This window comes from Culex pipiens, chromosome 1, assembly GCF_016801865.2.
Source record: "Culex pipiens pallens isolate TS chromosome 1, TS_CPP_V2, whole genome shotgun sequence".
NCBI classification, from domain to species: Eukaryota; Metazoa; Arthropoda; class Insecta; order Diptera; family Culicidae; genus Culex; species Culex pipiens.
The window spans coordinates 46,008,516-46,271,655 of record NC_068937.1 but is presented as its reverse complement, the minus strand read 5'-3'; the positions used below and the strand labels follow the sequence as shown (position 1 = coordinate 46,271,655).

The 263,140-nt window shown below is 36.5% G+C and overlaps 6 protein-coding genes and 1 long non-coding RNA gene across 11 annotated transcripts; 4 read left to right on the top strand and 3 right to left on the bottom strand.

Moving 5' to 3' along the window:
- Positions 1-18,942: 18,942 nt before the first annotated feature.
- On the top strand, positions 18,943-36,332 carry LOC120417028 (proton channel OtopLc). 4 transcript variants are annotated; one of them, XM_052709656.1, is made up of 6 exons: positions 18,943-18,961; positions 23,490-23,705; positions 33,804-34,280; positions 34,353-34,570; positions 34,631-35,020; positions 35,077-36,332. In XM_052709656.1, the coding sequence occupies exons 2-6, from the start codon at positions 23,623-23,625 to the stop codon at positions 36,222-36,224; spliced, it is 2,316 nt and encodes a 771-aa protein (XP_052565616.1). In that variant the 5' UTR covers positions 18,943-18,961; positions 23,490-23,622; the 3' UTR covers positions 36,225-36,332. The 4 variants fall into 4 exon arrangements, with proteins under 4 accessions (XP_052565616.1, XP_039434905.1, XP_039434904.1 ...); XM_039578971.2 differs by lacking the exon at positions 18,943-18,961 and having other exon boundaries at positions 22,866-23,705; XM_039578970.2 differs by lacking the exons at positions 18,943-18,961; positions 23,490-23,705 and adding an exon at positions 25,211-25,549.
- An 8,733-nt stretch (positions 36,333-45,065) lies between these two features.
- LOC120417029 (RING-box protein 1A) lies at positions 45,066-46,132 on the bottom strand. Its single transcript, XM_039578973.2, has 4 exons — positions 45,974-46,132; positions 45,780-45,884; positions 45,687-45,714; positions 45,066-45,577 (listed from the first exon to the last, which is right to left on the bottom strand). The coding sequence occupies exons 2-4, from the start codon at positions 45,858-45,860 to the stop codon at positions 45,357-45,359; spliced, it is 330 nt and encodes a 109-aa protein (XP_039434907.1). The 5' UTR covers positions 45,861-45,884; positions 45,974-46,132; the 3' UTR covers positions 45,066-45,356.
- A 4,875-nt stretch (positions 46,133-51,007) lies between these two features.
- Positions 51,008-222,396, bottom strand: LOC120417017 (chaoptin). 2 transcript variants are annotated; one of them, XM_039578953.2, is made up of 9 exons: positions 221,956-222,396; positions 65,480-66,603; positions 64,617-65,418; positions 54,726-54,800; positions 54,000-54,662; positions 52,587-52,945; positions 52,411-52,528; positions 51,816-52,360; positions 51,008-51,723 (listed from the first exon to the last, which is right to left on the bottom strand). In XM_039578953.2, exons 1-9 carry the CDS (start codon positions 221,962-221,964, stop codon positions 51,417-51,419), a joined length of 4,002 nt encoding a protein of 1,333 aa, XP_039434887.1. In that variant the 5' UTR covers positions 221,965-222,396; the 3' UTR covers positions 51,008-51,416. The 2 variants fall into 2 exon arrangements, with proteins under 2 accessions (XP_039434887.1, XP_039434889.1); XM_039578955.2 differs by having other exon boundaries at positions 52,414-52,528; positions 221,956-222,395.
- Positions 56,597-57,785, top strand: LOC120417018 (probable rRNA-processing protein EBP2 homolog). Its single transcript, XM_039578956.2, has 2 exons — positions 56,597-56,785; positions 56,847-57,785. Exons 1-2 carry the CDS (start codon positions 56,717-56,719, stop codon positions 57,741-57,743), a joined length of 966 nt encoding a protein of 321 aa, XP_039434890.1. The 5' UTR covers positions 56,597-56,716; the 3' UTR covers positions 57,744-57,785.
- LOC120417019 (uncharacterized) lies at positions 156,040-195,638 on the top strand. The gene is made up of 3 exons (XR_008211726.1): positions 156,040-156,288; positions 173,968-174,195; positions 194,378-195,638. It is a non-coding gene; the product is annotated as an uncharacterized LOC120417019 (long non-coding RNA).
- Positions 222,397-229,584: 7,188 nt separating the features above from the next.
- Positions 229,585-245,626, bottom strand: LOC120417033 (TBC domain-containing protein kinase-like protein). Its single transcript, XM_039578977.2, has 3 exons — positions 244,495-245,626; positions 243,627-244,432; positions 229,585-230,401 (listed from the first exon to the last, which is right to left on the bottom strand). The coding sequence occupies exons 1-3, from the start codon at positions 245,517-245,519 to the stop codon at positions 229,668-229,670; spliced, it is 2,565 nt and encodes an 854-aa protein (XP_039434911.1). The 5' UTR covers positions 245,520-245,626; the 3' UTR covers positions 229,585-229,667.
- Positions 245,627-249,173: 3,547 nt separating this feature from the next.
- On the top strand, positions 249,174-251,499 carry LOC120417041 (protein zwilch). The gene is made up of 3 exons (XM_039578990.2): positions 249,174-250,435; positions 250,496-250,569; positions 250,626-251,499. The coding sequence occupies exons 1-3, from the start codon at positions 249,358-249,360 to the stop codon at positions 251,397-251,399; spliced, it is 1,926 nt and encodes a 641-aa protein (XP_039434924.1). The 5' UTR covers positions 249,174-249,357; the 3' UTR covers positions 251,400-251,499.
- The last annotated feature ends 11,641 nt before the right edge of the window (positions 251,500-263,140 follow it).

Genomic DNA, 263,140 nt, shown 5'->3' with positions numbered 1-263,140 from the left:
ATTGTCCACGCACCATACAAAAAAAATGGTTTTGTTTGGAAATTGTCCACGAGGGGGGGGGCTAATAACATTTCTAAACTCACAGGTTCTCACATGGTTCTGGAAACCCTCATACGACCTAAATAGGCTTTTATGGCCTACTTAAATCCCAAAATGTTACTAGGGGGGTCTGATATTTACCATTATGTTAGTCAAGTTCATGTTTCGAAAGACGATTTGGAACATCCTTTACCAATTAAAATTAAGTCTCGATTTTGTCTAAAATACATAAAGTAATTTTTTAACGTAAGGCAATGCTCATATTTAAAATAATGAAAAAAAACTCACAAACTCTTGCAAAAAATAATAACTGTTTTCTTTTTCTTTAAAATTCCTAAAATTCCTAGGTGGGCAAAACTGCTCTTTTTCAGGAGCCACTCATTTTCGCTCGCTCTTTAAAATGAGCTTCTCTTTTTAACGGCTCTTCAGTTTTTTTTTCAAAAATTTTGTTGGAAAGACTATTTTAAAGAAAGGTGTGTTTTTTGATGTTTTTATTAGACTTTTATACAAAAAGCTAAAAACGAGAAGATTCGCTTGATAGGTCTAAACGTTCGAATGGATGGATGGGAAAAACACTAATTGCGTTTATTTGAAAAAATGTTCTGCGAATTCTTTTCTACATTCTTATTTAATCAAAAAGTCTTTACAAATGCTACAAATTAAATTCAATTACTAAGGGATTTGGTTTTTGAGAGCCATGGTCCGTTCGCTCTTTTTTGCGAACCTGCTCTTTGAGCGGCTCGCTCTTTTTTTGCCCACCTCTAATAAAAATAAAATCTCATTAGCTGTTGCTAAACAAAAAGTACTTTTGTCCACTTACAATCTTTTGTCTTTTCAAGCTATTGTCCATTCGACCTATGTAAACAACAACAAAAATCATGTTCGAACTTATATCTTTTAACCGTTTTTTTTTTCGACCTTTCGTCAATTTGACCATATATCCTGCGAATTTTTGTCACTCATTCATTTAATTTCATTTATTTTGTTATTTAAGCATAACTTTTGTAGAGTTACTATCCTAAGCTGAGATGTGACTACCTTTCAACAGCTGACTAATTCAATGCTGGGAACAGAGTTTGCGGGTGCTTATTGAATCAAGTAAGTCCACTGACCGAGCCACGTAGCTCAGTGGTAACGCTTCCGCCTCGTAAGCGGTAGATCGGGGTTCAAATCCCGGCTCGGACCAACACAACTGGTGATCTTTTCCCTTCTGGAATCGATTGCTTAGTAAAGGGAAGGTAGTGTAACGTCACAAACTGGACCTCATCACGACACCTTAGGGAGGCGACCTATGGAATGTTAACATTAACCTTAACATGTTAACATTAAGTTGAGAATGAAACTGCCACTGAATCCGCTTTGTAAATGCCGGCCCCGATACTCTTCAAGGGTGTTCCCCTCCAGAACTGGGAAAGATTTACTTTTAACTTAAGTCCACTGAACGAAAAAAGTTACAAAAAACCTTCGAAATAGTAGTCAATCAATCGAATCGTCAAATTACGCAGACCAACAAAATTGACAAAAATGACGGCACATTAGGGTGACAAGAAAAATTGAAAATGTTTCCAAACTCAAGAGATAATCTCACACTTGGTCAATTTTGGGCGAGACCCGCGCCACCTGGCAAAAAAAATACTGAAACGATTTTATATGAAACGGTTCGGTTTAAAACGCGAGGTTCGTGTGCGAGTACAGTCTGTACACGCAATATGTACATTAGGGTGGCTCGTTATGCAGAACAGCAACTTTTTGGTCACAATCCTCCTTAAAGCTGGGTCTGCACCAATCGCTCCCTAAATTTCAATGGGTTGATTTGTGGATTTATTACGATCAGAAAATAGGTATTCTTAAGGCTACCAACTCTTGCTGAGCAAAAATCCGTACACTTTGCCGATATGACACCATGGTATAACAAAAACTGTCAATGAATTATTTATATAAATTAAATTTAATAAATTTGAGAATTAAAAACATAAAACTGTGTCGTTTTTACAGCTAACAAATTTCACACGTTGCACGTTTAAAAGTATTCATAAAATAAACCGTGATTTGAATCAAATCATTATGTTCTTCAATGTTTTTTCTTAAACGTTTTAAAGTTTACAAAATGTCAAGTTTGCTTTTACGAATAATATCGTTCTTAGTGTTTTCACGAACACTTTTCCAGAGTTTTTTTTTTATTGAAAAGGCCCTATAACATGTGAAACACAACAATTTATAGGACCTTTAAAAAAAACTCTAGATTTGTTAATTCAAATGTTCAAATGTTTTCACAAGTTTTAGAAAGCCTTTGGAAATGGATAAATATATATAGTAAGGAATTTCTAAAAGAACAATTCTAGAGTTTTTTTAAAGGTCCTATCAACATATGAAAGACAATAGTTCAAAAACTCTAGAATTATTGATAATCAAGTTTGAATTGAGGAAACCCAGGAAAACTCTCCCTTTTTAAATCAAACTCACAGAAAAATAAAAATTTCTACACACAAAAAAATATTTCCGAATGTTACATCATTTATGATGTAACACTTTTGCACGTCATTAAACATTTAAATTTTAAAGCAATTTGATGTAAATTTGCAACAAATTATACGTAAAAACATGATTTTACGTGTGATTCAACCGTTTACGTCGAATCTTACGTTAACATCAACTGAGTTTACATGTAATTCATTTTTTCCGTGTCAAGTAAATTCACATATTTTTTCTGTGTAGTTAACAAAAGCTTCGACCAAATCAAAAAAGCAATTCAATGATTTAAAAGTTGTTGAAATTCCGTACAAATCCGTATTATGCGTAAAATTCCCTACAAAAATTCCGGCCTGTTAAAAATCCGCGAAGAGGTCCGAAAATCCGTATGGTAAGGAAAAAATCCGTACAGTTGGTAGCCTTAGGTATTCTGATCAAGGTTGAAAGAAAATCATTTCTAGCGAATATGATTGCCTGAAGAAAGGCCCTCTGAGTATGCTTCGATCTCGTTTTTCCTGACTGCCACTTGATCGTTGAGTGTGGCAGGGTTTAGTCGCCAACTTGCTGCGATCAAAATCCAATCTTCCCCCTTTACCACCAGCAGTCATGGGTTGTTACAATCATTGATTGAACCCTTGACGAATGACAGCTAGTCGTGGCAATTTGAGAATAAAGACTATCTCAGCAGTCTTATTCGTTAGGTGTTACAGGCAGCGATTAATCGCAAAATTAATCATAGTCATCGGATTTTCAACACTGATTATGATTAAATTGGACAATTCTTGAAGATTTTCTATACAAATGTTAAGCCACCCTACTGCACATGGAGCGGAATGCTCCAATTCTTCATTCAAACCAGAGATAAACCATTAAATGGTTGCTATAAAGTTGCATTTTTCAGCACTTCGAATATCGAATAGTTGAACTAAAATTTCATTGAAAAAAAAACTCGTTGGATAAATGCACGACACGACTAAAGCTCAAGCCTATTTTGAGAAAATATTATCATTTTTTTAATAGTGTCCTAGGTGGTCCCGTTTTGAAATTGACTTTTTCTGAAAGCTGAGAAAATTTCCTAAAAATTCGTCCAAGAATTATTGAAGATTGTTTTTTTTTTTTCTTTCCAGACTAAATCAATCAGCCTCTCAAATATAAGAAACAATTAAATTGAAGTTTTTCAAGAGTCACCCAAACAACACTCAATACTTAAATGCCAAAATTTAGAAACTAGGGAAAATTCTCATATGTTTGACACTCGCTCGAAACTCCATCCAACTAGCTGATTATTAGAACATTTTTAAACATCTTATTTTGCAAAACTTTTGATAGAAACATGCATGCTCAATTCTTATTGAGCTATTTATAACTCGATTTCAGTTGAAAACGCTTTTAATGAACTGTAATTGAATGTCAAATTGCTGATATGGCAACATTAGAGACACGCTGGAAGAAGATGATGTTCACCTACCTACAACATTTTTGAATAAGTTCATAATTTTCGAGTTAGAACCGATTTTGAGAAAATAAAATCAGTTTCATAAATAGTGGCCAAGGTGCCCTTTTTGAAAAGCTGAGCAAATTTCCTATAATGCGAATAAGAATTATTGAAGATTGGTATTTGCATTCCAGATCGAATCAATCTGCCTTTCGGATATAAGCAACATTTTTTTTTTTTGTTTTTTGAGTGTTACAAAACTCAAACAAGAACTCAATTCTCAAATGCCAATATCTCAGAAACTTATGGTCCAATTTTCAATGTCAATTCATTCTTGAAATTTTCTATTCTTTTGGAATAAAATATTTTTTGAATCATGACTAACTTTTCTAAAGGGCCCTTAAATGCACAGAAAAAAATAATGTAAATTTGGAAGCTTTAATTTTGGAAGGTTGAATATTACCTCTTTTATGATGTAATATTACCTCAATTTAGACTGAAAAAGTGACATTACACCAGAAAAGTGGTAAAATTACACATTTCCAGAGGTAAAATTACACCTTTTTTCTGACATAAAAGATGTACCCCTTCCCAGATGTAATATTACCATGATTTTTTTTTCTGTGTGAGTTAACGCACTTTTGAAATGGTGACACTTGGAAGACTTCAATCTAATTATTTCTGAGGGGCAGTTTGTCAAAATCATTCATTCTTATATGCAGCAATTCCATTTAGAAAGAGCCTAAACCAAAAAAAAATTATCCAATCGAGCTCAAAAATTTTCTGGGGGTTCCTTAGCCGAAATAATTAGACCCGTATTTTTTTTTTTCGCCGTTAGGCTACCGACAAAAATATTTTCAGACATAGGCTCTTTGGCTCAGACACGGTCAAAACGCCATTTTAAGTTGTCATACGACTTTTTGAAATAATTGGCTGGTTTTTTTGGATCTCAAATAATTTTTCCATGAAAAGCAAACTAACTTTTTGAAATATTTGGCTGGTTTTTTTGGATCTCAAATTATTTTTCCATGAAAGGCAAACCAACCTTTCATATGCGTCCAAGACAGCCAAAATTGGTTGAAACGGCACGGAGTTATGATTTTTTTGAAAAATGGGGTTTTTGCGAAAATTTATGAAAATGGCCGTTTTTGGGACCACGGTGTAGGTCACTTTAACGGCAAAAAAACAGGTCTAATTATTTCGACTAAGGGAACCCCAGAAAAAAAATGAACCCGATCGGAGAACTTTTTTGTTGGTTTAGGCTCTATTCAAACGGAAATGCTTAAAAAAAAAAGCAATCCACTTTAACGACCCCCGGGACTTTTGTGGTCTCTGTTGCAAGTTTCTGCTCATTTCTAGGCGTCCGAAAGTTATGTGTGGTGAGTCACCCAAAACCTCTTTTACTCAAATGGACCGAAGTTTTACTTCCCCATCCGATAGAAGGCCAGGAGGATAAGGCGGGAATTGAACCCGCGCCCCATAGTAACTTAGGGATCGGCAGCCGAAGCCGCTAACCATCGCGCCACGAGGCCCTCAGCAATCGAATTGCTGTATGCATGTATGTTTATAATAAAAACATGATAAAATCACTTTTTCGTAAAACTCAAAGAAATAGTTTTGTGTTTTATGATGACAAATGCCACAATATTCACAATAAGCTAAATAAATTTGACAAGTGATAGGATCACACTGCATTTGCAGTGAATGATGATAGCATTATACGCGTGTACAATTTACAACAGTTTGTTGAAATTATGAGTTGTGAGCTAGGGTTTTCAATGATTTATTGGTCCATTTTATTAAAAAAAAAATAAAAGATGCAAATTGTAATTCTTTAAGTTTAATTAAGGTAACATAGATGGATCTGAGTTTGTTTTTCTTCTTTTAAAATACAATAATTTTAATATTAATTAAGCTTACTACACCTTCACTAGCCCTAGATTAAGCTACTGCGAGGGTGCAATGCAACTCAGTCCCACAATAAACACTGTCGCCACACTCAACCGGTACTGCTGCCACAAACTAAGTGTGTTATTATGACTGCACCAGATTTAACCGGTCATTACGGTGGGAAAAAAACATATCTGCCACTTAACGCCAGCCGTTGACATTTTACCCGGCGGCATTTTTTCGCTGATTACAGAGACCAACCCGATCGATGACGATATTTCGCGATCACATGCAGCGTACTTGCACCTTAACGAAGTCACGTGACGTCCAACCAAAAGGCTGGGGTTTAGCGCAACAACAACAAAAAACAGAGGCTGCATTTCTCATAAATGTCAAGATTATTATTAATGAACTGATAGTTGGTTGGGCGTGCGGTTGAAAGAAATGTGACATTAAAAGGTTGATTTTTAACACAAACACACAAATGGTAATTAATTAGTGTGCATCTCGAACAGGTTTTTTCTCTTTCTTGAATGAGGGTGGTTCTTAAAAAATAAATAGTTATTCAAATTTAAGTTAAATAAATCGAATTTACAATTTCACGCCATTCTCATTATTCCTGATCAAAACACGATGACTCACCGTAGTGTAAACCCACCTCCTTCTTTCATCGAGGCAACGAGAAGAAATCGGCTCAAGTGCATATGATTGCAAAATGTTATTTATGGGCTCGTATGAATTCGAAAGAGCAAAAGCGCACAGGATTATGCTTTTCCATACGATTCGCGACGCCATGTTGAAGATTCTTTAAAATAAGCCTAAATTTTGTCAATAGTAAATGCTTTTATTCCGAAAATTTTTGCTCAGACTGCCATTTGCTTTTTTACTCAAAATGACAAAAAAATAAGACCATTTCAAATCATTCGCTAGCATCCGATACCTACTCTCTTTATACGCGAGCACAAAAAATGACATGTTTATTTACTTTTATTTACCCTTTTGTGACTCTTTTTTTTCCATCTCCTGATGCTGCGCCACCGGCAAAACTGGGCGTGAGAGTGGAATGATTTTTAATGAAAATATGCTTGCCGCTTTTTATTGCGTAATTGATGGTAATCGAGCAGCCGATCCCAGTAGAGTCGGAGTTAAAGAATGGGACCGTTGCAAATGCGAAGTTAAACCCCTTAGATAAATTAACTTATGACTAATTGGTTGAGCTGTCTTTCAATTAATTTGAAAAAAAAAACAGGCTTAAAATAATTTTGATGTTTTGAAAATTGCAGCATAAATCAAAATTCAAATATTCATAAAACTAAAAGTCATTAAAATTTACGAAATATAACACTAATCTTCCAGAACCTGCTCAAAAGTGTAAACAAACAAGTTATCGCACCTGAAAAATCAACAAATTATAAAAAGATACAATTAAAAAATGCAATGCACCTTTATTACACTGTAAAAGGTTAGCGATTATGTATGACGCTTAACTTTACGTCAGAGTTATGATAACAAACTCGTGCAGTCAATAAAACGAAAGATTGTCTAATTACCAAAAAACGAGCATCCAGTTTAAATAGGTTTACAATGGCAGTAAAATTTGTCTGGCATCAATATTGATGGAAGACAGTTTTTTTATGGATTGTTTGGGTTTGGAAAGAAATTTGGTTAGACTGACGCAAGTTTATTCGATTGCGCAGAATAAGGACATTTTCTATTTATACACAGATAAGGGACAGTAATCTTATAATCTAATCTCTGGTCAGAAAAAGGAATTTCCTAAATGATGTCTAGAGTTTTTTTTTTTTTTTTTTGAAAAGGTTCTATAAACTATTGTCTTTTATATGTTTATAGGACCTAATCAAAAAAAAACTCCAGATGTGTCCTTTTTAACTATCAAATTTATATCAGTAATTCAAAAATTAAAATTTCATAATTTTGAGGCCAAATTGTTTCCACATATACAAAGACAAGAGAACAAGAGTACAAGAGAGTACAAGAAAAGACAAGAGAGGACAATAGAAGACAATAGTGGACAAGAGAAGACAAGAGAAGACAAGAGAAGACAAGAGATGACAAGAAAGGACAAGGAGGACAAGAGAGGTCAAGAAGGGACAAGAGAGGACAAGAAGACAAGAGGACAAGGGCCAACGTTTTCTATTCTGGGAGCGTGCTTTTATTACGTAACGCGAAAAAAAATGTTTTTAGACAGGACAATAGAGGACAAGAGAGGACAAGATAGGATAATAGAAGACAAGAGAGGACAAGATATGACAAGATAAGACAAGAGAGGACGAGAGAAGACAAGAGAGGATAAGAGAGGACAAGAGAGGACAATAGAGTGCAAGAAAGGACAAGACGACAAGAGGACAAGAAGACAAGAGGACCGGAGTAAAAATTACCGAGAGTACTTTACTCATGGGTTCATCTTCAAAAAAAGTTCATCTATCAAAAAAAAAGTACCGGTACCGAGACTCGAACCCAAGACCTCCGGCATATTGAACCGTGCCTTTGCCGTATGGGCCACCATGGTTCGGTGACTAATTGGCGGTCATTTGTCCATATAAGCCACTCAATAGGATGAACTGTTCCAATGAACGAATGATCACGCGAGAGGACTTTACTCTCGCAAAATAGCACTTTCCTCACGTTTCTTTTCGTGAGGACTATCCCCTCGTTCTTTAACTTTGGGTGAACCTTTTAAAAAAAAAACTCTAGATATATTTTTTGAAGACATCACAAAATTTCACACATTATTTTTTGACTTTGAAAATTGGACCATTGGTTTTTGAGTTTGATTTGTTAGGCCGTTGCAAATATTTTTTGAACTTTATGTCCCTCGGCTCTGACCAAAGTCGAGGGGGGGGGGCAACATAATATAAAAATTTAAATTAAAAGCCAGGCTTTCAAGATTTGGATGAAAAAAATGTTTTAAAATGCATTTTACACGCGTCTAGTTGCTTTCCAATCATTAGTTTTCAAAATATCGATTGAAGGAAATTTTTTTTTTCTCGAAAAAAAAAACTTATCGTGTACTGTACATTGGTATTTCATGACAATTTCAAATGTTTTCAAAGGAGTTCAAACATGCTTAACATGGTTATAAACGCAGGAAAATGCAATTTAACTGGTTTTCAGTTGATTCAACTTTAATTTTCTTTAAAAGTTTTGAAGTTTTTCAAAAAAAATTTTTTTTGCCCCCTGATTATTCAGGCCAACTTTGAAGGGGGGGGGGGGGGGACATAAGCTTTGAAAAATATTTGCAACGGCCTTAATTTTTGAGAATTGAGTGCTGTGATTATTTATATTTGAGGTGCTATATCTCATAAACGAGAAAACCAATCTTGCCAAGGATTGATAAAACTATCGTCGATAATATTATCGTCTAACGATAACGATAATGGTTATCGTTATCGTCGGGACGATAACGATAATCTATCGTTATCCAATATGGGTATCAAACGAATTGAAATTTTGCATGCTTGTTCAATCAATTAGAGTTTTTTTGGAAAATACTAAAATTTTCACAAAAAGCATACAAAATTTTGCTTCGTTCGTTAGTTTCGCAAATTATGAAAATCTGGGTTCTTTCGAAAAAAAACGGTATTCTGTGAAAATTTAAGTTTTTTTTTTTTAATCTATAATTGTGAAAAAGAAAACATAATATCGCTTCGTTTAGTACCCATATTGCATACTTTGAAAATTTGAGTATTTTCGAATAAATACGGTAATTTGTGAAAATTTTAGTATTTAAAAAAAAAACAAAAGGTGAAAAAGCATACAAAAGTTTGCTCTGCTTGACTCCCAAATTATTGCAAATTATGAAAATTTTAGTACTTTCGAAAAAAATTAATAAATTTTGAGTACATATTTCACTTTGAAACTTACTAGATTTTCAAAAATATATTCTTAGTGAGTGAAAGCAATGAAAATTTAACATTTTATGGTTGAAATAAGTCGATTTTAGAAAGATTTTAAAAATGAGTTATCGTCCATTATCGGCGATAAGATTATCGCCGATAAGATTATCGCCGATAAGATTATAGCCGATAAAATTTTCGAAATAACAATAACGATGACGATAGACGTTATCGTTATCAAGCCTTGATAATTTTAGCATTAACAACTGGGTGCTGAATAGTGGTTCGCAAAACGGCCTCAATTTTGAACTGTCAAAGTGGAACCAATTAACTGTTCGCCAAAAGTAGAGAGTATTGTTATCGATCATTTTTGCCAAGAATGAAAAATATGTGGCTTTTGAGGACATAGAGTTGAAGTCAAGAAATCTTAAGAAAGTTGAAGGCGAGATCGTCATTTTTTATAATGAATTGAAGTGGTTTATGGAGTCGATGCGGTTGTATCCATCCAGAAGCTGTTTTTATTGTTTGATTCCGTTTGAAAACCTGGTTTAGTGAAAATCTTCTCTGTTAGATCAGCTTTGCTAGAATAAGCGATGTTTTTTCGCTAGTACAAGAAGAGCTGCAGGGTTCCAAAATCAGCCAGGAAATTAATCTGCGACTTCGCAGAATGACACTCTCGCCGCAGTTCTTCGTCACCCGTAAAAAAGAAAAATCTCTTCTAACCGATCGAAACGCGACAATTTCCCAGCAAAAAATGCCTAAAACTATACAAAATAAAACACATTGTACTACTTATTATCTAACAGCTCATTTACCAGTAAGAAAAAAGTCATGCTTGTGCTTCAACAGACTCCTACTTTGTAAATGTAAACAAAGTGGGATCATTCGAAAATCACGTTACGCATTCTGTCTATTCAGCACCCAGGTTATTAACCTTGCAATCTTCTATGTTTAGACAATTTTATTAGAATTTTTTTCAGCTTTCCGCTTCGCTAGGCGACGGCCCGGGCAGACGGTAATAACAAAATTCATGCCATTTCAATACCAAATACTGTTAAAATAACAGGAAGTGTTATGGAATCTTCTTGAAAAATCAATTTTTGCATAAGAGTTTAATAACAGTTAATGTTTTCATAACAAAATTTGTTATTGGTCTGATATAAGTTGAAAGGCAGAACAACATGGGAATAACATTTTTTGTTATGGAAGAATACCTCCAACTGTTATTGGGATGATCGGATTAGTTGTTAAAATAACAAAAAATAATAACAAAGATTTGCTCGAAGAATAACAATAAATGTTATTAGTCTGTTATTACAATAACAATCAAATAACAAAAAAATCATAACGGCTAATAACAAAACTTGTTATAAATAACATAAAATGTTATTGGGCTAGTATTTTCTAATATCAGAAAATGTTATTCCCAGGTTATTTCCGTCTGCTCGGGGGTGATTTTAGCGAATTGCAAACTGGGTTTCGTCATTTGATATGATGATTTTCTAAGCCCAAGTTGCCTAGGAATTGATAATTGGGAATAAAACCAACTCCACCTGACTTAGATTTTACCACCACGATAGCCGTCCATTGCCGAAGAGGATTTGGAAGACGGCAAGAGTTGATACTCCACTTTTTTAAGGGGACTAGGGAAAATCTCCCCGGTATCCCCAAGTAAGTTTCGCTCAGAGTTGGATGATTTTTGGGTAGGTGTAAGGTCTAGGATAGCAAAAGCTGCAATTTTATTTAAATTTTTTTCAGCTTTTTGAAAAAAATCCCGAAATATACAAATAATATAAATTAGAAATTTCAAACCCAACTCCCAGAGATTTTTTAGTCGTCATATTTAAAAATGATTTAATCAAGCTGTTCCCACTTATGCAGCACACTCCCCTAATCGATCACTCGCGAGATCGATCTAGTTCAGGTCGCGTGACTTCAACCCAGCACCAAAACCTTGACTGCAGTTTCGCTAAGTTGCGTTGTGCCCCAGGGGGTGTCACCACCCCGGGACTTATTGGCAGACAGACAACGGGGCGGTCCCGTGGCGACAAATAATGGCCCTTTTAGTGTCTGGTGCGGCCTATAGCAGCGGCTTCTAATCTTGCGTGGAGTTATTTAAAACCTGTAATTAATGGTTGGCTAGAGGCGTTCGAGATTTCCGCGCCTGTTGATGATATTTGGTTGTTGATTTATGTAAATATTGTAGGAGTTAAATTCAAGTAACAAAAGTGAAACATTGAGGTGTCACTAACTCTGGATCCCTTTAGCACCAATTAGCACAAATATGTGCAACAAATTATAACAAACTTGGCTTTCACGGTTTGCACTACTAATGTGCACCCAGTCAGTACTAATTTCAGCAACTCCTCTAATCGCAGCTATTTGACTCAGCGTGTGACAACGTTCAATCAAACCTAACGACAGGAATAGAGTCGTCTACCCAGCAGGGTGCCGACATAGTTGTCACACGGAATGGTGTTTTTTAGCTCTCACGATTTTGACTTGAGTCATTTTGTCTAATTTATCAAAAAGTTAGAGGATATTTTGAAATTTTGTAGTTTAAGAATCGACAAAAAACAGATTTTTTCCGTGCCCTCTTCCAAATCCAACTCTATGCGTACAACCCAAAAGTGGTGGTGGTCAACCCAGCCGCTAACTGCTACTACTACTGCGGTCACCAAGACCAGGTGCAACCTCTCCGGTTATCACGCCGGACGACCAAATGGGTTGGCCTAGGCTCTGGCTCAACGCCGCCGCCGCCCGGCCAAATTTATATCATTATACCAGTCACCGAGGGCGACAGGTTTGCGTCCGTTCTGGTCACTAAAATGTTGAGGCCCGTTTGATTTATGCTCTCTGGTTGAACGCACTGAACTTTCCGAAGGAGTTCGCGCGAAGGAGGTGTTCTGTCGTTTAGTGCTTCTAATGCTTATTGAACTCGCGAGGGGGGCTGCAAAACGAATCGTAAAGTGGTGCGATTTGGATGCAAAAAAATAGTCGGATTTCATTAATTATAGACAGACTGCTTGGTGGCAGGTCCAGGGCAAACAAATTGAATTGTGTAAGATTAATTGGAATTTTAACTGTGGAAAAGTATTTCTTAATGGTGTGCCTTTCAACGCCCAACTGTTAGTGGGTTGAATTTTAATTGATGTTTTGATAGTTTGGTTATCTATGAGACACTGGTTCTTAACGATTTGGTAAAATATTTAAAATAAAGAATTTTAGCAACTTTGTTAATTGACTGTCATAAACAAACAATTAAAGATTAGAAGATCAGCGAAATTCAGTCAAGTCACAAGAAGTTTTTATTAAACAAAAAATGCTCAAAACAATTTTTTATTCAATTCCAATGGGATCGATTCCATGATATATTGCATATCACAAGAAAAATATTAACTCTTATAATTGTTTATTAGTTTCCTATAATGCACTATTGGTTCTGATAAGTTGTTTTAAAGCAATGCAACAAATCATTTTCTCGTTGAGATCTAGATGGCAGATTTTTATGACGGATATTAAAAAGTTATGCAAATAGTGTCCGGAAAATTAACCTATAAGATTCGGCTATCAAAAGATCTTTCCAATGAGCCATACAGAACAAAGATCTTGTAGTCCGATCTCAAGAATTATGTAAATTAGTAAATTTTGTAGACCTTGTCCCGTGTAAAATTGAGTATTTTTTGAGTTATTCGGATCATAACACTAGTTTATTATGAAGTTACGAGAAAACCAAACAGAATCTACTTTTTGTTCATTGGATTAATAATAAAAAATAAAAGACTAAATTTTAAGTTTAACCCTCTAACGTTCATGGTAACTCCAGAGCACCACTCACTTTTAAAGTTAAAATGTAATATCTCGACGACCATGCAATTTTTCAACTTGATTTATTTTTCTCTTTTCTTCACTGCTTTATGTGAAATGTTATCTGTCAGCCGTTAGAATTTGGCCAATACAGTAATAATGTAAAACGTAAAAATCACGATTTAGCTCTGCCCGGGCAAGGGTTAAATTTCAAAATTTTAGAGCAAAAATTATCACAAATGTTTGTGAATTGTTATGGTTATTTTCTAATTTGTCGTTTTTTTCTAATTTGTCGATTTCTCTGGAACGACGCAACATTTTTGCAATCTTTCAAAAGCAATTTGTAGGTTTTTGTTCAGATCTACAATACGCTTTATGAAGCTTGGAAAAATATTGTATGGTTTAAGAGAAATCTCAGAACAAAAAGCGTAACGCCACCGCGTAAAAAGAAGTTTCTCTGTATTATAAGAATATTCATTACATATCATTACATTTTTTTTTATTTCTTACACTTGGTAATCTCTTAGTTATAAGCAATGATCGTTCCAAAATGGATTGAGATTTAACACACAGCTGAAAGGAACTCCAAAACTCTGTTATGAACTGCAAAAGAACTTATTGTAACATGATTATTCACTAATAAAACCGAATTGAATTGAAAAAAAATTGAATTATTAATTTTCATAATTTAGCTCGAGCGGTCAAATATACCACAATAAGTTCAAAATAAAAATAAGTTATGTTTGGTATGTTACGTAACAAAAAAAATACCATCTTATATACTGAGGAATTAACCATGAAATCTTTTATTATTTCCAATTTCCCAAGAAACGGGAAATTTTTAACCATTTTTTCCGGGAATTTCCGGGAAATTTTAAATTTATTGAAAATGGCTCTGATCTTGGCTCTGTTTAATATTTTGCTACAAAATTGTATAAGACAGCGACTTTTATGATAAAAATAAGTGTGAAGATCATTCAATAGCTTGACTGCATGTAAAAAAAACATACAACTACAAGTAAACGTATAATTTTTCTCCTTTTATAAGCTCAAATCGTACAATAAATAAAAAAAAAATCTTTGGTATTTTTTGTTGAGAAGAGATTTTTTGCTTTTCTTATTTATTAAATTGTTTTCACAGTGAGTAAAAGGAATCCATACTCACAATCATCAAATTTCTTTGGAACTGACCAGTTTGAGAGAGTGTGGTTTGACACATAAGGTTGAATAGAAAAAAAATCATAACAAAATAGTAAAGCTTTAGAGCTTTTCCCTACAAATCTTACTTCTCGTGTTTGTTTTACTTCAAACAACTCAATGTTTTCAATTATTTGGAGCAAGTTTTTAAAATATATTCGCAGGTTTTGGGCACCTCTAAGACGATACAAAGTAGTTTAATTATGCCACATGGTTTTCAGGTTTATCATTCATCTTCAGTTGAAAGTTTTTACAAAGCACGAAAACATGATTTAAATTATACGTTAAATTAACATCATTCCACAATCAATATTCTTTTTTTCATATTTAACCCTCTAAATTGTAATAGTTTATTTTCATGATACTAGATCTATGCCCAGTTGCTTTAAAAATTAATATTATGAGAAATAAATCTTGAAAAAAATATATATGAACTTAGCAATAAATTGAATTGAACTAAACTATGTTGAGTTTCTTCATTTATATTTTTTTCTGAGAATTTTCAAAAATAATGGTTTTAAAAAAGTTAATAAAATGTAAACTTTCGCTTGAGTTTCTGGAATTCCCGAGAAAAATTAAATTTTCCTGGAAAATGGGAAATATGTTTTAACAGGAAATCCCGGGACGGGAAATTGAACGCTCTAATTATGCATGACAATTTTCTCAACCATTCGAAACAATATTTTTAGAGCAAATATAAAAATAAAAACCTATATTTTTCAGTTAAAATCAAACTTTATATGGCTATATCTTTAAAAAGGAGAAATTTAAACAGTCTTTTTTTTTCGATTTCAAATTTACTTTTACATTTAAAACTAATGTGGAAAAATTGAATAAAATTACTATTTTTCAAAATAAAACACATTTTTACCAAAAAATTAAAACATTCAAAGATAAAGAAAAGATTGTAGTTTTTTTTGCGAAATCACCGTAAATCCAGTCTCCTAACTCCAAATAGGCATCCTTGACTGATTAAAAAAATAATTTGGATTGAATATAAACTTTACTAACTACTTAGTATAAAAGTTTATATAACTCTGGAATTTCTATATAAAACTTATCTAAACATAATTTTGCAAACTTTTAATTCAACTAAATGTCAATATATTACCATAGAATTGCTAAATAAACATTTTGGAGTGGGTATAACACCGTTTTGGGGGTATTCGTATCGATAGAATAGATTTTTCGTTGGAATTACGTACCAACCCGGAATTACATCGTCGGAAAATCCGCCGGCATCCGAACTGGTCCACGATTCACAAGTCAACCTATGTGGCATCAGAAAGGGCATAAAATTTCCGATCTTTTGATACCCATACATCCAGGTTTTCTATAAAACCCACGTTTTTAAATACCTAAGCAAAAACATTGTTCTGGATTCGTTTGAGCAACCTGCCAAAAATGTATGGAATTTCGTAATTTTTAATCTCGTAGATCAAACTTACTTTTTGCCCAGGTATTTAAAAACGTAGGTTTTTAAAGAAAACCTAGATGTTTGGGTATCAAAAGATCGGAAATTTTATGCCCTTTCCGATTCCACATAGGTTGACTTGTAAATCGTGTACCGGTTCGGATGCCGGCGGATTTTCCTACGACGTAATTCCGGGTTGGTACGAAATTCCAACGAAAAATCTATTCTATCGATACTAATACCCCCAAAACGGTGTTATACCCACTCCAAAATGTTTATTTAGCAATTCTATGGTAATATATTGACATTTAGTTGAATTAAAAGTTTGCAAAATTAAGTTTAGATAAGTTTTATATAGAATTTCCAGAGTTATATAAACTTTTATACTAAGTAGTTAGTAAACTTTATATTCAATCCAAATTATTTTTTTAATCAGTCAAGGATGCCTATTTGGAGTTGGGAGACTGGATTTATGGTGATTTGTCAACAAATAACATTATTTATGTTAATTTTTCGAAAGGTGTACAAACTTTTTTTGCACCTTTTTTATTTTCGTAATAGTATTTGTTATATAACTTTTTATAGAAATCATCTTTTCATGAGCTTTTTGTAGCAAATTGTTTGTCATGAGTTTTTGAACAAAACGTAGTACTAGGTTCCTGTCAAACTTTAAATTTTTTACATGTTTTATCACAAAATGTGCATAGTGCCCAAGGGGTGTAAATACTTTTTTTTACATACTGTATCTACAACTTTGCCCAAGACACCAAATCGATCAGAAAATTCTTTTAAAAGATACAGATTTTCGATTATTTACGTACCATTTTTTTATGAACAGCTGCCAAAAATGAATGGAGCTTTGAACCAGTGACACATAAGAGCTTCTTTGGTCATAAGGAAGGCCCCTAACAAAATTATCTTTTTTGCCCAAAAATTGCCTTGTAGACCACTTTTGAGCACGCTGTATCTTTTGACAGAAGCAAGATAGCACCAATTTTTTTTTCGGGAAAGTTTCAGAGAATTTTCTCAATTTTATCGCTATTGTCGCTATTTAAAGTTTAAAGAAAAATAAAAATCATAAAGATCGAAATGTAAAAAAGACGGGAAATGCAATGCGCAAAGTGTGAACGCTGCTTATTTTTTTGTTTTGCCTTTTTATTTTTTGATAAGATTTGAAAGGGGAGGGGGGCTCAAAAATACTTTGAAACATATTTGCAACGTGGCCTAACAATATTAGAAAAGAGTTTAATATTTTTATATTATTTGAATATTTACGTCCCAAAATCCTAACATTTTAAATGCAATTAAAATGTATATCACTTTTCTTTTTTCACATTTTTGAGGAATGTATTTACACTATAGACCGATTCTTAGCGAAGCTACACCAAAATGTAACTTTTTTCAATTTTCAATGTGATTTTTTATATGAAAAATTTCATTTTAATTATGATCTAATAATTGCAATGTGCTTTAAATGCGTTTTCTTATCTGAAATGCCAAAAATATTGACCAAATAAGGTCTGCAAGTCATTGAATGGGAGAGGAGTTTTTTCATAAATCTGCTCCTTTCGTTGTCCCGTCACGAAAAGAAATGGCTGGCAAAAACTCAAATCTCAACCAAATCTTTCAGTTCAAGGAGCAAAAGATTCGTTTTTCAATTTGTGATAATGTGTAGAAGAGCAAAAGTTTTAAAAAATCAATCTGGCAAAACTGTGTCGATTTTTTTGGTGTGCCTTATAAAATTCCAGTTTTACGATGTTGTCCCGTCACGCTTCATTTTCATTTCAGGAGAAGCACAGGTATAATTGTTCATTATGCATGTCATTTCTATGTTGGAAAATCAATTATCTTTTCAAATATGTAATAACATTGGGGGGTTTCTCCTTTAATTGTGCCACTACAGCCAAAACGCTGAAAAAAACTTGGGAATTTTTTGAAAAGGAGCCGAAGAATCGGTCTATAGTCAAATTTAAACAATTGACTAACTTTCACAAACCTCTCCTAATGTTGCCCCGTTTTTTTTTTCAGCTCAATAATTAATGTGCGTAAACCACTTAATTTGCATACGACGCAAACGTGCTCAATCTCATTCATCAAATCAAGTCGTCCATGCACAACAATATGACTTTCTGTGACCCCTGCTGCGAGGTTCTGGTTTAGACTGGCCTACTACAAAAGAACACAGCCGAAACAGAACACGAACCCTTCTAAAAGTCAAAAGTCGAACATTGAAGTACTCTGCATGATCCCTTCTAAAATCACACGCACTCAATTGCTCATTGAACAGTATCGATTTTTAATTCACTGTAAATCCAGCCGTCACCACACACTTGAAACGATACGCAACGACGACAACGCGCGCCGGTTATCTCTGAATTTATCTATGCAAACATTGGGCTTTACTGGTAGACCGCCTTCAACGGGTTTGTACCTTTCTGTCTCGTTTTAGTTGCAGCTTGTAGAGGCACTGTACAAATAAGTTTATTTTGTAAAGATCAAATGGACTTTCAGAATTTGTTATTCTTTTTTATATATTTTTTTTACTTGGTCTAATCAGGACATCATGAAACTTCAGATATTATCACATTTTTTTTAAACGATTTTAACACAACTTCGTCAAACATTTTCCACAGTGCCCCTCGATAGTTCGAGCTTAGTTGTTTGACTTTTCAACAACTCTGTATTTTTTATAGCCTCCTCTGCTGCTCCGGGTGGAGGTCTGCAGCCTGCGGCGCTAGCAAGTCTCCTCGCGAGAGTCGTCAGCTGCCGTCACCTGCGGGGCTTCCACACCAGCCATCAGTACATTAGTAGTGTCGGTTGTCTCCGGTCGTGAAGCTTTCAGTCGCACCACGCGTAAGTCGCTCGGTCGCGCAGCTGATTTGCAGGCGCGAACGCGCACGTGTCTGCGAAAATTATCGCGGCTTTATAAATTTTGGCACACCGAGCCAAAATTCTGTGAAAAAAATTGGTCCATGACTCGCCGAAGTTCTCTTTATTGTGTGTAAACTGAAGTGCTTTGAACGGGCGGGAAGTGATAACCAAAAGTCGTCATGAGTATCGTCAAGCGTTGTTGGTACTACCAATTAGAGGGTGCTTTTGAACAACCCGAATTGTGGGCTATGATAATGTGTGATGTTGTGTGCTTTGTGACGGATAAGATTAGCGAGTTTTCGGGGGGCTTAGTCCAAGATGATTCGTAAAATTGGTATTTATTGAAATTTTTAAAACCAATTAATTCAAAAAATTTTTCCTTTCCTTAGCAGCGACTCATAAATGTAAAAGTCATAAATTACCAAATTCTAAGAATTTAGAAGGACAAAAGATGGCTGATAATCTCAGTCCCAGCTCTTGTAAAGTTTATTTAGTGAAATATATTGTTTATACTGTAAAAATACTAATTTGTTATTACAGAACTGAAAAAAATACTTGTTCATTATTATTGAACTGAACAAAAGATCGGTTTTTTCGTTATTATAGAACTGAAAAAAATACTTGTTCATTATTATTGAACTGAATAAAAGATCGGTTTTTTCGATATTCACAAAGATTTAAAAAAATAATTTTGAAGCTCTTTCAAACCTATATACAAAGCAAAAATTTTTGTAAATTTGGAAGGTGTATGTTAGAAGGTTGAATATTACCTCCCTCTCCCTCTCAATTTAGACCGAAAAAGCGACATTACACCAGAACAGTGGTAAATTACACAATTTCAGAGGTAAAATTACCCATTTTTTCTGACATAAATGATGTACCCCATTTTAGATGAAATTTTACCATGATTTTTTTTTCTGTGTAGTAAATAATTAAAAAAAGTACCAAATTCCTAAATTCAAGGAATGTTGGCTACTTTCCTTATTTAGTAATTGGGGTTTTTTGATTACTTAATAAGAAAAGGAGGCAAAATTCTTAGAATTTAGGAATTCTTTTTTTTTATGTCAATGTTGAATTGCGCACAATAATCATTTTTAAAAAATCCCATTTTTAGATATGTTTCAAATGACAAAAAAAATTAAATCTTTTGAGCTATGACCCAAGTTGAACAAAGCTCATTTGGCAGTGTTGCCAATTTTTCTTAGACAACATGATTTGTGAAAATTGTGGTTAAATGTAAAACAGCTTTTTTGATTTTATTTAAAGATGTTTAAAATTAAAATTTTCAATCAAAAAGTATTTCACATAAAATTTGATATCATGCACCGTTTTCAAGTGATCCACCTAAAATTCATTTTTGTTAAGGCTATGGAAGGTATCATTCCCAGTCGGCCATTTGGCGGCCATGTTTGTTTTAAAAAAAACATTCAAATCTTGATTCAAAATTGATCAATCAAAAAATGTGTTTCTTTGTATTGTTTGTAGAAGCATTGTACATATCTTTATTGATTTTTCATTTCAATTTACTATTTCTGGACCCTGAATTCAGGACCATCATGGACAGTCATTGCCCCAAGAGTGAATGACCTTTAGTAAGTGACTTTTTATCTGTAGAAGTCATCATGACCAATCTTGACCAATTTTACAAAATAAAAATCGAAAGAGATCAGAAAATTTCCTACAAATGTGCATAAAAGTCATTGAAGATTGGATGAATATTTGCTGAGATACAGTATCATAAAGAAGAAACAAAAGGAAAAAAAAAGTTTTTATACTTCACCCAAATGGTGTCAAAGTGACAATAACTCAGCAAATATCAGTCCGATTTTCAATGTAAAAAATTAAAACCGCCATAAAAAATGTCCAATCTTTAAAAAAGATACTTTTAAAATTTTAAAATTAAACCTTTCATATGAAAACTCCCTAAAACACTTACTAATTTTTGTTGTGAGGGACAATTTCAAAGTTTACTTGATAGTTTGACACATTCATGTTGATATAGAAATTAAACTAAATAAAATATTTGAATAATCATTTTTGGGCGAATTTTCCCAGGAGCACGGCTGCCGTTTACAAAATTTGTATATATTTATTATTGATATCAACATAAATAAGTCAAACTATCAAGTGCAAATAGCCATTCTTATGTAAAATTGTCTGATCTTTTCAATAAAAATATTTTCAGATTTTTAAAATCTTACCAAACATTTGAAATCGTCCAAAAATGTTTTTATAACGAAATTGGGGTTAAATGCGCCGTAGATGGGTTTTCCGTGGCAAGTGATTATTTTTACTGGATTCCTGGGATATTTTTTCACATAAGTTAAAAGCATTTTGGATGCATCGATGGCTACATAAAAAAAATCAAAAAAAAAATCAAACCATCCACATTAACGACCCCCGGGTCTTTTGTGGTCTCTATTGCAAGTTTCTGCTCGAACCTAGGAGTCCGAAGGCTTGAATGGGGAGAGCACCCAAACCTCTTTCTACTCTAAGGAACCTTCCACCCCAGTGTTTGAACTGACGATCTTTGGATTGCGAGTCCAAACACCGCCAGCGATTCCACCGGAGTAGGCTTGGTTTGGTGTGTTGTTTGTACTTATGGCATGGAGACGACTCCTACACCTGGAATGACTGAACGGCCTTACAACCAAGGCCGGGACCGACATTTTACTTCCTCATCCGATGGAAGGTTGGAGCAGATGGGAATCGAACCCAGAATCATCCGCTTATAAAGTGGACAGCAAAACCATTCGGCCACGCACTGCCACTGGCTACATAAAGCCTCCTCTATTAATACAGAGCGATTTTCAAGAAAAATTGTAGAAAAATTGGGAATTGGGGCAATGTGCCGTTTTGTGTGTTGGATGGAGCCCCAGGCTCGATCTACAGTGTACGAGGGAAGGCGGGCAAGTTATTCAAAATTATCTCCTTTAACACTACGACTTCTTGGCGCTGTGCTACCCAAAAGGTTACATAAACACACAGTATAAATATTTGTAAATTTGGAAGGTTGAACCTCTTTTTTTGATGTAAAAATCTTAAAAAATGATATTACACCAGAAAAGTGGTTACACGTGTTCAGAGGTAAAATTACAATTTTTTTACATAAAAGGCTCCTTTCCAGATGTAATATTACCTTATTTTTTTTACTGTGCAGTCATCTCTGATAATTTCTAATTAATTTGGTATCTCAAGTAAAGTTAAATATATTGATGAGAAGAATTTATAGAAATTATAGTAGCAATGCATAAAATAGTTCGTCTAACATTTACATTGAAAAAAAACATTATCAATAAATACATTATATTTATTTTTAAAAGAGACAAACTAATATTTTCCAAAAAAATATTTGACAGGGCTGTATATAAGAAGTTTATCCCGGTGGAACTGTCGTTTTTGACACGGCGCTCATGCTTACTATCAAAACCATTTTTTGATACTATAAAAAGCACTTTGTTCTGATACTTTAAGCCAATTTTGTATAGGTATACTTCTTAAGAATCAATCACAAAAACAACACTCAAAGGTTAATCCCAAGTACATTAGGGTGATTTATTGTCACTTTAGCATGCAAATTTAGTCAAGAGGTTTAGTACAAAATTCATTATTCAAAACACTTTAATTGCTGTCAGGGTAAACTTGTATGTAATGACACATTCTTAACGCTTGTACACCACGAATTTATGGACTGTTTTACTTATATTTTTGTACTAAATGATTGGATACGGTATGATTAAAAACATATTTTCATTCAATCATGACAAAATCATAACGAAACATTCAGGTTTGATAGAAAGTCCAATTAACAGTCGATTGCGACGATCTAAAAAAATGGTTAGATTTTGGCCATAAAAATAAGAGGATCTCCCTCAAAATCTCCCGTCCTAAACCCCGATTTTAATGCTAATTCCCTGAACAATGAAGGCCACACAAAGAGCTCTGACGGGGGAGGTTGGGTGTAGATAATTCCGCCCCAATCTGCCGATTGGCGATCGAAGTGCTCACAGTATTGATGTCTACGTCGTCACACCAAATAGGGGAAATATGCCCATTTTAATCACTCTAAGCCGTTCGACCAATTCTCATCACTTATGCAGTTTTCCGCTATTAAATCAACATTTGCAGATGTATCAACAATGGAGAGTTGCTTACTCACTTTTATTTGAGCTATTTATTACTTTGGAAAAGCCAAAAACACTTTATAAAAGCTGTAATTCATGTTCAAAGTGCTGATAGGCCGATAATAGAAATAGGCTGAGAAAGGGTATAGTTCCCCTACTTATCTCAATCCTCGAAAGCTCTCACGAACGTGTTTGCGGCGGCGCGCGCCAACTGCTCCTCGACGCGTCGCGACGCCAATTAGTAAAAAAAAAATTAAGACCAGCAGTAGTGGGGTAGTCGATGTGCTTAACACAAAGTTGTGTAGAAAATTCCTGTGACCATAAGCAAGAGTGCGTGTCCAAGTGTGATACTAATGCTAAAAGTCGTTGATGTTTGAGTTTTTAAGTGAATTGCAGTTGCAGTCGTCGTCAGTGTGTATGCTGAAAAAGGAAAAATCAAGAATCGTCGCTGGTGTGAACGACAATTACGAGTACCCACACTAAAACGTACGTGCCATCGGCAGTTGCCGCGAGGTGAACATGAGTATTAGTAACGGAAGTGGGGGAGGAGGCAGCGGAAGTGGATCCTGCAAGAACTACAAAAAGAATTCGGTTACGTTCAGGTAATTATTTTTGTAATGTCATCTTCTTTTAATCAATTCAATCATAAAAAATATAAGATTTGAAGATTTGAAGATTTGAAGATTTGAAGATTTGAAGATTTGAAGATTTGAAGATTTAAAGATTTAAAGATTTAAAGATTTAAAGATTTAAAGATTTGAAGATTTAAAGATTTGAAGGTTTGAAGATTTGAAGATTTGAAGATTTGAAGATTTGAAGATTTTAAGATTTGGAGATTTGAAGATTTGAAGATTTGAAGATTTGAAGATTTGAAGATTTGAAGATTTGAAGATTTGAAGATTTGAAGATTTGAAGATTTGAAGATTTGAAGATTTGAAGATTTGAAGATTTGAAGATTTGAAGATTTGAAGATTTGAAGATTTGAAGATTTGAAGATTTGAAGATTTGAAGATTTGAAGATTTGAAGATTTGAAGATTTGAAGATTTGAAGATTTGAAGATTTGAAGATTTGAAGATTTGAAGATTTGAAGATTTGAAGATTTGAAGATTTGAAGATTTGAAGATTTGAAGATTTGAAGATTTGAAGATTTGAAGATTTGAAGATTTGAAGATTTGAAGATTTGAAGATTTGAAGATTTGAAGATTTGAAGATTTGAAGATTTGAAGGTTTGAAGATTTGAAGATTTGAAGATTTGAAGATTTGAAGATTTGAAGATTTGAAGATTTGAAGATTTGAAGATTTGGAGATTTGAAGATTGGAAGATTTAAAGATTTGAAGATTTGAAGATTTGAATATTTGAAGATTTGGAGATTTGAAGATTTGGAGATTTGAAGATTTGAAGATTTGAAGATTTGAAGATTTGATGATTTGAAGATTTGATTCACCTCAATCTCAAGATATGGTTATAAACTTAACGTACAATTCAAAACACTTGTATTAGTAACACAAGAATGTTACAAAAAAACGAACAAAATCATTCAAGTACACGCATCAATGTCATTGCAAGTCAATAAAATTAAAAAAAAACACTGCAAACTGATGCAATTTTCCATCTCAGATAAACGGTACCTACTAAGTACTTATCGATCGATTGATTCCACTTGATGAACAGGAGACAGATAGACCGAGAGTGTGTGACGGAGAGAGTAAATGAGTAACAACATTTATTTTTTTCGCAAGCTTCGCGTATCGTGTCAATCGCGTGTGATAAGAGTCCACCAACAAGGGTCTTGTTATCGGAGGAAAAGTGTGGAATAACGTTTGAAAAGGGCGGATACTGAAAGTATCTTTAAAAATCGTTAAAAAGCACATGATTTTAAAGAAAATGAGCTCAACCGGCTACGTTCCATTGTGATTCGCCCTTGTCACAAGATGTTCTAGAATTTTCACTATTGCACATCCTTCTCGAAGGTGTGGTACGGTGGGGTTGTGCTAATCTCTCACACTGGGTGACTGTTTGGCAAAGTGCGAAACACTGGCCCGTGTGTGTGTGCGAGTGTGTGTATTTTATAAAAGCCACTCATTTCCACCGGCTTCCTTTTAGTACAGCACAAACCTCGGGTCCGGAATGACCGCGTCAGAAGTTTTCGGTGAAACATCGGTGGCCAAATCGTCGACATCCGGTTCCGATCGGTTGCTCATAGTTTCCAGTGATCCTCTCGGGCCAACCCCACCCCCCTCCCCACTACCAGAGGAGACGATCGTAGCGGCGACGAAGAAAACGAAGAAGGCTTTGTCTGGCGAAGATCGGTCGGCGGCCGCTATCACATGGTCGCCGGAGATCATCCAAGCAACCGATGCGGGAGAGGATGGTGATGATGACGACGGAGAGAAGATCGGCGGAGAATGTCGACTGCATTCGGACGGCGGTGGCGATGGTGAATGGTAATTGACCGCAAATTTGAGCCCTGCATGACGTTAGTGCTAGACGATAAATAAACGATTAGCACGTTCCTACGTTATTGCAGGAAAAAAGTTACTTGAAAAACAAAACAATAATGTTTACAAGTCTGGGAGTGCGCATTTTAACTGAAATTTTTCAAATTATTTCCATAGCACATGGACGGCTTAGTTTTGCAACATAATTTTAACAGCTCATTTTAATTTAAGAGCGAGTTTATCACCAATGTATCACAGGTACACTGCAAAAAATCCGATGGTAATATCGCATGCAAAAGCATGCACATCACCTTCGTCAAAATAAACACTTAATATTACACACTGCATGTACATTTTTTGCAAACACAAAAAAAAAAGCTGCAACCGACGGGATTCAAACCCAGCACCAACAGTAAGGACTGGCGCCTTAGCCCAATCGGCCATCAAACAGCTGAAACGCATATATGAGCTTGACATTTCGGTCAAGTAGGTTTCCCATACTGATGGGCTACAAATTTCAGGGTGTAAAATCACATAAAATTGCACCCAGGTCTTTTACACGCAGCTGGATTACTACTTTTTTAGCTGTGTATGGTTGTAAAAATATCGAACTTTCAGCTCTCAGCGACTACAATTATCAAACCTGAATACTCACACCCCAAATAAAGCAACTTTTCATTCCGTACTGATATTCTCAGCGCCGAACATAGCCGAACACGTTTTGCCTTTCTTACTAAAGAAAGGTATAGGTTTTACTTTATGGCTGGACGTAATTTCCATCTTCTTAAATATTACGATTCAGCATGAATTTTCATCCGAAAAATCGTCAAAAAATCACACTGCATCGATTTTCGACGCTCTATCGATTCACCTTGACAGAACTCGTCTATCTCCAACCCTCGAATTTTGGGAAAATAAATTCCGCGGAGGTCGAGTAATATTCGTGTGTGGTAAAATTTTGCAAAATTTTGTGTCGCGTCGTTCTCAGCTCCCATATATCCGATTTCGATTCTTCTGAATGCAGATGAAAGCTAGTGTGCTGAACCTGGGCGAGCTGCCGCGCAAATTTCGAAATATCCATCTGTTTTCGGATGTGGCCAGACTTTTCAACAAAATACACAGTTTTCAAATGAAAATATGGTCAAATTTTTTCATTTTTATATCTATTACCATAAGCAAAAAAAATCCCTAAAAAAAGGTAAAAGCCACCCTGGTGACCTTCGCCAACATTTTTCGTTTCTAATTTTATCCGAAATTTCTTTCTACATTCATAGTACAGACCATGAGTGAGCATCTGAAACAAATTTGACATCTATTGGCAATCCCGATCAATTTTTAGGACGATTTACTTTTTGCCTTTCTTACTAAAGAAAGGTTTAGGTTTTACTTTACATATATTTCCATCTTCGTAAATATTACGATTCAGCATGAATTTTAATCGGAAAAATCGTCAAAAATCACACTGCATCGATTTCCCACGCTTCGTCGCCAAGTCGACGAGTTGTCAAGTTGTGCTTCGAATACTGGCGCGAGAATGCTGGCGCATATATTTTGTGGCTCGACTTATACTCGTTTTGTAGTAGCTAGTCTACCGATGTTTCCTACAACATGTAAGATATCGTAGCTTTTCGGTTTCTTTTGCCCTGTCCGTTTTTGCATAACTGTCTAATGTTTAAAACGGAGCAACTTGATACGACCTCTAGAACTGAGCAAAATCTACACAATCTGCATCTTAAGATTGCTAATGAAACAAGCGATAATGAGAAGATTTTTCCATACTTCCATACTTGAGTGGCCGCATCCTCTGTCAAGTTTGTAAATAGACGACGCTCTCACATGCGATACCAAGATTTGAACCAGAGCACATAGGACAGACCTGCCCAACCGACGGCCCGTGAAGCCATTTCATCAGGCCCGCGACGCCTTTGCAATAAAAAAAACATCTATTTTAAATCGCTAAATACTTTTCAGGATAAACTCGGAACGGTTCACTCTAATCGACAACATTGTAGAGCAGCAAATTTTGCAGCAAAACCTCTCTCTTGACAAAATTTCTACACAATTTACACCACCTTCAGGGAGAAAATCAAAAAAATTGCCTTTCTCGATACATTTTTTTCTGAAATTTCCATCTGAACTTCAACTCTCAACAGTGACCGATTTGGCTCAAAATTGACACAGATTCTTTATTTTGTTTGGTGGTGTCAGATTGTCAGATGGTGTCATCAAGGATTTTTCAAAATTTCCAATTTTTCTTTTCAAACTATTGTACAATCGATTGCAGACTATTTAGATTGCAGTATAACATTTATTTTTGTGTTTGTAAACAAACAATGCACTTTTAGGCTTTTTTGCAAATTTAGGGACCACATATCGGAAAAAAAAACCACAATCTTCAAAATTATAACTCAAATAAAATTAATATTTATGGAATAAGAAAGGCACCAACCACATAGGTGGATTAAATAAGTTTTTATGAATTTATTTTGGCTTATATATGTTTAAGATTTCATCATTTCACTAATGGTATTTTAGTAGTTTTAAATAGTTTTTGAGATATTAGAATTTGCAACATAATTCAAGATATTTGAAATGAGAATAAATAAAAATGCAATCAAGGATATTCAAATTTTAAGTTTACTTTGAAAACAAAATAGTTCAAACAATATTCGCAATTTAAAGTCCTCTACTGTTCTTCTACGAAAAACAAAAATGTTGGGTCTTCCATGGTGAATCTCATCTTTAATGCAGATTTTCTTGGTGATATCCGATATATATCGAACCTGAAAAAAAAAAACAAGACACAAATAATTAATCATTATATCATGAAATTTACGTCGTTCATCCGAAGTACATATGTACGACTACGACGATGCATCGTTTTGAAACACAAATCAGTTTGGCACGAGGCTTATTATAATAGATCACTTTGATTCATCACTCAAAGTGCCAGATCACAACAAACAATTCAAAAAATGCTTTATTTTCACACATCTAGATGTAAGACAAATTATCTACAATTAATTTTCATTTTCATGTTATTGTCGAGCACCCTTATGCTACTGTGAAGACAAAATTACAAGTGTAAACTGCTTCAAAAGATCCGAGTTTGATAAATTAGCACAAATTAGTTCTTTATAACCATAGCAGCAAATTGGCACATGTCACCTACCTTATTAGAACCGAACCTTTAATTCTACCCAAATCCTCGTGATCACCATATAATCCTGTGGCTTCCATTTAACACACAGTCCAATATAAATAATGATCAATGCAACGCCGTCATTCTTGTTTGTCCACCATTTATCACTGCACGCGGTGGTAAAGATTTACAACCTAGACTCCCAAGAAAGCAGCACATGACAGCAGTGGTGGGCTATTAATTTTATGGATTACAATTGCATTCGGAGAAGTCGAACAGATCAATTCGATTAGAATTAGTTCAGTTAACAATTCAGAAGTGACAGCGATACCGGGAATCAACGGACAAATTTGAAGAGATAATCTATGAAGCTTGAAATAGAAGAGACTTGAAAAAGTTTGTTTGTCAGTTGGACCTTGCTTAGTTTGTGTCTCGGCAATGTTAAACTAACGTGTTGGTGGGTGTCTTGGCTAAATTTACACTTTAATTACTAAATTTAAATTTTAGTAAATAATTTAAGAAAGAATTTGATTTAAAAACTTCAAAAAGCTTGCTCATAAAAGCCTCACCCATTTTCAACGCCTTAACATCACCTAAAAATCTAGATTGGACCAATTCAACCTCTTGGTTATCTTACGGCTACTTACTTACGAGTGCGTCATTGACTGACTACCGTACGAAAAAAAAGGAGATTAAACATGACAGCAGTGTGACCGGTATCACACACCAAACGACTGACTGCTGGGCAGCCCCTTTCCACGCCGCACCTTGATTGATTCTCATTCAGCAGTTGAGAGCACACCTCACACACCTGGAGACTCCCGAAACGTGCAGTCGTCTGGTCAGTGTCCGTTTAGGTCTCACGCGTGAAGGATTTACTTTTTGAGAAAGGTGCTCGAGTTGCAAAAAAAGAGGCTAGAAAAAAGTGCAATTTTAATTGTTTTACAAGTGATTTAAAGTGCGGAAGTTCTTTCAAGTGAATTATTTTTAAAATAAAACAAACGAAGCTATCTGTCAAGGTTGGTTCTGCAATAAGATAAAGAAGTAACGAAATGTTACAAAAAAAACATGTTTTTCAAAAGTGGCGCAAAAAACAAACTGGTCAAGTCTGGTTTGTCGTGTTGATTGAGTATATAGTGCTTGCAGCTACGAGTGTGGAGTGGAGCTAAGTGGAGTGTTTCGTTTTCAATTAGCTGGGTGATAAATTTGAAAAACGGTGTCAACTTGAGATTTTAAGAACAAAAGCAGCACTTTGAGAGGCTGCGATTGGGATGCAAATGAGGTGGATTTTATTTTTATCAGTACAAATACAAATCAATCAATTTGAGTGATTTTATCAAACAGGAAGCTGTGAAGTGAGGGAAAATTTCTTTGATAATGCACAACAATGAAATTCAAATAGGTTTTAACTTTTTTTTAGAGACAACACAGTTAAAAAATGTGTAAATCTAGAAGGTGTAATATTTGTAAATTTGTAAAATTTGTAGGTGTAATATTATCTCTTTTATGATTTGAGATATGACGGTCACAAAAGAACAGATAGTTTAAAAGCCAAGTTTATGTCCTCAAAAAGTTTAAATAAGTTTATATAAAATAAAAGTATGAACATGCATTTTCAGGGGAAAATTTCAGAGAAAAATAAATACTGTTTTTCCCTCCCATTGCTTCTCAAAGTTTATATTTTCTAAAAGCTATTATTTCTCAGTGTCATCAAAGTAGCTCTCCTTCTTCAACTAGCGTTAAAAAATGAATCTTAACTTGAGTGAAATTTTCTACACTTTTCAATTAAAAATAATGTAACCTGTTGTTTCGAATATGTGGGATGACTGTAATTCTTTATTTCTTTGACTCATTGTACATAAATGGTAGTTATTAAAAGACAAAATTTGTCAAGTTGAAAAATTCATTTTCCGAGTGATTGTATAGTCTTTCCTTAATGAGGAAAGCAAAAATACAGAAATAAACGTTACACAATGATCTTTAAATACTTACAATCAATTAAATTTTTTTTTCAAACTAAATTTAAAATTTATGCAATATTTTTTGTCTCCTTATTTTTTGGAATTATTAAGGGTGGTGCAAAGTATGGTAACAAAGATATACTTTTTTGAAAAAGTCCGAAAGGTTGCCAATCAAAATTTCAAAAATCGATTTAAGATACGAAATCAGATTTACAACCGAATATAACTTTAAATCTTTTATAAAGGACCCTTCATTAAGGGGTTACATACATGTAAATCGGCAAAAATTTCAGAGGTTGGTTTGAGCACACGCTTAAACTTTTTTTAAATCTGTTTTCTGGGCATTTAAATATACATTTTCATCCATCAATAAAATAAATTTGAACACATTTGGTTGTATATTTGCCGAGATATAGCTATTTGAAGTTAGCAGTTTCAAAAAACGGATGCCACGATATCTCAACACTGCTTTGACCAAATTGGCTCAAAATTTTGGTGAAGACTCCTTAAACCGGTCCCGTGTGCATGACGAAAGCCGATTTAAAAAAAGTTTATTTAAAAAAAAAAGATAAAAATATTTTTGTGTTTTTCATATAAAAATTCGCCAGTTTTTGATTTTTGTATTTAAAAAAAACAAAATTTCAAAATCGGGCTTCGTCATGCACACAGAATATGTCTTGAGAGTCTTCACCCCAAATTTCAGCCAATTTGGTCAATCCCCAAATCGATCAGAATATTCCTTCTCAAGATACAGTTTATCGGACATTCTCATGCTAATTTTGTATGACCCTCAGAGAACAAAGTATTTTTTCTTGTATATATTGAACATCAAAAGAATCTTAAATTTGTGTGTAAAACTTCTAAGCGCCCACTTAGGGCTTAAGGACATATGAGTAATTATCTACGAATTCGGTCTTTTTGTTTTAATTTTAATATTTGTATTTTTAAATCCGGCTGAAACTTTTTTTTATTTAAATCGAAACTAACATTTCAATAGGGCCAAACATTCAATATTACGCCCTTTTGAAATGTTAGTCTTGATTATTTTTTTTTGAAAATATTGTTTTCGAATATATCGGAAAATTTCACGAATGTTTCATAATTTAACATTGTGAATCGGACCATTAGTTGCTGAGATGTCGACATTAGAAAATGGTGGGTTGTTTGGGTGGGACTTAGAAAACAACAATTTTCCTGTTTTTAAATCTTTGCATGGCAATATCTCAGCAACTAAGGGTCGTATCAACAAAGTTCAAAAAGCAAAATATAGAGAATTTTCTAAGAATTTCTAAAATATTTTTTTCAAAAGTGGGCAAACATCGGCACTAATTTTTTAAAAAATGAATAACTGCGACTATTTTTATAAAAGTTACCTAAAATGGCTATAACTTGAAAACGGTGCACATTATCAAAATTGCACTAGAGTACTTTTTAATTGCAAATTCGATTTTACATCGAAAAATGAAGTTGAAAAATATTTGCGACCGAAATTTCATTTTTTTTTTTTAATTGTGTTGATTCAAAAATGTATAACTCGGTCTAAGATTTGTTTGCCCATTCTGAAAATTTCTGAAAAGTTTGCATTTGATGTCCCCTAAAACACATCAAACATTTTAAAAAAATAAAAATTGTGTTTTTCTGCAAATCAAGTTTTAGTAACAAAAAATTAAATGAAAAATTACCAAAAAAAAAATTACCGTGTATCATTTTTTTCAGTGAAGTTCTTATCCATAACTACAACTTTGCCAATGACACCAAATCGATCAAAAATTCCTTCAAAAGATACAGATTTTTGAATTTTCATATATCATTTTTGTATGGACAGCTGCCAAATTTCTATGGAAAATTATATGGACAAACTAATGATGCAAAATGGCTTCTTTGAGCATACTGAAGGCACCAAAAAAGTTTCAGCCGGATTAAAAAATACAAAAATTAAAAGAAAAAGACTGGTTTTTTTAATTTATATTTATTTTGATTTTCTTTTCCATGTACATTCATTCAGTTAAAATATTATTGAGTGTCAAAAAAAACGATGACTTTGCACCTCAATTTTAAATACTAGCAACATTCATGTATTCATGAAATATTGTAGCTTTCGCTATTCAGTGAAGAAAAAGACCGATTGCGTAGAGATTTGCTCAGCTTAGGATAATTACTGCACTGATGTTTTTTTTGCCAAAATAACCACTAGCGTGCACAAGGTGGGGCAACATGGGGCAACTGCCCCACCATCCACAGAAATTTGTGCTAAATTTGGTCAGGGGGTGTCCACAAATGACGTATTTTTTGAACGTCCATATTATTGCCTTACCTTCCTCAAAGAGCTGGGCACGCTAGTGAAAATAACCCAACGAATGAAATGGAATGAAACAAAATATTTTATTTTGTTTAACCTCTTGTATTGCAAAGGAGACATAAATTAGAGTGTCAATCAACTATGTGGGGCGATTAGGGACATATAGGCGAAAGAACCGTGACAATTCTGCGTAGAACCACAAAAACGGTCGAAAAAAATTCAATCGCTTTTTTTCAGTTGCATCTCTTCAAATTTCATAGGGGACATTTTAAACTCTTTGGACCACTTTTTGGATATTCTGGGACCTCCAAAATGACCGGGAAAATAGATAGTCTGCCGTGTGTATCTCAAAAACCTTGGAGGATCCAGAACATCCCAGTAGAGGTCAACAGGCTAAGGAAATTTTTCTCCTTTACGCAAAAGATGCTGACTATTGCACCATCTCCAACCGTTCGGTATCGGCCGTACGTGCCCATCAAGCCGGCAATCAATCACACTCGTGATCGGGTCTAGTATGGCTCAAAGTACAACAACACCGCATTCGTCACCGCATTACTCGTGTAAATAAAGTACGCCAAGATATCACGGTAGCAGCCATATCAGTACTTTTTCCTGCCACGTAACGCCCATGCTCCAAAAATATCTCTCTGGAACAATCAATTCCTTGCGATTATACGACGGTTATCATATTTGCCAAGTATTGTCTCACCTTAAGCCTTGAGTCCGTTATCACGAGACTTGTGCCAGCACGAGACGGTGCACTTGTTGTTTACCGGTTTCTGAACCACTATCAGATTGCCCTAACTCTTCAAGATAAGTCAGATTGTTACAAGCTTATGTTTTTCTACTTCTTTCTAGTGAAACGCTGGACACCGATTTCAACCTGTCGTCGAATCCCAGCGGCGGCCGAACCGATGATGAATCTGGTCTTCTTCTGACTGCCAAAAGCTCCCCATCGCCGATTCCAATGCCGATCAAGTACAACCACCACGGCTCGGCCACCATCCTGGACCAGATTCCAGAAAATGAGCAACCTACCGCGGGTAAGCCGCCCCATTCCAACGGCAACCACTCGAACGGACGGCGCCGATCTTCGGTGGCCATGCAGGAAATGCTATCGACCCATCGACCCTCCACGATCATGTCCGCCCTGCGGCGAGGTTCGCTAGCCTGGCTACCCGGACGGGGCAAGAGCGGATCCTCGTCCCATCAGGGAGGCCACGACGATTCCAACATGGGCAGCAAGGGCTCGCTCAGCCAGGTGCCCCACGGATCCGGTGGTGCCCACTGCGAGCTGGCCCTCGAGTCCCGCCGCAAGAATCGACGAATCGGAGAGTAGGTACACTGTGCTGTGAGGGAGTCACGCATGGGCTTTGCTCAACCATTGTTCTTTCTCTTTCCCTGCAGTGACGCGCTGAGTACGGCCCTGTCGGCGCTGTACGCCAAGGTCATCGTGATCCTCGGCATTGCGCTGCCCGTGACGGAGATCCTGTCGTCGCAGATCCCAGCCAACGTGTACCAGGGCTTCTACCTCTACCTGTACAGTGTGAGCATCACGTTCGTGATCTTTGTGTACGCGTCGAATATGCGACGCAGGGCGGTGATGACGCTGATCAAGAGTTATCGTATGTTTGGTGTTTGGTGAACGGCTTGATCGATTCTTCAATGTAATCTTGTTTCCACAGAGGAGAAAACCAACACCTTCCCGGTCAAGAAGCGCGTCCCCCACTTCGGCTCGTTCTATCTGCGCGTCGGAGCGATCGCGTTCGGCATCGGCACGATGGTCTACTCGGGCTTGGAGCTGGGTCAGTACTTTGAGCTGCACGCTTCACCCGGCTGTCACAGCATCTTCGTGGCGCTGACTCCGGCCGCCCGAATGATCCTCTCGATCGTGCAGATGCAGTTCATCTTCCTGAACACTTCCGAGCTGGATATGGCCCGCCACAAGGTGTTTGCGCGGTTCGGGTTGATGCACATGATCGCGACCAACCTGTGCGAGTGGCTTTACATCCTGGTGGAGGAAACCAAGCACGAGATTCACCATCTGGCCCACATGGCCGAACATCCGAGGGTTGGTAAGTGCGGGGTGGTCACTTCCCATGAAGATCACCAATTAAAACAGATTCTCCAGTTTCAGCAATGGTCAACATCACCCACCAGATCTTGTCAACCACGACTACAACGACTACCACAGCTCTTCCCACTCATTCCAGTGAGGAAAGTAGCGAAGAAGACTTCGGTGGAGCCTTCCTGCTAGCCAACGGAACAGCCCGCCACTCCAAGCGATCCCCCGTTGATTCCACCGACCTTTCGGAGTACATCGACTGCCAGCGGACCAACATCATGGGCTCGCTGGTACAGAACGCCTCGCCCTTCCTCTTCCCCTGCACGATCGAGTACTCGCTCATCTGCGCCGTCATTCTGTACGAGATGTGGAAGAAGGTCAAAACGATCGCGGAGATTGATCGTACCCGGCGAACCTCCCACCGGCTGCACAGTGTGGTCACCAACGGACATCAGGGCAGTCATCATCATCCCACCGGCAAGAGTGCGCACCACTTCTCGGTAGACTGTTCTCGTGCGCATCGCGGAATGTTCGGCGGCATAATCATCACCGTGCTCACGATCATCTGCTTGATCATGTACTTTGTGCTGCACGACGAACCCGGCTACGAGTACTTTGCGCTGCAGGAGGTCACCATCGCCGAAACGCTGCTCTACACCGTGACCGCGGCAGCTGTCGTAGCCGCCATGATCAAGATGCGCGACCTCAAGTACTGCAAGAAGCATAACGATGCCCACGCCAGCTCCGTCAGTCTGGACTGCACGCTGCTGGTGCTGGCCCAAACCGGAGTGTACGTGTACGGAATGTTCAGCATCGTCGGCAGCTACTTCTCGATCCAGAACAACGTCCCGGGTGCCCAAGAGGGCATGATCGCGGAACTGTTCAGCCTCGTGCAAACCTCCATCCAAACGCTCTTTATCCTGAACGCCGTGTGGCGCAAGTGCCGAGGCGCGCAACAGCACCGGACCAAACCAGGTCGTGAAATCGTCACCTTCCTGCTCGTGGCCAACATGGCCATGTGGTTCATCAACACGCTGATCAAGGGCCGGGCGAGCTTCCGGCCGTCGCATCTGGACTTTTTCGGCACCTGGGCGTGGACCGTCATCACGCACGTCTCGATGCCGCTGGCCATTTTCTACCGGTTCCACTCGACGATCTGTCTGTTTGAAGTGTGGAAGGCGACGTACAAGGTCAAGGGAGGGGACCATCACTAGGGTTCCGGCTAACTCTTAGAATTAACTTATTTGGAGTAAACCAGTGTGGTTGTGCGTTTGTAAATAGTAGCGTAAGCATTGTGGAATAAGATTTGAGCCTTTTTAGCAGCAACAATGTTTTGGCACCGAAATAGCTAAAAAGAAACTTCTAAATAAATAACTAAGAATTTATGAAAATCATCATCTGCTACGAGTGTTGAGGGAAGAAACTGTATCCATCGAAGACATGGGAACTTTGCTTTGTATCATGAATTCGCGACCAATCACACAATTATCAGACGACCTGAACGACTTGGAACCTCTTACACCTGGACACTTCCACCGAGCTCCTTCGCTGCAGTCTTTACCGCATCCAAGCTACCTTACACAGCTAAAAAAGAAGTAATCCAGCTGCGTGTAAAAGGCCTGGGTGTAAAATAAATATTGCATTATTTTATGCAATTTCATGTGATTTTACACCCTGAAATATGTAGCCCATCAGTATGGGAAACCTACTTGACCGAAATGTCAAGCTGATATATGCGTTTATCCTTTCACATTTACATCGGTCTGATGGCCGAGTGGGCTAAGGCGCCAGTCCTTACTGTTGGTGCTGGGTTTGAATCCCGTCGGTTGCAACTTTTTTTTGTGTTTGCAAAAATTGTACATGCAGTGTGTAATATTAAGTGTTTATTTTGACGAAGGTGATGTGCATGCTTTTGCATGCAATTTTACCATCGAATTTTTTGCTGTGATAACCTTCAGCTATTCCTGGTCACCAGAAGAAAAAAGGTGGTCAAATTGAAATTGAAAAGCTGAAAGCTATACGAGGTAGAAATCCAAAAAGAAACGACTGAAGATGAAACACCTTTTCTCAAATCAGGACGTAATGAAGGTAATCCTTGTAGTATTAACACTGAAGGGACTCACAAAAGCAGGGCTAATCATTGGGAAATCTAATGGTCCAGCTCTAGTTTGCAGAACGTCCGCATGTCTAGGCTGAGAATGTATTAATTAAGCGAATATCAGACATCCGTTCTAACCAGATGTTTGAGTATTCGGAAACTATAATCAAATCGACTTATGGATAGAGCACAATCAGTTGTTGAATTGTTTCGTCATTTTTTATCAAATTCCTCGGACCCTCCATCGTGTACCCCATCGGGGGGCCGAAAAACAGAGTTAAGATTGAACACAAAAAAGTAAGCAAAAGCACCAATCCGTCTTTTCGATTCGAGCTGGCCAGGTTCCTGGCGGAAGAGCAGTTGTTTTGATCGTCGTGCTCCGGAAGCCAGATCAGCTGAATTCCTAAATGTGAATGTGACTATCACTCACAGAATGGACAATCAACTCCGATTTTCCTTTCGTGCTTCTGCTCGATTATCTTGTACATTAAATCATCGGTTTGCGTAGCACGATGCCTTCAATGCTCACCCATTGTGACAATCGTTGGGACGAGGTCATCCGCTGGGAAGTTCTGCTCTGGATTGGCAACAGGAGGTGACCTTGTGGCGAGCTGCTTCGGCACCTGTTGAGTTAGATTATTATGATTGGATTGTTGATAATTTTGGTAATATTGTCAGATTTCCAACGGAATCTTTAATGCTGCCATTTGTGACGAAATTTTTAGCGAACACTAACGAAAAGTGGCATTTATAGAAAAAAGTTTTCTAGCATCATTGGCTCACTCTTACACGCGCTGCTGGTGGTGTTGGTGGCCGGCCTTTGTTTATTCATTTGCCTTCGCTTCTCGCTCGGGTTTCGCCAGCCTTCGAGGAGAATAGGTTAAACGTCAAGTGACTCAGAGCGTTTGTTTTTTTTTTTTGACAGCGTTTGCTACTTAATAACATGTTTCGGGATTATTTTTAACGTGAGTGGCTTAACCTGAGAAAAAAAACAGGCTACCTACAGACTTGTCAAGATTATACATATACCGCCTTCGAAGAAAATTGCATTCCTTTGCACGGCGATCAGACCCGACCATTTGAGGTTATGTAAATTCAAACCATTTTTTAAACTGCTTATAATTTTAGATAGGTAATTCAGATCTTGCAAATTCTTAATCCACAAGAAATGTCATTTCAGAACCTTTCTAAAAATATATAATATGACAGGTTTTCATGCAAAAACCACCCTTTTTTGCAAATTGTGAAATGAATATGCAGCAATTCTTTTAGCATAACTTTTGATTTGCTTTACTAAATCTTATAAATTTCAATGGGGACTTATGGGACCCCAAGACGAATCGAATGAGGCCAATACGGTCAAAATCGGTTCAGCTACACCCAAATGAAATATATATATCAAAATCTGCAACAGTGGATTTGCTGCAGAAAATGTTACATTTTATAACAGTTTTTGCAGCAAGCTCATAGCTCATTTTTGCCCGTGTGCAAACATGTCAGCGATCTGCAGTTCTCACCAACACATATAATGCTGGCGCGTCCCTGAGCAAAACTCCAGAGAGAAGAATATGTTGGTGCTCTGTCCCCCACAATTCATCAAGCGTCCAAGGCACGGTGGAAGCGTGTCGGAACAATAACTAATATGTTAATGGTTCATTCCTCGTTCTGTTAACATTTTTTTCTTTTTTTTTTTTTGCAATACAATCAATCAGCCGTCGGTAATGTCGATAATTGTTGGTAACGGGCAAAATGGCACGCCCCTATATCGCAAAAAATGCAAGAGGACAGATTTCATGCAGATTCTGATACACTTTCATGCCGCCATGCATTACAATTATGCGACCGCCGGTTGGGTGTAGGTCTAGGAGGTCTAATTAAAAAGTTCATTTTTCGAGTGATTTTATAGCCTTTCCTCAGTAAGGTGAGGAAGGCAAAAAGTAAACTTACGTTATTATTCATTTCATCGACGTCAGTTTTGGCTGACTCGTAGGCTTCTTGAGCCTTAGAAAGTTGTTCTTTTGCCGCTTTTACTTTGGCCTCTCAGCCGTCTGAAATTCGGCTTCCTCTGGACCGATGTCTTTGATTGCACGCTCAGCTTCATTCAATAGTTTTCTGGATTCCTCGATGGTCCCATAGGCAGAAGCCTTGCGGACAATTGCTCTCTCGTATTGGTTCTGAAAGTTAGTTATTACTTTGTATATCAATAATTAATAGCAAAAAATCATTAAAACTTACCTTTTTTAAGGAACACGAGAGGTGGATCATAATAAAGTCACGAAATGGCCGCCTTTGACTAAATCAAGATTCTTTTGTAAAGGTATGAACGGTATCGAGAATTGCATAGTAACGCAGTCAGGTGTAAAATAATAAAAAAATACAGAATAAACTTCATTTTAGAGATTTTCGATCCTAAAACCAAAATGTATACACAATTTTAAAAATAAATGTATTTAAATATTGCAACGATTTAGTTATTGCGGATTTCAGAGATTTTTAGACAATCGTGCAATTTGTGGAAAGCTCTACAACAAAGTGCACACCTCAAACTACAGCAGAAAAAAAACTATCCAAGACACACACCCTAGTTTGAAACTGTTCTAAAGTGGTTGAAAGCAACAACGCTCAGTCGAGACACGCACCACTCTAGGCGAGAGGGGGGGAGAAGGGGTAGGATTACAAGTGTGCAAATATTTGGTGTGCAGATATGAGTTGCACAGGGGGAGAATTTGGTGCAAAGTGTGCAATATTTATTGAATAATGATTTCATATGATGAAAAAGCTGCACGCAGAAAAATAATGCATGTTTGAGTCAAAATTATCATTCGAAAATTATCATTCAACGCTAAACGTCAAAGCAACTTTTTCAAAACAACGTTACTTAATCCACCTTTAGGTGGTTGGTGCCTTCCTCACATTCATAAAGTGAATACACTACACAGCGTATAAATAACACTTATTTTTATCAAAATATAAGAGATCAGGCCTCAAAAAAGTGTATTGAAAACACTAAAGTACTTATAACTTTTGATAGGGTTGTCAGATCTTCAATCTTTTGGGCTCGTTGGAAAGGTCTTTTGATTAGCTACCCAACGATGGGTCGCATACTAGATCCGGACAACTTTTTCATTAAAAAAGTATATAAATAACACTTAAGTGCTCATATCTTTTGATGGGGTTGTCAGATCTTTAATCTTTTGGACGCGTTGAAAAGGTCTTTTAAATACCTTTCTAACAATATATAGCATGACGGAGTTTCTTACAAAAACCACCCTTTTTAAAATCTTCCGAAGTTTAGCAAAAACCGTTTTTTTAGCATAACTTTTGAAGTTCTTTTCTAAACTTCATAATATTAACTAGGGTCTTGTGGGACCCCAAGACGGATCGAATGAGACCAAAACAGTCTAAATCGGTTCAGCCAGTCCAGAGATAATCGAGTGCATATTTTTGGGTGCACGGACTCACATCCAGACACACGCACAGACATTTGTTCAGAATTTGATTCTGAGTCGATATGTATACGTGAAGGTGGGTCTAGGAGTCAAATAAAGAAGTTCATTTTTCGAGTGATTTTATAGCCTTTCCTCAGTGAGGAAGGCAAAAAATGAAAGACTTTTGTTGAATTTAGAAAATCAAGGTTTGTTTCAACGTAAAATTTTTGTTGATAATATTCAACAAAATGTTGATTGAAACAAACCTCGTAAAGGCTACAAAACATTTATCTATGTGTGTTAAAGGTTCAAAAAATTATTGTTTTTCCCCTACATCCTTACCAAAAATCATGATTTTGTAATTTCCAAATTGAGTTAAGAACGCCATTTTGTGCAGCTCACAATTCTCATCTTTTGACCTTCACAGATCCCCAAAATTCGATTTCAATCCTGAGATATTCAACATAACCCGAAAAAACTCCGTGCATTTTTGTCACTTTACATATTGCACACTTTGCACCAAATTCTCCCCCTGTGCAACTAATATCTGCACACCAAATATTTGCACACTTGTAATCCTACCCCTTCTCCCCCCCTCTCGCCTAGAGTGGTGCGTGTCTCGACTGAGCGTTGTTGCTTTCAACCACTTTAGAACAGTTTCAAACTAGGGTGTGTGTCTAGGATAGTTTTTTTTCTGCTGTAGTTTGAGGTGTGCACTTTGTTGTAGAGCTTTCCACAAATTGCACGATTGTCTAAAAATCTCTGAAATCCGCCAATATGAAAGAAGTTCCAATCTTGTCGTGCTATCTAGCGTGTTCTCGTTGTTTATTCAAGGTCAAACATTAAAACGCGTTTTTTCTCGGAACGTCAAAAAGCGACATACAACATGATAGCACGACGGCGTCGAGTTGCTGGTAAGTTTATAGCCTAAACAGTTATTTTGTAGCTCTCGTGCAATACAATCTCCATATGCCGAAGATAGGTGACTGACGAGAATAGGTATATTTTCAATCAATAAAAATATGTTCTAAACTCCCTGGATTTTGCCTTCCTCACAGAGGGTAAAGCTATAATCCTGCTCTAAGAATGATTTGTTTACACAAAACTCATACACCCACCTTCACGTATACCTATCGACTCAGAATCGAAAACTGAACAAATGTCTGTCTGTCTGTGTGTTACAAAAATTGTCACTCAGTTTTCTCAGCACTGGCTAAACCAATTTGGGCCAAACCGGTCGCATTTGACTCGGTTTAGGGTCCCATAGATCGAGTTCCAACCTTTCAAACGAGTCCAAAAGATCGAAGATCTGGCAACCCTGTCTCAGGTTATGACCACTGATGTGATATTTATGTACTTTGCTGAAGCCGGATCTCACTTATCTTTACGAAAACTATGTCCAGATGCATCATCCGACCTATCGTTGGTTAGGTAATCGAATCCTTGCAAACGAGTTCAAAAGATTGTAGATATATCAACTCTGTCAATATTTGATTGACCTTAGTTCAGCGGTTCTCAACCTTTTCCGACCGATTCCCCCCTTGGATTATTTTCAAGACCTTCACTCTCCCCTTCAATTTACAAAAATCATAATTTTGGCTTTAATTTTGCATTACAAAATATGTTTTTACTCTTGCAATAAAAGAACAAATTCTCAGCGATTTGTTTTAATACATTTTTAAATAACCTGCTCATTGTGGTTTGGTTGACCCTGCTGAACCTGCTCATGGTCAATGGAATGCAAATGTCTAAAGAAAAATTTAAACAGAAAAAACAGAACTCGAGGAAATTATTAACAAATGCACTGCTCATGTTTGAAATCATGGCAATGAATTCTGTATCGCAGACATTTACTACAGCTAATTTTTGAAAACTAGAACAGAATTCAATTTTCAATTCGGTTTTATTTGTGAATAATCAAGATACAATGAGTTCATTTAGGTACGCAACAGAGTTTTGGTGTTCCTTTCAGCTGTGTTTTACATCGTAATTCAATCGAAAAATTATTACTTATAACTATGGAATAGACAAGAGTAAGAAAAAGTTTTCAAAAAACTTACAGAAAGTGCAATGGGAAAAGGATAGATAGAGAGAAAGCTTAAAACTAGATCACAGACAAAAATAATCAATTATAGATGTGCTTGATCATCAGCTCCCCGAGGGCCAGAAATTGCTCCGCCTTGTTACGGCAGCTCCGAAACCGCGTCATCATCTCCCCCGCGAGAGCAAAGAACTCCGGCAGGGTAAAGAGATCTTCCCCGGTGACTCCTTGCTGGGCCGCATCGCCGCTACCGGCAGCGACCACGCTGGCAAACGAACGCCCCCATCCAGGAGGGATCGCTGGGTTGTCCGCTGGAACCGTACGCTGCCCAACTGCAGGAACGGCTGCGCTCGTACTTCGCTGAGGAGAGTGGGACGCTGCTGCTTTCTTCTTCCTCTTTTCCTGCTCCTCGAGGTAGGCCTTGCGCGCGACGCATCCGCGGTAATTACCGGTATGGTTGCCGTCACAGTTCGCGCACTTTACGCGCGGCTTAGTTTGTTCCGCGTTTTCCCCCAAGTCCGCCTTTCGTGGCAGTGCGCACGCCTCCGAGAGGTGTGACTCACCGCACTTCACGCAGCGGGGCCGGAGGTTGCAGTTCCGCGAGCCGTGGCCGAATTTCTGGCAACGGTGGCATTGCGCTACGTCCGTCGGGTTCTTGGTGTAAAACCGCCAGTTTACCCAAAAACCGTCCAACGTCTTAGTCCGCCGCAGGTCTTGGATCTTGACGGTGCCGCGGTCGAAGTACAACAGGTACAGGGTGTGTGTACCTGTGACTGTTGTCTTTCGCGAGAGCACTTTTATCTCCCGTGGCTTTATTCCGGCGTTCGAGAGGTGTCGCTTCAGGTCGGCGATCGGACGGTCTTGGTAACCCTGCAAGACGACCTTAACAGGGGGCTTCTCTGGGTCGTATGTGTAGAAGTTGAAGTTGCTACGCTTCAGTTCTTCAAGCACCAGGTCGAAATCTTTTCTGTTCAGTGTGATCACTTGCACTGCCGACTTACCGATTTTCAGACAATATCCGAGGCCTTCCAGCAACTCGTCAACATCGTCCGCCAACGTGTCCAAAACAAAAATTGGAGGTGGTCTTCGTTCCGTTGGAGAATTGTTCTTTTTTGACGTCGGCACTTTTTTCCGTGCACGACCATCATCGTCGTCGTCGTCGGTAGTGCTGCTACCGTCGGTGTTGTTGTTGTTGTTTTCTTCGTCGTCACTCAGCATCTGGAACTCGTTCCTGATGGGAATGTTGGCGGATGTCGATGTGCCACTGGTCGTGGCACCGGAAGTACCTGAACGGGTTCGCACTGGTGATCTTGGAACATATCCGGGATGTAGTAACTTTTTGTCGATTCCTTCTGCGCTCACTCTCCCCTGCGCGATGGCGGTCGACACGGCGTTGGTTTGTTTACCTTTTTGCACACGGCCGGTAGACGAACTTCGCGGGTTTTTCGAGGCCGCACTCGAACTGCCACGGCCACGGCCGGCCCTTGGCATGCTGGTGGAGCAAACTCGCGGCTAATCACGGTAAACTACGGCGAAAAAAAATCGAAAAAACGATGGAGCACTGAGCACTTGACTGCTGCTTGCTCTCGTGCGTACACGGAGGTCAACTAGAACAGAAAATATTCAAGAACACTTCAGTTTTTTTACCGTTATATTTCACATTTTCAAAAATAAAACCGAAAAAAATGGCAAGGAAATTCTCATATGTCACAAAAAAATAAAAAAATAATTATAAGCATTAAACTTTTATAAAAGTGCCCTAGATTTTTTTTAGTTTTTAACAAAAACGTTCAAAACAAAGAATTTCTATAGCATCCTCATTCCCCCCCAAGAATGACCAAATTCCCCCCCAGGGGGAATTCCTCACCGGTTGAGAAACACTGCCTTAGTTGATTCCATAACTAAAATCTTGCTTTCTGTGCACAAACAAACAAAAAAACATAAAATCTATATGAAAATTATTTCCGGATCTTTCGTGTGGCCCATATTTGGTAAGCAGTCAGGAAGGCACTAACCACGTTGATGGATTAAGTTAGTTTTTCTTTCAGATTTCCTATTTTACACTTATTTACCAGGAAAAGATACTTAACAAAACGCCTGAAAATATGCAATTTGCCGCCATTGCAAGCTTTTTCAGTAGAGACACCCACCACCACCAGCAGGCTAAACGCACTTTGCAAACAGAGAAAGCTTTTTCAAGACATTTGCGCTTTACAGGAAAAGCTTTCTTAGCAGATTGAGAAGCGACGCGGAAATAGTATAACTTCAGGCGATTCTTGACAATAGCTACATTCTTGCAAGAAAGTTTAAGTTAAGACACGAACCTTTACTTGAGATTTTTAAGGCAAAGACAAACACCGACCTTTCAGAATTTTTACTTTTAATTCAGAAATAATTTATCAAAATGTCCTATGTGCTCAAGAAAAACGACGTATTTGAGGTTTTGAAAATTTTCTTTCGTCACGACATTGAATATATTGTAACGCTGTTTACTTTTATAGCTGTTTAAGGCTAGCTATTTTATTTTGAATCTCCCTTTCGTTCATATCGTTTTCATTTGAAAATTTGTTTCTTTTACAAAGCCAAGCTTGAGCAATGCTAGAGAAAATTGCATCCAAAAAAAGCCACTTTAGCAATTCTTCGAAAGAAGACGTATCAACCCGGTTCAAATAGTTATTTCAGCTAAATTTTTGAATGTAATTTTCCCCAGCTCTGCCAATTTAAGATGTTTTCCGATAAGATCCATAACTTAGTACACAGATTCCGGGGGCGCCTCAGCTTAATGTCCGTACTTCTGGAACTCCCACTCCCTGTTGTCCAGCGGGCACACCTGCCGGGTCTTGAGCCACCGCGAGATGCAGTGGAAGTGGAATGCGTGGTTGCAGACGCCCCAGGCCACGGTGCACTCCTCCGAGGTGGCCGATGCCTGGTTCGCCTGGCACTCGATGCACAGGTCCATGATGTGGTTCCGGCAGATGGCGCAGTTGTCCACCACAATGTCTGCAACAAAACAATCGAGAATATTAGTTAATGGTTGGCCATTTTGAATCGTCCCCGGATCCCGAACCCGGAAGCGCAAATTTCGAGGTTAGACCTCTTCGAAACTTACCCCAGGCCCAAAGTGCGACGGCGTTCCACTGCAAAGGCAAGACAAACATTAGCGAAAACATCCGGAACCGGTCGAAAACACCAAACATTTTACCTTTTTCACCTCGAACCGCTTCCGCTCGCCGCGGCTGCTGCTGGAAGTGGGCTGCTCGAACTCTTCCTCGTCCACGTCCATTTTGGGCTGCCGAAGTAGGAGATCCTGCCGGGAGTACATCGTTACGGTTTGAGTGCAATGAAAACAATGCGTTTTGCGCCGATTTAAAGCTGGGAAAATTGCCAAAAACTTACGTATTTATCCGACGATGACGAATGGATTCTTTTCCGGGAGTCGAACTTCTTTTGTTTTGCGAAGCTGCTGCGGGTGCGAACGACGAACTTTGACGCAGCAGAAGCAAAGAAGATGGGGAGAAACGCGCGGAATGTCAAAAAGTGACGAGTTCAGCCGCAGGGAGGGAACCTTACAACGGCTGGGGGAAAAGAATAGCGCACAGCTCTGTAATTGACGGGGGGTGTGCAATATGACTAAAATATTGGATTTCATACACGCTTATTGTAAATAACTAGTTTCTGAGATAATTAGTTTCAAATACGCAGCAAAACTATTTAATGCATGATTCCTTCAAAATTGGGGAATCTGACCGTACATTCTCTGGATAGCGCTGATGGTGGCAATCTTTTCTATTTTCCGGTTTTTCCACCGATTTAGATGTTGATTCCAATTTCAGAGAGAAAATAAAGTTCAATATATAGGTCATCATGATTTATGAAGTGGCGCTATCTAGGCGGATGCTGCACACCCTAGCTCTTTTCAACGTATCTTGGTTTGAATTTTCACACACGTTTTTCGATGCTTTTTGTTCAGTGGTGTACATCTGTTCTCTGTGCCAAAACCTCTTAAGGATAAGGCTGTTGCTCCAGAAATGTTGTCAAATGAACGGGGTCAGTTCGACACCATCTTTATTCAGAGCTCACCTTTACTCAGGAGTGTAGCCAGAATTTTGGTTCGGGGGGGGGGGAGGGGGGGGGGTGCTTGAAGAAGAAATTTACTTCTTCTTTTCTTCTTCTTCCCTCTCTCCCATATATCTTCTACGGGCTACGGGCCTGCCTTTACTACACACAAAAAATATTACTGTAATGACAAAAGTAACTTACTTTTGAATTAAAAAGTGGTTAAAATTCGCTACATTAAACGTTTTTTTTTCTTGTTTTAAAAATGAAAACTGTTAATGCTTAAGTTTTTGAAAATCTCACTACCAACTGATTTAAAAGTTTTAAATGGTGAGGGAGTTGTCCACGACGCGAATCAAATCCAAACGTGGCCACAGCCAGGAGTCGGACGTGGAAACTTTTGTGAGCAAAAACAGGTTGGTGGTGCCGGTGCAGGACGAGGACGGGGGGTAAGGGGAAAGTTAGTTTTCGAAAACGACATGGCCGACTTCCTGCAGGACCTGCAGCTATTTCACGACTGGAGTTGGTAAGAAAATAAGACAGCGATGTTGCTGCCCAACGAAACGTCCATCCGGTTCTTCGGACGTGACCGGTGGCGTACCGTTAGAATCGGTACAGTTTGGACGCGGGAGTTGACCAACCATAAGCAGAAGCGTTAAATACAAAAAAAATCAAAAACTTTTCACAATTATCACATTTTTGAAAATCGTCACTGTTATGTTATATGTTTTTTATTATTGCCATAAAAAGTTTCTTCTTATATTAAAAGTAAAAAACTTTTACTGCATACAAAATAGTTCGAGTTTTTTTTTTTTTGAAAAGGTCCACCAAATTGTCAGTTTTTGCTTTTTGGGTGATTTTTAATACTCAAAAAGCAAAAACTGGAAATTTGGTTTATTGGACCTTTTAAAAAAAATCCAGATGTTTTAAACTTTGGAGCCACAGATCCGAAGAAAATCAAGAAACTGGAAATTTAAATGGCAATGCTACTGCCAAAATTTTCATAAAAGTCTATGAAAAAATCAAATCAAATTATTCGCTCTACAGCATTGCCTTGGCGTTCTCGATTGCGAGATTCCTACTCGAAACTAGGTGTTCGAAGGCTTGATTGTTGAGGCAATTGCAAACCTCTTTTTACACCTTAGCTTCCATCCACCCCGGGATTCGAACTGACGACCTTTGGATTGTTAGTCCAACTGCCTACCAGCGACTCCACCGAGACAGGACCCAGCTTTTTTGATACTTTTGACTTCAAAAATGTGAAAAATAAACTTGAAAATCCCAATTTTGAGTGTGTATAACTTTTTAGAAATTTCCCGGGTTCTCGGGAAATCCCTTTATTTTCAAAATCATTTTCCCGTTTCCGGGGTAAAGGCTAGTATGGAGATCGGAAGGAAAGGGGTCAAGAAACAGCTTTACGAACAGCAGAACAAAGGAGAGGCAGCGTTTTCTTGGGGCTTTTCTTCACCCTCTCTGGCTTGCTTTCGCTGCCGCTGCTGCCATTGAAATTTTTCGAACGGTTCCTTCCGATGTGCGTATATCGCTTAAATGAAAACCCGGCAAAATTAGACGCCTAGACGTAATTCAGAAATTTGTTTCTTTTGACAGCCTTCAGTGCAATGGCTCCAAAACCACGGACTCGAAAATCTTTCCAAAACATCATATTTCACTATTTCGAATCCTGATATTTGAATTTCCTTTAATGCAAATCTTGCTAATTGGTTATATATTATTCTCAAGGCAAACAATCGGATGCTGCGGATGAGACATTTCCCGTTTATCGGTTGTTAAATTTTAAATGAAATGGTCTAGTCTTAGACAGCCGGCTGTGGAAAGATAGAACCAAAATCATTTGTAATTAAAGAATGAAGGATTAAACAATGAAACTTTTAACTTGAGATGATTTTACGAGTTTTAAATGATTGATGTTTAGTGAGGTACTGATTAACGGTGCGAACGACGAGTTTCGATGTGTATCGAGCTGAAATGGTATGATAGGGTGTTGATAGGGTCAAATCAAACTGGCTAGCTGTCATCGGGACAGCCAAAGCCAGCCGCACCTTCACACGCACACACGCACGCGAGAAAAACGAAAAACACACCGATGGCGGACGCGAAAATTCTACGACCCTACGGAAAGGAATCGCAAATCTGACTGGCTCAACTGTCATCGGGACAGCCAAAGCCAGCCGCACCTTCACACGCACACACGCACGCCAAAAAAACGAAAAACACACCGACGGGGGACGCGAAAATTCTACGACCCTACGGAAAGGAATCGCAAATCTGACTGGCTCAACTGTCATCGGGACAGCCAAAGCCAGCTGCACCTTCACACGCACACACGCACGCCAAAAAAACGAAAAACACACCGACGGCGGACGCGAAAATTCTACGACCCTACGGAAAGGAATCGCAAATCTGACTGGCTCAACTGTCATCGAGACAGCCAAAGCCAGCCGCACCTTCACACGCACACACGCACGCCAAAAAAAACGAAAAACACACCGACGGCGGACGCGAAAATTCTACGACCCTACGGAAAGGAATCGCAAATCTGACTGGCTCAACTGTCATCGGGACAGCCAAAGCCAGCCGCACCTTCACACGCACACACGCACGCCAAAAAAACGAAAAACACACCGACGGGGGACGCGAAAATTCTACGACCCTACGGAAAGGAATCGCAAATCTGACTGGCTCAACTGTCATCGGGACAGCCAAAGCCAGCCGCACCTTCACACGCACACACGCACGCCAAAAAAACGAAAAACACACCGACGGCGGACGCGAAAATTCTACGACCCTACGGAAAGGAATCGCAAATCTGACTGGCTCAACTGTCATCGAGACAGCCAAAGCCAGCCGCACCTTCACACGCACACACGCACGCCAAAAAAACGAAAAACACACCGACGGCGGACGCGAAAATTCTACGACCCTACGGAAAGGAATCGCAAATCTGACTCATTCTTAAATTCTTAAATTCTTAAATTCTTAAATTCTTAAATTCTTAAATTCTTAAATTCTTAAATTCTTAAATTCATAAATTCTTAAATTCTTAAATTCTTAAATTCTTAAATTCTTAAATTCTTAAATTCTTAAATTCTTAAATTCTTAAATTCTTAAATTCTTAAATTCTTAAATTCTTAAATTCTTAAATTCTTAAATTCTTAAATTCTTAAATTCTTAAATTCTTAAATTCTTAAATTCTTAAATTCTTAAATTCTTAAATTCTTGAATTCTTAAATTCCTAAATTCTTAAATTCTTAAATTCCTAAAATCTTAAATTCTTAAATTCTTAAATGCTTAAATGCTTAAATTCTTAAATTCTTAAATTCTTAAATTCGACGGAAACATTTCAAAAGGTATCATGTAAATTTTGGCACTTTCTGGGTTATTGCATATTCTGAAAGTACTCCTAATAAGCTACCTCTCTACCAAAAATGAGCAAAAGTTACTTCAGTAAGGTCTATTTAATAATGATTTTAAATAAAGTAACATAAACAATTCTCTGCCATCAGCAGTCCCTGTTTATATAGCCCTGTCAACCTGTCAAACAAAAGACTACATGAACCTCGTGATGAAAAAAAAAAGCATCATGAATAAAGCGCCATGTACATTCGGCGAAGAAAAACGAATCATAACAAAGCGTCGCCCTCAATGACAGCAGGGTGATTAGACGTTGGTGATTTCAAAAGAAGTTATGTTTGTTTTTCTGAAATAAAATTACGGAAATAATGTTTTATTGAATTTGGATGATCAAGTATCAATAAAAGCAACGTTTTTCATCGTTTGTTATCATTAGAACATCTTATTTTGATTTTATATAAAATGGGAATTGAAAAATGATACTCACCATTCAAATGCGTTTTTCTCAAAACGCATGGTTTGTACATGATGCTTTTTGATATGGTGGCGTCGAATTCTTAAATTCTTAAAATCTTAAATTCTAAAATTCTTAAATTCTTCATTCTTAAATTCTTGATTTTTTAAATTATTTTTTAATTTTTTTTTATTTTAGATTTTTTTATCCGGAAATTATTGAATTCCCAAATTCATAATTTTTGAAAAAAAGTGTTTTAGAATATTAAAATTTCGAGGTTTTCGTAAATTTGAATTTTTGAATTACTATATTTCTGATTTAACTTCGACTTGTAATTTCTAAAAATTTTTAGGCTTCGAATTTTAATTTTTAGTGTAAAATTGTTCCTCATTCGAATTAAAAAAGCAAGCTATAGCGTCGTCGCTATAGCTGTTAGTCTTTCGTAGTAACAAAATAGGATTAGCAAATTCGAATGCAGTTTCATTCGAATAAGTGAATCCGCTCTGTTAAAAATATATAGGAAGTCATCAACACACAACACAACACAATGCTTTTTTTCGGTAATTTATTTCTAAAAACAGTTTGGCACATTGAATTCACAAAAAATGTTGAAACAGCTCGTTCGAAAATATCCTTACCAAAGTCATAACCCTAATCAAACTGAACAATTAATGTAGTCTTAAGTTAAAGCTCAACAATAAATGCAAAATGAGAGACAAACACGCAGATAAAACAAACACAGGCTTCAAAACAAAAGACTCACAAGCAAACAAACAAAAATCATCCACCATCTCACAGCTCATCCAGCTCGATCTCGTCAAACTCGCTGCCGAAATCACACGTGTCGTCCACATAAGTGGTAGCCGCCGCCACCCCGTTCGCCACGCCCCGATCGCTGTACAGCTGCTCGAGGTAGTCGTAGAACTCGCTGTACATTCGGAACAGGTACCGGATAAGTCAGATCAGAAGCACCACGAAGACGGACACGAACGCGATCGCCGGCACGACACCGAGCCGGGGAGCGGCACTGCCCCAACCGCACTCGAGGTCCCGCTTCAGCACGTCCAGCAGGTTCTCGTCGCGCTTGTTCGCGCAGCTCGTCTCACGCAGGTTGTCCGCCGAGTCCTCGCAGTCTTCGGTGTTGGCGTGGGACAGCAGCGCGGACGCGTGCTGCTTGAAGTAGCTGTTGAAGCTGCCGTTCTCGACCCACGGCTCAGCGGGGCACATGTACTGGCGTCGCTTTCGCTGCCAGAACTCGACCCAGCTGGAATGGAAAGGGAAAATACAAGTTTTGGACGCCATTTTGTTCATCGCGTTCATGGCAATTTGAACACTGTTTCGAATCGTAAAACTTACCCAATTTCACAATCGCAAGCCAGCGAGTTGCCGGAAATCTTCAGATCCGTCAAAAACACGTGCTCCGGCAGGTGCAGATAGTGGGCCGAGTTCGGATTGGGTACCGACTTGAGCAGCTGGTTGTTGTACTCCAGGTCCAGCGAGATGTTCCGCACGGTTTTGCCGATGTTTTTGAAAAAGTTGCTGGGGAAGTTGGCGAGCGAGGTGTTGTGGAACGAAACCTGCACGCTGGACGACTGCAGTCCCTTGAGGACGTTATCGGCCAGCTTGTTGAAACCGGAACCCCCAAAGGTAAGGCTTTTAAGCTTGCGGGGCAGCATACCTTCCATTTCACGACGCAAATCGCTGGACGGAACGGAAACGGGTTTCGGAGTCTTTGACCCATTGTCGGATCGTTCCTGCGATGGTGGCTTCGGCGCTTCGATCCAAAGTTCTCGCAGGTTGTCGGCATTTTCCAGGATCTTTGGGATGTTGAAGTGTTGAACGTTCGGATACGTCGAGATACGCAGCGTTCGCAGGAAATGCAGTTTGTTCAGGATGCCATTCTGAATAGGAAGAGATTGTTAACGACCGGAAGTGCGCTAAGCGGCACTACTACCTCAATTCCGTTCAGGTTGATATTTGCAATATCCAGGTGCTCCAGGGTATCGGCAGCGCCAAGCAGACTCGTATTGGTCATCGTCGAGATCGGGTTTCCGGACAGTGAAAGAGACCTGGATGTAAAAAAATGTGATAATATTAACATAACCTCAAAACCAAAAATAGTCATACTTCAAGTTCGGCAACGAGTGCGTAATAAGCGGCACGTGAGTCAAATCGTTCTCGGATAAGTCCAGCTCGCGCAGCGAGGACATGTTGGCGGCCAGTTCCGGTGGGATCGACGGAAGATCGTTGTGTGAAATCTTGAGCACGCGAAGCGATGGGTTCGAGAGTTCCGGGACGGTGCTGAGCGAAACGTTGGCCAGGCGAAGTTCAATTAGGCTGTTTTCCAGTCCGATGAAGGCTTTACCCATGACTTCCAGCTCGTCGTTGTGGGACAGATCCAGCAACGAGAGGCGCGGAAGAGTGGCGAATGCGGCGTCTTCGAGACGTACCAGGCGATTGTGAGATAGGTCGAGCACTGAGAGGGACTGAAAGAAGAAGTTTTGTTAATTTTCTCAAACAAAACCAGTTTCAACGAATTATGTCTGCGGTAAACCCTACGGGGTAGGCCTGGCCAAAATTGATACTTTTGTTGCAAATTTCTGTGACCTGTAGGGTCTTCGTCGTTCAAAATAATGTAAACAATGTAAATATATTGACCGGGTAATAATAACCCAAAACAGACTATTCCTTACTGAAGCGTGTACTTGGTTTTGACAGCGAATAAAAAGAGGCGCGTGTTTATGTTTACGCTGTGGACAGTTCGACGCCAACATTTCAAAAAGCATCATGTACAAACCATGCGTTTTGAGAAAAACGCATTTGAATGTTGAGCATCCATTTTCAATTCCCATTTTAATATAAAAGCAAAATAAGATGTTCTTATGACAACAAACGATGAAAAACGTTGCTTTTATTGATATTTGATCATCCAAATTCAATAAAACATTATTTCCGTAATTTTATTTGAGAAAAACAAACATAACTTCTTTTGAAATCACCAACGTCTATATCACCCTGCTGTCATTGAGGGGGACGCTTTGTTATGATTCGTTTTTCTTCGCCGAATGTACATGGCGCTTTGTTCATGTTGCTTTTTTTTCGTCACGAGGTTTATGTAGTCTTTTGTTTGACAGGTTGACAGGGCTATATAAACAGGGACTGCTGATGGCAGAGATTTTGTTTATGTTACTTTATTTAAAATCATGATTAAACAGACTTTACTGAAGTAACTTTTGCTCATTTTTGGTGGAGAGGTAGCTTATTAGGAGTACTTTAAGAATATGCAATAACCCAGAAAGTGTCAAAATGTACATGATGCCTTTTGAAATGTTACCGTCAACTGTTGAGAGTGAACGTTTGACGCGGAAGTGTGAATGTGATTGAATTGTGCTGGAACCGGTTGGCGGAATCCGGAACAGGACACGATGGAAGTGGACATGAGGTCAGCGGGTGGTTGGGAGGTTAATAATCTGCAGCAATGGTGCTGCGTCCGGAACGTCGTGTCTCAAGGAGTCATCTAGAACTCAATCTACAACTTACCCTAAACTTGTTCGACAAATCGATGCTGTGGATCGCTCCGATGTGATTGTGGCTCAAATCCAGCTCGCACAGCGCCAACGCGGCCAAATTGGACAGCGAGGTAACCGGAATCTTGGTAAACTGATTGTGGGACAGATCCAACCGCTCCAACCCTTCCTCCACGATCAAACTGTCCGGAAGGTACTTCAAATTGTTGTGCGCCATTTCCAGCACGCGTAGTCCCTTCACATTCCGGAACAACTCCGTCGGAATATCCGAAATGAGGTTATTCGACAGCTTCAGTACCTGCAGCTTTCGCGTCAACTTAAAACTGTCAAAATCAACCTCGCTAATCGCATTTTTCTCCAAGTCCAACCACTGCAAGTGGGGCATATTTCCAAACACCTCCCGGCTAATATTCGCCAACCGATTTCCCGCCAGCGACAGTTTCATCAGCGAAAGTTCCACCGGCCTGAAGTACCCGCCAACGATCTTGGTTATGTTGTTCGCCGACAGGTCCAACGATTTAATGTTGGTGTGTGAAAACACGTGGTCACGCCCATTTCCGCTGGCATGGAGCGACATCGGGGACGACTCGTTGGCGTCCGGCCGGACGGGAGGTTCGCCCAGCGATTTAATCTGGTTATGGCTGACGTCGACTTCCAGCGAGGTTAGCGAACCGACCTGGAATGTGGCGATTGTAGTTATTACGCAATTGGATTTGTGGCGCACGTGGTGCTTGCTTACCTGGTCAAAATAATCAAAGTCGAAAGTGGGCAGTTGGTTGTACGCCAAATCCAGTTTCTCCAACTCGGGAAGGTTCTGTTGATATAAAAAGCAAAAGAAAAATAAAAAAAAACGATATTTGTGGCTTAATTTTTATAAGAAAAACTTTCAAACTTTCCCAAAATAAAATTTTAGACAAAATTAAAACAAACAAAAAATTCAAAAGTTTGTTAACTATTATTATGAAAACATTGCTAAATAGGATCATTCAAAAGTGTTATTTTTTCTCATTGTAAATGAGTTCGAATCGGAGACCGACTGCAATATCGGATTTTTTTTACATTTTTGATAATAAGCAATTGACAATTAGCTGTTCACAATTGTTTCTAGGTTACAAGTTTTAAGTGTTATTCAAACATAATTTAAAATATCTTAAAATTTATAGACATTTTCAGAAGAACAAGTTTCTTAGGATATTTTGGAAATTAATGTTCATTATATTTTTTGTGGCAACATGAATTGTTATTTTTATGAAAAAAATAATCATTTTCTTACAAGTTTTCTCAAGCATTTTGATCTAACTTGAATTTTTTTATTTACTTAACCTAAAATTTATATAAATGTTATTAAAAGGTATTAAAAACATAGATAAACTAACATTTAATTGTGATTTTTTTAAGTGAAGCATTAGAAGCTGCTATGGAAGAATCATCATCAAATGGAAATCTTTTGACGCTCATCAAAGGAAAAAAATCGGAAGGGAACATGGCTCTCCTCTATCTTGCGCACGAAAGATCGGTAAAAGGATTCTAAAAAAATCATCATCTTGATCATTCGGCCGAACATCTTTTTCACTACTTCACTTGAAGATGTATAACGGCACACGTCAAAACAAGACCTGTCATTTTTTGTAGACGGGCAATATGTGTAAACAAAATTCAAGGTTATTCACAAAAAAATCTTCAACTAATCGATTTTCATCGAGAAGTTCGGGAGCGATTTTCTTCCGCGTCTTTCGCTACCTCTCTTGCAGGTAGTAAGTTTGACTTCTTTTATGTGACTTTGCCAATGTTTTTAAAAATGTCATTTTTTAACATTGGCTGTGTTTTTACTAACATTTCCTATTCCTATATATCAAGTAAAAAAAAGTATGCAGTATTTTTGTAGTGTCCCAGACAATGCCTCTATAAGCTATTTATTTTTTCAATTTCTTTGGCAGAAAATGTGAAAAACAAGCAAACAAATTTGTGACAGTAAAACATGAAACAATTAAAAAAGGCAAAATGTATACACTCAAACCCCGATGGTTTGACACCAACTGTTGTCAAACGAACGGGTCACTTTTTAGTTTGACGCTCCTGTACACGGAGTTCACACACACTACCAAACGTTTGTTTTGATAGTGTGCGTGAGCGCCGTGTAAAAAGTGACAGTTCGTCACTTTTTAGTTAGACTTTGACCAACCAACGGGGTACAAACTAAAAAAGTGTCAAATGAAAAAGTGACCAACCACCGCGGGGGTTGACTGTACATAATGATAGGAGGTGGTAGAAAACGCCAAATACTACCTAACACAAACATATACTTAACAAGATGAATGGAAATTAAAATACTAAAAATAAAACGAGAAACACATTAAAGAAGTAAAGTTTTTCGTAGAACAAAAGTTGCTCAAAATGACTCCCAAAAAACTCGGGAAAAATCTCGGGAAAAATAAAAAATTTCAAAAAAATTGTGGGCAGCATTTATTCCACTTTCTTCCCCATTTGTCCCACCGTACTACGAAACCCTACAACAGTTCCATTGCCACAAAAAATCGATAGCGCTGTGCGTCATGCGCACTTTTGTTATGACAGTTCTCTCTCTCTCTCCGCCAGGCAGCCAAACCGAGAAACCGCATTTTGAAAACAAAACGTGCCGAGCAACCATCGCGAGCTGAACGACCACATGCTTTTTTCCTCGGGTAGTGTTTTTGATTTTTAAGAAGTTTTTGTTCCATTTTGGTGTTGAAAATGACCGATTTCGACGCCCGGAGTGAGGACTCCGACTCGAGCTACGTTTCGTACGACGAGGACGATGAGGTAGGTGGATTTTTGGGAGGAGTAATTTTTAGGTAAACAATCTGGATTTTTTTTGTTGTAGCTCCGAGAGGCCTTGGCAAAAGGGCTGCTGAAGCCGGGTTTGAATGTGATCGCCAAGGACCGGCAGGAGCCGGTCAACAATACGGCCAAGTTGAAGGCCGCGCTGGAATCGATGATTTTGAAGGCGCCGTGGGTTGAGCGGATGGATCTGGTTAACGATTTGGCCCCGTTGACGCCGGAGCTGGCCATTCAGATCGAGAAGCACGAGCAAAAGCGCGAGAACCAGTTCAAGGGCAACAAGAAGATTCCGTACGTGGCGCCGGAGGCGGATCCGGTGCTGAACGACTTCAAGCGGGAGATTCTGTTCCACCGGCAAGCGCAGGCCGCCTGCGTCGAGGGCATCCGACGGTTCCACGATTTGGGCATCGTGACGAAGCGACCGGACGATTACTTCGCCGAGATGGCCAAGACGGACGAGCACATGCAGCGCATTCGGAAGGTTCTGGTCGCCAAGCAGGAGGGAATGGCCAAATCGGAACGAGCCCGGCATTTGCGAGAACAGCGCCGCATTGGCAAGCTGATCCAACGGCAAACGCAGGAAAAACGTGACGAGGAGCGCCGCAAGACGTTGAACGACATTAAGAAGTTCCGCAAGGGCAAGCTGTCTAACCTGGACTTTTTGGACGATGAGAACGAGGAGGGCAAACCGGGTGGCAAGAGGAAGGCTGGAGCGAAGGGCGGTGGCAAGAAGCAGCTCAGCGGCAAGAGGAAGGCCCGCGATGCCAAGTTTGGATTTGGCGGAAGGAAGAAGGGATCGAAGCGGAATACCAAGGAGTCGTTTATGAGCGATGGAAACAAGAAGCGAAAGGGACCCGGAGGTAAAGGCGGAGCGGGTGGTGGTGCCAACAAGCGGCTCGGGAAGAGCAGACGGGCGCAGGGTAAGAACAGGGGAAAGTGAGTGACGGGGAGAGGGGGGGACGATAAAATGTAATTTTAAAGGGTTAAATATATTGCAATGAAAAAAAATAATGATTTGTATTTTTGTTACGAGAAATTGTCCTTGGTTGCAGAAACTATTTGAAATGTCGTACCTAATTCATACATTGTTGCAGTTCTACGTTTGTTATGTATTAGCCTTTATAACCCTTGAGGTTGTAAATGGTTTTAAAAAAATAGTTATTGTTTAACATTGTTTGAACTAGTAATTGATTTTAAGTAACATTTCATTCGTGAAGTTCATCAACTGATAGAACTCAAAGGAGGTAAATGCTGCTATGAGGAAAAGTCTTGGCAAGATCAGGAAAAAGCTGCTTATTACAGATTCAAACAAATTCTGGGCGATTCAGCTAACAAAAATTAAAAACAAAGGAATTCGATAGGTATATCGATTTCGACAATTGTATATCACTATATCAAGCAACACCCTCTTGGTTTAATCATGCTGAAGAGTAATAGTTTGAGACTAAATTTAAACAACTACGCAAAAAACTGTATTGAAGAAACACAACATGCGAAAATAATTGGATTTGGCTTCGCGAGGGGAGTTTTACCGAAGATCACTGGCAATGGTGGCAACATGGAACGAAGAATCGATGGATACTGAAATAGTACGAAAGCGTCCGATATTTCTAGGATTCTTACATTGCGCAAGGAAGGAGTTTCTGGTTTTGGTAAAAGTACAATAATCACGTCGATTTAAGTTTTGACACCAACAACATTTCGGACCGCGATTAGATTACAGGATTAAACTTCTTTGGTGTCAACAGAAAAAGATAGGGTAGCAATAACTAAATAACAGGAACGGCTTAACCGATTAAAATCTCTGTTCTGCGTTTATGTTCTAGGTATTTGATTTTGAAGTCCGTGTTTGGGTAACGCTAGATGGGTTGAAGAATGTTTTGCATTATGAGCTTTGGTCCTGAATTGCTTACGATTTCATACAAACTACAATGAGTCAGTATTTTGTTTCAGTAAACCGATTTCCTGATTTCCAAGGAAATTTAACATGTATTTTAATGCATCAGACACATTCTGCCGTGACGTTATTTACAACGGTTTGAAGTTTCTTTTTTCAGTATTTTTTTTGCTGGAACTCGGAAGTTTAAAAGAGTTTACCTCAATATTTTCACAGATTCTGAATGTAACTTAAATTTGCCATAAGAATCAACATTGGGCTAAGGATTTAACGTTTCGGTTGCTGTTTTACGAGCGAATATGAGCAATTCTCTGAGATTTCGGTCATTCGATATTTTTTGTATTTTTTAATCCGGCTGAAACTTTTTTGGTACCTTCGGTATGCCCAAAGAAGCCATTTTGCATCATTAGTTTGTCCATATAATTTTCCATACAAATTTGGCAGCTGTCCATACAAAAATGATATGTGAAAAATCAAAAATCTGTATCTTTTGAAGGCATTTTTTGATCGATTCGGTGTCTTCGGCAAAGTGGTAGTTATGGATATGGACTACACTGAAATAAAATGATACATGGTAAAAACATTTTTGGTGATTTTGAATTTAACTTTTTGTCACTAAAACTTGATTTGCAAAAAAACACTATTTTTATTTTTTTAAATTTTTTATATGTTTTAGAGGACATCAAATGCCAACTTTTCATAAATTTCCAGAATGGGCAAAAAATCTTTGACCGTGTTATTAATTTTTGAATCAATACTGATTTTTGAAAAAAATCGAAGTTTTGGTCGCAAAAATTTGTCAATTTCGTTTTTCGATGTAAAATCGAATTTGCAATCAAAAAGTACTTTAGTGAATTTTTGATAAAGTGCACCGTTTTCAAGTTAAATCCATTTTTAGGTGATTTTTTTGAAAATAGTCGCAGTTATTCATTTTTTTAAATTAGTGCCCATGTTTGTCCACTTTTGAAAAAAATATTTTTTAAGTGCTGAGAAAATTCTCTATATTTTGCTTTTTTGAACTTTGTTGATACGACCCTTAGTTGCTGAGATATTGCCATGCAAAGGTTTAAAAACAGGAAAATTTAAGGTTTCTAATTCTCACCCGAACAACCCACAATTTTCTAATGTCGATATCTCAGCAACTAATAGTCCGATTTACAATGTTAAAATATGAAACATTCGTGAAATTATCCGATCTTTTCGAAAACAATATTTTCAAAAATGTTAAATCAAAACTAACATTTCAAAAGGGCTTAATATTGGATGTTTGACCCTTTTGAATCGTTAGTCTTAATTTTTTTTAAAATGAAAGTATTTTTTTCGAATAGATCGGAAAATTTCACGAATGTTCATATTTTAACATTGAGAATCGGACCATTAGTTGCTGAGATATCGACATTAGAAAATGGTGGGTTGTTTGGGTGAGACTTATGGTACGTTCGTTTGATGGCTAGTTCCGCACTGAGTGCCGCACTCAGAGCTGTCAAAGTGTTTCTTTGAAGAAACTCGCGCTAGTTCCGCACGAGTTTCGCCGCCATCTTGGAACTGAAACTCTAGTGCCGCACTCGATATTTTTTCAGTTTCATGCGAGTTCCACGCACACTGACAAATGACGTTCGATTGAACCAAAACTGGCACCGACGAGTGCGGCACTCAGTGCCGCACCGGCTGTTCAAACGAACGTACCATTAGAAAACATCAATTTTCCTGTTTTTAAACCTTTGCATGGCAATATCTCAGCAACTAATGGTACGTTCGTTTGAAGAGCCGGTGCGGCACTGAGTGCCGCACTCGTTGGTGCCAGTTTTGATTCAATCGAACGTCATTTGTCAGTGCGCGTGGAACTCGCATGAAACTGAAAAAATATCGAGTGCGGCACTAGAGTTTCAGTTCCAAGATGGCGGCGAAACTCGTGCGGAACTAGCGCGAGTTTCTTCAAAGAAACACTTTGACAGCTCTGAGTGCGGCACTCAGTGTGGAACTAGCCATCAAACGAACGTACCATAAGCGTCGTATTAACAAAGTTCAAAAAAGCAAAATATAGACAATTTTCTCAGTTTTTCAATAACATTTTTTTCAAAAGTGGGCAAACATGGGCACTAATTTAAAAAAAATGAATAACTGCGACTATTTAGAAAAAAGTTACCTAAAAATGGCTATAACTTGAAAACGGTGCACTTTATCCAAATTTCAATAAAGTACTTTTTAATTGCAAATTTGATTTTGCATCGAAAAATTAAATTGAAAAAAATTTACGACCAATATTTCGATTTTTTGAAAAAAAAAATGAATTGATTAAAAAAATCACAACTCGGTCAAAGATTTTTTGCCCATCGTGGAAATTTCTGAAAAGTTGGCATTTGATGTCCTCTAAAACATATCAGAAAATAAAAAAAAATAAAATAGTATTTTCACTATTTATTTTGTTGTCTGTGGTGTTTTTTTGCAAATCAAGTTTTAGTGACAAAAAGTTAAATTAAAAATCACCAAAAAAATTTACCGTGTATCATTTTTTTTCAGTGTAGTCCATATCCGTACCTACAACTTTGCCGAAGACACCAAATCGATCAAAAAATGCCTTCAAAAGATACAGATTTTTGATTTTTCACATATCATTTTTGTATGGACAGCTGCCAAATTTGTATGGAAAATTATATGGACAAACTAATGATGCAAAATGGCTTCTTTGGGCATACCGAAGGCACCAAAAAAGTTTCAGCCGGATTAAAAAATACAAAAAATATCGAATGACCGAAATCTCAGAGAATTGCTCTAATGCAGCGATGCTCAACCTTCTTATATGCTGGTACCCCCTACCATGTTAATCAAGTAGGCCCGGTACCCCCGTTGAGAATCGCTGCTCTAATGCATTATGCACTTTGATCCTAATCATACAAACTACAATAAGTCAGTTTTATTTTAGTAAACCGGGAAAATTTGATTTCCACAAAAACTTAACCCTCTAACACCCATTGTAGCATCAAAGAACCAAGACCAAGACTATGAGGTCGAATTTCTCGGAGATGTGACTATATTTTCAACTGCTTCTTTTGGCACATGTTCAGGAAACATGCACTCAACCCCGATGGTTTGACATCAACTGTTGTCAAACGAACGGGGTCACTTTTTATTTTTACATAACTTTTACACGGATTTCACACACACTACCAAACATTTGTTTTGATAGTGTGTGTGAGCGCCGTGTAAAAAGTGACAGTTCGTCACTTTTTAGTTTGACTTTGACCAAACAACGGGGTACAAACTAAAAAAGTGTCAAACGAAAAAGTGACCAACCAGCGGGAGTTGAGTGTTTTTTTTTCTCATTGAAAAGTGCCGGCGACAAAATTGGGCGAAAAATTCACTGCCCGGAGATCGCGAGTTGGCGCGAGCGAATGAACACCGCGAAAACAGATTCGGGGGTGCATTGGGGTCAAATGATTATTTCGTCATTCGGTTTAATTAGTAAATAATTATTTTTCGTAAATATCGCTACTTTGAAGCGATGTAATTCATTTTTACAGTAAATTAGGCATTGTTACATCAAATTTGACCTTTCAAACGCTCCAGAATGGCAAAATTTTAATACAACAATGTTTGCCAATTTGACCGTTTTACCACTGACGAACTGACGTGCCACCCCGAATTCAAACTTGACCGCACTTTCCTATCTTCCTTCTCACTCACCCTCAGCGATCAGCGATTGTCAAACAGACGATTTGACAGATGCGCAGCTGCACTTGCTGAGAAACTTTCAGGAACAACAAATGAAAATGGGGGAAAACATATTGAAGCCAAAAAACTTTTTCAAATTCGGAACTGAACGATGAATATTTTGCAAATCTTGCATTATTTAATGTGAAATGAGGTAAAAAATTGCGTAAAACTTCTAAATCAGGCCTTTTTTTTACTTTTCATTACATTTCCATTCCAACTATTATCGCCATTTTCACATGTTGTTCCAGAATTCTTCACAGCAAGGGAACAGCTGATGTGACAAAACGTCAAACTCAAATTCTGACAATCGCCGAAGAAGAGAATAGTAGAAAGAAAAAGAAACAGTGTGCGGTCAAAAATGATCGACAAATTTGTTCCTGGTGGCACGTCAGTTCGTCAGTGGTTTTACCCCCAATTCCCCTTATAGACCCACGTTGAATCTAGGCCATGACTTCCGGGAGTTCTTGGATACCCAGATTTGAGGATGGCCCATAAATCAGTGTTTTGTGGATAACCCCTTAAATAAATTTTTCGTTTACTTGTAAATAAAGTACATTAAAAAAAAAATCCCGTTTTACGCCAAAACCCCGCAATAACGCTCCCCCGATTTGCGCTAAAACCCCGAAATAACGCTCCCCAGAATTGCGCTCTTCCTCGGTTTGCGCCCCCCAAAAAGAGCGCACTTTAGGGATTTATTGTACTCAGTTACATTTAAAAAACGGGTTTGAAAGATTGGTGTATGTTTGTTTTTTATGCTTAAAGTGGTGTATGCACTTCGGAAGGAATCGGTCAAGAAAAATTTCAAATGGGCAGCAGCGGCAGCGAAAGCAAGCCAGAGAGGGTGAAGAAAAGCCCCAAGAAAACGCTCCCTCTCCTTTGTTCTGCTGTTCGTAAAGCTGTTTCTTGACCCCTTTCCTTCCGATCTCCATACTAGCCATAACAATGCAAATATGAAATTTATCGGAAGTTCCGGATTACCGAAACTGTTGCCCCCGAAAAAGCCCCTGGTGGATTGAAAAACCTTCTCCTCAAATCAAATGCAACTGGAAGCAACCCGCCGATACTTCGATTGCCGCAGTGCACAGAACCCTCGTCAGAGCTAGTTTTACAGATTGGAATCAAAAATTAGCCACCCTTACCTTTCATTTACCGCCAAAACATTTGAAATCGGCTAATTTTTCATTTTTTGAGCGATTTCCTTCAACGTTCGACATTTCCAAATGTTGATCCAGCAAACAAAACAGCGCGCTGCTGACAGACCGCGGATGAACTTTTCTTTTGTTCTACTAGGGGAATTTGGGGTAAAACGGTCAAATTGGCAAACATTGTTGTATTAAAATTGTGCCATTCTGATGCGTTTGAAAGGTCAAATTTGATGTAACAATGCCTAATTTACTGTAAAAATGAATTACATCGCTTCAAAGTAGCGATATTTACGAAAAATAATTATTTACAAATTAAACCGAATGACGAAATAATCATTTAACCCCAATGCACCCCCGAATCTGTTTTCGCCGGGGGGATGGCAACCCTATTCCGACCTAAGCAAACTGACAACAGTCGACAGCACTAACTGTCAAATGGTAGCCCTTAACAAATCATTGTTAGGGTTTTCAATTCAAACGATAAATGTCTGAAAAAACACGTGAATTGTGTTGCTGATGGTAAATTCTATCATATCCTTGGAGATTCCTTCCCAATATTGGCTGAAAATTCATATCGAAAAAAGTGATTTTTCTGTTTACCTTTTTTTGCTTTTTTTCATTGGGTCGGTCAAACAGTGCACCCGTACACTAAGAATCGGCATTACACATTTTTCAGTTTGGTTTTACACATTTGCATGGTACTTTTGAGTTTAACCAGGATAACACACTTCGTGTTACCAAAGTAATATGTATAATACTGATTCTTAGTGTTTGTTATCTGAACTTCCAAGATGGTGGCTTCTTCGCTACCCCCTGGTTTTCGCGGTGTTCATTCGCTCGCGTCAACTCGCGATCTCCGGGCAGTGAAATTTTCGCCCTATTTTGTCGCCGGCACTTTTCAATGAGAAAAATAATATTGTAAAAGCAGACAAAAATCGAAATACGCTGTTGCGCTTTGACCACTATACAAATTTCGTAAAACTCCACCCATTATGTACGTTCAATATTTTGAATTCAAAGAGAATTCATAGAATAAAGAAAAACAAGCGCAACTCACCTGGAACGCCTCGACCGCGATCCTACCCAGCCGGTTCCCCCTCAGATTCAGCATCTTCAGGTTGTCCAGATTCATGAAGGCCCGCTTCTCGATCGACTCCAGCTTGTTATCGTCCAGGTAGATCGCGTTCAGCTCCTCCAGATCCACGAACGAGTGCGACTGGACCAGCTTGAGCGCGTTGTACCGAAGCGAGATGACCGCCAGGTTGGTGTGAATGTCCGACTGGAAGGTGCCCTTGGCCAGCGAGTCGATCTGGTTGTCGTGCAGTTCCACACTGACCAGGTTCTTCATAAAGTGAAAGCTGCTGTCGGTGAGCGTTTTGAGCTTATTGTTGGACAGATCCAGCGCTTCCAGCGCCGTCAGGTGCCGGAACGATTCGTGCGGGATGGACAGGATTTGGGCGCCCAGCCCGTGGGACATCCGCAGCGACACCAGCGAGTGGCCAATTTCTGTAAAAGCGTTCGCTTCGATGCTATCGATGCGGTTCTCGCTCAAATCTAGTCGCTTCAAGCCGCGGATGTTTGTGAAGGCACGATTCTTGAGCGATTTCAGCCCGGCCCGGGTCATCTTCAGCTCCTCCAGCTCCGGACTGAAGCCGGCAAAGTCTTCCGGGCCGAGGGCCAGCGAGGGCAGGTGGGACGTGGTCAGCGAGCGAAGGTTCTTCATGGTGGACAGTTCGCGCAGGGTAAACGGTTGATTTTGATGGCCGGTGGTGTCCAGCTTGAACAGGTTCAGGCCGGCGAAGGGGGACGCCTGGCGCTGGTCGAGCTGTTTGATGATGTTGTCCTTCAGGTTGAGGAATCTGTTGGGTAATTTTTTTTTGAGAATGCTGATTTGAGAAAGGCGATTAAAAAAACACTCACCGCAGATAGTCAAATCCTTTGAACAGATTGTCCGCCAGGTGCGTCAAGTTGTTCCCCGAGAGGTCCAGAATCTGCAGCGAGCTTTCCAGCCCGCCGAACGCTTCCGGCGAGATAAAGTCGAGCCCGCAGTGCCGGATGTACAGCTCGCGGATCTTGGCCTGCCGGAAGGCGTTGTCCTCGATGTGGTTGATTGGGTTCCCATCGAGGAAGGTCGAGTTGATGGTGTCAAAGTATCCGAACGAGACCGACGGGATGGTTTCGATCGCGTTGTACTGGAGCTGGAGCACGTCCAGCGTGAGCTTGTAGCTGACCTTGCCGTTTTCGTCGTCGTCGGGGGTAAAGTTCCGGATGAGGTTGTGGGAGAGATCGAGGACGCGAAGGAGGCGTAGTGGTTGGAGCGCAGAGTAGGGGATGTTTTTCAGGAGGTTGTTGGCGAGGAAGACCTTGGAGAGTTTGCCGAGGCCGTCTTTGAAGGCGGACGGGTCCACTTCGACGAGATTGTTCCCGCTGAGGTCGATGCTGTCAAGATTGGGGAGGCCGGTCACGGATCCGGGCAGAAGTTGGGTGATTGAGTTGTCCGCGAGGATCAGCGATTGGAGGGACTTGTCAAGACCTCGAAACGCTCCAACTTCAATGCAGGTTATGTCGTTACCTCGAAGATCGAGCATCCGCAGTTTCTTGAGGTTCTGGATCGCTCGCGAGGGAATCTCGATCAGCTGGTTGTTCTCCAGGACCAGTTCCCAAAGCGATCGTTCCAGTCCGTAGAAGGCCTCATCCGGAATCTCCGTGACGGGATTGTTGGAAATGTCCAGTTTGTACAGTCCGGTCGCCTGAAAGAAGTACGGATCGACCTCCCTCAGCCCGGTGTCGTCCATTCGGAGCATGAATAGCTTTGAGCTATTGATGACCTTGGGAATGGCCGGAAAGTGAACCCGCCTGCACTCGACCACGCCCAGATCGGGGGCACTTTTGGAGCATGTGCAGAGGGCGTTGAAGGCACACGGAGGGTGCTGGGAGACGTCGATTTCTCGGGCACCGGACAGCGAGGCCCAGATCATGATCATGACCGTAACGATGACTAGCGTGTAGCCTAGCTTCATGATGTACTCGAGACCGGCATTGCCCTGTAATTTTGAAAGGAAAAAGGGAAAGATGTTAGTTTTTAGTTATAGATTTTCTAAAGACGACGAATAATCCTAATAATTATAGAATCAAAAAAGAAAGTTTCTTCCAACGACTCAAGAATCGCCGAACCAATGATTAGCTAAATGAAAGTCGAAGAATTGGTCGCCCATTTCTTATCACCATGATTTACTAGCTGCAGGAGGTGGACCATCCCCTCCTACCCCTCGCAAGGTTTACCAAGTGTATTAATTAAATTAGAGAAAAGTCGTTCGAAGGAAGACAAACTATACGGCAGGATAGAGGACTCCGTCGTCGTCATAGTCGTTCGCCCAGCCCAGCAGGATAAGGTGTAGCCAATTATGGCGGCCCCCGGAAAAGTTGCCTTCCGATGGCCGATGGATTGGCCCCGGGAGGAGGTCTGTTTTATGTCATCGCAGCCACGGCCGGCGATCAAATTAGTTTTGTGTGTGAGCGCGCGCGGTTCTACATTCAGTTGTGTTGTAAAATGTTATAAAGATGTAAAATGCATCTTTATTATGGTTGAAAAAACATAAAATTGCTATAAACTTTGAAATTTATTTGCAATGGTCTAATGTAGATTTAAAAGGAGATTTTTTTTACATTTTTAATTTCAGAATATTTATCACAGAAAACTTGAAATTCGATAAAACTGTAGGTAAAATTTGTTTAAATGTTCTGTTAATTTGAACCGGGGTGACTCTGATAAAATTTAATTTATTTTTTCAAATATTGTTGAACCGGTTAGGCTTTTTTCTAAAGTTGTTCAAAACATGTACTGGATGTCACTGTGTTTCATACAACATTTTAGATTAAAATAGTGCTTAATTAATTTATTAGCGTCAAGTGGAACATTAGTAAAAATGTGTTTAATATTTTATTTGAAAATCTACAATTGGGTACTAAAGCCCTATGTCAATTTTTATGTACAACGGTAAAAACACGATTAAAAACCATTTCTGATTACAGATTGTCAAGGCAAACAGATTGGCCAATGTTTGACAGATCCAAACGCGTTGGACACCAACCGCCCTTTACGCCCAGCAAAACTGGCAGTGTTGCAAGCGCAAAACATACGTTGCCAGAGCCGATTTATTTTGCATCGACCAATCTGTCTCCCTTGACAATCTGTATTTCTGATCACTTTTTTTTTATTATAACACAAAAAAAAAGTTTACAAGACAACATTTTTTCGATGGATCAACTATGGTCCCCTTGGAACGAGCTGTCAAGTAGGAGCTTTTCTGTCAAGAAGGAACGCGAGGTTAATTTTTCAAAATTGATTTAAAAATCCATTTTAAACTCTTTGTGGTCGTACAAAGGGTCATTGTACTCAGAAAAATAAGCTTTATCGCTGTAAACAATAATATCAGCAATCTAAGCTTCATTTTAGGACCCAATTCTTGTTTCCACCAATTTTACAAGACGAAACATTGATAATAACATTGATTTAATAAGAAATTTGATCTTCTGAAAAGTAAAGTAAGTAAGTAGGTAAAGTGCAAACTTATTACCAATAGTTTGATATAAGACTTTTTTGCATTGCTATGAATTTTTGAAAACAAGATTGTTTGATATGCATTTTAAAATCTTTTCTGATTTAATATTAAAAATTGTCATGATGTTATATTTTGATAAAGTGCACCGTTTTCAAGTTACATATGACAGCTGTTTCCATTGTTTTTTCAATTAACCCTTCGGAAGTCACGCGTTTTTCATTTCTTATAAAGTGTGTACAAAGTACATGTAAAATTGAACAGTTGAGACATTTTTCAACTTTTTTGAATATTTTTGATCCATTCTTTCATTGCTAAGGTACTGTACAGGCCACAACACGAGCATGTTTTGATAATTTTTAGTAAAAGTTTTGAATTTACAATTCTGAATATATATTATGCAAAAATATTAGATAATTTTACAAAATTATTGTTCACGAAATATTTAAATAGAATGTACAATTTTCAAGATATCAACAATAAAAAACAGAGCTAATTGAGTAATTTCTAGAAAAAAAATGTTTTTCCAGATTATTTTTTTTGAAAAAATATATTTAAGCAGCGAAAGGTCGAAGAAACAATGTATAAAATAGGAAACTTTAGAAATATTTATCAACCTTTTGATTTTTATCAAAGAAAGTTGTCACTATTTACAAATTTTAAACAAAAAATAATAGAAGAAATTTTAAAAACTAAAAACTTGAAAACAGATTTTTTACTAAAAAATCATTGAAAAATAGGATAATAATAATAAAAAATAATAAAAAAAAAAATTAAAAAAAGTGTGAGGGAATTAAAAAAGATATGTTTTTTAAATAAAAAAAAAACAATTTATTTTTCTAATCAACCCTGATTATAACAAACAATTTTGTCAAAAATTGGTGATAAGAATACAGTCCAGACTCGATTATCCGAAGGCCTAGGACAAATTTCACTTCGGATAATCGAAACTTCGGATAATCGAACCACGAAAAATATTTTTTTATCGTTGTCTAATTTTTGATTGTTGAGCTTAAGTATGACCCCTAAACTACGCTAAAGTGATTTAAAAGTTTGTAATCCAAGATGGCGGCCAATATGGCTTTGACGAAATATTGAAAAAAATGCATTTTATTATTTAATAGGCAATCTACAATCCAAATTTAATTAAAATGGGGAACTCGATTTGATATTTAAAACAAGTAAAAGAAAAAAAAGGAAAAAACTTTTTTTGTTCGTGATTCGATTATCCGAAGTCCCATACAAACCTTCGGATAATAGAAACTTCGGATAATTGAGGCTTTGGATAATCGAAACTTCGGATAATCGAGTCTCGACTGTATTCGAAAATTCTATTTGTTTTTCTTTTCTCAAATATTAAAAATGTTCGCCATTATAGGATTTGCCGTCCGGAACCCCCTGAGACTACTCGTGGTTGAGGTTGAGGTTGAGAACCGCTGCCTTAGTGCAGTTTAGAGGTCATACTAAAGCTCAACAATCCGAAATAAGACAACGAAACCATTTTTTTCGTGATTCGATTATCCGAAGTGAAACGTTGCCAAGGCCTTCGGATTATCGTGTCTGGACTGTAAATCTATGTTTTAAATCGTCAGAAAAAAAAATCAATCATATAAATAACCAAAAAGAGCAGATAAATTAAAAAATTAAATGTTGTTTTGGTATCACGTTTAAAATTAGTATTGAAAGTTTAAAGTTGATTGATCCATATTGCGGATTTATGTCTTAGATTTTGCATGCAACAATCGTTAAAGTTGTAAAAAGCTCTTCAAAAAAGTTCACACGTCAAATTACAGGGAGGGGGGGGGGGGGAATGGGAGGGGGGTGGTAGAAAGGGTATGATTTTCACTGTGCAAATATTTTGTTTGCAGTTATTATCTGGGTGCAGAATAGTTGTCCGCAAAGCGGCCTCAATTTAGAACTGTCAAAGCGGAACCAATTTACTGTTCGCATAATTATACCAAGAAGTGGCAAGTATTGTGATCGATCTATAATTTATTTAGTCAGGAATAAAAAAAAATCGATGGCTATTGAGGTATTCGAAGTCAAAACATCTTAATAAGAGGGTTGAAATTGAGATTGGCATAATTCGTCGCTAAAATTTTATAATCGCTATGTCTCACGCAAAACCTATTTTATGACGCTCTTTTAAATGTTAGCGACGAATTATCAATAACTATGAATAGTACTTTCCAAATAATATTGGATAATCTTACTCCGATATTATCACTACACATCAAAGATAAATAATCTCGGAACTTCCATTCGGTTGCTCTTCTGATTCACGAAATTCCACCCACTTTTGACACAATTTTTCATCACGTGGAAAACAAAAATAGGCCTCTTTTGGCCGCCCATCGTTTAGTCTACGAAGAAAAAAGTGCGAAGCACTTAATTTTTCATCGAAAACATCAACATCAACAGATCCAAAATGTTTTATAATAATTCACTTCAGCAGCAAAAAATATGTCACGCTTGAGCTTGAACATAGCCTTCTACTTTGTTTATGTTTACAGCTGTAGTGCAGTTGTATTAGTGGGGAGCAGTGGGGAGCTTTCGAAAATCACGTTACGCATTCTGTCTTTTCAGCACCCAGGTTATTATATGCACAGGCGGAGAATTTGGTGCAAAGTTTGCAATCAATTATTCTAGATTCTATGAAATGTGATTCGTTCACAGAATTCTCTCTGCGGTAAACTCAACGCAGTAGGGCTGGCCGCTTTAATTTTTGTATTACATTTTCGGGTGTTCTCGAATGTCCTACAATTATTAATATTGACAAGACTTTCCAGCAGGCTTTCATCGGCCTGGCTGAGTTTATGTTGGATTAGGTTAGATTAGATTATGGCATTTTTAACACAAGATTTGTTATGTTATTAAAATAAGACATGAGTGAAGTTCCACGTAGTAAAATAAAAGTTGCTCAAAATGACCTCAGGAACAAGGGAGGAATAGTGAAAATTCTCGTATGTTTGGCAGATTCGGTTCTGTATTCATCAAAATTGCAGATTTTCACTATTTGACCAAATTATGTTGAAAAACTTTTGATCGGAACTTGCTGGCTTACTTCCTTTTGAAATGTGTCTTGCTTTTTCCTTAAATTTTTGTGCAACTGAGTGTGCGAGATGATGGCTTATCGATTAAGGGCACGCCTTAGTTTCGGGTGGACTGTGGACACTACGGATGGACGACTACCTCTATGATAGCGCCAATTTAGCTCAGTTTGTATTTGGTCGTCTTTTTATGGGCCCTCCCCCCTGGAGGGTGGTCAAGGGGAAGGGGACGCTAGTCCGGATATGGGAGGGGTTTGATTGATGTTGGTTGGAAAAAATATTGGCCTATTATTTTGCAGTTTTATGTTACTTAAAGTTGGTAATAGCATTATTTGAATGATACCAAATCCAATGACGGTTGGAATTCATCGTAGTCATGATGCCATCTGGTTGTTGATGCCAATACAAAAATTAAACTTTTTAGATTCGCTCGTTTTTTTACCAGAAAGTAGGCAACACTTGTAGTTTCAAAACGAATTTCAAAGAATCAACTTCACTATGAAATCAGAATAATTTTAAGGACTAGAAAAAGAAAGTATTTGACACCTTTGCAAACAAGCCAACCTACAAACCTTTTATGGCGTGAAATAATATCAACCGCAGGACAGGTATCAATTTGCAGCGATAAATTACGCCACTATTATTTGCAATCGCCGGGGCGCGCGATGTCCGATCTTTATGGTCCGAGCAAACTAATTAAATAAATTGCTCTATATAGGCCTGTCCGGAACGAGCTTTGCCTTCCATTTCCTTGCGGAAAAAAAAGAAACTTAGGAATTATTTCACCGTGAAATGGTAGACATTTTCCAAACACCTTTCCTTTTTTTCGCCAGCAACGTAGAATTTATATTGGAGGAGCCCATATTGACAAAGTGTCGGGTATCATAAATAGTTTGGCTGGCAACACTGCCCCGATGTGGGGCCTTAACAACAAAGTCACGGTGGGGAATCGCGTGTTCTAATCATTTTAGTCAAGGTTTTTCCACCTCCGTCGTTTGAGGAGGGCCACACCAATCCACTTTTGTGGTGTGGAAGTGGATTATGTGGTGGAAATGTAAAAACCGCCCGTGCCACTCCTTTGCACGGAAAGTGTTGCAACGTGGAAACAGCATACTTTGAGGCGTTTTAGAAATGTTTTCTTACGAGTGTGCATACCTTCAGGGGTTATTTCTCGCAATATAATGCCATCTTTTGGCAAAATCGATTTTTCATTTAAATTTTGTCAAGTTTCAAGCATTCTTGCTCCTCTTTTTACATAATCGGTTAATAGTGATAAATATAATGAAAATACCACCTCCCCACTTCCCATCTTGATTTGAAATGACGTTTTTTTCCCGAGCAACTTCCATACAATTCCACCTCCCCTCCCAGCAAGATTTTTCCATTCTTACGTCCACCGCCGCTGAGCTATCGTCTGCCGATGGGCCACCACTGATAGACTGACACGGCAACTTGATACCGCGCGTGCTGGCGGAAGGCACTATACATTTATTCAATTGTCGGCCCAACCCAGCCGGTCGGAGCCATTAGCAAATTCTAAGGTGCGGTTAGTTATGTGAACTCGTCCACTCCGTCGTTGGGCCCGGTAGAAGAGCGCGCGTTGGATGGAGTTACAAAATGTGTAACACTGGAAACTACAAACAAAACAAGAGGTTGTTGGGACCATCTTAACGTATTTATGGTCTTTTTATCTAAAATATTATCCAAATAGGATGTTATTATATATTTTTATGTCAAAAAATTATGTTCAAAAATGTTCAAACAGTGTTTTAGAGTGCATTTTACACTAGTTCAGTAATTTTGCAATTATTAGTTTACAAAAAAATTGAAATTTGACGAAGACAAAAATGTTAGCGAAAAAAAACTGTTTGCGGTACTGTCCATCGACAATTTTCTAAAATTAAAAAAAAAAACCAAGTTGACTTTATAGCTGACGGCCACTATTGCTAGTACCAACCACTAGTGTCTTCCTTTTTAACTACAAGTACTTCGCCGCCCTGGGCTCCTAAGTGTTTGAGAACGGAACGGAGCGACGGCGCCGGATATCCATATTTACACAAAAAAAATTTAGAGCGCCCGCCGCGGGATTCGAATCAGCAACCTCTGGATTGTGAGGGGCGACTTCAGAAGACTTTTGAATAAACTAAAACTTGCTAAAAATTATTCTAAATGCTGGGGAATAACACTTCAATTTTCATTGAAATTTTTAAGCTAAAAAGAATTACCCCCTGATTTTTCGGCCCGATTTTGAAGGGAGGGGGTTTTGGCCACATTCTCAAATGTTATTTTAACAGGATTTTTAAATGTGTAAAATAAACTTAATGAGAGAAATAATTAATGAAAAAAAAAATGAAATGGAATAACTTTGACTCTTTAAAAGTAAAAAAGTAAATCTTCCCAGTTCCTGAGGGGAACACCCTACACGGAGAAAAATGAGTTCTCAAAATAGTGAAATCGGAACCACGAACAAAGTGTTCAAATTTCATGGTACGTTTTTCAAAATCGTACCATGGAATTTGAACACTTTGTTCGTGGTTCCGAATTTCATGAACGCTTGTTCACGATTTTGTGAACCCTTTTTTCTCCGTGTAGAAGAGTATCGGGGCCGGCATTTACAAAGCGGATTCAGTGGCAATTTCATTTTCAACTTAATGTTAACATTCCATAGGTCGCCTCCCTAAGGTGTCGTGATAAGGTCCAGTTTTTGACGTTACACTACCTTCCCTTTACTAAGCAGTCGATTCCAGAAGGGAAAAGATCACCAGTTGTGTTGGTCCGAGCCGGGATTTGAACCCCGATCTACCGCTTACGAGGCGGAAGCGTTACCACTGGGCTACGTGGCTCGGTCTACTTTGACTCTTTGCTTTCTGTTAAATGTTAACAGTTTAAAAAAGAATTTATTTATTTAAGAGATAATCAATCATTACAGTGTAGATAGGCCAATGTTGATTTGTAAACAAACAGTCTATCCTACTTAGTGTCAGTGAAAGTTGCTTGAAATGACAAAACATTTTGCTATTTTTTTGGATGAGGCTTAGAAAACTTTAATTATCCTGTTTCTTTTCGATATATCTCAGCAACCAGAGGTTTAATTTTCAAAGTCTCTTAGAGAATTCTATAGCAAATTTTCTGAACGTTATTTAAAAAACATATTTTTAGAAATGGTCACTCATAGTCACTTTAGAGGGTGACAAGCAGGAATTCCCGGGAAATCGACCATTTTTGGACCTCTCGATTCCCGGGAAACTTGGTCGAGACTCCCGGGAAATTTTATACTTGGAAATATCTAAGCAAAATTATATTAACTAATCAGAAAAAAACATTTGAAAAATTCGAAATTGTTTAGAACATATGTTGTTTTAGTTTGAATAAACCAATGAAATGGGAACTGAAGTTTTTTTTAAATATTATTTTATTTATTTAAGCAGAAAGACTTTTCAAAATGACTTCAATTTCCATATCCTCTCTCGAGCATAGCAATCCTCATTATCTGGTTTTTTTTTTCAAGTTCTAGGTAAGTTCATTTCACTGTGTCAAAGTAATTCCTTTTTTGATGTCAATAAGTCATTTTGTGTTTCGTGTCAACCTCAATATTTAATTATATTTTGGAAAAAAAAACTGGCAATCTTTGTAAAGTTAAGGTTCGCCAATTGTGAACAATCGGGTTTTCCTGAAACTTATATTTCTTCAATGAATATGTTGTTGTTGATTTTATTAGGGGAACTTTGACCCTATGAGTAATTCGCTTCCAAACAATGAATATGTACAGTTGACCTTAAGAAGGAAAAAAAAAACAGCTTTAAATTGTTGTTTTAAGTCGTTATTTATCATATTGCAAATATCCCGATACAGGAAAATTATATATTAGTTATTTTTTTGCTTCACAAAAATCGAATATTCATGTAACATGTTTCTGCTACTTTTCAAAAATCAATCAGGTGGAATGAAATTGCGAAAGCATAAAAAAACCGTTTTAGAGTCCCAAAAAAATCAAGAAACGATCTTGTATTTGTAGATCCAGAAAAAAAGTAAAAGGTAGAAATAGTTCCTTAAGGGGTTACATACATGTAGAAAATCTCAACATTTCATATTTTTAATTATTATATTTATTAAATCATTTAAAAAGATGAAATCCAATCACTCCTGAAAGTTTCATGAAGATATGTCATGATATAAGCGAGTAGAAGACGATTCAAGTTTAAAGTTTTGCCATGCGCAAAGCGGACTGTCAAACTTTGTGAGCGTTTTTCTCGGAACACCGGGTTGATTTACAGGTGCAACGATATGTCGAGATTGGATGGACCAAATTGGCTCAAATTTGGTGTGAAGACTCTCAAGAGATATCCCGTGTGCATGACGAAGGCCGATTTAGAAATTTTGCTTTTTTAAAAAATGCAAAAATCAAAAATTTACGATTTTTTATATGAAAAACACAAAAAATATTTTTATCTCTTTTTAAATAAACTTTTTTTAAATCGGCTTTCGTCATGCACACGGAACCGGTTTAATGAATCTTCACTAACATTTTGAGCCGATTTGGTCGAAGCAGTGTTGAGATATCGTGGCACCCGTTTTTTGAAACTGCTAACTTCAAATAGCTATATCTCGGCAATGATGAAATCAAATGTTTTCCAATTTATGTTGATTATAGTTAAAAATGTTTATGTTGATGTCCTGAAAACAAATTAAATAAAAAGTTTTAGTGTGTGACAATACCAACCCTTGACATTTTTGCCGATTTACATGTATGTAACCCCTTAAAATAATGAGGCTACCTCAATTAACGTCTGGAATAAGTATGAATTAATTGTAAATGATTTCATAAAAAAACAAATTTACTACTTTCCTTTTAAAATTATTGGCGCTATTGGCATAGTTTAGAAAACTTCCGGTCCCGGGAATTCCCGGGAAATGGCCAAATTCAACTCTCGATTCCCGGGAAATTGAAAATCTCGAGAATCGTCACCCTCTAGTCACTATTTTTAAAAATCGGAAAACTGCAAATATTTTGCTGAAATCAAACTTTCGGTGGCTATATCTTGAAAACGAGACACTTTATCAAAAAAACTGTAAAGTACTTTTCGATTGCAAATTCAAATATACATATAAAATGAAGTTAAAAAAATTGGATGCATGACATTTTTTTCCGTTGGCAACATTTTTGACCATACTTGTCCCCTGAAATATATTTAAAAAAATCGCGAAAGTAACAAAAATTCAACAAAATTTTTTGAAGAAAAAGTTTATTAAAAATTGGCAATTTTTTTTTCATTTGTCTATTTTTTTCTGAATAGTCAATACCTACAACTTTTCCGAAGACTCCAAATTGATCAGAAAGTTCCTTCAAAAATTACAGATTTTCGAATATTTATGTACCATTTTTGTATGAACAGCTGCAAAAATTGTATGGAGACTTGTATGGGTGAACTAATGACACAAAATAGCTTCTTTGGTCATAGGGAAAGCCCCTACAATGCTTTAGCCAAATCAAAAAATACAAAAAACAAAAATGGACGTAATCGGCCGAATTCGTAGAGTTGCTCAATGGTATTTTTGAAAATTTTGTGACATAGACCATTTTGGTAGAAAATAAGTTAATGATGACGTTTTGCTATACTTAGCAAACACTAAAAGATGCTTTAACCCGATTCTGTGAACTCGCTTCCGTTTCCCGGATATCGCAATACACACTTGTGACATAGACCAATTAATCATCAAAATGATCGTGCACGCTTGTGACACGTCATACATGTTGTTGGAAAATGTGGAAATTTTTTTCTTGTTTTTCACAAATTTTTGTTGATACACATTTTCTAAAGGCAATGCAATCATTTGTTTTTGAAAATATACAGATTAAGTCGGTTAAACTATTGATTTAAGCTTATTTTGGTTTTTATGGGAATTCTGTGCACACTTGTAACACGTAGTACAATTTTACTTTCGAAACACACTTGTGACACGTGCTTTTCAGATTTTTGTTTACATAATTTACTGCATCTTTCAACTTGTGTAACCAAATTAGTTGAAACTTGGAGCGTTTGTAAAACGATAGTATACGAACCGGTTGTTTCAAAAAGTTTGGCTCTATCATTCATAGTTTTAAAAATATTTATCATCAAACTTTAAAAATCGATTTTCTTGAATAGTACTAAATGGTCGTTGTCACAAGATAGCACACAACAGACGATTTGTTATTTATATAGTTTAAAAAAATAATTAAAACAGCGGGTACTTTTAGCTCAAATTTGGCATGGCCAAAATAATAAAACCCTATTTTTTTGGTGATTAGGGTGCTCCTATCCGAAATAGGGTGGTCCAAAATTATGTGTTTTTCGTCGATTTTCGCAAAAAACACTTTTTTCAAAAATATATATATATATATATCTAGAACGGCTTAAACAATTCTTGAGCGCCACATTTTAAACAAAAGGTTATTAGATGGGTTTTTAAGGAAAAATATGTTGAGCATCAGAAAAAAACTAGCTGAATATTTGAAAAGGTGCCATGAAAATATCATCTGGTACTTTGAAGGTCCCGGGACCAAAGAGCTCATATCTGAAAATATTTTTCCCTGATTCCATAACACAAATATATCTAAAAATTGCTGGGTGTTTCAACTACGATAACTGCGCATTTCAATTACGAAAATTTTGACACCTATAACAGTATAGGTAATCGCCTAAATTTTCAAGTTATCGCAGTTTTGGTAAAAAAGTAGATTTTTTCTAGTTTTCTTAATTTTCCCGTTTTTGCGCGCGTCAAAAACCCATATTCTCTGAAATATGTAAAAATTAAAAAAAAAAATACTTTAAAAAAAGTCGGTCTTCATTGATCATGGCCGTTCATGGTCACTCGCGACAGACACGGACGACGAAACAAAGAGAAACGCAAAAAGTAACTTTTTCAAAAAAAAATTTTTTTCGTAATATCGCGATAACTTGTGATGGTTAATGAATGATCCTTCTGGGTTAATGTAGATTCGAAAAGCACATTAAATTTCCCTCAAAATGACATGTTCCAAAAAAAATTACAAATGAGTTACGGAAAATTGTAGAGTTTTTAAAAGTTTTTTAGTGTTTTTTTTATGAAAATACGTTTTTTCGGAATTTTGAGTACGCCATCAAATCGGGCGTCCAATTTTACATCAGGGACAAAAGTTACCCCTTAGGACAAAGTTTCACGCAAATCGAAGAGGGGTCGGGGCAACTGCTGTGTGAGTTGGCGGAGAATTGCCCATAACTAAACAGAAAAGAATATCATGGTAATATTACAACTGGAAAGGTGTACATCTTTTATGTCAGAAAAAATGTGTAATTTTACCTCTGAAAATGTGTAATTTTACCACTATTCTGGTGTAATGTCACTTTTTCAGTCTAAATTGAGGTAAAATAACATCATAAAAGAGGTGATATTCAACCATCTAAAATAACTCCTTCCAAATAACACAATTTTTGACCGTAAATTTAGCATTTTCTTAGTTTGAGAAATGTTGTTTCGATCCAAATGAGCAAATTCAATCTCATTAATGAGCTGTACAAAAATTTATAATCACTGAGTAATACTTGCATAAGGACAAGAAAATATTTTATAAAGTGCATACCTTAAGGAGCTTCCACCGTTTAGGTGGCTCTATAATTCGTCACGCCGTGGTTCACCTCTTGTTAAAACAATCAAATGTACCGTGAAGCTTCGGCCGTTTAGCCAAAGGCGACGAAAGGTAGGGGCCATAACATTTGCGCGCTCTGCACGGTGGGGTGACATTTGGGTCGTTCGTTGGCACACGCGCGCGCCAGAAATGTCAAATTGCCAATAAAATATAATAGAAAGGATTCGCTTTAATGAGCGGCGCCAAACGGTCCACACACTGGTTCGGTAATCGGATACTTTGTGTTGTATGATGATTTGGTAAGGTCGTACCGTAGAAAAAAAACACCGTCAACAAGGATAACAAAACGCCTTCCGGCTTAAATTACCGAAAAATGAGCCGATTGACGTAAGTGACGAAAGGAGTGAGATGTTTGTTTTTGCGTTTTTTTAACCCACGATATCCCGTTCATCAGGACACGTGGATTTTTTTGCCAGGAAATTGTGTCATCAGGATACGATGCCATTTATCATCCCTTTCCTCTGTGGCAATAAACATAAATTAGATCAAACATCGACAAACGGTTAAGTTTTCTCTCCGGTTTCCCAACGCGACCCCATTTTTCAGTGTCGTCAATAGTTGGTTAAGGAACAAAAACTGAACTGCAAACAAGCACATGATTGATGTTTATTATGAGGGTAGCAACGGTATCAATTTCTAACATCATCTTGTTTAAAAGACATTGTATTTTTGTATTTTTAAAAAGTTGTTATATCACAATTTAAAGATTAATACAAATCTAGCTTTTATCACCGCCGTCAAGCCATGAATAACAAGTCTACTTCGCCGAACTGCTCATCATTGTGTCAAATAGGTTAGAACCCAACCATTCTCGCTGGTCATTATTTGTCCGCTAATCGGAAATTAGTAATTTGTCGCAAATTCTCGTTCCTGTCCCACCTGAGCTTTGCTGGGCTGGTGTTATTGCTCCGGACGACACCGACTAGCTAATTTATCACCGGGTTATTTAGTGCATTTCCACGGACTGGCAGCGAGTCAATCATTTTGCACCGGCAATACGTGGCCACCACGGGAGGAGGTCGTAAAAATGTGCCTTTTAATGTCCGAATTCAACGAACTTATAAAGTGGAAAAATGTGGCAGTGGGGTTCCGCGAACCAGTATTGGAATTGCCTTTGAGGTTAATTCTTGGAATTTAAGCTAAATACTTGATTTAACAATGAAAATAAACTAAGTGAGTATTTCTGCAAAAATTGTCTATTTGTCAAAAAAAATTTGGGGTGACCTCTTAAATAACTATACAATTTTGTACAGAGCAGATTCGGTCATTCGCAATTCGTTAATTGAAACAACTGAAATCGTCGAACAATGGGGTTGAAATGTCAATATTAGTTTGACAGCATATTTTGAGATTTGAGTACTGCGGATTTCAAATTACCGAATCCGCTCTGTATATCAAATAAACAAAATTTAGCTCATTATTTTGAAAGTCATCACTGTACTATGGAGCATTTAAAAAATTCAAAATCATATCAAACAAACCACTTCAACTTTAAGTTTTAATATAAATATATTTGCTTTGTGAAAAAATACTGTACATTGTGGAAATCTTTGGAGTTCCAAATTTGAGGGCCCGTCAAATAGATTGAGTTTTAGGTTGACAAGAAAAATTGAAAATTGTGTATAATCGAAAGAGATATAGGTTAAATTAAGTAACTGTGCCAATTTTGAGCCAAATCGGTTAAGGTTAAGGTTATTGATCGTTGAAGTTTATAATTAACAATTCTTCACAGTTGGCTCACAAGACTATGTGAGCCTCAAATATGGCCCGCAAGGTTGTTTATCGATAAAATTATCGTCGATAATATTTTCGTCTAATGATAACGATAATGGTTATCGTTATCGTCATTTAGTTAATTCTATCGGCCATTATGTTGTCGCCAATGATGGACGATTACTCATTTTTAAAATCTTTCTTAAATCGTCTTAATTCAACTATATCATGTTGTATTTCCAATCCTTTCACTAGGAATATATATATATTTTTAAATGTAGTAGGTTTCAAAGTAAATTGTTCACAAAATACCGTATTATTTCGGAAGTACTCAAATTATCATAATTTGCAATATTGGTATCAAACGAAGTAAAATTATATATGCTTTTCCACTTTTATATAGTTTTATTGAGAAATACTTAAAATTTTACCGTATTTTTTCGAAAGTATTGTAAACTGGGGTGACATTGATAGAAATTTGATTTGGCAACTGGGTAATTCTCTACCAACTCACACGAAATCGGGAAAAGTTGCCCGACCCCTCTTCGATTTGCGTGAAACTTTGTCCTAAGGGGTAACTTTTGTCCCTGATCACGAATCCGAGGTCCGTTTTTTGATATCTCGTGACGGAGGGGCGGTACGACCCCTTCCATTTTTGAACATGCGAAAAAATAAGTGTTTTTCAATAATTTGCAGCCTGCAACGGAGATGAGATGGAAATTTGGTGTCAAGGGGACTTTTATGTAAAATTAGACGCCCGATTTAATGGCGTACTCAGAATTCCGAAAAAAAAAACGTATTTTTCATCGAAAAAAACACTAAAAAAGATTTGAAAAAGTTACTTTTTGCGTTTCTCTTTGTTTCGTCGTCCGTGTCTGTCGCGGGTGACGATGAACGGCCATGATCACCGACGATCAACTTTTTCGTAAAATCGCGATAACTCGTGATGTTTAGAAGCAAACCCCTTATGTTTACATATCAAAATTTAATTGTTATTGTCTGCTCTACATCTTTGTAGAACATTATTACACTTTAAAAAATAACCCTGCAAAGTTACAAAAAACACGAAATTTTAAAATGAAAATTTTTGTTCTAAATGAAAAAATTAAAAAAAATAGATTCGAAAAGTACATTAAATTTCCCTTAAAATGACATGTCCCAAAAATTTTTACAGTCAAGTAACGGAAAATGGCAGAGTTTTTAAAACTTTTTTAGTGTTTTTTTCGATGAAAAATACGTTTTTCAGAATTCTGAGTACGCCATCAAATCGGGCGTACAATTTTACATAAAAGTCTCTTTGAGACCAAATTTCTATCTTATCACCGTTTCAGGCTGCGAATTATTGAAAAACACCTCTTTTTTCGCATGTTCAAAAATGGAAGGGGCCGTACCGCCCCTCCGTCACGAGATATCAAAAAACGGACCTCGGATTCGTGATCAGAGACAAAAGTTAACCCTTAGGACAAAGTTTCACGAAAATCGAGGAGGGGTCGAGGCAACTGCTGTGTGAGTTGGCGGAGAATTACCCATAGCTATATCTTGGCAATTGTACATTAAAATGTCTTCATATATATTTTGTTAATATGTAGATTAAAATGAATATTTTAATGCTTTGAAACCATATTTAAAAAAAAGTTTAAGTGTGTGCTCATACCAACCTCTTTAATTTTTGACGATTTACATGTATGTAGCCCCTTAAAGATGAAATTTTTGTATGAAAAGATTTTTTTCGCTAACTTTAACCGGTTTTGCTAAAAACTGGCACAGATTCTTATTTTTGCCTAAGGAATCGAGTCAGGGGTTATCCCTGATGTCGATTTTTTTATTATCACGCTATCTAGGGTGGCCCCTAAAGTCGGGAGGTCGGGAAAAAGTCTGGAATCCGACAAAATCTACACAAAATCGGAAAAAGACGGAAATTTTTGTATTTTTGTCAAAAAGTTGGGAAAAGTCTGGAATCCCAAACAAACACGATTTAAAATTAATTTCTATCTTTTCAATTCAACTACACTCAATTAGTTTAAAGAACTAACAGCAAATGTAAGGTCCCTTTAAATAATTTAATCTTTTATTTCTGGTTTTGTTGACTTGAATTTTGATTCAATCAATTGGAAGCTATTTAAACAAAACTGTTCTGAATATTTATTTTTATATTAATGAGCAATTCTCTGGGAAAACTATTGATTTTTAATTTAACTTTTCGTCACATAAACTTGATTTGCAAAAAAACTCTATTTTTAATTTTTTTATATGTTTTAGGGGACATCAAATGCCAACTTTTTCAGAAATTTTCAGGCTTTGCAAAAAATCTTTGACCGAGTTATGAATTTTTGAATCAATACCGATTTTTTGCTTCCTTATTACGATAAAAATTAGGATTTTGAAATATCTACCGAAGTACTGGCAGTGTTAACAAGAAATATTATTTTTAGCACTTTTTTAAAATTCCTCTTTGTATCTCTTTTTTAAAATTACTCTGTATCTTTTTTCAGAAGCAAGATAGGACCATACTTTCTTCGGGAAAGGTTTTAGAGGACATTCAGGACTATACTTATAAGTAGGCTTAGTGATTTTTCACGCTCGAAAATTGCAAATTTCACGGGGACCTTAATTTAAAAACACCAAATTTCACGCAAATTTCGCGGAACTTAAAAAATGTTAAAATAATTTCGAAAATCCTATGTTTAAATCACAGAAACTTTTTTTGCTTTATTATGTATTATTCTTCAATAAACTAAAAAAAAATCACTAAATTTGAATACGACACAAAAAAATTCTCCCAATTAAAAAAAAAAATCCTCTTTGTTTATGGATGGGCACGCGTATTCTCATTTGCAGAACTACTCTTTTAATATTTGACTAATAATGCTAAAATGTTTTCGCAAATTTGCTTCTGTTATATCTTTTTACATTTTAATGAATTTCATATCAAACAAGATTGAACAATCTTGTTCAGTCAAAATGAGTAAAATACATTGAATTTTCTGCGACATTCAGCACATTAAACATATTTTTTAAAGAGTTTTAGCTCACTTTTCAAAAACTTAACTCAAATTAATTTGCAAAAATAATATAGTTTTTAACAAAATCTCAATATTATTCTAAGTGAGAAAAGAAAACAAAAAAGGTAGTATTTTTTAACTTTCTCGGGAATTATCCACCCAAATAAACAAATATCGTTAAAATTAAACAGACCCAAAAAAATAATTGGTGTGTTTTGAAAATGTGATTCCAAAGATAAAAATACTCTTCATTTTATTTTGAATAAAACAAAGCTTGATTCTTTTAATTTCTTTCAAAACTATACCTTTTAAATAAAATAGCAGTAAAATTTTTAATACAGCGAATGAAAATATTACTAAATTTAGTTAGTTTCTAAAAAAACTTAAAAATCTGAGCATTTCTTCAAATGGTTCATATCAACTATTCAAGCTTTTTAATTAAAAACTAATAAAATTTACTTAAATAGTCTTTTTGGATGAAATATTTATTAAGTTGTTATTTAAAATAAATGATTTGAGAAAATTGATAAATTTCACGAATTTCACGCCGTCCACGAAATCGTCAAAAATCACTAACCCTATATTAGTAATTAAACCAGGGTATTCACTCGCTCAATTCTACAGTAGTTCATAAGATTATTTTTATTTCTTTCGAGTTTGATGAATTATTTTGAGAAAAATCGTTACATTTTCACAAAAACATAAAATTTCACGGGATTTCGCGGAAAAAGCTAAATTTCGCGGATTTCACGCTGTCCGCGAAATCGTGAAATTTCACTAACCCTACTTATAACTTATACTTATAAGTGTGTTAGTTTTTAAATTGAGTGAAAAATTAAAATTATAAAAACCAAAATGTAAAAAAGGAGGTTTTCCCATACAAATTTCCATACAAATTTGAATCGCTTTGCGGAAAGCCGGGTCAAACCCAATCGCTTCCAAATTTCAGGGGGTTGTTTGGCGACCCAAAAGGAACCGGAAAATGCCTGTTCTGAAAAATCGATCATGTCGAGCCACCCTACTAATGATGCAAAATGGCTTCTTTGGACATACCGAAAGCACCATAAAAGATTCAGCCGGTTTAAAAAATACAAAAATTAAAATTCAAAAAAAAATATCGATTTTGTAGAGAATTGCTCAGAAGTATTGAAACCATGGCTTATTTTCTAATTTCAATTTGTTTTTTATTTTAAATAGTTAAAAAAATACAGCTACCTAGCTTCAAATATCGTCGCTCGTGTACTATCTTGTGACACGTCTGCTGTAAGAAGATAGGACGTGCCACAAGATAGCTTACAAGCGACGATATATCAAGTGATTTATTATTCATGGATATTTTTTTGCCCAGTAAAACTCACGACGTCCCCTCTTATTCTATCAACGTATCAACAAAAAAAATCTTTCCAGATTTCCCAAAATGATATCACCGTTTAGCACGCATCACAAGGAAAGTTTCGCAAAAGAGTAGGTCCCCATTGCTCTATCCTTCCGTTTTTTATGTGACAATTTTATCGACTGAAAAGAAAACAAACCAACAAACTATCGCCCGCGAGCCGTACTGCGACCATGTAATATTAGAACAGAACCAACACGTCGTCAACCGACACACACAGGAGAGCCAAGCCCCTGGTTCATTATTTCAATTAAATTCTTACGTCCGACTTGGTTTGACTGAGCTGTTATGGCCCCTTGGTGGAATGGTTTTTGTCCCTCCAATTCCTACAACCGGCCATGCCCTTTTCGCCACGTGTGACAACAATGAGGAAAACTGGAACGCACCATTTAGTCACTGTGGGACTGCGGGATTGAGTCGTTTTGAGTACCTTTTGATTGGACCCTTAAGGGATTTGTATAAGGTATTGTATGAGGTTTAGATTTGGATTATTTTTAATTTTGTTCAAAAAATATCATGATTTTTTATAGGATTATTAGCATCACAAAAAAATATATTTCAACTTTTACAAGTATCAATCTCGAAACATCTACTAGAAAGAAGACGTTAGAAAAGTTGTTCCTTAGGGGGGTGCCACCCAAAAGGTTCACCCCCTTTCCCAAAAGGGGTGCAACAAAACACCGTCTCGACCACCCCCTTTAGCAAACGCGCCAAATCATCCCCCATTAACATTTGACGGCAATCAATTTGTTGTGCAAACGAAGTAAAATCGTCCTCCAAGCCAAAGGGGCTACACCCATTATCGTAATAAATATAAAAAGGAGCGAGAACCACCATCACCACCACACCATTTCTTCGCACGCCTCTTCCCTGGGTAAACACCTGGAACCTGCAGAGCTCGCACACACACACGTGGCGTGGGGTGTGGGAGTGAGGGCACGCTGTTGGCACATGGAGCGAAGGAAGGAAAGCTATAAAAACCACCAGATCATCACTTTATGGCGCAATTTACGGCTCTGATGGGTTGCTGTCGATCATTTCAGGCGAGAAATGTTACATGTCCTTGTTAAGTGACATTATTTGCTGAAAAATGACTTAATTTGTGTTCATATTTTTTTTTTGTTTGTACTAATTTTGTTTTTTATTTTGTAAACAACAATTTAGATGTGTGAACATATGGGTGGTTGCATGTTTTTTCACGAGCTAGCAGAATTTTTCGAGTTTTTTTTTACAGAATATATTTTTTACCACTTTTGGTCAGTTTTTCGAAGTTTTAATTTCTTAGAAACAATCGTGTGCATTTAAAAGTATTTTTTTTAAGAGCTCAAACTTTGAATTTAGCCTTGTGACGGGTCAATCTTTGATTCCAGGGGGTAGCCCCGAGAAAGCCCGGATTTGGACCACCCTACTGCATATCTGTCAAACTTTTGACATATTTTTTGGATGCTGCCGAGAAAAAATTCTCTTTCAAATCCTTATTCAAATCTGCTGTGTTTTTTTTAAATTTTGTGTTGTGATCTTAAGTAACAAAGGTAAGAAAAAGGTGAAACACAAATGCCTCGATGCAAAACATCTGTTTTTTTTAGGTTTGGATGATTGATAAAATAAATGTCTAAATAACAGTACTGGAAACATTTTTAATGGCAAGCAAAATGAAATTTTGATTACCGTTAGTGGGGGTGACTATGGGTCAAAAAACGATACACCTCTCGTAATTTCTTAATAACAAAAACAATTTAAATAACATCGAAAATCTTTCAACGTAGATTTCTCGGGTTAGTTTTCAAAAGGTCGTAAGCGCCAGCTGTCCAAAATTGAGTTTTTGGCACGGTTGCACTCTTCTAACGTACTACTAATGATTTACTCGAGCAGAATTTCAAAAAAAAATAAATTTAAACCAAAATATCGCCCGCATATAAAAGGTCGAATGTGCTTTTCATACGGAGAAGTCCTTGGTGATGCAAGGTCGTAAGTACTGATAATTTCAAAAATGTACTTACGCTCATAGAAAAAGTACGTAAGTTCAGTTTTAATTGCTTTATGATTATGCGTACATGAGTTTTTACGAAAAAAGATGAATATTTGTTATCCCGTTAAAAACCTTGCGCTGATTATATGACGTAAAGGATGCGCGAAGAATATTTTCCAATTGCCAGCCGGCAAAACCCAGTTTCAGTCATTTATTCCGGAAGAGACGGCTAGCTTCCCCCAAAATCATCATTTTGTGTGGCAGCCTAAACCAACGCAAAATCAAGTTGCATAATCTGTTCAGGAACAAGCGATAATGACCGCATCCATCTTATCACGCATAAACGCCCTCTCAAAACTCCAGGAACCCAAGTTCTTCAAGGTCCTATAGACCACTGAAGAAAAGATAAACAAATCAGTGGTAATTCGTCATTTTGTTCGTGCTCTCAGCTAGCGTATGAGCCAACGCGAGAGATGGAGTATAAAATCTGTCAGTTGGACCTTTCTCCCCTGCGATGTTTTCTCCCAAAAACACAAAACATCGACTGCCCTCTTTGCGGGGGGTGTTGAAACGATGTTCAAAATAATAATGTTTGATTTAAATGTGGTTTAGTCATAAAATAAATAAATTTTGCCAATGGTCGTATTGTCATTCTTACTCAAAAAAGTCCCAAGTACAGGGACGTATAAAACAATTTGCTCATGTAAAAGGTCGTATTAACCTGGTGTGGTAAAACAAGGTTAAAACACACATTAATTGGTAAAAATTTTAATTCAATTGATATGTTAACCATAGCTTATAGTCAAAGCAATAATTTGACTAAAAATATGCCCTTGAAACCCACTTACATATAAATAAGAATTAAAATAATGGTCGAAAACTTGTTCATCGGTTTTCCCCACTTGAGGGGTTTGGCTCTTACGACGTTTTGAAAACTAACCCGAGATTTGTTCTTAGATAGTTTACTGACATTTTCCCAAAATATGGTGGATTTTGATGAACACTACCTTGAATGCCAATAGTTTGAAAATTGACCCAATCTCACCCCTTAGAGGGGGTGACATTGGGTCAAATGAAACTAAAATGTTGCTCAAATACAACGATATGGTAAAAATAATTCATCCAACAGTGTTTCTTGTTCGAGGGAATCGAATTGACATGCTACAATGTTTGAAGTGGAGATTTTCAAACATTTGGGTAGTGAACGGCCCGAGCGGTTTAGGCTTTCAGGATTTTTGTGATATTTGCTTGTAGAGTCAAAACAGATCAGTAAACATCACTTATTTGTCTATTACACTTTTTAAAGATTACATTTTTGCGATAACACTCTTAACTTTTACGCGCACGATCACATCACTTTGCATTAAGATCTTCGTCGAGCCAGTTCTCTATGTTGAAGCCAGACTTGCCCTCCAGACCTCTGCGCCGAGCCATGCCAGACCCGAACTCTGCTACGCCCTGGTTGACTCCACGGCGGCTAAGTCCCGGCGGACTCTTCCCAGCGGCTAAGTCCCGGCGGACTCTTCACGGTGGCTAAGTCCCGGCGGACTCTTCACGGCGGCTAAGTCCCGGCGGACTGCGGCCTCCACCGCTAAGTCCGGCTGGACTGGGGCCTCTGCTACTGGTGGCTGCTGGCGGGTCCGGCTGGTCTGGGGCGTCTTCTGGAACTGGAACTGGACTGGAGTTGAGCTGGCTGGAACTGACTGGAACAAGAACTGGAACTAATTCGAACTAACTGCCCTCCTCAAGAATTTTGGGGTTTTTATAGTCAGTCCCCGAAAACTCTACTAAATTTTGTTCTACTAAAAGTGGTCCGTTTCGATGAGAAGCATCGATGAACCTCATGAATTAAATTATGCAGACCTCTGCAATTCTTCATGACTTTCCGTATGGTGTAGTGAGTACACCTCAAAATCGGAAGTCATGGGTTCGAACCATTGTCGTGAAACTTTAAATTATGTTATTGGAATATCAAAATTATGTTCCTAAAACATTCTCCAAAATGTTGGTCAATAATGAGAAGGTCGAATTCTCCATTGAACAAACATGCCAATGAATTTGGTTAAGCCACACCCTCAATTTCCCCTGTGTAATAACATCGCACATTCATAATTGAAAGCTTAACCATTTTTTTGATTGCCTAACAATTGGCGAAATTTAATAAAGGGCTTTTCAGGTGAGGATGACTCATGATCCACACCTGTACATAAGCTTAATTATTTGTCGCGCAACGCGAGTCGACGGGTAAAATTATTTATGCTTGCGTAAGCGCGCATGGTCAGAACTGTGGTGAGGATCGAAAAATGGACAAATTTAATGATTTAAATTTGAGGTCGCTGCATTCCCCCACACTTACCAGCTAGATGTTTGTATTCTTGAAAAGCATTAAGAACATCTATCGAAAGTTATTTGTAGGTTGGAAGAATATTCCCAAAATTAATAATTTGATTTGTGAAAAAAATACTTTGCATAAATCATAAAAATATAAATGGCTGGCTATAAAAAACTGATTTAAAAAAATTGGTTCGGTTAATCTCCCCCACACTTATCAGCTAGATGATCGTCTAAAAGAAATGATCATCTATGGGAAGAATATTGTCGGGTGTAGTGATCGTGCGGTTTACAATTTGTTCTTCTTGTGCTTTCTTGTAAATTGCTTTATAATATAATTGTTCTTTTGATTTTTCTCCTGTAAAAATTATTTGCATTACTTTTTTGATCTTCTGTCCTGTTAAATTACTTGAAATACTATTTTGAACTTCTCTTGTAAAAATATTTTCGTTGAAACTGATTTAAATAAACTTGCATTTGAAATTAATTTTCATTATATCTCCTAAAAAAAATCATTGAATTTTTACACTGTAAGCAAAATTTGTTGTTGTTGTAAAACTGTGTTGATCGGCTGGTTATTATCGTCGTCGTCTTCCATCAAAATCGTCTCTATCGTGAGGCTATTCATTCCACAGTGACTTGGTCAATTGATCAGTTTTCGAGGCTAAGGTGTTGAATTTCGTCGATTAGTGCAATTGTCGTTTCCATCATGAATTATGCTTCATAACTCAACTGTGAGTTGACTGTGGTCAATTTTGAGAGTGCATTGACTTTTCACTTGCTGAGTATTGTGAATTGTTCGTAAATCCAGTATTTTTGTCCAAAATTGACTTTTCCAGTTGCTTTGTATCTTTGACAATCTCAAATTATTGACATCGGTTGATGTAATTCTTTTATCAAATGTTTAGGAAATGTTGTTTGTCCAAAATTGACATTTCGTGTAATTTGCAACTTTGGCTTTTGTAAATTAATGACATCGGATGATGTTATCATTTGTTTATCATGATCTTCTCCTTTTCAATAGTTTCAGACGTGCAGTATGATCTCAACTTGCATTTTTGTTCCATAATGATGTTTCGCATTTCTATCATCTTTACTTCGCATAATTCCACATTTCGATTGGTAATTTGTTTTACGTGAATGTCTCGTTACTAGAATTGCGTCTTAATCCGACTTGATCCTCATTGATATGACTTTTTGCAACAACATCAACACCGTTACCTGTTCAACCTCCCGCATGACTTTGCCACTCACCATCTTGCCATCACAAACTTCTGCATACGAACGCGTAGAACTTCTCAGCATACGAACGCGTCGATCATCCTTGTGTCTCTGCCATACTTCAGTTTTTTAGTTTTGTTTCTCCCACACAAATTTCTTACTTGTTTTCTTCGCATGAATACTATTTTATAATTTTCAGGAATCTATCATTTAATTTATGTGCAAAATTGAAATTAAAATTTACTTACAATTTTATAAATCTTGTTGATATTTTTATATGAAATCAGTTCTATTATTTTTAATACAAAAAGAAATCAGTTCTAATTGACTATTATTTTTATACTTGAATAAAAAAAAATTACTCTATAAAGTTTTTCATTGATCTATACATCCTATCATCTTGTCATTGCAATACTGCGTATGTTAAAATATCCATTCTGTTCTTCCAACTTTTTATGAAATCTGTACATCACTTTGTGTTTTCAAATTTGTCAAACCCATTAAATTAATTTGTTCATTTTAGCAATTTGCAATAAATGCTGAATTTGCAAGATAATTAGTTGGTTCAATTATCATTCTAATGATAACGATCTGATTTTTTTCCTCTGAATTTTATCAGTTTAAAGGTGTTTTTCCCTTGAAGCATTATTTTATCCCTTGATTTTCCCTTGAAGCGTTATTTATCCATTCCCTTTAATTTTCATTTGACTATCCCCGTAAAGTGCAAATGTTTTGAAATGTTTTTAACATATTGAATCCCCCCATGGATTACAACTGTTTGAAGCTTTATTCGACATAAAACTCTCCCCATAGAGTGCAATTGTCTACTTTTTAATCCCTTTGGCGTTGCTTTATCAGTTTATGTATCCCTAGATCGGAACTTTTACCGTCCTTTTCGATCTTTTTAGATTCCCCACGATATACTCACAAATTTTACCTTTCCTTGAGCTGAATTCCATATTCGTCCTTGTTGAAATTTGTTGTCTTCTTGATTGTCTTCCATTGGTTTCCTGTAAATCCTTTGTATAAGCATATAACATTCTGAAAATAAATTCTTAATACTTTGTTAAGTAAATTATAAAACACATATTTACACTCAACATTCATTCTGGGGTGCACCTCCCTTGTCCAATTATTCTCACACACACTCTTACTTGCATACATGTTGTTTTTGAAACATTTAATAATCATACTTTTTTCATTAAGTTGTCGTTGCAATTTCATTATTGTTTAGTCATGATATATTTTTTTTCTCAGATAAAAATGCGTCATTGTTCTTTTTATACCCTGTTAACCCATTTCAGCTCAATTTTGATATGTTCCTAAAAAAATGCAACCCAACAGCTTCTTAATTGTTTTAACGTGTTTCATCACTGCTTCATTACTATGTTTATATTTGATCATAATCGCTTCATCTGAAAAAAATTAAACTCAGTACTCGTACTTTTCAGAATCTATTCCTTGATTAAACCCCATCAATTCACTCATTTATAAAAATATCTTTCATCCCCAATTCAAAACATTTATCTTGTTTGCGCATTTCTTTGATAATAATCTCTTCTTATTTATTTATTTCAACTAGTTCATCAACCTATAAATCATATATTTTTTTATGTTTATTTTTCTATATATCTTTAAAAAATCCGGTTTCTGTAACACATATTTTGATTCATTAAATTCTCTTGATAATCATCGTTCTTTTTACTTATTCATCAATCATATAAATTCAATATATTTTTTTTCATATAATTTTTTTTTCAATATACATAAATAATCCCGTGTTTATAACATATATTTTGATTCATACAGTCTTTTGTTAATAATTGTTTATATGATACTATGTAATTCATTTCATTCATCGTCATTTTATCTATATTCCATTTAATTTTAATGTAATTGTAATTTTAAAATATTTTATCTTGTATTGGAGCATTTAATTTTAATGTATTTTTAGTATGTATTGTTTAAAAAAAATGTCAAATATATTTTCATACGGGTATATTCTGAACTATAATTTAGTGTTATGTTAATCATTATATTTTCTAAGTCTATTATTATGTACATCTTCAAATTTGTTTCCATTTTTAATAGTGGTCGTTTGATCGCTGTTGAATTTAACGATATCATAAGGGCCTCGCCACTTATTTTGTAACTTTTGACCAATTGCTGTCTGTACCATTTGTACCAAAACTCTATCTCCCCACATTGGTACCCAATCATTTGTCATTTTGTCATAAATTTCCTTTCTCTTTTCTTTTGACAATATTAAGTTGTTTCTAGCAGTTTCATGAGCATCCTTGAATATATCTTTCATTGAACAAATATAGTCGTCATAATTTAAATCTGAATCATTGATTTTATAAATTGTGCTTGGTATAGTAGCTTTTCTTCCATACAAAAGTTCATAGGGAGAATATCCAGTTGATGAATTTTCTGTAGTATTGTATTCAAACATAAAATATGGTATCAATTCATCCCAACATTGTGGATCTTTGCCAATAAAATTTCGTAAATAAATTTTTAACTCTCTATTTGATCTCTCAACTAAATTAGCTTGAGGATGATATGCACTTGTAACGATCTTTTTAATGTGTAATATTTTGCATGTATGTTGCAATAATTTGCTTACAAAGTTTGTACCTCGATCGGTTACAACTTCTTTAGGAGCACCAAATTTACAAACAAAGTTTTCGACAAAAGTTCTAGCAACAGTAGTACTTTCTTGGTTTTCCATGGGAGCTACAATCAAAAATCTTGTCAAATCATCTTGTATCACAAGACCACAATTGTTTCCATTATTAGAAATTGGTAACATAACCACATCCATATAAATTTTTTCAAAGGGTTCATACGATGTTGTCGTAATTTTCATTGGCATCTTATTTGCTGGCCATATTTTATTCTTTTGACAAGAATCACATTGCTTTACATAATTCAAAACATCTCTACGCATATTTTCCCATGTAAAAAGAGGACTCATTCTTTTAATCATTCGTTTACCTCCGACATGACCACCCAACGGTGCGTCGTGAAAATCTTTAAGCACTTGATCTCTGTCTTCTGGCTTTACATAAATTCGTTCATTTTCTGTTGCATATAGTGTAAATGACTTTGAAAGTTTCATTGCAAAAAATCGTAATAAGTTTAGTTCCAACTCTGTTTTAAATATTCTATGAGAAATAATTTGTATAACTGATGCATCTTTAGCAAAATCAGGATAATCTTTAAAGCTTTTAAATAAACCATCGAAAAATTCTTCATTTTTAACTGCTGAACGATATGTTCCATTCAAAATTAAACCCCAAATTTTCTTTTGCGGGAATACAAATATATTTTCATTGGTGTAATCCTTAATACCATGTGGAAGGTCAATGTATTTACTCAATTCTTTGTGTACCGTAACACTGTTTAATATCATAAATGTAGCTTCGGCTTGTTCAAATGGTATAATATTTTTAGAAAATTTTAAAACGGTAAAATCGATATCTGTATCTTGGAAATCCTTGTAGGTAAATGTTTTATCGTTGCTATCATCGTCATTATCTAAATTTATGTCAATTTGTTGAAGTCCATTCATATTATTATTCCAATTAGTATTGTTTCTAGATGAATTCTGTCTGTTTGGAGTATTTGTAGAGTTTTGATTATCTGAAATATTTTGTCTATTTTGTTTTGCTTGTTGACGAGTTGTAATTGCTACTAATTTTGATGCTTGTTTATCATCTGCATGATCTTCATCATTATTTAAACGTGAGAGAAAATCTGCAACCACATTTTCCTTTCCTTGCTTGTAACGAATTTCACATCCAATGCCTTGGATTTTCAAACGAAGCTTTGTCAACGTTGGTGAAGTTTCCTTCAAATGCCATAGAGCTACCAACGGCCTATGATCTGTGTAAACGATAAAATCTTGGTTATAAATAAAATGTTTGAAGTGGTCTACTGCCCAAACAATAGCAAGTAGTTCCTTCTCAATAGTAAAATAGTTTCTTTCAGCCCCGATAAGCGCACGACTTGCGTAAGCGATGGGGTGATCATTTGACTTCTCATTAGTAAGAACTGCTCCGATAGCATAATCGCTAGCATCAGTTGTCAAAACAAATTTGTCATTGTAGTTCGGTCTAACTAAAACTGGTTCTGAAATTAAATAGTTCTTTAATTCTTCAAAAGCATTTTCACATTCTTCTGTCCAAATAAATTTCACATTTTTCTTTAATAATGCATTAAGTGGCTTACGTTTATCTGCAATGTTTGGAATAAATTTTCCATAAAAATTAACAGTTCCCAAAAATGATCTCACATTTTTAATCGTCTGCGGCCTTTTCATGTTTTTGATTGCATCAATATTTTCACTAGTTGGTCGAATCCCTTCTTCACTAATAATATGACCTAAATATCTGACTTCTTTGTGTAAAATTTTACATTTTGATGGTTCAACTTTTAAATTATGTTCATGTAATGCATTCAAAACTTTATATAAATTTTCATTGTGTTCTTCGATAGTTCTACCGAATACAATAATATCATCCAAATATACAAACGCATTAACTGGTTGTATTTCATAAATAAGTGTGAATGTAAATTTTTGAAATGTTGATGGACTATTTTTCAGTCCCATTGGCATTCTTAAAAATTCATAATGTCCTAGAAATGTTGAAAAAGCGGTTTTCGCAGCATCCTTTGGGTTGATTGGGATTTGATAAAATCCTGATTTCAAGTCAATAGTTGAGAAATATCGAGCTTCTCCAATACTGTCCAAAATTTCGCTAATAAGCGGTATAGGATACACAAATGGTTTAGTAATTGTATTTAGGTCTCGAAAATCCACTACAATTCTGTAGCGTTTGTTGCCTTCGGCGTCTAAGTCTTTCTTTGGGATGCATAATACCGGTGCATTCCACGGACTTTTACTTGGGCGTATTATCCCTAATTTTAGCATTTCTTCCACTTGTTCTTCTACGTGTTTCTTGGTGGCTTCAGGAAATCTATATTGTCTTTTGTTAATTGGAATTTCAGTTGTTGTCTCTATATCGTGCATGGTTAAATTGGTATAAGTCAACTCGTCACCTTCTAAATAAAATATTTCATTAAAATCATGCAAAATATTATTAATTTCTTGATTGATATCACCTTTCAAGTGGTCTGTTTTAACCAATTCATAAATTTTTCTCATTCTGTCGTTGCCTGTAAGTTTTTCATGCTTCATGTTTTCAATCACATCATAATCCCGATCATTTTCTAAATTCATCTCTTTTTGGTAATCTTGGTTATCATCATCAATTTCAATTTGATCGTCATAATAATCTTCAATGCATGGTTGAATTCTGCCATTACGGCCATTGTCATAATCATAATTATTTTCATTGTTTTTTTTTTATCATAATTTGTATTAAAATTGTCATAACTATTTGCTCCAATACCTGTCATATTTACTTTGTTTATATTTTCAATGTCATTGATTCTAAATAAATTGGTCATTTCATGATTATTATATTGCATATTATTTGTGTCAGGCGTTCGTAAAACTATGTTGTCGAAACTTTGACTAATATATAAGGTGTACTGCCCATGTTCGCATAAATGTCCCATATGCAAAAACAGCAAGCTGAGAAAAACGCATTTGAAGTTTGTCCCATACATAAGGCTATGTGTTAAGTTTTCGCGAAAATAATGGATTTCCTCCTGATTTCTAGAACAAAGTACTGGATGTTATATGCTCTTTTGAAAGAGCACACGATTTTGAACCAAACTGCATCAATAGCTCAAAAGTGATGAAAATGCATATGGGACATTTATGCGATCAGGGGCAGTGTATTTCTTTAGAAAATGTGCTCCAAGAATTGCAACATCAGCAAAATGCTTCAAAATGTAAAACTTTTCCTCGTATTTTGAATTTCCTATCAATAAAATCATATTTACAGATCCTACTGTATCTTCTGCTATTCCATGAACTCCTCTAATGGAAATTCTATCGTTGAAATCAATGTTAGTTAAACGCATATTACTAACCACATCCCATCTTACAAAATTGTAACATGATGCGGAGTCAATTATAAATTTGTGAAATTTTGTTGGATTTGCCAAGGTAGCAATATTTGCATAAAATATTGAATCATTATTGAAATTGATTTTTAATGTTTCATGTGGTGGAATGTATTCGTTAAATTGCATTTTAAAATTATTTGGAATTTGATTTTTATTGCGTCGACTATTTGTATAAGTTCGTTTTAAAGTGCTCTTTGCAGTATTCGTTTTATAACATTCATACAATTTGTTAGCTTGATAATTATTTCTTTGATAAAAATTTGTATTTTGATTGTATCTGAAATTTCTGAATTTTCTGTCAAAATTAAGGTTTGAATTTTCAGTACTAGCAAGTAACCTTTGTTCGAGAGTTCTTAAAGACTCTCTGTCAATTCGTTCATTTTCTAAAAATTCTAGCAAATTTTCCAACTTCATATGACGGTTATTAGTGGCAATTGCTTTGATTTCATTATTTATAATTCCAACTATAAAGTGGCTTTTTAAGCAATAAGTTGTAAATGAATTTTCGTTGTAACTTTGATCAATTTTTATGATTTCGTATTTTATGTCAAGAACTCTTCCTGCATATGATTTAAAAGATTCATCACGTCCTTGTTTCAGAGTTTCAATTTGTTCAATTATACTACCAAAAGTAGTTTTGATACCAAACTCTCTAATTAAATTTGCCTTGGTTTCTTCCCAAGTGCTTGCATAAATTCGGTTAATACGTGCTGCTGCTTTAAATTTTAGTTTCATAAAAACAATATTTAAAAATTTACTCTGATCTTCGCCTTCAGGAATTTGATCAGCATAATAATCTATTAACATTAAAAATTGCTCCAGTGAGTCTAATGACCCATCAAATTCTGGAATAAGCTGAATTAAATCCTTCATCTCCAAATTCGCCATTTTTAAGCGTTTTTTTTTTTTTAACTATTTACATCAAATTTCGGTATAACTTTTGTTTACTCACCCTAAACTGCCAGATTTCCATGGTCGTCTTCTTGGGTGTACGATGTGGCTGATTTTCGTCTCCAGTTGGTCCAGATGATCTCGTCATTGTTGAATCCCTAATGCTGTCCATCGTTGGCCGGTTTCGAAATTTTCGATGCTTCTGCCATTGGTCGAGCCCGTTTTGGTTCCATCTCGTACTGCTGCACATTTGCTTCCATCTTAGAACTCCTCACATAACATTTTCTTCAATTTAACGTTTTTTTTTACACTATTTTAACTGTTTGTTACTTCGCGAAATCATTTTGTTCATTAATTTTCACACATAGTCACATTTTCAACTCTCGATTTTGTCCAATCAAAATGGCGTGTCCAAACACACACAGCGTTGCTTTCCGCTAGTCACCACCTGAACGGCCCGAGCGGTTTAGGCTTTCAGGATTTTTGTGATATTTGCTTGTAGAGTCAAAACAGATCAGTAAACATCACTTATTTGTCTATTACACTTTTTAAAGATTACATTTTTGCGATAACACTCTTAACTTTTACGCGCACGATCACATCACTTTGCATTAAGATCTTCGTCGAGCCAGTTCTCTATGTTGAAGCCAGACTTGCCCTCCAGACCTCTGCGCCGAGCCATGCCAGACCCGAACTCTGCTACGCCCTGGTTGACTCCACGGCGGCTAAGTCCCGGCGGACTCTTCCCAGCGGCTAAGTCCCGGCGGACTCTTCACGGCGGCTAAGTCCCGGCGGACTGCGGCCTCCACCGCTAAGTCCGGCTGGACTGGGGCCTCTGCTACTGGTGGCTGCTGGCGGGTCCGGCTGGTCTGGGGCGTCTTCTGGAACTGGAACTGGACTGGAGTTGAGCTGGCTGGAACTGACTGGAACAAGAACTGGAACTAATTCGAACTAACTGCCCTCCTCAAGAATTTTGGGGTTTTTATAGTCAGTCCCCGAAAACTCTACTAAATTTTGTTCTACTAAAAGTGGTCCGTTTCGATGAGAAGCATCGATGAACCTCATGAATTAAATTATGCAGACCTCTGCAATTCTTCATGACTTTCCGTATGGTGTAGTGAGTACACCTCAAAATCGGAAGTCATGGGTTCGAACCATTGTCGTGAAACTTTAAATTATGTTATTGGAATATCAAAATTATGTTCCTAAAACATTCTCCAAAATGTTGGTCAATAATGAGAAGGTCGAATTCTCCATTGAACAAACATGCCAATGAATTTGGTTAAGCCACACCCTCAATTTCCCCTGTGTAATAACATCGCACATTCATAATTGAAAGCTTAACCATTTTTTTGATTGCCTAACAATTGGCGAAATTTAATAAAGGGCTTTTCAGGTGAGGATGACTCATGATCCACACCTGTACATAAGCTTAATTATTTGTCGCGCAACGCGAGTCGACGGGTAAAATTATTTATGCTTGCGTAAGCGCGCATGGTCAGAACTGTGGTGAGGATCGAAAAATGGACAAATTTAATGATTTAAATTTGAGGTCGCTGCAGTAGTTTTCGAGCAATTCTAACAAAAATATTAGAAAAATGATTTTTCAAGAGGTCATTTTTGGCCAAAAACGTACCTCAACTTTAGACAGCTGCCAAAATAACAGGATTTGTTCTAGGAACGAGATTTTTTCAGCGAAGTCATCTTAAGATGTCCCCTACACAACCCTTTTAACAGAATTCAGTTTCATTGAGAAGAACCTGAGGAATGGTAAAGTCCATAAAAAATCACTTTGACCCAATCTCACTCCCCAGACCCAATGTCACCCCCACTGACGGTATTTTTTATTTTCGATTTTTTATAAATATACCAAATTTATCTTTTGCGCTAGAGTTAAGGATAGGGCAAAATCTGGTACCGTCATAGGGGGGACATTTATTCTGAGGGGTGAGATTGAGTCATACAAATTTCTGCAGTTTTCCATGACCCAATGTCACCCCTGATGACGTTACCGAGTTTTTTTTAATTGAGACTTTTGGAAAAAATTAAATTTTGAAAAAAAATAATCGAAAATGCTGTCCAATAAAATCTTCTCATGTTAAAGGCATTTTTAGGTGAAATTTTTCGAAAAATGTTCAGTTTTTGAAATTTGAAAATCTAATAAGGCGTCATCCATAAAGTACGTCACGCTTTAGGGGGGGAGGGGGCGTTGTCGCAAGCGTGACAAAGTGTGACAAGGGGGAGAGGGGGGGTCCGTGAGACCGTGACGTCACGGTAGACTATTTACTGAATACTGAAAATTCAGTCAAAGAATATAGCTAAATTTTTTTTTTTTTTGATAAAATTTACTCATAAATCAAACACGATACAAGGCTTTAAGAAACAGAGTTTTCGATGATAGATTTAATATGCTTAAATCATTAGATTTTCAAAAAAACTAACTTAATCCACCTAAGTGATTGGTGCCTTCCTCACTTTTTACCAATATTTGGTGATATGATGGGTTTGGACACAAATTCCATCTATTTCTCAATAAAAAAATACACAAATGTCACTTAAGCGGTCATAACTTGAGACTGAGCGTTGCCAGATCTTCAATGTTTTGGACTCATGGGAAAGACTCATTACCTAACTAACGATGGGTCGGATGATGGATCCGGACATAGTTTACATACATTTAACCTTCCCTTGGTATTAAAAAAAAATCACACATAAGGTATTGGGGTCCTTTTCGACCCCAAACTTTAAAAAATCGCCAAAAATCCAGTTTTTGACCGATTCCGGTTCTTTTGGTCACAAATGAAAGCTTGACATAAACCCTATCATCCGACATATCAAACTTCATGAAATTGAAAGATATGTCAATTTACGGTCATGCCATTGTTCGCTGACCCTTTCTGGCCAATCTGGAACCGGTTACCGGTGGCGCCTTGAGGACACTTCCGGAATATGAGAGAAACCCTATCATCCGACATATCAAACTTCATGAAATTGAAAGATATGTCAATTTACGGTCATGCCATTGTTCGCTGACCCTTTCTGGCCAATCTGGAACCGGTTACCGGTGGCGCCTTGAGGACACTTCCGGAATATGAGAGAAACCCTATCATCCGACATATCAAACTTCATGAAATTGAAAGATATGTCAATCTACGGTCATGCCATTGTTCGTTGACCCATCCTGGCCAATCTGGAACCGGTTACCGGTGGCGCCTTGAGGACACTTCCGGAATATGAGAGAAACCCTATCATCCGACATATCAAACTTCATGAAATTGAAAGATATGTCAATCTACGGTCATGCCGTTGCTCGTTGACCCATCCTGGCCAATCTGGAACCGGTTACCGGTGGCGCCTTGAGGACACTTCCGGAATATGAGAGAAACCCTATCACCCGACATATCAAACTTCATGAAATTGAAAGATATGTCAATTTACGGTCATGCCATTGTTCGCTGACCCTTTCTGGCCAATCTGGAACCGGTTACCGGTGGCGCCTTGAGGACACTTCCGGAATATGAGAGAAACCCTATCATCCGACATATCAAACTTCATGAAATTGAAAGATATGTCAATCTACGGTCATGCCGTTGTTCGCTGATCCATTCTGGAACTAGTTCCCTGTGGCCCTTTGGGGACACTCCCGGAATATGAGATAAACCCTATCATCCGACATATCAAACTTCATGAAATTGAAAGATATGTCAATCTACGGTCATGCCGTTGTTCGTTGACCCATCCTGGCCAATCTGAAACCAGTTACCGGTGGCCCCTTGGGGACATTCGCGGAATATGAGATAAACCCTATCATCCAACATATCAAACTTCATGAAATTAAAAGATATGTCAATCCACGGTCATGCCGTTGTTCGTTGATTCATCCTGGCCAATCTGAAACCAGTTACCGGTGGCCCCTTGGGGACATTCGCGGAATATGAGATAAACCCTATCATCCAACATATCAAACTTCATGAAATTAAAAGATATGTCAATCCACGGTCATGCCATTGACATATCTTTCAATTTCATGAAGTTTGATTTGTCGGATGATAAGGTTTCTCTCATATTCCGGAAGTGTCCTCAAGGCGCCACCGGTAACCGGTTCCAGTTTGGCCAGGATGGGTCAACGAACAATGGCATGACCGTAGATTGACATATCTTTCAATTTCATGAAGTTTGATATGTCGGATGATAGGGTTTCTCTCATATTCCGGAAGTGTCCTCAAGGCGCCACCGGTAACCGGTTCCAGATTGGCCAGAAAGGGTCAGCGAACAATGGCATGACCGTAAATTGACATATCTTTCAATTTCATGAAGTTTGATTTGTCGGATGATAAGGTTTCTCTCATATTCCGGAAGTGTCCCCAAGTGGCCACCCGTAACCGGTTCCAGGTTGGCCAGGATGGCTCAGCAAATAATGGCATGACCGTGGATTGACATATCTTTTAATTTCATGAAGTTTGATATGTTGGATGATAGGGTTTATCTCATATTCCGCAAATGTCCCCAAGGGGCCACCGGTAACTGGTTTCAGATTGGCCAGGATGGGTCAACGAACAACGGCATGACCGTAGATTGACATATCTTTCAATTTCATGAAGTTTGATATGTCGGATTATAGGGTTTATCTCATATTCCGCGAATGTCCCCAAGGGGCCACCGGTAACTGGTTTCAGATTGGCCAGGATGGGTCAACGAACAACGGCATGACCGTAGATTGACATATCTTTCAATTTCATGAAGTTTGATATGTCGGATGATAGGGTTTATCTCATATTCCGGGAGTGTCCCCAAAGGGCCACAGGGAACTAGTTCCAGAATGGATCAGCGAACAACGGCATGACCGTAGATTGACATATCTTTCAATTTCATGAAGTTTGATATGTCGGATGATAGGGTTTCTCTCATATTCCGGAAGTGTCCTCAAGGCGCCACCGGTAACCGGTTCCAGATTGGCCAGAAAGGGTCAGCGAACAATGGCATGACCGTAAATTGACATATCTTTCAATTTCATGAAGTTTGATATGTCGGGTGATAGGGTTTCTCTCATATTCCGGAAGTGTCCTCAAGGCGCCACCGGTAACCGGTTCCAGATTGGCCAGGATGGGTCAACGAGCAACGGCATGACCGTAGATTGACATATCTTTCAATTTCATGAAGTTTGATATGTCGGATGATAGGGTTTCTCTCATATTCCGGAAGTGTCCTCAAGGCGCCACCGGTAACCGGTTCCAGATTGGCCAGGATGGGTCAACGAACAATGGCATGACCGTAGATTGACATATCTTTCAATTTCATGAAGTTTGATATGTCGGATGATAGGGTTTCTCTCATATTCCGGAAGTGTCCTCAAGGCGCCACCGGTAACCGGTTCCAGATTGGCCAGAAAGGGTCAGCGAACAATGGCATGACCGTAAATTGACATATCTTTCAATTTCATGAAGTTTGATATGTCGGATGATAGGGTTTATCTCATATTCCGGAAGTGTCCCCAAGGCGCCACCGGTAACCGGTTCCAGATTGGTCAGGATGACTCAGAGATTAACGGCATTATCAAAGATGGACATATCTTTCAATTTCATGAAGTTTGATATGCAACATGATGGGTTTTCAACAAAAAATTCAAATTGGCCGTTCATCGGGTACCCGGGAACCGGTTCCAGGTTACCCGGAAGTGGCCACTAACACTCCTGAGTGGTTCTGGCAATCGTGTATTGTGTTTTTAGTAAGTTTTATGGATCAATTTCAACTATCATGACAGTATTGGTATCAGATTGGTCAGGATGACTCGTGAAAAACAGTAAAATATAAACTTTTCGGATATTCCGGATTTCCGGAACCGGTAGGTCACCTGGCTCTGATATTAATATTTGTGGTCAAAGTACAGGTAAATACCTGTCGAATGCAACCTGGAGCATCCTGATTGGTTAAAATTTGCCGGAGATACAGGTCGTCAAAGTTGGGGTCTCAAAAAGGCCTTTTTTCGGTTGTAGTCGATTCTCGGTGGCCACAGTGACCAAATCCGGTTTTCCAGGTCGGTTTCGGAAAGGGGACGTTCTAAGCTTTCATTTGTGACCAAAAGAACCGGAATCGGTCAAAAACTGGATTTTTGGCGATTTTTTAAAGTTTGGGGTCGAAAAGGACCCCAATACCTTTAAAGTAACTTTTGTTATGGACGCTCCCCTAGGGGTCGTCCAAGGTTTGTTTGTTTTGTGAAATGTGTATTTATACTATAAATTTAATGTCAGAAAATTTCAAGCCTCTAGCATGTATATAGCAAAAGTTATGGCAAATTTAATTTTCAAAAAGGCCGAAAAGGACCCCAATACCGTAGGAAGGTTAAGTGAGATCCGGCATCAAAAAAGTTCATAAATATCACTTAAGTGGTCATAACTTGAGACAGGTTTGCCAGATCTTCAATGTTTTGGAAACATTGGAAAGATCTTTCGAATACCTAACCAACGATGGGTCGGATGATGAATCTGGACATAGTTTACATACATTTAAGTGAGATCCGGCTTCAAAAAAGTACATAAATATCACTTATGTGGACATATCTCGAGACAGGGTTGCCAGATCTTCAATATGTTGGACTCATTGAAAAGGTCTTTTGATTACCTAACCAACGATGGGTCCGATGATGGATCCGGACGTAGTTTTCATATAGTTAAGTGACTTAAAGTGTCAACTCTGACACTTTTTTATACGTAACTTTTGAACTACTTATCGGATCTTCAAACAATTCAATAGTGCAGTATGGGGCACCACAACGAATCGAATGCAACTTGTTTGACTCAAATCGGATCAGCATGTGCCGAGAAAACGTGGCAAGAATTTTGAGCACCAAGGGGAATACGCACACACATACACACACACGCAGACATTTGTTCAGTTTTCGATTCTGAGTCGATAGGTATACATGAATATAGGTCTACGAGCTGTTTTTCTAAAGTTCATTTTTCGAGCAGGATTATAGCCTTACCTCAGTGAGGAAGGCAAAACTGTTGATGGTGATTTATATCACTACAACATTCAACAAAATAAAAAAAAAAATCTAAACACAACCTGTAAAAATCAAAAACTTTCTCGAATGAACTCCGAGTTTATAAATAACCCTAACCCTGAAAAGTTGCCTGGTATTCGAGATATTTTTAATTTTGAAGTTAAAAATTAGTGGTGCTCTGGAGTATCCATGGACTTTAAAGGTTTGATCCCATAATTTCCTAGATATCGTGAGTCAAAGATGGCTTATTAGATGACACTGAGAAAAACTAATTTTTCACAAAATTTAACCTTAAGGAACAAAGTCAAAAAAGGAAAATTGAAGGAAATACTTAGCTTTTTGTTTATGGTTTTTTGTAGGGTTGCTTTTCCTTCATTAGTGAACTGAACATTTTTCGAAAAATGTCTCATGGCAAAAAATTTAAAACGGTGCACTTTGTCCAAAAAAAGTCATTTTCAATTAAAAATTTGATTTAACATCTAAAAATGATTTTTGAAAATTTACTGCAGTCTTCTTTTTACTGAAAATATAGGAAATGTTACTAAAAACACAGCCAAAGTTGACCCCTAAAAAAATGACATTTTTAAAAACATTGGCAAAGTCACATAAAACATGTTTAACTTCCAACCCTGAAATTTCCTAAAATTTTAAGAGTTCTTCTTTCCAATGCGTTTTGAAGATCAAAAATCGGTTAGAAAATTGATTTTTGGCGATTTTTTAGTTCGAAGCCCGTCTAAAGGCGGGGTTAGGTTGTAGAGGGATAAATTATGCTGCATTTTTCTGAGCATTTTTATTCTTTAAAAACTAAACCCTTGATCGATGTAGCTTAAAGTCTTCAACAATTTGCTCACAAAGCATTTTACGGAAAACCTTGTCCCTTTCCTTTTGTTGTTTGAAGTGAACTCGACCTCTCTACTGTTGGAAACCTTTTCGAGTACCATGTAGTCCTTACACATTGATTTTTCTTCAGATTTTCCCTTTCTGCAACACACATGTCGAACAGATTGCAAAGATTGAAAATCGTTAAATAAGGCAAGAAAAAAGGTTCAAACAGGAGTGAGGACACGTCACACCTTTCTTTTATGCACATATTTCTGAAAGGAAGTTAACCTGAAGAGATTTTTCTTTAAACATCATTAGTTTCACATTCCACAGTTTTGCTTTATGTTGGGTTAACATGGTTGTAAATCTTTGGTTGAACTAAGCTATAAATTTGGAAACATCTGATTTAACTCAACAACTTTCGACTTAAGTCTGAATTCCAATAATTTAAAAGCTTTTAATTTTTTTCTGTTTTAAATTCTGCTCCATAGAAAATATTGGAAATAAACTTCAATCACAAATGGATTCAAGATTTAACATGTGAGCAATTCTCTACGAAATCGGTCTTTTTTCTTCAATTTTAATTTTTGTATTTTTTAATCCGGCTGAAACTTTTTTGGTGCCTTCGGTATGCCCAAAGAAGCCATTTTGCATCATTAGTTTGTCCATATAATTTTCCATACAAATTCGGCAGCTGTCCATACAAAAATGATGTATGAAAATTCAAAAATCTGTATCTTTTGAAGGAATTTTTTGATCGATTTGGTGTCTTCGGCAAAGTTGTAGGTATGGATACGGACTACACTGGAAAAAAATAATACACGGTAAAAAAAATTTGGTGATTTTTTTATTTAACTTTTTATCACTAAAACTTGATTTACAAAAAAACACTATTTTTAATTTTTTTTATTTTTTGATATGTTTTAGAAGGCATAAAATGCCAACTTTTCAGAAATTTCCAGGTTGTGCAAAAAATCACTGACCGAGTTATGAATTTTTTAATCAATACTGATTTTTTCAAAAAATCGAAATTTTGGTCGTAAAAATTTTTCAACTTCATTTTTCGATGTAAAATCAAATTTGCAATCAAAAAGTACTTTACTAAAATTTTGATAAAGTGCACCGTTTTCAAGTTATAGCCATATTTAAGTGACTTTTTTGAAAATAGTCGCAGTTTTTCATTTTTTTAAATTAGTGCACATGTTTGCCCAGTTTTGAAAAAAATATTTTTGAAAAGCTGGGAAAATTCTCTATATTTTGCTTATTCGGACTTTGTTGATACGACCTTTAGTTGCTGAGATATTGCAATGCAAAGGTTTAAAAACAGGAAAATTGATGTTTTCTAAGTTTCACCCAAACAACCCACCATTTTCTATCGTCAATATCTCAGCAACTAATGGTCCGATTTTCAATGTTAATATATGAAACAATTGTGAAATTTTCCGATCTTTTCGAAAAAAATATTTTTGGAATTTTCAAATCAAGACAAACATTTTAAAAGGGCGTAATATTGAATGTTTGGCCTTTGTGAAATGTTAGTCTTGATTTGAAAATTCCAAAAATATTTTTTTCGAAGAGATCGGAAAATTTCACAAATGTTTCATATATTAACATTGAAAATCGGACCATTAGTTGCTGAGATATTGACGATAGAAAATGGTGGGTTGTTTGGGTGAAACTTAGAAAACATCAATTTTCCTGTTTTTAAACCTTTGCATTGCAATATCTCAGCAACTAAAGGTCGTATCAACATAGTCCGAATAAGCAAAATATAGAGAATTTTCCCAGCTTTTCAAAAATATTTTTTTCAAAACTGGGCAAACATGTGCACTAATTTAAAAAAATGAAAAACTGCGACTATTTTCAAAAAAGTCACTTAAATATGGCTATAACTTGAAAACGGTGCACTTTATCAAAATTTCAGTAAAGTACTTTTTGATTGCAAATTTGATTTTACATCGAAAAATGAAGTTGAAAAATTTTTACGACCAAAATTTCGATTTTTTGAAAAAATCAGTATTGATTAAAAAATTCATAACTCGGTCAGTGATTTTTTGCACAACCTGGAAATTTCTGAAAAGTTGGCATTTTATGCCTTCTAAAACATATCAAAAAATAAAAAAAATTAAAAATAGTGTTTTTTTGTAAATCAAGTTTTAGTGATAAAAAGTTAAATACAAAAATCACCAAATTTTTTTTACCGTGTATTATTTTTTTCCAGTGTAGTCCGTATCCATACCTACAACTTTGCCGAAGACACCAAATCGATCAAAAAATTCCTTCAAAAGATACAGATTTTTGAATTTTCATACATCATTTTTGTATGGACAGCTGCCGAATTTGTATGGAAAATTATATGGACAAACTAATGATGCAAAATGGCTTCTTTGGGCATACCGAAGGCACCAAAAAAGTTTCAGTCGGATTAAAAAATACAAAAAAAATCGAATGACCGAAATCCTAGAGAACTGCTCATTTTTTATTATTTATTTTTTTTTGTAAACTACCATCCAACACAAAGCTCCATTGTTGCCAGCAATCATCGATCGCGGGTGGCATCATCTACCACAGCAACAGTAGTCTCCGAACGCCCAGACCCATGAAATCGGTTCGTTCCGTAGAAGGGGCCGCGTGCCCGCAAATCCGTCCGTCCGGCCACGGAACCCGATGATTTACGGTTCTCTTCAATGAGCTTCAGTTCAACAGCAAAAGAGAGTGACTTCTTTTTTTTTTGGTATGAAATAAGCGCGCCAAAAGCCGAGGAAAAAGTCGAAAAATCAGCAAACGCCATTCTTCTTGGCCAGTGACCGTTACGGTGGGGAGGGGGAAAGAGGGGGCGGCTCCAGGAGAGAACGCCATGGCGTAAGGGGAAGGAGGAGTGGGGTTTGAACCTTTGGCTGACTCTGTTGCATGAAGGCAGAAAACACGTTATGCTGCCGCGGCGCTTCAAATCGCTGTTCCGTGGCGACCTCCATCGGTCACGTCGGGTGACTTGGACAGGGGTGCAAGATTTGCTTTTTTGAAATTTTATGAGGCTTAAATACTCCAGAAGCATTTTTATCATTAAATTGTTCCCAAAAAGGTTTATTTTATCTTGTACAAAATTTACGCAGAAGAATTCATAAAATAAGGGAGCGCTCTCTTAATAATTAAGAAAATATAAAAAAAATTACCGCACTGGAATTTCATTAAAAAAAATGAAATTCACCCGTCCGGCAACCCTGCCCAGCTAATTTGCATTAGATGTAGTACAATCAACGCGTGATTTCCACCCAGTTGTAGGGCATAAGACGAGATTGACAGAATGGAAGTGGAAATTCATGGAAAATGGGTGGGGAGAGAGGAGGGATAAAAAATGAAAGAAAACAGCATCTATCACGAATGCCGTCTCGGCACACTCTGTAATATACCGAAAATGCAAAAAAAAGTGAGCAATACTAGGGTATTAAACGCTTTAGTTGGAATTTCTATGTAACCTTTTGTTCAAAATATAAAAATTACGAAACTACTTTTCATCACCAAAAATAACAGTTCTTAAATAATAGTTTTCGCAATTCTGTCGTGAAACTACTTACTTTTCCAGTCATTCTTGAACGACGAAATAGCCTACTTTTCTGTACCAAAAATAACAGAATTGCATAGCAGCACTTTTCAAAATAAATGCTGAAAAGTTCTACTTTTCAGCACTGAAATGGGTGCTGAAAAGTTGAACTTTTCAGCACTTGTTTCGAAAAGTAACACTTTTCAACATTTTTATGATTTAAACGATTTATTGACAAAGTACATGAAAATTTTACTTAAAATTTCACTCAATGGGTGTTTTTCGGAATTGCAAAAAATGTTGTATGGAACTCGTTGCAAAACTTGATTTTTTCAGCACTCTTCGTATTTATCCAACTCGGTGAACCTCGTTGGATAAATGTACGACTTGTGCTGAAAAAATCCTCTTTTTGCAACTTGTTGCATAAACTACTATTATGCAACAAGTTGCAAAAACAAGTCAGCACGAGTCGTACATTTATAAAACGAGGTTCACCGAGTTATCTTTTGAAGGAATTTGCTGATCGATTTGGTGTCTTCAGCAAAGTTATAAGTCAATTGATGAGGACTTTTCAGAAAAAAAGGTACACGGAAAGAAAACGCCGATTTTTAAATATACTTTTTTTTAATTCAATTTCGCAAAATCGGTATGATAATTTTTTCATATGATTTACGGGACAAAAAACTGCTCCTTTTGAGCTATTAAGAAGTATGCACAAAAATTTTGTCACGGAGTCACAAATTTATGAAAAAAATAGTATTTTGGAAACAATAGAAATTTGTGTCCAAAAAACAAAAATTTCACCTCAGTCTTTAATTTAAAATCAAATTTGCAATCAAAAACTTCACAGATTTTTTTGATTAAGTGCGCCTTTTTCAAGATATAGCCACCTAATGTTTAATGTTAACTGATCAATTCCCGCTTTTTTTAATTCTTTAAAATTGTGCCCATGACTGTCCATTCCTGAAAATATTTTTTTCGAAAAGTTCAGAATTTCCAATAAAATTGCCTAAGATACATTGAAATACATCGAATAAAAGAAAAAGAAACAAGAAAATTAAAGGTTTTTAAAACTGCTCACATTTTCTTGTGCCAATATCTTAGCAACTTATGGTCCGATTTTCAATATTCGAAAAAAAAATATTTCAAAAATTGGAATAAAGAACACATTTAAGAGGCCAAATATTGAATATTACACCCATTTTAAATGTTAGTCTTGATTCTGGAGCACTTCATCAAAAAATTTGTAAAGGGATTATCCATAAACGAGTCTATGACATTTCCCCGAAACCCACATTTCCGAAAAAAACATTTCCCCGAATGCCACATCTCCGAAAAAGACACTTTCCCGAAATGTCATTTACCCGAAAATCATTTCCCCGAACAATCCATTTCCCCAAATGGCCACATCCCCGAATGGCGACTTTCCCTAAAAAACCATTTGCCCGAATGGCCACTTCCGCAAATTTTCCACATCCCTGAAAATCATTTTCCCAAGTGACCATATCCCCGAACGGCCATTTCCCCGAACGGCCATTTCTCCGAACACCGCACGCGCGGTTCTGGGCAACGGGCATGCCCGCCCGACCGGGTTCGGGGAAGAAGCGATCAATGAAGTATCATGCACAATTAAACGTTCAAAAAACTCTGAGTTTTTTTGAGCATTTTATTCCAGCTTCACTTAAATTTTGAATATTCTCCAAGTTTGCGGAGTTAAAGCATTCGAACTCCGGATTTTGAGATTTAGTTACTCCAACTGCCTTTCAAATACAACTGTTTCCAGCGAATCCAACTAAAACTCCGACTATGACAGATGATGTAGAGAATGCAACAAACCACGTGGACACTTCTTTGGAAATCCCCCCCCCCCCTCTTGGACAATTGTCCGGATACTTTTGTAAGGGACAATCGCCATACGACCACCCCCCCCCCCAAATTTCCACATGGTTTATGGATGGTCCCTAATTATAACTCGGGACCTCGGCAACCAAATTCAACCAAAGTTCAGGACAAAGCACAGAATGGTCAACCAAACAAACCAAACAGTCCAGAATCCTTATCACGTGGATACCGTTTTGGAAAATTTTCCTTTGCTGATAATTGCCCATACAAAAAAATCTCTTTAATGGAACGTGGATGATCTCAATACCCCGCTCTCTTTAAGAGTTCGCGTGGTTTATGAATGGCCTTACGGTTATTTTTTTTTTATATTTGAAAACACACGTAGGAGAATTTAATATTAAGGTCATACTTTTGTAAAAATATTCCTAAAAAACAACTTAGTTTATATCTAGGGGAAATATGCCCATTTTAAGCCTAATAAGCGGTCGTGTTTGAATGATGCTGGATAATCTGGAGTGTTCCTTAAAATATACTAAAACCAAGTACACCAACGAGTAGAGCAACTTTTTGTGAACATTTCTGTTTATTTTCACTGTTATTAAAAGCTATGCTATTCCTTTTACAAGCATTTAAAAAAAAATATTTCAAAAATGCATTCTAATCAGTCGAGTGCATTGGGCCACGCCCATTTGTCTATTTTCAGCTTAGTTCTTTTTTTCTTCCAGCGCTCTTTTGGGTTTGCTTAGTGCTGCCAAAATTGATGAAATTTTAAGCGCACACTCACGAAAAGTAGCATTTATAGCGAAAGTTTCCTGGCAGCACTTGCTTACTCCAACAGGCGCTGCACCAGCATGTTGGTGGTGTTGGTGGCCACCCTTTGTTCTTTATTTTCCTTCGTTTCTCGCTCGGTTTTCTTCAGCCTTCGATTGGAATGGGTAGCCAAAATTGAAACGTCAAAAGACTTAACGCGTTTGTTTTTTTATAGCGCTTGCTAATTATTTACATATTTCGAGATTATTTTTCAAGTGAGTGACTAACTAATGGGTAAAAGAACATGTTGCCGGTAGTTGGAAGCAATTTTATATCTTAAGTGCTTTGAAATCGTTAGCGCAAGTGAAAAGATATTGATGGCGACTTTCGTTAAGCAGTTAACCTCTGATCTTGCGTGTGGATGTGTGTGCCACCAAAATGATGAGAAATGGTCTCGCAAAATAGAAATTATGATCAAAAGTGCATTAAATTTGATCTTTTTGGCCAGTAAATGGCATAAATTTGCGTGTTTACTTGAGGCGGTGCTGTTGCTGGTAAGTTTATAGCCTATACAGTATTTTTGGAGCTTTAATCGAGCATCAAACTCTCCATATCGTCAGCTGTGTGCTATCTTGTGACATAGACCATTTTGGTCGAAAATGAGTTAATGATGACGTTTTGCTATACTTAACAAACACTACAAGATGCTTTAATCCGATTTTGGAAACTCGCTTCCATTTCCCGGATATCGCAATACACACTTGTGACATAGACCAATTTATCATCAAAATGATCGTGCTCACTTGTGACACGTCATAAATGTTGTTGGAAAATGTGCAAAATTTTGCTTGTTTTTCACAAATTTATGTTGATACACATTTTCTGAAGGCAATGCAATTTTTTGTTTTTGAAAATATACTGATTAAGTCGATTAAACCATTGATTTGAGCTTATTTTAGCTTGTATGGGAATTCTGTGCACACTTGTGACACGTAGTACAATTTTACTTTCGAAACACACTTGTGACACGTGCTTTGCAGATTTTTACATAATTTACTGTATCTTTTAACTGGTGTAACCAAATAAATTGAAACTTGGAGCGTTTGTTAAGTGATAGTATACGAACCGATTGCTTCAAAAAGTTTGGCTCTACCATTCATAGTTTTCAAAATATTTATCATCAAACTTTAAAAATCGATTTTCTCGAAAAGTACTTGTTTGCGCATGCAAAAGGTTCAGATTGTAGACTTGTATCAGTTCAGTTAGATCTAGTACTACAGAATAATTCTAAGCATCTTCAAATGAGTTCTTGGCATTGTTATAGAATTTCCCGCTAGAACTACCAGCTTTGGTCACAAGAATCTTCTCGAGAAGTGGCCATTGCTCCGCGAGACACAGTACAGAACAGATCAGACAGAACAGAACCGTCCTGTTCTGAAATACAGCTCAAGATGTAGAAAGTTACAGTTTTCTTGTCTAATTACCGTCCAGTACAGTTCAATAAACCGACAGAAACCAAGAGCAATAAAGTTTTCATTACAAATTACTGTGCACTAGCTAACCCGCGAGTTTCAGTTCTGTTCAGATCCGATTATGCCACGAACCAAGCACGCTCTTATGTGCGTTAACAGTACTAAATGGTCGTTGTCACAAGATAGCACACAGCTGACGATATGACGAAGATAGGTGTTTGATTAGAAAGGGTATATTTCCCCTAGCTTGATATCTTCGGGAAAATTGAATTTGCGGGTAACTATTCGGGTATATGTAAATTCGGGAAAACGACAATTCGGTTAAATGGCCGTTCAGGTAAATGACGTTCGGGGATATGGAATTTTCGGGGATGTGGAATTTTCGGGAAAATTTTTTTCGGGGAAATGCCACTTTCGGGGAAATGATTTTCGGGGATGTGGAATTTTCGGGAAAATGAGTTTCGGGGATATGGGATTCGGGAAAGTTGGATTCGGGGATAAGGGATAAAACCTCCATAAACCACTACACACCTTAGGGGAGGGGGGGGGGGGAGGGGGGTGTCAGCGATTGTCCACGCTCCTTTCCAAAAATATTACAAGTGGTATTCAAAAAAGTGTCCACGTGGTTTATGGATGGTCCCAAAGAACTTATCGATTGCAAAGTTAAAAAAATGTTTACGAAATTTCTATTTTTTCCGAATTTTTTTATCTAGAGCGCAAAAAAAAATTCCGTCAAAACTTTCAGATTTTCGAATATTTACATACCATTTTTTATAAACAGCTGCCAAAATTGTATGGAGCCTTGTATGGGTGAACCAATGACAATAAAAATGGCTTCTTTGGTCATAGGGAAGGGTTCCACAAAGTTTGCACCAATTCAAAAATATAAATAATATTCATTTCTATTGCTCTATTGCTATTGCTAATTGCTCACTTGTATTTAGCTAATTGCACACTTGTATTGAAAAGTAATACTTTTCGAAAGTATTTTTGAGTTTGACACTTATCTTGACGGCAAAAAAAACATTCATGAGGGGAAACAAACGTTTAACGAGATTTCAGCATTTATTTTGAAAAGTGTCTCTATTCGAATCTTTAATATTTGGTAGAGAAAAGTAGGCTATTTTGTCGTTCTACTGGAAAAGTAAACAGTTTTAGGACAAAATTACAAAAAGTTTTTTTTAATTTCAAAAATTGTTGTAATCAACTCGTTGCAAAACTTGTTTAAACTACTTTTTATACATACATTTTTAAGGAAAAACAGCTAATAAAATGTATGGTAAACTATGTAGAAAACATTTAAAACGTTTTTTTTTTTCCTTTTCTTGACCAAATTGATAATTTTTGTCAACTTTTTTAAGGTTATGCTTTACTGAGTATATTTCTCTCCCTCTCCCTCTTTGATCAGAGCCGAGGTAATCTAGCCTAGATTTTATAATAAAAATCATAACAGTATTTTTTTGATGCATTTTTCTAGTCGTTTTATAATTTGTAATTTTGAGACTTTTTCGATGTATTTTTAATGGGCTTTAGAGAGCAGAAGAAATTTTTTGAATTTTTTTATTGTGTAAAAGTCAAAATGGTTCATCTAAATTTCATAAAATGTTGACGCTTAAAAATTTTTTTAAGGCTCTTCAATTTATATATTTTATAAAAAAATACAATATTTTTTATTTGACCAAAGTTACAATCCCTTCCCCTTAAAATTCCCAACGTGTCGATTTGCGGGGCAAAAAAAGAGTACGTCAGCGACCGAGCGCAAGGAGGGCAATTGAGGGCGTGGGTGTCGCTGGTAGGATTGTGCATAATAAAACCGGTGTTCCAGGCTGGAGCCTGGAGTCCGTCGGATCGTCCCGGTTCGATGCATGGCGGTAAAGGTCTCCTCTCTCTCCCTTGCCCGCCCCGAGTACATAGCCCATTGACTTCATTACGGAACGTTGTAGGGCAGCCTCTCCGGTGTGGCACCCCGCCGGCACTACCATTCCGGGAACTCCGTCCAGATGGTATGTAATTTGGTGAGATATTGAGGATAGCGACACTTTAATAACTACTTTTAGATGTTTTGAAATTCAGGGAAAGCTTAAATTTATTATTTCTGTAGCCAAATCTGTAGCATTCTCTTATTTGGTAATTGGGCTGTAGCCAAAAACATAGATTTTTTAAAGGTTTTTTTTCTGAATTTTTGACATGAAGAGAATGGCTTAGGAAGATTCAACAATCAATTGGTTATGTTTTACATGACTAAAAATTTTTGTGAAATAGCTTAAAGAGAGGTTGATTCAACTAAATTTGGTAACACATTCAAACAGTGTTGTTGACAAAACAATTTCTCTTTACCTCAACAAAACATTTAGTTCTTTAAAAAATGTTAAAATTTTTCATCAACATTTTCACATTTATTTGGAGTTATGGAATTGCCCTTGCCAAGTTAAAAATTTAAATATTATTCATAAACAAACAACTCATAATACATTTTCCATCGAAACGCCTCCTCGCGCCTGTCAAACGAGCACTTTGTATATCATTATTCATGCAAACATTGTATCAATCAGAAATCCCCCACCCTCACCCTCCATTCACAAGGGAAAATCCCACCCTCGAATCCATATCTAACAGACAGACAAGCCAAGAGTTGTATAGAAAAGGTGATAATGATGACACCCGTCATGCATACAAACGGGCGCGAGCTCACATAAAATCAACCGTCCAGTAATAACAGCCCCAGGATGACATTTATTTTTCAAACATCAGCCAAGCAGCCAAAGTCACCCCCCTATCAACGAGGAGGTGGGTTGGGGTGAGTCGGGTTTTGCCACTAATAAACATCCTCTGGATGTGCCTCCCTCTCTCTCTACCTCCTTCCCAAGTGCCAAGCTCTTCCGGCGTATAATTTTCCCATTTTAACATTTTCCGCTCTGTAAATTTGATATTTCAGCAAGGAAACAAGGACCTTTCGAGACTGTAACTTGATGGTGAATAAGCTTGGTGAAGCTTGGAAGGCATTTTTTTTATTTTTTTTGTTTGAAGAAGATGAAGATGATATTTTGCTAGTATTTATGTAAAAAAAATCCAGTTGAATTTATTTCACAGTAAATAATCTCAAAAGATCATAACTTTAACAGATTCTCATATTTAAATCATTGAACTAAGAAAAGTGATACGTCTCTTTTATCCATGATCTTAAATTGTTTGCAAAGTCAACACAGCAAACACTTCCTGGCTAGCATATTTAAAAGCTAATGCAACTTCCTTCAGTCATGCTGGGAAAAAATCGTTGTTTGATTGCTTCCTGGTCGTCTTGAATTTTGTTCCCAAATTCTTTTAACGAATTGCGTAGTATATATCTCCTTGTTCGATATAAAAAAATTAAGTATATACAATAAATACATAACTGACATCATAACAATATGCATTAAATTAACAGTCTGTCCTATTTCCCGGATTCTTTTGGCAAACTGAAAAGTCAATATTTTTTCCATCTTCCTAAATCATTCTCTCCACAACTGCCACTGTGCTCTCCATAATTTACAAAAACCTCTCCATCAAATCACATCTCAATGCCAAAACTCTTTTTCCTTTCTCCAACCCTCCACATTCAGCTTCCAGCGCGAGCAACAAAAATGTGTTTGCAATTTTCGATTTTTATGATACACATACTTAATTAATGGCACTCTTTATAATATGCATTCTAGAAACGGGGCGCCCCACTTTAAACTATAAATAAGTACCATCACACATCCAGCCAGTGTTTGTTGGTATACATCACCATGTCCATATATTCCGCCGCAGCCGGGTTGTTGAAACAAAACAGTAGCCAGCAGTGGGTAAGAATGAGCGCAATTCTTCATACGATATGACGGTGGGGATAATCACTTAGAAGTTCGAGAAAACCTTTCTTTATCTTTTCATCGTCAATAAATAAAGGTACTGAAAAGTACTTTTTGCAATTCCGTCGTGAAACTACTTACTTTTCCTGTCATTCTTGAACGACGAAATGGCCTACTTTTCTGAACCAAAAATAACAGAATCGAATAGCAACACTTTTCAAAATAAATGCTGAAAAGTTCTACCTTTCAGCACTGAAATGGGTGCTGAAAAGTTGGACTTTTCAGCACTTGTTTCGAAAAGTAACACTTTTCAACATTTTTTTATTCAAACGATTTATTGACAAAAAAATGAATATTTGACATAAAATTTCATTCAATAGGTGTTTTTCGGAATTGCAAAAAATTTTGTATGGAACTCGTTGCAAAACTTGATTTTTTCAGCACTCTTCGTATTTATCCAACTCGGTGAACCTCGTTGGATAAATGTACGACTCGTGCTGAAAAAATCCTATTTTTGCAACTTGTTGCATAAACTACTATTTCGGCATCCATTTCAGTGATAAAAAGTTCAACATTTCAGCACTGGTATCGAAAAAGATTACTTTTCGATACTGTTTTGGAGTTTGATCTTGGTAGAAACTAACATTTCACTGAAAAAATCCAATACATAGTTTCTTTCTAAACTCGAATAAACCAATGCTCCTCTAATCATCTAATTCAAAAGGTGTTAATTTTAACTTGTGAAAGATTCCAATAACTATAATTGAGAGAAGCCAAAAAAGTGTCAACCACCAAATTTACCTTAGAGCGCACTTAGCAGTTGCATCCCAGAAATGAAATCTAAAGTTTTTTTTTTAAATATATTATTCTCATTCATTATTTCTAAGAGGGAAAGCCTTTTAAGATAAGTTCAATTTTTGTATCCTCTCTCAAGTATTGCAATCCTCATAATCTTGTATTTTAAAATTCTAAGTAAGTTAATTTCGCTGTATCAAGGTAATTTAATTTTGTGATGTAAATAAGTCATTTCGCATCAACCTAAATATAAAATTATATGTTGGAAAAAAAAATCTATGTGAAGTTATGGTCCGCCAATTGTGAACATTTAAATGAAATAATAATTTTAAAAAAATCAGTCACCGTAATCCGGGGTAACATTGATAGGTTGAAGTTTTTTTTTTTTGCAGAAAGAATACTACGAATTAAATATGAGAGGCATAGTATGAAACCATAGTGAGAAGTGTTCAAAGTACCCAAGAAAGTAGATTTCAACATATTTTGAAAAGATTTAAAAGTTTGAAAATGTATTCGATTCGGTAAATTGAATGAATCATTTAAGTGGTAAAACAAGCATAAAGGTATAATTTAAAACACAACAAATTACTGCAAACTGTTTTTCAAATAAAATACACAAAATGTTAGTGAAAAACACAGCCAAAGTAGGCCCCAGAAAAAATAAATAAAAAAAAAACATTGCCAAACTTCCAACCCTAAAAGTTACTTAAATTTTAAGAGTTGTTCTTTCCAATGCTTTTTTAAAATCTTAAAAATTTACATACTGTTAAGCCAAAATTTATTAGAAACATAGTATTAAAGTTACCCTTGACTTCAAACAGTTTTAAGCAAAAATATTTTGAAAAGTGCAATTAAAACTGATAAAAATAACTTTTTTGACAAAAGTACCTGGACATTGTGAGGCCTATCCCACTACTACTATTAAAAATATGAATCTTGAGCAGTGTTATAAAAATGTCAAACTTTCAGTTCTCAGCGACTACAATCATCATGTACGAAATTTCATCTTCCAACTTTCACAGCCCTCTCTTTTTCCCCACATTCTCAATCATCTCCCTTCAACAGAACGTGGCTACAAAAGCCGCCACAAAACAAAATTCGCCAACACAGTTTCGATGGACGTAATGTGCAGACGGTTCCCAATCTCCCTCTCGCGTTTTTTCATTGCACTTTTCTGAGAAAACAAAAGAATCTTTGGCGATTGAGCGTGAACGAAACAATGGGGCAATCACGAGAAGAAAGAAGAGAACTGGCAAGCTATAGTGACGGTCGCTATACTCTTGGATATTTTGGTGCAGGAATCATCAAATGATAGTTTTTTCTATCACTCATCTATAACAACACTTATCTTGAAAAAAGTCTATCCGGTTAAAAAAAATAATTGAAAAGCAATTCAAAAACCTATCATTGTCACCCGGTTTATGGTAACTTCCACTTGATTAAAAATTGCTCAATTTATTTGAAAATTGTTTCCGTTGACAAAGAGAATGCATGGACAGAGTTCAAATTAATAAATACAAAATTATGATCTTGAAAATAATGTGAAATTCAGAACAATTTCTCAGCTCAAAATTTTCATCCTGATCAGCAGAAAATAGATTCAATGTTTCATGAAACAAGTTTTTCCGTCAAAATTTGGTTCGTGAACAGATCAAATTGATGTAAACTAAAAATGGAAGGTTTAAAAAAAATAGTCAAAATCCAAAAATTAAAAAAAATATTTGGACATTTTTAAAGAAAAAAAAAACACTCTAGAAATGAAAAAAAAACCTAGAAAAAGTTTTTCTCTAGAAATACATTGACTATAAGTAAAAAATAAAATATTGAGCAAATTCCATCACTGATCCCGTTTTATTGTTTTCTGCTCTTGGACTAGATGACTAAAATATATCGTTCAATATTGATATGAATTTACTTTTTCAGTAAGCAAATTCAACACTTTTCAAATACAGAAAAACGTCACCAAATTGACGTTATGTGAATTTCCAGCACTTTTTTTCTCTCACTCCTCAGTATACCATCCGTGGCTGGCACAAAATTAAAACGATCCACTAATGAATGAATCGACTCCATTTGGCACTGGACGTGAAGCCCCACTAACTGACTGACTGACTTGAGCTAAATTCGCTTGTGTGCTCGCATATATAGTTAGGCGAATATGGTGATTGTTCTAAACAGACAAAAAAAAACACGCTAAAACTGGAGAAAAAAGAACAATTTGATGCCGAGCGGAGCAAATTAACTATAAATTTTAATTGACACAAAACTAACCCCACCGACTTTTTGCAACCGCCCGCCATATTGGAAAATAAATGGCGCGAAAAAAAGAGGTTGCCAGCTGTTTGTGATAATTTGATGAGCTCTAAATGGAAGGCAGGGTGGTAGGAATGCAAAAACATCGCTAACGCACCATGCGTTCTCGTCAAAACGATAAAATTGAGATTGCTATCGGCGGTTCAAACGATAAATTTCATCGAGCGAAACAAAGAATTCTGCTCGGGATGGCATGAATTATGGCCATCTGATAGAGCGCGCCGTAGACCACTGTGGGGCCTAAACTTTGCGAGGAATTGCTGCTGGGGAAGATCAGATCGTTTGACTGAAAGGTTGTTCGCGAAACTTTGAACGGAGAACCTTTCGCTCAGCTATCGACTGGTGAATTAATGGTAGGGAAAAATAGATCGTTTCTGTTTATGTTGAGAAGAATCCTTAACTAAAAGGACAGTGCAGATCAAAGGTTGATAACTGTTTTTGGATTTTAAAGGTTAAAGCATTTTATTCTTCAAAACAAATAAAAATCATAATTTTATCAAAACTAAAAAAAAAAAACCCACTGTCACTATAAAAAACCTAACCTAGACTTTATTCCGCTAAACGACACGACAATCGTGGATGAGCTGAACTTTAACATTCATTTGAATGGCGCAAAAAGGAACCACATTTAGCTCAACAACCAGCAGCATAGAAAAGAAGAAGTGGAATTCAAGGGAACATTACAGAGTGATAGTAGTCCCGACAAGGATTGAACCCGCGTCCACTCTGGAGAGAAAGAAAAAAGCAAACGTTATACAAAAGAGACGATGGAGGGAGGGTGGGAAGAGGCAACCAATCGCGGATCATTTGGCGTTTTGTTTGAAAGGTCAACGATAGCGCTAGAGACTGAGGGGAGAAAGAGGTATTTATTGAATCATTTCTGACTGAATGCATTGAATCGTTTAGAGCGAGACGGGTGAGGGTGAGGGTGAGCAGTACAAAGGAACACTTAAAATTGAAGACTCATTCGACCCAGTTTGGGACAAAGAAAAGAAAGAAACTAGGCTCTCACGACGGCGGCGTGTGCGGTACGAGATCTCGCGCGAACAGAACTTTAATTTGTGAGTTCGATCGAATCAACACGATGTACAAATAGGGAGGCCCTTGCATGAGGCTTTCGATTATCCGAAGTCCTCGGACAAATTTCACTTCAAATAATCGAATCAAGAAAAAAAAAGTATCAAAAATGACTCCAAAATTGGTCTTTCAATAACAGGCAAGCTGCGTGTAAAAGGCCTGGGGTTAAAATATTTTTTTCTTTATTTCGTTTATGAAATTCTATGTAATTACCATCGCTATTTATATGGTCGACCATAAATGTTTTTGTGCTTTTTATTTCAAATTTCAAGTAGATTTGAAAATTTTGAAAATATTGTTTTTCGAGAGATCGGAAAAATCAACAATATTTTTATTTTTTAACATTGAAAATCGGATATTTGCTAAGCCACTTAAAAATTCAAAACTGTTTTGGTGATGTAAAGAATGCCTTTTTGTGTCTGTAGCTACACAGCAATAAATCCGATGGTAAAATCACATGCAAAAGCATGCACATCACCTTCGTCTAAATAAACACTTAATATTACACAATGCATGTACATTTTTTGCAAACACAAAAAAAAAGTTGCAACCGACGGGATTCAAACCCAGCGCCAACAATAAGGACTGGCGCCTTAGCCCACTCGGCCATCCGACCGATATGAAGCTGAAAGGATAAACGCATATATGGGCTTGACATTTCGGTCAAGTAGGTTTCCCATACTGATAGGCCAAGGGGTTTCCAGCATCGTGTCAGACTGGTCACTAATCCGGAATTACTTGGAATTTGAGCAAGTAATTCTGTAATTCCGGATTTACTGAGTAATTCCAGAGTAATCCTGGTAATTCCTAATAATCCCAGTAATCCTGGTAATTCCATGATTCTTTTTTGTGAAAACATACTTCAGAAAATAATAAAATATTGAAAAATAACTGTTAAAAAGATAATTTCGATAAACCTTTTATGATTCTATTTATTGCCTATTAATTTTTATGTTAGAATCCAACGTTATAGCTAGTACGGAATCATTCGGATTTTGAGTAAGTAATTCAGTAATTCCAGAATTACTCCGCAATTCTGCAGTAATTCCTGTAATTCTGGAATTACCTAGTAATTCCGTAGTAATTCGAGTAATTCCATAGTTACTCAGTAATTCGTGTATTTCCCATCAATTCAAGTAAATCGGCAGAATGCATTTTGCTTTTCCTTGATGCCTTTTATGGTTGTAAGAAGTACAGAGCGGATTCGGAATGTCCGCAAATTTGGATGCTCTCTAATTCAAATGTATTCGGATGAAAAACAACTCAAACGTCAAAATCAGTTGTCAAACTGATGTTGATATTTGAATTTTATATGCACCACATTTCTAATTCAAATTAAATAAGTATTTTATAAATATTTATTTTTTAATTATTTCTATATGACATGACTAAAACAGCTTAAAAATTGGTTTAAGATGTATAAAAAACAAAAATGACAACAAATAAAATGGTACCAATTTATGTAAAATTTTAGAAAAGTTTAAACATATTAATTGTAATACTAATGTTATTTCCAGGCCAAATTAAGATTTTTGTTTAATTCCGGGAATTCCCCGTACAACATATAAAAATCCCGGGAATTTTGTGCACTATTGCCAAGCACGTGGTTTTGTGCGTTTGACAACTGTCATTCGATCCAATTCCAAAGACTTTTCTCAATATGCTGGAAGCTAGGCAGCAATTCCAAGTTATTTTTTATAAATTTGAGCAATTCTAAGTGATTTCTGGAAATCCCAAGTAATTCTGGGAAATGAAAGTAATTCATGACATATTGCCAGTAATCCTGGTAATTCCATTTAGACTGGTCAGTAATCCTTGATGCTGGAAACCCCTTGTGATAGGCTACATATTTCAGGGTGTAAAATTACATAAAATTGCATAAAATAATGCAATATTTATTTTACACCCCCTTTTACACGCAGCTGGATTACTACCTTTTTAGCTGTGTAGGCAACCATTGCTCAAATCTTCAATATCTTTGAAGCAAATGAAAATGAAATTTTATAATCAATTCGAAAAATATATTTTAAGAGATGGTAATGCTTGGTCCTGACTTTTGCGGTTAAAAAAGTCACGTTATCATAAAAAAAAACATTTTTAGTGGATATAGATCGAAAACGGTGTACGATATCGAATTTATGTTAAGGGTGCACAGCACCCAATGAAGTTGTTGTCTTCATATTCCAAATTTGTCAAACTTACGGACCCAATCCTGCAAGAATCTGATTGTAAAAATAGTCAAACTTTGTTGTAAATAACTTTGAAGACAGTAATTTAGGGGATGAATAAAAAATCATATTACCATAGTTTTTAAGATACTAAAATGTCTGTAACAAAAATTAAGTGCATTTAGATTTCAAATACAGTCGACTCTATGGTTGTCGATCTTTTCGATATCAAAATCTGTCAATACATTTTTCAGTCCCTTCAAAAGCATGCTTTGATTTCTTCGTTGATACCTTAAGCTCTCGACGGTCAAAAAACTTCAAAATGTTAACGGAAATAAAAGTCTAATCAACTGACCTGCCCATGTTCACATAAATGTCCCATATGCAAAAATAGCAAGAAGAGAAGAGCAAGTGTATTATTGCATGTTATAAGTATAGGAAAAGTGTGCAAAGGGAGGAAGGGGGGTACATTTTGGCTGATTTTAGTTTGATTTACGTCACATTTTTTTTCTCCGCTAGTGTTACAAACATGTTTATATATTTACTTTAACAGTTATAAAAATGAACAGTGTTTAAATCACAAAAACCAAACTACAGTTGAGAAGCAACAGCTGACCACTTATTATGTAAATCAAATGTAATTATTATAAGAAAGATTCAATAAAGTATATATAATTCAAACAAAAAATACAAAGTGCTGCTAATCATGGTGTATTTTCCATGTAGAAGAAAATAAAATCTATAATTTTGGAGAAAGTCATATTTTTTAGCGAAATTGAGCATATTTCTGCTTATATTTGACCAAAACTGAAACCTTTTTCTTGGGATCATGTCATGCGAACTGTTCTCTACAATCTGATTGATTCGGAAATGTTTTTAAATGTAATGGTGTTTGATGACAGTGATAAATAAAAAATACTTTTGGGATCCTTTTGGGTGTCCTTTTCGATGAAAGACTCTAAGTTTAGCATTGTTTGATACTCAAATTTGTACCCGGGCCTAGGAGTCGGACAGATCGGTCAATACATTATCAACGCATTAAAATAATTGGTCAGGATATCGACATTTCGTCAATATATTAACGAAATCCCACCATGCCTTTAAGAACCTTGGTGAGTTGAAATGTCATATTCAAATCAAAACAAAACAAATTTCACCGGTTTCGGTTACAGTCCCGACTTCGTTCAAGAAAACCAAACGGAACCCATGAAAAAGTGGCCTGGGCGCCATTTCGGCGCTGTTCTACATGGAAAGTGACGACCTGCTTTCACCCCAAATCGGTTCGAAATCATAGGACATAGTCTCGTTACGGTGAACCAGATCAACCAACTGCCGGATGCTGATGCGGAGTCGAGCTGATGGACGTGTTTGAGCGGGTTCGAGTGAGCGGATGCCAGTGGAAGTTGGACGTGCAGATTTCGGTTCGGTCCAATCGAATGTTGTTGAAGAAGCGGGACAGGAGCGAGGAAGAGTTGAACTGAAGCGATTGAGGAGATTAGTAAGCTGGATGGATTAACATAAAAAAATCCAATCGACTTCCTCCCTCAGATTCTTTTCCGGTTCTAAACAACCTCGGCGAGCTTTGCTCGTTCAAGCGCATCCGGTACGATCGCCATTACCAGATTCAATCCGGCGGCAGCGGTCGGAAGATTCCGGGAACCAACAACACGATTTACATTGTTTCGGCACTTGTACGGTGGTTGCGGAAGTTCTAAGCGGAACGCGGAGGTGCTAAATCGTTTCGTCCCAGTTGCTGCACTTTTTCAACCAGACCTACAAACGGTTCGCGGGATACATGCCAACGAAGAACTCAAACTCATTGTTTTCAATTTTTTGTATAATTCTTTAATTTGCGGTTTTTTTTTGTTGTAAATATAGTTATTTCCGCTTTTTATTGATAAACCACCGAAAAAGGGAGAGGAGGGTTCCGTTTCGTCCTGTAGCAGGCCCTGGACACCCTATCAAGAACGCTCACGATGTAGGGCCTCAACTCGTCCGCCGTAGTCACGCAGGAAGTTGTGATGGATGAACTTCCCGGGTTTTTGTTTTCTCCAACGATCTTCTTGATGGTATTCTTCTCGATTGTTGACTTAGGAGGGATGGCCTTCTACAGATTGTGAGCCTTTTAATGTGTTGTTCTGTGCAACAGGCGTGCTGTAGACGGTTCCGCAGAAGCCACAGCAAAAGTCCTGAGATGCTGAAAAAACACCTTGTGCTCCAAAGGCAAATGATGGCCTCTTTCAGAGGAGCAAACGGACACAAATCATCTGAAAGCTAGCTAGCAAGAAAGTGGGTTTTGGCTTCCGTGGACATTGCGATGGAGAATCGTTGATTCTGGATATGAACCGTGATAAACTCCGTTTTGTGCAAACTTTTTTTGAAAATGATGTTGTGATGATGTTTATAAGATGTCAAATTTAACCGAGATTGATAATATACGGTGGGAACGCTAGCTCAACTATTCGTCGATCTATTGACAAAAATATCAAAACCACAGTCAATAGATTAACGAATAATAAAACCATCGACTCTGTCCAACCCCTAGACCCGGGCAATATGCTGCTGTCATTTTATTACAAATTGTGCAATGATTTTTTTTTCGGTCATCTTGGTTCTTCCAGTTTTAATTTTGGGGTCATTTTAAATAATTTAGAAAACAATCCCAACTTGCGTAGAAAATCAAATTATTAAAATTAAAAGAAGACTTGTTTGGAACGGAATAAAACAAAATTGCTTCTACGTTGTGAAGGATTGTGCATAATAAGAATTATTTACCCTATATTCACTAAAAAGTGACAAAAACTATTTTTTTTCTAACAATATTGTTGGATTAAAATATTTGCATTTTTTCTATTTCCCATGCTTCTATTTTTCAGTGCAAGAAAAAGAGCATAATAAACTTTAGTCTGGTGTTAGAGAAGGAGTCAAAGTAAACAAATAATTAAATATGTGCATACTACACATTCACTGTACTCTCGCATACAATAAGGACTTCAGTCCCTTTGGGTTCGCGAACAAGTCGTTTAGTTGCGTACTGGTGGGTGAAGTTGGTTCGAACGCGTGCAAATAGCAACATGACTGACTTGTTTTTTTTTTTCTTTGTGGAAGAGAGGAGAAGAGTTGCCTTTCAGTTTCTTCGGTACGGTCGATTAAAAGTTAAGCGGCAGATAATCGAAGCTAATAGTGCTCAAGTTGGATGTGTTTGTGTGTGTGAGAGTGTGTTTTAGCCAAAAGATGTTTTTGTGGGGTAATGTGCACTTAAGATTATAGGTGAAATTAAAATGTAGAGTTTGACAGTTTTAGTTAACCTGATTTTTTAGCGCTAGCTACCACTAAAAAATCACACTAAAAATTCAAAAACCTGTGTGATCTGCTTGTCTGTGGTAATTCAGAAATAATGTGCACTCCAAGCAGATTTACTCGCAATTTTACATGCATCAATGTGCAACAAGCGCCAGCCAGCTTAATGTGGGGGTTAAAAGGGTTTTGCGCGGCGGTGGGTGGTTGGAGGTCCTAAAGTGGGTCAACCGGTTTCCAGAGTGACCCCTCGAGGGTGCCAGCCACGATGGGGGTGGGAGCTTTGGGAAGTCACGTCTTGCAAAGTCTTTGCAGTGAGTCATTGGCGATTGCGTGTTGTAGAAATAAAGTAAATTCGTTATTTTTTCTGTACAATTCAGGTAGAACAAAATATTTCAAGGAACCTTTTTGAAGAAGTAAAATTTTGTAACTAAAAATGTAATATCGTAAGTAAACAAAAAATTCCTATGCGTGCAAATTGTCCACAATATTCAACTAACAGGGAGTTGGAGAGGACTAAACTCTCATTAAGCTCTACAAAAGTGCCACCATTTCCAGTAGACACAATCGCTCGGCGGAGTCGACTAGTGGGACGCAAAACAGTTTGTAATGTTATCAACCGCCAGCGATCGCCGTGCCCAGTTTTTCCGTTTGGAAAATGAATGAAGTGAAGATAAACTAGAAATAGGGGAAAGGTATGTGTTTTTGATAAATTTAAACTAAAAACTTTAACATCAGATATTTATAGAATCTATTCTAGTAGTTTCAGAGTACTTGTATGATGAAAAATAACACGAAATATAACTAATGCTCCGTTTGGCGACGGCTCTTGGAATTGTTAGATCACTGTCAATGTGCCCCATAATAGGCTACCTGTCCATCGGCGACGCTGCTGGACGTTTTTTTCTTCTATGAAAAACTCCATAGACAATCGAACCCCTTTTTAAATTTGGGTCATTCCTTCCCAAGTGACCACGCGACCTTCACCAAATTTGCTTATATTTGGCGTGGTGGTTGTTTTTGCCTCAAAAACAAAAATCTCAGATTTGGTGACATTTTGATTCACCCCCGTGCCTGTAGCACTCCCTCTTTTTCTTAGATTTAGATTTAGATTTGCCCAAAAAACTGTTTAAAGATTAATGTATTTCTTAAAAAGCTTCAAGACAAAAAAAAAACAATGGATAGATTTGTTTTAAAGGACCAGATGATTATGATCTTAAACCTGTCTTTGTTTTTAAGGGTATAAATTCGATTTGGAACATTTACCGTAAACCGGGGTGACTTTGATAGGATTTCCATTTGTTTTTGGAATATTTTCCAACAGGTGAGGTTTAACTCAAGATTATTATTTTTAAAACATGTACTGGGGTAGGCCACACAAGGTCCATGCACTATATTGAAAAAAAAATATTTCAATATTGTTTAGAATAGTTACGTTAAAAATTCTTAGTTTAAATTCCGGGGTGACTTTGATAGTCATGATTTTTCTTGTTAAAATCATATTTAAGATGTCCAAACTTTAATTGTATGTTAAATGTACCATCACCAAAGTAGCTGATATAGTTTTTAAGAAAAAAATCAATGTTTATATTTAGTTAACTAAGTTTATAAGCTTTTTAACAACATACAAGTAAACTTTAGGTAAAATTGTAGAAAAGTTGGAATTTTGTCTGAAATTTGTTAAAACTAGTTTTGTTTGTTCGATTTATATTGCATTTTATACTGAATTCGAAGCACGAATTACAAGTTTTCACATTTTGCATGAAATTTGTTCAACTGAAATTGCCTATAAATTTGGAGATTTTTTTAATATTGTTACAAAAACATATATTATTTATTATCAACAAACTTATTTAACCTTCTCCTGGTGGAAAATTGTCCAAAGAATCCGAAAATGCATTCCGTTTTCCGATTAAAAATCATGTTCATTGAGAAACTCATGACACTTTGAGAAGTTTAAAATTATAACTTTCATCAACATTTTCTTTACTATAGTTAACTAATTTTTTAAACTGTTCAATTTTTTATGAAAAGTTCTTTTTGAGGTACTTTGAACACTTCTCTACCACGGTCATTATGATTCAAAACAATTCCGTACGTATTTTAATTGTACTCTTCATTTTGCGGAAAAATCGCAAACATATCAAAGTCGCCCCGACTATCAAAGTCACCCCATTTTACCGTACTTATTTTCGGTACAAAATTTCTATAAATTACAAGGCCTACTGCGCTCTAACGCAATATTGTAGAAAATGGATGGATAAGTAAAAAAATCCAAATAATACAGGACTTTCCAATTTAAAAACGTGATATCTCAAGAAATATTCAATTTTTCCTGAGGTTTTGATTGAATTTAATGCACAATACTCTCAGCAATCGTACTTAAATTTTGAGTACGCCATTGGATTCTACGTAATAAATTCTTCAAATTTTCTTACCCAAAAGTTTTATGTTTTATGTTTTATGTTTTATGTTTTATGTTTTATATGAGGGAAAAGCCCGTTTGAGTGGAACGCCTACCGATGGGTCCTTCTCAAATAGGCACAAAACCTCTTACTTTTTTATTATCAACAGATTTTACAATCCAAATGACATAGAGGATATATCCAATCAAACTTAAGCTAACAAACTAAACTAGCACAATGTAAAAAATAAATAAATAAATAAATAAATAAATAAATAAATAAAACTAAAAATAAACCGGTCTAAACCTTTGTCAAAACACATATGCTTCCCTGAGAAAATTAAAAATATCGTGCTTCAGACGGGGACGAGACAAATGGAAATCGAAAAAAGGGTAACAACGTTCAAAAACCCTGCACATACTAGAAACAGGTTCATTGAAGGCATAATTCAATGAACCTGTTTCTAGTATGTGCAGGGTTTTTGAACGTTGTTACCCCTTTTTCGATTTCCAGTTGTCTCTTTGTTAAGTTTTCTATAAGAAAACTGCATTTTAAAAAGGTGGTTTTTCTATTAAATATAAATTAAATAGAAACTTTTTGAATTTGTTTAGATTTTTGCTTAATCAGGCATATTTTTTTACTTGATCAAACACAAATTTTATTCAAATTAAGATTAGTAGATCGGTTTCAAATATTTATTTTTTTTAATCTGGTTTTGACATACTCAAAAAACTTTGAAGCCCACTTATCTGTGCCCTTCCGGCGTTGGCTTTGGTGAAATAGGTTTAATGGTCCGGAAGATAACCATCAGTCCTGCTGTTGCCTAGTCCTGGTCCAGTCCAGTTTGTCGTCGCCACCATTACCACCACCACCTCCAACAGGGCCAGGAGCCACCATTATGGCATTACGCGGCTTGCTTGTCTTGTTCCTTTAGGAACTGTGGCCTGGAAGTGGACATACTGAGCAAATACTTTGACGGACTTGGCCCCTTTGGTGATACCCTGTGTAGTTGTCTCTATTGAAGATCTGTTTGCTGCGCAGTTTTCTAGCCTCGTGGGAGGTCTTGTTTTGCAGGTCATGGATGACGGTATAGTTATCCCATAAAGTGAGCAAAATTTGCTCCAATTCAAACTCAAAGCATCTTCTCCTCGCCAAGTCCGGTTAAGTCAACACCAAACTTTTAACGACATCGAAAGTCTTCACTCGGGTCGAAGATTGAAATTGGTTCTCTTTTTACGGCAATTCTCCGCACTCCAAAACTGGGTAATCACTCTGACCTCATCGACACTGAAGTCGTGGTCGTATCTGTTCAATGAACATCAAACCAAACTGCATTTGGTCTGCGAGAGACTTCGTACCGACACCCAACCCCCTTCTTGCTTTCTTTCCACAAGAAGTCGTGCCTCGACATCAACTGCAAGAGGCCAAAGGGAAGTAAAACTCTAATGTTTATGGTCTGCCCCTATATAGGAGAGAGAGCGAGCGCGATGTACTGGGCCGTAAATTGAACTTATGCTGCAGCCAGAAGCAGTGTACAGATCAGAGCTTCGGCTCACGACGATGTTCGATGAACTAGAATTGAACTGTATAAGTTACACTACTGGTACTAGTTCATGGCCATATGTGGTTAGAGTTTAGATTGGGGTGTCTTGAATTAGATGCAACCTTTTTTGTCTTCGTTTGTTTAGACAGCATAAATAAAACTTATTAAGTTATATTTGCACCAAACTAAAAAAGTGTTGATATGAAATTATTTTCCCGCATCACAAGATTGTATAAGAAAATGAGTTGAATTTTTTAACTGTGTAAATATATTTTATTCAGGAATTTTATAAAACTGCTGCAATTTTCATGCATTTATTTTAATTATATACAATCAAACAGCAGTTAATAATAAACAATAACATTCAGGGGAGTGATAGCCAAAAATATCAGGATTATTTCTCTATAAATGCATTATTTCAGAAGCTGGTAAAAAGAAAAAAAAAACTCCCAAAAAATCAGGAGGCAAAAAAAATCTTGCTACACCCAAAGGAAAAATATATCTCAAAATCTGCAACTGTGGATTTGTTGCAGAAAATGTCATATTTTATAACATTTTTTGCAGCAAGCCCCTAGATCATTTTTGCCCGCGTGTAAACATTTCAGCGATCTGCAGTTCTCACCAACACATATAACGCTAGCCCGTCTCCGAGCAACACTCCAAAGAGAAGCATATGTTGGTGCTCTTTCACTTACTTTTCATCAAGCGTCCATGGCGCGGTGGTAGCGTGTCGGATCAATAACCAAGAAGTTAGTGGTTCAATCTTCGTTCTGTTAAGGGTTTTTTTTTGTGAAATACAACCAAAAAACCGTCGGTAATGTCGATAATTGTCGGTAACGGGCAAAAATGTCATACCCCTATATCGCAAAAAATGCATGAGGACAATTTTCATGCAGATTCTGATATACTTTCATGCCGCCATGCATCACAATCATGCGACTGCCAGTTGGGTGTACAAGTTGAAATTTTCAAGGAAAAAACAAGTGAAATAAATTTTTAAATGTTACGTTCTACAGTGAAACGCTTTTTTGTATTTTTAATTAAACAAGTTTTCACATATTTTGAATTTTCGGAAAAAACGTACTTTTTGTACACCCAAAGGAAAACTATGTATCAGAATCTGCAACAGAGGATTTGCAACAAGCCCGTAGATCATTTTTGCCCGTGTGTAAACATCAACAAATATAATGCTGGCGCGTTTTCCAAGCAACACTTCAAAGAGAAGAATATGTTGGTGCTCTGTCCCTCACAACTCATCAAGCGTCCATGGCACGGGGTAGCGTGTCGGATCAATAACCAAAAAGTTGATGTTTCAATTCTCGTTCTGTCAAGATTTTTTTTTTTCGCAATACCAGCAAACAGCAGTCGGTAATGTCGATAACTGTCGGTAACGGGTAAAAATGTCATACCACTATATCGCAAAAAATGCATAGGGGGATGGCGTCGCTATTTTTAGACTAGGTTTTCCACTTTTTCTCATCGAAACCGACTACTTTATCGACTTCATTTTGCTGGGCGAGATAGGACGCCGTCTATTTTTAGACGATGACTCAGCACTTTTCCACTCTTGCACTTGAAAAAACCAGATGGCAGCACGATGTGACGCCACGTCCCTATGAGGACAGATTCCATGCAGTATCTGATATACTTTCTTGCAGCCATGCATCACAATCATGCGACCGCCGTTTGGGTGTACCAACATAATTAAAATAAGGCTTGAAATTTGATTTTTGTTGGGCGTCCGATTTTCCCGGGTTTTGAATTTCCCGGGAAACGGAAAACATTTTTTTTTTTAAATCCCGGGAACAACCAGGATCCCGGTAAATTTTTGAAACAGTAATACAATCTATGTTTTCATTATATGAGGGGTGGGTCTCGTGGCGCAGGGGTAGCGGCTTCGGCTGCCGATCCCGATGATGCTATGAGACGCGGGTTCGATTCCCGCCTTATCCACTGAGCTTCTATCGGATGGTGAAGTAAAACGTCGGTCCCGGTTTCTCCTGTCTCGTCAGAGGCGCTGGAGCAGAAATCCCACGTTAGAGGAAGGCCATGCCCCGGGGGGCGTAGTGCCAATAGCTTCGTTTTTTTTTTTTTTTTTTCATTATATTTGTTATGTTTTTTTAAGCTTAAAATCATAGAATTCGCTCAATAATTTTAATTGGTGATAATCTACACTTCAATCAACAAGGACAACAGTTTTTGGACAGCGTAAAATAAAACTTTTTTTTTGTTCTTTGTAGTGCTGTAGATTTCAAATGCATCACAATTTCTTATAAAATAAGCTTATAATTTATTTATTTTTAATTTTGTTAAAGCTTGAAAAAATTTGAAATGTAAAAGATAACAAAAACCGGTGAGACTACAGTCTGAATAGGTAAAGGAGATTTCAGAGCAATAAATTTGGAAATCAACGTACTTATTGTTTTGTTCTGTTCCTATTTTAACCAAAATCAATAAAAGAAAAACAGCTGTCTTAATTCGATACATTTATCCTGATTTGCCACAGATGCCGGTGTTAGAAGAAAAATAATTCATATTTAATTATTTTTTATCAAACACCGGCATCTGTTTGCAGGATAAATATAATTTATTTAAGGGTACACAGCAACCAAGGAAGTTGTTGTCTTCTTATTCTAAAATTGTTGAACTTACAGACCCAATCCTGAAATAGTTTGATTATAAAAATTGACAAGTTTTGCTGTAAATCTTTATGGAAATAGTAGTTTAGGGGATGAATAATAAATTAAATTGATAGTTTTCATAGTTATGAAGATACTAGAATGTCTGTAACAAAAATCTGAGTGCAAAAGCTGTGTTTGATGTGAACCGCTAATTTAAAATCATGAAAATACGTAAATAATACCCAGTCTTTTCAAAAATATATCAAATTAAATAGAAAATATTTCAAGCGCTTGGAATTTTGCGGATCTCTAAACTGAAATTTGAAGAATTTTCCTTTATAAGTCAAATGAATACTGATATAATGTATGCTGAATAACAATTTTAATGCTATAAAATTCCTATTGATAACTAAGTCTTCAATTGTTCATCTATTTCCACAACCAAGTCTGAATTTCCAAGCCAAAAATTGTTTTTTTTTAATTTCAGGAATTCCCGGTTTTGGCAAAATCCCGGGAATTCTCGGGATGGACGCCCTAATTTTTTCATCCATCCTCCACGACCTTGGCCAGAGCCGAGAGACTAAAATCTTTCAATAAAATTTGTACTTTGGTTTTAAGAAAAACTTTACTTTTTAGTTTTATATTTTTCTTGCTCCATTTTTAGTTTTTTTACTTATCTTGTTTATATTTGTTTTTTTTTTTATACTGTTTGGTTTATTATATAATCTCCTAATATTACCTTTTGCCTGTTTAGATATTTTATGTTTTACAGTCACTTTTTCATTTTTTTTGCTTGTTTTTCATGTTTTCTATTATAGAATGATACCATTATCATATATTTATTTGTAAAAAATGCGTAGAGGCATAGTCTGGGACATTACAAAAATTACTGCATACTTATTTTCACAAAAAATATAAGAAATGTTAATGAGAAACACACAGAAAAAAAAGTTTGGAAGGTAAAACATTTGGTTGGTTGAATATTACCTCTTTTTGAGTAATTTTACTTATTTTTTTATTTTGTGAACTTGGTGAAAATTCATCATCACTCGTTCCTGATGTAATATTACACTTTTTTTACACAGAATTTGTCACCAATCCCTGCTGAATATTACCATCATTGTTTTGTTCTTTGCACTGCCAAAGTTGACCCCAGAAAAGATACATTTAAAAAATAAACATTGGCAGAGTCACATAAAACAAGTCGAAGTTCCAACCCTAAAAATTTCTTTAATTTTAAGAGTACTTCTGTCCAAGATCAAGAATTTGGAATAAGTTTTTCCAGAGATCAGTTTTCTCTACTCTCTGTGTGGAAAATTACTAAATGAAAAATTATCAAAGCAATTTTTCAACGAAAACCAATGACAAAAAATCACATTGGCTCTGGTATTTTCATTGAAAATAATATATAAAGGTTATTTTTTCAAACTGTTTCAAAAGAAATAAACAAAAAAAAAATGGTTTGTCTTAATGTAAACAAAGTTCATAGCATCGGAAACTAGGGAGAGATCAGTTCAGCTTTTATAGTACAATGTTTAAAAATGTGTAAAAAAGCTGAATAGTTTGCATTTTGAATCAAATTGGGACTCAGATCCGAGTCAAATTTGACCTTGTTGAAAAAATATAATCCTACAAAATATGTAAATTTTTGACATTTGACATTTTGTGATGCTTTTTGCATCAGAATTATGAAATTCATGGATTTCCCCCAACTATTATTGAATTGAAACAAGATCTAGCCGTAAGACATCCCAGTCTTACCCACACCAAGTCGCGCGCCAGAATCGAAGTGCCTCGCACACTCTCTACTTCCACCCGCATAAAACCGGCTAACTGATTTGAGCAGCACGCGACACAGTCAGGCGACTCGCGAGAAAAGAGCGCGCGGCCAAATGAGAGAGAGAAAGAGAGCGAGAGCACTTTACTCTCGATTGGTTTTCCGAGAAGCGCAGTTGCGATGTCGCGGCTCCAAAGTTAAATTAAAACGAGTTCGTGCTTCTTTTCGGTTTTTGCGCGCTTCGATGTTTGAGTCATCGATGAGGGGCTGCTGTGAATTTATTTTCATATAAATTGGAGACAATGAATTGAAGATTTTATTAATTTTTTGCCAGAATATTTGGGGAAAAAACTGTCAAATAATTTGTAGTGTTGTAAATTGGACTATCTTTTGTAAATTTTAGCAATTAATCCATTTCAAAATTTCTCATGTTAATTAAATATGTTGTTATACACTTCGATTCAATTTTTTGAACAATAATTGATTTTACTAATTTGATACAAACATATCAGCTCCCCTACTGGCCAATTCCCCTCATCGCGTCGCCAAATCTCTTCCAGTTACCACTCAAACGACGTTGCTGTAGTGTTGAGTTGCATGTTGTAGACTGTGTCAGCAGAACACAAGCCCCAAAACCAAACTACGACCAAATACAGCATGTTGTACCAAGCCACGACACGATGACGACAGTCGGTGGTGGAGTGACTGTGAAAATACATCGACAAACTGCTGCTCCGATCTTTAATCCAGATGGCCAATATAATGCAATTCAGCAACGCTATGAGTCAGAGCCGGGGAACATCGAGAGCGACTTCCAGCAACAACAACAACACCGAAGTCAATTCATTGTGTTGAACACGAGAGTGAACGCGCGAAAAAAAAGTTGCTGACTTTTGGACTGTTGTTGTTGTTGCTGCTGCTGTTGCGGCGTCCTCCACAAGTGGGTGTGACAAAGATGGATTAATTCAAATCACTCAGCGAGAAAGAGGAAAGAATGACACTTTGAATGAGGGAGGATTAGGGGAAAGGAGGAAGAGAGCCAAATTTGGCGTGCACGTGTGGGTGGCAGCAGTTAAAGGGGGGTCATGTTTGAGAGAGTAAAGTGCGACTTTGGAGGAAAAACTTGGGGGAAACGCGAGAGAGAGAATTTGTGTATTGAAAACGCACACGTGCATGCTGGAAGTGTGTGAGAGCCAAGAAGGGGAGAGTTTTGTATGTATTTAGTTTCGATGAAAGAAATATTGAATGAATATCAGTTTGAATTATGTTTAAAAAATAGTACAAATACACGAAAAAAAAAAACAATTTTCGAAATCGTGAATTGTGTTCATGAATTTGAGCACTACGAAGGAATATATTCACGTTTATAGTGCAAATACACCATACTCATGAATAAATTCCTTCGTAATTCTCAAATTCATGAACACAATTCACGATTACGAGAATTGTTTTATTTTCTGTGTAGTAACTGGAAAAAAATACGTATAAGTTAGGCTTATACTAATTTTATTAAAAGTTTTTGACCCTCCGCTCTGATCGAGGTCGAAAGGGGAAACAATAGATTTTTCTAAATTTTCAATGGTCAAAATATTGTACCAAAAATATTATGATACTGTCCAGACTCGATTATCCGAAGGCCTTGGCAAAAATTCCCTTGGGATAATCGAATCACGAAAAAAATGTACGCTCAAGTGATTTAAAATGCAAGATGGCGGCCAAAATGAATTTTGTAATTTAATAGGCAATCAGCTATTCAAATTTGTCGGAGTAATCGATTTTGATGTTAAAAATAAGAAAATCAAAAAATAATCCGGAGTCTCATACGAACTTCGGATAAAAATATAAACCGGCTTATATCAAATAATTAACCTTGTCATTATGATACTTTAGTTCACTGGATTATTCTTTGCCAACTCACACGAAATTGGAAATAATTGACCCGAACCCTCTTCGATTTGCGTGAACGATAAAGATCTTTAGGGAAAATTTTGGTCCATGATCACGAATCCGAGTTCCACTTTTTATTATCTCGTGACTGAAATTATCACTTAGGACAAAGTTTCACGCAAATCGAATAGGGGTCGGGTCACTTGCTGAATTAGTGGAAAATTATTCCAATAGATTTGAACCAAATCGCGCTTTTGAGTTATAAATTAGTCATTAAATTTCACATTTTAAGGCCCTGGAAACCACGCTAAAATATGCTGCAATCTTTATCAAATTAGAGCAAAGTCTTTTTTAAATTGATTTTTTCATTCAATTAATTACGAAAAACATTAAAATTACATTTTCAACTAAACTGGAAAAGTGTATACAAAGAGTTCAGTTTTTTTTAATTGGGTTTTAAGTTATCAGCTTTGGAAACGTTTAAATGTCGAATCAAGTTGAGATGGTGTTTATTTTTTTAAATTTCTTTGTTATTTTTCTATCTTTATGTCCTTGCGGAAGCCGTCTGAAAATAGAACATGGTACAATTATTCTTTATTTTCTATCATTTTACATGAACTAAAATATTTACTTTATTTTTTTGTATTCGTGGTGTCGCTGATGTCCTGACAAGTTTGTTAACCGTATAAAACGTACCTGTAAAGAAAAAAAAAAGATATTATCAAACACAATTTCAAAGTACCTTAATATAAGGTTATACAATTTATTCAATGTCTATGATCAAATCTTAAAGGAATTGCTGATATTTTAGTTGTTTTGTAACTTACTTGTTACACATTTAATTTGAAGTTTTTGTTCTTCGGCTATGGTCAAGGTCCAGAAAAAATGACATAATTTTCACTTCAACGAATTTAACGAATATATAGTAGAACAACAATAGTACACATTTTGTTTAAATTAAAACTTATATTGTTAGCAGTAAGTGGTAAGTTTTGCCCTCTGGCTTTTTTGGTTTAGTGTAGAATTAGATTATAGTTAAATTATTTTGAAAGAATCCAAAATAATCTTTTCCTTGTTATTCATTTTACGTGTCATCATCTGGGGCAAATTGGGACTTAACGGGTTAATTGAGACAGCCGTTTCATTCATGTATTATGTTTTGATATTTTTAAGTGGATAAATAACAAGAAAATAAGTACGTCGATTTCCAATTATGAAACATATAAATTTGTTTGATATATTTTTCAATCAAATGTGAACAGTAATATACAAAAAAATGTATGATACAAATATTCAGTATCATATGTAATTTATCATGTTTTTTTTTTTCAATATATAAAATAGTTTTATAGTTCAAATTTAGTTCTCAATTCAAGATATTGGAATAAAAATGATATCGTGTAAAATTAATCATATATTGAAAAAATATCATTTAAGGCATGAAATTACAATGTACAAAAAATGTCCTGTCCTCAATCTGGACTGTCCTAACTACTAAAAAAATATAATTTGTAGATAGGTTAGGCATACGGTCCTTTTTCAATCAAATTTGTTGATTTTCAATATTCAATCAAACTATTGCTGATGAACCATTATGATAATTATGTTTAACCACAATTACTCAACTAAGCTTAGAATATCCCATCTATTCGACTGTCTTCAACATTTTTATTTATTTTATTTTAAGCTTGTAATATTATATTAAAGTTAAAAAAAAATATTTTGCAGTTCTAAAAAATTATTCACTGCGTAAACAATTAAAGATTTAACTTGAAATTGTTCAGAATCGCGATTTGCTATGGAACTGCTCTGCTCTCTCGATTCATCTCTCTTTCTCTCAAAGCAAAACTCAAGATTTCAAAACTCCACTCAACAGAGAGAGCTAACAAACTCTCTCACCAACTTCGACGGAGGGCGCCGCGTCGCGAGAGAATCGTAGCATGCGGCAAGAACACGCGCGCGGGGGAGTCACATTCACACTCATAACCAGTCAGCCAAACTCTGAAGCCAGCAGCACGTGGGGGAAGAGATCCAGCCAGGAGGACGCGCGCAACGGGAAAAAATACTACCAGAGCCAGAAGGCAGAGTCTTGTCGAGTGTCACCGCCAAACTGGTCGGCACAGTCGGTTACGATCCGTGTTCCGTTCCGGTCGTGTTTCTATTCCGTTCTTCGGAAGTGGCCCCTAGTTGCCCCTCTTTCCCCACCACTTTTGGTTTGGCGGACACTTTGGGGACTTTGGAGAAGGAAAAAAAAAATTTTTGTTTGTGTAACATTTTTCCTTTGAAGGAAACTCAACCAAAACGGTCAAAGAACGGTTTCATAACTTGTAAATTTGCTTCAGTTCGAGTTCAAACGTCAAGCTGAACGAACCAGACTCTGCCAGTGAAGAGAGAACAATAGACAACGGCTCCACTAACCGGAACCCAATCGAAACGTCAATGTGTTGGTGCAAATTAGAAGCAAACAATCGAGCGCGCCAGAGTGCACCGACCAAAATCGGGAAAAAAGCCGAACCAGAATAAGCGCGCGTGTTTACTTGTGTGAGTGTGTGTGCGTGACGATTTTTATTTTCCTTTGTTTGAAAAAAGTGTCGCCGAAGCGCAACAGAGTCCCGCCAGAGCCGAAATTTCAGTGTCACCCCGACAAAATCAGCCGAGCAGCAGCCAGCATCACAACACACAAAGAGCGAAAAAAAATCGCAAGAGCGAAAGTTTGGTGGGTTTTTGCAGAAACATGCAAACGAAAAAAATCTGCCGTGACCAGCAAACGATGTACAAAAAAAAAAAAAAAGATTTGAGAAGTGCAAGTCGCGCTCGAGGGTCCAAAGGAGTGGAGGAGGATGCGTTTGGACTTGAGAGATGAAAAAATGAAGGTAAAAGTGAACTTGATGGTATCGTAAATCTTTTTTTGCTTCTTTTTTTTTTGTTCGTCTTTTGGGTGACCGTTAAAGGGAAGGGTTAATTGGGATCGTTTTGTTTTTGGGGCTTGGGAGACGTTTGCGTAATTCATTCACGGTTGAAACCGTAAAAAGGGTTAAAGATTGAATCTGTCAGTTAAACAGAGAAAGTACGAACTTTTATAGGACTTGAAAATAATGAATCATTTGAAATTTAATATATATTCGGAACACAATTTACTCGTTCTAATCTCATTGCTTTGTTTAAAAATTATCTCAAAATATTTTAAAACAATATTACTCGATTCACCATTTCATTTCATCCGTATGTCATTCGTTGTTTGTTGAAAATGTGAAACAATATAATATTTGTAACTTCGTTGCGTTTTAACACAGTTTTTATGACCTTTTGAAGCAACAAAATTCACTTTTCATCACACCAAATAAGTGAGCAAAAAAAAAATTCGACATTCTTAGGAGTTCTAAAAATTGAAGCTTCGCAGAAAAAAAAGTAATACAGCTGCGTGCAGTCCTTTAATGTTTTTTTTAATTTTATGTAATACTACACCTTAAAAATATGTAGCAAATAAGTATGAGAAACTCATTTGACCGAAATGTCAACCTCATATAGGCGTTCATCTTTTCCACTCGTCAACGGTCTGATAGCCGAGCTGGCTAAGGCGCCAGTCCTCTCTGTAATGCTGGGTTTTGAAACCCCGTCAATTGCACCTGTTTTTGTGTGTAGAAAAAGTTTACATGAAATATGTAATATTATATGACGTTTCTCATAAAGGTGATATGCATGCTTTTGCATGCGATTTTACCATCAAAATTTTTGCTGTATTACCAAACCTTATTTTGACAGTGCAGTGCCTTGAAAACTTGAGAGAAGCAAATATAATTTGTATTCAAGTGGTATTTTTCTTAAGACTATTGCAAATTTTATGTTATGTTCAAGTTTATTTGAAGAAATTTAGAAAATCAGGCTTGAAATTAAGTATTTTTTAAATATATCAGACATTGGATATAATTATAATAAAAGATATGTAAAATCAATGAAAATAGTTTTTTTTTCGTACGATCCTTTCAACGGAATTGGCAAATGTAAATAAGATTTAAATTTATTATTGTTTGAAAATAAACAGATTCAACAATTAACTGTTTAAACTTCGCACATTTCTTTTGATTAGCAATACAAAATGTAGAAAACTTGAACAAATTGTAAAATACGGAAATAAACATATTTAAATAAAAATTTAAGGGTGAATGTCAAAACAATTTTAATTCCAAGTTTTTTTTAAAGAACTTAAAGTGAAGCAATCCATCAATTTAAAAAAAAATGATCATCACTCTAAAATATCACATATATTATACTCAATTTGACGAAAATCTGCAGTGCAATTAAGTGCTTACAAAATTATATTTTTTTTTAAGTTCAACAAATTTTGCATACGATTCACTATTGGATCGTTTATTAAATTTTGAATCTAATCTAAACTAATCTGACACTGACGCAGGTTGCTTGTGCAATGTTTGAATTTGGGGATGTTTGAAAAAGAAACTATTTATCTAAAGCACGACATTATCAATTTCTTTACTGATTTTCAGAAAAAAACGACTCTAACTATTCTCAAAGCACTAAATCCAGAGTTTTTTTTGAAAAGGTCCTATAAACTATTGTCTTTCATATGTTTATAGGACCTAATCAAAAAAAGTCGAGAAATGTTCATAGGGTCATTCTTATGCAAAATTTGGATGACTTTAAGAAAAAAAAATACTTTTGAAATCATACGATTGAGCTTTAGAGGGGAAACCCTTGAAAACTTACTAAATATGATTAAATTGATCAATTTTCCCAAAAAAATACACGACACATAAAAAAATAATTCGAAAATCCTTTAAAAAAAAATTATGTGCAAAATGTGACAACTTAGTTTAAAACGTGTTTTGACTAATATTGTCTAATAAAGTTGTGAAACAATGTTGTGCTTAAAACTACTTCCCAATTTTGATTTTTTACGGTAATGTTTTTTTATTGCATATTTTGACAATTCAATGATATGGTAAACCGCATCGAAAGCTATATGAACATTGGAAGATTTACAGGATTTTAAGTACATTTACATTGAATAATGTTTCCAACACATATTTGATCTACTGTAGACAAAACAGGTACAAACGTGTTCTACGCATATTCTTTAAATTAAAAGTCGTGTAATCTAAATTTATTTTAAAGTAAAATTCATTTTATGCCCTAACAGCACAGCTTACCGAAGCTTTTTGTTTACCTCTCGTAGTACCGGTGTTTATGCTTCAATCGCTGGCGCTCAAAAGTGAGTTCTTCAAAAAGGTGTCTGGCTTTAGACTGCCCAACTGGTGAGCAATTTTCAAATTCGTTGATTTTTTTTGTAAATAAATTTCAGTTAAGCTAATTTATATTAAATTTGGAATGGCAATTTATTGAGTTGAAATATCAGTATCAATTAGAACCTTACCGAAACGCACATTTTTCCCAAATATCAATAAAATTTACAATTTGATTAGTGCGTTTTGCTGGTCCAACTCCCGTGTAGGTACGCGTATTTTATTTTTATTCCAACCCCGTGAAATCCTCCCACCACCTCCAGTGCAGCAGCACCACCCACGCACACGCCAGTCAGTTACACACCGGGCCTAAAACATGTGAAAAAGAGCAGCCCCGTCACGGGTATACTTTTACTGCCGTTTTTTGCCCCCACCCTTCCCCTATCATTCACCTAAGTTTTCGAACCATCATTTTTTGACAACAAACCATTACGGCCCCCAGACAGATTGCACATCAGAGCTAGAGAGGAAGGGAGAGGGAGGAAAAATCGTGGAACGAAAATTGGGTCAAATCGTACTTTGGGTCTTTGTTTATGTGCAGGCGTTTGGATCGAAAATAGTTTGAAGAGCTTTTCCCCTTCTGCCAGGCCTAACTGTTATGGCTTATTTGAATTTGAAACTGTGGAGCGAGCGATGAGTTACAAAGGGCTTTTCATCAGGGGTAAAAACGTAATCTAACGAAGCAATTGTAATAACAAAGCACACATACACCTTTCATTTTGATTACGTGGGTAGGTGTGTGTGCAAATGGTTTTATTCGCTCGTTTTTGAATGTGTGTTTTTTTTTATTTTGAGAAAGTCTCGTTGTGGTTCAGGGAAATCCAAAACAAAAGGTCTTAAAAACACCATTAGTGTTATGGTGATTTCCGTATTAAAATGGTACCGTTTAGTTTACTTTGGGTGTACGGGGTATGCTACTATGATTCTATGTCGTTGTTTCAATTATCGTAACTTCAGTATAAATATCCAATGCACAATTTGGTAACTTAAGCTTCATCAAAAACTTAGTTGCAAAGATATGTTGTTATTTTCTTAAACTTCAACAGATCCATAATATTGAGAAAATGGTAAAACAACTAAATTCCGTTGTAAAACAATTTATTTTCTATCGCCAAGAATAACAGTAATGAAAAAAACATTTTCAGCAAATATTATATATTTGCCTTCAGATAATCGAGTCTGGACTGTACTCGGTAAATCTCGATAAATGAACGAAAATCTTCTTGTTGCAGCAACTACTGTTTTGCAATTCCGTTGTGGAAATACTTCCTTTTCATGCCATTCTCAAATGAAGAAACGGCCTACCTAACAATACTGAAAAGTACTTTGCAGCATACATTTGAATGCTGAAAAGTTCAACTTTTAAGCACTTGTACCGAAAGGCAGTACTTTTCGATACTTTTTTGAAGTTTGAACCTCGTAACCTTTAAATTGGTAACATTCAATGCTCTCCCTCCCTCCTTCTTATTGTGTTCATTCTCCATCTTTATTTTTACTTCTTGTATGAACTATGTTTTTTTTTTAATTGTTAAGGGAATCGAAATTAACAAAAAAAAAAGTTAAAGAATTAAAATAACAGGCCATGGTATCAACATTTGAATGGAAAAGTGTTTTAAAGTACATTACACATCTGAGCAGTTCTCTCAGATTTCGGTCATTCGATTTTTTTGGTGTTTTTTTAATCCGACTGAAACTTTTTTGGTGCCTTCGGTATGCCGAAAGAAGCCATTTTGCATCATTAGTTTGTCCATATAATTTTCCATACTAATTTGGCAGCTGTCCATATAAAAATGATGTATGAAAATTCAAAAATCTTATCTTTTGAAGGATTTTTTTGATCCATTTGGTGTCTTCAGCAAAGTTGTAGGTATGGATACGGACTACACTGGAAAAAAATGATGCACAGTAAAAAAAATGTGGTGATTTTTAATTTAACTTTTTATCACTAAAACTTGATTTGCAAAAAAAACACTTTTTATATGTTTCCAGATTGTGCAAAAAATCTTTGAGCGAAATATGAATTTTTTAATCAATACTATTTTTTTTCAAAAAATCCAAACATTGGTCGTAAAAAATTTTCAACTTCATTTTTCGATGTAAAATCAAATTTGCTACTAACTACAACTTTGCTGAAGACACCAAATCGATCAAAAAATTCCTTCAAAAGATACAGATTTTTGAATTTTCATACATCATTTTTGTATGGACAGTAGGGTGCCCAGAAAAAATGACCCCCTGCTTCACAAGCAAAAAATGGTTTTTTGGGTTATTTTAAGCATCTGTGCAAATTTTGAGCGAAATTGGTTGAGATTAACCCATTGATACCCAAGCCTAAAGTCGGTAAAATTTTTTTTTCATACAAAAATGACTTTTTTAAATCGCTAATAACTTTTAAGGATCGAGTTTTACAGCTTTGATGTGTTCTACAAAGTTGTAAAGCAGTAAATTTTCAATAAGAATCTCACGTTTGGGAATATTTGGATGGAAGTAGCGCACCGTGCAGACCAAACTGTAAGAAAATTGGGTTTCCATCAGCCGTCCCCTAACATGACAGTTTTCGTGAGTTGCGCGTATCCACCGACAGATGGCGAGTGGGCCTCGTCGGAGTCCGCCCAATAAATACGCTACTCAGAATTTGCATGGGAAACTTTTTTTTCGTAACGGCTTTCGCGGCCCGCTCACTTCAACTGTTCTAGACTAATATTTGAACGTGGCGTATCTCTAAACAAGTTTTTTAAGAAAATGATTCTAGACTGCATATTTTGTCGTTTAAAACGGAAACAAGGCAAACATTTTATTTATTTAAACTATTCGCCATTTTCAAATGTTTGGCTAGATAATATCGAAGGCCGCCATCTTAGGCCCACTGGGCCCACAAAAAGGGGTACGCTCAGTTTGTATGGGAGCTGTCAACATGCTCCCGGGCTGGTTTCCATACATTTTTTAGATTTTTCCCATACAAACTTCACCTTCGAGTATCAATGGGTAAATGTTGACCGATTTTGCTCATATTTGGCCCAGAGTCCTAAAATAGCCCAAGGAACAATATTCAGCTTGTGGAGCGAGGTTTTGAGGAAAAGTCCCATATTCTGGACACCCTAATGGACAGCTGCCAAATTTGTATGGAAAATTATATGGACAAACTAATGATGCAAAATGGCTTCTTTCGGCATACCGAAAGCACCAAAAAAGTTTCAGTCGGATAAAAAAATACAAAAATTAAAATTGAAGAAAAACAACTGATTTCGTAGAGAATTGCTCATCTGTCCAGTTTTTTACAATCATAAGTTCTAAAAATTTTAATATAGACCAACATTTTATTTCTGTGAGGAAAAAAATGTTTGCGGTGATGTACATTGGAATTCCATAAAAGTTCAAAATATTTTCAAACGAGCCCAAACAAGCTTAATATGATTATCAATCCAGAATAGGGCATTTAAGACAATTTTCAGTTGATTAGACTTCTATCTCCATTGAAATTTTCAAATTTTTTGAAAAAGAATATTTTTTTGCCCCCTGATTTTTTGAACCAATTTGGAAGGAACTTTGAAAAATATTTGCAACGGCCTAAACAAAATGTATTATTCTGCAAGTAAGTATATTTTTACAAAATAATGATTGTATGCTCTAAAACCAAAGAAACTGAAGCTGGAGCTTTAATGAATTCCATGAATTTTTTTCATGTTTCACAATTGCAATATCAAAGCTTGTTACTTGTAAATTTGTGAAACCGCAAGTTTCGAGCCATAATTTGAGCAAACATGTTGCCGCCGATTTATGATTTTTTGAAAAAAAGAAAAAAACTGTATATTTTGGAAAAAAAAATAATTTGACTCAGATTTTTTTTTCACATTTTCTGATAAATGCACCGTTTTTAAGATATAGCCATTTAGAGTTTAATTTTAACTGAAAAATTCCAGTTATTCGAATTTTGAAAGAAGTGTCCATAATTGTTCATTCCTCAAAATGTTTTTGTCGATTATTTTTGAAAATTTCCAATAAAATTGCCTAGAAGATATTGATGATTGGACCTCTAGATGCAGAATTACAGTAAATAGCAGAATAAAAAACAAGAAAATTGAAGTTTTCAAAGTCCCATTCAAACGGCTTTTTATTTTCTATTACCAAATATTGAATATATAATATTAATAATTTCGAGTAAATTTCAATTTTTTCCAGAAATGTTTTTTTTTTAAAGTAACTTGGCGGCAACATTTTTGTCCATACTTTTTATGGGTTTTAGTCCCCTAAAATATCTAAAAAAAAAAATAGTTTTGGATAGTTATTGTTTTTTTGAAAAAATATGTAGAGAGGGTAATAAAAGTTTCATTAGAAATTTTAATTACAAATTACCACCAAAGTGTTGGGAGTTTGCAGGTGTTCCAAAAAAGTTCATTTCTACCAATCGAATCTTGTGCTCCATTGGTTTCTCATTTTTGAATAATACAGAATAAAACGTAGCATTAAATAATATTATTATAAAATTATTTCGTTAATTTAACGCCATGATTTTTTTTTAATTTTATTGTATAGAAAATATAGAAACTTAGTATATTTTTCCTTTTATAATTTTTAAACAATTGACGAAATTTTAAACAAGATTACACTATCTAAGAAGGAGTCATACAGTTTAAAACGTTACTTAATTTACCATAAGGTGCAACTATGAATTGAAAATTTGAAAAATATTTGAGATTAGTTTTCTATTTTTTTTTAAGTATAATAAAGCGATTCATGACTAAAAGGGATAAACCTACAAGCGATACAAACATTTCCTTGCAGATAATTTCACTTTTATGCCCCACATCTGCTAGCAGTCCTCAACTCTCCAGCAACACGAAAACAGCAAAACACTCTCCCATAAACCTCCCCAATTTTGCAGTCCCTGAGATCCAAAAACCCGCACAAGATTCAGCCGGCTCGGTGGTGTATGATATTGATATTTAGTTTTTTTTTGCGTGTGTGCTGTTTTCGTTCGCCATGAGTGATTCGATTCACGATTTTATGGGCCAGAGGCCAACTCCAACGTTTTTTTTCTTTTTTGCTTCAGTTTGGTCTGCTGCAAGACATTGGCCAGAATAATCCAACCGAACCAACCGGGCTGAAGGCTGAAAGTAACTCTGACAGATGTGTCGTTCCGCGAAACCGAAACTCTGCAACGAATTAAGAAGGGCGAGGAGCGGAAAGGGGAAGTTGGGGCCAGCAAAAGCCCTAACGCACGTGATGATGGGTGGGAGGAGGAGGAGGGAAAAGTGAATGAATGGACTCCATACACAAAGAAAGAAACGTACTCCCGAAAGCTAAAAGAGAGGGGGGAAAAAGAGAAAGGGACAAGAGACAAGAAACTTACGCGCAACAAAGAAGAGCATGTTTTGGTGTGGAGGCGGCCTGCTGTCGGTTTTGCTGATGCTGCCGAAAGTCGAAACATGTGGTACACACTACATTCAATGGAAGTTCGAGGAGGAATCGAAGAAAAGTCGGAAAGAAGAGCGGAAAATCGAGTACTAAAAATATCACGCTTTGTGTTGTTGTGTGAATCTTCCAGTTTTTTTGGGGGCTCCAAGTTTCACTCTTGTTCATTGAAACCATATTTTTTCTTGTTTTGATTTCATTTACGATCGTTGGTACCGCATTCAAACAGAACTGAACGAAAAATTTGTATTTTAGCGATGCATAAAGACCAACATGTTGCGTTAGCGATACACAACGACGCTGATTGTAACGGGGAAACCTTACAAATGCTTCGTGGAACACTGGAAACCTTACAAATTCACTTTAAATCTTGTTCTACAGATATCTACACTTGATCAAGTGTCATCTTAATTTGTAGTCGACTTCAATCAAACCTGCAAGTTCTGTTAGCGTCGTACAACCCTTGTAACGCTCAAAACCTTACAAATCCGTTCAAGTCAATCACTTCTTGGACACTGTCAGAGTCATACACAGCATCGTCCGGATGCCTCACTTTTGCCGCACACACTCTCACATATTCCAGCGTGACTTTTCCGACGAGGGGAAATTGGAGATTGATTGGTTTTGAGTGGTGGCCCCTTCGAAAGTCACAACCACTGTGGGAAGGGACAACGGGAACGTTACAGCGGATGGAGCACGCGCTCCATAGAGGCGGACGGAGATTGGACCAAATGAGGAAATATGTGGGTTTGCTGTTTTGGCGTGAGGTTTTTTGATTTAGGTTCGATTTAAAGAGCGGTTTGGGCGGAAAAGTAAGAAAAGACACTCGCACGTTTTGGGTGGGATTAAGGGAAGAAAGGGAAAGTGGGGAAAGGAAACAAAATTGTAAAGAATGTCTCGCGCAACTGGCACATGCAGGATGAGATGAGGATTGCAGATTAAGATCCAAATTGGGTAAGAAATGTCTTCAGAAAAGATTTCCGTAGTTTGTAGATTTCAGGGCTGTGGAGTCGGAGTCGGAGTCGGAGCCGGAGTCGGTGGAGTCGGGTCTTTTTGGGGACCTGGAGTCGGAGTCGGAATCGGAGTCGTCAAAACTCGATTAGCTGGAGTCGGAGTCGGAGTCGGAGCTGGCTAAATTTTATGAGCTGGAGTCGGAGTCGGAGCCGGAGTCGTAAATTTCTGATAGACCCGGAGTCGGAGCTGGAGTCGGAGTTATCAATATATTTTATATAATTTATGAACTTATTTATTGTTCAATATTTGTTATAATTCAGGTTAATTACCATTTTTTTAAATTTATTTATTGAATCGCGTGCACTGCGTTGACATTTTGTTTAATCAATTTATTTTTTGGATCAAGATAATTATCAGATGTCATGTTGTTATCGAAGCATTTTTATTGTGATTGGAAAGCTCTTATTGTGTTATTTCACTAAGATCACAGCATGATAATCTGTTAATCCTCTCTTGTCAATGTTTGTATACACTAAACTATAGTTTCATAACTCATACAATAGTAAACAATTTTGGCTATGTAGTCAAAAAATTAAAACATATTTAAATATTTCTTTACTGTCTCTTTTTGCTTGTATTTACAGTATTTTTACAGTTTGACAAAAACCTAGTACTACGTTTTATTTAGAAACTCATGCCGAACATTTTGCTACAAAAAGCTCATGAAAAGATGATTTCTATAACAAATACTATTACAAAAATAAAAAAAAGGTGCTAAAAAAGTTAGTACACCTTTCGAAAATTAACATAAAGCTATTTGTTGACAAATCACCTTAAATCCAGCCCCCCAACTCCAAATTGGCATCTTTGACCGATATAAAATAATTTAGATTGAATATAAAGTTTATCAGCTACTTAGTATAAAAGTTTATATAACTCTGGAAATTCTATATAAAACTTATCTAAACTTAATTTTGCCAACTTTTAATTCAACTAAATGTCAATATATTACCATAGAATTGCTAAGATTTCAAGTAGATCCTTTTTTTATAGGAAAATATAGGTTCACTATCGGTACTAACGAAAAAAAATATATTTAAAAAACATTTGTAAAATTGACATTATAACTCTACTAATAAATTATCAACTATTATACTGCCCCTGATTGCATAAATGTCCCATATGCATTTTCATCGTTCTTGAGTTATTGTTGCAGTTTGGTTCAAAATCGTGTGCTCTTTCAAAAGAGCCTATAAATTCCAGTACTTTTTTTTTTTAATCAGAAATGCGTTTTTCTCAGCTTGCTGTTTTTACATATGGGACATTTATGCGAACGTGGGCAGTATATCAATCTACTTCTTGGAACGCAACATGCTTATTTTGTATGTGAATAAAAATAAATCAAAGTGTCCTGCTGAAAACATTTGAAACAAACAAAAAATATCGAAAATAAGTTGCAACTAATTTTGAAATAATCATTGAGTTTAATGTTTACAATTTCTCTTAAAGTGTTGATCCTTAAGGATCCACTACACGCGAACATTTTTTGCTTCGACTTTTTTACGGAAATTGTCATAACTCTGAAAAGAAAACAGTTAGAGTCCCACTTTTTGCATTAGGTCTTGTAGAAATGTTATGCAAAGTTAGCAATATTTTCAACAAGTTTTTTTTTGCTTTTTGAAGAAACTATTGAAACAATCAGATCAGTTTAGGTCTTGTAAACTTTGCATAACTTTTCTACAGGACTTAATACAAGAAGTGGGACTCTAACTGTTTTCTATTCAGAATTATGACAATTTCAGTAAAAAAGTCGAAGCAAAAAATGTTTGCGTGTAGTGGATCCTTAAATAATTGAACAAGTCTATTTTTTTTAAACACCTTAAGGCCGTTGCAAATGTTTTTCAAAGTTAATGTCGCCCCCTCCCCCTTCAAAATCGGTCCGAAAAATCAGGGGGCAAAAAAATATTTTTTCAAAAAACTTCAAAATTTTAAAGGAAATAGAAGTCTAACCAACTGAAAACAATCCAAAATGCATTTTCCAGCGTTCAAATTCATGTTTAGCATGTCTGGGATCGATGAAAAATATTTTATTTTTTTATGGAATTCCAATGTTTTTTTGGGGAAAAAAAAACTTTTAAATACTTTGATATTTTGAAAACTAATGATTGCAAAACAACTGGGCAGGTGTAAAATGCATTTCAAAACACTTTTTTCATTCTAATGTTGAAATTATGGCCTGTAGTTTTTTTGCCCCCCCTCGACCCCGACCAGAGTCGAGGGACATAAACTTCAAAAAGTATTTGCAACGGCCTATATCGGGGTGATATAATTGCTTTAATTTTAATTTATTTTTCAAATTTTAGAATTTTCTCATTATTTATATGTTTAAAGTGTGTACTGGGCTGGATCACACAATTTCCATGTACGTCCTCTAAAATAAATTCAAAAGAGATTTAAAAAATACACGGGTCCCCCACAGACCGTTATTATGAAGAAAAAATTTCCACCCAAACCAATGATTGGACATGGTTTCTGGGACCATTCTGCACCTCTGGGCCAAGTTTCAAAATATTTGCCGGCAGAAATTTCGAATACGGTCAGTTTTAGTATTTTTAGTTGAAATTAAGGGGAAATCACATGTAAAATGCATAGGAAAACTTCAAAGTTTCAATGCTTAAACTCTGAAACGTTACTGATCATGGTTTTAAATTGTACTTACATGTAGCAAAATGATATAAAACGATTTACGGAACTGACTTAGCCGAATTAAGCCGTAGTTAAGTGACTTAAGTACATTATTTACAAGTTTGTATCTAAATATTTTTTAAATCTCCTACATTAGGCAATTTTAAGTCTAGGAAGACTAGATTGCATAAAAATAATTAAAATGGGGTGACTTTGAGCCAAGGGGTGACAATGTACTAAAGATTGTTTTGATAAGCATTAAGTTTATGTCAATATTTGTTTGTAGACTGCTTAATTTGGTCTATTTATGTTCCCAAACCCAAAAATAATTTGATGATATTGCTTCGCAGATCGCAAATTAATATGTTTGAATAGGCCTATTGATTTTAAATCGCCTATAAGTGACAGATTTAAAAATTCTGCGCACATGTTCCAGTTCTGAATCGATTCGTTCTGAATACAAATAAAAGAAAAACAATTATGTGACGTGGCAAGTTTGTAGCATTGCATTAATAATAAAATTGTTTTTTTGTTTTAAAACGTTTAGAAATTTGAACCATACGAATGAAATGCAGTGAGTATTTCAGCTATAATTTAGCTCAAACATTTTTGTTGCCCTGTATAATGATTATAATTAGCAAAAGTTTAATGGCACAACTTCCCACAGGATTAATATCTCAAACTAATTATGATTTTGCAAAATTGCAGGTAATCATCATAAAAACTGTATTTTATAATTGATTAATGTATTGTTGATACAGTTTGATCATCAATGAAATTCATCAAAACTTATTATTGATCAGCAAGTACTTTTACTGATAATATATTTAGTTAAAAAAAAAACCTACTCCTGTCTCATGTGAAAACACAACCACTCATCCACTATTCTAACAACCCCAACATATCTTAAGAAAATGTGAAAATAGTATAGTCTAATATGTATAGGTTATTGAACTTGTAAATATTTACATATGAAGGACGATTTAAGTTTTCAATGTAGTTTGTGTCTTAAAACTCTTGTCAGGCTAGGTTCTTATTTAACTTTTTATGGAATTTTTCAAAATTGTGGGAGAGGACAACAATATTTGCAACGAGTAATCCTTACAATTCAAGCTTATCGAGCTTGTTGTTAAGCTATTTAGTTATTAAACAAACGTAAAATTTGGTACAATGTCACCCCTTGGCTCAAAGTCACCCCATTTTAATTATTTTTATGCAATCTAGTCTTCCTAGACTTAAAATTGCCTAATGTAGGAGATTTAAAAAATATTTAGATATAAACTTGTAAATAATGTACTTAAGTCACTTAACTACGACTTAATTCGATTAAGTCAGTTCCGTAAATCGTTTTATATCATTTTGCTACATGTAAGTACAATTTAAAACCATGATCAGTAACGTTTCAGAGTTTAGGCATTGAAACTTTGAAGTTTTCCTATGCATTTTACATGTGATTTCCCCTTAATTTCAACTAAAATTACTAAAACTGACCGTATTCGAAATTTCTGCCGGCAAATATTTTGAAACTTGGCCCAGAGGTGCAGAATGGTCCCAGAAACCATGTCCAATCATTGGTTTGGGTGGAAATTTTTTCTTCATAATAACGGTCTTTGGGGGACCCGTGAAATAGTGACTTTGAAAATTGTCTATTTCAATTTTCAATTTCAATTGTGTTTTTATTAGAATTTAACAGTTCTGCGCCAGGATGTTACATTTGCAATTCAGAGATTTGGAGAACCTTTCAACTGAGATCAATTCATAGCCTTTGCAGGGAGGATACATATTTCTACGTTTAGATTTTGCCTTGGATTTTGCTAACTGGGTGTTCTTTTAGGGAAAAATTGTCTATTTCAAAACCAGGGTATCTTTGATAGTCGCTGTGTTTCTTCAAAATTTCAGCCTAAAATTATGCAAATTGATTTTATATGTCGATTCGATCGTGAAGGCTAACTTTCTTTTAATATTTCATTAAAAAAAGTACAATTAAAATTAGTTAGCTAGCATATAAGTTTAAAAAAAAAATAAAGAAAATTTAAAGTACATAATGAAATAAAAATTAACATTTTTCAAACAACAAAATGTAAATTTATTTAGAAAATTGTTGTGCTGAAAATGCGTTTAAATCTGAAGATATTTATGATTTTTGTTAATATAACCTTGAAAACATGTAACATAGTACAACGAACACTTATCTACCAAGCTTAGTATGGTTCCATACCATTCTGTTTGTATAAATAATTCGTATTTATAATTTTCCGAAACACCCCGAACATAAATGTCACCCCGGTTTACAGTATTCTTGCAAGTGTGAACTGAAATGTGAGTGATGTGATTAATTCAAATTTTTAAAATATTTTAAATAAAGATTAGGTGTCGGAGTCGGAGTCGGAGCCGGAGTTAACAATTTGTGGAAAGCTGGAGTCGGAGTCGGAGTCGGAGTCGGAGTCGGCTAGAGTTGGAAGGCCGGAGTCGGAGTCGGAGCCGGAGTCATCAATTTGTGGAAAGCCGGAGCCGGAGTCGGAGTCGGAGTCGGCTTGACTCAGAAAGCCGGAGTCGGAGTCGGAGTCGGAGTCGCTTGAAATATGACCCGACTCCGCAGCCCTGGAGATTTCATAGTTAAAGTTGCTCAAAATTACCTCCCGTATTATTTTTTCAGCAATAAAAAAAATAACTTTGCGGCCGCAAATCGAAAAAATCGTAAAACTTAAGAAATCTTGGATTTATATTATTATTTTTTATGGGACTGAAAAAAAATCACTTTGCAACACTTAATTTTGGCAACCATTTCATCAACTATTCCCGATTTTGACTACACCCAAATTATTGTCATATTTTTGGTCTCGTAATACTTTCAAAATATAAATTAATTAGTTACATATTTCTCAAAATATCGAGCAGAACATAATTATTTTTTATGCAAATAATATCTTTTATCATGAATCAATTTTTTTTAAAGCCTAAAATTCATATATTTCGTTCATTACGTGATTTATGAATATTCCCTTAAATTACACCCGTAATAATGAAGAGATAGAATGTTTATTGATGGTTCATACACAAATATTAGCAGTTTTTTTTTCCTTAAAATAGACTTTTTATTATTTCTCGATTTTAGCAACATTCCTTTTATGGCAACATAAAAATAAAGTCATGTTGCCAAAAACGGGATGGCACCGTATACATTTTTGAAAAAATAGTATTTATTGGAAAATATTATATATCTGGACAAACAAATTATTTGAAATCTTTTTTTCAAAGCAAAATCAAATTTGCAATCGAAATGCACTTTTAATTTTTTTTTATGAAATGTGCTGTTTTCAAAATGTAGCCTTTTAGGTAAACATTTTTGTATTTTTCAAAAGGCTTTTCGAGTATAAAAAATAATTCTTGAAAGAAAAGCACCTAAAAAAAGTTTTTTTTCGACAAACTGAAAAAACAATCCTATAATTTTTTTTTCTTGAACTCGGGCAATTAGTTTCTGAGCTACAGCCTCACAAATAATTCAAAACGAGGACAATGAATTTCTCTATGTGTCACCTAATTTGTCTGTAATTTTCAACTGGCAATATCCCGGAAACTATAATCAGGTCAATAGTATGAAAAAAAAAAAACATTTTAAGCTTAACTTTTCAGCATGATTTTAAATTTTTTGAATTATTTTCATTGAAGAGATTACAAAGGGTTAATTTTTTTCATTGCAAAGCGGACTAATAGCTTTCGAGATGTCAGTCAGTTGAAAATTACAAACTAATTAGGCGACACTTGATGAATTTCGATGATTGGCCGATTTTCAAATGTCCAGAGAAAAAAATTAGGTAATTTTCTTAGCTTTTCAAGCAGATTTTTTTTTTCAAATTGCTTTTCTTTAAAAAAATATTGATTAGGCTCAAAAAACCTAAAAAACAAAAATTTATACTTAAAAGTAACTATAACTTGAAACGGTAAAAAAGCAAAGTAATCCACTTTAACGACCCCCGGGTCTTTTGTGGTCTCTGTTGCAAGTTTCTGCTCATTTCTAGGCGTCCGAAGGTTATGTGTGGTGGCCCAAAACCTCTTTTACGCAAATGGACCGACGTTTTACTTCCCCATCCGATAGAAGGCGTGGTCAGGCAAATCTCGTATCGAAAAATGCAACCGGGTCCGTCTGGGATTGAACCCAGGCCATACTGGGGTTTAGAGGCTACCACGCTAACCACTAAACCACCGGACCCGGCTACGGTATATCATGTAAAAAAATGTGAGCTACTTTTCGATGCATATTCGATATTGCTTTAAGAATGATTTTTAATTGCTTTAAGAAATATGTTAAATCCCCTAAAACATATTAAGAAAAAACTTTTTTAAAGATACATATTTTGGGCATTCAACATAAAGTAAAAAAAAGTGGAATAAAAAAATTTGAATTTTTCCCGTGTACTTTTTTTTATAAAGTCATAAGCTATTATTTGAAAAAAAAAACAAAACAAATTATTTTGTAAAATAAATGATTTAGAGTGTATGTTATGAAAGAAACAAATTATCTGGAAAACTGACTACATGTTCAGAAATAATGAAAGGAGATATACCTAATTATATTAGTGGATAAATAATTTAAAAAAAAATTATGTTGTTCTATATAATATGAAATAATTGATTAGAATTAAATAATTAATTCTTTCGGCAATTGCCGCATTTTATGAACTAAACCGCAAATTTACATCTATTTTAGTATAAGTTGGTGAATCAACAGTTTTCAGATGAAAAATATTCAAATGAAACGTTCAACAATAATATTGAAGAACAATATCATCTTTCTTATGCAAAATGATTAATTTAAAAAAAAAAATGGCTTTATTTTGACACTATGTGTTTGTTGATGACTTTGTAGACATTTCTCAACGCATGCTTTGATAAAACTAATATTGACTGAATTTAGCTCTTAGTCTTAAAGCAAAGATTTGTTAAATAAATCATTTTTTCTGACGAGTCACGAGCCTGGTGTCGCCGAGAATTGAGAAGAATAACATTAGGAAACAACATTCAATAAAGTAAATTGACTGATTGTCCACATTCGAAGCCATTTTCATTCCTGTTGATGAGTGAAGAGTTAGAAAAGAAAAACAAATCTGGTGTTAAAATAAACTGTTTTTTTTTTTATACTTGCAAGGGCCTAGAAAATCGCTCTCGTTTCTCTCAAATATGTTTATTCGGCTGCTTAATTTTGCTCTGGAGCATGTAACGGTAGCAAAGCAGAAAGAACGAGAGAAATCGAGAGAAACGAGATTAACTCTCTTGCTCGCTATCTTTTCCTTTTCTACACCCAATAGATTTCACTAATATCTTCGAATATCTCACTATATTCGCTATAAAGAATTAACACCTATTATTTTTGTTTCTCTTTCTCTCAGAAGTCCATGGATTTATCTCTATGCAAAAATGCAGAAAAATAACAGTTTTGGTAAGTAAACAAAATGTCTACAGAAATTTAAATGATTTTCGAAATATTTTGTTTCTACAGTTCATAAAGTTTAATCCACTTTGTTTTTGTCTGGCGATTAAAGCGATTAAGTGTGACAATTCGAATTTCCTCGTAGCCATAACACTCCATCAGCAACCTTGCTTACTGTCCCAATTCGAGATCGAAAACAGCTGTTTTCCAAACCAAAGCATTTGGTGGCATTCTGTTTGTCGATATTTGTGATTTTTGTTGCCCTGCTGGTGTGCTTCCAGTGCAGTGTTCGCCGATATCTGGAAGCTGTGTCTGCCGGATTGCTGTTTTTGTTATTGATAGATGATGTGACTAATGCCAATGTCGTCCAACTGTGTTTGACGATTGCCCCTCCGGCAGTTTGTGTCAGAAGGGGTTAGTTTGGGTAAATTTATTATTTTTTGACAAATTTAAGCAATCAAGTGTGATGGTTTTAAAACTAGTTCTGTCAAAAAAAAATCTAGTTTTTACCAAACTCACTCCACGTAACGGTCCCCCGAGAGTTGGCCACAAATGCGCCACATGACCATATCGGCAGAATCGACCGCTGCCGGGCCCCAGCCAGTTGGAGCCGATTGCATCATCTCTGCTGGTCGTCGCCGCATCTCATCATCAGCAGCATCCGTGCCAGTGTCCTCTGCTGTTGATGCTGTTTGCGTTCATTCCCTGGGATAATGACGAGAGCTCAGCTGGGGCGACTGGTCCGTTGGTTGAGCCGGGTACAAGCCAGTCAGCAATAGTGAGTAGCGTGTGACATATGATACAATTAAGCGCTTCCCTCCAACCTCCTCCCCCCTCCTCGATGGTTTCAGCGAGATCGGTTTTGAGAAATGAGCTTTGCCAAATGGGGCCTCGGCAACACAACACAGCCAGCACGACAACGACGGTTTGTTCTGATTCTTGTTGCTTTTTGATGGAGTCATAAATTGAGAATCGGGAGAACTTTGTTGTGTTGTGGGGGGCGCAGTGCGAATTGATCGAGTTTTGTGGTGGAAAACTGTTTGAATGTAACAAATTTGTTAAATACAAGAAATAGGTTTGTTTGGAAACATTTGTCACCAAAATTTCAAATATTTTGCACAATTTTTCGATTACAAAAAAAACCTTCTCAAGACAGCAATTCCCCACGAAAACTGCATGATTCAAAAAAAAAAATCTCTTATCGGGCTCAAAATTGTCTGGGGTTTCTTGGCCGAAATTATTAAACCCGTATTTATTTGTTTGGCCGTTAGGGTGACCTACGCCGTGTTAGGGTGGTCTGAAAAATTGCCAAAAATCATAACTACGCACCATTTCAACCGATTTTGTTGGTGGATTGTTGTCCACGCTCCATACAAAAAGATAATTATTTTTTTGTATGGAAATTGTCCACGACGGGGGGTTCGATTTCCAAAAAAAGTGTCCACGTGGTTTATAGATGGTCCCTTAGTAAAAAAGAGTCGGTTTTTTTCTCGGGGGATGGGGATATTTAAAACTTTTAACTATTTTTTCTAAAAAGCCTATCTAATACCCGTTTGTTTGCGTCTAAGACAGCTAAAATCGGTTGGAATGGTGCCCTTTCCCTCCAAAATTTGGTGGGCAAAAATATGTATTGCTACAAATTTTAATTTTCATTAAAAAAAACACATGAAAAATTGATTGTAATCTATTCAGAGTAAATTGTGTAACGTATGATAAATCAAATGAAGGCTTTAAAATATTTTCCCCAGATTATTAAATTGGGGATTACAGATCGGAAATAGACTTAAAATTATAGGGTAATTCTCTACCAACTCACACGAAATCGGGAAAAGTTGCCCCGACCCCTCTTCGATTTGCTTGAAACTTTGTCCTAAGGGGTAACTTTTGTCCCTGATCACGAATCCGAGGTTCGTTTTTTGATATCTTGTGACGGAGGGGCGGTACGACCCCTTCTATTTTTGAACATGCGAAAAAAGAGGTGTTTTTCAATAATTTGCAGCCTGAAACGGTGATGAGATAGAAATTTGGTGTCAAAGGGACTTTTATGTAAAATTAGACGTAACAATGTTCTACAAAGTTGTAGAACAAACCATTACATAAATTTTGATACATACTTTATTACTTTTTGCGTTTCTCTTTGTTTCGTCGTCCGTGTCTGTCGCGGGTGACCATGAACGGCCATGATCGATGACGACCAACTTTTTCAAAACTTTTTTTCGTAAAATCGCGATAACTCGTGATGTTTATAAGCAAACCCCTTATGTCTATATATCAAATTTTTTGTAATTGTCTGCTCTACAACTTTGTACAACATTGTTACACTCTAAAAAATAACCCTGCAAAGTTAGAAAAAACACGAAATTTTAAAATGAAAAATTTTGTTCTAAATGAAAAAATGACCCTTCTGGGACAATGTAGATTCGAAAAGTACATTAAATTTCCCATAAAATGACATGTTTCAAAAAATTTTACAGTCGAGTAACGGAAAATGGGAGAATTTTTAAATTTTTTTTAGTGTTTTTTTCGATGAAAAATACGTTTTTTCGGAATTCTGAGTACGCCATCAAATCGGGCGTCTAATTTTACATAAAAGTCCTTTTGACACAAAATTTCTATCTCATCACCGTTTTAGGCTGCAAATTATTGAAAAACACCCCTTTTTTCGCATGTGCAAAAATGAAAGGGGTCGTACCGCCCCTCCGTCACGAGATATCAAAAAACGGACCTCGGATTCGTGATCAGGGACAAAAGTTACCCCTTAGGACAAAGTTTCACGCAAATCGAAGAGGGGTCGGGGCAACTGCTGTGTGAGTTGGCGGAGAATTACCCTATAGGAAAATATATTTTTTCCTAATTTCATTGATAATTTTCAAATTTGAAAAAAAATAAATGGTAAAGTTTGCTGATTTCATCGAAAAAATATTTGGAAAATTTTGCAATCAAAATTGACACTTCAAAGGACGTTATATTTAAGATTTGGTTCATTTTAAAATGTTAGTCCTGACTTCAAAATTTGTTTTTCTAAAGATATCTAAAAATTCCATTAATCTTTCTTTTTTTAACACTCAAAACTGGACTATTAGTTGCTAAGATATTGGCATTAGAAAAGGGGAAGTTGTTAGGTTGAGACTAAGAAATCTAAAATTTTCCCATTTTTAAAGAGAAATTTACAGCCAAATTTATAGAAAATTGTCTGACCAGTTTGTAACAAATATTTTCAGAAATGGACAACAATGGACACTATTTTTTTAAATGGAAAAACTGATATTTTTTCTTTGAAATCCTTTTTTAGTTTTGAAAACGGCGCTCTTTATTAAAATTTCTGTTAAGTACTTTTAGAAAGCAAATTTTATATTGCAATAAAAACTGAAATAAAAAAATAGTTAATATTAATCTGAAAAAAAAAATCAACATGTTTGTCGGTAATTCTAAATGGCTCAAAAATTGCATTTCAGTGATTCAAAATATCAAATTTAGGGAAAATAATTTCTTAAAAAATAATATAAAAAACGGGAAATTGCTTTATCGTGCCTATTTTTTCACCTACAACTTTGTCGAAGACTGCAAATCGATCAGAAAATTAAAAAAAAACATGCATGAAATAGACCTATTTTGTAAAGAATTACTCAAGTGATTTATGAATGAGCCCTTATATCCAAAGTTTTTTAACGCATTTTACCGTAATCTACATATTTAAGTTTTGCCTTTTAATTTTTAATTATTTGCTTGTTTTAATTTTTTGCTTTTTTTACAAATATTTTTTAAAGTTTTTGTCACCCCCCCTCTTATTTGGCCCAAAAAATCAGAGGACAAAAAAAATCGTCAAATCTTACTTTTTTGAAAATTAATGATTGCAAAACAACAGAAATAATGTAAAGTGCATTTTAAAACACTTTTTCAGCTAAATGTAAAAAATATGCTTTGTCATTCCAATTTTTATATTTTTATATTTTTTTGCCCCTCCCCTCCTAGACCCCGTCCATAGCCGAGGGACAAAAACTTTGAAAAATATTTGCATTGGCCTAAGTTGTAGTCAAAATGCTTTGAGAATTGAAAACAAATATTTTCTTTAAAAAAAAATGTTGGTCATTGTTTAGAAATGATTTTAGACGAATTATTACCCATTTAGATGTGATGTTGGTTAATACTTGGAATAATGTATTTTCAAGTGAAATAAACCAAATAACTCGTTCAAACAAAAGTTTTTTGAACGGTAAAAAACAAAATCATATTTTTATCAACATAACATAACTTTGATTTCAACGATTGGTGTGATTTTGGGGAACCTGATTCTTAGAAAAACGAGCGTAAATTCCCGATCTTGACAACTAAATTGTAAAAATTTGTTATCGAATATTCTATCACACTTTAAGTTTCACTAAACATGTTGAATAAAACAAGTGGTAGAATGTCTGTCGAATAAAGCAAAAGATTGCAGAAATTTCTCCCCGTTCACTTGCGAGCACAAATCCTACGCGATGCAAACCTGCTCTTATGAATTCTCTCTTATGCTCTCCCTCTCCCTTTCCCACTCTCTGATCAGGCTCAGGCTCAGATTGGCTCAGACAACCCGACTGCACTTTGTCGCTTCAATTTGATTCAAAATCTATGTTTTTTAAAAATATTTCAGAACATCAAAGAAACATTTGACAGGAACTTAAACCATGCAAAATTCAATGAGACGGTAAACTCTGGTAAAGATTTTGTTTGCTTCGCTCGTCTCTCAGCTTGCTCTTGTGTTAGTGTGGCCAGCGATTCTGTGTGGCTGTGTGAAGCGATCGACCAACTCGCTGGCTGTTAGCGAATCGTTATAGCTCACGATTGATTGCGGCTTGACGATTCAAGCTAGCAATTTGATCGGTGTTGAGCGAGTGATTGTTGGTTATTGAACCGAACCTTGGAATGAAGGATATCAAGGTTTTCTCAAATATTTTTAATACATTCATTTTTTATTTGGTTAGATCAACCATTTCGAAATTTTCCCCATATTTAGAGGCACCAAATTTACAATTCACTCTCGCTCATCAAGCCCTTTAATTGTCAATTTATCAATCAATCAAACCATCTCCAAAGAAGAAAAACGCACCATAAACGCGTCTACACCGCACACCATCATCGTCTCAACCCACTCTCATCAGTCGGCGTCGCAGTCTGGAGATCATATTTCCCCGAAAAACCATTTACGAAACGAAACACGCAGAACGGGAAGAATCTCCGACGCTGGCTGGCCAAAATTTTAGCGCTTGGCATGTAGCCATATTTCAAGCTTTAAATCCTCTTCGCTCGACGTCAAGCCGTGGGTCTGGACGCTATAGGTTAAGGTTGGCGTCATTTGATGTTTCTTTTGAAGATGAGCGTTTGAGTAAGAACTTCAAAAGTTTGAGTTGGAACATGCTGTATTGCTGCCAACCTTATTATTCATAACCTGGAACTCCATCAAAGTCACAGACAATCAGATCTCGAGAGTCGCGACTGTTTGTTTGGCGCTGACGTTTGAACAACTTAAGGAGGTAGTTCCCGAAGGGAAAAGGGGTTTGAGTCCCCGGCGGTACAAATAAAGAACCCCCTCCCGGCTTTCGGCAGCTTTGGTCCCTCGTAATCGGCACGATTTATGTAACGTTCGCGGTATGACTGGGCACGGCCAGGGTTGCACGTGACCGGGAGCAAGAAATGAGCAATTAAGGCGAGAGGGACGTCATCGCGAGCGAGGAATTTTCAGCCGAAGAGATGAATCGATTCGGTTCGGTAACTTTATGTGTTCTGAATTATCGATTTGAGCATAGAGTCAAACGGGGGTTTTAAAAGTTGTTGTTTTCAAACTTGTCCTTGGCTATGTCTTTATTAATTTGAGCTTTATCAAAAACATCTTAAAATTGACTTTAAATTCTCAATTGTTCCAAACACATCACCGTTCTCGACGTAACAACCAGGTGACTTGTACGGGGGCTCGCTGACGCTCTCCAAACAAACATAAACAAAGATTCTTGGAAGCCAGATGCACTGTTTGCAATTCAAAATGCTGGCAGTCACCGTCATTGTCGCCCACAACAAAGTAGAGAGGGACAGCAGAAAAAAAAACCGTTCCCGTGAAAGGAAGTCATCGAGGACGGTCCGTGGAGGCGGTAATGGTTTGGGTACAACAATGGCCAACCCTCGTCCCACTTGCCGTGGGTTCCTCCAACCCACCAGCAATCATCATCATTGTCGTATTACGTGTGGCCAGCTGAGCTAAATATATGAAACCGATGAGTAAGCACATGTTTTAGCGCGCGCGAGCGGGCTTCCATTAGCTCGCAACTATAACGAACAAACATTTGGAACGGTGGCCATAATAGTTAGCTTCCAAGAACACACGTCTGGAAACCTTAAAATGTAACAGCTTAGAAGAAATAAAACAATCGAAATAAAAATTCACCTGATATTTGTTGTTCCTTTTATTAGCTTTGACAGAAATTTCTATGACCTTTATTTTTACTCAAGTGACGATTACGAATCACAGGGTTGCCAGTCCTTCGATGTTTAAGACTAATTGGAAAGGTCTTTGTTAAAAAGAGTCCAAAAATGCACAGCTCAATGCAATGGTTTCGAATGTAATTTTCATTAAAAATGGTTGAAATCTGACACATAAATGTTTTATAAAGTCAACTTAAGTACTCATAATTTAAAACAGGGTTGCCAGATTTTTTAAAATGACATTTTCTAAATAAAAATTATTGATTATATCTAATCAAGTTCTCAATAATCAACAATGCTGCAAACGATAATTATCCATCAAAAATTTTCAATTTTCGCCCCAACACCAAAGTTCGTTACCGTTTCTCACACATCAGCTGGAAGCAGTAGCAATTACTTTCTATTTTTACCACAGAGTGCGGTGTACGGTTGGATATTTTCCTGGATGCAAAAGCTAGACCAAAAACATTTGCCCCAACGGGTCGGGACTGTTGCGCGTTCAACGCAACCTCTTCTAGTTCGGACGAAGAACTGGTCCCTTTGGTCTTAAGAAAAAAGAAGGGGCCCCGCTCGAGTTGAGGAATTGTTTCACTTCCTCCGGCGATGTCTTGCTCTAGCATCCACCTACACCATAGGCGAGCGACTTGGCTGTTGGAAAGAAGAAAAAGTAGTGTTTTCTCTCTTGATGGTGGCAAAGTTGAAACAGGTTTGACCTTCTCCTTGCAAAGTGGTAAGTTACGGGAAAGTGAATGAGTTGGGTTCTATTTTATTTAGAATCATCACATTAAAGTCACTTTTTTTTCAATTATGTTAAGGTTTCTAAATATTTAAAAGATTTTATTAAATTAATTCTTATCTTTTTTTCAGGATGTCATATTTGAGCAGTTTTTGTTCTGCGAAAAACTTAATTTCTCTTGTTTTATATTTTTTCTTGTTTCATTTTTAGTATTTTTATTTGCATTTATTTGTTTAGTTCAGGTTTGTTCTGATAGTATTTGGCTTATTCTAACATCTCCTTTTGTCTTTTTAAGTTTTTTTTATATTTTGCAGTCAATTTTTCAATTTATGTTTTTGCTTGTTTTTCACATTTTCTGCTATAACATGCTACAATTATCATTTTAATTGTAGAAAAATGCTTAGAGGCTTAGTCTGGGACATAACAAAAATTACTCCATAGTTATTTGTTATATAAAATATAGGAAATGTTACTGAAAAACGTTACTTAATCCACCTTTAGGTGGTTGGTGCCTTCCTTACATTCATAAAGTCAATACATTCAGTAAAAATAACAACATTCCCCCTTAACATGTTTAACAAATCAACTTTCTTACTCATTTCTTTTGATAGGGTTCGCAGACCTTCAATATTTCTTACTCATCGGCAAGGTCAAACCTATTCAAGGATAGTTCGCATGAAAAATTCAGACAATATTTCTATCACAATATCTGAAATCCGGCCTCCAAAAAGTGTATAATTAACACTTAAGTGCTAATAACTTTTGATAGTGTATAAATAACACTTAAGTGCTGATAACTTTTGATAGGGTTGTCAGATCTTCGATGTTTTGGGCTCATTGGAAAGGTCTTTTTAATACCTTTCTGAAAATGTATAACATGATAGGTTTTCTTGCAAAAACCACCCTTTTTACAATCTTCCGGACATACGCCTAAATCGTTTTTTTAGCATAACTTTTTAAGTACTTAACTAAACTTGCTGATTTTAAATAGAGACCTATGGGACCCCAAGACGGATCGAATGAGACTAATACGGTCAAAAACCGTTCATCCAGTCCGGAGATAATCGAGTGACAATTTTTTTGTCCACCCACCTACACACATCCACACAGACATTTGCTCAGAACATGATTCTGAGTCGATAGGTATACGTGAAGGTGGGTCTAGGTAGTCAAATTAAGAAGTTCATTTTTCGAGTGATTTTATAGCCTTTCCTCAGTAAGGTGAGGAAGGCAAAACTGCCAAAGTTGACCCCACTTAAAATGACATTTTAAAAACATGCTTTTTAAAGACCAAAAAATGGCTGAAAAACGATTTTTGGTGAATTTTTAAGATCAAAACCCACCTTGAGTCGGTTTCGAACAACCTTGAGTCGGTAATAACAATGAAACTTTTTAATTTAATCTCAAGTTACTGTTATTTCGGCCAAGTTTAATAGAAGTTATGAAAAAAGTGTACAAAAAATAAGATTACACTAAATTAATTCAAATAACAAATCGTTTGAGCTTTTTTTAACTGACTGAGAAAGCCAAAAATCATCAAACTAATTTAGAAGTTATTGAAAGAGGTATTTGTATTTCTCCAAATTAGGTAGCAAATTGTTATTAATTAAAAAGAATTTAAGAAAAAAAATTACTCATAATAAAATAAACCCGCTTTTCTTTATTTCACCTTTATAACAAATATTCAAGTTACGACAATTACAATTTTGATTTCTATTTTTGGATACCTATGTTTAAAATAACCAAAAAATGCCATCTTTTGAGCTATGGCACCAAAATCAAAATTTGTTTGCTCAACCTAGATATTTTAAGAAAAAGATTATTTTAGCAAAACACCAAAATGACGGTAATTTTTTTCATTTTACATTTTGATTTAAAACCAAAATTGCAATCAAAAAGCGTTTTTCAACATTATTGATCAAGCTTGGCCAGCCTTGAAAAAACATTTTTTTCGAAGAGATCGTAAAATTTCCCAAACAAATTGCTTTAAAACAATTAAAGATTTGTCTAATGGTTCCTGAGATACAGCCTCTGAAAAAAAAAAACAAACAGGACAAATTATGTTTTTTGAGTGTTAGCAATGAAACTTCCAATATTCAGCTGAAAATATCGCATTGATTGTCGAACCGATTTGCAATGCCAAAAATGAAACATTCGTGAAATTTTGTGATGTTTTCGGTAAGGGTTTTTTACATTTTTAAAATAAAGACTAGCTTGTCAAAAAGTCAAAATTACCTTGTTTAGACCTTTTGAAAAGTTGTACTCGATTAAAAATATGCAAAAATATTGTTTTCAGATAGACCAGAAAATGACACTAATGTTTCATTTATTTTGACAGTGTAAATTGATGCAACAGTTGCTGAGATATTCTTACCTGAATATTGGACATTTTATTGTTAGCACTAAGTAAATAAAAAACAATTGATTTCAATCGAAAATTTATGTTAAAAATAACCAAAATTGAGATATTTTGTAAAAATTACACACTAAATAAATTGGACAAACAAACTTTGATAACCTTGAAGCTTAGTTTTCTAAATGGATCTGTAATTTTATTGATTGAAAATGGTGTCAAAGTCAAACTTATGAGAACTTGGACGAGCTTTCCGTTAAAAATAATGTCGAGACTGAAAAATCAAGTCTCACATATATAAATGCCCAAAAACTACAACAAAAAAATGTCAAAACCTCTATTTTCTCAACATTTTTTCAAACCGATGTTTAAGTATCTGCACAAGGATTGGACTTAGATTTTGAATTTCCCGGGAATTGAGAGATGAAATTTGCATTTTCCCAAGACCCGGGAGTTAATTTTGTTTGGCAAATAACTCTAGACTTAGTACAATGGTCAATATTGAAACTTTGAGGTAAAATTGTTTGGAGAATCGATTCTGGCGACCGGTTTTCACCACCCTGCATTTTCCGTGATGTTTTTTTTTCAAAAGGCTATTTCCACACAAATTTTGAACGACTTTAAAACAGAAAAACCAAACAAACGGGTGCGTGTTTTTATTTTCAGTGTTATTTTTTTTTACAATATTAAAATTATTTAAATATAAATATAAAAAATTCAAATTGTGAAACATAAAACTATTTCAATAACTTACGCCCTTCTCAAATGTCATTCTCGAGTACAACTGGCTCCATATACACAAAAAAGGCTTATGTGAGCCAAGGATAAAATGTATTCAAAGTTTCATCGAAATCGGGGAGGGTCGAGTAAAAAAGCACCTGAAAAAATCCTGTTTTGGGCTGGAATTGCTTGTATTCGAATCTCAATAATTCCAAAACTATAAAGTAAGTCTTAGATCACCGTTTGGACAGCGTCTATAGCACTTTTATCTGGATTATCTTAATCTTGTCATGAAAGATACATTTTGATTAAAAGAATAATGGCTTTCTTTAGGTCATCCTTTGTTTAGTATTTAGTATATATTTGTTAATATGCAATTTATTTAGCTAGCTTGTTTAGTATTTTTATGCTTGTTGATCTATTGATGTTTTCTTTTAACCGTGTGTGTTTTTTTACAGTAGTCTATTTGTCTCATTTCATTTTTTGATTATTGTTGCAAAAAATATTATATTGTTTGATTTGTATCTATTTTCTTACAAAGCTTAATTTTCGATCTTTCCTAGCTTACCCCCGTTCCCAACATTCCTTGGACTATTTCGTGACGACTTTTGTTTAGTTGCTCGGAAGAATTCCTTTACGTTTTCTGTTTGCTCTAGTGTGGGGTTCGGTTGTAGGTGTGTCTCAAGACCTCCCCGTACCCTTCCCCCCATTTCTACTACTAAACTAGTCGGTCACGCCAAGGAGAGCCGTTTCCCCCCCCACAGAATGCCACATTTCTCTCCTCCTCCCTAGAGCGGTGTAGATTAATTATAAAATGTGATAGATAGAAGGAGGTAAAGCGAGGTAAGGGGGGAAATGCTAAGGTGAGGTTAACACGTGAAGGAAAGTTTTCCTTCCTCCTTCGACTAGCGGCGCTTCAGGAGGGTTTAGGGCAAAGGCTGTAGTTCGGGGCGGCTATGGGAAAACGGAAAAGATATGAAACAGCAAAGTTGGAAAGTTGATTGTGCACTTTAAATAAATCAATATAGACTGTTTTTTTCCGTCCGTTCGGTGCTCCACTTGAGTTTTTTCTTCTTTTATTTTCTGTTGTCAACTCAAACTGACGGAACTATTTATTCATGGATTACCGGCGGGGCCCGGCCCCGAGAAGTGTAAGGTCAAAGAGTACCCGAGGAGAGGTGCAGTGCCACCGCTTTTTCGTTCCGAAGGGTTGGGAAAAAAGGTGTCACAAGAAAAGTGCTAATTCAATTATTTATTTTTATGACGGCACTGGTTTTCAGGGCAGAGCTTGCCGTTTTAAGTTGAGGCGTTGACCTTACGCAACCTTATAAGTGAAAATAAAAAAATCTAACCAAATTAAGATTTAGAAGATTTAAACAATTCTCAATTTTCGTTGTCCAAATGTAAAAATGGCAAACGAAGCTAACAAGACCAAAAGTGAGTAAATATTCGGATAATTTATTTATTAACTTTGGAATTACGGATGAAAAATTATCCCAGAAAATCATACGTGAGATATTCCTAATTTAAAAAAAATATCTTATCTCACAATCCTCACACAACTCTGAATCACCACTTTATGACACATCAAAACGCCATTTCCAAGATTGTTATCACCTCTAATGTGCAGCACAGATGGTGGTGGCGGTACTTCCCTGCCAGACTCGCGCGCACTGATTGAGATCTACCACCGTTGGACGTCAATTCTGTGACATCCTCGTCAATCTCTCCGACTCCGAGTCTCATCCGCTCTGCCGTAATCCAGTCACAGAATTAAATTAAGTTTTCCAACTGTTTTTCATTTCCTGTGGCTTCTCGTTGCTAGCGAACAAAATCGAGGAAAAGTTTAAGGGCACGGGCCAGAACCAGTTTTTCCAGCTTTGCTATCAACGTTGCATGCAAACTGCACTTTCTGAAGTTGTTTCGAAAGAGGGAGAGGCCATTTCACCGAAAATCGTTTAACCGAATGTGACTTAACTTACAGTTGCATTGACATTGAAATGGTCATTACACCAAAAAGGTCGTTTCGCCGAAAAGGTCATTTCGCCGAATAAGTCGTTTCGCCGGAAAGGTCGATTCACCGCTTTGAACTTGCTTTGAAAGATGATTCCGATTCGGTCTAACTTACAGTTGCCTTGACATTGAATTGGTCTTTGCACCAAAAAGGTCGTTTCACCGAAAAGGTCGTTTCGCCGGAAAGGTCGATTCACCGAATCGGTCGATCTACTGAATTCGGTTAATCATTTTTAAATTGCATGGGATTGCATGAAAACTGCACCGCTAGAAGTTGTTTCGAGAACGGGAAAGGTCATTTCACCGAAAAGTCTTTTTATCGAACGTGACTTGCTTTGAATGTTGATTGTTGTTGGGTTTAAATGACAGTTGTCTTTAAACATTCAATTGTTCGTTTCAACAAAAAGGTCGTTTCACCGAAAGGGTCGTTTCACCGAAAAGGTCGTTTCGCCGAAAAGGGTCGTTCCACCAAATCGATCGATCTACTTAATTGAGTCTATCATTTATACGGGCTTGAGTTTTTCGTTTAAGACAACAATTGCACAATATGACAAAATTCGGCGAAACGACCCAATCACCATCAAAAGACTCTTTCAACCGTGGCCACAGGTCCTGCGCACAATTACGTTCAGCCACTCCGACGATGACTCGGTCGGTTCCGTGTTTTATCACCTCCTAACCTCAAGTCTAGTTCTTGGTAAGGAAGGTCGTACTTCTCGACGGGCAGCGAGCGAGCGATTCCAGCGCTGAGATAAAAGGTCTCCGTGGTGGGAAATGGAAAAACCTTGGCGCTTATTTGCACTTCCTTATGGTTCTTTCGAACAGTTTGCCGTACAGTCGAACCACGATTGTTTGACGCAGTTGAGTTTGAGATATTGAAATTTGGTTATGATTCCAAGTTGTCTAACTTGTGTCTAACCATCGAGCATTTACTATATTCAAGAAGTTCCTCAAAGGAATTACGGAAAACAAAAATGGCGAAACTTGCATTTCCAAGTTATTGCAGTTCTTGCAACGGTAACCCGGGGGGGTTAACCACAGGTTACGTCGTCCCCCCGTTTGATAGATCGAAATTGTGCGATAAGTAAACACACACAAAGCTGGGCTATCTGCCCGGCCAAGATTGGGATTTATTAGTCCCTGGAACTATCGCGCAACTTCCTACTCGGTTTGTAGGGAAGAAAAAAGCGGCCAAGAAGAACACAGAAGTTCTTCGGAAGCGATAAAGAGAGTGGAAAACGGAGAAAGCGGTTCAAAGGAACCGACATGGTTTTTAATTTATTTTTTCTTTCCAAAGAATATTGCATGTTGCACTGGAATGTGCAGCGAGGATGATCTGTTGCGGTGGAAACTTGAAGCTCTAGACGGGAATCATGTTCTGGGAAGGGCTGTTGAAGGTACACAAAGTAACCGCAAGTAATTGGAACCTTCGTAAAGCTGATTTTATATTGATTATGAAAATAAATTGACCGTTCCAAAAAAAAATTAAGATCAGTTTGGATGACCATATCTGGTCCAACAACTTTGGTGGAAGCTTGAAATTTATTATACAGTAAATATCTCACTGATTCCACGATGTTTGGTATGACACTTGACCATTTGGATCGATCTAAGAAATAACCCTTCCGGTTTCGGAACCGATAACCGGAAAATCCTAAAATATTCCGGGTCTTTACGGGTCTTGAAATACTACGTATAGTTATGAGCACTTAAGTGAAATTTACATAAGCTGTCAATTTTCATTGCTGGAAATTTAATTTAAAATTTCTCGCATATCCAAAATGTTGGACCTTCAACCAGCATTGAACAGAAAGTTGGTTTCAATGAGTCAACAAGTTTTAAAAGCTAGCAACACTGTCAAGAGATGTCGAGATTTAGGTAGAGTCCATTGAATTTTTCAAAGTTTGATGATGGAAATGTGATTGGATGTTTTTCAAAACAAACATTTTGCACGTCAATGGAAAGATATTTAAAAGATCATTCTGAGGAGTTAAAAGTGTGTCATACTGGCAACACTTCCAGAAGATATCGAGTCTTGGAAACTTGAATAATGTTTATGAACTCTTCTCGAAAAAAAGTTCCTGTTTGTAAATTTAAGAATTTTCTTTTAGTCAAAATTTTTTGAGATCTGGCAACACTGTGATGAGTCGCGAGATAAAGGTAAAATTTGTTGATCTTTTCAAGGTTGGATGTTGTAAATTTGAAGAAACGTCTTTCAAAGCAAACATGTTGCACATCAATGGAATGATATTTGGAAACTAATTCTAAGAAGTCAAAAGTGTGTCATGCTGGCAACACTTTCAGGATATACCAAGACCTGGATATTTGAATGATTTTCTTTAAACTTTTGTAGAGATTTCTTTGATGTGGATCCAAATAAGTTCGGGGCAAAAACAAATGAAGACTTTGCTTTTATTCAGAATGTTTTATGATCTGGCAGCACTGTCAAGAGATGTCGAGACTAAGGTAAAATATATAAAACTTTTCAAAGTTGGATGTTGGAAATTTGATAACATTTTTTTAAGAACATCCATATGTTACACATCAATGAAGATATCTAAAACAGCACTCTGCGGAATCAAAAGTGTGTCATGCTGGCAACACTTTTGGGAGATATTTCTATAGATTTTCTTATAATATGGATTCAAATAATTTCCATTAAAAAATTTAAGACTTTTCTTTAAGTCAGGATGTTTCAAAATCTGGCAACACTGACTGTCAAGAGTTGTCGAGACTTAGGTAAAATTTGTTAAATTTGTCTAGGTTAGATGTTGGAAGTTTGATTAAATGCCTTTCAAAGCAAACATGTTGCACATCAATGGAAATAAATTTGAAAGATTATTCTGAGGAGTCAAAAGTGTGTCATGCTGGCAACACTTTCAGGAGATACCAAGACCTGGATATAGGAATGATTTTTTTTAAACTTTTGTAGAGATTTGTTTGACGTGGAAGCGAAAAAGTTCGGGGCAAAAAAAAATTGAAGACCTTTCTTTAAGTCAGAATGTTTCATAATCTGGCAACACTGACTGTCAAGAGTTAGGTAAAATTTGTTAAACTTTTCAAGGTTGGATGTTGGAAGTTTGATTAAATGTCTTTCAAAGCAAACATGTTGCACATCAATTAATGATATTTGAAAGACAATTCTGAGATGTGAAAAGTGTGTCATGCTGGCAACACTTTCAGGAGATAATGAGACAGGGAGACTTAAATGTGTTTTTTAATCTTTTCCAGAGATTTTTATTTATGTTAATCCAAATAAGTTACGGGCACAAAATAGAAGATTTTTCATTTTGTCAGATAGTTATATGATATGGCAACACTGTCATAAGATGTAATTGGAAAAATACTGTATAAATGTGAAGAATGCTCGACATTTTTGAGGAACTATTTAGTTTTGATTTCACGACTTAGAATAAAAAAAAACGTGACGTTCTGCATTGGAAAACGCTAAACCATTACTTTAATCCTGCTTCCAAATCCCCATTCAACCAAAGTGTTACTAAACATTCACTTCCCCAACAACTTTAAGCCACTTTCAACAGCTTATTTCACCTCTTCCAGATCCGCAAAACGAAAAAAAAAACACAGAACAGAACAAGAAGGCTAGCCCGGGCAGGGCTGATAAAATTAACCTTCCCCAATCTACTAAATTACTCAACAAGCTAAATGCAATTAAGGCGCGCGCTCACTGTCTCTCTCTACCCTATTTAAGGGCAAGAGAGTACCTTCTAAAACGCTTTTGCAAACAAATTAAAACTCTTACTGCATGGCCGGCCGGCCATCGGCTCGGAGGAAAACTCGGGCTTGATAACACAACCCCCGGTAGTTACAGTCCGTTACGGACCCAAAGACCCTTGGCGGAAAGCTGCAGGGCATGTCATCCTTTAAGTTGAGGGAAGGTAGAGAGTGCAAAAGCTGGGGGTGGTCAATTTTGTATTCAATAGTTGAATTTTGAAGATTTTTTCTAGGTCGTCGCTGTCGTGCTATCTTGTCGCACGTGCATTTTGGGCCAAAAGTCCGTGCATTGTTGTCACTCTTCATATGAAAGAAGTTTCAATCTTGTCGTGCTATCTTGACACACCCTGAAAATTGATGTAAGAGCAACAACTGGCCAAAAGGATTTCAGGTTCGAACGCGTTTGACACATGTACATGCCCGGCTACCGTGAACATTTGTAGTTATAACTCGGGACTCCGACGACAAATTCAACCAAACTTCGGGGCAATGCAGAAAATAGTCATCCAAAAAAAACGTGTATGTTATTGTTTACGTTGCGTATTCTATTTTTTTAATTTTTAGTCAAACATTAAAACACGATTTTCTCGGAACGTCAAGAAGCGACGTGCGACAAGATAGCACGACATCGTCGAAGTGAAGATATCGAAAATCAATTCCCCTCTTCTTGATTTTAATATTGGAGCCTGTACGTGCGACAATCTGCGTCTGACTAGAACAAATGTATGCAATGCGGCAAGATGCCACTCTTTTTTGACATTTTTTTTTGTATGACGTATGGCAAAAATGCACAATTCAAGAAAATATAAAATCAAGTTTTGTATATTTCTTAAGGTCTGATGTAGGTGATCATAATTCGACAATTTAAGCATCCCAACCCTGGCAAACTAACTTCCAAACAAGTCTTGGACGACCCCTCTTGTTGACCCAGGCTCGGCCCTGCTTGTCGGAAAAAGGTAAAGCCCCACACTCTCGGGGTGCAATTGTTCCCTGCGGTGATTCCGAGTTTCTACTTCTTCTAGCTGAGCTGCATCAGCATGATTGCAGGAAATTTTAAAAGTTTCTTTTGCAATTGTGCTTTCTCGATTTGTATGGACGGTTACGTCGTGCCTAACTTGGGGCGTCATCGTGGGAGATGCGTAACTTGTTGCATAATCGTAGGTGCAACTTCATGAACAAAATTCACGAATTCGAGAATTGACTTTTCCGTGTAGTAATTTCTGAGTTTCTAGTCCAATTTTGACATAAACTTAGTGAAATTGCAAAATCTGAGCCAAATTAACACAAAAAATAAGCGTGCAGCAAATCAACAGTATGTCAAAACTGCTTCACGAAATGAATGTCAACGTTGAAATGTTAATGTCAGAGGATTTCAACTTGTATGCAAATCAAGAACCATCAGCCCCCTTTTTTGTAACATGACTTGCATACATTAGCGTGTAGCACCCTCCAGTTGAAAAGAAACGAAATGTCATACACAAAAGTTCTATCGATTCAGCTGATCTGTCAGATTTACCAAGGCCAATGCAATTGTGCTTCATTCCTACCTTTCTTACACGATCTTGACACTCATTTGACAGTTCTCGTGTGAAAAACTTCACCTCCTTCACATAAGCTCCCTAATCATTTGGACCCCCCTGATTTCAACGAGTTCTTTTCCCTTCTTCTCTACTTCCAGATGGAAAATGACTGAATTTGCACCAACTCCAACGAGCGGATGACTAGCGGTACTAATTCACACGGTGTGTCCCACCCCCGCGTCCATCACACATGGCGGCGACGTGACCGCGAGCTCTAACAAGTGACCATAAATGGGGAGGAGGGACTGTGTGCGATGGAACCGTGGCGGCGGCGGCGCCAAACATGGTCATCTGGTTGGGATCTCTGAGTCAGATCCTAAGAGCAGGTGAGATAAGTTACAAGTCGTGCGATTGCAGTTTGATATTGAGCGCGAAAATGAGCACCGTGTCGGTGCGGTTTAAAGTGGGGCAGGTTGGTTGGAGGGTGATTAAGGTGGAGTGATTGGTTTGGTTAAGCTTGTCAATCATGGGAACGGAGCGAACTTATGAATAATATCAACCTTCGACTTGAAATGACCAGGCTAAATATTGTAAATGTTGATCATTATCTTTTTTTGGTAAATTTTTAATTTCAGAACCCTTTTCCAATGTTTTTTGATTTCTGTTAAAAGTCATTATGCTTTCGACAAAAATGTTTAAAATAAAATGTTACAGCATTATGAAAAGGTGAGAAATAGTAGTTCATACATCATCAGAAATCACTCACTTATCGCCGAACGAATCTTTGCCGACTGGAGCGCGCAACCATTCGCGAGCGAACACGACTCGCTAGCTGCCAGCGCCATGGCCAATCGCTTCACACAGCGAAACAAATACTTCGTGAATTTCTTTGCCTACTCCGTCCGTCGACCCGAGTCACAAACGAATATGTTCAGAGAGGAGAGAATCTAACAAAATACCAGCGAGGCGCTCACTTGGCCTGCACTACCACAGTTTGCCGTCAATTTATATTTGGCATGATGGAAATTGCTGTCAATTGTGTCTTTGATGTTGTGTTATCAACAAAATTGCTAAATATGTTTGACAACATCAATTATAAGCAGTTTAATAAATGATCAAAACAATGCCGATTGCCGACTTTTTTCAGTCAGCTTTAAGCGATAGAAAGCAATCGGTCTATCTGAGCCATTCGCTGTACTACCCGATTGGAGTAAGAGGGAGAGCAAAGAGAGAGTATTCAGGAGCGATTGGTCTGGAAGTGGCAAACGGTAGGAAACGGTCAGAGCAGTTTTCCGTCGCGTTCGATTTGTGATCGCGTGTGAATGAGTTTTCTTTAGCAATTTAGGATTTTTCAGCAAGAAGAGTGCTGAAAAAATCGAGTTTTGCACGTAACTTTTTCTTCCATTCCCCAGAACCCCATTCTTCAGAATTCCATTCGCCAGAAAAGTTTTATTTTTATTATGAATGTACTTTATTTCAAAAAGTGATCAGTTTTAAAGTGTAAAGTGTTCAGATTTCGCCTTTATTGTGATAACTGCTGACAAAAAATGAATGTTTCCTTCTTCAAAGAAAGGAAAACTCGCTTGACTTGTGATAATTTCTGACAAAAGGTGAATTTTCCCTTAAACGTTGAGTTTTTTTCTTTAATGAAGGGAAACCCCTCTTGTCTGTCAGTACTGTTGACAAAAGTTTAATTTTCGCCATGAAGTTGAATTTTCTCTTCTTTGCAGAAGGGAAAACTCTCTTGACTGTCGTAACTGCGGACAAAAGTTGAATGTTTTCTTCTTTAAAGAAAGGGAAATTCTCTTGGCTTGTGATAATTGCTGACAAAAGTTGAATTATCCCTGTAAAGTTGAGTTTTTTTTCTTTAAGGGGTTACATACATGTATATCGGCAAAAAAGTCAGACGTTAGTATGAGCTCACACTTCAACTTTTTAAAAATTATTTTTTCATGGCATTAAAATATACATTTTCACCTACTAACAAAACAAATTTGAAGATATTTGGTTGCATCATTGCCGAGATATAGCAATTTCAAGTTAGCAGTTTCAAAAAACGGGTGCCACGATATCTCAACACTGTCTTGACCAAATCGGCTCAAAATTTTGGTGAAGACTCGTTAAACCGGTCCTGTGTGCATGACGAAGCCCGATTTTCAAAAAGTTTATTTAAAAAAAAAGATAAAAATATTTTTGTATTTTTCATATAAAAATCCGTTAGTTTTTGATTTTTGTATTTTTTTAAAAAGCAAATTTTAAAAATTGGACTTCGTCATGCACACGGGACACATCTTGAGAGTCTTCACCTCAAATTTCAGCCAATTTGGTCCATCCCATCTCGAGATATCGTGGCACCCGTAAATCAACTCGGGGTTTAGAGAAAAACGCCAACAAAGTTTGACAGCCCGCTTTGCGCATGGCAAAATTTTGAGCTTAAATCGTCTCTTACTCAGTTTAATCATGAAATATCTTCATGAAACTTTCAGGAGTGATTAATAATCATCTTTTCAGTGGATCTAACAAATATTCTGTAACATAAATTTTGTTATTTTCTACATGTATGTAACCCCTTAAAGAAGAAAAACCCCTCTGGTCTGTCAGTTCAGTTGACAAAAGTTAAATTTCCCTTTAAAGTTGAATTTTCTCTGCTTTAAAGAAGGGAAAACTCCCTTGACTTGTGATAACTGCAGCATGCTGAAACAAGTTGAATTTTCCTTTAGCAGTTATCACTAAAAATATTATTATTTTTGTTTTTTAATGAAACAATTTGTACAATTGATTGTAAACTAGTAACCTATTTAAAATACATTGTATAGTGCTTATTTTTGTATTTGGGACCACAGATCGGAAAAAGACTTTAAAATGCTGGAAAATATTTTCCTAAATTCTTTGATATTGCATATTTTCGGTAGCAATATAATATAATTCGAAATTTTGGAAAGTGGTAATTAAAGCTGCATACGTTCACAGAACTTGTTGGTCGTTATTGTCATTATTCTAAAATTTCATAAATGAGGTACCGTCATCTGGGGCGAAACGGGACACATGGGGCGAATTGGGACAGCTGTTTTAGCCTTGTTACTGAACAATATTTGGACGTTTTTGATTGTTTTCGGATAGAACAGACACAGATCAACAAAAATAGTTTATCGATTTCCAAATTTCAAGCTTTTAAGTGCTCTAAAATGTGTTGTCCCTATTCAGACTGTAGTAACGATTCGCCCCAGATGGCGGTATCAATAAAAAATTGAAACTTTTTTTTCCTGTTTTGAATCTTCTCAAAAATAGAAGTGTGTGCTTGAATAGAAATTTTAGAAATTTTCAGCAGGTTACATGCTCAAGTACAACATAATTATAAAAGACACATTTTTTGAGCTTGTACACTACGGATTAGACGTGGGCAAAAAAAGAGCCGGTTCACTGAACAGAGCGAACGAACCGTGGCTCACAAAAAAAGAACCGCGGTTCTTTTTTAAACTCCGGTCTTTTGGAAGAACCGTTTTAAGATTTCATGATTTTTGTTATAAATATAGTTCATTGAATTTCCAAAAAAAATGCAGTATATAATTTATTTTTGAGAATCGAAAATGCAATTTCAAATATTCCAATGCTTATAAAAATTAATCCCAAAAGTAAATGATTTTCTAGACGAAATGAAAAAAAAAAACTTTCATTTTACAACTGATTGTATATTAAAGTATTACCGGAATAAAAAATTGAGCATTTCAAATTGCATAATTTGTTAAATAATACCAAAAATCTACTGAATAGTTTAGAGATTTTGTAAAAAAAATAAATCCTTTTGTCCGATTAAACGTTTATAGACTTTATCGATTGAATCAGAATGTAGAAAAGAGTTCACAGAATATTTTCTTTAAATAAAATATCAGCATTAGTTCAATTCTTGCTCGAATGTTTAGGTTCGAAATAACTTTTTCATCCAAATTTTGATGCTAAAAAGAGCGGCTCTTTTTAATGAGCGAAAGAAAATGAGCGGCTCCTAAGAAAGAGCGGTTTGCGGATATACTAGTGATTGTTTAATTTTATTTTTTTAGCATGACATTTTTTAATCATATTTTTATCAATTAAAAACAAACAAATTTTTACAAGTTCTCTATACAATTTTTAACACTTATCTTGCCTTTTTTCTTGAATGTAACAAAAGAAAAATTCACTTCATTCAGTTTGCAAGACAAAAAGAAGACCAGCTCCTTTTTAACATTTTGATTGGAAACCCCTGTTTTTTTTTTTGTTTCAAGATATATTTCAAAACCGGAAATGGATTTTATTTGTATTTTTTGATTTGGCTCAAACTTTTGGGGAGCCTTCCCTATGACCAAAGAAGCTATTCTGTGTCATTGGTTCACCCATACAAGTCTCCATACAATTTTGGCTGCTGTCCATACAAAAATGGTACGTTAACATTCAAACAGCTGTAACTTTTGAGTGAATTTTCTGATCAATTTGGTGTCTTCGGCAAAGTTGTAAGTATTGTTGAGGACTATTGAGAAAAAAATAGGTACACGGAAAAAAAATTGCAGATTTTTTAATCAATGTTTCATGTTTTAACATTGAAAATCGGACCATTAGTTGCTGAGATATCGACATTAGAAAATGCTGGGTTGTTTGGGTGAGACTTGAAAAATTTCAATTTTCATGTTTCTTTTTCTTAAAGCGGCTGAATCTTTCGATTTGAAATTCAATTTTACCTTAAAAAATTACGTTAAATTTGTTTTAGCATGAAATTTCTATTTTTTTCAAAAATCACTATTTTTTAAAAAAATCATTACTCGGCAGCAGATTTTATGACCATGTTTCTCGATGGCTCAAAAGTTGCGGGTTTTTGTCCCCTGAAAGATATCAAAAAATCTCTAAAATAAAAAATACGTTTTTTGGGAAATTGAGTTTTTGTGAAAAAAAATTGATTAAAAAACCTAAAAATTGTTTTTTCCGTGTACCTATTTTTTTCTCAATAGTTCTCAACAATACCTACAATTTTGCCGAAGACACCAAATTGATCAGAAAATTCACTCAAAAGTTACAGATGTTTGAATATTTACGTACCATTTTTGTATGGACAGCTGCAAAAATTGTATGGAGACTTGTATGGTTTAACCAATGACACAAAATAGCTTCTTTGGTCATAGGGAAGACCCCCACAAAGTTTGAGCCAAATCAAAAAATACAAATAAAATCCATTTTCGGGTTTGGCAGAGAATTGCTCAAATACAAAAATAAAAATGGTCGAAATCGGCCGATTTCGTAGCGAGTTGCTCCTATAAAGTTTCGAGAACGAGTTAAAGTTAACTGTGAAATATGAAAAATCTTTTATTCTAGCTTTTTGAAAAAAAAATCTAATGTCGTACAGAATATATAAACAAAAATCATACTATCTGAGCTAGTGACATTGAAATATAAAATATATAGTATTTTGTGTATTGTATCATAGTATATTATTAGAAACAAAAAAAAGTATTTACGTCTAGTTCAGTATTCTTGATCAATTAAAATTATTTGAAAAATAATCTTAATTGAAAAATAAACATGAATAGACAAAGAACATGAAACACCAAAATGTTTTCAGCAAGTTGACTATTCAAAAAGTGACATGAAATTACTCAAATGGATCACCTCGGTTACACCAATAGAGCTTTATGACGTTTCGGGTACGCACACTAGCGCACCATCTGATTTTGCTGGCCGGACAAAATTTAACCTCAATCTTTTTTGTGTACGTACACGCAATACATGCGCACGTAGAAACCTCTATTGGTACCATCATCCCCAACTGTAAGAAAGCTGGACCCTTCCCTTCCATATACTGAGGCAGTAAATCTCTCAACTTTGTAGTGGTAGCACCATCATCCCCAACCCAGCAGTGCAAAGTAAAGTGTGTGTAATCCAGTAATAAGAAGAAAGGAAAAAACTCTAAGGAAAAGCTACTTTACACGAACCTTGTGGAGAGACGAGAGAGAAATGAAAAACAACATCCTCCCTGCGCGCGGTTAATTATAAAACCAGTGCGACTTTTCGCTGACGCTGCTGCTCCTCCAGCGCGTTCGAGTGCACTCTCCAGCCTGCTGCTTCTCTGCACGTTCTCTTCTCTTCCTTTCACGCTGCTGACCTTCTGTATCGGGTCCATCGGCGTCGTCGCCAATAATCTTCTGCTCCCTTTTCCTAGTTTGACACTCAGTTTAAGAATTTATTATCTCTCTGTTAATTAGAAAAGTTTTGTTTTTTCTTCTCTTTTATTATTTTTATTTTATTTGTGTTTTTTTTTTTCATTTGTTTTATACTACCAAGTTTTTGTTTTTCATTTTCACTTTTGATGTTTTTTAAAATTATGTATGTGGAATCGTGTTCTCAATTCTACTTTAAATCATTTTGTTTTGTATCACCATTTCAATTCAACCTTTCAAATGCATCCGAGTGTAACGCTGCTGAAAGTTACTGTGGCAAAAAAAAAATGTGCACAAACTGTGAACTCAAGTGGACCATCGCCGCCCGTCATCATCGGAGCCAGCCCCGTGTTCGTGTTCGAACGTGTTAAAAAGCGCGCCTCCGAAGCGAGATAACACATGTTTTTTGTTTGCGCGTTTGTGCAGCATCTGTCCAAGCAGCAGCAGGCCTCGAAACCCTCCGAAAGAACCATAGAGAGCAAACTAGGCTCCCTCTTTTTGGTCAGATTTATAGAAGCGGGGCTTTCCAAGGGGTATTGAAACCGGAAAGTTTGAAAAGTAATGTAAAAAGAAAAAAAAATCATAAAAAAGAAAAAAGACAAATGATTTTGATTTGCATTTTAGAATCTTTGAAAACATAATGTGTCGTTTATTGTAAATCAAAATCAACAAATTTAAACTTTTTTTTTAATGCGTTTTAAAGTTACAATAATTTGATAGTTAGAGCAATGTATCAGAGTATAGAGTAGAGTGGGGCAAAGGTGCGCACCTAATGGTAATCGTTCTGTCGCTGGTGACCATATAATATTTTTGATTCGTAGTACTAGGATTTTTCTCAAATCTAAGCGACATCTCGAGAACCAGGCAATTCTACCGTTCTACGCATAATTGTCCTATGTCAGTTTTGGACGATTTTGACTTTATTACATTTTTAAGTTTTGTTTGATGTGTACTTTAAGAAAAACACATAAAATCTGGTACTTTGTTCGGAAACTCATTAAAAACAACACCAAGTCTGTTTGTCCCATCGTTAAACTTCTACGCATAATTGTCCCACAAAGTATTTTCTTACACGGAATCATTAGTTTTACTAAGCATTATGTCTTGTTTACCTGTTGCACTGCTAACTGGGGCGATTAGGGACACATAGGTCGATAAGGAATCCACGGGACAATTATGCGTAGAAACACAGAAATCGGTCGAAAAATTTTAATTTGATTTCAATCGCCTTTTTCTCAGTTGCACTTTTTTGAACATGGGTTAATTATGCGTAGAACGGCAGAATTGCTCTAAAAAAATAAATGCCACCTTTGCCCCGTATGTGGGGCAAACAAAGGTGCGCACTATGCGGTGCAATGTAATTTTTCGGTTAATTTTTGTGTAAAAGTTAACTTTTCAGCAATTTTTCAATTGGGGGTTGTTTTTACCCCAAATTATGATAATTTTATAGTATAGTTACTAATTTAAACTAAGTAGTACTTATATGACTAAAGTTTCATTTTAGGGTTAAAACCTTCCTTTTTTCGCATAAGTTATATTTTTGGTCCTGTTTTGGCAGAAATACTTTGTTTTGTGATTTTGAATTAATTTTATCAGAAATAAAAGTTATCCAATGTGTTTGAGATTGTTTCATACAAAAATGTATGGAAATTTAAGTGCGCACCTTTGCCCCGCAAATTTCTTTTCAGGAAAAATGATGGTTAAAAATAAGAAGAAGAGGAATTACAAAAAATCTTTAGGTTAGCAAGGTAATTGACTAGGCAAAACACTAGTTAAATAATTTCAAAGATTTCTTGAACCTGAAGTTTTGTAAACCTTATTTTGTAAACTTCAAATATTAGATCAAAATTGCCCAAAAGTGACCAAATAACCAAATTGACTCTAAGACAAGTCGAAACCCCAAATATGAGCTTTTTAGGTTGAAATTAAGTATTTAAAAGACTGGTGCGCACCTTTGCCTCGTACTACTCTACATAATTAATTTTATTGAACAACATAATGCATGATAGTAAAGATTTTCCTCAATTCATTTCATCTTGTTGATAATATTAATGAGTTGTGCAGCATCTTCCAGGTGTCTTGCTTTTAAAAAACAGAATTTAAAAAAAATGTATTGACAATTTATTTTATCAAAAAGAGGTATAGTTCTGGAATTCTGTTTTCAAAAACCAGGCGATTACTTAAAGTTGAAAATTTTTAATTTTTTTATTTAGCGACAAAAACAGGTTGACTTTTACTGTAAAAATTTGACAACATACTGCATTGTTTGCATTTATCTGTTAATTCGTCGGCTTTTCTGATATAAAATAAGAGCAATCATTATTTTTGGGAAAAAATAAATTCCACCCCTATAAACACAAAGCTGTAATATTCGAATTTTGTATTTTTTAGTCAAGTGAAATTGTTCCTTTCATCTTTTTAATTCAAAGACATATATATAGCAGGAACAAAAAATAAATTAGTGAAAATCTAACAGGGAAAGATATGGTTTTTAGCAGAAATGAAAAATGCATATCGATATTTGCATTTAATATTCAAATAGAAATTGATATGAATTTGTCTAAAATCATGAGTTGGCCATAAAAGATGTATTTCAGAGTTCTAATTTTAATAATTTTGACATCATAGCTTACTATCACGTATCATAAACATATCTTGAAATTTATTTTTTGTAAGAAAATTGATCTAATATTTTATTTAGATCTAGTATTTCAGCAATCAATTTGTTGGAACAAGATAAGTTCATAAGTTGGTTGCCGTTTTATTAAATTTGTACAAATCTAGAGCTTTTTTTTTTAAAGGGCCTATAACCTATAAGCTACTGTCTTTCATATGTTTTTAGGACCTTTCCAAATAAACCTTTTCACTTTTTTTTCCAAAGAATACCTAAATTTATTTTTTTGGAGGACATCTGGACATCATTTTTCAGAATGCTAGTGTTAAGTTTAAATTTCGATGAAAATTTACTGAAAAGATTTTGTTACATAAAAGATAAAACATTTCACAATACTTATATTTTAAATTCCAAGCCAGAATTATTAAATTTTTAAACCAAAAGTATCACAAATTTCTTTAAGCATTTTTTTCAGTTATGACGATGTGAAGAATTGGCAAAATATTAATGAGTTTAGAGAACAATTTGCTTTTTGAAGCTCAATGTCTTTTTTCAATCTGTGATCCTATGATTCGAAATTTGCAAAAAGTGATTTTTTTCGATTGTACAACTGTTTTCAATAAAAATTTAAATGTTTAGCAAACATTATTTTTTTGATCCTGATTTTTAAAGAAAAAATATTTAAATCCAGTTTTCAACCAATTTTTGATCTTTAAAAAGCATTGGAAAAAAGAAATTTTAAAATTTTAGAAATTTTTGGGATTAGAAGTTTTACATGTTTTATGTGACTTTACCAATGTTCTAAAGAATGTAATTTTTAGGGGTCAACGTTGGCTCTGTTTTTCACTAACATTTCCTATATTTTAAGTAAAATGAATTATGCAGTAATTTTTGTAGTGTCCCAGACTCTGCGTTTACGTACCGTAATCTGGGGTGAATCGGGACTACAGTCTGAATAGGGACGGCAGTTTTTAGAGCACTTAAAGCTTTTAAATTTGGAAATGGATGTACACATTTTATTGGCCTGAGTCTGTTCTAACCGAAACCAACCAGAAAAATCAAAATATTGTGCTCCAACATGGTTAAAACTGCTGTCCCAATTCGCCCCATGTGTCCCGATTGACCCCAGTTTACGGTACTGTTTTAGAATTTAAATAATAAAAATGCCATTCTATAGCAGAAAATGTGATAAACAAACAAAACATTGTAAAAGTGGCTGAAAAACATGAAAAAAAAAGATAAGCAAAATGAAATGATAGGTGGTGGTAGAATATTTCAAATACTACCAAAAGCAAACATGAACTAAACAAGATAAATGCAAATTTAAATATTAAAAATGAAACAAGAAAAACATAACACAAGAGAAGTAAAGTTTTTCGTTGAGCAAAAGTTGCTCAAAATGACCTCCTGAACAAGGAAAAAAAATCGAAAAAAGAAGGATTATGGATTTTTCTTGAGCAAATTTCAATGTTTTAAAAATAAATTTCAGTAGAATTAAAAAATTAAATCAATTTTAAACACAAAATATCAAACTTTCCTTGCCCCAATTTGTACAAAAATCTGACCAAAAACAGAGGGACTAGTTAATCTCGGTTCTCCGGAACAAAATCGCGTTGCAGCTGCTAGTTGGACCAGTGCAAAAGTCGGGCAGCCTGGAGGGTTCAAAAGGGAGGCCAATGTGGTTCACGTGTTCAACACACACAAAAAGGCTTCCTCCGCTCAAAATTCCACTGCTCGCACTTCAAACGCCGGCAAACAAAGAACCAAATGCAACGTGGGACCACTGCACAACACCTTTCAGTGAAAACGACGAAAAATAACAAGCAAAAAGCAAGATTGTCTCTGGCCAGCCTGAAGTTTGCTAAACCTGGTTCGTCAAGGTGAGCAAATTTTCAGGTGTGTCGGAGAACAATCACAATCAACGTGGCGGCGGCGACAGCTGGGTGCAGTTTTTTTTTCTGTTGTTGTTGTGGTGTTTCCTGTGAGTGATTTTGTGTTTTTTTTTTCTTGACCGCAATCTATTTTAGTGAAAGTGACTAAGCCGAACAGAACACCTGGAGTTCTGTGTAAATTAGTGTTTGTGCTAAGTGAGTTTGAACAGTGACCGCGCGGTGTAGAGTTTAAGTTTACAAAGTGATCTAGTCGAGATAAACAAATCAAAATGTCGTTAAAAATCCTTATAAATAAAAAAAAGTCACGTCAAAAACTTTAGAAAATTGAAGATTTAAAGAGAATTAATCATACGACATTCAGCTTTGTTACCTGATCTGATCCAATATGTAGCAACCGAAAATTGCAACGTTGGGCAAAGTCAGTTGCGGTTTCCATCTGCTTGTTTTTTTTTATTTGCTATTGCGAATTCTTCGTAGCTGTATCGTTCCAGATTCCTCTGCAAGTTCCGAAAATGAAATTCAATTCAATCTGCGCTGCTCTGCATGGTATAATAACAACAAAATGCTCGTTTGGAGCAGCATTTCCATGTCAAGTGGGGGTGGGATTTTGCAGAAGGGACAAGTAAAACTGTGTACGTCAAGATATGATACTAAGATTTTTTTTTTTTTTTTTCAAAAGAGCAGTTTCAGTCGAACGTTTGAATTTTATTTGCCGTTGAGATAAAGTCAAACTTCAAAACATTATTGATAAATTGAACTTTTCGATACAAGTGCTAAAAATTGGAACTTTGCAGCACTCAATTGGTTGCTGAAAACTATTTTTCAGTACTGAGCAATTCTCAGATTTTTCGGTTATTAGTTTTTTTTTTGTATTTTTTAAGGGGTTACATACATGTAGAAAATCACAAAATTTCATATTACAGAAAATTTATTGAATCCACTAAAAATATGATTTTCAATCACTCTTGAAGGTTAGAGACGATTTTAAGCTCAACATTTTGCCGTGCGCAAAGCGGACTGTCAAACTTTCTAAGCGTTTTTCTCGAAACACCGAGTTGATTTACGGGTGCCACGATATCTCGATATGGGATGGACCAAATTGGCTGAAATTCGGGGTGAAGACTCTGGAGACATATCCCGTGTGCATGACGAATCCCGATTTTGAAATTTTGCTTTTTAAAAAAATATAAAAATCAAAAATTGATAATTTTTTATATGAAAAACACAAAAATATTTTTATCTTTTTTTAAAATAAGTTTTTTGAAAATCGGCCTTCGTCATGCACACAGGATCGGTTTAACGAGTCTTCACCAAAATTTTGAGCCGATTTGGTCAAGGCAGTGTTAAGATATCGTGGCACCCGTTTTTTGAAACTGCTAACTTCAAATAGCTATATCTCGGCAATGATACAACCAATTGCCTTCTAATTTGTTTTGATAATACATAGATAAAAATGTATATTTTGATGCCCTGAAAACAGATTTTAAATAAAAATAAGTGTGTGCTCACAACAACCTCTGACCTTTTTGTCGATTTACATGTATGCAACCCCTTAATCCGGCTGAAACTTTTTTGGTGCCTTCGGTATGCCCAAAGAAGCCATTCTGCATCATTAGTTTGTCCATATAATTTTCCATACAAATTTGGCAGCTGTCCATACAAAAATGATAAATGAAAATTCAAAAATCTGTATTTTTTGTAGGATTTTTTATCGATTTGGTGTCTTGGGCAAAGTTGGAGGTATGGATAAAGACTAAACTAAAAAAAATTAGGAACGGTTAAAAAAAATTGGTGATTTTTTATTTCACTTTTTGTCACTAAAACTTGATTTGCAAAAAACACTATTTTTACTATTTTTTAATTTTTGATATGTTTTAGAAGACATCAAACGCCAACTTTTCAGAAATTTTCAGAATGGGCAAAAAAATCGTTATAAATTTTTGAATCAATTCTGATTTTTAAGAGAATTATAATATTGATCGCAAAAACTTTTCAATTTGCAATTTGCAATCAAAAAGTACTTTAGTTTTTTTTTTTTTTTTTTTGTTATTATAGACATTTTTCCACTTTTGTGGCATTCATGTCTTGAGTACTTTAGTGAAATTTTGATAAAATGCGCCGTTTCAAGTTATAGCCATTTTTAGGTAACTTTGTTGGAAATAGTCGAAGTTATTCATTTTAAGAAATAAGTGCCCATGTTTGCCCACTTTTGAACAAAATTTATTTGAAAAACTGAGAAAATTCTCTATATTTTGCTTTTTAGAACATTGTTGATACGACCCAAACAACTCACCATTTTTAAGTGTCGATAGAGACAACAAATGGTCCGATTTTCAATGTTAAAATATGAAACATTCGTGAAATTTTCCGATCTTTACGAAAACAATATTTTAATTTTTTTATCATTTCAAAAGGGCAAAATATTTAATATTACGTCCTTTTGAAATGTAAGTCTTGATTAAAAACAATTGAAAATATTGTTTTCGGAAGGATCGGAAAATTTCACGAATGTTTCATATTTTAATCGGACTATTTGTTGCTGCGATATCGACATTTCATTTTTTTTTTGTTGAAAAAAACTTAAACAATCGATTGTTTACTATTTTGGATAAATTAAATGATGTTTATTTTTTAATAAATAGAGCATTTTTGAGTTTTTAACTTAACGTATTACATAAGAAAATCCGATATTTTCATGTACTTTTTGTTATTTTATTTTTTTTACAGTAATTTGACTGTTACAATGTACTTAGCATTTTGTGATACATGTTGCTCCCAAAAATTTAATGTTAGGCTTGAAATTTAATTCGAAACTTAATTGTATGCATATGAAAGTAAAAAATGGAAAGTTAAGCCAATTTCACGTGAGATTATTTTTATTTTGGCGTGTTTTTTCTAGTATGTTGAGTTTTTTTCTAGAGCGTCCAATTTCCCGTATCGGGAAAAAAAATCCCGGAAATCCCGGGATTTCCCGTAAAAATATATTTCCCGTTGCCCGGGAAATTTGTAAATTTCCCGGGAATTCGCGAAATTCAAACGAAATTATTTTTTTTTAACTTTTTGGAAGTCGATATAGAATTATTCAGATGATCAGAAATTTTTTAATCAAGATTTTTTATGAGAATATTAATTTCTGAAGCATCTGGGAACAGATCTAGCCTCATGAAAAAAAAAATTACAACTACAACAGCTTTTAAAAGAATAATTGGTTTTATTTTATTTAAAAAAAAACTCCTTCCAGCCAAATTAAGTTTTTTTTTACGTTTTTGATTACCATGATCAATCGAGACGAAAATAGAATTGGTATCATTAAATACTGCAAATAGGTTTGTGCATGAAGAACTATTTCATTTCGTTTAATAACTATACACCGTAAAAACAACCTGTGTAAAATCGCATGCAAAAGCATGCACATCACCTTTGTGAGCAAACGCATGTAATATTTTATGAGAAAACATGTACACAAAAAGCATGTAACGAAGAAAAAAAATCAAGTCTGCTCACCCCAAAAATAACATATATCCAGTGAGAGTCATATTCAGATTGCCAAGTCCGCGCCCTAACCCACACGGCTATCTCGCCGCTGTGAAAATGGATGGATCAATGCCAATGTAACAGTAGGTTTTCCGTACGTCGTATACTGTGTTAACTGCATACAATGTATGGGGAACCTACACAGCAAAAACTCCGATGGTAAAATCGCATGCAAAAGCATGCACATCACCTTCGTCAAAATAAACACTTAATATTACACACTGCATGTAAAATTTTTGCAAACACAAAAAAAAAGTTGCAACCGACGGGATTCAAATCCAGCACCAACAGTAACGACTGGCCCACTCGGCCATCAGACCGATGAAAAGCTGTAAGGATAAACGCATATATGAGCTTGACATTTCGGTCAAGTAGGTTTCCCATACTGATGAGCTACATATTTCAGGGTGTAAAATTACATAAAATTGCATAAAATAATGCAATATTTATTTTACACCCAGGCCTTTTACACGCAGCTGGATTACTACTTTTTTAGCTGTGTACAGCTACATCGGTTAACATAGCGGCGAAATAGCCGAGAGGGTTGGAGCGCGAATTTGGTAATCTGAATATGACTCTCGCCGGATTGATGTTATTTTTGGGTTGAGCAGACCTATTTTTTTTCTTTGGTACATGCTTTTTGTGTACAGGTTTTCTCATACAATATTACATGTTTTTGCTCACAAAGGTGATGTGCATGCTTTTGCATGCGATTTTACCATCGGATTTTTTGCTGTGATATTTAAATTTTATAGTATTAAATTTTATAGTACTCAAGAAACTAAAATTTTCGGTGAATGAATTATGGAGCACCGGTGTAAAAATAGGCGTTAGAGGGTGAAATATGAAAAAATGGAAGACTGATTGTGGAATGATGTTATTTATTCGAATTATTTAAATCATGTTTTTGTGCTATGAAAAAACATTCAACCAAAGCCAACTATGAACCTAAAAATTGCCCAAAAATTGCAAACATATTTTAAAAACTTGCTCCGAATATTTGAAAACATTGAGTTGTTTGAAGTAAAACAAACACGAGAAGGTAGATTTTCAAGGAAAACTATTAAGTTTAACTATTTTATTCAAGAGCTGAAAGCAGTATGACTTGTTTAAAAAATTACTTACAGTCACAGAGGCAAGCTTGAAAGAAATTTTATGATTGTAAAGTATGGATTCATTTTACTGATACTACTGCTACCACTTTGATAAAAAAAAGCTTCTCAACAAAACGATTTGAGCTTATAAAATTTGAAAAATTATGCATTTAATTGTTGTTGTATGATTTTTACATGCAGTCAAGCTATCAATTTATCTTCAAACTTATTTTAACCATTAAAGTCGCTGTCCTATAAAGTTTTGTTGCATAATATTAATCAGAGGCAAGATCAGAACAATTTTCAATAAGTTTAAAATTTCCCGAGAATTCCCGGGATTTACCGGGAAATTGGTTGAAAAATTCCCGTTTGCCGGTAAATTTGTAACCCCGGGAAATTGGACGCTCTAGTTTTTTCCCTCAAATATAGTTTAATATTTTCTCCAGCTAATTTCAAATAATTTGAAATTTTGATAGACAACAAATTGCATCTGAAAATTTGAAATTACTAACCTACATTGGTAACATGTGTTTTTTTCCAATTTCTGATAAAATATACAAAAAAAAACAAAAATATACAATTTCTGCCTTAAAATCATTTAAAGAACATTAAAAAGGCACCAAAATCAAGTACAAAGGTTCCCAAAGTACCAGTTCTAGCTTTTCATTTCATGCACCAGAGGGAACTACCCCTCCCTGGTGCCGGAGATTGTGCGGTTTTTTGTTGTGTGGAATGCAATCTGCTCCGCAATCGGCCGGTAGAACGATTCAAGAGCGGTGCAATGCTATGAAATAGTATCAATCTGGTTCCATTCATATAGCGGTGATTGGACTGGTTATAGAAGTTCGAAAAACATTTGAATTTTTTATGATTTTTCGCGGAAATGTCAAAACAAGAAAAAGTATTTCTTTTAAATCAATTTAAATTACTATTTCTTGAATATGCCTAAAATGTACACTTCTCCCCTAACCTGTCAAGGAGGATGATTGAATGAGCTGAATGATTGAAATTCCATGTGGTGTTACAAATGCAGATCAGCATGATCAGCTGATGGATTTATTCAACTGAACTCATTCCATAACGACAATGTAAAAAGAGAATTGGTTTAAAACTTTCGTGTTGTCATTTGTGACTTTCAGCAACAAACCGTATCGATTTCTGAGCGCACACAAAAAAAAAACGAATTCAACTGCCAAATATTATCCAATAATACAGTGTTGCCAAATTGAGTCAATACATCAAATAATCCTCATTGAGTTCTTTTCCCTCATCAACTTCATAACGAAAAGGGATTTTCCAATTAGCTCTTTGTTTTCTTCATCAGCATGTGTGTGTGAGTGGATAAACACAAACATATTACCCCGTTCTCCCCTCCCCCTTCCACCGCAACAAACCAAAAGTAGCAGAAAAGTGGTGCCAAAATTATCCTTCGAGGAATGTGGACTTAACTTCGCATAATATTATTTTTGGCACGCTGCCAGCCCGGAATGTCCTCCAGTTTGGGGCCAAGTTGGCGAACACACACACACACACACACATTATCATGTGACCATGATGGCGCGCGGCCATTCGAAGAAAATGGTTATTGGAAATGGTCGCGCGTCAGGGGAAAAATGTTGCTTCCAACGTTCGTTCTGCATTTGTACGAGCTTGATAAATAACAAATCTTGCGGGGGATTGTGAGATTGAACGAAGGGAAACGTTGATTTTTTCTGACGATAACACGGACGATGTAAAAAAAACTTTAAGTAATTTTTTGTTCGCTATTTTTTCAGCAAGAGTCGTAAATTTACGCCGAGTGCTGATATAATCCATTTTTGCAACGAGTTGCTTACACCATTTTTTTCAATTCCAAAAAACGCTTTTTGTATGAAATTTTATATCAAAAATTCTAGTGTTAAATGAATTTACCGTTCAAAACTAAGAATTATTGAAAAATGTTCAATCATATACCGTGAACTGGCGTGACATTGATAGGATTTCAATTTATTTTTGGAATATTTTCCAACTGGTAAGGTTTTTCTCAAGATTATTATTTTTAAAACAAAACATGTGGGGTAGGCCACACAAGGTCCATGCACTATTTTTTTTTCAGTGGTGTTTAAAAAAAAATAATTACGTTAAAAATTCTTCAATTGAATTCCGGGGTGACTTTGATAGATTTAGTTTTTCTTGTAAAAATCAGATTTATGTTGTTTCAACTTTATGTTTACGTCAAATGTATCATCACTAAGGTTGCTGATATAGTTTTTAACAAAAAAAAAAACAATGTTTATATTTAGTTAACTAAGTTTAAAAGATTTTTAATAAAATACATATAAATTTTAAGTATAATTGCTAAAAAGTTAAAATTTTGCCTGAAATTTGTTAAAACTAATTTTGTGTAAGGAATTATCGATGTATATTGCATTTTAAACTCTATTCGAAGCACGGATCAAAAGTTTCACATTTGTTTTCACACATGATATTTGTTGAACTGAAAATCTCTATAAGTGGAGATTTTTTTAAATTATGTTTCAAAAACACAATGTATTTATTTTTACAAACTTTTTTTATTTTCTCGTAGCGTAAAATTTACCAAAGAATCCGAAAATGCATTCCGTTTTCCGATGCAAAATCATCTTTGTTGAAAAAATCATGAAACTTTGAGAAGATTCAAATAATGCTACTTATCAAAATTTCTTAATTATAGTTAACCTACTTTTTACACTTTTGAAATTTTATGAAAAGTTCTTCTTGAGGTACTTTGAACACTTTTCTATCACGGTCAGTATAATTTCATACCATTCCGTAAGTATTAAATTTGTACTCTTCATTTTGCGGAAAAATCTCAAGCCTATCAAAGTCACCCCGGCTATCCAAGTCACCCCGTTTTACAGTACTAGTGCTGAAAAGTTCAACTTTTCAAAACCCAATTCAGTGCTGAAAAGTAGAATTTTTCAGCACTGATATTAAAAGGTATTAATTTTCCATTCGGTTATGTTTGGTACAGAAAAGCATGCCGTTTCGTCGCTCGAGAATGACAGGAAAAATAAGTAGTTTCACGACGGAATTGCAAAAAAATATGGAACAGATGTAAATTTTGAAAAAGCCATTGCAAATTTTATTTTGAGTTTATGTCAGGGGTAAAAAAAATTGCTGTAAATTTAAATTGTCATTTAAAAGCTAGTACAATTGATGGTAACGACGGTACAAATATTTTTAAAAGTTTTTGCACCCAATTCCCCTTCCTTCAAAATCGGCTCGAAAAATCCTGGGTGAAAAAACGTAATAAATACTAAATCTATCTTCAAATCTATTTAAAATGCATTTCCCTGCGTTTAGAATTATTTTTTGCATGTTTAGGCTTATTCAAAAAACTTTTAAACTTTTGAAAATTTTCGGTGTACAGTACCGCAAAAAGTTTTTTTTTTCCATAAAATTCTAGTTTTCGTAAAATTTTGTTTGTTTGAAAGCTAATGATTGCAAAACGACTGAACTTGTGTAAAATACATTTTCAAACACTTTTTTCATTCAAATATTAGGACATTGGCTTGTTAATTAATTTTTTTATATTTTTTATTCTTTTGCTCCAAAAACTTTGAGCTACCATGAATTAGAGCATTTCTTTATTGCCCCTAAGGCTCTGGAAGGCATCATTCCAGATCGGCCATTTAGCGGCCATGTTTGTTTTAAAAAAACATTCAAATCTTGATTCAGAATGTTTCAATCCAAAAATGGTTTTCTTTGTATTGTTAGTAGTTAGTAGCAATTTACTATTTCTGTATCCTGTATTCAGAACCATCATTGACAGTAATTGTTCCAAAAGTGAAGGACACCTTCTATGCCCTTAAGGTCTTAACTGATGTCACTCTTGGGGAAATGACTGTCAATGATGATTCTGAAATCATCGTCCAGAAATCCCTATATGTAAAATGCTTCTACAAACAACACAAAGAAAACTATTTTTTGATTTATGCTTTCTGAATCAAGATTTGAATGTTTTTTCCAAAACAAACATGACCGCTAAATGGCCGACCGGGAATGATACATTCAGAGCTTTCAACTTTAGAAGCATTTCATGATTTGATGCTTAAAATTTTAGGGGAAAAATTACGTGATGTTCTGGGTTATAATGTTCCGGAGAAATTGGACGCATTACACGGAGAAAAAAGAGTTTCCAAAATCGTGAACAAGCGTTCATGAAAATGGGAACCACGAACAAAGTGTTCAAATTTCATGGTACGTTTTTCAAAATCGTACCATGGGATTTGAACACTTTGATCGAGGTTCCCATTTTCATGAACGCTTGTTCACGATTTTGGGAACTCTTTTTTTCTTTTTTTTTAAACAAAATAAAATTCTCAGCTTAACTAAAGAAAAAACCAGTCTACAATAAGAAGAGTTTCGTTTCTATCTCCAATTATCACGCCACTTTGACCGGACACTCCTCGGCTCATATTATATCACCTCAAACACAAACACACTGTCACGCAAACACACATACGAAGCTTGTCTCGTGTGTCTTAGTAGATGTGTGTCATAACATCCCCACCATATGACGTTACCACCGCCGTGTTACTTATACAGTTGGGTATATCCTTTCGCTGGTACACTACTCTCTACAGTCTTTCTCGATGACACAACCATGAGAAAGTGTGGCTCAGGCCAACACTTTATTTTCTTATTTGATGCAGTGTACTCTATTGAGCTAAATTATTATTTGAAAATGTTCAAAAGTTAAAAAAATGTTTTTCTTTGTATAATTATTATTTTTAAGGAGTGACTTTAGTATTTTTCAGCCTTTTCCAAAGATTAGTCCAGATTTATACGATCCCCCAGCTTGGAGTGAGGGCCACTCTTCTTGGTCATTCTTTTCGCCATTACCCTGTCGTGTGACGACTATCCGAGAAGGACTCTTCCCTCCAACGGAGGATCTCCGGAGCCAGAGGCCATAAATAGACGCTGGGAGGGGGAGGAGGCAGACAAGACGACGATATACTTGTTGTGGCTTCCCCCCTCGCTTGGAAAAACCCCCTTGCAAAAGATACGGTCAAGTCTGCAATTTTATGTACGTGAACTCTTCAATTATGTGAAATGTGTAGGAAATGTTGTAGGTTAAGTGCAATTTTGAATTTATTTCTTTTATTTTTTTCCCGTCTCCTCCACAAATTAAATTTCAGCTGACACGACCCCCCTTGAAAATGGCCGCTTGACAAAGTGCCCTTTGGCTGCCAAACTCGAGTGACTTTTCCTTCCCAATCTTTTCATTTCAGATTGTTGATCAACGACACAAACACACACACACGCGCGCACTCGGACAGCTTCACACAATTCACAATAACGATGGCGGCGACGTCACAATCATATAGAATTATTTCCGCAGTTTCAACATTTGTTTTTCTCGTTTTCTCACACTCCAATCATTTTCCGTCCCTTTTGGCCCCCGCCCGCGAATAACGCCGACCGGAGGGCACCACTGACACAGTGAAAATAAAAATCTTGAGTTGCTGCGGTGGGATTCGAACCAAGGCGTTCTTATACGCTAGGAGTGTGCGCGCGAGCAGGATAGCCTGTGAGCGTGCTAAAATTTGATTTCGATTTTTGCTTGGTTTTTGCCAAAATGAGGTTAATTTAAACTGCAAAAAATACCACCAACTTTTTCACAGTGATGCCCACACAATGCGATGTCGAATGATGATGATAATCTGGAAAACAAATAGTCGTTCGGTTTTATTGTTCTCAAATCGGGCTTGAGTCTTCTTCTTTTGCTTCTTCTTCCGAGGCGTGGAATATTTGCTGTTCTTTGTCCTCCCCGGTGAAATACTGCTGCTGGATGGTAATGTTCTTCGTTTTTCCAAGCTAAATGTTGTTGCTCTCTCTCCGTGGTAGAGCAAATATGTGCCCCATACTAGAGCTGCGACGATTCGTCGTCGAGAGGCATAAATTACATTTAGTTACTGAGCGACTGAGGTAAATGGAGTCCCCCCCTAATCGAACAGGCGCAACAGGTAAGCAGTTTACACGGGGAGCTGGAGCATTTTCCCACGGATTTCCAGGAGGTGATAATTTTGCTCAATTGCTAAATTTATTGCTCTATTTGGGCGGAGGGGAATTTATCGACGGCAAAGATTGCCCCGATTATTGTTATGTTTATGTTTATTTTTCGTGTTTTGGATAAAGCTTTACCCTAGTTAACCCCAATTTGGAATCAAAAAAAGTATTGAATTGATCTTGAATACTGTTTGTAAAATTTTGTTTCAATTTAATAAGTAGATAACGCAGAGAGTGAAAAAAAAACTTGATCTCCTGTGGGATTCAAACCGCGGCACTATAATGTACGAGGATGCGCGCGAGCATGATAAGCTGAGGGCGTGCTTAAACTCAATTTCACGTTTTTTGCTTGTTTTTTGCCAAAATAAAAATAAGAAAATACCATGAAAATTCCAACCAATTTTTCACAGTGATTGCCAAACTATGCGATGTCGATGATGATGGTTGATGTTGATAAAAAAATATATTTTAGTCGCAATCGAAAAAAAAAACAAATGTTTCAACCCAAATTTTACAATTTGCAATCGAAAATGACTCTACAACTTTTTTGATAATATGCACCGTTTTCAAGTTATATGCAATTTCAGGAGAATTCTGTCGAAACATGATAAAAAAAATCAATTCTAAAAGATTTTTTTTAAGAATGAAAACCCCTATCAAAAATAAAGTTTAAATTTTGTGGTGGGTAATTCTCTACCAACTCACACGAAATCGGGAAAAGTTGCCCCGACCCCTCTTCGATTTGCGTGAAACTTTGTCCTAAGGGGTAACTTTTGTCCCTGATCACGAATCCGAGGTCCGTTTTTTGATATCTCGTGACGGAGGGGCGGTACGACCCCTTCCATTTTTGAACATGCGAAAAAAGAGGTGTTTTTCAATAATTTGCAGCCTGAAACGGTGATGAGATAGAAATTTGGCATCAAAGGGACTTTTATGTAAAATTAGACGCCCGATTTGATGACGTACTCAGAATTCCGAAAAAACGTATTTTTCATCGAAAAAAACAATAAAAAAGTTTTCAAAATTCTCCCATTTTCCGTTACTCGACTGTAAAAAATTTTGGAACATGTCATTTTATGGGAAATTTAATGTACTTTTCGAATCTACATTGTCCCAGAAGGGTCATTTTTTCATTTAGAACAAAATTTTTCATTTTAAAATTTCGTGTTTTTTCTAACTTTGCAGGGTTATTTTTTAGAGTGTGACAATGTTCTAAAAAGTTGTAGAGCAGACAATTACAAAAATTTTGATATATAGACATTAGGGGTTTGCTTATAAACATCACAAGTTATCGCGATTTTACGAAAAAAAGTTTTGAAAAAGTTACTTTTTGCGTTTCTCTTTGTTTCGTCGTCCGTGTCTGTCGCGGGTGACCATGAACGGCCATGATCGATGACGACCAACTTTTTTAAAACTTTTTTTCGTAAAATCGTGATAACTTGTGATTTTTATAAGCAAACCCCTTATGTATATATATCAAAATTTTTGTAATTGTCTGCTCTACAACTTTGTAGAACATTGTTACACTCTAAAAAATAACCCTGCAAAGTTAGAAAAAACACGAAATTTTAAAATGAAAAATTTTGTTCTAAATGAAAAAATGACCCTTCTGGGACAATGTAGATTCGAAAAGTACATAAAATTTCCCATAAAATGACATGTTCCAAAATTTTTTACAGTCGAGTAACGGAAAATGGGAGAATTTTTAAAACTTTTTTAGTGTTTTTTTCGATGAAAAATACGTTTTTTTCGGAATTCTGATTACGCCATCAAATCGGGCGTCTAATTTTACATAAAAGTCCCTTTGACACCAAATTTCTATCTCATCACCGTTTCAGGCTGCAAATTATTGAAAAACACCTCTTTTTTCGCATGTGCAAAAATGGAAGGGGTCGTACCGCCCCTCCGTCACGAGATATCTAAAAACGGACCTCGGATTCGTGATCAGGGACAAAAGTTACCCCTTAGGACAAAGTTTCACGCAAATCGAAGAGGGGTCGGGGCAACTGCTGTGTGAGTTGGCGGAGAATTACCCTGGTAAAATTACTAATTTTAAGTGTCGGGATATTTTCGAAACTATTGGTACGATTTACTATTAAAATTTTGTAAATTTAGCTGCGCTTTAATTTTTTTTAAATCGTAAAGATTTTAACCTTACATGACAACCAGAAACCAATCAAGAAAAATGTTGAATTTTGTCACATCAGTTCAAAATATTTTACTGTGGGAATGGGAATGCATTTCTGTTTTCAAATATTTTTAAATTAAAATAAATGCATGGACACAGTGCCGTACCAGGGTCCACGGCGCCCTAGGCGAAACTAAAATTTGGCTCTAATTTTAGAGTTTTGATTTAATAATTGCAATACAGGACATAAATTTGTCAGAAACGCAGTTTTCAAATAAATATGATATTTAATAGAAACTATTAATCGGAAAATATTTTTTAACAAATTGAATCATATTTAATTTCGCTTTTATGACAAAATGGTTTTAAAAATTCGTAATATTTCAATTAGATAGATAGATCTCTAAAGAATTTCATAAACAGACAGGTTGAATAAAAAATTTACTGTAGAAATAAAGTAGACTGAATGTTCGAATGTTTTGTAAGATTGCATAAAATCGGTAATAACATCAGGATTTTACTTCTTGTATTTTTTTTTATTGTTTCAGCTTATGACAGATAAAGAAATTCTAAATAATAAACTTTGTTGCTTAAACTTGTCAACAAATTTGATACTTTCTAATCCTGCAGAATTAATTTGAATTTAATTTCGATTTGATTGTATTGGCAAAAAACTTTCCTAAATTCTCAAAATATTAAGCTGATTTGGCAATGGATTCAATTTCAGTAAAGTTAGAGATCAGGGAAAAAATATGTTCTTCAAAAAATAAACAAAATATTAATACAGATGCAGAGTAAAAAGTAACATTTTCAGCATGCAGCGGCAGCAGCAAATTTTGTAGAATTTAACTAAAAATAGATTTTAAATACATCTAAGTTTCAAAATCTAGAACTTTTTTAATGTGACGAAAATTTATTTTTATGTTATTAACAGGAGCATCATAATCGGATAAAATATGAAGAAAATTTAAATAAATTTTGATTGATTTTTCAATGAATTGTATGATTTTTTTCAATTTATTTTTAAATTTTACTGAAAATCGACATTTACTTGAATTACTTACTTGTTTTTTTTTTCGTTTTATTGATTTTACTTTCTTATTTTAATATTTAATAAATAATTCAAAGTTTATTTTTACAATGCCTAAAATTATGAATTATGGATATTTTAAAACTTTAGTACAAATATATTTATTTGTTTAAAACTATAACAAAATATAAAAAGACATTATCCTCTTCTAACCAAAGCTTTAAAATCGTTTAAAAAAAGTTAATTTGTATATTTTGCTGAAAGAACGCTTAAAAAGCCCGAAATATTAAGGGGTTACATACATGTAAATCGGCAAATATGTCAAGGGTTGGTTTCAGCACACACTAAAACTATGTTTTAAATTTGTTTTCAGAGCATTAAAATATACATTTTCAACTATTACCAACATAATTTTCAAGACATTTGGTTGCATCATTACCGAGATAAAGCTATTTGAAGTTAGCAGTTTCAGAAAACGGGTGCCACGATATCACAACACTGCGTTGACCAAATAGACTCAAAAATTTGGTGAAGACTTATTAAATCGGTCCCGTGGGCATGACAAAGGCCGATTTTCAAAAAGTTTATTTTAAAGAAAAAGATAAAAATATTTTTCTGTTTTTCATATAAAAAATCACCAGTATCTGATTTTTAAAATTTTTGAAAAATTGAAATTTCAGAATCGAGCTCCGTCATGCACACGAGATATGTCTTTAAAGTTTTCACTTCAAATTTCAGCCAATTTGGTCCATCCAATCTCGAGATATCGTGGCACCCGTAAATCAACTCGATGTTTCGAGAAAAACGCTCACAAAGTTTGACAGTTCGCTTTAGGAAATATGAAATTTTGAGATTTTCTACATGTATGTAACCACTTAAATCCGATCGGTCTTATGGTTAAAAGTCATAGCCATTTTAATGTTATAACAATAAAATTTCCAAACTCAAGTATGTCCAATTTCATATCATAAATTTGCATATGAAATGGCTATTCGAGTATTTCATAGAAACTCAAAATATGACCATTAGTTCACTTGGGCTCCCCTTTTTTTTAGAAAACGAAATAAATGTAGTATTTCATGTAACTTCTAAAGCATTGCGATAAACATATTAAAATTATGCAACTAGGCCCATAATAAAAAAAAACAGGAGTTTATTTTTAACGAACATCTCCTGTATTTCCAAGTAACAATAATGTATGCAGTTATTTTTGTGACATCCCATATTATAAAAAGTTTCGATAATATTATTTTCTATAATTCTGAACTTTGATTTTTCAGGCAGATTTACAAAGGGGACAACATAAATTTTGCAAAATATTTGCAACGGCCTAAAAAATCAAACACTGAAACTTGACTGAAACCTCTCATTCCACCCGGCTTTTCATTCTCCGAAACCCACAACATAATATCACCTCCAACCACAATCAACAGGTCGGTATTCCACGTGACCATTCCGGTCGCGGAGCGTGCTCCGTCCACGGAATGCCACTGCCGACTCCATTCACCGCCTGTATACAGTTTCCACCTGGCAACCGCACACCACACTGAGCGAAAACCACACCTGGATTTGCCGACAGACGACGACCCGCTCAGAATCTGTGTCGCTGCGTTTGTTCTTTTTTTTTTTTCATCACAATTCCACCTGCATTATACCACCTTGTGCCCCCTTTCGTCTCCTACTTTGCCACGAGTCGATACCATTAAATTGTATGTTAATGTGTGTGTGTGTAATGTACAATATCGGCCTCCATTCGGACGAGGAGACAATCGTAATTACGATTCTATTTGTTATTGTCGTCTGTACACCGGAAGTGGTACTTATGTAATACAACCTCATTGTGTTTGGGGCATTCTATTTTAAGTTTTTTTTTCGTGAGCCATTTACGAGCTATTATCAAGTTTGAACGTTATAATCGTGCAGGTATTTTTATTTTTCACTATGTTTCTATTAGCAATTGCATGAATCAAGAAATTAAATATTTACCATCCCCACCTGCTGCTGCTGACAGTACACCATATTCTTGATTTACACAACGAAATGGGGGTGTTTAATTCGAGAATCGTTTAAAAAAAGAATGTCCATGACTTAAATTGAGAATATGACTTAAATTAAGAATCTTTGGGATTTCGTAATTTGTCGGAGAATTTTCATCATGTATCAATTGTATTTGGTTTAGTTATGTTATTAAAACATTTAAGCATGGTTTTGGAACACCTGGGATGTTCTAGTCCATCCGAAACTTCCGGAAATTTTGTGCAGCAGGCTAACCGAAGAAACAAGTTGAAACTTCAAAATTTTGACAACGGATCCTACCCAGACTGCTTCAGTGAGTGCGGTTGGCTACAGTGCATTAACAACTTATTGGGATGATCTGGGACATCCAAGGACTCCCTGGAGTTAAGATCTGTGGGTCTACCGCCGTAACAAGCAGGAGGTTGACGGATTTTGACCCCGGAATATACCCGCATAGCTTCAGTGAGTATGGTAGACTACTTTGCTGATGTGTTGGGATGTCCTGGGTCATCCAAGGACTCCCTGGAGTTAAGATCTGTGGGTCTACCACCGTAACAAGCAGGAGGTTGACGGATTTTGACCCCGGAATATACCCGCATAGCTTCAGTGAGCATTGTAGACTACTTTGCTGATCTGCTGGGCTATCTTGAGTTATCCAAGGACTCCCTGGAGTTAAGATCTGTGGGTCTACCGCCGTAACAAGCAAGAGGTCGACAGATTTTGACCTCGGAACATATCCGCATAGCTTCAGTGAGTATGGTAGACTACTTTGCTGATGTGTTGGGATGTCCTGGGTCATCCAAGGAGTCCCTGGAGTTAAGATCTGTGGGTCTACCACCGTAACAAGCCAGAGGTCGACGGAGTTTGACCCCGGAATATACCCGCATAGCTTCAGTGAGTATGGTAGACTACTTTACTGATTTTCTAGGATGTTCTAGGTCGTCCAAGGACTCCCTGGAGTTAAGATCTGAGGGTCTACCACCGTAACAAGCAAGAGGTTGACGGTTTTTGACCTCGGGACATATCCGCATGGCTTCAGTGAGTATGGTAGACTACTTTGCTGATGTGTTGGGATGTCCTGGGTCATCCAAGGACTCCCTGGAGTTAAGATCTGTGGGTCTACCACCGTAACAAGCCAGAGGTCGACGGAGTTTGACCCCGGAATATACCCGCATAGCTTCAGTGAGTATGGTAGACTACTTTACTGATGTTCTAGGATGTTCTAGGTCGTCCAAGGACTCCCTGGTGTTAAGATCTGTGGGACTACCGCCGTAACAAGCAAGAGGTCGACGGATTTTGACCTCGGGACATACCCGCATAGCTTCAGAGAGTATGGCAGACTACTTTGTTGATGTGTTAGGCTGACTTGGGTCAGCCAAGGACTCCCTGGAGTTAAGATCTGGTTGTCTATCATAAATCCAGGGAGTCCTTGGATGACCCAGAACATCTCAACACATCAGCAAATTAGTCTATCATAATCACTGAAGCTATGCGAGTGAGTCCCGGGGTCAAAACCCATCGACCTCTGTCTCATTACGGCGGTAGACCCTCAGATCTTAACTCCAGGGAGTCCTTGGATGACTCAAGTCAGCCCGACACATCAGCAAAGTAGTCTACCATACTCACTGAAGCTATACGTGTATATTCCGGGGTCAAATCCGTCGACCTCTTGCTAGTTACGGTGGTAGACCCACAGATCTTAACTCCAGGGAGTCCTTGGATGACCCAGGACATCCCAACACATCAGCAAAGTAGTCTACCGTACTCACTGAAGCCATGCGGATATGTTCCGAGGTCAAAAACCGTCAACCTCTTGCTTGTTACGGCGGTAGACCCTCAGATCTTAACATCAGGGAGTCCTTGGATGACCTAGAACATCCTAGAACATCAGTAAAGTAGTATATAATGCTCACTAAAGCTATTCGGGTATATTTCGGGGTCAAACTCCGTCGACCTCTTGCTTGTTACGGCGGTAGACCCTCAGATCTTAACATCAGGGAGTCCTTGGATGACCTAGAACATCCTAGAACATCAGTAAAGTAGTATATAATGCTCACTGAAGCTATGCGGGTATATTCCGGGGTCAAAATCCGTCGACCTCTTGCTAGTTACGGTGGTAGACCCACAGATCTTAACTCCAGGGAGTCCTTGGATGACCCAGGACATCCCAACACATCAGCAAAGTAGTCTATCGTACTCACTGAAGCCATGCGGATATGTTCCGAGGTCAAAAACCGTCAACCTCTTGCTTGTTACGGCGGTAGACCCTCAGATCTTAACATCAGGGAGTCCTTGGATGACCTAGAACATCCTAGAACATCAGTAAAGTAGTATATAATGCTCACTAAAGCTATTCGGGTATATTTCGGGGTCAAACTCCGTCGACCTCTTGCTTGTTACGGCGGTAGACCCTCAGATCTTAACATCAGGGAGTCCTTGGATGACCTAGAACATCCTAGAACATCAGTAAAGTAGTATATAATGCTCACTGAAGCTATGCGGGTATATTCCGGGGTCAAAATCCGTCGACCTCTTGCTAGTTACGGTGGTAGACCCACAGATCTTAACTCCAGGGAGTCCTTGGATGACCCAGGACATCCCAACACATCAGCAAAGTAGTCTATCGTACTCACTGAAGCCATGCGGATATGTCCCGAGGTCAAAAACCGTCAACCTCTTGCTTGTTACGGCGGTAGACCCTCAGATCTTAACTCCAGGGAGTCCTTGGATGTCCCAGATCATCCCAATAAGTCGTTACAACAATGCACTGTAGCCTACCGCACTCACTGAAGCAGTCTGGGTAGGATCCGTTGTCAAAATTTTGAAGTTTCAACTTGTTTCTTCGGTTAGCCTGCTGCACAAAATTTCCGGAAGTTTCGGATGGACTAGAACATCCCAGGTGTTCCAAAACCATGCTAAAATGTTTTAATAACATAACTAAACCAAATACAATTGATACATGATGAAAATTCTCCGACAAATTACGAAATCCCAAAGATTCTTAATTTAAGTCATATTCTCAATTTAAGTCATGGACATTCTCATTTTAAGCCATGACTTAAAAAAAGTTGCGTAAATCGAGAATCGTTTAAAAAAAGGTGACTTAAAAAAAGAATATGGTGTACTGCCTCTAATTGGGTCAAATTGAAGTTTGTTGAAAAGGTCACCTGGTACAACTAACGAGCCATTGTATTTGGCCCGGTTACTGGTTGGAGTCAAATCACAAATCGCCAATCAATCAATCTTCGTGATTTTGTACCGATACATTTTTCACTGTACAGTTATTTAATTTTTAATGTTTATGAGCGTCAAAATAATTTCAAAAAAATGCTGGAACGACAAATTAATGACAAATAAACATGAAGTAGAATTGTGAACTGCTTTTGAAGGCAGTTCAATTAGATCAAGCTGTTATTAAATTGTTAACATTTAGACGCGTGCTTCTACAAACGTCAAAAGGCGACATGCGACAAGATATCACGATCAAGTCAAATTGACGTTACTCATTTTTGACAACATTTTCTTCTCGATTTCGGCAAATCATGTTTTTTTTTTTTAATATGTTCAGTCCCCTGAAGCTGGATGCGAGAGAATTAATTTTTAGTCTTACTCAAATCAAAATGGATTACATCTAGTTAAAAAAAACTTGGAACCATTGAACAATCATGTAATGCCTTAAAAAAAATATTATCGAATTCTAGGAATACACACTAATCACGCGAATAAATCATGAATCATAAATTAAAAAGTTAACTTGAGTTATTTGAGCAAACACGATGTATTTAATTTAGTTATGCTTCTGAATTTCGTCATTTTCATTCATAACGTGATTAAGGGATGGTTCCAGAAGTGTTAGGGTAGTTTATGACCAGAGGGCTTTATGACCAGAGGGCGAATATTTTGAAGCCCAATTTTGAAACGTCCCAAAAAACGCGAACTCAATAAAAAAAATTTGATAAGTTTTTGTGTCAGGAACAATGTTTAAAAATTTGACAAAAATTTTGTTCTAAAATCTTACAAAATATGTTTAAATCACTCCGTATTTCATACAAAATCCTATCTAAATTTCTCACAAATAATGTTCTGTATTTATATTGATTCATATTCCTAAACACTGATTGTTTACTTCAAAACTAAAATCTGTATTTTTTTGGAGGAATCTTCTAATCGATTTGGTGTCTTCGGCAATGTTTTAAGTGTTGATGAGGACTGTTTTAAGCAGAGTCTCGGCCCAAAACTTCAAAAAAGAACAAAAGCAGATAACCGAAGATTGGCAATGACGTATTGGAATTTTGACAGTCTGGAACGCATGAATTACACACCAAACTCTCATTACTGAATTCAGTTAAATTAACTGAAATCTGCACTACTTAAATTTTCAGTAAATGAAAACTTGCAGAAATTTCAGCAAACTTTGACAGCTCCATACAAATTTTAACTGAAATTCAGCGGAAAACTAACTGAAAACTTCAGCAGTGCAGTTTTCAGTAAATTTTAACTGAAAACGAACATTAGAATTTGCTGTGTACACCATTATCGGTTTGCCGCACGGGTGAAGTGGAAATTGTTGCACTTGGCTGAAGTTGGGAATTTGCAACTTATCTAAATTTCAAAATTTTAACACAAATCTACAGCAAACCGTATTGGAAACTAAAAATAAACGATGATTTGACGCATAATCTTGCTCAAAATCGCGATAAAAGCGGTTCAAAATGTTTTTTTTTTTATATTTATTTCTGTTCTAAAATTTAGAAAAAGAAGCAATAATTTCGTCTATTTTACAAGAATTTAAAATCATCATTTTTTTACAAAAAAGTATTATATTTGCAACAGCCTAAAAACAATGAAGATTTCTCGATTAAATTTTCAAAAGGCCCTATCTGCATAGGAAACCCATGAGGGATAGGTTGTTTTGAAAATTTAATCTAGATTTGACCTCTGGTTGTTGATTTACAGCTGATAAAAGATAATGGAACATTACAAATTAAGTTTTCTAGGTCTCAATAGCTCAAGAAGCTAATAGTCTATTTTCTTTGTAAAAAAATGAAACATTTGTGAAATTATCTTCTTTTTCCGTAAATCTCAAATTCAAGACTAACAATTCATAAAGCCCAGAATTTTATTGAGATTTCCATTTTCAAAAAACACAGTCAGTTTTTTGGGACTGGGCCATTCGGCAGAAAATTATTCGGCAGAATGACATTCGGCGGAAAGCCGAACGGCAGAAAAACAATCGGCGGAATGGGTCATTCGGCAGAAAAGGTCATTCGGCAGAAAATACGTTTGTTCGGCAGAAAATCAATTGGCAGAATGTCATTAGGCGGAATGGTACAAATGGCAGAATAACTCGTTAGGCCGAATGAGTCGTTTGGCAGAATGTCGTTGAGCGGAATAGTACAAATGGCAGAATAACTCATTGGGCCGAATAAGTCGTTCAGCAGAAAACCATTCGGCAGAAAGCTTTGTTTGGCAGGATCTCTTCTTAGTTGGAAACGTTGGAAAACAATACACAAAACAATAATGAATTAAAAAATCAATTTGTTTACACTCAAAATGAAAGTACAAAAAGATCACATTTTCGCAGTACTTTTGTACACCTTGCTGAGTCCATCCATCGTTTGTCGTCCGTGCAACCGTACGACGTCAATATTCAAAGTATCAATATTTTTCGACATTGTTAAGCGGTTTTCTAGCGACGACGCACGGTTTTGTTATTCAGGACCATTGTGGTGTGCTGTAATTTCGGTTTTCAGGTCAATTATACAAAAAAAAACAACTTGTTCGAGCTTCAGCATTGTCTTGGCGTTTCTCTATTGCGTGATTTCTACTCGAAACTAGGTGTCCACAGGTTTGAAACGGTAAAGGTGAGAACAAGATTATTCGTTTGAAGCAGTGGTGGACGCAGCACTTTGCGCCAGTTCGATTTTTCTGTGATCTGTCAGTTGAACAATCTACAGAGCATACTATGTTCAATGGTCGATGAGAGGCAGGCTATGATGACAGCCGCAAAGTTCTGCGCCCATCACTGCGTCGAACGGATCATCTGGTTCTTAGCTTGAGGTGAAGCCGTTGATCATTTTCGAAGAAAATTGATCATCACTATAAAATATTCTGTATTAAATTCAATTTAACGAATTTCAGCACCAAAAGGAATCAGCATGTGCTGGTTGTTACCTTCTTGAAGCCACTGAAAGAATTTTTGATCTAAATCAAATGTGCTTCAAAATTTATAAAATTTTGTGGCACAGTCATTGACGTCCTACTTGGCAGTCATTGATTAATGACGATTTCCATAACATTACAAGGAATGGGATAATCGTTACCAAAAGGAATCAGCATGTGTAGGCAGCCGTCCCCTAACATGACAGTTTTCGTGAGTTGCGCGTATCCACCGACAGATGGCGAGTGGGCCTCGTCGGAGTCCGCCCAATAAATACGCAACTCAGAATTTGCATGGGAAACTTTTTTTTCGTAACGGCTTTCGCGGCCCGCTCACTTCAACTGTTCTATTTGAACGTGGCGTATCTCTAAACAAGTTTTTTAAGAAAATGATTCTAGACTGCATATTTTGTCGTTTTAAACTGAAACAAGGCAAACATTTTATTTATTTAAACTATTCGCCATTTTCAAAAGCTTGGCTAGATAATATCGAAGGCCGCCATCTTAGGCCCACTGGGCCCACAAAAAGGGGTACGCTCAGTTTGTATGGGAGCTGTCAACATGCTCCCGGGCTGTGTGTAGGGCACTATTCTAAACAACTTGTTGAAGGAATTTTGTCAAAATATTGAAAGCGACGCAAAATTTATATCTTTGAACGAAAAATCATGACAATGATGGAAGTCTTCACGTTAAGACAATCCAAATCTCTCTTTACAATTATTTACCGCTGTCATGCTGTCTTGTCGTACGTCGTATTTGACGTTCCGAGAAAAACGTGTTTTAAAGTCTGATCTTGAATAAACAAAAACGAGAGCACGCAATGTAAACAATAACAATTACGTTTTGTTTGGTTGACCATTCTGTGCATTGCCCCGAAGTTTGGCTGAATTTGGTTGCCGGAGTCCCGAAATATAATTGAAAAGGTTTACGTAGTCGAGCTCGTATCTGTGCCAAACGCTTTCTAACCTGAAATCCCTTTGGCCAATTGGGTCCTAAAATGAAGTTTAAATTTGTGATATTATTGGTCATAACGATAAAGCTTATTTTTCTGAGTACAATGACCCTTTGAACGACCGCAAAGGATTTAAAATGGATTTTTAATTCAATTTTTAAAAAAACCCTTGAAAATGATATTATGTATATCGAAAGGTAAAACAAAATTTTCGTTTTACTTGCTACTGGGACTGATAAGCCGAGAACTAAATTTGAGAATTGATCCACCAGTTAAAAATTAACTTCACGGTCCTTCTTGACAGGAAAGGTCCTACTTGACAGCCCGTTCCAAGGGGACCATAGTTGATCCATCGAAAAAATGTTGTCTTGTTAATATTTTTTTTTGCATTAAAATGAAAAAAAAGTGATCACAAATGGTTTTTTTATCGTGTTTTTACAGTTGTTCATAAAAATTTACATAGGGCTTTACTGCCCCTGATCGCATAAATGTCCCATATGCATTTTCATCGATTTCGAGTTATTGATGCAGTTTGGTTCAAAATTGTAGGCCCTTTCAAAAGAGCCTATAACATCCAGTACTTTGTTCAAGAAGTCAGGAGGAAATCCATTTGTTCGCGAAAACTTAACACGTGCCTTATGTGTGGGACAAACTTCAAAAGCGTTTATCTCAGCTTACTGTTTTTGCATATGGGACATTTATGCGAACATGGGCAGTTTAGTACCCAATTGTCGCACTTACATCAAATTTCAGGCTGTGTCAAGATAGCACGACAAGTTTGAAACTTCTTTCATATGGAAAGTGACAAAAATGCACGAAGTTTTTTTTTGGTTTTTATGGAATATCTTAGTATTGAAAACTAATTTTGGGGGTCTGTTTCTATAATGGTACGTTCGTTTGAGGGCTAGTTTCGCACTGAGTGCCGCACTCAGAGCTGTCAAAGTGTTTGTTTGAAGAAACTCGCGCTAGTTCCGCACGAGTTTCACCGCCATCTTGGAACTGAAACTCTAGTGCTTTTCGATATATTTTTCAGTTTGATGCGAGTTCCACGCACACTGACAAATGACGTTCGATTGAACCAAAACTGGCACCGACGAGTGCGTCACTCAGTGCCGCACCGGCTCTTTAAACGAACGTACCATAAGTTTACAATAAACTAGCGCTCCTTTTCCGTGTACGTATCGGTTGTTGCGTTTGACACGGAATACGTAATCGATTCGAATTGAATTCCGTTTCAGAATTCCGATTGATTGACTGGGAATAATTTTCACTTGTACTGCACAAAATTTCACAATTGGGTTTTAAAATCAAGCTTAAATTTGTGATATTATTGCTCACAACGATAAAGCTTATTTTTCTGAGTAAAATCACCCTTTGAACAACCGCGAAGGATTTAAAATGGATTTTTAATTCATAGCTCGTTCCAAGGGGACCATAGTTAATCCATCGAAAAAATGTTGTCTTGTCAATTTTTTTGGCACTTAAATGAATAAAAGTGATCCGAAATGGTTTTTAATCGTATTTTTAACCGTTGTACATATAAATTGACATAAGGCTTTAGTACCCAATTCTAATGATAATTGCAAACACGACAATGTAGGTTAGGGTAGAGTAGTCGTCAATTAGACACGGGGAAGAATGATAAAATGGCTCTCATAGTAGTTTCAACCAAACAAGCTCATATTTTGGGGAAAGGTGTGTCTACACGATACACGTCTGCCATAATAGTGGCTTTGGTTATGGAAGCTCTCTTGAAAAGTTATTCATTAATGTTTGATTCTGAGGTGTAAAAGTAAATTATGGACAAATATTAGTTTTTCGCTCATAGGCTGCCATAAACACCAAAAACTAACATTTCTCCAGATTTTTTTCGACGTTTCATAGGGAATGAGTTGGGCTACAATGTCCTTTCATTTGGTTTGACCAAAATTAAGAATATACCCAGAATCCAGGGCTGCCTCATTGTTCCCCACTCCTTTCAGCCCATGGGTAACAATGAGAGACTTTGATTTTTCTTCTTTTAAAATCTATGTAACTAGGGCGTCCAATTTTCCCGGGTTTTGAATTTCCCGGGAAACGGGAAAAACATTTTTGAAATCCCGGGAATTCCCGGGATTCCGGGAATTTTGAAAACATTAATAAAATCTATGTTTTCAAGCTAAAAATCATGGATTTAGCTCAATACTGTTTATTGGTGAAAATCTACTCTTCAATCTGAACAAGAATAGCCGTTTTTAGATAGCTTGAAAGATTAGTTTTTGCTCTTTGTTGTGCTTTGGTTTTTAACTGTATCAAAATTTTTAATCCAGTGTGATTCAAATTAAATAAGTCTCTTATAAATACATATTTTTAATTTTTTATATGACATGACCAGAAAAGCTTCAACAATTTTTTAAAATGTCTAAAACAACAAATAAAAAAACAGCAAATAAAATCATACCAACAAATTTAAAATTTAATATAAGTTTAGACATTCATGTTCTATATAGAAAATATTTATTGATTAATATAAAACAAATAAATAACAAAAAATATTTTACAAATTATCTTAATGTCCCTACCGCCAACTGGAGAAAATCTGGAGTACAAACTGAATAAGTACACGAGATTTCAGAGCAATTAATTTGGAGATCGGTGTACTAATTGTTTTGTTCTGTTTCTGTTTTAACCGAAATCAATCAGAAAAATCAAAACATTATGCAAAAAAATAAACTAAAACAGCTGTTCTGATTCGATACATTCATCTTCGTTGCCAAAGATGTTTCATAAAAAAATATTTAAAATTACTTTTTTTCAATTTAAATTCATGAATATAAAAGTGAAGAGAAAATATTTCAAGCGCTAGGCAATTTACGGCAATTTACGGCAATTTACGGATCTAACAATTATTCTCTATAAGTAAAATTAATGCTGATATATGCTTAATATTTTATTTTTATTTTTTAATCGTTGTTCATCTATATCCACAACAAAATCTGAATTTTCAGACAAAAATTTGATATTTTTACCGATTTCGGGGATTCCAGGGATAAAATATAAAAATCCCGGGATTCAGGAATTCCCAGTTTTGGAAAAATCCCGGGAATTTTGTCTCGGGAATTCCCGGGATGGACGCACTATATGTAACTCTTTATATAAATATAAATATAAAGTTTTTTGGTATAAATATATGGATTTTACAAAATTCTAATACTTTTTGGTATGACTTTTGTTAATTAAAGTTTCAAGTTGGTAAAATTGCTTTAAAGTAATTAAGGCAAGTAACCTGCAACGGAACAATACAAAAACATGACATTTTATTAGAAAATAATTGATTTTCGTAGAGTGTCTCATTGTTCCTGCCAAGTGCGTCTATAATGAGACAGTTGAATAACTCGGGCTGTAGACGTAATACCGATGTCATATTTTGGTCAATGTTGGTACACATTAAAAGAAAGAACTGTATGTAAAAAAAATATTTACACCCCTTGGGCACTATGCACATTTTGTGTTGAAACATATAAACAATTCAAAATTTGACAAAAACCTAGTACTACGTTTTATTCAGAAACTCATGCCGAACATTTTGCTATAAAAAGCTCATGAAAAGATGATTTCCATAAAAAGTTATATAACAAATACTATTACAGAAATAAAAAAATAATTCCAGTCTCCCAACTCCAAATAGGCATCCTTGACTGATTAAAAAAATAATTCGGATTGAATATCAAGTTTACTACTTACTTAGTATGAAAGTTTATATAACTCTGGAAATTCTATATAAAACTTATCTAAACTTAGTTTTGCAAACTTTTAATTTAACTGAACGTCAATATATTACCATAGAATTGCTAAATAAACATTCTGGAGTGGGTATAACACCATTTTGGGGGTCTTTGTATCGATAGAATAGATTTTTCGTTGGAATTTCGTTTAAACCCGAAATTTCGTCGTCGGAAAATCCGCCGGCATCCGAACCGGTCCACGATTCACAAGTCAATCTCTGTGGCATTAGAAAGGGCATACAATTTCCGATCTTTTGATACCCATACATCTAGGTTTTCTATAAAACCCACCCCCTTTGTCTGCCAAATAATATTCTGCCTTATGATATATTCTGCTTAATGATCTTTTCTGCCATTTGTTTGTCTGCCTTCTGTACTTTTCTGCCATATGAACCTTTCTGCCTAATGTGCTTTTCTGCCAATCGACGTTCCGCCAAATGACCCTTTCTGCCATTTGACCTTTTCTGCCGAACATTTTTCTGCCATTCGTACTTTTCCGCCGAATGTACTTTCTGCCGAATGTTTGTCTGCCGAATGACCTTTTCTGCCTTTTGGTTGTCTGCCGAACGTCATTCCGCCGACCGTCATTCTGCCGAATGGCCCAGTCCCCAGTTTTTTTACTATGGCTCAAAAACCAATGAGTTTTGTCCCTTATAAGCAGCGATGGAATAATCATCATCAAAAGAAAATCGTTGGACGTTCATCAAGAGAAAAAATCAAAAGGGAACTTGGCTCTCCTCTCTCGCGCACGAAAGATCGGTAAAAGGAACCTAAAAATATCATCATCTTGATTATTCGGCGGAACATCTTATTCACTACTACACTTGCAAGTGTAACATCACACGTCAAAAAACGACCTGTCACATTTTGTTGATGAACAATGTGTGTAAACAAAGTGAAATAAATACTTTTAAGTGGTGCTGACAAGGAAATTCACAAAAAATCATCAGCAGATTGATTTTCTTGGAGAAGTTCGGGAACGATTTTCGTTTGCGTGATTTGCCTCCTCTCTCTTTCGTGGGTGAAGAAAGTTCGCAAGCGAAATTGATTTTTTTGCGATTATTCCATCCCTGCTTATAAGCCTTATGAATATATTAAAAAATGAAAATAGATTTCTATGAAAAAAGTTTATTAAAAAAACAGCATTTTCCCAAAAATAGTCCACATAAATTCCTACACCATTGCTGAAGACACAACAACACAAGATTTTCGAATATTTATATCAGCCAAAGGGGACCATCCATAAACCACGTGGACACTTTAGGGGGGGGTATGACGATTGTCCACGAGGGGGGGGGTGAGATTTCCAAAAAAGTGTCCACGTGGTTTGTTGATGGTCCCAAGAAAAACATACAAAAAAATCCATTCCCGGAATTCGGGGAGAATTACTCTCCTAAATCTAAAATTCGTTATTTTTATTGTAAGTAACATGCTGCTGATTTTAAATATTTTTGATCAAAATTTCTGAAAACAGACTATTTTTCAGTTACTTGCAAATCACTCGCTCTTTTTTTCGGTTTTTGGATATTTTTTGACGCATGAAAATATAATTCCTGACACAAAAATTCATCAAAATCCTGGTGAGCCCGAAGTTACCGGAGGTATCGCAATTTTTTTGACAATTTTTTATATATTTTTGCAACAGTAATTCTGCGCACTCCAGGCTAATGGTATTAAAATTGGCCAGTGGAAGTTTTTCTGTAATAAATATTGGCTTTAAATCTGTATATTTTATAGGAAATATCAACGCATTCTTGGGTTCAAATCTGATAAAAATGTGAACGAATTTTCCAACTAATTTTCTTAAATTTTATAAATATTTGATCAGTTTTTCCATTGATTACTTTTTTCATGCTCAAAAAACCGTCAATTTCAAAATGAACTCTTCAACGTCAACCCGATCGCTATCATCACACGGAAAAGCTCGCGAAGCCCTTCTTTAAGCAGCCCCACTTATCCTTTTTTCACATCATTTTTTTTCGGAGCCCTTCTAACCGCACATACTGTGAAGGATCCATTTCCTGTGTGACGGGTTTGCTGGATTTGGTTACGTTGTATCCCGGTCTGTGTCTGCTGGGTCGACCATTGTGTCACCATCCATCCATCCCCGAGCAGAAGAAGCCACTCGAGAGGGTGAGGAAGAGAGGTTCCAGGCTGGAAATCCTTGGGAGGTAAAATTTATCCATTACACAGCAATAAAAAAAATAATTGAAAAATATGTTGAAATTTAAAAAAAAAATCAGAAAAAGCAGTTTTTAATTAATTTTATAATTGAAAAGTTATCAAAAAACAGAATACAAAGTTGAACAGACTTGAAATTGTGAATAATTATTGACTTTTTTTTACTATGACCAGCAAGTTAGTAAAAAATCATGAAGAAAAAGCAACACCAACAAAGGAAAAACCCCATTACGATAATCACGCTAAGACGATCTTCTTATGCTGATACCGATGGGTTTGCGCTGGCTCTGTGTAGCTTTGTGTGCTCGTACTACACTTATATTAGGGCAAAATCGCTGAACAAGCCACAACTGCAAGCGCCCTTCTCCCGAATTTCCTTCTCTCCTTCTTCAAGCCACCCACGCAAAATGGGTTTTCCAAGGGGAAGGTGCACAAACTGCTCTCGTTTCCGGTTTCCTGTAGGAGAACATCCTTTTCCTTTCTGCGAGGAGGAGTTCAACAACCATACGCTGGTATACAGATCTGATTTATGGCGTCAACTTGAGAGAATTCTTAGTAATTTCTAACCAAGTCTGTAACGCTGAAAACAAATTTATGTCATATTCATGTTTTATAAATTTCAATCAATATTTTTTACGTTAAGTTAATATTTCCTAGCCCTCAAAGCAAAAACACTAACGTACTGTATTTGTATCCCATCGCGTGTGTCTCTAATTAAGTAACCATAAATGAATACTTTTAACGTTCCGCGAGACAAGGGCCCTTATTCAGCACTGGAGCAGCCATATAGAAGCCAGTGTGACATGTGGGTGTGGAAATTGTCGTCGTCCACCGCACCCGCGGGACCTGCTTCCTCCTCCACCAGTCGTGGAGGGGCACATCGCGACGCTACGTGACTCAGATGATGAATACTGATTACATCACACGTACGGCCCCTGCACACATACGCACACACAAATAAACACGTGGTGAGGTGCTCAGTGCAGTGGGAATTGTTTTCGCGGCCGTTCAGCTAGAACGAGGCTTGCTATCCCCCATCGCAGCGTGATCTATTTTGGTTCTTTGTGTTTAAAAGGGTGTGAATTTGGGACGAAATACCTTTTTCAGCATTTCTTAAATTTCCACATATTTTATTTTAAAACAAAAATAACTGTCAGTTACAATTATTCTTAGTTTGTAACCACTACTAGCCATGATTTCATAAACAAAAATTCATGAATATTCAAAAATATAATTCATAAATTCATGAATTGGGTACTAAAGCCCTATGTAATTTTTTATGTACAACGGTAAAAACACGATTAAAATCCATTTCTGATCACTTTTTTTTATTTTAATGTAAAATTTTGTTTTGACAAGACAACATTTTTTCGATTGATAAACTATGGTCCCGTTGGAACGAGCTGTCAAGTAGGAGCTTTTCTGTCAAGAAAGACCGCGAGGTTAATTTTTCAAAATTGATTTAAAAATCCATTTTAAAAATAAGCTTTATCGCTGTAAACAATAATATCGACGCCAACATTTCAAAAAGCATCATGTACAAACCATGCGTTTTGAGAAAAACGCATTTGAATGTTGAGCATCTATTTTCAATTCCCATTTTAATATAAAAGCAAAATAAGATGTTCTAATGATAACAAACGATGAAAAACGTTGCTTTTATTGATACTTGATCATCCAAATTCAATAAAACATTATTTCCGTAATTTTATTTGAGAAAAACAAACATAACTTCTTTTGAAAACACCAACTTCTATATCACCCTGCTGTCATTGAGGGGGACGCTTTGTTATGATTCGTTTTTCTTCGCCGAATGTACATGGCGCTTTGTTCATGTTGCTTTTTTTTCGTCACGAGGTTCATGTAGTCTTTTGTTTGACAGGTTGACAGGGCTATATAAACAGGGACTGCTGATGGCAGAGATTTTGTTTATGTTACTTTATTTAAAATCATGATTAAACAGACTTTATTGAAGTAACTTTTGCTCATTTTTGGTGGAGAGGTAGCTTATTAGGAGTACTTTCAGAATATGCAATAACCCGGAAAGTGTCAAAATGTACATGATGCCTTTTGAAATGTTACCGTCGATATCAGCAATTTGAGTTTCATTTTAGGACCCAATTATTATGCACGATTGCATGAGAGCAGTTCTCTAGGATTTCGGTCATTCGATTTTTTTTTGTATTTTTTAATCAGGCTGAAACTTTTTTGGTGCCTTCGGTATGCCCAAAGAAGCCATTTTGCATCATTAGTTTGTCCATATAATTTTCCATACAAATTTGGCAGCTGTCCATACAAAAATGATGTATGAAAATTCAATAATCTGTATCTTTTGAAGGAATTTTTTGATCGATTTGGTGTCTTCGGCAAAGTTGTAGGTATGGATATGGACTACACTGGAAAAAAATGATACACGGTAAAAAAAATTGGTGATTTTTTTAATTAACTTTTTATCACTAAAACTTGATTTGCAAAACAACACTATTTTTATTTTTTTTTATTTTTTGATATGTTTTAGAGGAGATAAAACGCCAACTTTTCAGAAATTTCCAGGTTGTGCAAAAAATCATTGAGCGAGTTATGAATTTTTGAATCAATACTGATTTTTTCAAAAAATCGAAATATTGGTCGCAAAAATTTTTCAACTTCATGTCAAGACTAACATTTCAAAAGGGCTAAACTTCAATATTACGCCCTTTTAAAATGTTAGTCTTGATTTGAAAAATTTAAAAATATTGTTTTCGAAAAGATCGGAAAATTTTACAAATGTTTCATATCTTAACATTGAAAATCGGACCATTAGTTGCTGAGATATCGACATTGAAAAAATGGTGGGCTGTTTGGGTGAGACTTAGAAAACATCAATTTTCCTGTTTTTAAACCTTTGCATTGCAATATCTCAGCAACTAAAGGTCGTATCAAGAAAGTCCGGAGAAGCAAAATATAGAGAATTTTCTCAGCTATTCAAAAATATTTTTTTCAAAAGTGGGCAAACATGTGCACTAATTTTAAAAAATGAAAAACTGCGACTATTTTCACAAAAGTCACCTAAAAATGGATTTAACATGAAAACGGTGCACTGTATCAAAATTTCACTAAAGTACTTTTTGATTGCAAATTTGATTTTACATCGAAAAATGAAGTTGAAAAATTTTTGCGACCGATATTTCGATTTTTTGAAAAAATCAGTATTGATTCAAAAATTCATAACTCGCTCAATGATTTTTTGCACAACCTGGAAATTTCTGAAAAGTTGGCATTTTATGTCCTCTAAAACATATCAAAAAATAAAAAATAATAAAAATAGTGTTTTTTTGCAAATCAAGTTTTGGTGATAAAAAGTTAAATAAAAAAATCATCAATTTTTTTTTACCGTGTATCATTTTTTTCCAGTGTAGTCCATATCCATACCTACAACTTTGCCGAAGACACCAAATCGATCAAAAAATTCCTTCAAAAGATACAGATTTTTGAATTTTCATACATCATTTTTGTATTGACAGCTGCCAAATTTGTATGGAAAATTATATGGACAAACTAATGATGCAAAATGGCTTCTTTGGGCATAAAGAAGGCACCGAAAAAGTTTCAGCCGGATTAAAAAATACAAAAAATAAAATTGAAGAAAAAAGACCGATTTCGTAGAGAATTGCTCATGAGTAAAATTCATGAAGTCATAAAAACTATCACCAAATCATGCATCGAAATTCATGATTTCTCGCTCAATTTTTTTTCCGTGTTGTTGATTTTGTTGTCTGATTAGGCTTCTCCTAATGAGCTTCCTTGCTTTAAGTCATGGGAAAGTGGCAGAAGAAAAATGATTTATGATAGATTTGTCGAGAACTTAGTTTTCAACGTTTTGTTGAGACATTGCTCAAATAACTTACCCCTTCACAGTATTTTTTAATCTTTGTTCAGAAGCTCGTTTTGGTAATTTTTAGTACAATTTCGTTTATTTTTTTAATCAATTAATTTATTTTATGTTGAGAAATAGCTATTTAAAAAAAGAGTTTTTGTTTGCCTGTTATGGACCCTCTTCTCCTTTAGTGGCCCTTTGCCCGAAATTGAGCAGTTCCTGGTTTCATTTTAGTAAAGTTCCATTAATTTACATTATTACACAAAATATTACATACTCATTTGACTGAGTCAATATATTTGTGAGTAAAATGTTGTTTAACAACCTTTTTGCTAGTATCCAACTCCAAGAAATCAATTAAGCTCGGTTCAAATGATGCATCCGGCCAACAAGAAAGGACAATTTCACAATTATTTAAGAGACGCCCACAAACGATGCCGAAGCTGGCAAAAATGCATCTTGACAGAATGAATAATAAGATTACAATTGAGGCGTAATAAAGCCTGTTGCAGCAAGTTTTTTTAACAATAAAGTTGAATGACTCACAGCAAGTTGGAAGTAATTCTAACTAATAATAATAAGATAATAAAGGTTTAAAAAAAAAGCGTTTTAGAGAGTTAAGGGCTCTTTGTGAAACACAGTAAAAAAATCATAGTAATATTACATCTGGGAAGAAGTACATCTTTCATGTAAAAAAAAAAAAAATAATTTTATCACTTTTCTGGTGTAATGTATCTTTTTCAGTATAAATTGAGGAAAAACTACATTATAAAAGAGGTAATATTCAACCTTCCAAAATTACACCTTCTTAAATTACACATTCCAAATTTATACATTTTTTTGCCTTTCTTACAAACGAAAGGTTTAAGGTTTGCTTTTGGAAAAACGCTTTTCTCAGAAATCTTAAAAAATCGTGCGCGGCGGGGAGTCGTCCCAGAAAAAAATCCTATTACTAATTTGAAGGTTTTGATGCGCTCTTTCGATTGAATTTTGGCCCGAAACCCAGAACTCAAAGCTTGATTATTGAGAGCTCTTTTTCCGGAAAACCTGTGTGATGTCTGTATCTGCTCTTAAAAATTTGTGTCTTCCATAATTGGAAAACCGCTCGTAAAACCCACAATTTTTATAAGTCAGATCTGTAGCAGTGGGGTCGGAGACGAACATTCTATTTTCCGATTCACAATTTTCGACCAGTAAATGTGGTCAAAGCCATTTTAGAGGTATTTTTCGTCCCGCCCGTGTGGATCAATCGGACCGCGCACTGGACTCACAACCCAGAGGTCGCCGGTTCGAATCCCGCGGCGGGCGCTCTAAAATTCTTTGTGTAAATATGGGTATTCGGCGCCGTCGCTCCGTGCCATACTTTCATACACTTAGAAGCCCAGGGCGGCGAAGTCCTTGTAGATAAAAGGAAGACACTAGTGGTTGGTACTAGCAATGGTGGCCGACAGCTATAAAGTCAACTTCGTTTTTTTTTTCGTCGTTTTTGGACTTTTTTACAGATAACACTAACAAATTAAAAGAATTCAGTTTCAAACAAAAAGCCATTCGAAAACATGCGCCATAAACTGCTTGGGCCCAAAATTTTAAGCTTTTCCAAAATTTATTTCCAGAGATATAGCCATATAACTGTTTTACGTCTTATGTTTACCCTATTTTTTCCTATTAAATTTTTGGTTTTATACAGAATCATGTACTGAACATCAAATTCAAAGTCCCAGCCCATTTTCGATCGAAAGCATTTGGTATGAATTGTATTCGAGTAAATTTTGGTATTGATCAGACGGTTGGTTCAAAAGTTATAGCTGTATGATTTTTCTTTACATAAAGAGTAAATTTCTGAAAAAGGTGAGGGATCATTCAGAATCATTCTCCCCAATGATTTATTTACAATTTCACTCGAATTTATCTTTCCAACTGAGTGTTCACGACTCGATCAAACTTCTCAACAAATTTTACATCGATTGGATTCCGCACTTTTATTTGAGAGCGTTTGACTTTTTGCCTTTCTTACAAAAGAAAGGTTTAAGGTTTGCTTTTGGAAAAACGCTTTTTTCAGAAATCTTAAAAAATTCGTGCACGGCGAGGATTCGTCCCAGGAAAAAATCCTATTACTAATTTGAAGGTTTTGATGCGCTCTTTCGATTGAATTTCGAAATTCGAAGTCCCGGCTCGTTCTCGCAAGTCGTCAAGTCGAAGCATAAACGACAGCACTTTTACGCTTGCGCGTTTTACGCTGCGCGTGAAAGTGTGTTTTCTGGCTTCTCACAAACGATCGACAAAGTGCAATATCGATACATATTTTTTTAAGTTAATCATAGACTACACGGAGAAAAAAGAGTTCCCAAAATCGTGAACACCCGTTCATGAAATAGGGAACCACGAACAAAGTGTTCAAATTCCATGGTACGTTTTTGAAAATCGTACCATGGCATTTGAACACTTTGTTCGAGGTTCCCATTTTCATGAACGCTTGTTCACGATTTTGGGAACTATTTTTTCTCCGTGTAACATTAAAGACTGAGTACCTTTTATTTTTTTTCTAATAATGTCAATCAAATATGTTTTTCTTAATTGAATATAATTATCTTGCGACCCATAATGTACCTCTCAAATTAAAAAAAATGGCATTCGAAGTTTAGCCTAAAAAGATTCGAAGCTGTAGGTCAAATTCTCACTGGGTGGTATCATTATGTTTCTGAAAAATTAATTGCACCAATATATTTGTCGGAGTCTCATCATTTTTTAAGAAAGGCTCTATTTCAACGATTTTTTTTTCAATTCCTTTAAAATTGCACATTGAACGATTCTGGAGAAAAAATTTAAAGAAGCGGTACGACATTGCTCCTAGGGACTATCCATAAACCACGTGGACACTTTTTGAATCTCAGAAGGGAGACCCCTGGATTGAGCTAACGACCTAACCTCTAGGTTAGACCGGGGCCAACATTTACTTCCCCGTTGTTTTTAATATTGGGACCATCCACAAACCACGTGGACACTTTTTTTGGAAATCTCAACCCCCCCACCCCCCCTCGTGGACAATTGTCCATACAAAAAAAAACTTTTTTGTATGGAGCGTGGACAATCGGCATACCCCCCCCCCCCCCCCCCTAAAGTGTCCACGTGGTTTATGGATGGTCCCATTCGAGGACAAATGAATGGTTATTGTAAAAGTTCTGATAAATTTTCATAGCAATCACTATTCTTTGGGATGAAAAATGTCCGGCCTTGTCGTTCTTAATTAATCTAGTCACTGGTCTCACTCAAATTATTACAGCTCTTAAAAAGAGTGAGAGAGAGATTTTAATTCATAAATAAAATAAATAGTCGTTTAAGGTAAAACAAATGAAAACTTTTTGAAATACGACGTATAATAAAGATTATTTACAAACTAATAAAATTGGGTTGAGATATCATGCGCCTCCTCCCATGGTGCTTTCCATGGGGAATATGTTTTTCATTCTCTAAAAAACGCAATTTTCACCAATAGAATATTTTAAATCGTACATATCCTGAATCAGAAAGGTAAAAACAACTTTCTACAAATAAATATTCCATGGGTCATTAGGGTGTAATATCAAAATCGATTTTCCAGCACAGCATTATTTTAGTTCCTTTTGGGGTCCTAAACAACTCCCCAAAGTTTGGTAACGATTGGTTTAGTCCTCACTCTGCGCAAAGCGATTCAATTTCCCATACAAATTTGTATGGGAAAAATCATTTTTTTGAATTATGATATTTAAAAAATCCAAGTTTCACGCTATACTAAAACCGGATTCATATTCGGATGCTCTGAAATGTGCTCTACAACTTTCCCTAAGAGAGTATGGTGCTAACTTGCTCCTGAAAGAAGATACAGCGTCCTCAAAACTCGTCTAAAACGTGATTTTCGATCAAAAAACACGTTTTAGACGAGTTTTGAACACGCTGTATCTTCTTTCAGCAGTAAGTTAGCACCATACTCTCTTAGGGAAAGTTGTAGAGCACATTCCAGAGCATCCAAATATGAATCCAGTTTTGATATAGCGTGAAACGTGGATTTTTTAAATATCAAAATTTATAAAAAATGATTTTTCCCATACAAATTTGTATGGGAAATTGAATCGCTTTGCGCAGAGTGAGGACTAAACCAATCGTTACCAAACTTTGGGGAGTTGTTAAGGACCCTATAAGGAACCAAAAAGTTGCTGTGCTAGCTAAATTTGGACAATTTTATTTTTTCCATACAACCATATTACACCCTAATGGGTCATCTCTATTCATAATATTTTGCTTCCACCATACCGTGACTTGCACAATGACCTGTGCCGGTTTGGTGACAGGTCCTTTTACCGAGTATTCATTGAAACCGAAGATATTTAGCTGAAACAGTTTACATAACATGAGACACTTTTAACCACGTTAACACAACAAATAATTAAATCCCATTACGCAATTTTCACCCGATATGTCGCAATACTTTGCAATACCACTCCACAGTGCGTGCAGCATTGTCCAAATAAAAAGTAACCACAGAACTTGAATGAAAATTAAATTAGCATAACCGCACATAATTTAATTAGTGTTTCCCTTTGTGTCTTTTTTTCTTTCATTACTTTCAGACCGATGCCCCGAGTGTGATAAAGAGATTTGGATGTCTGATGTGGCTTATCCGCTTGTCATCGTCCGAAAGTCATCCAAGGAAAATGAAAATTATGTTGAATGGACTAACCCGAGGCATTTTGAAGGCCGTAGATCTCGCGCCGGTGGAACTCCTCGGAGCAGCAGACTTGCACCAACTATCCAGCAACTTAGTCCTTGGAGGTTGTTTTCAACACAGATGATCACTTTTTCAATTGGAACTTCAACCAGCAACACACTCTGAGTTAGGAACAGTCCTTCCGTAACACTGATTAAGGATCAACTAGAGATCCCGCACGCACAGAAAAAAGGACACTCGCGACGGCGACCACGCGGACCTTAGCAAAAACCCCGGGAGGAACTTCACAACCAAACTACCGGACACAACCACTCGGATCGACACTCGGCGAAACAATAAGCTGGATGTCACGGCACCGGTCACCAAATAAGTTGGGTTCCAGAAACTACCCTCCAGCGGGGAACCTCGGGTACTCTCTACAGCCAAGTCCAGGGCGGCCTTAATCTAATTATCTCCCCTTTTTCGCGTGCCTCCTCTGCCCCAATCCCTACGACGACCTACGACGACACTTTCCAGTGTAAACCTTTTCAAAGTGTGAGTAGCGTTGAGTCCAGAAATCGTCAGCCAAACTGTCTTCTTACAAGTGTCCACTTTCCAGGGCCACCGGGAGTTGAGCAGCAGCGTGGTCTCTGGAAGAAGTGCAGGGTGGTTACTCCGTTTGGAGAAATCAAAACGATTTGAAGATTTGAAAAGATAAATAAAATCACACAAAAAAAACTTAACGAATAGTTCCTAAAATTTCGATTTTTGTATTTTTGTTCATCCCAATGTCTGAAGAAGTCATTTCAAATAACTGAAACAAGTCGCCACCATGCCACTTACAAACGCACACACACACACACACCCTATGAGCAGGCAGGGTTGGCGCGAACCGGCCGAATGCGTTGATTCTGGATTTAAGTTTCCAGAACGTGTCCAGAAGTCCAACAAGTAGCGAACTCACTTACTCTGGGCCAACACAGAGGAGCAGCATATCTCCCTGTGTGTAATTCGAGCCCCAGCAGACTTTGGAGGCCGTACCAACGTTAGTAAGTATAGTGTTCTGGATGTTCTGCTAACTAAACCATGTGGCCCGGCTTATGCGAGCGCCCCCTCCCACCCATCCGTCATCAGCCAGCAGCGGCCAAAGTCGTTGTTTAGTGGGCGAAAACATCCACTCTCTAGAAAGTGGAAAATATAAAGAGTGCTGATGGTTGTAAATAAATTAGCATCGGTTGACCTACATGAACCGGTAATTAATTAATGGCCACGGACGCGACCAGACTATAGTCGCGGTGAACGAGATAAGCCCCAAACTGATGGGGTGGCTGAGTGCATCTTGGAGACTTTTTGTCGTCGCCAGAAAGATTGTTGATTCTTCAATGATAAAGAACTGTGACTAGGTGTTTTGTGTGACCTGTTGAGTAAAATTTTACAGAAAAGAACGCTTTTTGATTTCCAGCTAAGTCTGTTTTTTCAGTATTTTTTTCCCCGCTGATTCTATATCAAATTAAAAACGTTACTTAATCCACCTTAAGGTGGTTGGTGCCTTCCTCATATTCATATAGTATATTAGATTGTATTTACAAAATTGGACAGCATTTTTTAGTTTCTTTTTCAAAGTCCCCAACATTTGGGGACGATTGGTTTTGTATTGGGAAAAATTGGTTAAGATAATCACTAGAATCTAAAATAAAAGGTCTATTGATTACCCATCGAACGATGGTCGCATGTTGATCAAATTCATCAAAATATCTGAGATCTGGCTTCAAAAAAGTGTAAACAAATCTTAAACCCATCAAAGTCACTTCGTTTTACGGACGGTCTTATGATTACGCATCCAACGATGGGTCGCATGATTGATCAAGACATCATTTTTATCGAAATATCTGAGAGCCGGCCTCCAGAAAGTACTAAAATATCACTTAAGTGCTCATAACTTTGTATAGGGTTGTCAGGTCTTTAATCTTTTGGGCTCATTGGAAACATCTTTCAAATACCTTTCTAAAATTGTACAACAACCCTTTTTACAATCTCCCCACTTAAGTAATACTTAAAAACTTTTCTGAGGCCGGATCTCAAATATTTTGATGAAAAGTTGTCCGAATCTATCATGCAACCCATCGTTGATAGGTAATCAAAAGACCTTTCCAACAAGCCCAAAAGATTGAAGATCTGACAACCCTATCAAAAGTTATAAGTACTTAAGTGTTTTTAATAAACTTTTTTTGAGGCTGGATCTCAGATATTTTGAAAAAAATTTGCGAGGAAGGCACCAACCACCTAAAGGTGGATTAAGTAACGTTTTTTTAACATGTTTCAGGGGCTTAAAAGGATTTTTGCGCTAGAGTTAACGTGAAGCCTGAAGGCAGTGCCGTATTGACAGCGCGACTCCAGTTTTTGGATAACGCCGTAAGTTAATCAAATTCTATCTGTTGCAGACGATAAATATAAATATAGCAAGCAATCTGTCGAGTTTTGAAGAAATTGATTTAACGGTGCACATCAACCAAAGCTTTTGCACCCAGATTTTATTACAAACATTTTTGTATCCTAAAAATTATGAATACTATCGAAATATATTTTTAATTCATTCCCTAAAGTACTATCCACAAGTCCACAATAAAGTTTGACTAATTTTACAACCCCGTTGTTGCAGGATTGGGTCCGTAAGTTAGACAATTTTGGAATAAGAAGACAACAACTTCCTTCGTTGCTGTGCACCCTTAAGTTGAATAGAAGTTGTGCAAGATTTGCCATCCCGTTTCACCTTAAGGATGCTGCAAAATCTGGTACCTGAGTTATGATTTTTGTTATGTGATTTTTGGAATCATAGACCGATTGGACTTAATAGACCGATTCTTAGCACTTGTTTACCAAGAAGTCATTTATTCAAGTGGAACTTTGGAACCACACAAAAAACATATTTCCACACCAAAGTTCCTATTCTAAACATATCTGTGAGCAGAAGTTGTAAAATGTATGAATGTAATTTTGCCAACTTTTTTTTTAAATGCTGAAATTAACGGATAGAATGCAGATATTTAATCATTCTAATCGGAATTTTATAGCAAAATGACTCTTTTATAAGTCCTCTTATTGATAAAAGCAGATCTTTAGGTATAAAATTATACAGGACATTTTAAAAGGGCAGTCTAGGCACGAATCCAAAAAAATGTGCTCATTTATCGTGTCTAGAAGCAAATAGTTTTTGATAGATCTAGACTAAATCGACCCTCCTGAATCCAAATTTGCCTGTTGATTTTCCTGAGTCGCAAAGAGAAGCGAGATATTCAAGATGGCGTCTAATAAAAAAAAAAGACAACCACACCGTCTTTGCATGAACGGGACAAACATTGAACGAAAAGCTCCAGGAGGATAAGGCGGGAATCGAACTCGCGCCCCATAGCAACTTAGGGATCGGCAGCCAAAGCCGCTAACCACCGTGCCACGAGGCCCTCCAAAATTGTAGATTTTTTTATAGAATCCCCCAATGACAACAATTTTGAGATAGCTTAAAAATTATAAATTATTTTTTATGGCGGCTGAATGGAAAAACCACCATAAAAGGATTTTTAAGTTCAATCAGCTAGTCAAATTTAACTTATTTTGGATCGCTGAACTCGGATACGACCTTTTGAATACTCCAAAGTATTGAGGGAATGTGAAATTCAAGGTGGCGGCCAAGATGGCGAAGCTAGAATATTGGATTTTTTTTACATAAATGTAACAGTCAGTCAACAAATTAAATTTAATTAATTTGGAGTTGCTGAACTCGAATATAAGCTATAGAATACTCAGGGAATGCAATCCAATTTTCTAGCTTCGCCATATTGGCCGCCATCATTTGACTTTGTTGCTCGACATGCTGGTTGGTATCAAATAATTAGTCCTCATATTTCAACTCGCGATATCTCCGATTTGCAAAGGATTTTTCATCTAAAAACTATTTTAGAAATTTAATATTGATAAAACAGTACTTGTTCGGTAACTGAGGTGAGAATGTTGCCTAGTAACCGAATGCTGCTCGCTCACTGGGTTGATCTTAAAATGACAAGGGGAACATCGATTCATAATCCCTGGGCTTTGTCATAATGAGTGTCATAGGTTTGATGCTTGTTTGGCAAAGAGTATGATTTTATTCGATGTGGAACTAAAATCGAAGTGTTCAGTATATTGCTGAAGCTTCCATTTTTACACATGGACACCACTTAATGCTGCGAGAACCCACTTTGGCGCAGTCTCAGGGCTTAATCGATGGCCGGTAAGCTGTCATCGAGACAAGGAGGTTCTCCGATAGTAGAAATATCACATTTGTACAATGAACCGCTACATATGTGATTTTTCCCTATCTTAATGTGGGTGTCAGGTTAGGATGCGGGTTTTTAAAAATTTAGGTTTTGTAGATTTTATACTTTTTATACTTTGCCTTTAGTTATTTAGGGACAAAATTAGTTATAGTGATTTTAGTAATTCTATCAGAATCGGTGATTTTCATTCAAGTAGCATAAAAACCATTATGATTTGTCAAAATTTCCGTAGAGTCTCGATCAATCAATAGTGAAATGATATCGGACTAAGTTCGTTGATCTGTTGAACTAACGGTTGTCGGATTATGATTGTATCGACCATTGTTGCGAATCGAGGATCTACTGGAATTCTGACGATCAAATGGTCGTCTCTTTTTCAATTCACGACTTGTAAAATATGAACTGTTATTATTTTTTTTTTGTTTTTTAAAAGAAGCCAGACAGGTTTTAAAAGAAACGTTTTTTTGGCTATTAATTAAAATGTCGGGGATTTGAGATAAGATTAGCTTTCGGATAGGTTGCTTTAAATCTTGTATTCAATTCAAGTTAGGTAGGTAGTTATCCTCAAATGAAAATTTGGACTTATATGAATAATTGAACATTTTGGACTTATGAATAACACACAACTGTGCATTTTTTCTAGAGTCAGATCCATACAGCGTCAGTGTTTATTTGGTCGAAGTGTACTAATTCATTGGCAGATCTGATTCTAGTTGTAATGTACGACAAGACTACTGACGGACGTGACAGGACGAGGGCCCAGTTTAGAGGTTTCGACATCAACGATGTGCGGCTGGACCACCCTCCCAAAAAAAAAAAAAAAAAGGAACATCGATTCATAATATTTTCTATACAAAGGTAGCCTAAAATATTTCCAGAATATGCCCTCGATTTTCCTTTGAATATGACATTAAATTTCATAGAAACTTAAAAATGTTTTTTATGTTAATTTTCTTTTTTGCAGCCGCTGACCCCTCGATCATTTTGCTTTGTTTTTTTTTAAGTTTGTCTGCTTTTGAGCTGAGCCCAGTTATCGAGCGCCCAGTAAAAAAGCAGCCCAGTTAAACAACATCCAGTTACCGAACAATAACTGTATTTTTCTTGCAAAACTTCTATAGAATATATTCAACTTAAATCAATTTCTTGAAAACTCGACAGATTGCTTGCTATATTTATATTTATCGTCTGCAATAGACAAAATTTGATTAAGTTACGGCTTTATCCAAAAACTCGAGTCGTGCTGTCAATATGACGCTGCCTTCTTGTTTCACCTTAACTCTAGCGTAAAATTCATTTTAAAGCCCTGAAACATGTTAAAAAAATTCGAACATTAAACAAAAATTATTTTACGAATTCAACTTTTACTGCTAAAAATGAAATTACAAGCCAGAATTGGGTCCTAAAATGAAGCTTAGATTGCTGATATTATTGTTTACAGCGATAAAGCTTATTTTTCTGAGTACAATGACCCTTTGTACGACCACAAAGAGTTTAAAATGGATTTTAAAATCAATTTTGAAAAATTAATCTTGTGGTCCTTCTTGACAGAAAAGCTCCTACTTGACAGCTTGTTCCAAGGGGACCATAGTTGTTCAATCGAAAAAATGTTGTCTTGTCAAAAAAAAAATTGCTTTGAAATGAAAAAAAGTGATCAGAAATGGTTTTTAATGGTGTTTTTTACCGTTGTACATAAAAATTGACATAGGGCTTTAGTACCCAATTCCTGGCCCTTGGGGAACTGATGATCAAACACATCTACAAAGGATAAATTACCTGTGATCTAGATATAAGCTTTCTCTTCCTCTATCCCCTTTCCTTTGCAATTTCTGTAAGTTTTTTTATAGTTTTTTCTTACTCTTGCTAGTGCCTTAGTTAAAGAAATAATTGTTCCTAAATGGATTATGATGCAACACACAGCTGTAAGGAACTCCAAAACTCTGTTATGCACTTCAAAATAACTCATTGTATCTTGATTATTCACCAATAAAACCGAATTGAATTGAATTGATTTTTAATGTCTTATATAGCATTTTAATTCTCAAATAGATTGGAACCTGCAACTTAAAGTAGGTTACTAAAGAATTTAATTGAGTGAATTTATTTTAAAATTGTACAAAATATTATAAAATTATTCAAGAGATAGAAAATAATTTTCATACAAGTATGCTTGAGATTCCCGACTTTTTGACAAAAAATCACAAATTTCAGACGTTTTCCCGATTTTTAACGGTTTCGAAAAATGGTGGGGAGAGGGGGGCCATGTGTTTCAAATTGATTTCAGTTGATTGCACTTAAATTTCCATTGAAAATTTGAACTTTTTTGAAAAAATATTTTGTTGGCCCCCTGATTTTTCGGGCCGACTTTGAAATGGGGAGGGGGCCCTAAAAAGACAAATAATACGGGAATTATTTTCCCGTTCATCCATTTATTCAGAGAAGTCCTAATCACAACCTACATTTTTGCCGAAGACACCAAATCTAATATTCACATGCCCATTTTGTACAGAGCCTTGTGAGAAAATGTAATGCTACTAAACGTACAAAACAGCTTCTTTTAGTATAAGGAGTGCATGAACAACATTTTATCGAAATTCTAAATATAAAATTAAAAATGTAGAAGAAGATTATGACATTTTTTTAAATTACTCAACTGATTTTATTTTAAGTTATATTCAGCGGAAGTTCTATTCAATCAGCGTTAAGTTTTATTCAATCATCGAAACACGTTTCAATTTAATCGCATTTCGATACCATTCACCTCAAAATACCAGAAAAAAGAGTATCAATAAATTCCAACCTGCGCCATAAATAGTCCCGCTCCAGTCCATTCATTTCAATCCGAAAATCCCCATAAGAACTGCAACAACAACAAAAAACACAGAACACATGGTCCGCTGCAATCCACGCAGGCACCCCGCGCATAGCACCGTTGACAGCAGTGTTCATAAACCACTCAAATAACATCAAAGTCTAGTCAGAATCAGTGCTGAAATAAAAAGCAACAACAACAGGTCGGTTGGAGCTCGCGCATTTCCAGGGATTCCCTAAAACGGATTTACGGGCGTAGCGTGTTATTGAAACAGGTGAGAGATATAGTGTCAAGGCTGTTTGTTGCTCAGCTTTTTTTTTTGCGTCGAGGCCATGGCGTTGAAAACGGTTTGACGACTTCTGGTAATAGAATTTGGCAGGGATTATGCCGTTGGTGATCCACTTAACTTGAATTGGATTGAACCTGCGAGGGGAGCATTATGTATTTTTCTCTAATTTAGAATTAACACTTTTAGCTGTTTGGAGATTAGTTTAGGATTTCTTTCGATTGAATTTAGAAAACGCCTTTTAAATGATTGATAAATACTTGTTCGAAAAACTGGTAATATATAATTTATATCATAATAGAGTCCACTATACTGAGAGTAAGAAATAACACTTAATAGTCTAAGCTTCAACAAAGCTAGCAATGTTCGGCACAAACTTGGCCAGCGTGTTCATGTAGTCAAAGGTCTGCAGCAGCAGCTTATCGTCGCTTTTGTAAATCGCCCCAAAGCCTCGATTCAGCACACAAACGTACGGCACGCTACAATCCACCAAGAACTTGGCCATCAGCATCCCACTCTCGTGGGCCGTGGCCACCACCACGACAATCTTCCGCCGCAGATACGCTTCCAGCCGGGGCACGTTCAGAACGTCCAGCCTCGATTCCTTCAGCGAAACCGAACTGAACGGCACGTTGACACTGTTTTCGATCGCGACCTTCTTGTGCTCCAGGTTGCTGCGCAGATCCAGAATGGCCACACTCGCCGGCCGGTCCCGCAGCAGCCGGATCAGGTCGTACACGCTCAGCCGCGGGTACAGCTCGGCCTGAACCTCCCCGTGGTCATCGTCACTGTACTTCAGATCGAACTCGCCCGGTTCTTCCTCGTGCAGGGCAAACTTCCTGTAAGTTACGGACTTGGGCGTGAATTGGTACATGGTCTCGGAGTCGTTCACGCAAGTCTCCATCACAATGTCGGGCAGGTCGCTGAACAGCAGGATGCACTCGTTGAAGCCCGATTTGAGCAGGGTGCTCTTGAGCTGTTTGAGGATGGCGATGCCGATGAAGAGGGGGTACGAGTGGTCGCCCAGGATGAGCTTGTCCCAGAGGTGAAAGATCTTGTGGAGGGGGAAAACGTCTGGAAAAGGGGGGAAAGACAATAAATTGTTACTTTGTAATGAAATAAAACAAAAAAAAATATATTTTTTTTTGTAACCGTAGGAAAAATGCTTTAAAGCAGTACTGCCCAACCTACGGCCGCGACGGATCCTGAAAATTGCTCAATGACTGGTCCTTCAGACCCTGCATGTAATTGAATATTTTTATTTTTAATTCAATAAAGCTAATAAAAAAAAATTCGACGGTAACATTTCAAAAGGCATCATGTACATTTTGACACTTTCTGGGTTATTGCATATTCCGAAAGTACTCATAATAAGCTACCTCTCCACCAAAGATGAGCAAAAGTTACTTCAGTAAAGTCTGTTCAATTATGATTTTAAATAAAGTAACATAAACAAAATCTCTACCATCAGCAGTCCCTGTTTATATAACTCTGTCAACCTGTCAAACAAAAGACTACATGAACCTCGTGACGAAAAAAAAGCAACATGAACAAAGCGCCATGTACATTCGGCGAAGAAAAACGAATCATAACAAAGCGTCCCCCTCAATGACAGCAGGGTGATATAGACGTTGGTGATTTCAAAAGAAGTTATGTTTGTTTTTCTCAAATAAAATTACGGAAATAATGTTTTATTGAATTTGGATGATCAAGTATCAATAAAAGCAACGTTTTTCATCGTTTGTTATCATTAGAACATCTTATTTTGCTTTCATATTAAAATGGGAATTGAAAATGGATGCTCAACATTCGAATGCGTTTTTCTCAAAACGCATGGTGTGTACATGATGCTTTTTGAAATGTTGGCGTCGAATTGTTGATTTCACCTAGAATCAAATTTTCAAGATTTCAAACATATTGTCTGAAGGTTTTTTTTTGTTTTTCTTTTCAAATTAATGCCATTGAAAATCAATTTAAAGTCCTGCTAAAATAATGAAAACATTATTCTAATACCAAGCTAAATCTTCAAAAAAACATTACGGTAGTTGTTCGGTAACTGGGCGTTGTTTAATTGGGCGCCCGATAACTGGGCCGGAGCCCAATTAAAAAGCAGACAAACGTCAAAAACCAAAACAAACCGAAATGACCGAGGGTTTAATGGATGCAAAAATCATGTTCAACAAATAAAAAAAACTTTTTCAAACTTTTATGTAATTTCAACTACAATTAAAGAAATATGAAAAGTAATCATTTTAAATAATTATATTTATATTTCATCAAAAAAATATCATCCCCTCGTTATTTTTCGTTCAGCCCAGTTATCGAACTACGTTCTCAGCCCAGTTACTTAACAGGTACTGTATTATATTATCTGCGCACCACCAAACCGAAGTGCGCATCTCTTCTGTTGTGCGAAAAAATCTGTTGCGCCGTACAAAAATTGAGTGGTTTGTCGTAAGCGTGTACATCAGCCTGTGGCGCAACAGGCTTTGAAAGGTTGCGCTCGTATTTTGATTTTTGTCTGCCTTCACAATACATAATGGTGAAAATAACATGCAGAAAAATGTTTTGTAGAATCAGCCTGTACGAGGTTTGTTTCAACAAAAACTTTGTTGAATATAATCAACGCCGATTTTTCGTTGAAACAAATCTCGATTTTCTCAATTCCACAAAAATCTTTTGTTGGTTTGAAAAAGTTGCTTTGACGTTTAGCGTTGATTCAACAAAAATCTTGATTTTCAAATCAACAAAATGTTTTGTTGATTCAAATATGCCTTATTTTTCTGCGTGAATAACTAGGGCTAGTGATTTTTTACGGCAAAAATATTGAAATTTCACGGCACTTTGACTCTTCTTGAAATAAATGCAAAATGTGTTATTAAAGTATACCTTATGTGCAGAAAAGTTATTGTTTAAAACTATCTGTATAATGGATATTTTCGTAATTTTGTCAGTTTAAGGACATGGTCCTAATTCCATCCAATTTGCAATTTTTCATAATTTTTTTTTTGCGAAGCTGTTGATAGAAACTTGCTTGCTTACTCCCAATTAAGCTATTTCTTACTTGATACAGGTTGAAAACGTTTTTTTGGAAGCTGTCGACATATTTACGTTGGTATTAAAAATAAATTATGAACGATCTGTGATTTATATGTGAAACTATCAAGTGCAAGTGTAATTTTTATGTAAAATTGTGTGCTATTTCCGATAAAAATATTTTAAGATTTTTAAAAAGTGACCTAACATTTTAAAAGTCCAAAAATGCATTTTAAGCAGAATTAAAAATTTATTGTCCCTAAATTAATTTTGTGATGCAAGTGTTTTTTTTATTCCTTAGGAGATTTCGGTCATTCGATTTTTTTTGTATTTTTTTATCCGGCTAAAACTTTCTTGGTGCTTTCGGTATGCCCAAAGATTTTGCATCATTAGTTTGTCCATATCTAGAGTTTTTTTTTAAAAGGTCGTATAAACTATTGTCTTTTATATGTTTATAGGACCTATTTAAAAAAAACTCTCGATATAATTTTCCATTCAAATTTGCCAACTGTCCATACAAAAATGATATATGAAAATTAAAAAAATTGTATCTTTTGAAGGAATTTTTTGATCGATTTGGTGTATTTGGCAAAGTTGTAGGTATGGATTAAGACTGATACATGGTAAAATTTTTTTTGGTGATTTTTAATTTCACTTTTTTGAAAATAGTCGCAGTTATTCATTTTTTGCCCAATTTTGACAGTAAATTTTTTTAAAATGTGAGAAAATTCTCAATATTTTGCTTTTATGAACTTTGTTGATACGACCCTTTGTATTGCCATGCAAAGATTTATTTTTGCCTTCCTCACTTTACTGAGCAAAGGCTATAAAATCACTCGAAAAACGAACTTTTTAGTTAGACCTCCTAGACCTACCTTCATTTGTACATATCGACTCAGAATCACCAGCTGAGCAAATGTCTGTGTGTTTGGCTGTATGTAGACATGTGTACCAAATCAATGTCACTGGAATACCTCGTCACATGCTCAACCGATTTTGGCCGGAATGGTTTTAATCGATCCGTCTTAACGTCCCCTAAGTTGCTATTTAAATTCATGCAGTTTTATCATGTATTTAAAAAGTTATGTTAAAAAAACTGTTTCATATTCAATTAAAATTATGGTAAAAAGGGTGGTTTTTTCATGAAACCCTAACATGTTATATATTTTTAGAAAGCATATGAGAAGACCTTTCTTGTGGATTAAGAATTTTCAAGATCTGACTTACCTATCTAAAATTACAAGCAGTTTAAAAATGGTCTGAATTTACATAACCTCAAATGGTCCCGTCTGATCGCCACGAAAAAAGCCTTGTAGAGGGATGCCATTTTCCTGAAAGGCGGTGTCTGTATAATGTTGATAAAAAGTCTGTAGGAAGTCTGTTTTTTTTTACTCGTCACTTATTTTTATTATGACCTCTTAGGTGCTGCGATCACGTTAGAGGAGATCCATAAACCATGTGGACACTTTAGGGGATTGTAATCACTCTATAAATGAGAGGAAGGCACCAACCACCTAAAGGTGGATTAAGTTACGTTTTCAATTCAATTCGGTGTTATTAGTGAATAATCATGTTACAATTTGTTCATTCGCAGTACATAACAGAGTTTGGAGTTCCTTTCAGCTGTGTGTTAAATCTCAATCCATTTCGGAACGATTATTGCTCATAACTAAGAGATTACCAATAGTAAAAAAAAATTAGAAATGCAATGCTTTAAAAACAGGAAAATTGATGTTCTTAATGTCGATATCTCAACAACCACACAGTGGGAAAAAGGACCCAAAAAATTACCGTAACATGATTTCGCGAAAACCATCGATTGCTATGTACCAAAAGCTTCGTTTTTGCACCAGGAACATCAATCCGATGAAAAATCGCACTGCACGGACCGGTGGCCGGAGACAGGCCACCGGAAGATTCGGATTTTTGGAAAAAATATCTGATTTATCTAATTGTGAACTGATACGCTTTCTTCTACCATGAATAGTCATACAAAACAATCCTAGAATAATATTAAATACCATAGGTCCCATCGGAACCGGTTCCACCGATCTCCGGTGGCCACATCCGGAACCGCATTAGGAAACAGCGTAAACCAGTCATGCGACGTATCAAACTTCTTGATTTTGGATGGAGAGTATTTTTAAGCAGTATTTTTGCCTCCTTGACCGGTTCCCAGGTTCTCCGGTGGCCACATCCGAAGATCATATTTGGCAAATTCCTGAAACCACTCTTGCGACATATCAAACTTCATGTTTTTAAAAAAGGAGTGTATATAACTCATGTCCCCATCCAAAATCAAGAAGTTTGATACGTCGCATTACTGGTTAACGCTGTTTCCTAATACGGTTCCGGAGGTAGCCACCGAAGATCGGTGGAACCGGTTCCGATGGGACCTTTGCTATTTAATATTGTTCTAGGATTGTTTTGTATGACTATTCATGGTAGAAGAAAGCGTACCAGTTCACAATTGGATAAATCAGAACCGTTTTCCAAAAAAAACGGATCTTCCGGTGGCCTGTACTTCGACCACTGGTCCGTGCAGTGCGATTTTTCATCGGATTATTGTTCCTGGTGCAAAAACAAAGCTTTTGGTATATAGCAATCGATGGTTTGCGTGAAATCATGTTGCGGTAATTTTTTGGGCCCTTTTTTCCCACTGTGCAATGGTCCGATTTTCAATGTTAAATCATTAAACAGTCGTGAAACTTTTCGATCTTTTCGAAAACATTATTATTATTTAAAAAAATTAAAAAGATTAACATTTCAAAAGGGCCAAACATTCAATAAAAAAAAATCCGATAAAAAGCTGAATTTAAAATAGGGCTTAGTCATGCACACGGAATATGTGTTGAGAGAATTCACCTCGAATTTCAAATAATTTGGTAAATCCCATCTCAAGATATCGTGGCACCCGTAAATCAACGCTCACAAAGTTTGACAGTCCGCTTTGCGCATGGCAAAATTTTGGGCTTAAATCGACTCTTACTCAGTTTAATCATGAAATACCTTCATAAAAGCTATAATTCATGATCAAGGTTCGGATAAGCCGATTATAGAAATGGGCCGATAAACGGTATATTTCACCTAACGAACAATATTTTTTTTAAATAGACCAAAGTTTGTTTTTTTTTGGTTTGTGTGAAAAAAAACATTAAGCCTAAGTATTAGATATCGATGTGTGTAAATAGTTACCTATCAAAATAATTTACTAAAAGTTGTGCAAAATTTGAAATATCTGTTTTTCTTCGAAACTACAGAAGTTGAAACATTCAAGTGTTCAAGTTTGTTACTATCTGCAAATTACGCAACATTGCTAATTCTATTGAGCCAACAGAGAATCTCTGGATAACAGTGAAGCTGCTATTCAAAATTTGCAAAATGGTTTAAAATTTACAACATTTTTTTCTATAAGTTATACGGCTTTTTATGATTATTTGAAAACTTAAAACAATCTTTTTATACAAAATAAAAAAAAATATCGTTTTACGATTTATGACTGTTAGGTATATACTTTTTTCAAGGATTTTTAAGGCCGTTGAAAATATTTTTCAAAGTTTATGTCGCTCCCCGACCGATTTTGAACGGTCTGAAAAATCAGGGGGCAAAAAAACTTCAACATTTTATAGGAAATAGAGGTCTTACCAACTGAAAACAATGAGAAATGCATTTTCCTGCATTTAAAATCATATTTAGCATGTCTGGGATCGATCTATAATATTTTTTTTTTTTTTGTGAAATTCCAATGTGGGACCATCCATAAACCACGTGGACACTTTAGGGGGGGGGGGGTATGTCGATTGTCCACGATCCATACAAAAAAGATTTTTTTTGTATGGACAATTGTCCACGAAGGGGGGGGGGGGGGTAAAAGATTCCCAAAAAAAGTGTCCACGTGGTTTATGGATGGTCCCTGTACAGCATCGCAAAAAGTTTTTTTTTTCGGTGAAAAAAAATACTTGGATATTTCGAAAACTAATGATTGCAAAACAACTTGGCAGGTGTATTTGCATTATAAAACACTATTTTCATTCAAATGTTAAGACCATGGCTCGACCCCTACCAGAGTCGGAAGACACAAACTTCAAATCAGGCCCGTAGCCAGGGGGGGGGGGGGCTACCGGGCTGCAGCCCCCCCCGAATTTTTTCCAATTTTTTTTAAATTGTGCTACCTTAAAAAATCTCAAATCAATGATTGTGTGTTCTCTTCCCAGAAATAATTTGTAAGATAGAGAATCAAGAACTGATTAATCAAATCAAGTAATTTGCCTGTCCATTGGCGGGCTCAGTTTTTTTTGATTATGGATCCAATATTTAAAAATTGAGCTGCAGTTTTGAACATTGTTCCATTCAGTATCATCTCATTTATCTTGTAGTTTTAGCTTTACATTGGTTAGGGTCGTCCAAAGCTGGGCTTACTTGGGGCTATCTCCTGAAATCAAAGATTTACCCATCACTAGCCTAAGTTCCAAAATTTGAGCTTTTTCTGACCACTGACCACCAAGTTCGAGCAAAATCGTCAAATTGTATGGAGAAAAGCAACTGTTTCAGTTTTAGACCAATGGAAGGCGCAATAACTATCCAGTTCTTACCAATTTTCAGAACTAAAATCTTCTTTAAATTTGTAAAAACTTTCCCGAAGACACCTTATTTTTTGGGTTTTTTGCTAAAAAGTTATTAACCTTCGAAAATAGCAATTTCCGAGCGGACTGCTCTAAGGGGCTACATATAAATAATTACCGTCATCTGGGGCGAATCGGGACTACAGTTTGAATAGGGACAGCAAAAATCCTTAGATCTCGTTGTCTTATTTTTGATTGATTGACCCCTGAAGAACCATAAAATAATTTAGAATTTTTGGATTCAATGTGGCGACCAAAATGGTGGTCATGAAATATTTCTGGTGTTTTTTTAAAGGTCCAATAAACCAAATTTCCAGTTTTTGCTTTTTGGGTGCTTTTGAAACCGCCTTGAGTCAGGGGTATTAAAAACACCCAAAAAGCAAAAAATGAAAATTTGGTTTATTGGACCTTTAAAAAAACACCAGATTTGTTCAAATTTAACTAAAATGTGGTTGCTGATGCCGAATTTGATGTTAAAAGCAAGGTTTTCCGAAACCACTCGTCCAAAATGCTTTCTTTTGGTCACATTTTTTAGTTTTCACCGTGGCCAATCTCCAATTTCTATTTATTATATCAAAAGTCAGAAGATCAACTAAGTGAATCCTTATTATCAACTAATTTTCACTTTGTGCATGACCCTGCGATTTTTAAGGGAAGAAATAAAATGATCGGATTCAAAAACTCTGAAATTAAATTAATTAAACATCATTTTCAAATTGTAAAATTTCTGATCAATAATTAATTTTTAAACTATTTAATATCAATTTTTTCAATTCTACGGATTAGAATTTGCATTTTGAAAATTTTAAAATTTCTTTATAATTTTTTTTTATTTTTTATTTCTGAATATCAATTGTAAATATTTTCCAAAGTTTATGTTGCCACCCTTTCAAATTCGGCCAAAAAACAGAGAGAAAGTACAATATTTTTAAAAAAATAGCTTCACAATTTTAATGGAAATGGAAGTCTAATCAAGTTTTTTTAAGACCAGCGACCAGGTCGGTTCGGAAAACAAATTTGAAATGTTTTTCCTGCTTTGATTATCATATACGACATGTTTGGGCTCGTTTAAAAATATTCAGAATTTTTGTAACATGTCGCGGAACCGCGGAAAGTGTTTTTTCACGAAAAAAGCATTTCACCATCAGCTAGATATTTTGAAAACTTATGATGCAAAACAACTATACTGATTTAAAGTGTGTTTTGAAACACTTTTCAAAACCATAGCTTGTAGTTCTAATTTTTAACCCTCTCGACTTTGGTCAGAGTTTAGTGACATAAACTTCAGAATAATATTCGCAACGGCCTAATTAAAAATTTAAAAATTTTACACTTTCAAATTTCTAAATTTTCATAATTTTCAAATTTTTTGGTATAAGACAAAGAAATGTCAGAAATCAAAAATAAAAATAATAAAAACATTAAAATTTAAGACAACAATTCAACAGATTAATTTCAAAAAAATTCTGAAATTTCAAAAATAAAAAAATCTAGAACTAAAAAATTTAATAAAATAATTAATACTTAAAAAATCCTAAACTAAAAAAAAAATCATTTAAAAATTAAGTTATTCAAATTCCAATAAATTTTGTTTTTTCAATCTTAATTTTTTGATGCTTTAAATATTTTTATGTTTGAATTCTAGTATTCCTAATTTATTTATTTTTACCAGAAAATTAAGTGATTATTGCAATGGCTTTTCCCTTTTTTTCGGCATTTTAAGATTCAGCGTTTTGACAGTCAGCTTCATGAGGCAATTTAAATAAACAAATCAAAATCTCATCAACACATATTGCACCCGAAGAAATATCAAACGACGCTTTTGTTTCAGTTCCTTTTCAGCTGCGTCGGTACTTAAGAGAAATCTTTTCGTAAACCTCTTCTTGAGAATTTTTTTGTATGGAGTTTTAAGAGTCTCCGTACTAAATGACATTTTTTTAAATTTTCGTTTGAATGTAAAATATAGCTCTTGTAGCTAAATTCAGACTAAGATTTGATTTACAGGAAAAATCTAATTGATTTAAGAATTCTTACATAAAGTATTCTTTACTTTTAAAACATAAAAAATGTAAGATAATAATTACACATGATAATTTCAAAAAAATCAGAAATTCTAAAAATGAAAAAAAAATCAGAAACTTGAAAAATTATAAAATTATTACAACTAAAAATATCCTTAAATAAAAAAAACATTTTTTATCATTTTTGAATAAAGATATTCAAAAAATAATTTTCAATAATTTCAATAAATTATGCTTTTATAATCTTAACTTTTTGAATTCTAGTGCAGTCTAAGATAAGATTTACAGGATAAAACTAATCGATTTATAAATTCTTACATAAAGTTTTCTTTATTTTTAATATGGCAAGGTTTCGTAAATATAAAATTTCTAAACCATAAATTGTGCAGGATTTTTTTTTTGATATTTTTTTTTGCTTGAACAAACATCGAGTTTAGTAAATGGTTACAATCCTAAATTATTCAACATGATTGATTAAATCCCAGAAATCCAAATAAAGGATTTCATTTGTGTGTTTTTTTGTTTTGCTTAGAAATATTCAGAGAGTCTTTTCTAGAACCACCACAGCCAATTTTCATTATTTTTCCCTTTTATCTTGTAAAATCATATTGGTTATCAAAACTTATTTAAAAAATTAATATTGTTTTGACAGTTATTTCAAAATAAAGAAATAAGTGAATTGAAGATTTTAATTTGTTAATCGTGTTTGCATTTACAATTTTTATCGTACATTTGTTTTCAAGAAGGTGTGTCTCAGGAACTAATAGATCAATCTCCAATGGTTCTTAGTCTTTACACGATAAGAACAATACAAAATTTGCTTGATGTTGCTGTTATATCATTTTCATTGAAATACTTGTTAAATAGATTGTACACTATTTTCAATAAATTTGATAATGTTAATTTTTGCGGTTTTTTTTATAAATTAGGCACTTTAAAGCTTACTGTGGATTTATTTTTTTGTCCATAAAAAATGAATAATTTCTATGCATTCATAGACTTTAAAATATTTTGACTCTGGATATCTTTAATAATGTCTTTAAGCATTTTTTGATACGTTTTGGTTTAAATTTAACCGTTTATTCGATCGGAAAATTTTATTTTTAATTTAATATTTTTTTTAAATTTTGAAGATAAGCAGCACTTTAACGATAGATTGAAATTTTATGAAAAAGTACCTTTAATTAAGATCTTATTTTTTTTGTCAATTTTTAAAATTTTATTTTTGCTCAGATTCTGGACCAATTTTTCAGAGTACAATGAGTAATGAATTTTAAAATGACGTTTAGTCGGAATATTAAAGTTAAACATGAATCGTTTTAATGTTTGATGCAATCGAGAATGTTTTTAACGGTTACATATGCATTTAAAAATGGTTACATATGCATTATTAACAACTCTTCCAGTGAATATTTTGGCGTTAACATTTAATACATTTTATCTAATTTTTTAAACACATTAAAATTAAACACAAGCACTGATTTTTTTTTCTTCAAATCTATTTATTAACAGATATCCATTATAGGCCTATAGGGTCGTCCAACCATGGAGACACTTCAGAAGCCGGAATTTCAACGATTATAATTTTTTTGTATTCCATTAAAATTATTTATTTTTGAGAGTACCAGGAGCTTTGCAAAATATGAAATGGCTTCTATAGCTTAGAACAATTAAAATACAACTTTTTTTAAGTTTGTTTATAAAATTTTAAGAAAAGCAAATGTTCCACTTATGAGTTTTATGTTGTGCTAGAAAAAATTAAAAATGTCTTTTTTGCATACATTACGTTACAATTTTACAATTCATCTCAATAATTATACCACTAACCAAGTGATAGTATAAATGATTTGCTGATTTTTATACTCCTTGAATTTTTGCACCCAAGCCCCCCCCCCGAACAAAAATCCTGGCTACGGCCCTGCTTCAAATATAAACAAGTTAAAAAAAATTTAAAAATTTAAATTCCGAGCCATGATGAATATGGGCCACTGAAGTTCTGAATTAGAAGTTTATGCAACAAGTTGCAAACAAAATATTTTTAGCCCTTGTTTCGAAAATTATAACTTTTCGATTCTGCTATTTTTGATAAAGAAAAGTAGGCCATTTCGTCGTTCGATAATGACAGAAAAAAAAATAGTTTTGCGACGGAATTGCAAAAAAAAATATATATATTTTTCTCTATTATGGGATTGCTATTTCAAAATCTTCATACATGAAAAGAATGTGCTTACGTTTTAAATTACTTATTGACGTCGAATAACATCTTACGCAAAGGTACTGGGATGTCAATCCAAAAAGCTTTAGCGGAAAGCCTGATGATAGTGCTTCAGAATACAAACGCTTATAGATATCTCCAAATCAAACTTGTAAACAAAATGTGCCCTCCCAAACGCCGACGTAGAATACACACAATTTATAATTTTGGTGAAATATGACTGTAGTAGTGTAGTAGTTGCTCTAGGTGACCCATAAACTGTCTTTTTATCTGTTCTAGTTTACTATTGCGAAATTTGCATAGAGCAGAGTAAGAGTTGATATCGGTTTACGCAATTGGTTTGAAGCATTCAGTTATCATTGGAAGTTACCGACTTCTGATTTCAGTAATGAACATTGGCCATCCTTTCGCCGACCTACTGTGTTGCTGTGCGCCTTCCGTAATCGCTGCGTCTGCTTTGGTTTCTTTGAATACGTTTTATTGCTCACAGCATTCTTCTTCATCAATACCTGCTGGATACCACGATATCTAGAGTTTTTTAGGGGTCCTTTAAGCTGTTGTGTTTCATATGCCACTGGCCTTACTGATTTTGCTAGCCAATCACGGCCACTACGGCTTCAATTTCCGGAGGTGGATTCGAACCTCCTTCACCGACCGGAACACGGCCCTTATGCGATTGTTGGGGCTGGGCCGATACGAAGAATGAAGCATAGGTCGCCAGTTTAAGATGACCGTTCCCCGCCACGACGTCTTGCTGGTTGTTGTTCATGAACGAATGCTTGCGTTTGACTTCAATTGACTTTTTTTTGTGTCTAATTAAGAAAGAATTTAACTGTGGCAAATGGGCAGTATTCATGATTGCTGAGAGTCGCAGGACTCTCGCCCTTTGCTATTAGTAAGTATCCAGCAAAGCAAAGGGTATAGCATTTGATACTGTCAACTCCCATTCGGCTGTGTTCTCGTCGCTGTCATGTTGTAAACTGGAGCCGAGGGAGGTCCTGTTGTGAATTCTAAGTAGAATTCGCCATCACCCAAGACACGAAGGCACGAAGGATAGACCATGTCTTGGGGGGTGAAAGGATAATAGGGTTTAGTGATAATACCACAATTTTAATATTTGTCTTTCTCTCTTATTTCAGAGGATGCCTGGTCTGAGTTCTAAGTGTTGCAGAAGCCTTCCGCTCTACACAATGGAGCCTTCCTTCTATCATTTCCTGTATTTTGAAAAAAGTGATGCGCCGAATGTGGACATATACTTTATCACACTTACTCCATACGGTGTGAACGTGAAATGCTGTACGTTTGCAATTGGTGCATTGGCTATTTTCAAAACAAGCTAGATTTTTCCTATTATTTTAAGATAAAATTTAGTAAAATCTATCAATCTATTTATTTTGCTATTGCTATAACTTGTCCCTTACCTCACAAACTTTAACTACTCTATTCTTCAATCTTGGAATCGCAATACATTATTGTAGAAATGTAACTGCTAAAAAAATTGGTAAGAAATTTGGGCATAACTGTTATTAATATGATTAAAGGTACGTTCAATCTGTTTTATTATATATATTAACTATTCTAGTTGGCTTGTCCTGTCCCATATTTCACAACTTCAGTTGTTTTCTTGTAAACTTCTCGTTACAAGTTGGTAGTTCTGTCTAGTTGCAAAATAAGGTTTCTGTATTCTTTCTTTCTGTGTTAGTCTGTTATTCAATGTTCGATTTTATTTTACATTGTACTTATTCCATTTTTTCTCTTTTTCTCTTTCATGTACCTTGCGAGCATACGATGACCGAAAAAGTCATTGTATCAGCACACGTGTATTTTCCACAAAGCCGCGAAACAGAACAAGTATTTTTATAAGTGCGTGAATAACAATCGGTCGTTGAAGCTCAAAAAATGTGAGAACAATATCGCGCCGTGGTTCAGTGATAATAAGACGAAGAAAGTAGACGACGATTCCGCATGAAGAATATAGCGGAAATTATGTGTTAATTGCACAATGGATGAAGGTTTGAAGTTGACACTATCAAAAGGGAATGGTAAGATGCAATAGTAATATTGCTAGGTTTGATAGTGTCAAAAGGTAAGATCAAGGAATATGGATTATATGAAACTATACTGTCATAATTATTGTATTCACTGAAATATCTATCCGCTTTCTACCCCCAATGTGTCCTTCACTGGGGGTGCCTGGGGTAACTTCGAGTTGACCTGGGCCGCCCGAGGAATTATGTCGTAGGTGGCTCGTGTACAGGTTCACTCACCTCTCCTCGCGGCAAGGTTTTCCGTAGGTCTACACTCGAACATGCAACATGGGACAGCATGAATCTTCAGCTGAAGCCGGACGAATGTATTCCGAAATTACAGAATTACAGATTAAGAAAGAATTTAATTCTACTCACGGCTAAACATGGTCAGGAACCAGGGAATCGCGTACAGCTCCGGAATGAAGTTGATCCCGTGCAGGTGCTTCGCCAGGCCCGGCTCGTGAAAGAAGATGAGCTGGAAAAACTTGACCAAGTACTCCTTGATGATGCGCGAGTTATCTTTCAGGAAAAACAGATGCAAATACTTCGGAATGAAGCGATACAGGCTCAAAAAGGCGCGCTCTTCGTTGTTAAAGTTGAGATAGAGAAACGGCGCCGTCAGCGAATCTAGTCCCTGCCAGTACACGTACTGCGGATGAGCGGTAACCCAGGCCTTCAGGAGTCGTTTCAGCTTGGCGTGACCTTCCTGCGAGGAGAGGAGTTCGTTGTACTGGTGACAGCGCGGAATGTCCACCTCGATTTGGCGATCCGTGTGCGTGGGACTGCACTTGTCCAGCCGTTCGTACAGGCCGTTTCCCTCGACGACGCCAAGGAGGCAGGCCCAAACGTGACCGCGGAAGGGCGGTGGAATGTCTTTGGCGGCGAAGCTCTTGAGCAGGTCCTGCGTGTACGGGTAGCCGTGCAGGAGCGTCTTGAGCAGCATAATCCGGTGAAACTGGTAGACGGTGTCCCGTTCGCGGATCACCAGCGGGAGATCGGTCTTGAAGGTGGGAGATTCGAGATACGCGTTGGTGGTGTAGATCAACGGAAGGTAGTCCTCTTCGGGGAGGCGCGAGAGACGCTCCAGCAGGGCGTTGAAGTTGAGAAAGATGATGCGACCGTCGTGGAGGAAGCTTTGGCTTTTCGGCGGCGAGATTGATTTGCCGTTTAGGAGGATTAGGCTGGAAGAGGGAGAGAAGGAACAAATTGATTCGATGTAACTATGAGTCTTCCAAATACTCACTCCGGTAGCGACAGTATCGGTGCCTCGCTCTTAATCAGCCCCTCCTTCTTCAGCTCCTGCTGCACATCCCCGCCGGCAAGCTGCCACAGATAGTAGATCTCGGCCAGTCCGCAGTGCTTCTCCAGCAGGGTCATTCCTTGGCGATCCACCTCGCAGAATCGCTCCTCGCGTAGAAAATCAAACGCCTCATCCTGGAGCAACTCCCTCGCTTGGGGTCGCTTCCGCGGGGAAACCTGCAGACATGCCTCGATGATCCGACGCAGGGCCGGATCTAGTGATTGGTAGAGCGGGAATTGCTTGTGTTCGCGGGCGAGTTTTTCAAAAACGTTGGAAATGCTGACGAAAGCGAGTACCTTCCTCGCAACCTGGGACAGTTTGACCGTGTCCCAGAGCTTGCAGCCGAGGGCCAGCTCGGCCAGGATCATGCCCAGGGACCAAATGTCGGATTTTGGGTTTTCCCGCGAACCCAGCAAGACTTCCGGCGCGTGATATTTCACATTTCCAATCGGGAACGAAACGTACTTGCCCGAGTGGGTCATGTAGTACAACCCGTAGTTGTACAATTTGACCCCAAAGTCACGACTTATCAAGATGTGCACCGGTTCCAAATTCCTGCACATCAACCCCTCCCGATTCAAATGATCCAGCGCCCTCAACACCTGAAACCCAACCCGCAGCAGCGTTTCCTGCTTGTTATTCTCACCAATGAACGTCTCCGTCAGCGGACTCCCCGCATATTCCTGCACAATTATCGTCCTCTCGTGCTTTCCCCGCACCACATCCAGATACTGGCACAGATTCTCGTGCCGCAGCGCCTCCCCCTTCAGCTTCTGCGACCGCCCGTAAATCCCGATCGAGTTCGGCGTCAGCGGCAACCCGTTACTCCCGCAGCACTCGTCACTCGGGTGGGACTTGGCGAAAAAGGTGGACACCGAGATCCGGTAGTTGAGTTTGGCCGGGGCCATCGCGCCGCGGTTTGGCTGCTGCTGGTGCTGCTGCTCTCCCGGAGCGGTCGTGATGCGCATCACACGGCGGATTTTACCGGAAAACACCCACTTTTGACGAGACAACTGCGAAAGATTGCAATTTTCACCGATTTCTCTTTCTCCGCGGACGAAGACGACTGATAAGAAAAAATGTGACGGATCGAAATGTCAACAACAACAAAAACAGGGAAATTGGTCTCGGCCGTTAGATCAACTTGTGGTTAGGTCAACTTAAATGGAAAGGCACAGATTAACTAGAAAGACGTCGTACTGGTGGCCAATTTTGTATTGTGTTTGAAAAACTCTGTATTGAATACATGAATGAATAATGTGTCTGTAGCTTGATAGTTTAGATTTCTATTTTTTTTTTAATTTAATGTTGAGCAATAGAGATATCTACGCGCGAGAGTGTGTTAGTTTGGAGTTTAGTTACACGCAGACATAGGCAAATCGAGTAGAATGATTCGTCTGTCAAAATCAGCTGTGTCCTTTGTTATACCACGAGCACGTGGAAAACAGCTGTTTTTTACAGTCGATTTGTCTACTCGATTTGCCTATGTCTGCGTAAAAATAGTGTAAACAAAATCAGCTGCTTGGAATTCAGCCAATCACAATCGATCAAAACCAAAACAATACTTTAAATACAAATACTAACACAGAATCATGGTGTGCGTGAGAGAAACCGTGGAGATCTCTATTGGGTACTAAAACCCTATGTCAATCTTTATGTACAACGGTAAAAAACACGATTAAAAACCATTTCTGATCACTTTTTTTCATTTTATACAAAAAAAAAATATTGACAAGACAAGACAAGAGAGATCAACTATGGTCCCTTTGGAACGAGCTGTCAAGTAGGAGCTTTTCTGTCAAGAAGGACCGCGAGGATAATTTTTCAAATTTGACTTAAAAATCAATTTTAAACTCTTTGTGGTCGTACAAAGCGTCATTGTACTCAAAAAAATACCAAATTGATCAGAAAATTCCTTGAAAAGATACAGATTTTTCAATATTTACGTATCATTTTTGTATGGACAGCTGCCAAAATTGTATGGAGACTTGTATGGGTGAACCAATGACACAAAATAACTTCTTTGGTCATAGGGAGGCCCCCACAAAGTTTGAGCCAAATAAAAAAAATACAAAAAATTGTCAAAATCGGCCGATTTCGTAGAGAATTACTCTTATCCAGGTTTTTAAGAGAAGATGGCGTTCGAATGGTGAACGTCCGAAATGTCAAAATCGCGCAGTAGCACCAACATTAGAAAAAAATGTGGCTGTCATGCCATGACACACTTTTTTCGTAATGTTGGTATCACTGCGTGATTTTGACATTTCAGGCGTTCACCATTCGAACGACATCTTCTCTTAAAAACCTGGATAAATATTTTGATAGCCTAGAATTTTTTGAATAAGCTAATATTTTTATAATATTTAAAACTGTTCAAATTTTATAATTTTTTGGATTTCCTGAATTTTTATAAATTTTCAGAAATTTATTTTGTGATTTAAAGACGGGTTTTGTTTATTTTCCTTAACCTTCACTTGATATTAAAAAAAATCACACATCGCCAAAAATCCAGTTTTCGACCAAATCCGGTTCTCTTGGTCTCAAATGAAAGCTTAGGGAAAAATGAATTTGTTCACTGTGGCCACTAGGAATAAAGATCTCAACTTTGACGACCTGTATCCCCGGCATTTGACAGGTATTTTAGAGAACGTTTTTTAAAGAACGAACATCTCAAAATAAAAGGTACCAATCGAGGTACGAGAACTGTCAAACTGAGGTACCATCGAGCACAAGACAATGGATTTTACCTCCATTTGACAGTTCTCGTTCTTCGATTGGTACTTGGTTAGAGATGTCCGTTCTCTAATAAACTCCAGGTTCTCTGCTCTGGACGTAATATTTGACCAAACCCCTAATTCGCTAGAAATTTTTAAATCAAACAAAACTTTTATCTTACACTGAGCGAAACTCCCATAGCGTATCACAGTGTTTCACACATGATCTGGCACGATCCTACCCTTCTGAGGGTACGTACTGTACGCTCAAATATCAATCGCAAAACACTTGAATTTTAGGTGATTGGCTATGAATTACACTCAAACACCGATAGTTTGACACCAACTGTTGTCAAATGAACGGGATCACTTTTTAGTTTGATACTCTTTTTACATGGAGTTCACACACACTACCAAACGTTTGTTTTGATAGTGTGCGTGAGCGCCGTGTAAAAAGTGAAAGTTACAAACTTTTTAGTTTGACTTTGACCAACCAACAGGGTAAATATTACAAACTAAAAAAGTATCAAACGAAAAAGTGACCTACCACCGGGGGTTGAGTGTAATACACTGAAAATATGCCACACTTTTTATTCAAGTGCCCAAACACTTGAATGATTGAATAAAGTCACATCGTAGATCTAATTGGTTTGTGTTTCAACATCAATCCAAACCACTATCAAATGCAAGTGTTTGGGCGGTTGACTTTTTGGTATTTTTTAACATGTTATTTTCATTCGGGTGGCTCAAGCTTTTCAATTGTTTTGCTCATGAATTTGTCCCACCTTCTTGAACTATTCAAAGTGATGAGCAAAACACTTGAAAATGATCTTAAGATCTACCCAAAACAGGCACTATTCAAAGTCAACGTGATTATCCACATGAATTTAATGTGTTTCACTGATTGATTTTTGCGCGACTTACATCGAAGGCTAGAAGCGAGGCAAGAACCAATAGCACAAAAAACACTCCCGTCTTCAACTGGCCGGCCGGCGCAGTGGTAGCGTGCACGACTAGCAAGCGAGAACCTGTAAATCGCTTGCATGTACTTTTTTTTTCAACACCTTTAAAATTCAAGTGTTTGGCTATTGACATTATTTCATGGCCTATCACCGAAATTTCAAGTGTTTTGCGATTGATATTTGAGTGCTCTGTACAGCAGGGCCAGATCATGTGTAGAACCTCGTGTAGAACACTTCGTTGAGCAGTGTAAGTTTTGCTCAGTGTAGGTCTTTTTAAACGTCTTTTCCCGAGTCTATTCCCGTATACGCAGTATTACAGAATTTCTGCAGCCTGCAAAAGTATTTTTTTGCAATTCCGTCGTGAAACTACTTACTTTTCCTGTCATTCTTGAACGACGAAATAGCCTACTTTTCTGTACCAAAAATAACAGAATCGAATAGCAACACTTTTCAAAATAAATGCTGAAAAGTTCTACTTTTCAGCACTGAAATGGGTGCTGAAAAGTTGAACTTTTCAGCACTTGTTTCGAAAAGTAACACTTTTCAAAATTTTTTTGATTTAAACGATTTATTGTCAAAATACATGAAAATTCGACTTAAAATTTCACTCAATGGGTGTTTTCGAAATTGCAAAAAATGTTGTATGGAACTCGTTGCAAAACTTGATTTTTCAACACTCGTCGTATTTATCCAACTCGGTGAACCTCGTTGGATAAATGTACGACTCGTGCTGAAAAAATGCTCTTTTTGCAACTTGTTGCATAAACTACTATTTTTAAACGGATTTCCGTACTTATCTGCAACTCTCTCTTTTGCAAAAGTTTTGCAAGAGAGCAAAAAAAAGGAGACCGAAATTTACATGCATGAAGGTGAAAATTTTCTGCAATGGTTTCTCTCTGTTACTTTTTCAATCTGTGCCAAACCGGTCAGTTGACCTAATTGTTCCCTTATGTAAAATTCCTCTTCCTCACCTTCTCAACATACCGACCTTGCTCCTCTCAGGCGCGCAAATTCCAAACTTGACAGTTGACCGTTTCAAACAAAATCAAAAATTTCAAAAAACGGTTCGCAGTTTCGGATTGATTGAATTCTCGTCGTGAATAATCCGGGTTAGGTGTTGTGAACAAGCCATGCCCGCCGAAGTCTCGCCCGTCAGCAACCTCGCGAACGTGTACGCGTTCTTGCGCAACACGTACGAATCGACGGACTTCCTGCTGGCACCGGCCCCGACCTACGTCCACTCGCTGGCCGAGGTCGACTCGAAGATCGTGTTTGTGTACAAGTACGACGAGCTGCGGGGCAAGGCGATGCTGTCGGATGGGAACTATTTTAGTGCCAAGACCAGTCCGGATACGTCGGCGCCGGCGAAGGAGCTGGATTTGACGGGGTCTCCGCTGAAGGATGATGTTAAGCTGGAGGATTTGGATTTGTCCGATGACGGGGGGGAGGGGTTGGTTGTGCTGGAGAATGCTTGGCTGCAGAAGGAGGAGTGTTATGCGCCGATTACGGTCGAGCAGGCGCGGTCGATACTGCAAGAGGTGTTGAACAGCGTTGGGGGTGGGATTGCCGGGTGTGGACAGTTGTGGGCGCTGTGTGATGGGAAGGACATGGACGGGACGCTGCTGCTGCAGGTTGAGTTGAATGGAGGGGGTCGTGGGTTTGTGCGGGGAGCGGTGAAATTGCTGGGGTACTTTCCGGAGGATCAGCTGACCATGGCCAAGTTTCAGCGGATTCACGAATCGAGAGCGCCTGGGCTGGGGAAGGATTTGGAGTCGAGCATTGAATTGTGGTACAAGATTCAGTCCCACATCAGTATTAAGTTGCGCTGGATTACGCGGTCGGAACAGCCTTCGTTTTGCATCAACAAAAAGGCGGACATCATTTTGCGGCAGGCGATCCGGGTTAGTGAGACCCAATCCGTGGCCAAGTACTTCTGGAGTCAGCTGCACCTGCTCGAGACGATTAAGGAACGGATTTTGCAAATTCGGGCGGATCCGGCGAGGGGACCTTCGGCGATGGACGATGAGGGCTTTGCGGGGGCGTTGGACGTGGACGTGATCAAGGACAAGGTGCAGAAGATTTTGACCGAGTTTTACATCGTCGAGCCGAGCGCGGACTTTAAGCTGACCCAGATCGGGTCGATCGTGGAGCGGGTGAAGAACCGGACGGCGACCGACGTGACGGACCGGCTGTGGAGTGTGCTGAAATGTGAGTTGGAGTTTGGGCGTTAAATTTTGAAATAAATTTACCAACTCTTTTCCCTTCTAGATTGCTGCGGCTACGACGACTTGAAGGAGGTCCTGACGTACATTTTCAAAACGGCTTCCCGGAGCAACCTTGCCGTAAGAAAAACAAATTTCATTTCATTGCATGTTTCTTAAAAACATTCTTCTTACAGAACATCCCCAGCAACAGCAACCACCTGGCCGAGCTCATAAAATCCATCGCCCAGCGCCGTCTCGCCATCCCAATCCTCACCGGTTCCGAACCGCTCGAACTCCTGCTCGAAATCGGCCTCGAAAAGCTGCTCAAAGACTTCCAAATCATCTTCCACGAGAGCAAAATCTGCCACCTCGATCTAGCCAACGTGGGCAAACCGCCCTCAACCGGCTCCGGCGGCCCCAACGACTCCTCCGCCAACGCCCGCGCGTCCAGCATGCGTAAATCCATGTACGAAGCCGTCCCCGCGGGAACTTCCACCCTACTGTCCGGTGTGGGAACCGACGACGGCGGAGCCGTCCGCAACAGCTACTTCAACGCGGGCGAAGCGAACCTCAAAATCGGCAAGCTGACCCAGGTTCAGCTGCTCCTAGAACACCTGCTATCAATCGAGGCCCACCTCAAGCTGACCAGCATCTACCCGCAGGTGGCGGAAGAGTACTTTGCCCGGCCGGTCATCAGCTTCGAGGAAGTTCTTGCGCGCAAAACGGATCAACTTGAAATCCCGATTCTGAACAATAAGGTGATTGAGTTGGTGGAAAATTCGACGCCGTATATTCGGCGGGTCGCGATGACCACGCGGAGTAAGTTCCGGACGGTGCAGAGTACGTTTTACCAGAGCACGGAGCCGATTCTGCCGACGACGCAGTTTGCCCAGTTGAAGACCGGCGAAGGAGGGGAGGTGAAGAATGCGTACTGGTGCCTCGAGTACACGAAGGTGGCGAATAATTGAGGAGAGAAAGAGAGAGAGTTATTGTAAGTACCTTGTGTGTTTGAATGTTTTGTGTAAGATTTTTGAGAAATGGTTAAAATTAAACTTAAGATTTATGTTAGCAAAATTACCTGCCAAACTATAATTTCTTAGAATTGAAAGAATACCTTTTGAGAAATCTTAACTTCATTGATGACGTTTGAATGAATTTTGAAATGTCAATATAAAAATTCGACGGGTTTGTTCGAACGCGAATCAGTTCAATACGGAGCGTCGGATCGAGGTGCTCTTTGTTGCGTTGGGTTCGTATAAGTCCAAGGAAGGTTCTTACGCCAAAAAGTTACAACTTTGGCCACTCCGGAACCGATTCCGGAAAATCTGCCGATTGTATGGGAAATGTTACGTATAATCAAATTTTGATCACAGGAGGCTGACTAAGGAAAAGAGCTAATAACGTCAACAAACGAAAAAAGGCAAAACGAAGTTTGTCGGGTAAGGTTTGTTTTATTTAAATTGATTTAGAAACCCATTTTAAAATCCTTTACGGTCGATCAAAACGTCATTATACTCAGAAAAATAAGCTTTATCGTTGTGTACACTCAAACCCCGATGGTTTGACACCAACTGTTGTCAAACGAAGGGGGTCACTTTTTAGTCTGACACCCTTTTAACACCGAGATCACACGCACTACCAAACGTTTGTTTTGATAGTGTGCGTGAGCGTCGTGTAAAAAGTGACAGTTCGTCATTTTTAAGTTTGAATTTGACCAACCAACGGGGTACAAACTAAAAAAGTGTCAAACGAAAAAGTGACCAATCACCGGGGGTTGAATGTAGAATAATATTACAAATCCAGAGCATCATTTGCAAGGGGCGGTGCGACATTGTTCTTACGGCCTTTCGTCCCATTTAAACGAGTGTAATGAAAGGCCGTAAGAGCAATGTCGTACCGCCCTTTTCAAATGTTGCTTCAGAAATATAAGCTTCATTTTAGGACCCAACTACAGTAATTGTTCGGTAACTAGGATGAGAGGGGTGACGTCATCACTTTCTGGGTTATTTTATATTCTAAAAGTGCTCCCAATTAGGTTTTACTGCGTGACGTCACGAGCGCACACGCATACATATTTTCACTGAGACACACGGGCAAAAAATGTAAACAGTGCAGCCAAGCTGTCAAATTTCTAACCTAAAAATCGAGTCGGCGTAAACCCTATTAAGCTACTTCTCCAACAAAAAATGAGCAAAAGTTACTTCAGGGAAGTCTGTTGTTTAATAATGATGTTAAATAAAGTAACATAAACAAAATCTATGGCATCAGCAGTGCCTGGTTATATAGCTCTGTCAACCTGTCAAATAAAAGACTACAGAACCTCGTGACGAAAAAAAGAGCATCATGAAAAAGAAAAACGAGTCATAACAAAGCTTCCCCTCCAATGACAGCAGGGTGGTATAGACATTGGTAATTTCAAAAGAAGTTATATTTGTTTTTCTTAAAATGTAATGACGGAAATAATGTTTATTGAATATGGATGATCAAGTATCAATAAATGCAACGGGTTTTATCGTTTGTTATTATTTGATCATCTTTTTAGCTTTTATATTAAAACGGGAATTGAAAAATGATGCTGCTCAACGCATGGTTTGTACATGATGCTTTTTGAAATGTTGGCGTCTATTTTCTTCTTAGACGACATTCGTAGAAGTAGCAATTTCGCTGCAAAGTTCGAAGAACTTATAGTAGTAAATAAGGTCACCATGCTTCGAGTCGAGTTCGCTCAAAAGTGCTTGAAATTACCGGCGGTTCAAGCCAACTCCTTCAAGATACCTTTTAAGTCCTCAGCCTAAAGTTCGATTCGATTCGTCGAGTAACGGTATTTCTGGATACGCTGACGCTATATTAACCTTGATCTTCTCCTTCCCGCACATGATTTCACTGACACCTCTTTACAAACTCGTCTGCCGTGAAAGGCTTCATTTCCTTAGCAATTGACTCGCTCACTGCAAAACATGCCTTCACCGCGTTCTCAGATGTGGTATTGGCACGGTGGAATAACGCCTACTGTATGTTAAGAACGCTGAAAAGGTAAAACGTAAATAAATTACAATGCTTCTTTATACGGCGACTGACCTCTTTTTGTACTCTCTGAAATCCTTCCGGCTTTCCGATTTTTTTTTAGCGAAATTGTTCCTAGTGGCGTATTGAATTGTATTCTTTCAAATCAGAAACTGATTGCTTGCCAACAAGACATACCGGATTATTTTTGAACAATGTTACTTCCGGCGTTCAGCCATGACGCCGCATCCTACGATGGCAACATTCACACCGCTTCCGGCGAGCTCGAGGGTCTTTTTACACCGGCGTTGGCACAAACCACACTCTTCTTTCGCGGAATATCAGTTCTTCTTTCTTGCCGCCGCTCTTTTCGGCCGTGGGAAAACGCCAACCATCCCGTCGGGGACCGCTCGACATTTCCGCCAGCAAGAGTTCAATCTGCCAGAACGAAAAAGCCCTGCAGAATCGGCCACAGTCAGCAATAACGGATTCCACATTTTCTCCAACGGCAACTCACCCTTTCGGGGCCTTAGCGTCCAGTCGGCCGGGTTGCCGGCGATGCAGAACGGATCGGTGGAACGTGCGGTCGGTCCGACCGTCGATTCGAAAAGGAGGAGCAAATTTTTGCTGCGTCGCGTGGACGACGTGCTCACGCGGCTCGCGACAGCTGCGTCAGCTTGACAGTTTGAGGGCACGGAAAGTCAAATGACGCTATTTTAAGCTAACAAAAACAAATGCTGCAATAGCATTGGTGTCTACCCGTAGTTGCTACTCTGTTATTGACCAGGACCTCCAAGAGTTTCTCCGTGGACCACAGATGAAGAGTAGGAACCAATCATCACCACTTTCAAATGTCCCTATATCATGCTAGTCAATCACAGCGCCGGAGTGATGAAGACCGCTAAATCGGCTGCGTCTTCGACAAAGTATCATGTGAGATTTGAGGGGGTTAGTAAGATGGGTGTGAAGCCAAGATTCACCGTGGTAAGTGATGTGGCTGGTCAAATTTATTTATAGTCCTTAATTCTTCGTATGCTCTCAGATTCATCTTGAAAGCTTACCAATTAGGTTTTACAGCGTGACGTCACGAGCGCACACGCACACGCACACACATTTTTACTGAGACACACGGGCAAAAAATGTAAACAGTGCAGCCAAGCTGTCAAATTTCTAACCTAAAAACGTTACTTAATCCACCTTTTGGTGGTTGGTGCCTTCCTCGCATTCATACACCACACAGCCTCAAAAAAGTGTATAAATAACAATTCTTTTATCAAAATATCTGAGTCCGGCCTCAAAAAAAGTGAATTAAAAACACTAAAGTACTTATAACTTTTGATAGGGTTGTCAGATCTTCAATCTTTTGGGGTTATTGGAAAAGTCTTTTGATTATCTATCCAACGATGGGTCGCATGAAAGATCCGGACAACTTTTTCATCAACATATTTGAGATCCGGCCTCAAAAAAGTGTATAATTAACACTTAAGTGCTCATAACTTTTGATAGGGTTGTCAGATCTTCTATCTTTTGAACGCGTTGGAAAGGTCTTTCAAATACCTTTCTAACAATATATAGCATGATGGGTTTTCTTACAAAAACCACCCTTTTTTAGAATATTTCGTAATATTGAATGTTTGGCCCTTTTGAAATGTCAGTCTTGGTCTAAAAAATTTGCAAATATTTTTTTCGAAAAGATCGGAAAATTTCACGAATGTTTCATATTTTAACATTGAAAATCGGACCATTAGTTGCTGAGATATCGACATTAGAAAACGGTGTGTGGGACTTAGAAAACATCAATTTTCCTGTTTTTAAATCTTTGCATGGCAATATCTCAGCAACTAAGGGTCGTATCATTAAAGTTCAAAAATGCAAAATATAGAGAATTTTCTCAGCTTTTCAAAAATATTTTTTTCAAAGGTGGGCAAACATGTGCACTAATTTAAAAAAATGAAAAACTTCGACTATTTTCAAAAAAGTCACCTAAAAATGGATTTAACTTGAAAACGGTGCACTTTATCAAAATTTCACTAAAGTACTTTTTGATTGCAAATTTGATTTTACATCAAAAAATGAAGTTAAAAAATTTTTGCGACCAATTTTTCGATTTTTGAAAAAAATCAGTATTGATTCAAAAATTCATAACTCGCTCAAAGATTTTTTGCACAACCTGGAAATTTCTGAAAAGTTGGCATTTGATGTCCTCTAAAACGGGTTTATCCCTTATCCCCGAATCCCACTTTCCCGAATCACATATCCCCGAAAATCATTTCCCCGAAAATTCCACATCCCCGAAAGTGCCACTTCCCCGAAAATCATTTTCCCGAAAATTCCACATCCCCGAAAATCGTTTTCCCGAAAATTCCACATCCCCGAATGTCATTTACCTGAATGACCATATTACCGAACTGCCGTTTTCCCGAATTTACATATACCCGAATGGTTACTTCACCAAAAAATCAATTTTTCCGAATGATGACCTAAATATAAACTAAATTGTTATTTAGGGATTTTTTTTATAAAAGTATGACGTTAATATTAAATTCTCCTACGTGTTTTGTAAGATTAAAAAAAAAACAAAAAACCGTAGAAGGCCATTAATAAACCACACGGACACTTCAAGAGTGCGGGGTATTGAGATCATCCACGTTCCATAAAAAAAGATTTTTTTTTTTGTAGAGGCCATTTTCAGCAAAGGACAATTTTCCAAAACGGTATCTACGTGGTAAGGATAGAACAGCAACGATAGCTTTATGCGAAGACTCGATGCGCAGGATTCAGTTTGTTCTAGATTTTGTTTAACTGAACTAATTTGTCTTGAACAATTAAGTTTTATTTTTTTTACGTCCAATTCGAGTTCTGCGACCAACCCTTTTAATCTTATCTAAATAGTTGATTATTGAATTACAAAAAGCATTTTTTGAATATTTCATCACCGCCATTTTAGATTTAAAATTACTAAATCACTTTAAAGTAGTTTAGGAGCTATACTTAAGCTCGACAGCTGATTTTGGTTGCCAAGGTCCCGAGTAACAATTACAAATTTTTGCGGTAGTCGGGCCTGAACGTGTGTCAAACACGTTCTGACCTGAAATCCCTTTGGCCAGTTGTCGCACTTACATCAAGTTGAATATTCAAAATCCAAGTGAAGCTCGGAATTTTTTGAACGTTCAATAGAGTAATCTACGTTCGTTTGTATTGCGTGTACGTACACAAAAATTAAGTGAGGTTAAATTTTGTCAGCCAGCAAAATGAAATGGTGCACTAGTGTGCGTACGCGAAACGTCATGAAGCTCTATTGTGGACATGCTTTGTTCGTACCTGACGAATCGGAAGGCCTTCGTCAACCTTCGAGTCGCTCATTCCGGCATATTTGAAATTCCTTCCGGCGTCCCACAAGGCAGTCACCTAGGTCCTCTTATTTTTATTCTGTTTGTGAACGAAATCTGCGCGTTTACCAGCTCCAGTACGCTGATGTACGCTGACGACTTGAAGATGTTCCGCAAAGTAAAGAACAACGCCGATTGCTGTACACTGCAGTCGGACATCAACTCTCTTCTCAACTGGTGCGATTTGAATGGCATGAAGGTGCACGCGAAGAAGTGCAAGGTCGTCTCGTTCAGCCGTTCTAGGGATCCCTTGCGCTTCGAGTACACAGTGGAGCGTCGTGCTCTAGATCGTGTCACATCGATCAAGGATCTAGGCGTGACGGTAGATCGTAAAATGAGGTTCAATGAACACATTGCGCTGACAACTGCAAAGGCATTTGCCATGCTGGGTTTTCTGAAGCGCAACACCGCCCACTTTGACGACCCTTTCGCTCTGAAGGTGTTGTACGTCTCGCTGGTCAGGAGTGTGCTGGAGTATGCTGCGATAGTCTGGGCGCCTTATCACGTAACGCACTCTGCACGGCTTGAACGAGTACAACGTGCCTTTGTGAGGTTTGCTTTACGCAAGCTACCATGGACCAACCCGCAAATCCTGCCACCGTACGAGGAACGCTGCTTGCTGTTTAGGTTGCAATCTCTCGCCCAGCGTAGGATCCTGATGCAGCGCCTCTTCGTGTTCGACCTGCTACGAGGCAACATCGACTGCGACAGCATCCGCGGCAACGTACGCTTCAACGAACCGGCGCGCCAAGGACTCAGAAGTGAACGTCCTTTATTGTGGATTCCGAGGCATCTGTTTGACTACGGTTATTATAACCCGCTCGATGTTTGTCTCCGTAAATTCAACGAAGTCTGTACTTGTTTCGATTATGCTGTGACCAAATCTGTGTTTAAAATTAGAATTAGTTAGTGTTAAGATACAGCCTGAGCATTTCAGATGGAGGCGGTGAATAAATAAATACTTTATTGATCGCTACTTCCCCGAACCCGGTCAGGCGGGTATGGGGCAACGGCCATACCCGCCTGACCGGGTTCGGGGAAGTGGCGTTCGGGGAAATGGCCGTTCGGGATTATGGTCATTCGGGAAAATGATTTTCAGGGATGTGGAAAATTAGGGGAAGTGGCCATTCGGGAAAATGGTTTTTAGGGGAAGTCGCCATTCGGGGATGTGGCCGTTCGGGGAAATGGATCGTTCGGGGAAATGATTTTCGGGTAAATGACATTTCGGGAAAGTGTCTTTTCGGAGATGTGGCATTCGGGGAAATGTCTCTTTGGGAATGTGGGTTTCGGGGAAATGTCATAGATTCTTAAATAAAAAATCACCAACATTTTTTTTACCTTGTATCATTTTTTTTCAGTGTAGTCCATATCCACACCTACAACTTTGCCGAAGACACCAAATCGATCAAAAAATTTCTTCAAAAGATACAAATTTTTGATTTTCACATATCATTTTTGTATGGCCAGCTGCCAAATTTGTATGGAAAATTATATGGGCAAACTTATGATGCAAAATGGCTTCTTTGCGCAAACCGAAAGCACCAAAAGAGTTTCAGTCGCATTAAAAAAAAAATCGAATGACCGAAATCTCAGAGAATTGCTCATTTAAAAATGTTTAAAAATAACGCTGAATAGTTTAATTTATTTTACAGAAGCTTTCAAAAATATTGGTCTGCGAATCAGCGAACCGACGCCGGAAGGAGGTAACACGAATGATGGAAACACTGCAAAACGATTTTTTAGACGTGGAAGTAGGTAGTTCAACGTTTTTACAACATTTTGATGGCTCTGGTGTCGAAACTGCCAATAGATGTTGAAGTTTTCTCGGTTTACGTCGAAGAGACTAGAGTTCTTCTATCAAAAAAATGTTGGTTCTATCCTCTGACCCCTACCGTACACCGCATCCTGATCCACGGCCTATTAATAATCGAACGCTGCGAATTACCGATTGGAATGATGTCCGAAGAGGTGCAGGAGAGGAGCAATAAATCGGTGCGAGATTTTAGACTAGACCACGCTCGAAAGTTTAGTCGATTGGCGAACATTACAGACGTATTTAATCGACTGCAGCTAACCTCAGATCCTTTGATCTGTCTAAAGATCTTGATTTTGTTACGACCTACGAAAGCTTCCCTGAAGGCGTACAAAAACTTTTGATTGAGCAATAAATGCAATTAAAACAAACGTAATTTTATTATTCTTGGGAATTTTGACATGTGGCCGTGGCTATACGTAATTTGACGAGATCTACAACTTTGTCGAAGACACCAACTCGCTAGGAGGTCACTGGAAAAAGTTAGATTTTAGCGCCACCTATGCGGCCAAAATTGGAACTACATTTTAGCACCACAATGTAGCCCTGATTTTTCGGAGCAACTTTGCTCAAGACACCAAAGCTCTAGGACGAAACCCCAGAGCGCTATTAATTTTGTCCCGCTAGATTGCTACCTCGCCCCACTGTGCAATCGTACGTGCATTTCCCCTAGAATTTATCAATCTCCAAACATAAGCTTGATAAGTCGAGACAGGAGCTGCCGTTAGATGAAATACTATGATGATGACGTTCGATAATATCTTATTCGAAGGTACTGGGGTGCTATTCAATACATTCAACTTTGGTTCCATGGCTTTGCTATATTTCCTGCAATTTGGATCCCACTGAAAAATATCTAAAATACTATTTCGGTTGTGCCTGTTTCCTCACGGTGGACAGTTTGACAGTTTTCTTCTTTTTATTGATTGCTGGTAAAACAAACACTCTCACTACCACAAGAACGAACGCATGCACTTAAACATTTACTAACAATAATAAAGTAATGAATAATTTTACTTTTGGCCTCCAGATTGGGCTAGTTGCCATTTATTTTACATTTTTTTAGTAATTGATGAATTTTGACCAAATTTGTTCAATGATTCACGTCTGTTTGTCTGTGGTTGAACAATCGAAACATGATTTTAACAAGGATTTTAAAATGTTTTCAATATGCAGACATTTTAAGCAAAATAAGCGCTTCTCTAACACCACTGGAAGGGTCAAGTACCTAAAAATCGTAAAATCGACCACCAAAAATGTGCTTCCCAATAACGGATGTGAAGTTCAAGTACCTATCCGAAATGTTTGAAGGAAATCATCTTTAATTTTTCTTTGCCAATCCGACTTTCCGCGAATTACCACTTTATCAAAGCTGTTTCAATGTCAACAAACATCTTCAAAACGTCAACAGCTCCATCCTTCATGTAGTGTCGCACAACATATTCCTTTCTCATCAACTGTCTCCCACCGTGGACATCGACATAACCTTGAGCACAGTCCAAATCTAGCGTTTACTTCTTAACTGTAGCGAAGCCACGTGGTCGTCTGTCATAAGCAACATCTTTTCCATGAATATTGTGCAACCTTTTCATCTCTAATCTGGCGCGGCACCAGCGTAATATCAATCACCAACGCAATTTTTACTGGTTTGTACAGAATCGACCATTTCGGTGATCATGAAATCTAGAAACAAAAGACTATCAAATCAAATCGAAACTGGTAACAAAAGGAACCTTGTGGGGATGTGAGCAGCGCGGTACTTTCGATGGCTTGCCATTGAGTCGCACTCCATTGCTGGTTCTCCCGCTCCTGCAGTCGGAGTTGTTGTAGTTTGCCGGGATTCATGGAACAAACGCTTTTTTCAGTATAGACACGATTTAATTTCCACTACTCATTTTATTTAAAAAGTTTAGTTTAGTTTATTAAAACTAAAAAAAAGTGATCCCTCGCACGTGTTTAGGTTGTAGTTAGTTGGTGGGATCGCTGCCTAGGGGGTGGACATAATGGTTAATAGACTATTAACAAATTAAAATATTTGGTTAAAGTATCGACATTTCGTTAATTTATTGACGAGACCCCACCTTTTCATATTTACCGTATAAAAAAAACCTTGGTTTCCCACCCTAACTCTATAAACGTGTGTAAGAAAAAAATATATTTAGGACGTCATTTTTCATTGCTTTTGTTCCGTCGTGTTGATGTTGGAAGTTTTCGTTTTGTCGGTGTAGGAAAATACCCGGAAGGGACTTTGCGACGGAGAGATAAGTTTTCACCATTTTGACCAGCGACCGTGAACATCGGCGCAGTGCTGGAAAAGAACCGCTAGTGATAGCCGTACAACCGTGATTTCAATCCTAAGCCACCAGGACGAAAAAGGTGTCGTCCTGAGCTGCGAGGAATTCTATTCGGATGATGACGACGAAAACCAATCGCAATCCGGCCACTATGCTTGTTCCGGCTGTTCCGGCACCTCCCAGATCGCGTTGTAGCCGCAAGAATTTTGATCTGCCCAAAAGTATTCAGTCCCAGAAGAACCTGCTCCAACAGGCTGGTGTAAGGGTGCTTTTGTCGGATCAAGAGCACCGGCGGGATTGCCAGGAAATGGATGGATGCAACGGAAGCGGCGCAAGAGCAGTTGGTGTCAGCGCAACCGGTGCCGCCAAAGCCTTTCTTGAATCACCCAACCCGAACTAACCTCTACTTTTTCTAGCGTAACAGAAAACAAAGCGTGACTTCGGTCCGGAAACTTCAAAAATTTACGGAATTACGTCCGCCTTCGGAGAGCTACGTTCGAGAAAGACGGAGGCAACGTAGCGCTTAGCCAAAAGTATAGCTTATACTTTCGCACGAGTGCCGAGCGGCGATCGAGATATGGAGCAGCTGATTCTGTCGTGAGCATGACGATCCAAAAACTTCCGGAGTACGGATACGACTTCCGAGTGTCATCAAATGATGTACGATTACCGGGACCATAGTTGGTCACGATCGAGGGGTGAGACACAAGCTCTAATCAACGATAATTAATCGGTTAGTTGATTAACATTTACAGTTAGTTGATTAGCATTATTGCTAATCAATTAGCGCATCCCTCCTTTTAACTTTTACCTTGGGCTGACGAACAAACGTCAAAACATCAAACAAAACAAAAAAAAACTTCCCGGCTTGCGGCTGTTTTGTAAACGTATGCAACGAATGTGGCCTAACTGGTTCCGAAACCGATAAAACCACCTCCAGGACAATCACCGATTGGAGAGCTTACCCAGCGTAGACGTTTTCCTAACAACCCATATTTTTAGACAAGCCGGAACCAGTCAGGTTAGGTGCAAGTGGCTACCGAGAGCAGAGGAGGGAAGCCGATGAGAACATAGGTCGTTTCCGTCATCAGAACCGACTACCAAAAGAGGCAAAGGAAATTCTTTCCGGGAAGTTTCAACTCGCAACAAATCTTCCAACAGTCGAAGCCGTTGCCGCAGTATAGGGTGGAGAATAGGTTCGCGGTCAAGATCCTACCGGTGCGTAGCCGAATGGAATCGCAACGACGTCCTTACGGACAGGTTATTCGTGTCGTAATCGGAACAGCAAACCACGGCGCAGGTCCCGGAGTTAACCTCCAGGTTTCCCGACTGTCTTGTATCCCAGAATAGCTTGCATTCTGCTGAAGTCTTGCCACAGGGTTCAAAGATTTGTGGCATTTCGATTGAGTAAAATTAAAACTTAATTTAGAATATTTTCCCACGTTTATTAGAACCGAAAGTTTATTCGTTACGGTCGCATTAAGAATTTTCAAAATACATTTCTATTTTTCGTCGATTAAATCGTCCATCTCGGAGTCCTACTTGATGTCGGTGTCCACAACCCTGGACATCGGGAGAGGAAAACTAATTCGTCCGTTGGATGTTCGCCGGGAGAATGGACGAGGCCGTTAATGCTAGCGAGGAGGATTTGCCGGGAGTTGAATTTGAGAGTGACTTTTTGTCGGCACTTAAGTCGGGAGGAGATGAGGTTTGGCCGCGGCAGTAGCTGTTGCAGGAAGCTAACTTATTTTAACAGCTTAGGCTCCGATGAATCTAGCTGGTTCTGCTCTGCCAACGTGACAAAATCCGGTGGAGGAGGTCCCTTGCGGCCGTTAAGCACGTTTTTGTATTCGTTTTCTCGCGGCTTTCTTCACACGGATTGTACCGGTCTGGATTGACCAGCTTGCTTGCTTCCACTCCGGCCCCGTTTTTCTTTCTGGTTCTTGGAGCTTTTTCCTCCTTCTCCAGCTCTCGGCGTGCCTCTTCTCCTTTTTAAGCTTATCTTGCATTGCGCTGGGCCACGCTCAGCGGCTTGCCGTAATCCATGCTACGGCGGAGCCCGTAACCTGCCTGCACCGGATGAACCGCACTCGGGCATAGATTTTACAGATAATTGTGCGAAATAAATGTTTTTTTCTGATGCAGTTCTGTTTCCTCAGTCTAATGCAAAACACGTTTTCAAACTGTCAAAATGGCTCGTCTCCAGATGT

Excerpts from the sequence above, each read along its gene's own strand:
- LOC120417029 (XM_039578973.2), bottom strand. The coding sequence starts at position 45,860 with ATGGACGTGGACGAGGAAGAGTTCGAGCAGCCCACTTCCAGCAGCAGC. Across the intron at positions 45,715-45,779 it reads AGCGGTTCGAGGTGAAAAAG|TGGAACGCCGTCGCACTTTG; the intron begins GTAAAATGTTTG and ends TTGCCTTTGCAG. Across the intron at positions 45,578-45,686 it reads CGTCGCACTTTGGGCCTGGG|ACATTGTGGTGGACAACTGC; the intron begins GTAAGTTTCGAA and ends GTTTTGTTGCAG.
- LOC120417017 (XM_039578953.2), bottom strand. Across the intron at positions 65,419-65,479 it reads AAAGGATTTGACTATCTGCG|ATTCCTCAACCTGAAGGACA; the intron begins GTGAGTGTTTTT and ends ATTACCCAACAG. Across the intron at positions 52,946-53,999 it reads ATTTGTCGAACAAGTTTAGG|TCCCTCTCAGTGCTCGACCT; the intron begins GTAAGTTGTAGA and ends TTCTTCTTTCAG.
- LOC120417041 (XM_039578990.2), top strand. The coding sequence starts at position 249,358 with ATGCCCGCCGAAGTCTCGCCCGTCAGCAACCTCGCGAACGTGTACGCG. Across the intron at positions 250,436-250,495 it reads GCTGTGGAGTGTGCTGAAAT|ATTGCTGCGGCTACGACGAC; the intron begins GTGAGTTGGAGT and ends TTTCCCTTCTAG. Across the intron at positions 250,570-250,625 it reads CTTCCCGGAGCAACCTTGCC|AACATCCCCAGCAACAGCAA; the intron begins GTAAGAAAAACA and ends TTCTTCTTACAG.
- LOC120417028 (XM_039578970.2), top strand. The coding sequence starts at position 25,233 with ATGACCGCGTCAGAAGTTTTCGGTGAAACATCGGTGGCCAAATCGTCG. Across the intron at positions 25,550-33,803 it reads GGCGGTGGCGATGGTGAATG|TGAAACGCTGGACACCGATT; the intron begins GTAATTGACCGC and ends ACTTCTTTCTAG. Across the intron at positions 34,281-34,352 it reads AAGAATCGACGAATCGGAGA|TGACGCGCTGAGTACGGCCC; the intron begins GTAGGTACACTG and ends CTTTCCCTGCAG.
- LOC120417018 (XM_039578956.2), top strand. The coding sequence starts at position 56,717 with ATGACCGATTTCGACGCCCGGAGTGAGGACTCCGACTCGAGCTACGTT. Across the intron at positions 56,786-56,846 it reads CGTACGACGAGGACGATGAG|CTCCGAGAGGCCTTGGCAAA; the intron begins GTAGGTGGATTT and ends TTTTTGTTGTAG.
- LOC120417033 (XM_039578977.2), bottom strand. The coding sequence starts at position 245,519 with ATGCGCATCACGACCGCTCCGGGAGAGCAGCAGCACCAGCAGCAGCCA. Across the intron at positions 244,433-244,494 it reads CCGATACTGTCGCTACCGGA|CCTAATCCTCCTAAACGGCA; the intron begins GTGAGTATTTGG and ends TCCCTCTTCCAG. Across the intron at positions 230,402-243,626 it reads GTTCCTGACCATGTTTAGCC|ACGTTTTCCCCCTCCACAAG; the intron begins GTGAGTAGAATT and ends CCCCTTTTCCAG.